Source organism: Ovis aries, chromosome 13, assembly GCF_016772045.2.
Source record: "Ovis aries strain OAR_USU_Benz2616 breed Rambouillet chromosome 13, ARS-UI_Ramb_v3.0, whole genome shotgun sequence".
NCBI classification, from domain to species: Eukaryota; Metazoa; Chordata; class Mammalia; order Artiodactyla; family Bovidae; genus Ovis; species Ovis aries.
Window position 1 is genome coordinate 31,137,483 of NC_056066.1, and position 288,358 is coordinate 31,425,840.

General features: G+C 39.9%; 1 protein-coding gene and 1 non-coding gene across 2 annotated transcripts; both read right to left on the bottom strand.

Annotated features, from left to right (window-relative positions):
• Positions 1 to 336: 336 nt before the first annotated feature.
• On the bottom strand, positions 337 to 147,061 carry ST8SIA6 (ST8 alpha-N-acetyl-neuraminide alpha-2,8-sialyltransferase 6). Its single transcript, XM_042230593.2, has 8 exons — positions 146,928 to 147,061; positions 146,369 to 146,467; positions 67,282 to 67,371; positions 48,368 to 48,454; positions 18,317 to 18,461; positions 11,682 to 11,794; positions 7,013 to 7,105; positions 337 to 5,369 (listed from the first exon to the last, which is right to left on the bottom strand). The coding sequence occupies exons 1-8, from the start codon at positions 147,026 to 147,028 to the stop codon at positions 4,901 to 4,903; spliced, it is 1,197 nt and encodes a 398-aa protein (XP_042086527.2). The 5' UTR covers positions 147,029 to 147,061; the 3' UTR covers positions 337 to 4,900.
• A 20,604-nt stretch (positions 147,062 to 167,665) lies between these two features.
• TRNAY-AUA (transfer RNA tyrosine (anticodon AUA)) lies at positions 167,666 to 167,737 on the bottom strand. Its single transcript has one exon. It is a non-coding gene; the product is annotated as a tRNA-Tyr (tRNA).
• Between the last annotated feature and the right edge of the window lie 120,621 nt (positions 167,738 to 288,358).

The following is a 288,358-nucleotide window of genomic DNA, read 5'->3' on the forward strand; positions in this document are numbered from 1 at the left end:
ATGCAGATGACACCACCCTTATGGCAGAAAGTGAAGAGGAACTAAAAAGCCTCTTAATGAAAGTGAAAGTGGAGAGTGAAAAAGTTGGCTTAAAGCTCAACATTCAGAAAACTAAGATCATGCTGGGCCAAAGGACAAATAATTTTACTACCTCAGTACTTTGAGACTGCTTTCCAAACTGGTTGAATTAATGGTCTTACAAATTCTTAGCAATATAATAAATAGATCTCATTTTTATTTTTATTTCTCAGATATTAGTAAGTTTGAGCATCACTTTCCATTCTTATTAGCTGCTCAGCTTTTCTCTTTGTAGAGCACATTCTTATTCTTTATTCATTTTTATATTGAGCTTCTCATCTTTTATTTGTTGATTTGTAGTTCCTGGAATGTTTCTATATTAATGTCATTAATTTTACACATTGCTAAAAGCTATGCCGGTCTGTCACTGCCTATTAGCTTTGTTTAAGGTGTTGTTCACTGACTAGAAATTCTTCATTTTAACACAGCCATAGTCATCATTTCTTAACCTAATTAAAAATTCTTTCGGGGTTATGTTTAAAGAGAACAGCCCCTTACCTACATCTTGCTCTATTAGCTTTGCAGTTTTTCCTTTAAACTCTCTTTAATCTACCTAGAGTCCAACTTTTTCAATGTATTATATAATGTATTATAGAAATGTATAATGTGCATTGTATTACTGTATTATTATTGTATTGTATTGCATTGTATTATTATTGTAAAAGTGCAGTGTATTATAGAAATTTATCTTTTTCCATATCACCAATACCATCTGCTGAAGAGTTGATCTTTTCTCCATTATATAAAGTGATGTTTCTCTATCATATATCACTCACTTTTTTATATATATAAAAAGAAGAATGCCTTTGGAAGAGTGATGACCCAGATGAGATGGGCAAGAAAAATATTCCTGGCCATCCATCTTTGGGAGGATAATGGTGACTGCTCACTCTGGAGTCAACCTTCTGAAGCCACATGCAGATAGTAAACCCTGAACTCATGCAGTTCAGGGGCTCCAAGTGGAGTTTTAAAAATTAAGAATAAAGAAAGAAATAGTCTAATTAGGTCCAGTGCTTCAGATATTGCGAATCCCTGCAGTTCCTTCAAGGCTTAGTAGCAGAACAGTGTGTCTCCATGTCATGTTGCAAGTGATGTTTTTACTGTCATAATTATGCTATACATTGCATTATAATTATCCTTCTGTAGTAGCTATTTATACCTGTTACACAAAACTTTCCAAATTTCCCAAAGCTTTCTGAAATGTATGGGATGATTCAAGGTACTTGACACGATATAGTATTTAACTGGTAAATTTTTTTGTAAGCAAGGAAAAATCTTGCCCCAAACAGGTTTGATTTATGGCTTACTCCAGTATTCTATACATAGTAAGTCCTCAAAAAAAATGTCCTTGGCTGATTACCTGGCTGAGTGCCCACATATTTACCGGGTTGGAATTTATATTCAGAAGGAAATCTTCTTTCATGAAAGTCATGATCTATCTTGCCTTTTGTTAGTAGGAAAAAAACAGCAGAGACTTCAAGGACTATTACATTGTGTAAAATTTAATTCCATGCAGTTATTCATGGAATCCTTCCAAGGGACCATATAGCATTCTTATATGCTTAAATAAATATTTCTGCCTTTACCCTTGGGTTTTGATAGAAATTATTTTGGGCTCTTATTATTCATTTACATTCCCCCATGATGTTAAACAACAAGTAGAAAATGAAATCAACCAAGCCAGTATTTCCTTTAGAAAGTACTGGTAGCAGGTAGTATTATGAGTTGGAGTCCTAACTAAGGGTTGGTAATGGCTAGCACCAGTACTGACTTTGTTTTCCATGCCTATGGATGTACCTGAAATTTAAGAGCAGAAGATCAAACTCACTCATCTAACAAGTGTTCATTACATCCAGAGATTTCTTGAGAGTGTCATGTCAGACTTGGTGAATCACTAAATCTACAGAATGGAGTTCGGAGTTTCTCTTTTCGTTTGGATCTTGATGAAACACGTATAATAGCTCACCATTAGAGAACAAAAATTGTTACTTATGATTTCCAATTCACACAGCTGATAGATTACATGATAACATTTCCTGGAAGACGATGATCTTCTATGTGTTCCACTGTGATGCTCCAGTAACGTCCTACTGTTCCAAAACAATTTTTTTTTAAACTTTCTAAAGTATAATAAGGGGTTTCACTAGTGGCTCAGTGGTAAAGAACCTGCCTACCAATTCAGGAGAATAGTCAGAAACAACTTAGTGCCTGAACAATAACAACAAAAGTATAACAGAACATGAATTTTGATAATGTCACGTGAACTCCATCCTCCCACCCCATTTATTTCTCTACAACTCTGAGGACACTAGAGAAGTAAAGAGAGTTTCAGACAAGGGCAGGTAACTACAAGCTCTTGTGATTTCACAACAACTCAGACCAACTCAGGAATCAATACAAACAACACACATGTTGTTTGAGACCTCAATTTTGGTTAATGTAAATCTAGGCAGGATAGCTGTAAAACGCCAATATGCTTTGAGGCTGGCAACACAAACGTTAATACAAATGTGAAACAAGAAACCAACTTTGGTTGTGTTCATGGCAAAAGATATACGATGTCTTCCACAACTTAAAAGTTTTTCTACTGACATTTTACTGGAACATGGATATCTTTGGGACAATGCTCCTTACTTTCACACTATTTTGAGTATTTCCAAAATTCTTATCAGTGACACTGAAAATTCTATTTTTATATTCTAGACAAAACATCCAAAGTTAAAATAGGAAGTTACATGGGAAAAACTTAAGTAAGCTCTAAATGTCCTAACCGTAAGTGATTTTTATTAAAATAACTTACAAATTCTCCGTGTCATATATTTAATGATTTATTTCAGTATATTCTATTATTTTTACTCATCAATCATGTATTTTCAGTGTCATCAAAATGGAAAGTTGAAGTTTCTACCCAGCAGAAAACATTTTGAGGGAAACATTTTACTAAACTATAAAATACTAGAGTGTTCTGATCTATTTTTCATAATCACTGCTAATAACATGATAAAGACATTATCAATCCTGCTAGCAGATTTTTAAAAACTAATTAAACCCATTAGAAGCAGTAGAAAACAGTCATTTATTCTTTGCTACAAAAAGATACATGAATTAGACTCTATTCAACTAAAAGCATGGTTCTTTTAGAAAATATTTATATATGAACTTTTAAACCAGTTTATGGAGGTAATCAGTTTCATTTGCTATAGAAGAACAAATGAGAATGTGAATCAAGAAAAGTATTACAAAAGTCAACTACAATCAAACTGAAAATTAAAGATTAATTTTGCAAAATAAGCAGTTGGCAGCAGAGTGTTCTTACAAGTGAATGTTGAATAAAACAATAATCTGGCTAAGTGAAGAATTCAGAATTGTATTCATAATGAATTTGTCATGCTGTCCACTCTGCTCTGCTCCTATTTCTGCTCTTCTCACACTGGTACAAAAATGAGCAGGAAAGTGTGTACGTTATTACTTATTTAAGTCAAATAACTTATTCAACAGCTGCAGGGATGAACTACATCAACATGTATAACATCATAACCTAAGGGAGTGTTTTGAAAATGCTAGTATTCAATGTCTCCTTAAGCTTTACTTTATATTGGTGTTTAAATGATTAGTCTTAGCTCTCATGTAAACGTACACCTTTCCTTGCTGAGAATTAAGTTTCTCTGGGCTTTAGTTTTTACGACTTTCCTGTGAAATCAATCAGCTTGGTATTATTCCCATTTCACAGATGTAGGTCCAACCCACCACCCCCATGGGCTATATATCCCACCATCACGTGGAAGTTTGCGGGGCAAAGACCATGATTTACCCTCAAATAACTTCAATTGGAATCAAGGGGATTCCTAGATTCTTCTTCATTTGGTGAAGACTTCCTCCTTTACTAGGTTTAATTCAGAAACTACCTCTTCTCTGAAATAGATTTCATTGAAATCAATTGAATCATTCTTGTTTCATTCCTCACAGTACTGTCTCCTCAAAGCTTTCGTGAACATTGAGCACAATGTGTTTACAAAATGCACATCAATGTGTTTATGAAACACACATCTCTTCCTTCCTGCAGGCCTTAAGTCATTTTTACATCTCTCTCACAGAGCTTAGGAAAGGGTCAGCATGAAGCAGCTGTTCCCCACAGACAAGACAACAGGTATGAAAAACTGTAACTGCCCTTGAAGTAGTAAATATAGGTATGTTAAAGAGTGATTTTTAAATGTAAAAGAGGAAAAGAATTGGCCTAAATCCAACCACTACATCAGTGTGGCTCAAGACACAAGTGAATGTAATTAGAAGCATGAGGAGTTCATTCCTGAATAACGAAAGGCTTTTTGTTTAAGTAAACAGTTTTCTTATATGTACTTTTTAAGTTAGGAAGAAAGGCGGGAATGATTTTATGGATAACAGAGGTTCCTGCCAGAGAAAGAATTCCAGTGGATATTTGGCAACTCAGCTGTTCTCTCCAAAAAGAGTCTTCAAGACAGCCTACCTTTTATTATGTCTGGTGAGGGTGAAAATGGGAAATATCAACAAAGAAATATTCTTAGAGTCCCTACCTCACACCAAATACTTGCCAAAAGATTTCATAGATTATCACATTTTTCTAATATGAGTTAGATATCATGATGCCCATTTTACAGGAAGAGAAGCTGAAGATTAGAACAATTAAATGAGTTGCTAAGGTTGCAAACATAGTGTGGAGCATGGAGCCAACCAAATTTTGGGACTCTTCCTATGAAACACTACAACCATCTCTCTCGGTGTTTGGGAATATTGTTACTCACCAACTGCATTATGTGAACATGATGCCCATTTAAAGGCATTTGGTTCAGGCTGTTTCACATTTGCTAAACTGTAACTTGAGGATGCCTTTCACGTGAAGCTGGAGAATTTGTCTATACTCTTTGGGCATCTCATGGAAACCGCGTTTAGGTAACTTATTATCGTAGTAGTGATGGCTGACAGGCATGTTCTCTCCAGTTCTAGAGAAGGGCCAGAATCCATACAGCTTCACGTTCTCACACAGCTCGACTGCCACGCTTGTGATCATCAAGCCAGAGGACAGGCGATACTCGGTCACACCTTTAGTCCTCCAGAAGAGTGCAAGGTTTTTCAGGTACTTGGGATGGAAAAATAAAACCTTTTGTCTTGCTTTAGATTCCTTCAGCGTGTAGTACACTTTAAAAGAGGCCGCGGTATTGGCCCTGAAGGAAAACGCAGGCAGAAGAACGAAAGCATCTCCATAGGCTGCAACGTCCTCCAGAAATATTGCTTTCTTTTCCTTTAAGTTCCCATATCTGCCAAATTTTTAAAACATTGTGATTTTAACAATAATCATCAAAGGAACAGTTTGGGTAACATGAAGCTGAATTCACCACTGACCAAAAAACAGAACCAGTTATGTCACTGTATATAAAAGAGACAAACTGAAGATTCAGAGAAATTCAGGTTAAGTAAGCATCTTATATAATAAATATCAAGGGTTAGGTCTTCATTTCTTTCTTGGCATATCTATTCTTTCATTTCTACCTTCTTACAGAGCAATATCCTTGCTGGACATACATTTTTAAAAATTACTTTATCTTCAAACTCAGTAATTTTTTCCTGAGGTTGCTTTTTAATGCTGAAACATCTTCCAAATGTATCAGACTGATACATTTTCTCAAACACAGCACACTCTTAAAATATCTATACATTTTTAAAAAATTCATTGAGCTGTATGCAAGTATACATATTATTATAAAATAACAATTTCCTTTAAAACAGCAGTCCCCAACCTTTTTGGCACCAGGGACTGGTTTCACAGAAGATAATTTTTCCATGAACTGGGGGATGGGGGTGGTTTGGGGATGATTCAAGTACGTATCTTTATTGTGTACTTTATTCCTATTATTATTATATGACTTCCACCTCAGATCATTAGGCATTAGATCCCAGAGGCTGGGGATCTCTGGTTTAGAAAACCTAAAATATCTATATGCACACACACACACACACACACATATGCATTTTAAATTTCCTCCATGGACTGTGATAGCTCTATGTGTTTAATTTAAATAATGCCTCAGTAAATACACTGGTATACCTAAGTGCATGTGTTTAGAAAATAAACTCTGGGGAGATGGGTACAATATGTTATATTCTCTTAAGTCATACTAGAACTATTTGGGGGATATATTCTACTACCAACAATAACTAATCACTTTGGATGAAAACAACTGAATTAAACTAAGTATGGGATTTTGGGGCTTCCCTGGTGGCTCAGACAGTAAAGAATCTCCCTGCAATGCAGGAGACCTGGGTTTGACCCCTGGATCAGAAACACCCCCTGAAGAAGGGAATGGCTACCCACTCCAGTATTCTTGCCTGGAGAATCCCATGGCCAGAGGAGCGTGGCAAGCTACAGTCCATGGGGTCGCAAAGAGTCAGACATGACTGAGAAACTAACACTTTCACTTTTAATGGGATTTTTACTAAGCAGCCAATATTTCATAGTAGTGACATTGTGGAAAATAAAATATGGGAATTATTTTTTAGTAATAAACTGCCCAAAGTACCCTGACAATTTTGTCAGGTTCTCCTAAGGCTTACTCTCTGAAGCTCCTAAGTAGACTAAGTTTTTTCAAGAAAGTTTTATCAAGATAAAATAGTAACATTGAAATTCTGGAAGGAAATAATTTTTTAAAAACTTCAGTACTGGTGAAAAACATGAAGAGATAAGTAAGTTCTAATTTGATTAGCAACCCTTGACTTATGACATTAGAAGTACAACTGGACATACCTCTTAGGAGCCCAACCTAAATTACTAATATATTCTTATGTATTTTCCTTACAAAGCCATTCCAGTCAGTCTCAGCAGCAAGATTAGGGCTCAGACTAAGAAACAGGTTAAATAATAAAAAAATGGTCTTGAACAGTTATGTAACTTGGAGGGACTTACCTTAGCTTTATAATACTGGGATTTAGAGTCACCAGGTTGGTTTTAGTGCCAACATCATTGGTAACATTTCCTGTGGTTGGGGGGAGATTACACCTGAAATTTGGAAGAAAAAATATTCTCAAAATATAACTTTCAACAAAAAGTACACCCACACATATGCATGTGACCATTCTCATTTTATTGCAGAAAATTACTGCTGTAAATAGAGTCTCAGAATTCATCTGATTTCCATCTAAAATATTTAATAAGTACAGAATTCAGACACAGGTTCGATTCCTGGGTTGGGAAGACCCCTTGGAGAAGGAAATGGCAACCTACTCCAATATTCTTGCTGGAAAATCCTATCGCCTGGCAGGCTATAGTCTATGGGGTTGCAAAAGAGTCGGACATGACTTAGCAACTACACAACAACAGCAACAAACTCTTAGTTGGCATTTAAATATTGGATAAAACATGAGACTCTGATAAATGCTTTCAGTGACAAAACTAGAAGTGACAATGACACCTAGCCTAGCATTTGAAGAGTTCACAATCCTTTTATTTAAATTATTTATATTAATTAGATTCCCATGGTGGTCAGTTCAGTTCAGTTACTCAATCGTGTCTGACTCTGTGACCCCATGGACCATGCATGCCAGACTTCCCTGTGCATCACCAACTCCTGGAGCTTGCTCAAACTCTTGTCCATCGAGTCGGTGATGCCATCCAACCACCTCATCTTCTGTTGTCTCTTCTCCTGCCTTCAATCTTCCCCAGAATCAGAGTCTTTTCCAATGAGTCAGTTCTTCACATCAGGTGGCCAAAGTATTGGGGCTTCAGCTTCAGCATCAGTCCTTCCAATGAATATTCAGGACTGATTTCCTTTAGGTTTGACTGGTTTGATCTCCTTGAGGCCCAAGGGGCTCTCAAAAGTCTTCTCCAACACCACAGTTCAAAAGCATCAATTCTTCGGCACTCAGCTTTCTTTATGGTCCAGATCTCACATCCATACATGACTACTAAAAAAACCGTAACTTTGACTAGATGGACTTCTGTTGGCAAAGTAATGTCTCTGCTTTTTTTTTAAAAAAAAAATTTATTTATTTATTTAATTTTTTTAAAAATTTTAAAATCTTTAATTCTTACATGTGTTCCCAAACATGAACCCCACTCCCACCTCCCTCCCCATAACATCTCTCTGGGTCATCCCCATGCACCAGCCCCAAGCATGCTGTATCCTGCGTCAGACATAGACTGGCAATTTGATTCTTACATGATAGTATACATGTTAGAATGCCATTCTCCCAAATCATCCCACCCTCTCCCTCTCCCTCTGAGTCCAAAAGTCCGTTATACACATCTGTGTCTTTTTTGCTGTCTTGCATACAGGGTCGTCATTGCCATCTGTCTCTGCTTTTTAATATGCTATCTAGGTTGGTCATAGCTTTTCTTCCAAGAAGTAAGCATCTTTTAATTTCATGGCTGCAGTCATCATCTGCAGTGATTTTGGAGCCCAAGAAAAATAAAGTCTCTCACTGTTTCCATTGATACCCATCTATTTGCCATGAAGTGATGAGACTAGATGCCATGATCTTAGTTTTTTGAATGTTGAATTTTAAGCCAGCTTTTTCACTCTCCTATTTCACTTTCATCAAGAGACTCCTCAATTCCTCTTCACTTTCTGCCATCAGGGAGGTGGCATCTGCATATCTGAAGTTATTGACATTTCCCTCTGCAATCTTGACTCCAGCTTTTGCTTCATTCAGCCTGGCATTGTGCACGATGTACTCTGCACGTAAGTTAAATAAACAGGTTGACAATGTATAGCCGTTACATACTCCTTTTCCAATTTGGAACCAGTTTGTTGTTCCACGTCTGTTTCTAACTGTTGCTGCTTGACCTGTATACAGATTTCTCAGGAGGCAGGTAAGGTGGTCTGGTATCCCCACATCTTTAAGAATTTTTCAGTTTGCTGTGATTCACACAGTTAAAGGCTTTTGCGTAGTCAATAAAGCACAAGTAGATGTTTTTGTGGAACTCTCTTGCTTTTTCAATAACCCAACGGAGGTTGGCAATTGGATCTCTGGTTCTCTGCCTTTTCTAAACGCAGCTTGAACATCTGGAAGTTCTCAGTTCATGTACTATTGAAGCCCTGCTTGGAGAATTTTGAGCATTACTTTGCTAGCATGTGAGACGAGTGTAACTGTGCAGTCGTTTGAATATTCTTTGGCATTGCCTTTTTTTGGGATTGGAATGAAAACTGACCTTTCCCAGTCCTGTGGCCACTACTGAGTTGTCCAAATTTGCTGGCACATTGAGTATAGCACTTTCACAGCATCATCTTTTAGGATTTGATATAGCTCAGCTGGAATTCCATCACCTCCACTAGCTTTGTTCATAGTGGTGTCTCCTAAGGCTCACTTGACTTCAGACTTCAGGATATCTGGTTCTAGGTGAGTGATCACACCACTGGGGTTATCTGGGTCATTAAGATCTCTTTAGTATAGTTCTTCTGTGTATTCTTGCCATGTTTTATTAATATCTTTGGCTTCTGTTAGGTATCATTGTCAATTTACAAATTTTTAAAAATTGAGGCATTGTCATTATGGTTATAATGTCTGCCAGAAGCAAAATGTATATAAAAAATTAAAAATTTCCTGATTCCCATATGGATAGTTTTTCCACCAAATTAAGCTGTTAATAAATAAAGCTCTAATGTTCTTATAATGATGGTTTCATATTGATGTTCTCATCCTCTTTTGAGTACTAATTGGTCTTTAAATTGGAAAACAAATTAAGAATTGTAATTTTGAGTAAGCATATTCTTGTCACAAAAAAAGGGAAAGTTGGTTACGACTCCCTAAGTATCATTTACAGAATTTCAAGTAGACCATTTCTTTAAAGCTATACATACAAAGGGAGCATCTCTGAGGAAAGCTGTTTAAACTTGACTGTGTTCTGTAATGCTCCTGAGATTAAAATAATCTATTTCATCCTCTGTGAAATATATGAATAAATGAAACATGTACTCACTGATAAAAAAGATACATCCTAAAACAAAGATGGCACTTTTGAAGAAACAAATATTAATCATAGATAACAGGCCACAGAAATATCTTCATTAGTGGACTTCCTGTAACAAATCTACTTTCCAGAACATAACTATTTCATATCCTTTTGAAGACTCAACAATGATTTCTAATATTATATCACTGGAGACCCATAGGGGAAACATTGTATATTGCATATATAAACTACAGTGAAGCCACTCAACACCTATTCTTGTTCCTTACACTTTAAATTGACAGCTCCAAATCTTCTGAAATGAAAAGTAATCACAAACAGTTTCCAGATGGTTTTATAAACTATAAAACATGCATTGCCAAAATTAATATAGGCTTAAACATTAAATAAATTTTAATGACATCAACTATGTATAGCCCCCATCTGACCTTTCTGTTTGGAAGGCTAACTCCAAAAGTATTGAAGTTAGTATTAATATTCAGAAAAAAAATTTTTTTTAAGTATTTCTATTCAGAAAAATACCTGCCATCAGCAAATGCAGAATCTAGAATATATACATTTATTTCAGAGTTATAAATTAAGTAGCTGTTGTTGAGTTTTTCTGCTTGTTAAACCTAAACTTGTATTTCTTATACCTGCTATAAAGTAAAATGGATATTTAGGCATAATATTCACCCCACATGTTTTGGGAATTTTCAGTCTATAAAAAGTCTATTATGAGAAGAATTATTTATTTCCCCCCTGGCTTTTCCATACTGAGTACTTTAACAAAATGGCTAAATCATGCAGGTATTCACCATTTTCATCATAAGGAACACAATAATTGTTGGACTGCCAGGTCTGTTCTGTCATTACTTTCAGCATAAAATTCTAAATGAGATTAAAGTGAGGGGGAGCTCCTGATTCAAAATTGTGTTTCCTTTTCATGTGTTATTAAAAAGGGCAGCATTAAATCAATAAAGATCAAAGGATCTTCCTCCGATGCATGCAATCAGCACTCATGAAATAGGAAGAAACAGATTTCAACCTTATGAAAAGGTACATTTCAATTGAAATCCATCCTCACAAGGATGAATCATCTTTCCATCATGTTCTGAAAGTGGAGATGCTCTCTGGTTTGTCTTATTAGTTCAGAAGCACATAGAAACCACTTTTGCTTCTGTTTTTGGCAAGCTAGCTTGTACTGAAATATAAAAGATCAGAATTTTACAAGCCACATTTTTCCCCCTTAAATTTCAGGCCAGAAACCTAAATAAACAATGATGTTGTATGGCTATACAAAATTGAAGTCAGCATTTTCACAAGTATTACTTGAAAACAAAGTTTTCTTGAAATGCTGTTTAAGAAAAAAAAAAAAAAAGTTATCCTTGATACACTGAAGTCTCTGACAAGTCCTTCAGTGAAGATCCTCTTTCACCACGATTTCATACAGGGTTTCTGGAAAGTTGAGTAAGCATAGCACAGTTTTATCCTTCTGGTATCAACATTCAAAGGAATTCATGATCCATTTAACACTTCAGAAAACAAACCAGATAAATTGTAGGCTTAAGCAATAAATTTCAAAGATCAAAATTTAAACAGAGTATCTTTAGAATATTCCTTTAAAATATTCAACTGATCTTGGATTTAAAAAAAAAACAACAGAAAACAATCTGACAGTACTTACCTAAAAACGAAGTCAGATTTATCGATTTCAGCTCCACAGAGAGACTGATTTAGAATTCCTCCGTTTCCAACCACTGCACACTGATTAAAAGAGTATCCCACAAAAGGTTGAAACTATCAACAGAAAGTGAAAAGTTGCCATAAATATCTTTAGTTTTAGAACCATAAACATCATCAGCTTAATTCAAGTAGCTGAAGTTTTACATATACTAAGGAAAGAAAAAGAACAAGAAGCAATACCATAGCATGTTAATCAACTTCTGACTAATCATAAGATATCCTGTAGGACTTCCCTGGTGGTCTAGTGGTTAAGAAACTGCCTGCCAATGCAGGGGATACAGCTTTGATCCCTGATCTGGGAAAATTTCACTTGTTATGGAGCAGCTAAGCCTGTGTACCACAACTACTGAAGCCTGCACCCTCTGGAGCCTGTGAGCTGTAACTACTGAAGCCTGTGTGCGCAGAGCATGTGCTGCACAAGACAAGCCACCGCAATGAGAAGCCCGTGCATCACAACTAGAGAGTAGCCCCCGCTTGCCGTAACTGAGAAAGCCAGGGTGAAACAATGAAGATACACAGCACAGCCAAAAATAAAGAAAGAAAGAAAATTAAAAAAAAAAAAAAAGAAATCCCGTAAACCTAAGGTTCATCTTTCTTGAGAGTAATACATAGCATATCATATACAATTTAATGTGAAAATACTAAATATAATACATTTGCTTTTATTTTATTTTTTTAGTTTTACAAATAAAAATATTATTAAATTTTTTATTTTATTATTTATGTATTTATTTTAATTGGAGGTTAATTACTTTGCAATATTGTATTGGTTTTGCCATTCATCAACATGAATCCGCCACGGGTGTACACGTGTTCCCCATCCTGAACCCCCCTCCCACTACCCTCCCAGTACCACTCTCTGGGTTATCCCAGTGCACCAGCCCCGAGCACCCTGTATCCTGCATCGAACCTGGACTGGCGACTCATTTCATATATGATATTATACATGTTTCAATGACATTCTCCCAAATCATCCCACCCTCTCCCTCTCCCACAGAGTCCAAAAGACTGTTCTAGACATCTGTGTCTCTTTTGCTGTCTCACATACAGGGTCATCATTACCATCTTTCTAAATTCCATATATATGCGTTAGTATACTGTGTTGGTGTTTTTTTTTCTGACTTACTTCACTCTGTATAATAGGCTCCAGTTTCATCCACCTCATTAGAACTGATTCAAATGTATTCTTTTGAATGGCTGAGTAATACTCCATTGTGTATATGTACCACAGCTTTCTTATCCATTCATCTGCTGATGGACATCTAGGTTGTTTCCATGTCCTGGCTATTATAAACAGTGCTGCAGTGAACATTGGGGTACACGTGTCTCTTTCAACTCTGGTTTCCTCGGTGTGTATGCCCAGTAGTGGGATTGCTGGGTCATAAAGTAGTTCTATTTCGAGTTTTTTAAGGAATCTCCATACTGTTCTCCATAGTGGCTGTACTAGTTTGCATTGCCACCAACAGTGTAAGAGGGTTCCCTTTTCTCCACACCCTCTCCAGCATTTATTGCTTATAGACTTTTGGATAGCAGCCATTCTGACTGGCGTGAAATGGTACCTCATTGTGGTTTTGATTTGCATTTCTCTGATAATGAGTGATGTTGAGCATCTTTTCATGTGTTTGTTAGCCATCTGTATGTCTTCTTTGGAGAAATGTCTATTTAGTTCTTTGGCCCATTTTTTGACTGGGTCGTTTATTTTTCTGGAGTTGAGCTTCAGGGGTTGCTTGTATATTTTTGAGATTAGTTGTTTGTCAGTTGCTTCATTTGCTATTATTTTCTCCCATTCTGAAGGCTGTCTTTTCACCTTGCTTATAGTTTCCTTTGTTGTGCAGAAGCTTTTAATTTTAATTAGGTCCCATTTGTTTATTTTTGCTTTTATTTCCAATATTCTGGGAGATGGGTCATAGAGGATCCTGTTGTGATTTATGTCAGAGAGTGTTTTGCCTATGTTCTCCTCTAGGAGTTTTATAGTTTCTGGTCTTACGTTTAGATCTTTAATCCATTTTGAGTTTATTTTTGTGTATGGTGTTAGAAAGTGTTCTAGTTTTGTTCTTTGACAAGAATGAAAAAAAGAAACCCTGTAAACCTAAGTTTCATCTTTCTTGAGAGGAATACATAGCATACCATATACAATTTAATGTAAAAATACTAAATATAATACATTTGCTTTTAAAATGTACTTTAATGTTTTTTACATCCCTTAACTAAGTAAATAAATTGAGGATGACAAAAATTCACGAGTCTTTCCGACAAACAGGACCATTTTCAGCCAAAAATAAGGCAATTATAAAGTTGCGTTAAATTCTCTATTCTTGGCCATAAAATTAAGTTAATTTAGCAAAAGTTCTCTGTGCTTCTTAAATAGTGAGATCTTCAGGCTCAGTGATGACAGGAAATTTACGCCTGCTGTCTCCATAAATGACCAGCCACGGTGCTTTGAGGAAGCCTAGTCACTTTGTGCTGATTTATTTCAAATTCATTTCTAAGACCAGAATCATTTTTGTTTCCTCCAAGGATCCAACTAGCCAATCCCTAAAGACTCTTCACTATGACCAAATCCTTCACAGTCTGAAAATAACTGGTCAATTAGACAGTGTTGTTGGCCTTTGCCAGTCACTTTTCTGGAAGTCATGCTGTGACCTTAATCAGCAGCAAGGATGTCAGCACAGACTTCCACAATACAAGGTCCCGATTCACCTGTTTTGTTTCTAGAATGCGAACGTAGGTACTTAAGGGGCAGGGAGTATGTTTATTACTTTTCAACCCCCCCATCTTTCATTGCACTTGCCCAGAGGAACATCACTTCTCAATGAATGACTGCTGGCCTAGTGGCTACCTGGGTATAACCCTCAATGTTACGTTGGAACCCGGTTGTCCCAGCTTATGGGAACCAGCTGGTAAATATTCAGGAATTTTGTCAGCTGGTTGTTAAACCAGTGGTAAATTATAATCACCACAATGGGGCTATTTACACTGCTGCTGTCAGGGAACCCTCCTGTCCGGTATACAAGCACACCCCAGGACCAGTGTGCTTCTGAGCTGCCCTACAGACAGACCCTGAGTCACCTGACTGCCCTGTGCTCCTGATGCTGAATTGGGAGATGCCAAACAAGTGATGAGAACTATGTTTCAGCACATCTGGATTGTCCCTAAAAATGAAAAATCATATTGTACTTCTTATGTGAAAAGCACTTTTCTGAGTTGTACCTTAACACACAGAATCCATACAACACCCTTGTGAGCATTTTACAGACAAGAAGATGGAGGCATGAGTTTAAGTAATGGCTAGAGAGCAGCAGAGCTGGGATTCAAACCCAGGCAGTCTGTTTCATAGTCCACTGTCATCTTACAGATGCTCTCATTCAAGGGATAAAGGTTAACTTAAGCATGTGCCTTGGGACTTCCCTGATTGTTCAGTGGTTAAGAAACCACACTTTCATTACACGGGGCATGGGTTCAGTCCCTGGTTGGGGAACTAAGATGCCACATGCTGCTTCACATGGTCAAACAATTAATTAAAATAAAATTTTTAAAAAATGATGTGCCTTATTTCCCTGTGTGGCTTTGATGCCCAGCAGAGTGCCTGGCTCTTTAATGAATGGTTCTCACATACCACTGATTATTGCAAGTCACTGAACTTCTATTAACAGCTGTTTTCAGACAGTATTTACTAAACAATACCACAGTAAATTCTGAACTTTACAGATAGGGTGGACTGTAAATAGGCTCTTTATGGTACAACAGAAGAGATTACTGAGAGGAACCTATCTCCAATTAAGCACTTAATATAATGAACATTTTTCTCTGGTTTCTTGGTCAACTAGGAAGAAAAAAAAAAATCCATGTTTTGAGATCTCATGTTCAGTAAGAGATTAAATAAATGAAAATTTCAATGTCCTTTAAACCTCCTAATAAAATGCATCTTTGGGCAACTCAGCAGTCTGCTTGTTGCTCATTCCAATTGTCAACCAACTTTGGGGACTTCCCTGGTAGCCCAGTGGTTACTTCCACTGCAGGGGGACATGGGTTTGATCCCTGGTCAGGGAACTGAGATCCTGCATGCCTTCACAGTGTGACCAAAATTAAGTAAAATAAAATGAAATGGAGAAACAACAACAACAAAAAGAAAACCAACTTTGTTGTTTGTTTTCAAGTTACTTGGCAGAGTTTTTGGAGAAAGTGACTTTACAACATTTCATCAAAAGCATCTAATGCTGCGGTTTGTTCACCGTGTGCCTGGCATAACATAGCAGGGTGGGAGTGCAGAAAGCAACTTTGGATGCTGTGTCCATGGATGGGATGTTGAAGAAACACAGAAAGTGAGTTCACTTTGCAGTTGCTACTGTATTAACTTCAGAATTTCCTCCCCTCAGTTTTAAAAGTCAGCATCAATTTGGAAAATGGATGCTGTTGTTAATCTCATCCAGAATTATCAAGCTTATGTTAAGTTATTCTTTTCAAGGTGCCAATTAGAAGCAAAAAATACCTGTTGTTCCTCTGTTCTGGCCAGCCTAAAGCAAGGAAAACACTAGAAAAAATGGCATTGGTTGAAAGAGTTGCTCTCTGTGGACCTCCCCAAGGGCTTCTCTGATAAGGGATATAAATATTCTTTGAAAGTGAAAGTGTCAGTCACTCAGTCACGTCCGACCTTTTGTGACCCCAAAGACTGTAGCCCTCCAGGCTCCTCTGTCCATGGAATTCTCCAGGCAAGAATACTCCAGGGGATCTTCCTGACCCAGGGATCAAACCTGGGTCTTCTGTATTGCAGGCAGATTCTTGACCACTGAGCCATCTTTCAGTTCAGTTCGGTTCAGTCGCTCAGTCGTGTCCGACTGTTTGCGACCCCATGAATTGCAGCACGCCAGGCCTCCTTGTCCATCACCAACTCCTGGAGTTCACTCAGACTCACGTCCATCGAGTCTGTGATGCCATCCAGCCATCTCATCCTTGGTCGTCCCCTTCTCCTCCTGCTCCCAATCCCTCCCAGCATCAGAGTCTTTTCTAATAAGTCAACTCTTTGCATGAGATGTCCAAAGTACTGGAGCTTCAGCTTAAGCATCATTCTTTCCAAAGAAATCCCAGGGTTGATCTCCTTCAGAATGGACTGGTTGGATCTCCTTGCAGTCCAAGGGACTCTCAAGAGTCTTCTCCAACACCACAGTTGAAACGCATCAATTCTTCGGTGCTCAGCCTTCTTCACAGTCCAACTCTCACATCCATACATAACTACAGGAGAAACCATAGCCTTGACTAGATGGACCTTAGTCGGCAAAGTAATGTCTCTGCTTTTGAATATACTATCTAGGTTGGTCATAACTTTTCTTCCAAGGAGTAAGCATCTTTTAATTTCATGGCTTGCTATCATTTTAGCTATTGGTAATTTCAATGAATCATGAGGGGGTTTTCAGAATGCTGTATGAATTGGTCACCATTCCTGTCCAGAAAATGTGCAATATTTTTTCTCTAACATTTTATATTGATTTTATTCATTCCCAGAAAATTATACTTCCCTTTAATTGTAATCTTTTTTGAAAAAAAACTGGAACAACTTACATAACAATAAAACAATCAAAAGAAGTCAAATGTCCCACATAATGGAATTAATTGTAAGAACTGAATAGTCTACAGTTGATAAACTGCATATATAAAGTGATCCCATTTTGACCACTGACGTGGCCTAACTGCTTTTCATCAAATCATAAAATGATGTCTGAAAGCACAGTCTATTAACAGTGGGATACTCTTCATGAGAAAAATTTCCCCCAAGTTTGGATTTATATTGTAATGATAATGTATCATTACTTAGTTTAATAAATGACAATACAATGAATGCATCTATGCACTGGGAAACGTTCTAGGAACTTGGGATACATCAGTGAACACACTAGATAAAAATGCCTGACTAAGAAAAAAAGGATAAAAATTATCTTTTCTACTATTGATTTCATTGTTATATTTTTCATTCTTATCTGTCCTTCCTTCATATCTAACTATATCACTTTCACCATTTGTTTTTACGGTCATCTTTGTCAATTTGAGTTTCTTAATTATATATATTTTAAATCTTTCTCAGATTGCTTCCCACAAACTAAATTCATTTTAAATTTTAAAATTTTAAATTAAAAAAAAATCCCTGTTAGTGGAAGCAATGTTTACTAACCAGGAACTCTAATGTATTTACGTCCCAAAGATTAGTCACATAAACCTGCAGTTCTTTGTGAAAAAATTGAGTTAGTCACCAAAACTGACAAGTGAAAGAACCAGGTAAAAAATGGTTATCTCCCCAAGTCCTAGTAATTACTATGCAGAAAGCCCAATACTTCATCTCATACTAGGATGAGTCATGAAGACTCAAGGGCTAGAAGAGTTTATTATTTAAGATACAAATACCATTCCCTGCAGAGCCACAAGGATTCAAAACTGCCCGCTGAAAATGGACCACCGTACGTATCTTACACATCAGAGTGTGGCATTTTAATGAATCAACTCCTCCATGTTTATGTTATTACTTCATCTGAGACAATGTTCACCTTAAATGGTGACACACAGAAACCACAAGAAATTTTCACTCACCACTGGCAACATATCAAAAATGTTTTCTTTAATTTGGATTTTGCTTTTACTTTCCACCTCATAGGTCATGTTGGTCCCGATGGGAGTGTTGTTTTGAGAAACAATGAAGTTTTGAACAGCATCACAGCAGGAAGCGAGTTTTGCTCTGCGAAGGATAAGGAGACAAATGAGTCACGGATTAAGATTAAGAAATCCAAAATAGAGATGCGGATGGAAAACGCAGATGAGAATTTTGCCATATTGACTTTCAGAGAGAAGATACCTCATTCACAAGGTATCTTCATTTTTATCTCATTCCATTCTAACTGGCCCTGGATGGGGCAAGGATAAAATAGCAAAGAACACTAATGTACCTACACTCAGGTAAGGACTGAGTCACCCACAAGAAATACTGAGTATATAGTGGTTATATATAAAGACTTGGGACTTCCCTGGTGGTCCAGTGGTAAAGAATCCACCTGCCAATGCAGTGAACATGGATTCGAGCCCTGCTCCAGAAAGATCCCACATGCCGTAGAACAACTAAGTCGGTGTGCCCCAAGTATTGAGCTGTGCTCTAGAATCCAGGAGCCTCAACTACTGACCCCACGTGCCCTAGAGCCCGTGCTCTGCAACAAAAGAAACCACCACATGAGAAGTCTGTGCAACGCAACTAGAGAGTGACTCCCACTTGCCTCAACTAGAGAAAGTCCTTGCACAGCAACAAAGACCCAGTGCTGCCAAAAATAATTAAGTAAGTAAATAAATATATAAAATAAATACAGACTTCTTTCTCATGATAATGTTGTAACAACAAAAAGAAAATGATAGAATACGTTCTAATTATTTTATTAAAAAGTACAGAAATCAAATTAAGCCCAGTATCACACACCATCACCAAAGCAATACGTAATCATTTATTACAAGACAATTTCAACAAAAAGAAGCACCATTCAACAGTGATTTTTTTCAAGTTTCATTGAAGTATAATTCACAAATACAGGGAATTCCTGGTGGTCCAGTGGTTAGCACATTATGGCAGAGGGCCTGGGTTCAATCTCTTGGTCAGGGAATAAGATCCTACAAGCCATGCAGTGTGGCCAAAAAAAAAAAAAGAAAAATGTCACAAATGCGAATTGTTTACGTTTATGTTTTGATACTCACACATATTGTACAGTCATCACCATAATCAAACTAATCAACATATCCCATCACTCCACATAGTTATCTTTCTTTTTTTTTATGGTAAGAATACTTGAGATTTACCTTTTTAGAAAATTACAAGTATATAATACAGTACAGTTAATCATAACTGCACTGATACACATTAATAGAGTGAATTTTTAAGGTAGGCGAATTTAAAGCTGCCATTCTTTAGAGAAAGTTTAGAGTAATTTAGAGCCAAGTAACGTCTGTTAACTGTTCCAGTGGAGTGACACCTTACTGCCAGAATGCAGACCCAGAAAGGTCCTTCCAGGGATCATCCAAGTTTACCCCCAACTTCTGGCAGGTGAATCTAGAACCACTCAGAATTTACATTTTGCAAGTGTAATTCTCCAGAGATGTAGATTCCATATAATCTCTTGATCATAATTTCACAACCTTGAAGTTAAGAGACTCTGTCATTTGCACAAATGAACTCTCTTCTCTTAAATCCACTTCTCTGGTTAGTTTCTCACAGAATCTTTCCATAAAAACACTTCATGTAAATGCATTTAGAGAATTTCCTCTTCTCTCAGATTTTTTCCGTAAGACCGGTTTTCACTAAAGTCATCTTGTTCATCTTTAAACCTTTATATATTTCTCTGTTTACTTAAAAATATATATTGTAGTTGGGTCCTATCATAGCACAAGGAACAGTGAATACTCAGTGGGTATTGATACCCTAGATTCCCAACTGGTTCTTCTATACTGCACATTTTTTAATTGGTTTTTGGTCCTGAAGGGTATACTTTTATATATGTTCCTACTGAACTTGGTTCTTTTGAAAAAAATATAACACTCTGGTCTATCATGGTCATTTAAAAAAATATTTATTCATTTATTTGACTGTATCAGGTCTTAATTGCAGCACATGGTATCTTTAGTTGTGGCAGGTGGGATTTAAGTTCCTTGACCAGGGATGGGATCGAACCTGTGTCCCCTGAATTGCAAAGTGAATTCTTAACCACTGGACCATCAGGGAAGTCCTGTTTATTTTGAATCACATTCCAGTCATCTTGGATTCCAATAACTTTCAGGGTATGAAAAGTCAGTGCTATGATTTCATTTGAACCGTAAAAATCAAGATTTTCAAATGAATTCTTATAAGTCAGCTTATCTTATTAAAATAGTATCCCTCTCTGTACTTCAGAACCTACCATTTCTAAAAGCGAGATCATGGAGAACAACAAAAGAAAATATTGAAAATGAAATGATGTGTCATCAAAACCATGATAGTAAGTATTTTTAATGATAAATTTAATTTCATAACAATTCATGTGACATACTGCAAACTCAGAAATCCTTATGTGTTTATAATTTTAAATATCTCTTACAAAACACGTTGAGAGAGGCAGTAGAATAGACTCTCAGGTACTGTCTACAAGTAATTTAATTTCTCTAAGGCTATCTGGTGCTTGGAAGAATATTGCATCAATTCAGCTCAGTTCAGTTGCTCAGTCGTGTCCGACTCTTTGTGACCCCATGAATCGCAGCACGCCAGGCCTCCCTGTCTATCACCAACTCCTGGAGTTCACTCAGACTCACGTCCATCGAGTCAGTGATGCCATCCAGCCATCTCATCCTCTGTCATCCCCTTCTCCTGCCCCCCAATCCCTCCCAGCATTAGAGTCTTTTCCAATGAGTCAACTCTTCGCATGAGGTGGCCAAAGTACTGGAGTTTCAGCTTTAGCATCATTCCTTCCAAAGAAATCCCAGGGCTCATCTCCTTCAGAATGGACTGGTTGGATCTCCTTGCATCACACACACTCAAAAGCACTAAGCAGAGTACCCTTTGTGGGACTTTAAACAGTTTTTTTCTGGGAGTTCCCTGGTGGGCTACCAGTTAGGATTCAGTGCCTTCATTGCTGTGGCCTGGGTTCAATCCATGGCTGAGAAATTACAAGCCATAAAGTGCAGCCAATTTTTTTTTTTTCTAATTTTCTGAAATTATATTCTCAATTATAAAATTTTCAAATCCACAGGAAATTTGAAAGAACTGCACAATGTTCATTTGAAAAATGACCAGATAGACTTCACAAGTAATTTTTTTTACTGTATTTTCCTTAATGTGTATTTACTCATCAATTCACTTTTGCTGTTACCGATATTACAATTCAAAGTAAATTAAAGGTATCAGTACACTTCAGCCCTAAATACTTCAGCATGTATAACATTATTATGTATTTGGGGGTAGAATTTACATACAATAAAATCCCGAATGTATTCAGTGAGTTTTGAGAAGTGCAGAGACCCCTGTAACCCAATCCTCTATTAAGATACAGAATATTACCAATTCTCCCAAACAATTCCTCAAACTCTTCCTAGTCCACCTCCAGCCCAACCCCACCTCAAGGCAACCCCATTCTTGATCTTTTTTTTTTTAACCAAACATTAGTTTTGCCTGTTCCAGAATTTATATAAGCATAATCATAATAATACAACATTTTAAATCAACTGTACTCTAATAAAAATTTTTGTATTTAATTAATTTAAAATATCATATCATATATACACTTTTGTGTAAGGCTTCTTTTACTTGGTATAAATGTTTCTGCCATTCATGTATGTTGCTGTGTATGTTAGTAACTTGTCCCTTTCTATTGCTTGAGTCATTTTCCATTGTCTGAATGTACCAGAATCGATTTAGCCATTCCTTCCTTGCACTTTTAAAGAAATCACTATCAAAAATCAATGTTAATTTTGTTGTGTAGCAGAAACTACAATAACACAACATTGTAAAGCAATTATACTCCAATGAAAAAATAAAAATAAAAAAGAAGGGGAAAAATCAATGTTAAACAACTAAACATTCATAATAACTTCCCAGGAAAAACATCAGAATAATTATCCAAAAATATAATTTTTGTAGCCTATGTTGGATCACTTACTAATGTGACACTTTAAGCCTTTATATTCAGTGGCAGAATTATAAAGTTATGCTCTTTGTCATTTCCCAGTTCATCCACAAGGTAAAGATCCCTGTAACAGCCAGTGCTAGTATAGAGCTGAGATGCTTAGAACAAACAAAACAAAATAAAATTTTATTTCTGCTATTCCATTTTCCATCATTCCTAAAAACAAAGTCAATTCTAATCCTTGGTGACTCCAAAGTCAACCTGATGCACTCACAATAATGAGTGTGGCAATTTCCCCCTTTATGCATAAAAAGAACAAAAAGACATTAAGAAATAAAGGACACTGATGGTATTACCTGGATGTGATGGTGAATTTCATAGTCAACTTAACTGAGCCAAGTTGCTCAGAGAACTGGCAAAACTATTTTGGGGGGGTGTCTTTGAGAGTCTTTCAGGAATGGATTAGCATTTGAACCCACAGACTGTTATGCACCGAGCCCGTATCTCCGAACCGACGGAGATAAAGAAAGTCCTCCACAGTAATGCAATAAGGCAGGAAGGGAGTTTATTTCTAGTGCGCTAGGGTCCGAGTCTCATCCGACACAGCGGAATCCTACAGGGACCCCGAACAAAGGGATATGGCGGTTTATACACAGTCAGTTCTTTGTCTCAGGTACATGAGTAGCTGGCGTTACATGATTGGCTAGACAGGATGAGCGCATGTCCTGTCTCTTTCTGGTTGGTGTGTATGGGAAGTTTCCTAATTTGGTCAAGGAATGCTGTTTTTTCTTCCCAGCTAACAGGAGACATGACTCAGGTCCCTCGTGCTATGCACCTCACTGAGCCATCCGGCCTGCCTGACACAAAGTCAAAAAGCTCACCCTTTCCAATGCATAGTAAATATTCAGCCAGATTGACATTCACAAACCCATCCCTGTAAAGCACTGTACTTTCCAGAGCATTGCACATTTAGTATGACATCTGATTTCCACATAAACCAAGAAGGTAGAACATATAATTATTCCTATTTTAGAGATGAGAAAACAGGAGTTGAGAGTTTATTGTGATAGGACTGAGGTTGTTACCTTACGTTAACTTACATTTTCTGACATTCACTTCTCTGCAATTTACATTAGAGTACATTGGGTGGGTAATGCTTGACTTTGAGCTTTTTCCATTAGGATGCTTTCCAGAATGGCACCAAACAACATAGTGGCTCCCAAAATAATGCTGGTAGCACCTCGCTGACAACCTGTCCAGACACAACTCAAATGCTGCAAAAAATTTTACATGTGAATGCTTCAAACCCTCTATTAACTGAGACATCCAAGGTTCTTGTTTTATACAGAGGGTGTCCATGGTCCCCGATGGACGGGATCAAGGTTATCAAGCGGTCCAGACACTGTGTCCCAGAATTTAATGGAAAAGAAACCCCTGGCTTGAGATGATCTAATCCTGCTCTGTCATGCTTTCAGCAACTTTATGCACACAATCCAATTCCGAAAAGAAATCTACTCCCTTCCACCTCCAGGAAAAGACTGGAGACCCTCTATACTGCACAGATTTCCAGATCTAGAAACAGTTTACTTCCTTTAAGAGTGCTTCACTCTTGAGAGAGTCAATTCCTAGACAAGTTGCTAAGAAGTCCAGGGTCCCTAAGGAGAAGAAAGGGATCCCGGGCTCTTGAGGAGGAGATTGGAATCTGGAGTTCTCAAGGAAGAGAAAAGGACAATTTATTTTTTTCTTTAAGCCCAGAGCTGATGACTGCACAACAAAACAACTTATCTTGCTCAAGGATATGCTTTTCTTTAAACTCCATACCAGTGATTATATAAGGACAATGTATCCTGCTTGAGGACATGTTTCTCCTTCTTGAGAACCTTCTGACTAATCCTGTCACCTTAAAATGTATATTATAGGAGTGGGTCTGGTAAGATCTTTCTATTATTAGTTCTAATCCTGTTATCTTAAAATGTTTATTGTGGGAGTGGGTCTGTTAAGAGCTTTACAGCCTTGAGACATTCTTTTAATTTATTGTTAATAACCAATTGAAAAGTATAAAGTATATTGAAAAGTATATAGTAAAAGCATATAAGACTAGCAAAGGGGGCACTCTCCGTCCCCCTTCGGATGTCTATGTCAGAAGCTCTCTCTGTCCCTTTTTATACTTTAATAAAACTTTGCTATACAAAAGCTCTTGAGTGATCAAGCCTGGTCCCTGGTCCTGAAGCTAAATCTTCTTCAGAGATCACAAATCTGAAATAGTTCACCATAAGCTATCACTCTCAAGAAGTAGGTTGCTCAAGGCTTAATACTTTTAGCCTTGACCTATAAAGGTGGAATGCAGAGTTCCAAAGAATAGCAAGAAGAGATAAGAAAGGCTTCCTCAGTGATCAACGCAAAGAAATAGAGGAAAACAACAGAATGGGAAAGACTAGAGATCTCTTTGAGAAAATTAGAGATACCAAGGGAACATTTCATGCAAAGGTGGGCTCGATAAAGGACAGAAATGGTAGGGACCTAACAGAAGCAGAAGATATTAAGAAGAGGTGGCAAGAATACACAGAAGAACTGTACAAAAAAGATCTTCATGACCAAGATAATCACGATGGAGTGATCACTCATCTAGAGCCAGACATCCTGGAATGTGAAGTCAAGTGGGCCTTAGAAAGCAACACTATGAACAAAGCTAGTGGAGGTGATGGCATTCCAGCTGAGCTATTTCAAATGCTGAAAGATGATGCTATGAAAGTGCTGCACTCAATATGCCAGCAAACTTGGAAAACTCCGAAGTGGCCATAGGAATGGAAAAGGTCAGTTTTCATTCCGATCCCAAAGAAAGGCAATGCCAAAGAATGCTGAAACTACCGCAGAATTGCACTCATCTCACACGCTAGTAAAGTAATGCTCAAAATTCTCCAAGCCAGGCTTCAGCAATACGTGAACCGTGAACTTCCAGATGTTCAAGCTGGTTTTAGAAAAGGCAGAGGAACCAGAGATCAAATTGCCAGCATCTGCTGGATCACGGAAAAAGCAAGAGAGTTCCAGAAAAACATCTATTTCTGCTTTATTGACTAAGCCAAAGCCTTTGACTGTGTGAATCACAATAAACTGTGGAAAATTCTGAAAGAGACGGGAATACCAGACCACCTGACCTGCCTCTTGAGAAACCTATATGCAGGTCAGGAAGCAATAGTTAGAACTGGACATGGAACAACAGACTGGTTCCAAATTGGGAAAGGAGTACATCAAGGCTATACATTGTCACCCTGCTTATTTAACTTCTATGCAGAGTACATCATGAGAAACACTGGGCTTCAAGATTGCCAGGAGAAATATCAATAACCTCAGATATGCAGATGACACCACCCTTATGGCAGAAAGTGAAGAGGAACTAAAAGCCTCTTGATGAAAGTGAAAGAGGAGAGTGAAAAAGTTGGCTTAAAGCTCAACATTCATGTGATTTGGGAGAATGACATTCTAACATGTATACTATCATGTGAATTGAATCGCCAGTCTATGTCTGACGCAGGATGCAACATGCTTGGGGCTGGTGCATGGGGATGACCCAGAAAGATGTTATGGGGAGGGAGGTGGGAGGGGGTTCATGTTTGGGAATGCATGTAAGAATTAAAGATTTTAAAATTTAAAAAATTTAAAAAAAAATAAAAATAAAAATAAAATATTAAAAAAAAAAAAAAAAGCTCAACATTCAGAAAACTAGGATCATGGCATCTGGTCCCATCACTTCGTGGGAAATAGATGGGGAAACAGTGGAAACAGTGTCAGACTTTATTTTTTTAGGCTCCAAAATCACTGCAGATGGTGACTGCAGCCATGAAATTAAAAGACGCTTACTCCTTGGAAGAAAAGTTATGACCAACCTAGATAGCATATTCAAAAGCAGAGACATTACTTTGCCAACAAAGGTCTGTCTAGTCAAGGCTATGGTTTTTCCAGTGGTCATGTATGGATGTGAGAGTTGGACTATGAAGAAAGCTGAACGCTGAAGAATTGATGCTTTTGAACTGTGGTGTTGGAGAAGACTCTTGAGGGTCCCTTGGACTGCAAGGAGATCCAACCAGTCCATTCTGAAGGAGACTGGCCCTGGGTGTTTTTTGGAAGGAATGATGCTGAAGCTGAAACTCCAGTACTTTGACCACCTCATGCGGAGAGTTGACTCATTGGAAAAGACTCTGATGCTGGGAGGGATTGGGGGTAGGAGGAGAAGGGGATGACAGAGGATGAGATGGCTGGATGGTATCACTGACTCAATGGACATGAGTCTGAGTGAACTCCGGGAGTTGGTGATGGACAGGGAGGCCTGGAGTTTTGCAATTCATGAGGTCACAGAGAGTCAGACTGTGTGACTGAGTGACTGAACTGAACTGAACTGATAAAGGTGGAATCTGAAGATGTACAAGTTGCATCACAGTTGGTCCAATGAAATACTTTGGAGGCAGAGATTTTTGTTCAAATTGAAGAAATTCCTTTTTCTTTTACCACTATAGGTGCTGAGTGTTTCCTTGGTTTTCATCTTCACTGTTTTTTTTTTTTTTTTTTTTTTTCAGTTCATTTTGAGTCCCGGGTCAAAATTCTTTAGTTCTAAATGGGATGCTTCCCAGATTTCCATGAAATGTTAATGATGGCTTAAGGCTCACAGTGTACAAGACACTATAGGACACTCTGAATACTAACTACCTAAGTGTCCCAGCCCAGGGCTCACAGGCCTCTCTTCTGTTTATCAAACTCTCTGAGACTCCCTAATGAGATGTGTGGCAGGCAGGGTGAGTCAGAGACTAAAGAGCTGCCCTTTTCTGGGATCCGTTCCCTAAGATTCTAATGAGGGTCCTAGGAAAAGGAGTTTTAAAACATAAGTACCTGCACAAATTCAAGGGACTTATTTACCATTCCAATCTGAGAGCACGTTTTGAAGTCCAATTTGTTCGTAAGTTCAACAAAGTTAGCCTAGGTACCCAACTAACATGACTGGCTGTATTTTACTGTACTGTCAAAGGTTTATAATACTTTTCACACAAATAATATGTAAAAAATAAACACAAATAGTAAATAAAAACAATTTAAATCTTACAGTACAGCATCTTGAAAAGCAAGTTGGACATGTGAACTAACTTACACAATTGAACACACAAATGCAAGTTCGTATCTCTGAAAGTTTAAAACTTGCAGGTTCGTATGTAGAGGACTTACTACAAAGAGAGACAAGTACGGCAGAGAAAGACACTGAGAAACACAAAACAGGGCATATGGAAGCTGGGAGGAGAAAGAACATGAAACGTGCAAATTGCTGGAAGAAACTCTGGCACTGGAAGGCAGAGTGCGTGGTAGGGAACCCTGAAGAACTGCATCAGGACAAGTCTCAGAAGTAAGACAAGGGGAACAATTCCACTTCTTTCTATGGGAAAGAACAAGTCATTGAAGGTCTAGTTATGGCAAGGACACAGTGAGATCTGCCAGGGTGGTCCCCTAGCTCTAGAGGGGAGGACAGGTCAGGGGAGGGGGGATTGAATAAACTGGTGTGGTCAGTTAGGAGGATATGGCAGTGACCCAATACTGAAGATGGTCTCCAAAGATGACCACCACCATTCCTTCTCTTCCTAGCTTGATATTCCTCATATGAAGAAATAAAATCTCAAGGCACTTCCCTGGAATCTAGGCTGGCCTCTGTGACTCTTGTGACCAAGAGAAAACAGCACAAGTGGTGTTCTGGGTCATAAAATTCTTGGGGCTTCTGCCTGAGTCTCCTGGAACATTCAGTCTCTGGACAAGCTGTAAGAAGCACAGGTCACAAGCAAAGGGTCTCTTGCATGTGCTATAAATGGCAGCCCTCACTGAGCTCCTACAGAAGTCAACATCAACTGCCAGCTGTGGGAGCAGGCCACTGTGGGGGTCCAGCCCAGCCCAGTCCAACCACAGACGACAAAACATATGACAGCCCTTGATGAAGAGTCCCCCAGCTCAGCCCAGTCAGCCAATGGAACCGTGAGAGAGTATGAAATCATTGCCTTAAATCAACTGCCTTTCATTTTTGTTTTGTTTTTTTTTCTTGGCCAAGCTACACAGCATGTGGGATCTTAGTTCCTTGACTAGGGATCAAACCTGTGCTCCCGGCAGTGGCAGCACAGAGTCTTCACTACTGGACTGCAAAGGAAGTCACAACTCATTAGTTTATAATGCAGCAACAGACAACCAGAACACCAGTTAGGTGATAACTAGAGGTAACAGTTGGAGAAGGCAATGACACCCCACTCCAGTACTCTTGCCTGGAAAATCCAATGGACGGAGGAGCCGGGTGGGCTGCAGTCTGTGGAGTTGCTAAGAGTTGGACATGACTGACTGACTTCACTTTCATTTTTCACTTTCATGCATTGGAGAAGGAAATGGCAACCCACTCCTGTGTTCTTGCCTGGAGAATCCCAGGGACGGGGGAGCCTGGTGGGCTGCCATCTATGGGGTCGCACAGAGTCGGACACAACTGAAGCAACTTAGCAGCAGTAGTAGAGGTGATAGTTGAGATCATTAGAGCAGCTCTTATCAGTTAGGGCTCTCCAGAGAAGCAGAAGCACTGCTATCTATCTATCTAGATTTATGTTAGGGAATTGACCCATGCAGTCATGGGGACTGGCAAGTCTGAACTCTGCAGGGCCGGCTGGCAGTAGTTGATGCTGCAATCCTGAAACAGAACATCTTTCTTTTCTGGGAAATCTCAGTTTTTGCTTTTAAGGAAATCAGCTGAATGAAGGAGACCTACTCACATTATCAAGGGTCTTTCTCTTTACTTAAAGTCAACTGCTGGTGGATGTAAAGCACACCCTCACGGCAATATCTGGATTCATGTTTGATTAAATATTGACTGGGTACTAGAGCCTAGGCAAGGAGACAATCAAAACTAACCATCATGGTAACCCAGACCCAAGCAGTGGTGGGGAGTAGAAAGAAGGAAGTGGCTTTGAGACATAGTTGGGAGGTGAAATTGCTAAAGTCTGGTGATGGACTGCAAATGGGCACTGAAGGGAAGATGTCCATGGTAAGGCACAGGTTTCTGATCAGGGTTACAAGAAGGAGGTGGCGCCTCCTTTGAGACAGGGAGCTCTTAAATCAAAGCAGGGTTGGGGGCGTTGCCTTTTCATAATGTGTGCATGCGTGCTAAGTCACTTCAGTCATGTCTGACTCATTGAGACCTTATGGACTGTAGCCTACCAGGCTCCTCTATTCTTGGGATTCTCAAGGCAAAAATACCATAGTGGTTTGCCATGCCTTCTTCCGGGGGATCTTCCCAACCCAGGGATCAAACCTGCATCTCTAATGTTCCCTGCATTGGCAGGTGGATTCTTTAGCACTACCTGGGAAGACCTCATAAAATGGTAACGTGTTATTGTTTTCACTCATCCCAAGTCTCATAAAGATAAAATGAGGTCACATGGCAGGAGTGGAATAAGAAGTCAGATTGAGAAAAAGTGGGGTTGCAAAGTCTTTGAAAACAGGAGAGGGACTGGACCTTCTGGCTGGCTCCCGAGGCCATTCTGAATGAGCACAAAGTGATGAGCAAACTCACCTCCCGAATCTCTCCAAGCGCCCCAGCATAGGACTGGCTCCTGACTTTTAAAAATTGTTCCATTAAAGTTAATAGCCAATTACATAAGTGTGGAAAACACAAGTTCTAAAAATACAGAATCAGCTGTAAAGACGAATGTTAAATTTTTGGAATATATTTTACTTTGCAGACCAAAAAAAAAAAAAAAAATCCAGGTCACAGTCATTATTCAATGTGTGAAGGAAATGTGAAAAATCCATTCATTTCTACTTTTATTTAGTTAGATATTTTGGAAGGGAAGTAAAAAAAAAGGAGTAAGAATTTTTTTCCTTTTCCAGACACTGTCTGATAGCATATTTAAGATTCTTAAGTAACACTCTGAACCCTATGGAGATGGAATTTTATCGTTATAAGGCTAGATCAATCAGCACCAGGGTGCTGTTCTGTAAAGCATTTCTTCAGGAAAACGGTCCCTGTATATTTTGCACTGATACCATTTTCTTTTATGAAAGGTCTCATTATTTCATGGTCTTTAAACTTACCAAACCAAGTTCTAATGTGTGCTTCAGTGATAAGCATTGCATATGTCCAGCAAAAGGCTCCTTCTGCACAAATGGAGAGACAGTAGGAAGCCAGTTACACTCATGGTCATTTCATGAACCTGATTCATGTGGACAAACGGGCCACATATGCTCCCAGCAGCCACTGCTATGGCTGCCCTCTCAAGCACTTCTCCCAGGTCAGCCCTAGCAGCTCACTGAGGAATTCATCATCTTCTGCTTTTTTGGCTTCAGCCCCAGACTCACCTTCTGTTTCTATCTGGCCTCTGGGAACTGGGCATTTGCGTTCCTGCCTTTCAGTTCAGTTCAGTCACTCAGTCATATCCAACTTTTTGTGACCCCGTGGACTGCACCACACCAGGCTTCCCTGTTCATCATCAACTCCTGGAGCTTGCTTAAACTCTTGTCCATCAAGTCAGTGATGCCATCCAACCATCTGGTCCTCTATCACCCCCTTATTCTCCTGCCTTCAATCTTTCTCAGCACCAGGGTCTTTTCCAATAGTCAGTTCTTCCCATCAGGTGGCCAAAATATTGGAGTTTCAGCATCAGCCTTTAAATGAATACTCAGGACTGATTTCCTTTAGGATTGACTGGTTGGATTTCCTTGCAGTCCAAAGGACTCTCAAGAGTCTTCTTCAACACCACAGTTCAAAAGCATCAATTCTCTGGTGCTCAGCTTTATTTATACTCCATTCTCACGTCCATACACGACTGCTGGAAAAACCAGTTTTCACTAAACAGACCTTTGTCACAACGTAATGTCTCTGCTTTATAATATGCTTTTTAATAATATAAAAGAGACCAGGACCTACAGTAAGGAGAAGGCAATGGCACCCCACTCCAGTACTCTTGCCTGGAAAATCCCATGGACGGAGGAGCCTGGTAGGCTGCAGTCCATGGGGTCGCTGAGAGTTGGACACGACTCAGTGACTTCACTTTCACTTTTCACTTTCATGATTGGAAAAGGAAATGGCAACCCACTCCAGTGTTCTTGCCTGGAGAATCCCAGGGACGGCGGAGCCTGGCGGGCTGCTGTCTATGGGGTCGCCCAGAGTTGGACACAACTGAAGCGACTTGGCAGCAGCAGCAGCAGTAGGACCTACAGTATAGCACAGGAAACTCGACTCAATACTCTGTCAGTCAGTTCGGTTCAGTCGCTCAGTCATGTCCGACTCTTTGCGACCCCATGAATTGCAGCACGCCAGGCCTCCCTGTCCATCACCAATTCCCGGAGTTCATTCAAACTCATGTCCATAGAGTCAGTCATGCCATCCAGCCATCTCATCCTCTGTCGTTCCCTTCTCCTCCTGCCCCCAATCCCTCCCAGCATCAGGGTCTTTTCCAATGAGTCAACTCTTTGCATGAGGTGGCCAAAGTATCAGAGTTTCAGCATCAGTCCTTCCAATGAACAACACCCAGGACTGATCTCCTTTAGGACAAACTGGTTGGATCTCCATGCAGTCCAAGGGACCCTCAAGAGTCTTCTCCAACACCACAGTTCAGAAGCATCAATTCTTCAGTGCTCAGCTTTCTTCACAGTCCAACTCTCACATCCATACATGACCACTGGAAAAACCATAGCCTTGACTAGATGGACCTTTGTTGGCAAAGTAATATCTCTGCTTTTGAATATAGTATCTAGGTTGGTCATAACTTTCCTTTCAAGGAGTAAGCGTCTTTTAATTTCATGCCTGCAGTCACCATCTGCAGTGATTTTGGAGCCCCAAAAAATAAAGTCTGACACTGTTTCCACTGTTTCCCCATCTATTTCCCATGAAGTGATGGGATTGAATGCTATGATCTTAGTTTTCTGAATGTTGAGCTTTAAGCCAACTTTTTCACTCTCCTCTTTCACTTTCATCAAGAGGCTTTTGAGTTCCTCTTCACTTTCTGCCATAAGGGTGGTGTCATCTGCATATCTGAGGTTACTGATATTTCTCCTGGCAATCTGGATTCCAGCTTGTGCTTCTTCCAGTCCAGCGTTTCTCATGATGTACTCTGCATATACTGCATACTCTGCATACTCTGTATACAGCTTTGACATACTCCTTTCCCAATTTGGAACCAGTCTGTTGTTCCATGTCCAGTTCTAACTGTTGCTTCCTGACCTGCATACAGATTTCTCAGGAGGCAGGTCAGGTGGTCTGGTATTCCCATCTCTTTCAGAATTTTCCAGTTTGTTTTGATCCACACAGTCAAAAGCTTTGGCATAGTCAATAAAGCAGAAGTATATGTTTTTCTGGAACTCTCTTTCTTTTTTGATGATCCAACAGATGTTGGCAATTTGATCTCTGGTTCCTCTGCCTTTTCTAAAACCAGCTTGAACACCTGGAAGTTCTCAGTTCACATACTGTTAAAGCCCTGCTTGGAGAATTTTGAACATTACTTTACTAGCATGTGAGATTAGTGCAATTGTGCAGTCGTTTGAATATTCCTTGGCATTGCCTTTCTTTGGGATTGGAATGAAAACTGACCTTTTCCAGTCCTGTGGCCACTGCCGAGTTGTCCAAATTTGCTGGCATATTGAGTGCAGCACTTTCACAGCATCATCTTTTAGGATCTGAAACAGCTCAACTGGAATTTCATCACCTCCATTAGTTTTGTTCATAGTGACTCTTCCTAAGGCTCACTTGACTTCACATTCCAAGATTTCTGGTTCTAGCTGAGTGATCACACCATTGGGGTTATCTGGGTTATTAAGATCTTTTTTGTATAGTTCTTCCATGTATTCTTGCCACCTCTTCTTGATATCTTCTGCTTCTGTTAGGTCCATACTGTTTCTGCCCTTTATTGTGCCCATCTTGGCATGAAATGCTCCCTTGGTATCTCTAATTTTCTTGAAGAGATCTCTAGTCTTTCCCATTCTATTGTTTTCCTCTATTTCTTTGCATTGATCACTGAGGAAGGCTTTCTTGTCTCTCTTTGCTATTCTTTGGAACTCTGTATTCAGATGGATATATCTTTCCTTTTCTCCTTTCCTTTAGCATCTCTTCTTTTCTTCGCTATTTGTAAGGCCTCCTCAGACAACCATTTTGCCTTTTTGCATTTCTTTTTCCTGTACAGTGTCACGAACTTCCGTCCATAGTTCTTCAGGCACTCTTTGTATCAGATCAAATCCCTTGAATCTACTAGTCACTTCCAGTGTATAATCATAAGGCATTTGATTTAGGTCATACGTGGATGGTCTAGTAGTTTTCCCTATTTCTTCAATTTAAGTCTGAAATTAGCAATAAGGAGTTCTTGATCTGAGCCAGTCAGCTTCCAGTCTTATTTTTCTGACTGTATAGAGCTTTTCCATCTTTGGCTGCAAAGAATATAATCAATCTGATTTAAGTATTGACCAGCTGGTGATGTCCATGTGTAGAGTGGTCTCTTGTGTTGTTGGAAGAGGGTGTTTGCTATGACCAGTGCATTCTCTTGGCAAAACTCTGTTAGCCTTTGCCCTGCTTCATTTTGTACTCCAAAGCCAAATTTTCCTGTTACTCCAGGTGTTTCTTGACTTCCTACTTTTGCATTCCAGTCCCCTATGATGAAAAGGACATCTTTCTTGAGTGTTAGTTCTAGAAGGTCTTGTAGGTCTTCACAGAACCGTTCAGCTTCTTCAGCATTAGTGGTTGTGGCATAGACTTGGATTACTGTGATATTGAATGGGTTGCCTTGGAAACAAACACAGATCATTCTGTTGTTCTGAGATTGCCACCACTTCCCTGCTGGCTCAGATGGTAAAGTGTCTTGCTTACAATGTGGGAGACCTGGGTTCGATCCCTGGGTTGGGAAGATCCTCTGGAGAAGGAAATGGCAATCCACTTCAGTACTCTTGCCTGGTAAGTCCCATGGACAGAGGAGCGTGGTGGGCTACAGTCCATGGGGTCCCAAAGAGTGGGACACAACTGAGCAACTTCACTTTTTCACTGCATTTTGGCCTCTGGTTATCTCCACACCCTGGCTTTTTATCTGCCCTCAGGCTTTGCTCAAGGGTTCTTATCCCATCCTACCCTGAACTTGTGGTAGTCTCTCAGTTGTGTCTGACTCTTCGTGATTCTATGGACTGTAGCCCGCCAGGCTCCTCTGTCCATGGGATTCTCCAGGCAAGAATACTGGAGTGGGCTGCCATTTCCTTCTCCAGGGGATCTTCCCAACCCAGGAATCGAACCCAGGTCTCCGGCATTGTGGGCAGACTCTTTACCATTTGAGACACCCCAGCCCTTTATTTCATCCCCCCAGTGTGTGTGGCAGGGCGGGTGTTGTAAATAAGTTGGGTAAAGAATGGAATGCAGAACTCTGTGCTCTGCCTCCATAGGTTGGTTAATTTTAGGCAACTCAGAGTCATTTCTTGTTGGACCTCAGAGTGTGTCACAGACACGATTTGACCAGCCTTCCTGAAAAGGAGGGACATGCCAGAGAGGGTTCCTATAAAGGTAAGTCCTTTTGTATTGGAATTAATGCAGAGGAAGATTCCAACCTAGAAACCTGAAGCCTAGTATTTTCTGCCCTATAATCCATTTCCCAACATGAAAAGATCAAAGAAAGTTCTAGTAGGACACATAGAATAGAAACTGCTTGTTCTTATCAAATGGATGGTATAATCCCAAGAAAATGCATCTCAGAAGCAAAAGTGAGACTTCCAAATATTTACACATGTCTCCAGGCAGAGGACTGGACCTGAAACAGCTTTGCTGCTACTCATAGCTTGCTGTATTTATTACAGATGCCAAGGGTATAAATTATTTTCAATAAAATATTAATTGCAAGCTAGGAAAATGATATTAAATAAACGATAATAATAATCCTAGTGGGATCCATATTAGAAAAAGGATGCACATGCATGTTGGGGAGGGTCCAAGGAGGACAATTCAGAAGAAAAAAACATGATAATTGGCCAAATGTAAACAAAGACCCAGAAGGCCTGCCCTATGTAAGTGATTTAAATTATCTGTTTATGTGCTCCTCCTCATTAGGGAGGATGCCCATACCCTTTCTCTGTGGGTGTGTATTTCTATGTAGCTTCTGTGCTCCTCATTCAGGACTTTTGCACTCTTCTCCAGGTATGTATTTCTGCCCTGCTTTTGATATACACAAATAAACTTGTTTCTCTGTGTGCTGTACCATATGTTGTGCTGTGTCTCTAATAATAAACTGTTTTGCAGTTTTTGCCTCCTTGAAACATTTTTGCTTTCAAATGGGGTAAGAATCAGGCAACTTCGCGTCTAGTCTCTAGCCCCTGGTAGACTGGCAGTTAGGTTCAATCCCTGGACAGGGAAATAAGATCCTGCTTCAAGACTACTGTCCCTCTGAAAACATTTTCACACACAAAATGGAAATCCGTACTTTATAGCATTCTGAAGGAGAATCATGTCATAGGACAGCAGCAATGACTCCATGTGAGGGTGTGGGGAAGGCCTTCCTGAGCAGAGATGACGGATTTGGGATCTGAAAGATTAGTGCATGTGAACAGGGGTGTGAAGGAGGCCGAAGGGACAGAGCTTTTGGGGCTGTGGCTGAAGCAGGAATCGGATATTTGATGAAGCTGAAAACCAACACAATGAAGCAAAAGGAGCCAAGGGGAGTGTGGAGTGAGGTGAGGCCAAAGAAGTAGGTAGTAGCCAGGCAACATAGGGCCTTAAGGTTGAATTTAGTGTCAGCTTTGAATTAAAAAAAAACAAAAACAAAAAACTCAACAGATTCCAAACAGGTTGGGGCAGGGATAGATGTGGTGGAATTGAATTGTGACCACAGATCATCACCCAATTTCCATACCTATATACAATGGAATATTACTTGGCCATTAAAAAAAACAATGAGATAGTATCATTTGCAGCAACATGGATGGACCTAGAAATTACCATACTAAGTGAAGTCAAGTTAGACAAAGACAAATATCATATAATATCACTTATATGTGGAATCTAATTTTTAAAAATGGCACAAATGAACTTATTTATGATATAGAAACAGACTCACAGATTTTGAAACAAACCTATGGTTACCAAAGGGGAAATGTAGGGGGAAGAGGGATAAATTAGGAGTTTGGGATTAACATATACACACTGCTGCTGCTGAGGCTAAGTCGCTTCAGTCGTGTCCGACTCTGTGCGACCCCATAGACAGCAGCCCACCAGGCTCCCCCATCCCTGGGATTCTCCAGGCAAGAACACTAGAGTGGGTTGCCATTTCCTTCTTCAATGCATGAAAGTGAAAAGTGAAAGTGAAGTTGCTCAGTCGTGTCCAACTCTTCACGACCCTATGGACTGTGGCCTACCAGGCTCCTCCGTCCATGGGATTTTCCAGGCAAGAGTACTAGAGTGAGGTGCCATTGCCTTCTCTGACATATACACAGTATTATCTAAAAAATAGATAAGTAATAAGGACTTCTAGCACAGGAAACTCTACTCAATAATCTGTAATAACTTATATAGGTAAAGAATCTGAAAAAGAATGAATATATGTACATGTATAATTGAATCACCTTGCTGTACACTTGAAACTAACACAACATTGTAAATCTACTACACACCAATAAAAATTTGTTTAAAAAGCCATCCAGGCATTGTACAGAAGATGGATGAGAAGAGTACCAGGTTGGTGAATGATGACCAGAGTAAAGGTCATTGCAGTGATCCAGAGGAGAGCTAGTGAACAATCTGAAGCCCGAGCGCCATAGAAAGCCCGTGCTCCACGACCAGAGAAGCCGCTGCAATGAGAAGCCTAGGCACTGACACTAGAGAGCAGCCCTCACTTGCTGCAGCTGGAGAAGGCTCACACATAGCAATAAAGGCTCAGCACAGCCAAATTAAATACATAAGACAATTTTTAAAAACCCCTCAAATCAAGATGCCATGTCACAGATTTCCCTGGTGGTCCAGTGGTTAAGAATCTGCCTTGCAAAGCAGGGGAAGCAGGTTAGATGCCTGGTCAGGGAACTAGGATCCCACACGCTGTGGGGCAACTGAACCCATGTGTCACAACGATAGATCTCACATTATGCAACAAAGATTCCATGTGCTACAACTGAGACCTAACAAAGCCAAACAAATAAATTAAATCAAGTTTTAAAACAAAGATAGCATGTCAAAAGACAATGATTTTAGAATCAACTGGCTCATAATGAATGCATGTTTCACACTTAAAAAATAGATTGGAATTAAGAATACAATGGTCTAAGAATTCCAGTGATTTGCAGAGCTTCAAAAGGCATGAAAATATTCCATATTAGTCCAAGAGATCAGAAGAATTAAGGGCTTCAAATAAATACTATCTCTTTTTAGCAATATGCCTCTTTCTAAATTAAGACAGAACCACCTGTGAGCTTGAACTAGCCTCCCAGGATATGGAGTGAAATTCCAGCAACCAGGAGGGGATCTGATGTTAGTTTGTGGGATTATCAGGTAGGGATCACACTGAAAGTTAAGATGGGAAATTTGATGGCCATCCCTGACTCGGGTTAATTCTTGATACTAATCACACAGTTTTACCTTCAAGTTTCTGGCTGTCTCTGACAGGAAGGTGCAATGGCCTAGACATTTAGAATTAGTAAATCAGATATTGGTGACTCTCCTTAATGAATCCTGTTAGACACAGGATGGGAGGTAGGGTGTTCAGAAAAGCCACCCCATTCACCATTCACATCATAACATGATTGGTACATCTCCTAGCGGGGATGAGCTAGCACAGAAAAAGTGGAGTTTTGAGGAATAATATGGGAGAAAACATTTGGGAACATGGAAACTTGACATCCCATGCTACAGAAGCAAGAGAGAAATGAGGAAGGAACTGGGATAATTTATAGAAGGTCCAAAAGGGGGATGGAGAGAAGTCCAGGCACTTGCCCCAGACTTAGATGTTAAATACTTTTTGAAATATACATATATGAAATATACAATAAATGAACGTTTTACATACTTCACAATTTTAGCTTTACCTCAACCCACTCAAAGTTCTGCTTTATAATTTGCAGGCAGAGGAAAACCTAAGAGGGTATGTGATTCTCTGTTTATAACAGGAATAACACAGATTTCAGGCTGAGGAAGAGAATGAATAAAGACTGAATTTTGCCTGCATCTCAGATGACTTTTTCCCTTGTATGTGTACACCGATATTTTGACTTATATGAAAGACCAGCTCATCTACTTGAGTAGAATATAAGAAAACCAGGGTAAATAAAATGTGAAAGACTGACTGCCAAAGCACAGGACAGGAACTCCATTGAAATGTTAACTCAGAAGTGAAGGAGATAATGCTGAAACACTGGAGAAAGATCTACATATAAACAGAGACATTGCATCAGTATTTAAACAATGTAATGGAGACTTCCCTGGTGGTCTGTAGTTAAGAACCTGCATGCCAATGCGGGGGACACAGGTTCAATCCCTGGTCGAGGAACTAAAATCTCGCATGCCACAGGGCAACTAGGTCTGCACACCTCAACTAGAGAGAAGCTTACTCATTGCAGCAAAAAGAGCCCACATGCTGCAACTAAGACCCAAAGCAGTCAAACAAACAATGTAATGTCCCAATGAAGAAACGTTCCAAGGAGCAGAGTCTTCAGAATATAGACTTTGCTATAGAAATGCATCAGACCACATGGGATCCATTCATCTTCTAGACTTTATTTCAAAAATGTATTTCTCTTGGTATTGTTAGGTAGTTAGAATAGGAGAAAGGAGTTCAAAATGGCGGTGGTTAAAAGACAAAGAAGGGAAAAGCCTGCAAAAATAGAACAAAGGAAGGTTGGAGAACAGAGTGAAAACCTCAGGTAAAACAAACAGCCCTCCTAGCGAGCCCAATTTACATAGGGCAGGTTCAGGTGAGGAGAAAAAAAAAATATTAAAAGAGACAAAATTGGGCCCGGGTGCTTCTCTTCTCTTCACGTCTTCCCACGGTCGGCCTGCCCTCAGGCTTCAAGTATGTCTTTTCTTTGCTTTCTAAATAAAACTGAGATATAACACGGAGCTGTCACACTGGTCTGTCCAAGGAAACTGCACAGAGTTGAAACACTGGTCCATCCTTTGCTTCAAATTTTTGTTGTGATGAGACAGAACCGAGGAAATTATACACTCGCCCAACAGTATTGACCATATTGCTTTATGCAATATGGTATTGCCCATATTGCTCTCTGATCTAGGAGCATAAAGCAATATGGTCAATACCAAGTACAACTTGGGAAACACATTTTTTAAATAAAATCTAGAAGATGAATGAATCCCATGTGGTTTGATACATTTCTATGGCAAAGTCTATATTCTGAAGACTGGGAGGGACTAGTCCCTAAATGTGCAAGAGCCAGTTTCTATTATTAAATACAGCAGGTGTGATGACATGGTGTGGTTTTGTTGCTTCCTGAAATGCACAGGCAGACTGCATGGCATGACAAATAGAAAATGATATGACAGGATATTAACACTGAAAAATGGTCTCAAGGCAGAGGAAATGAGGGAAAGAAGCTTTTTCAATCTGACAACTGACCCAAAACATCTATCATAAAGTGCAAACATCTTAAATTTTTTAAAAATATGTATTGCTCTGAGCCATCATCAGAGTCACCCTGTGTGAATCATAAGCAGCAAGGTTATGAGGAGGAAGAGGACAGAGGTTCAGAAAAAGTGAACATGGTTTTGTATAATCAAAAGAAGTCTCTGATAGAGACTACTTTTGCTTCTCTCTAAGATATTAATGCTACAAAACAAAATGCCTGGGACATAATAATGTTAACTGTTAACTGGGGGAAAAAAAGCATAAATTCACCAAATACTAACCAAAATCAAACCACAATTATTGCTTTTGGTGTCATATTTCAGAAAATAGCTGAAAACTTTGTTGGCTCAAGTAAGTTTGGTTGCTCAGTTTTATGATTTGAAAAATATTAACTTATCCATCTATTTATTTGCAGTATTTATGCCCTTTCACAGAGATAAATCATGAAATGGCACCATTTCAAATATGTTAGCATCATGTAGTAAAAAAATTAACACATATGAAGGGATTCCCTGATGGTCTAGTGGCTGGGACTCAGCACTTTCACTGCCACTGGCCTGAGTTAATTCCTGGTTGGGGAGCTAAGATCCCACAACCCACACAGTGCAGCCAAAAATACACAAAAATTCGCATATATGATACGTAGTTTATACATTTCTTTGGTTTAACACTGTACTTTTTCAATGGAGTCCAAATAAAAATGAAAGCAACACCCTGGCTGTTATTTTAGAGATATCAATGAATCCGAGACAGCAATGAAATCTTTTCTTATATAGTCAACACAGAGAAAGACAAAGTTATTTTCACAAAATTTTAATCTAACCAAACCTGAGGGGATAATTTAATAAAATTGCTACCATGTAATAGTTATCTATAACAAAGTAATCAAGCACAAAATACCTGTTTTACAAGTAATTTGAAAGGCATCTCATTTGCATGAATCTTAAACACATGCATTTTTCTAATAGCACCATTTTCTGCCACTAAGTTTCAGAAAATATGTGATTGATAATATTCAGTCATTTTTTGGATTCAAGCTCATGTCTATGAAACAGTGATGTCTAAAGAAATTAAATGGTATTAGAGGATCCAAAAGAAACCAAAACCAAAATAATCATATGATGATTTCTGGGGGGAAAAAGGCAAAAGTAAAATGAAAATTAAGCACTGTTGCTTGTGTAACTGTTAGCTTTTTGTAATTGATTACACAAATGAACACAGTTCTTTTAAGTTAGAAAACGATTCCTGAAAGCTAATGCAGTAATTATCGTGCAAGTTACCTAGGGAATCGAAGACTGATTATTGAAGCTCAAAAATCTTCTGCTAGGATAAAACCTGCTTCCCAGAGCTTCACAAAATAGTTTTCAGCGGTGAAGTAGAGGAAGTAGAGAACAAGGAGTAGGGAGTATTTCTAAACATGTTTAAGTATTTCAATGTTACTGTCACAGGGAGGAACACATCTGACTCCATATTCCATCTGTTTCTTTTACTTTAATATTTGTATTCTATTGCTTTTGCTACAAGTTAATCATTAAAAGGATGCTGTGCTCAGTCACTCAGTCATGTCCAACCCTTTGTGGCCTCATGGATTGTTGCCTGCCAGGTTCCTCCATCCATGGAATTTTCCAGGCAAGAATACTAGTGAAAGTTAAAATCACTCAGTCACGTCCGACTGTTTGCAACCCCATGGACTATAGTCCATGGAATTTCCAGGCCAGAATACTGGAGTGGGTAGCGGTTCCCTTCTCCAAGGGATTTTCCAACCCAGGGATCGAACCCAGGTCTTCCACATTGCAGGGGGATTCTGCACCAGCTGAGCCACCAGGGAAGGCCAAGAATACTGGAGTGGGCAGCCTATCCCTAGGGACTCCAGCAGATCTTCCAGACCCAGGAATTGAACTGGGATCTCCTGCATTGCAGGCAGATTATTTACCAGCTGAGCTACCAGGGAAGAATACTAGAATGGATTGCAATTTCCTACTCTGGGTGATCTTCCAACCCAGCGATCGAATCTGCATCTCTTGATAAAGACCTTTGCTGATATATTCCTGGCTCCCAGTACTCTTGCCTGGAGAATACCATGGATGGAGGAGCCTGGTAGGCTGCAGTCCATGAGGTCTCTGAGAGTTGGACACGACTCAGTGACTTCACTTTCACTTTTCACTTTCATGCATTAGAGAAGGAAATGGCAACCCACTCCAGTGTCCTTGCCTGGAGAATCTCAGGGATGGGGAAGCCTGGTAGGCTGCCATCTATGGGGTTGCACAGAGTCGGACACGACTGAAGCGACTTAGCAGCAGCATGAGACTAGCTCTCCATCATAAATCTTGACTTGGGAATGCACCCACTGCCTGCAAGCACATTCCCCCACACCCTAAGTTAACTATACAATTGTCACAATGGCCCCTCGAGATGTGAAGTACAGCTCTGGGTCACCATCCACCTGATTCTACTCTGAAGTAAGTTACCACATAATAATAAATGGATCCACTGATTATATGGAGCTACCTGCCTCAATCTTCAATCTCAAGATACCTTCTCCGTGCAGTGGGAAGGTTTGGTTCCCTCTGTCCTCAGATACCACGGGAAAGACCAAAATTCAAAATGTGAAGTTGTCTTTAATGGATGCATATTGAATGTGCACCATCATAAAATCAAAAAATTGTTATGTCGAACCATTGTAAATTGGAAACCATCTATAATTTCTTAAACTGAAATCCAGGTTAAATTTTATGCAAATCATACGTGTACCAACTTATGCTTAGGGGAAATAATTGTAATATGAAAATTAATAAATTTTAAAAGCAGAAGGCAGACAGCTTGACATTCTTGAAAGTGAAAGTGTTAATCGTTCAGTCAGTCTGACTCTTTGTGAGCCCATGGACTATAGCCCGCCAGGCTCTTCTGTCCATGGGATTCTCGAGGCAAGAATACTGGAGTGGGTTGCCATTTCCTTCTCCAGGGGATCTTTCCAACCCAGGGATCAAACCTAGGTCTCCGGCATTGCAGCCACACTCTTTACCATCTGAGCCACCAGGGAAGACCTTGACATTCTTAATTTTGTACAGTTATTTGCAAATGAAATTATATACCAAGGAAGAAAAAAGAGGGCTGAGATTTTCTCTTTTTTTTTTTGAGTAGTTTTTTCCTTTACTATTGTAGTATCTGTATGTATCACTCAGGCTTCCCATGTACCTCAGATGGTAAAAAATCTGCCTGCAATGAAAGAGACCCAGGTTCTATTCTTGGGTTGGGAAAAACCCCTGAAGAAGGGAATACCTATCCACTCCAGTATTCTTGCCTGGAAAATTCCATAGGCAGAGAAACCTGATGGGCTACAGTCCATGGGGTCACAAAGAGTCAGATAAGACTGAATGACTAATGCTAGCACTAGCTATACATCACACATTTTTACATTAAATCATAAATAGTCATACTGTTGGGGCTTCTCAGATGTTACGCTGGTAAAGAATCTGCCTGCAATGCAGGAGACTCAGGTTCAATCCCTAGAGCAGGAAGATGCCCTGTAGTAGGAAATTGCAATCTACCCCAATATTCTTGCCTGGGAAATCCCATGGACAGAGGAGCCTGATGGGCTATAGCCCATGGGGTCAAAAAGAGTCAGACAATGGCTGAGCACCTGAGCACACACATTCACTTTTATTTCTTGTCTCTCCAAACGGTTTACAATTTCCTTGAAGTCAGTAAGAAAACCTTATATCTTCTTGTTTGTTTTCATGCATCCATTTATTTAATACATATTTATTAAGGTTCTACTTTGTGCCTGATTACTGTATCAGGCTTAAGCCTGTTCTTTGACATAGTAAACCCAAAACAAATATTTATTGATAAATAAGATACATGCCCTCTACTAGCAAGTAGCACATTCATTTTAGAAACACTTATAGAAGCTCTCTGATTTTGAGATCCTGTGACCACAAAAATCCCATAATCTTCAATAGCTCCTAGGTGTCAACTTGTGGGAGTTTCAACAATCAGGCTACAGCTGGATTTAGAATATATTCACTTGCTCATATTTTTCACAGTTTAGTGTAACTTTTGTTATTCCTGCTAAAAGAATATTAACAGTTTTCACTTTTCTTCAATTTCGTATAAATTGCTATAAATAAATAAAATAGAAAAGTATTTAGCCACTTGACAACTATAATAATAGGGGACATTTCCATAATGCCAGCTTTATAAATAAGCCAGAAACTCTCCAGATTTGGCAAACTATATCAGTAAAAATAGAGGAAAATGAATGGTTTATTATAATTTAATGGCACAGATTTCTGTTGAGGGTTTATGTAATTTAGTTTACAAATATGCTCATAAAAAGAACATTTTGATATAATAAATATTCAAATAAATAAATAAATGTCACCATGACTATTCTCTTGAGTGACAACAAACAGTATTATAGTCCCAGATGTTTACTTACATTGTCCCTGAAAGATAGATAGACCACTGGGTAACCATCATGGTTATGGATGCACTTTTTATATTGAGACAGTTCTAAGGGGAAAATGGCCAGTCTCTCTGCATACCATCCAGCTATACAGTATCTATCCATCATCATTTGTACCAGTTTCTTTAATGCAGCTTTGGATTTGAAGAGATTCTTGATTTTTAGTGTGCATGCACACACACACACACACACACACACACACACAGAACAGAAGGAAAAACCTATAAAAAAATTCTTTTTTTTTTAATTAAAAGAAAGTTTCTTTTGAGCTGGCCCACGAGGCATTCGGGGTCTTAGTTCTCTGGCCAAGGATCAAAACTATGCCCCCTGAAGTAGAAATGCAGAGTCTTAACCACTGCACCAACAGGCAGTCCCAAGAAATCTCTTTTTAACTGAGCTAGACATTGTGAGTCACAACTGGCAGGGATCATTCAAGGCTCATAATGAGGTTATCTTCTTCCAGAGTGGATTATTCTTCTTCTATAGATATGTAGAAAGAATGTTTATTATGAGGGATTGGCTCGCATGATTATGGAGACTGAGAAGTCCCACGATAGGCTGTCTGGAAGCTGAAGGTTCAGGAAACCAGTGGTGTAGTTCCAGTCCACACCCAAAGCCTAGGAACTAAGGGAGCCAATGGTATATGTCCCAGTAGGAGTCTCAAGCCTAATGGCAAAGGAGAAGATGAGTCTTCTCCTTAAAAGAGAGCACACTGGTCCTTCCTCAATCTATTTGTTCCAACTCAGGCCCTCAATGAATTAAATCAGGAGTCCCAAGGACTGGTCTACGGCCTGGACTGGTCTATGGCCTGTTAGGAACCGGGCCACACAGGAGGAAGTAAACGGTGGGTGAGCGAATGAAGCCTCATCTGTATTTACAACTGCTCCCCATCCCTCGCATTACTGCCTGAGCTCTGCCTCATGTCAGATCAGCAGTGGCATTAGATTCTCTTAGGGGGACGAACCCTACTAAGAACTGCCCATGGGAGAGATCTAGGTTGTCCACTCCATACGAGAATCTAATGCCTGGTGATCTGAGGTGGAGTTGACTCAGTGATGCTAGTGCCGGGGAGCGGCTGCAAATGCAGATTATCATCAGCAGAGACGTTTGCACAGAGACCCTAATAAATCAGCTTCTTGCAGACTCACATCAACACCTCACTGATAAGTGAGTGGTAAGTGACAACTGTATAATTATTTCATTATATATTGCAATGTAATAATAATAGAAATAAAGTACATAATAAATGTAATGTACTTGAATCATCCTGAAACCAGCCCCCCATCCTAGTCTGTGGAATATTGTCTTCCACAAAAAGCAGTCCCTGGTGCCAAAAAGGCTGAAGACCAGTGGATTAAATTATGCTCCAGGATTATTTTGTTTTTATCAGCCATCTAGGTTAATGGCAGATCTAAGTCCAAGTGAGGATGGAAATAACTTCAACCGAGCTTCAGTTGTGAAGAAAACTGGTCTTCTCTAGGGTTTGCTGGAAGCACTGCTCAATGTTTCTGCCTCTCCCCCATGCTTTTGCTTTTGCAACCAGCAAGTTCCTTGTGAGGAAAAGTAGCTTCAAAGGCAGATCTCTTCTCCTTCAGCTTCTCTCTTCTGTATCTTTGTCCTGGAAATTCTCCCTGCCTTGGGAGTTCCCCATTGCCTCAATAGGGTGTTTAGTATGCTTTGTTTTGCTTTTATTATTCTCAGGAGGTTTGCTCTAAATCATCTTTACAGCCAGAAGTGGAAGTTCCTTTGCCCCTATATTAACTGTCAATGTCACTACTCATCTAGTACTTCCAGCTAATTATCTGAGATTGATCCTCAATAGTTCAATCTCTTTCTCTCCTTTTTTGCCTACTCTGCACTTGTAGAAACGTCTCTCAAAACCAGACTCTTCTGCTACTCACTGACCCTGATCAACCAGGTTACAATTGCCTGTGCAGTTTCTATCTGATATTCCTGCCACAAGAATCTTTCAAATCTAGTCTTCAACAGGACTATGTCCAAGTTCATTTAAGCTGCTATAACGGAATGCTATAGACCAGGTGGCTTGTAAACAACAGCAATTTATTCTCACAGCTCTGGAGGTTGGGAGTCCAAAATCACAGTGTTGGCCAATTCAGTCCGGTGAGAATCCACTTCAGGGTTCTCAGGCAGCCATCTTCTTGCTGTGTCCGCACATGATGGAAAGGACCAAACAGCACTTCATGGACTATTTTATAAGGTCATAAAGCCTATTTATGAGGGCTCCACGCTCATAACCCAATCACCTCCTACCACCCAAAAGCTCTACCATCTCATTGGACATTTGGTTTTCAATTTGACTTTTGAGGGGGCACTTTCTGACTATAGTGAACAATGTAGCATCAAATGTCCTGCAGATTAAATAGTTAAACAGGAATCCCTCACTCTGAAATGCTAGTTAGGAAAGACAATGGAATCCTCCAGGAAGTTATGACAACCCTGTGTCTACTCAGTGAAAGAAAGATGTTCCTTTTTGGCTTTGAGTCAATCAAGAAGTTTCTCATTCACCCAATGGGAGTTACCCACAAGCCATCTTCAATTAGCACCAGAATCAAAGGTAGCTGATCTAATGACTCTAGTATATACTGACTGAAGGACCCTACAAGCAGGACAGCTGCCTCCCCACCCCAAAGAGAAGTAAGCAGCACATACTTCTTAGAGAATCTCAGGGGGAAACCAAGTCTCTTTATTAAGAGTTTGATACTTAAAGTATTTGGCTGGCAAAAAAAAAAAAAAAAAAGTTTGTTCTGGTTTATCCATAAGATGTCACAGGAAAACCCAAATGAACTTTTTGGCCAACCCAATAAAACAGGAACTAGTAAAGATAAGAACATATTTCTGAATTGTCATAACTTGGCACAAGACAAAACCTGTGCTGATGCGAAGCAAAGAAAAGCAGAGCAATGTAGCCCAGGCAGACACAGCAATACCTGGCTTGGCTTCACCCTATGAGCAGCTTTAAGAGGAGGAAGGGGTGCCAGAGAAGTATCCAGGCAAGCCCCACCATAGGATATTGTTTTGATATAATTTATTCTGTCTGGGTAGGTTCCAAGTGATGTCAGCACAGACAGCTCTGTAATCATCCACTGATAACCTGGTCCTGTCAGGTTGACAGTACTTCCCTGGTTATTACCTAGAGCATCTCATATTTCTGAATGTTGCTGAGATTAAAAAACTAATGAGAAAAACTGGAAAGGAATATGCTGAAAGGAACATGGCTTTTGTTCTATAGTGATGGGACCATAGATGATTTTTCTCTGTTTTCCAAAATTCCTTACAAGATATATAAATAAATGTAAAATACAAACAGTACAAAGAAGCAGCAAAATCCTCTAAAATAATAAAAAGTACAACAAAAACTTTCTCTTTGAACTTGAGATTTTTGTAATTACATCAGCATCATAATTACAAATACAAATTTCCATGTATAAGATGGGGTTAAAGGGCCTTGTGTCTCATGAGAGACTCTTAGAAGGAAATGTTCCTGATTGTCAGTTGGCTTCTTCTACTTTTCTTTTTAACAACACATTATGAGACGTTCTTGGTGGTTCAGTTGTTAGAAATCCACCTGCCAAAGCAGGGGACACAGGTTCAACCCCTGGTCCAGGAAGATCCCACAAGTGGCAGCACAAATAAGCCTGTGCACCACAACTACTAAGCCTGCGCTCTAGAGCCTGGGAGCCGCAGCTTCTGAGCCCATGCTCTACAGCCCACGGTCCACAAAAAGAGAAGCCACTGCAATGAGAAGTCCAAGCATCACAACTAGAGCGTAGCTCCCACTCACTGTAGAGGAAGTCCATGCATAGCAATGAAGACCCAAAACTGCCAGAAGTAAGATTAAAAAACAAGCAACCAAAAACCCCAACACTTCACTTATTCTCTCCACAGAGAAAATGTACGAAACATTTTTTCACTCATTATTTACAGAAAAACTTTTTACCTAAAATTCTCATATTCTTCTACTTGTCGTTTCCATGGGCAGCTTTGGATATTTGTGATAATCTGAAGATAGTCATCTTCTGAATACCTAAAAGTCAAATGTCAATGAAATTAGAAAATAAAGATCTCACTTATTGATAAATGAATCTATAAGTCATCAAATGATATTTATAATCTACTCATTCTAGCCCTCTAAATCTTTTCTTAAATAAGGTAATATAGAAACAAGTAAACCTCATATTCATGTCAAAACATCTAGGAGCATGCAATTCACAAATAATTATTATGTTGATCAAGGAATGTATAATTTGCATGCATCATAAGTCAAGTTTAGTATTACAAACCAACCGACAGCACATCAATTCACACACATATCTTATGGCTATTTCACCTTAGGTTTTCATTAACAGATACATATAGTTTCTAGACATTTACCATAAATATAAATTGTATCATCTTTTTCAGACTCTAAGTTGATAGATTTCCCTTGGGATATATGGAAAACATTTCCCCAAAATAATCATCTTAACCTTTGAATTTGAACAGAACATTTAACAAACAGATTAGGACAGGTTAAAAGAGATGTATACTGGGCATAAAAAAATCTACAGGCACAATTGTACAGTATGGCCAGTTCCCAGTCCCTGGTAGACCTCCCTCCATCTGAAATTTCATTGTTAATTAATAACTCCTTTAATAATAAAATAGCCTCTAGTCTTTAAGGGTTATCAGTTATAATGCATATATCCTTTTGAGTGAAGAAAAACACCCTTAAATTTCCTTTCAGTTAATATCATAGTCCTTAGTTGCCAGCTATGATCAAGGTTTTACAATAAAGAGATGGAGTAGATGTTGGTGAGTGGGTGGGGAAGGCAGTAAAGAATCTTGTCAGGAAAATATCTTCCCCACCACCACACAGTACAATGCATTCCCTCTAAACTTTACCTCTAAAAGGCATATTTATTAGAGGTCAGGAAGGTCGTCAACCAAGTAACTCCTTTGCCCTTGAAATTTACCTGCCTTTCGGGTATTTCTCTTGTCCATGTTGTCACCAAGATTAATCAAAGATATTTTCTCTTGGTTCCCACTGAAGAAAGGTTGAAAATCTTAAAAGACTTTGCTAAATACTAAAAGAAAAGAAAAGCAAAGAACTACTATAGAAGAGATTAAAAATAGTTTTAGGGACTCCCTTGGTGGTCCAGTATTTAAGACCTTGCCTTCCAATGCAGGGTATGTGAGTTCAACTCCTGGTCAGGGAGCTAAGATCCCATATACCTTGCAGTCAAAAAAACCACAATATAAAACAGCAGCAATAGTGTACAAAATTCAATAAACACTTTAAAAATGCTCCACATTTTTTAAACAATCTCTTAAAAAAAAACGTTTTACTTGCATACAGGCTTCATTTTATCTTACCCCCCTGGACCCCAAGACTTGTCACCAAGGAACTTGAGAAACCTATACTTTAGCCTCATAGCTTTGTCTAGAATGAGGAGTTGCCCGCCTCCACATGGTGACAGTTATCTAAAAGTTGTTGTTGTTTAGTCACTAAGTCCGACTCTTGTAACTCCATGGGCTATAGCCCTCCAGGCTCCTCTGTCCATGGGATTTCCCAGGCAAGAATACTGGGGTGGGTTGCCATTCCCTTCTCCAGGGGATCTTCCTAACCCAGGGATCAAACCCAAATCTCCTGCATTGCAGGCAGACACTGAGCTACCAGGGCAGGGCAATTTCATATCTAAGCTTAGTCTAGAACATTAAGATTCTCATTCATTTCCAATCAGAATAAAGGTGTACTGTAAAATATATAGTCTTTAAAATGTTTTGTTTTCATGAGGTATATCCTCCAATAAATTGTAGCTGGCTCTAATTTAACTTAATATTGAAAGATGTTAATCATAAGGTATCTAATTTTACCAGTAAGTTAGCTGCCTAGAAGGGCTTTTGACTTTAAAGTCCTTGATATTTATTTATTTTTAAGAGGTTTTTTTGGTTTGTTTTTTCTTTTTTTAAAATTTTATTTTGTATTTTTAAGATTTTTTTAAATGTAGACCATTTAAAAAATCTTTATTGAGTTTGTTACAACATTCCTTCTGTTTTATGTTTTTGTTTTTTGCTTTTTTTTTTTGGCCCAGAGGCATGTGGACTCTTAGCTCCCCGACCAGAGATCAAACCAGCACCCTCTGAACTGGAAGGTGAGGTCTTAACCACTGAACCACTAAGGAAGTCTCTATAGTCCCTAATATTTAAAACCAAGTTGAATATTTAAAACCAGCAGACCTACCTTCTATTAAAGGAGAAATACTCTTGGCCATCTTACAATCAGATGACAACACTTGAGCTACCTCGGGTTGCTATGTTCAAAGAATCTCTTTTTATGTCCAGTCTAGAAAGGAAGCATTATCCTCTGATATTATAAAGGGGAAGACCACAGAATAAGAAATTGAAGGGAGTTGAAGGGAGTTTTCCCCCCTACATGCTTGCCCTTTCCTACTAAAAAAATAAATCACCAATCAGCTTTTTTTGAAAATTAAGATCACCACAGAACTATCATGATTCATAAGCAGGGAACATGGCTAGAGAAGGAAAGAGCATATAAGTGTCACAAGTGTGAGCTAATTTATGAAATAAATGTGCCTCTGTAATAGTTTTCTGTTGGGCTTCCCTGGTGCTCCAGTGTGGTTAGGAATCCACCTTACAGTGCAAGGGACACTGGTTTGATCCCTGGTCCAGGAAGATCCCACATGCCTCAGAGCAATTAAGCCCATGCATTACAACTACTGAGCCAGCCCTCTAGAGCCCAGGAACAGCAACTACTGAGCTCTCGTACCGCAACTCTTGAGTCTGTGCTCAACTACTGAGAGCTGAGAGCTGCAACTACTGAAGCCCACACACCCTAGAGTCGTGCCCCACAACAGGAGAGGCCTTTGTAATGAGAAGCTGAAGAACCGCAACAAAGAGTAGCCCCTGCTCACTGCAAACAGAGAAAGTCTGCATGCAGAAACAAAGATGCAGTACAGTCAAAATATAAAATAAATAAATCTTACAAAAAAACCCCAACTTTCCTGTTGAGCTCTAAATCACACTTTCTGCAAATTTACATTTATAGTTGGTTTTCAGTTGCAAGGTACAGCCTTTACCCCACAGCTGTGAGAGGCAGCTACCTATGATGTCATCCCCATTATGGATGACAAAACTAAAAGTTCTGAGATGAACAGCTTACTCAATGTTGTATTATAAGGAGATGAGCTAAGAATTAAAGTCACATCTTTTGATTCACAGTCTGGCTCTCTTTCTAATATATCATGCTGCATCTCATCTATTTTCATAATGAAACTGAAAATTAATCCCATCAGAAGTATTTTCTGGTACCAAGACATACAATAAATCATACTAAATAATGCAGCAAGTTATTTTCAAAAGAATAAATAACGTCTATTTAAGTCATTATTAATAACATTCTAAATGAGATGTAGATTATAAATAACACACAATGATACTAAGTAAATGTAATGTTAAATTTTTAAATATTTTCTAAGACAAATATTGTATGATATCACTTACAGGTGAAATCGGAAAAAAAAAAAAAAAAACCAACTAGTGAATATAACAAAAAAGAAACAGATTCACAGATACAGAGAATAAACTAGTGGTTACCAGAAGGGAAGGACAAGACAGGAGTAGGGAACTAAGAGGTACAGACTACAGTGTATGAAATAAATAAGCTACAAGGACCTACTGTACAGCACAGGGAGAAAAGCCACTGTTCCATATTAACTGTAAATGGGGTATGGGCTTCCCCAGTGGCTCAGTGGTAGAGAATCCACCTGCAACACAGGAGATGCAGTTTGATCCCTGGGTCAGGAAGATGCCCTGGAGAAGGGAATGACAACCCACTCCAGTATTCTTGCCTGGAAAACTCCATGGATAGAGGAGCCTGGAGGGCAACAGTCCATGGGGTCATGCAACACTGCTGCAATGAAGATCAAAGATTCTGAGGGCCGCAACCAAGACAGCACAGGCAGATAAATACAATAAATATTTTTTTAAAGATATAAATAGAACTTTTCAAAAGGTATAATTTATGGTTAATTATATTTTGGTTAGTTAATTAGTATTTTGGTCATCTGATGTGAAGAACTGACTCATTGGAAAAGTCCCTGATATGAGGAAAGATTAAGGGCAGAAGGAGAGGGTGTCAGAGGATGAGATGGCTGGATGGGATCACTGATGCAATGGACATGAACTTGGGCAAACTTGGGGAGATGTTGAGGGACAGGGAGGCTTGGTATGCTGCAGCCCATGAGGTCGCAAAGAGCTGGACATGACTGGACAATTGAACAACAACAGTGGTTAGTTAACTTCACAATTAAATATTTATTGGATACTTATTAGGTACCCAGACCTTATCTTAGGATATTTACCTATCAATCCTACTTAAGCAGTTGAGATACTAATTCAGTTTCCAATAACATCTCTTCATGGTGAAAGTCAATTCTTCTGTCTATTGAAATGGATTAAGACACTCCAATAATATTAAATCAGTAGGTTTCTACATGGTATTCTATGTAGATCAAACATCTTCTGTAGTTAGTGTCTACAAAACCCCTGAAGAGCTCAGGCCTACATAAAAACAAATTCTGCAAGTCAATATGGTGGTATAAGATTTTCAGTCAACACAGTCAATCATTTCCACAGGGAAATACTTTTTAAGGAATGGCTGATGAATGTGCGACAGCTGAAAACAGAAAAGCACGTAGCAGAGTGAACCGAGCTATGCACAGTACTGACCTACCAACAGCTCATTCACTGAAGGCGGGGGAGTTCAATCTGCATCATTTTTAACTCAGCGAGATAGTACCTTTTAATTATAATGCTGTGGTTATTATCACTGGCATAGGAGAAAGAGCTCTCAAACCTTTATTCTCTGCATATTGTTTAGTGTCCCTCACACAAGTTAAATTCTCAAAAACCAGTTTTAGGAATGAATTCCTGAAGATGCTGAAGTTCTTCACAGTGTCAGTGAAATCTCCAAATTGCCACAGTTGAAAAAGTCAGAAACTTATTTTAAAGAATACTTTCTCTGCTCTGAACCATTAACTTGTGAGGTTTTGATAATAATTACATGTTTAAGACACATGTTAGGAAATACTGCAAACAGTGGCTAACTTTAGCCAACCAAGAGGGAAAGAGGTGTCTATTTACAAGGGCTGGGGACATGGTAGAGAAAAGGCTACATGGATTGGTGAAGCATACCTAGGTGACAAGAGAGATAGAGGAGGAAAGCTGTTACTGCTCTAAGTTCACACACCACTATAACTACAGATATAGAAGAGGCCACAGGACAGGAGAGATGGCCTTTGGCAAAGAATGAAGTCTTACCCAAACTAGGGCCATAGAGAGGAATCCTGGGAAATAAGTGCCCTTGATTTTATCTCTCCTCGTTTTTCACTCTCCTACCAATGACTTCTAGAAAGTGCCCCTAATCAGAAGCTAAAAATTATAAGAATCCAACTAAGGTACCATAAAGAAGTCAGCCTCCTGAAGCACAGAGCAAGAATGAAAAAGAAAGTAGACCTGGAAGGTTAAGAGAAATTTATGGGATAAATGGAAAGCTATTCATGGTGATATTTATCAGAATTATTTGGGGTAACAATTTGGGCTTCTCAGGTAGTGCAGTGGTAAAGAATCTACCTGCTGATACAGAAGACACAGGAGACACGGGTTTGATCCCTTGATCTGGAAGATCTCCTGGAGTAGGAACTGGCAACCCACTCCAGTATTCTTGCCTGGAAAATTCCACAGACAGAGGGGTCTGGCAAGCTACAGCTCATGGGGTCACAAAGAGTCAGACATGACTGAGTCACTAAGCAGGTACGTACGCACACATGCACAGTTTGCAACAGTTTGCATGCACGTATGCAACAGTTTACTTCATTGGACTGATTTGATTATAATGCCAAAATCAAGCAGTACCTCACTGTCAAAAAAATATAATTGTGAGGATCTTCTTCACAAACATCTGCAACATGCAAACACATCATCAGGATGGAAAAAATGAATAAATAATGAAGCAGCTATTTAACGTTTCCACATTTTCTCTCACAGCACTATTGCTGTATGATTTCTGAAGAAGAAAAAAAGACGACCCCCGCCCCCGCCTTGCAAGTTCATAGAAAGAAATTTTCAGACATGTAAGAGGATACTCAGAGTTTGAAAATCATAATTTCGCAATCTTATCCTATCAACATTTAAAACTAGGATCCTATATATCGCAGGAATCAGAAAGAATCAATTAATTTAGTGTTTCTCCATCTCTTGAAAAGGAGCATCTAGTCAGTGAGCTAAAAGAGTCAATGAGCTGGCGTGGATAGTGTACCTGGCAAGATCTTTAAATCACACCAGAGTGGCTATTAACCTTTTGCCTTTTAAATTCTTATGACTCATATAAGCCAAGTTATCTCTTCCTCCTGTGTCTTTTCCACCACCCTAAATCCTCTGAATATCTCCACAGCACTTACCTTTTGTCTTCATGTATTTACTCAATAAATACTTACTGAGTATCTCTTATGTGTAAGGTATTGTTCTAGAGACTGATAATTAAAATAGTGAACAAAATGAATTTTTTAAAAAAATCCATGTTCTCTTGAAATTTATATTGTAATAGGGGAATGTGGACAATAAATCTAATGTATGGGCTGACTTGTATTTCCCCAAATTCATATGTTGAAACCCTAACCCCCAGGACCTCCGAACATGACTGTATTTGGAGATAAGGCCTTTAAATAGGGGGTTAAATTGAAATGAGATCATTAGCGATCCCTTGGTCTCCTGAGACCACTAAGGATCCCCGGGTCTCCTGAGACCCAGATCCCTGGGTCCCACTCAGTCATGTCTCACTCTTTGCAGGCAGATTCTTTACCATCTGAGCCATCAGGGAAGCCCTAAATTGAAACAAGGCCCTTAGGGTGGCCCTAGTCCAATCTGCTTATGTTCTTATAAAGAAATCAAATTTGTAGATACAGAGAGATACCAGGATGGTGGCACACGCAAAGAAAATACCAACCAAAGAGAAAAGACCATATATCTATGCTTCATACATATAGCAAGAAGGCAAGGAGAGAGACTTCAGAGAAACCAAACCTGCCGACACTGCCATCTTGGACTTTACGGCTCTAGAACTATGAGAAAATAAATTTCTGTTGTTTAAGCCATCTTGCTGTTGTTGCTTAGTCACTACTGTAGCTCACCAGGCTCCTCTGTCCATGGGATTTCCCAGGCAAGAATATTGGAGCAGGTTGCCATTTCCCTTTTCAGGGGATCTTCCTGACCCAGGGATCAAACCTGCGTCTCCTGCACTGGCAGGTTCTTTACCACTGAACCACCAGGGAAGTTCTTTAAGCCATCTGCATGCATACATGCAAAGTTGCTTCAGTCACGACCAAATCTTTGTGACCCTATGGACCTGTAGCCTGTCAGGCCCCTCTGTCCATGGGGTTCTACAGGCAAGAATACTGGATTGGGTCTCCTCCAGGGGACCTTTCTGACCCAGGGATCAAACCTGTGTCTCTTACGTCTTCTGCATCGGCAGGCAACTTCTTTACCACTAGTGCCATCTTAAGGGAAAGCACTTAAGCCATCTAGTCCATGGTAATTTGTTATGGCAGCCCTACCAAACTATATATCAAGTAATACATAAATTGATAGCATGTTTAAGTATCTCATGTACTTAGCACTGTGAGGAAAGATAAAACAGAAAAAGAGGGAAAGTGTGTGAAATAGGACTGCAACATAAGTGGGGTGGTCAGGGAAGACTGCCCTGGGAGATAGGGGTTGGACAGAGATTTGGAGAAAAGTAATGATTAAGTAAACAATGTACATATGGGGGTATGGGAATGGGAAGAACATTCTAGACAAAGGGAAGGACAAATGCAAAAGTCAGAGGTAGAAGCAGGCAGGGTATGTTCAAGAAACATCAAGATGGTCAGATTTGCAGGAAATCACACACGAGTCACTCAGAAATCCACTCATGAAGGTGGAAGGTCACAGGAAATCTGATGGTAGAGGATTTGGTATTCAAAATGTGGACCTCAGACTAGCACTACTGGCATAAAATAGTAAGAATACCAGAAATGCAAAATCTCAGGCCCTGTCTCAGACTTAACAGAATCAGATTCTGTATTAAAATAAAATCCTGAAATGACTTTTAGACACGTTAAAGTTTTTAACAGCTTCGTTGAAGTATAATTCACATACCATAAAATGCACCTATTTAAAGCATAGAAGCCAGTGGGTTTTAGAGTATTCACAGATATGTGCAACCATCACTATAGTCAACTCTGGAACATTTTTGTCACCTCAGAAAGAAGTCTTATATGCTTCAGCTATTACCTCCTGCATCCCATAAATTCTGACATACTGTGTATTTATTTTCATTCATCTCTACTTATTTTCAATTTCCCTTTCTATTGCTTCTTGGATCCACTGCACAGTTAGGAATATATTGTTTAATTTCTATATATTTGTGAGTTTCTCAATTTTCCCCCTAAATATTCATTTAAAATTTCATTAAAATGTGGTCATTGTATTATTTTTATTCTTTAAATTTATGGAGGTTTGCTCTATAATCTAGCATATGATTTATTCTGGACAATGTCTTGTGTGCATTTGAAAAGAATGTATATTCTGTTGGTGGGTACTATACTCTACAGATGTCTGTTAAGTCTGGCTGGTTTATACTATTATGCAGTTCTACCATTTTCTTATTGACCTTCTGTCTGGTATTGTATCCACTACTGAAACAGATTATTTAAGTCTCCAATTATTGTTGTCATTTCTTCCTTTATTTGTCAGTTTTTGCTTTGTGTACTTTGGTGCTCTGTTATAAAATGCATATGTGTTTATAATTAAAACTTTTTCCTGGATTGACCCTTTTATGATGACAAAATCTGCTTTATTTCTACTAACACCTTTTGTTTTAAAGGTTTATTTCTTCTAATATAAATATATCCACTCCAGTTTTATTTTTTAAAGTATTTTTTATGTGAACCATTTTTAAAGTCTTTATTAAATTTGTTACAATATTGTTTTTGTTTTATGTTTTGATTTTTTGGCATTGAACCATGTGAGATCTTAGTGCTTCAACAAGGGATTGAACCTCTATCCCCGGCATTGGAAGGCAAAGTCTTAACTACTGGACCTCCAGGGAAGACTCATTCCAGCTCTTTTGTGGTTACTGTTTGCACATGATATATTTCTCTATCCTTTTACTTTCAATCTATTTGTATATTTGAATCCAAAATGTGTCCTCTATAGGTAGCATATAATTTGAGCATGCTTTTTAATCCAATCTGACAATCTCTGCCTTTTGATTACATGATTTAATCCAGTCATATTTAATGTTACTACTGATACACCTTGCTTATTTAACTTATATGCAGAATACATCATGAGAAATGCTGGACTGGAAGAAACACAAGCTGGAATCAAGATTGCTGGGAGAAATATTAATAACCTCAGATATGCAGATGACACCACCCTTATGGCAGAAAGTGAAGAGGAGCTAAAAGCCTCTTGATGAAAGTGAAAGAGGACAGTGAAAAAGTTGGCTTAAAGCTCAACATTCAGAAAACGAAGATCATGGCATCCGGTCCCATCACTTCATGGGAAATAGATGGGGAAACAGTGGAAACAGTGTCAGACTTTATGTTTTTGGGCTCCAAAATCACTGCAGATGGTGACTGCAGCCATGAAATTAAAAGACGCTTACTCCTTGGAAGAAAAGTTATGACCAACCTAGATAGTATATTCAAAAGCAGGGACATTACTTTGCCGACTAAGGTCCTTCTAGTCAAGGCTATGGTTTTTCCTGTGGTCATGTATGGATGTGAGAGTTGGACTGTGAAGAAGGCTGAGCGTCGAAGAATTGATGCTTTTGAACTGTGGTGTTGGAGAAGACTCTTGAGAGTCCCTTGGACTGCAAGGAGATCCAACCAGTCCATTCTGAAGGAGATCAACCCTGGGATTTCTTTGGAGGGAATGATGCTGAAGCTGAAACTCCAGTACTTTGGGCACCTCATGAGAAGAGTTGACTCATTGGAAAATACTCTGATGCTGGGAGGGATTGGGGGCAGTAGGAGAAGGGGACGACCGAGGATGGGATGGCTGGATAGCATCACAGACTTGATGGACTCGAGTTTGAGTGAACTTCGGGAAATGGTGATGGACAGGGAGGCCTGGCGTGCTGCAATTCATGGGGTCGCAAAGAGTCGGACACGACTGAGCAACTGAACTGAACTGAACTGAACTGATACAGTAAGATTTACCTCTGCCAATTAACTTTTTTTTTAATTTTTTAAAAATGTAAATTAATTTATTTATTTTAATTGGAGGCTAATTACTTTACAATACTGTGGTGGTTTTTGTCATACATTGGCATGACATCTTTAATAATTTAAGCTATTTTTAGTGGTTGCTCTAGGCTTTACGATATATATCTTATCAGAATCAGCTTTCAATTTGTACTAGTTTAACTGTACTGATATATAGAAATAATACTCACATAGCTCTCTTCCCTTTTTCTTCTTTGTGTTGAATTTTTGTTATACAATATTACATTATTAATGTTATAAACCAACTATATATTATTATGTTTGTTACTTTACCATTTGTAGTCATTTCCTTAGCCTGATACTTTGCTTCTACCATCCTCTTTGTGTTTTTTATTGGCAAATATATTACACGTATATTTGAGAAGTGCTGCACCCCACTCCAGTACTCTTGCCTGGAAAATCCCATGGACGGAGGAGCCTGGTAGGCTGCGGTCCATGGAGTCGCTAAGAGTTGGACATGACTGAGCGACTTCACTTTCACTTTTCACTTTCATGCATCAGAGAAGGAAACGGCAACCCACTCCAGTGTTCTTGCCTGGAGAATCCCAGGGACGGCAGAGCCTGGTGGGCTGCCGTCTCTGGGCACAGAGTCAGACACGACTGAAGTGACTTAGCAGCAGCAGCAGCCAGGACTTTGCAGGCTGCTGTAAGAATTCTGTCTTTTATTTTGAGTGAAACGGGAAGACAATAGAACAGAAAAGTGACCTGATCTAACTCACATTTTAAAGGGTTCCAACTGTCTACTTCATTGAGAATATTCCTCCGAGACAGCAGGAATAAAAGCTAGAAGAATTAGAGATGTTTGCCAATATTGAAATAAAGATGGCTTGGACTAGGGTGGAAGTGATAAAGTGAGTAAGGAATTATTCACTTCTGGGTGTGACTTCAAGGTTGCCAGTAAGAGTTAATGATAGGTAGATAGATAAAAATAAAGGAGGCAAGAATAACCCCAAGCATTTAGGTCTGAGCACTGGAAGAACAGACTTGCCATTAACTGAACAGGGAACAGTGATGAAGTATATAATTCAGGGAGCAATCCAGGAGATCCTGTGAGACGTAAAAGGTTTGAGATTCCTTATGAGTATCGCAGGAAAGAGTTGACTGGGTAGAGGTAATATGAATCTGGAAAGAGGTCCAAATATAAATTTGGGCGTCATCAGTAGGTAGATGGCAGTTAAAATTCATGAGGTTAAATGAAGTCCTACAGGTCTGAGAAGGAAGATAAATGAGACTGGAAGACTGAATTCTGGGACACTTTAGGGTCAAAAGTAAAGGGAAATGACAAGAAATCTACAGAGAATGAGAAGGAGAAGACAAAGTATTGTAAATATATGACTTTCTTTTTTTGTTTTTTTTGTTTCTTGTGTTTTTGTTTTCTTTTCTTTTCTTTCTTTTTTTTTTTTTTTTTTTTTTTTTGCCACACAGAGTAGCATGTGGGATCTTAGTTCCCTGACCAGGGATTGAACCTGCTCCCCCTACAATGGAAGCATAGTGTCTTAACCACTGGACCACCAGGGAAGTCCTTGACTTTATTAATGTACTGTGAGCTGCTAAGGAGTAAAAATAACTTCTTTATCGCCATGTCCCTTAGGCAAGAGTTAAACTGTTCGCAACCATGCATACTTAGAAAAACCTTCCAGGGAGTCTGATACACATCTCCAGGTTGAGAACAATTGTCTCTGTGCCTGTTGTAGTGCTGGGCACAGAGAAGCTGCTGTGTGTTTCTGAAATTGAAATTTAATATATAATTAGAACATAAAACACCCAAATGTTTCAGATATTAGTTTTGAAATATGACAATAATTAGCCATCTGCCATGACCTTACCAAGAGAAGTCACACTGATCCCCAAGTTACAGTTAGGGTAATTGTGCAAGATAAAGCTTACCTGCATATATTTACATTACAGACGCTTAAGTAGAATAAGTAACAGAATGTGAGCAAAGTAAGTATATACTTAGTATTTTGGATAAAGATTGCTTTTAAGTAGCTTTGCACTATAAAGTCAAATGCCTTTCTCTTCCTGTATTTGTGACTTGTAATTCTGTTTTCATTAAGAATGGAGCCATACAGTAGCGAGAACAGAATAGTCAGAATTTTATCCAAGCCCTGGATATGCCACTTCTAACCATCTCATGTTTGCAAGCCATTTTAAAACCCTCTGAGTTCATCACTTACACTTGTGGAATTAGAATGATGAAACTTACTCTGAAGAAATACTGCAAAGACTATAGATATACTTACATTTCCTTGCATACAGTATGTCCACAAAAATAGCTGTTATTACCACTACTGAAAATTCAGTTTTGTTTCCACTGCAAACATGTTCAGTAGCTCAATTGTGTCTGACTCTTTGTGATCCCACGGACTATAGTCTGCCAGGCTCCTCTGTCCATGGAATTTTCCAGGCAAGAATACTGAGTGGGTTGCTATTTCCTACTCCAGGGGACCTTCCCGACCCAGGGATCGAACCTGTGTCTCTTGTGTCTCCTGCAATGCCATCTGGGTTCTTACCAGCTGATCCTTGGGGAAAGCCCCTGTTTCCACTGACAAACACTTAAAATAATACACTATTTCAATCTTCAGTATGGTAACAGATGATACTAAGCAATTCTTGCCAAGTATCAACTAAGGGATTCCAATTAGAATTATGCTGGTTATTTTCCAACATCAACAACCACACACAAATGTCATTATAAAAACTGTCATTATGATAAAAATATAATAGCATAAAGGATTATGAATTGAGTGGCCAGTTAGTTATCCACGGTTATATTATAAATTACTCTAAAACTCAGTGGCTTAGTTTTACAACAATAAACTATTACTGCCCAGTTTGTATAGGTCAGGAATTCACGAGTAGGTTAGTTAGATAATTCTGGGCTAGTAGCTCATTAGATTGTAAAGTCAAGATGTAGGTTGAGGTTGAAGTATCTACTTCCAGGGAGGCTCATTGACATGGCTGACAAAGTGGTCCTGGCTATTGGCGGAAGACCTCAGGTATGTGGACCTCTCAATGTCCCCATGACACCAGAGCAAGCAACCTAAGAGAAGACAAGGCAGAATTATCAAACACTCTACGACCTGACCTTGAAATCACACCTCTTTATTCCTATGATATTGTATTGGTTACACAGGGCAGTCCCCTTTAGTGAGGCAGGGGAAAAACACGTAAACACCAGGAAGGAAGGACTAGTGGGCACCATCTTGGAAGTCTGGCTACCAGAAATAGTAGATAAACAATACCCTTAATAATACTTGTTATATTTGAAAATGGTGAACAAGTGCAATAGATTTGCTTTCTTTCTCCATCTCACTTCTGAAATTGGAAATGATTATTTCCAATTATTTCTTAATGACCTTAAATAAGTGTGATTATTTTTATTGTCACTGTTTTCCTATTAAAGGTTTCCTTCAAATGACTTGCTATTTGAGCAAGTACTAGGAATCCTTCTGATGTGAATACATAATCAAGATTGTAGTATAACGCAGAAGTCAGTGTTTCAATTTTTCTCTGAGGGAAAATTCAGTTTTATTTCCACTGACAAACACTTAATACACTATTCCAATTATCAGCATGGTAACAAATGATACTAAGCAACTCCTGCCAAGTATTAACTAAGGAAGTCAGATTAGAATTATGCTGGTTAACTTCCAGCATCAACAACCACACACAAAATATTTTATTTTCCTCCTTCCCATTAACTGATTGCCTGACTCTGAAAAAAGTCACAATCCTATTTTTATCTTTAAACTGAGGGAATTTGATTGCTTAGAAAAATAAAAAGGTATATATAAAATAAAAGGGTATATATAAAAAGGTATATGGATCAAAAGAATTTAAGAGACTATTCATTCCCTCAAGTTCTTAAATTGTATGATTGCTTACTTCTTATGTTCTCTTTGAGGTACAGAATGATGGCTAAACCACCTTGACAGATTTTGCACACACAAAAAAGAAGTTTTCAGAGACTTCTATTACAGCCTTGTTATCAGTTCACCCACCCAACTTAAAATTTTGTATCAGTAAACAGAGCCACTGCTTTGGTTACCAACAGGTATGCCCCATGATATGAAGAACACACCATGTTGGTATGAAAGGCTGTTTTGTGTTAACGTCTCCTTTCTGACAAGGAAAGGAAGGAGGGATAGATTCCTGAGCCCTCAAAAACTGACCAGAAAAGGCAAACTAAAGGGTCAGAGGTGAAAAGACACAAAAATGTGGATATCTCTTGAAGAGGCAATGAAAGCACCATAGATTTAAAGCTGAGTGGACAAGACATATATCACTCTATGCCAAGAAAATCTTGTCTATGACCACACTTCATTTTTCCTGACAGACAACTTAAAATTTAGCAATACTTGCATTGTTAGCAGGCTGTCAAGTGATATGTTCAGAGTCATGTGTTTTGAAGCCTGATCTACCATAATTTATACTTCTTCTTTTCAAGCTGCAATTCAGGTCACGCTGTGCTCCCCAAGATAATAAACAGGAAGAACAGTTAGGGCCAGTCTTCAATTCACTTTGCCTTTCACCTTGCAAACAGAGCCTTCGAACAAACATCTTTATGATGCCCCATTAAGATGATCCTTTCAGAAAATTCTGCTGTTCTCGGTAATTTTAAATGGTACAGCATGAAACAGCTCATCAGACATACACACTCACCCAGCAGTGTATGGTTCAAGCCACACCTAGCTGATGCAAGCCTTTGTTCCAAGCTTAATTGTGAGAATTTGAATTTTACCAAGAAAAGCTATTTGAAGGCAAGAGGCTTTTTCATGCCCTCATGACTGCACAGGAAGATGTAGGGCAGTGGCTTACATTCTGTAAGAAGATCTCTAAATCTCTCCTTTCACCAAGAGCACTATTCAAGCATTCAGAGGATGTAAGATATTGTTTAAGCAAAATGTTTCCTTTCATCTTTAAGGAAGACCTGAGGGATCTGTTGTCAATACAATAATAAGAACAGCTGAACTATTTAATATTTAATGCATATGGTGCAGAAATACCTGGTTGACGTCACTGACTGGTGCTCTCTTTCCAAATCATGTAGCTGTTGCTATATGGCACCCCAGCTGGGCACTACAACCCTCATGCCCATCATGAGACAACCACACTCACATTCTATTGGCCAATCCCAATCACATGACCCCAAACATATAGGTAGGCTGGTTCCAGCCAGTGGGATATGATGGGAAGTTATGCATGTCCCCTCCAAGCTGTGTGTACCTTCTCTATAGCACCCTCTGCTTCTGCAGCAACCCTCAGATCACCTGTTGAAGACGTCTGCATCATAGGATGGAAGGATCCAGAATCCCTGAGTCAGTAGTCAGAGAAGAGTTGTTCGATCAACAAGGAAGGTCTATACTGAACATGGTATGAGAGAGAACACAAGATTTTGATATGATAATCTGTTTGGGGAGATTCTGTTAGAGCAGTTCATCTACCCCGACCAGATGGGAGAGACTGAACAAATATAGATGTAACCTTTTTGGGTTCCACGATCATCTGGGAAAAAGGAAGAGGAACACAGAAAGACAATTGCACAGTGGCAGAGGCAGCAAAACCCAACAGGGGGAGGAATGAGATCATTTCCTGTGTCAGCCCCTCTGAAGTATTTGCTCTTGAAAAATCAGCTCATTGGTCTGAAACGATGTGGACTAAGATAGACAACTTGAACATCCACACAATTATCATTTTTTAAAAAGTAAGCAGAAAAGATCACAAATATTCTTTGCCATACTGAAAAACGCAAGTGATAAGATGCAGTGATAAGATGGCTAGGCAGCATTTTAGTACGGTATAATATTCTATCCAGGAGACACCTGGTAAAAAGGATTGAGATGGAGAAACCGAGAGAAACATTCAAGGAGAAAGGATGAGGCAGGAAAAAACAGAAAACTTCAGATTCAAAGAGAAAGAGCCAGAGAAGTTAAAAATAGTTTTCAAAAAGGAACTGAAGTTTATGGACAGAGTTAGAGATGGTGAAGAAAAATCCTTTGAAGACCTAAGAAGTATATTTATTCATTTAGTAATTTAATTCCAAAAACATTTGCTGAGTAACTACTATGTGCTGAGTCCTGCAATAGGCACCACAGACAGAACCACGAACTCACAGTCCTGGAGCTCACAGCCTTACACAGAAAATAAAGAATCCGATGGTTTTCCCAATGCCAACCATTAGCTTTCTTTCACTCAAAAATGTAGTCAACCGATTCATGTTGATGTATGGCAAAACCAACACAATATTGTAAAGTAATTATCCTCCAATTAAAGTTAATTAATTAATTTTAAAAGACCAGTGGGAGAAAGAGCACTGCTCCCTCCCACTTTAACACCATCTTCTTAAATTCTATGTTAGCATCTGAAAGGGGAAAATTGACTGAAGAAAGAGGAAATTCTACGTCTTTAACAGACCATGACAAAAACAGAGCTAAATTATTATTTCTAAGAAAATGTAATTGCTTTTTTTACCACACACTGAATAGCTTTTCCAATTGTCCCCTGTACCTCTGCATCAGCGCTGGTCGCAGAATGTACAATTCCTGACAATAGACAATACTATTGAACAAATTAGTCTCCTATGAGCAAAATAACACTTTCATAACAATGGTCAGGTCCTGCCTACTTTCTCTAGACTTTTGCCAAACAGAATACTAGTGCAGGCTAATTATATGAGCTGGGTGAAAATTGTGCAGATCATGGAAAGGTATCCCCCTAAACAACAACTGAGAAAAAGTCTTAACATCAAATCCAAAACAATAGGAAAAAAGTGAGAGAGCAAACTATGCCCAGGCAATCTCATCAGCATACTGCAGTTAACCGTATTTGTTGATGCCCATAAAAGAGTTGTAAAATTCTTTGCAGTGGGGTCTTCCCTGGTGGTCCACTGGTTAAGACTCTGCCTTCTGGTGGGAGGGGGGTTCATGTTTGGGAACGCATACATACCCGTGGTGGATTCATGCCAATGTATGGCAAAACCAATACAGTATTATAAAGTAAAACAAAGTAAAAATAAAAATAAAAATAAAAAAAAGTAGTTATACAAAGTTCAAATGAAGCAGATCCAAAATATTACATGAAAACTCTTTTGGATATGCCATGTATATGTCAAACTTTCTCATGTTTTGTTAGTATAATTTGTTACAATTATTTTTTACATGTAAATTGATCAATCACACACACACAAAAAAAAGACTCTGCCTTCTAATGTAGGAAGCATGGGTTCCAGCCCTGGTCAGGGAACTAAAGTCTCCTATGCTGTGGGGTGCGGCCAAAATTTTTTTTTTAATTCTTTGTGTTGAAAACAAATCACCTTCCATGATTAAAGAACACTCTGCCATGCTGATGCAAGTGCTTTTCTCCAAAGTACAGCAATGGCTCATTGTTACATTGAGCATTTTTGTCACTTTGGGGAGCAAAAATATTGAATAGTTCGTCACAGAGAGAGTCGAAGACAGTCCATTGTAACTTTTACACACTGATTCCCACATCAGGCAATGAATACAGACAGTTTGTCAAAGGGAATGGGAGAGTAAGGACCAATTTTTCCAAGTTCTACTATTCATAAGGTGTGGCGCCACAGATCTGATGCATGGAGGATGGTGCAAGAGGTTTGGAATTTTAGTCCTTCAGTAAAAGTTTGAGAAAGAGCCCAACAAACCAGGAAAACAATGGCTCCAACATGATCAAAACGGATGTGCAGCACCATCTACAATGCATGAGTTACTTTACATCCACCTCAAAATTCATTGTACTTATTGTGCAAGAAAAAAGGCATTTGCATGGGACTTCCCTGCTGGTCCAGTGGCTACCAGGGAAGCCTTGCTTCCAATGCAGGGCACACCTGGGTTTGATTTCTGGTCAGGGAACTAGATCCTGCATGCCACAACTAACACCCAGCATAGCTAAATAAATAAATAAATGAATAAAAATAAGTATTAAAAAATTAAGAAAAGAAGCATTTACAAGTATTAGTTCTGACCAATCTATCATAAGCAAGGGTCTTGGCAAAAACAGTGGCCAGCTCAAACTGACTCATATAAGAAAAGCTTCAAGAAGGCACTTTTCCCAAAGGCCTGAGCTGGATGCAGAAAAATTCAAGCATGATATCCAGGGACTATGAAGAGCTTGGGCCTTCCCTGGTGGCTCAGTGGTTAAGAATCTCCCTACCAATGCATGAGACATGGGCTAGATCCCTGATCCAGGAAGATCCCACATGCCATGGAGCAACTAAGCCCGTTTGCCACAACTACTGAGCCTGTGCTCTAGAGCCTGGGAACCACAGCTTCTGAAGCCCACATGCCCTAAAGCCTGTGCTCCAAAACCAGGGAAGCCACCTCAACGAGAAGCCTGAACACCACAGCTAGAGAAAAGCCCTCGCAGCAACAAAGACCCAGCACAGCCAAAAATTAATTTATTAAAAAATTTTCAAGAGGCTAATTTTTAAAAAAGATGCTATGAAACATTTTTGACACAAAACACTTATTTTAAAATCAAACTAAATGCGAAGAGTAGAACTTACTTTCCTGTTCTGTTAGATAAACTCTCCAAGCCTGCTTGCAGATTTTGGCATCGCTCCATCAGGTGGAGGGACTTCTCATTCAGATATGTGCTGTTTCATGAAAAAGATTTGAAAAAAAAAAAAAAGATTGATTTAAAAGAATTTATGAGATACAGTTAACAAAAATCAGATTTATTGATAAAGTGTACCCAAATGAAGTCTAATTTTCATCCCATTATTGGATTTCTCCATGGAAAAGGAAATTTATATTTTCACCTCTGACGATGGGTCTAAATTTTTTAATACACTGACATGATAAAGTCAAATAGAAAGAAATTCTCCATGGAAGACTGTATTTTCAAGTTTTCATATTTTGAGGTTAGTATAAAACTGAACAAGTTATTGAATAGTTTTAATCATTGTGTGTGTAAACAGACTTTATTTTTAAAAAGATGTTGTCTCTGGTAGGAAGCATGCAGACACAGAAGATCAATAATTTTCTCTCAAAAGAAGGCAAGATAAATCTGGCCGTTAATTATTACAGTAGCTGTGATATAAGGACCTGTTGTTATTGTTGTATGAGCCTGGAAAAACTGGAGCTGGAGACAAACCAAATCAAAAAAGCAAGTTAAGGAAACAGGTTATGGAGCCGGGCTGCCTAATAAGCCCTGCGGACACACATGTGCTACTAGTTAGCTGACTCAGGCCTCAGTTTCTGCATCTCTAGTTCTTACCTTATAGTGTTATTGTCATGATATATACATGATGAAACAATGAAAAACAACTGGGGGGACTTCCCTGGTGGTTCAGTGGCTAAGACTCCAGGCTTCCAATGCAGGGGAGCTGGGCTCCATTCCTGGTCAGGGAACTGGATCCCATATGTCTCAACTCTTAATAAGATGTTCAGTCATGTCTCATTCTTTGCAACTGCATGGACTGTAGCCCACTAGGCTCCTCTGTCCATGGGATTCTCCAGGCAAGAATACTGGAGTGGGTTGCCATTTCCTTCTCCAGGGGATCCTCAAATCCAGGAATCGAACCTGGGTCTCTTGCACTGCAGGCAGATTCTTTACCATCAGAGCCACTGGAAAAGCCTATTCATAAGACCCAGTGAAGCCAAATAAATAAATAATTTTTTAAAAAAGGAAAGAAAAACACTTTGTACTATACCTACCATAGTAAGAGTTAAAAAAATATCAACCATCACTCTCCCTATATGTCAAAAATATGCACACAACTCCGATTTCTTGGTAATGCATCTATTTAATCATCCTGAAGATATTTGCTGAGAATCTAACATGAGTTAGGAAACAGCCACAGGAGGCTTAGGATATGGAATTGGAAAACACAGAACACAGCCCCTTTCCCTAGCAGAGCTTCCTGTCTGGTTAAGGAGAACAACGTGTATCAAACAAAACCACACAAATGAATAGAAAATTCTGGTCTGTGGACAGAACTCTGAAAACAGCAGTGGATGCCATGGTGAAGTGTAACCAGAGCTGCCTGCATCATGTGGGGGCCTCTGAGAAAGTGTCATTTGGATGGAGATCCCCAGGGTAATCCAAGGGTGCTACTTCGCTGGGAACATTTCCAAATAGAAGGGAAAGCACGTGCAAAGGCTGCAGAATGTTTGAGGAACTCAAAGGAGGCAAGTGAAACTCAAGACTGAAAGTTTTAAGGGTGTCTGGAGCAGGAAGCAGGGCCCATGACACACAGGCCTGGTGAACCCTAGGATTAGAAGGAACCCTAATAACATGGACAGCAAGACAAGGTTAGGGGGCAGGGGAAAGATGGATATGTGTAGCCTCATGTAAGAGGTTTTAAGAAGTTGACTCAGAGATGAAACAAAAGGAGGCAGAACCACAGAAAAGATGAAAGTTAGGAGGCTTCTGTGGAGCTCTAGGAGAGAGATGATAGCCCCTGGCTTTGCCAGACAGGATGGAACAGATTATGATGTGACCACAGAGGTTGCCCACTGGCAGGTGCTTTCCATCACAAAAGTCTGTTTGTTTGTTTGTTTTGTTTGCACATACTAGTATTTATTTAATCTTTACCATGTATTTTTTAAATGGGGATAATTGCTTTATGATGTTGTTGTTAGTGAATCAGCTATATGTATACATATATCCCCTCCCTCTTGAGCCTCCCACAGGCCCCATCCCACCCCTCTAGGTCATCAAAGAGCACCAAGCTGAGCTCCTTGTGCTACACAGCAGCTTCTCACTAGCATCTGTTTTACACATGATAGTGTATATATGTTCATGCTACTCTCTCAATTTGTCCCACCCTCTCCTTCCCCTGCCATGTACACAAGTCCATTCTCTTCATCTCCATCTCTATTCCTGCCCTGCAAATCAGTTCATCAGTACTATTTTTCTATATTCCATATATATGCGTTAATATATGATATTTGTTTTTTTCATGCTGACATTTCTTGCTCATGAAATGGCCACTAGACACTTGGTGGCTTTCTAGGGCAGCCGTGCTCCACGTGACCTAGAAATACCACATACTGCACTCTCAGGGCACTTTCAACAACCTGCCTCTGTAACTGTTGTGGCAGAAGGAGAAAGTGCTGGAAGGTCTCAGTCTTTATCTGATGCTTCAGCCTGGCCAGAACTAGCTGTCTGCCCGACCTGATTTCACAGCAATTTTCAGAAAAGGGCAACCATCCTCCATGCCTGGAAGAAGAGATCATCAGGGTGCAGGAGTGGACCAGAAGCCCACAGCCAACATCCATGGGCAGGAAGAGAAGCTGACAGGTTTGAGATCTATTCTGGACATAAAACTGACAGGACTTCATAATAAACTGGATATGGGAGGTGAGGGAGCAGGCGGTATCAAGGTAAAGATATAAACGAGAGAGAGTCATAATTAATCTTCCAGAAATTTTGTCTAAAAAGATAGTATACAAGCATCTTATGGGCTCACAAAACTCCTCTTTATCTTGATAAAGTTTTCTTCCCACTTCCTTCCTCTTTCTGTCTACATTCTGTACTTTCTGAATGCATTATCATACTTTCCAAAGATTTGTTTATTTCTAACTTGCTGTGTATTTTATTCAGGCAGCACCGTTAATGAAGTGAATTACTGAGCCAGCAGTGCTTTGAATTACGATGGCTTTGCAAGACTGAATCATGAAACAGAGAAGCAGGCATCATTACGGTTGAGTGTCATAGAACTTCCCTTAAATCATGAGTATCTTTGTTAATAAAAAGTCCAAACAGCTTTGCCCAACTGAAATCACAGAAGGCCCATGGAAAGCAAATGAGGGTATCTGGGTTGAAGTGGAGATGCAAGAGTAAAGTTAGAGGGGGGACTTTAGGTGTCAGCCAGCAGGCCAGCCTTGAATCTGGGTTCCACTCTCTGACCCTGCCCTTTGAAATCCAAGAGTTTCCTTGTTCAAATCTTTACTCAGTAGGTTATAGGGATGCTACAGATTGAATGTTTGTGTCTCCCTCAAAATTCATATGTTGAAATCCCAGCTCCCAAGGTGATGACATTAGGAGGTGGGGCTTTGGGAGGTCATGAGGTCATGGGGTCCTCATGAATGGGATTAGTGCACTGATAAAATTGGCCCAAGAGGGCTTCCTGGTCCCCTTCTGCCTTGTGAGGTGACAGTGAGAGGATGGCTGTTTATGAGGAAGTGGGCTCTCTAGACACCAGATCTGCAGGTGCTATGATTTTGGACTTCAGCCTCCAGAAGCATGAAAAATAAATTTCTGGTATTTATAAGCTGCCCAGTCCATTCAGGCAGATCAAGACAAGGGATCACATGGGATGTGCATAAAAACAGCTGACATATGAAAGTTACTAAATAAACGTTGCATTCCTGTTCTCCTAAATGCCTTGCTGAGTTGTTTCCTCAAACTGTTGTTGCTATAGGTGTTGGTAACATCTACCCACAGAAGTCACTTCACAGCCAAAGGAACAGAAAGGAAGCCCCTTGAGTTCTTTGCACTCTCTTTCTGTCCTGCCCCCTTTTCATTCAAAGTTTTCTTCCTCTGAATTCCTAGTTTTTCTTCCTTTCATTCCTAGTTTTCTTCCTTTTCATCTAATGTCATTAAAACCTTCCTAGGAATATGTTAAAATACTGATCTGCAGAACCCTTAAATTTCAAACATTTGTCTACTTTAGGCATCTGATCAATATAACCCCTTTCAATGCCTCTTAGTCAAGACTCCTTGCTCATGCTGTGTTTCAACAATGCTTGTTATTCAAAGTGACAGAAATATAGCAATATAACCACCGTGCTTTAAAATGCTTGAAGACCGGACTCCATAAGAGATGCCAGGATCCATAGAGAAGTGGAAGGCAATAGACCTTCCAGAGAGAGGGCTAGACCATCAGTCCTCTGTTGTGGGAATAAGTGAGAATTAGATGTTCAAGGTTCCTGGTGGCTCAGTCAGTAAAGAGACTGCCTGCAATGCAGGAGACCTGGGTTCGATCCCTGGGTCAGGAAGATTGCCTGGAGAAGAAAATGGCAACCCATACCAGTATCCTTGCTTGGAGAATCCCATGGGCAGAGGAGCCTTGCTGGCTATAGCCCTTGGGGTTGCAAAGAGTCAGACACGACTTAGTGACTAAACTATCACCACATGTTCCTTGGATCTGAGCCCATGAGAAGAATTGTGAGGGACTTACTTACTCTTGAGAGAGGAAAAGAAGAAACCTTCCCAGTCTCAGTTGAGCAAGGTCATGACCCACGGACAGATCCTGTTTGAGAAGTTGGCATCCACCAAGATGAAGTTATTTTTAAAAAGTCCTCCTTAACTTCTGATCTGGGGACATGTCTCAGACAAGGCAAAGGGGACAGAGAGAAATTCATCGAGATAAATGCAGGAATTAAAGACCTGGGATCACAAGCAATGTGGCAAAAGATGAAATGGCTCCAAGACACGTGTGAGCTGACTTGTAACCTGAGGAAGGATGACTGGGGATCGAGTTGGAAAGACCCATCTGAAAGGACTGAATGTCGGGGAGAACTTGAAATGATAGAGGAAGCAACAGAGAAAGCACATCAGAGCCTGGGGCCAGAAGAGCCCACAGTTAGGTAGAAGTCTGGGATATGACCAGAAAGGGACCCTGACCCCAAACTAACTCAAGCTGATGGTCTGAGCAGTTGGGTCTAGGAAAGAAAAGCACAGGGGCCAGCAAGACCTCTAGATAAACTGTAAGAGCCAAAACTTCTGGGGCCACACTCTCATGGGTTCAAAATAAGAATTTTATTTCTGCCAATTCTAATAGTTGTTTGTTTTTTTTTAATTTCAACTTGCTGGTGAAAGCTCCGTTTAAGAACTTCTTTTTTATTATTTGTTATTCTATTTTTTATTGGCATATAGTTGCTTTACAATGCTGTGTTAGTACATATAGCCTCCCTCTTGCATCTCTGTCTCGCCCCACACTACCACAGACCTATGTCATCACAGAGCACATAGCTGGGCTCCCTGTGCTATTCAGCAGCTTCCCACTATGCATTTTCATACGGCAGTGCCCACGTACATCAATCCCAATCTCCCAATTCATCCCATTCCCCCTTCCCCTACCCTTCCCCCCACATCAGTTCTTTACAAAAGAGAACTGCCAGATACACAGTGGAGAGCGTTTCCCAGGACAAGTTAGGGAGGGACAGTGGTCATCCTCCTAGAGATCTGCTAGAACCTGATGAACCAAGTGAGTGTTGAAGTCTCCAAGACTAGAGGGCTGAGATGGCTCTAGCTGCCCTGCCAAAGCCTCATCAAATGCTCCATTATAAGACCACAATCTCTGCCTGCACATCACTAAACAAGATTGCTTGTCCGCTCATTTGTAGCATAAGTAACATCTGGCAACAAGCCAGGATGCTCAAGTTCCTGCCCCTTCAACATTCTGTGGCATCCACCTTGCAAATATGCCATAATGCAGCAACGCAGCCTCTGGCCTAATGCATTCCTATACCTGCCCAGCTAAGACTGCTGGCAACAAAATCACATGGGTAGGTGGGTTGGGGCCCTGATAAATCTACGGTGTCCAATACACTAGGCCTTTGGTGCCTTGACAATTCTATTCTGAGGGGCCACCTCCCTTCCCATTTCCCTCGACGGCTAACCTACGCATTCACTGTTGTGCTGCCTTCACCATTCTGTGCTTTTCTAACTTCTATAATCATGTTTTCTATTTCAGGAAAAAAGATGCTGCCAGGTGAGACTCGATGGGTTAGCTATAAGCCATTACTTTCCATCTCAGAGGAAGAAGTATCTCTCCTCTTACAAAAGCAGAATCTACCTGCTATTCCATCCCTTCCTGTCTCCTCAATGATCCAAGCCTCTCCCTTCATTTTCTTCTTTTCTGAACCTTTGCCCTTTCCCTTCTACTGTCGCCTCCTCCCCAGGTTCAGTTCTCTCCCTTCTCAAAGTCAAAAACAAAACAACTCCTTCTGCTCTTCTCTACCTGTTGCCTTGCTTCTCCTTCGGATTTCAACCCACTAATTGTTTCTCTGCTTTTCCTACAAATCCATTCAACCATTCTTGGAAAGCATCATCAAATCCAGGGGAGTTCTGAGGTCTCTTACTTAACCTCCCAGTAGCATCTGAATGGCTGACCACTCACTGGGCACCTGGTTCCCATCACAATCCTTTCTGCTGGTTCTTCGACCTCTGACTGCTGATCAGGGTTCTCTGGCAGGCTCTTTCTTGGACCAGCCCATAGGTGTTGGTGTCTCCCATGGTTCTTCCTTTCCCAATTGCTATTTTAAAACAACTGACTGGCACCTAGGTACAGAACCCTCCAGGGTTCTCTCCAGATCTCCTGTCTTCTCAGCCTGCCAGTTTTCTCCAAATATCTCAACCAACTTCTTTCCCTTCTGCTCTGTCCTTATGGCCCGCAAGGTGAGTGGTCTTGCACTCGTATCTGAACATGTCATTTCCCTGCTCGAACCTCTGCCAGGAACCCATCAGCCTCTGGACATGTCCTGTCGCTGGACACACAGAGCCATCCAGGACTTGGTCCCTGACTGTGATTCCAGGCTCATCTCTTCCTGACAGCTTGCTAAGCATTAACTGGTACAAACTTCTCTTTCTCCATTCTTTGCGAGTCTTACATTAGGGATTCTGACTGCTTTTATTATTTAATTAGAGTATTTATTTGTTTGGTACTGGCAACCTAGCCTTCAGGCACATTTTCATCATTTCAGTATGTCATGGAGAAAAAAAAAATCTTTAATAAGATTGAGGGAGAGATACACAAAAATAAGCATTTCTGCTATCATTGTTATCGATGCGGCTGATCTGCTTTTTAGAAATTCTATCTTCATAAGTCAGACTTGAAAACCAACTGGCAAGATTTCACAAAACAGCAGCAAGAAGCTTAGAGACTACAATGGCTCCTGCAAACTAATAATAATTAAGGCTCTGATAAGGCAAAGACTATCTCTTAACTGAACAAGTGATTCAATCACTATAAAGTAATCTCACCATTATTTAGTGGGTATCCACAAGGACCTGTAAAACAGAGTTAATGACTTTTAATTAATGCAATATGCAATCAGTCCCCTGGACAAATGAAACATCCCAAAGAATGATTTCTTTATAAGTCACTAATGAGTTTCAAGAACCTTCAAATTCTGGGGACTTCTCTGGTGGTCCATGGTTAAGACTCTACACTTTCAATGCAGGGGGCACCCAGTTTGATCCCTGTTCAGGGAACTAGATCCCACATGCCCCAACTCAAGAGTTCACAAGCTGAAACTAGAAGATCCCTCATGCTGAAACTAAGACCTGGCACAACCAAATAAATAAATATTTAAAAGGAAAAAAAAAAAGAATCCAAATTCTATTTACAGTGCCCAGAAATGGGGCTAAACTGAACTGTGAATCTAATGAAAAGCTTAAAACCAAATCAATTTTAGTCTCTCTGAAGAAAGAATACCTTAACAGATTAGAAATACAGCCTTACAATGGAAAGCCCAAAGCATGGGAATTCTCCTATCTACAGATCTTGCATGCTCCCTCCCTGTTCCTGCGAAGAGGAGCTGATGAGCCATGAGTGCGTCCTGACCACCAGGTGAAATCCCTCTGTAGACTGGTGTGACAGCTGGCCTGCCAGCTCTAGGACAGAGGGGACAGTGGCCAACTGTGCTCACTTCAAGTTCATCAAGTGAATACCTGATTATCATGTGAACCCCTGCCACGTAATTTCCCTGAGAGACAAAGGCAAACATTCCAATCTAATGGGAGAGTTTAATTATTCTATTTAATTGACAAATTAATACTCTGGTTTATATATCATCCTCTTATGAGTTTGGTAAACACAAGTCTGTCTTTGAAATAGCAATCAAACCCAAAAACTGAAAAAATCAAGTTTTGGTGCCTATAGAAATAGCGGCAGAACCTGGCCAGCCTCTGTTCAGTCACTCACCAGGTGTCTCTGCCATAGGGAACAGTGGCTACAGGAGAAAGGGCAGTGGACAAGACCATCTGCCTGCTTCCCTGGAGCAAAGGGTCTGGTGAGGAAGACAGACAAGCAAGCACATGCTTACCATGCTGGGTCTTCAGAATGGATGCTGGCTATTTTCTACCATCATGTTAGTTTCAAGAAACCTTGAATCTGTATTTTGGTGGATGTCATTTAATTCAAAATATAAGAACTGCTTAAAAAATGACTACTTCCTTATACAGGAACACTGCAGGCACCTTCACTTGCAGAAATTTCTGCAAATAATCTCTGCTAACTTGGTCTGTCTAGTCAAGGCTATGGTTTTTCCAATGGTCATGTATGGATGTGAGAGTTAGACTGTCAAGAAAGCTGAGTGCCAAAGAATTGATGCTTTTGAACTGTGGTGTTGGAGAAGACTCTTGAGAGTCCCTTGGACTGCAAGGAGATCCAACCAGTCTATTCTGAAGGAGATCAACCCTGGGATTTTTTTGGAAGGAATGATGCTAAAGCTGAAACTCCAGTACTTTGGCCCCCTCATGCGAAGAGTTGACTCATTGGAAAAGACTCTGATGCTGGGAGGGATTGGGGGCAGGAGGAGAAGGGGATGACAGAGGATGAGATGGCTGGATGGCATCACTGACTCGATGGACGTGAGTCTGAGTGAACAGGGAGGCCTGGAGTGTTACGATTCATGGGGTTCCAAAGAGTTGGACACGACTGAGCGACTGAACTGAACTGAACTTGGTTTTTCATCTTAATTTTTACCTGTTTTTGGTAACCTTTGATAAAATTTATTCACTAGCTCTGTTACTAAATCTGTTACTCTAATGTAGTCTGCCCCTCCACCATTGTTGAAGGATAGTTGTCAGAGATGGATAATCATAAATCTACCTATAGAAAATGAACACACATTATAGATGTCATTCTATTTCTCATGAAGGAACAGATTCAAAGGAGAAGCCACAGACAGACTTGCAGATCAGGAATATTGAAATGGATGTGCAAAGTTAAGTCCATTGGACCTCTACCAGACTGGACACAATTTGCATATTTATAGATAAGAATTGTTTTGTGTTGCTCTGAATTAACTGCATCTTACAGAGTTGTAAAACTGTTTCCAGGAGGATTAGCATCAGATAACTCAAGAGATGTGTGTATGAACAACACCAGCATATTCACTGAAGCACACAATGTCCCCAAACCACTAACAGCACCAGTGCCCACCACTATAACATTAAAGGAAGGATTGAGTAATGAACCAAAGAGACTTTCAGTCCTTCTGAATTGCAATTTCCCCCTACTCACTCCACAGCTTGCCTGAGGGAAACAGGTTGACCCAGTTTAGGTGTTAAGTCCTCCAAGACACACAGGGAGCACCACCTTACCTATATGCAGGTTGAAGTGAGGGTAACCAAGAGGATGAATCTGATATGGAGACTCATTAAAATTTCAAATTTAGATGAGTAAGAAGAGGGTCAAAGTAGAGGTGAAATAAAATAGGAGTAGACTGGGAATAAATGGAAGAAAACAAATGACTACCACTGGATCATTACGTGTCTCCTTTCACTGGTCCCTAATTGTGAGATCCTTGGGGGCTTGAAATCAACTCAAGAATGTAGAGTCAGGGAGGAAAGGCTCTCAGGGAAGTGCTTCTTCTAAGTCTTCCAAAACCCACCTCCGACAATATTTTCTTACTTGATCTAACCGAGATTATTCTGACCTCTCTTTAATCTGCTTTGGATTTGAAAATCTTGGATAAACTGAGTATTTTTAATGAAAGGCATTTCAATGTCTTGTCCTATGTTGTTCGTTATTAAAGACTGGATTTTTTATTAACATTAATTCCCTTCCTTTGAAATATTATGTGATTGTTACTTGCTTTATCTCTAATTATAATAACTGATATGAAATTTTATCTTCTAGACCAATGTACACCTCTGATCTGTGAATAACTTCTTTCAACAAGCCAGCAAATATGGAAAACTCAGAAGTGGCCACAAGACTGGAAAAGTTCAATTTGCATTTCAATCCCAAAGAAGGGCAATGCCAAAGAACGTTCAAACGACTGTACAACTGCACTCATTTTACATGATAGCAGGGTCATGTTCAAAATCCTTCAAGCTAGGCTTCAACAGTATGTGAACCAAGAACTTCCAGATGTACAAGCTAGATTTTGAAAAGGCACATGAACCAGAGAAGTTGCCAACATCCATTGGATCACAGAAAAAGCAAGGGAATTCCACAAAAAAATGTCTACTTTTGCTTCACTGACTATGCTAAAGCCTTTAACTGTATGGATCACAACAAACTGTGGAAAATTCTTAAAGAGATGGGAATATCTGACCAGCTTACCTGCTTCCTGAGGAACCTGTATGTGGGTCAAGAAGCAACACTTAGAACCAGATATGGAACAATGGACTAGTTCAAAATTGGGAAAGGAGTACATCAAGGCGCAAATTGTCACCCTGCTTATTTAACTTATATGCAGAGTACATCATGTGAAATGCCAGAAGGATGAATCACAAACTGGAATCAAGATTCCTGGGAGAAATATCAATAATGTCAGATATGGAAATGATACTACCCTAATGGCAAAAAGTGAAGAGGAACTAAAGAGCTTTTTGTTGAAGGTGCAAGAGGAGAGTGAAAAAGCTGGTTTAAGATTCAACATTAAAAAAAACTAAGATCATGGCATCCAGTCCCATCACTTCATGGCAAATAGATGGGGAAAAAATGGAAATAGTGACAAATGTTATTTTCTTGGGCTCCAGAATCATGGCAGACAGTGACTGCAGTCATGAAATTAAAAGACATTTGCTCCTTGGAAGAAAAGCTATAACAAACCTAGACAGTGTATTAAAAAAGCAGAGACATTTTGCCGACAAAGGTCCATGTAGTCAAAGCTATGGTTTTTCCTGTAGTTGTGTATGGATATGAAAGTTGGACCATAAAGAAGGCTAAGTGCTGAAAAATTGATGCTTTTGAACTGTGGTGCTGGAGAGGACTCTTGTGAGTCCCGTGGACTGCAAGATCAAACCAGTCAATCCTAAAGGAATCAACCCTGAATAATCATTTAAAGGACTGATGCTGAAGCTGAAGCTCCAATATTTTGGTCACCTGATGCAAAGAGCTGACTCACTGGAAAAGACTCTGATGCTGGGAAAGATTGAGGGCAGGAGGAGAAGTGGGTGGCAGAGGATGAGATGGTTGGATAGCATCACCAACTCAATGGAAATGAGTTTGAACAAACTCTGGGAGATAGTGATGGAGAGGGAAGCCTGGTGTGCTGCAGTCCATGGGATCACAAAGAGTAGGTCATAACCTACCAACTGAACAAAAACAACGTGGAATGCTTGATCTCAGGAAATGGAAAGACTTTAACAACTGAGTATATTTTTGATACTAATATCCACATTATTCCTTGATGTAAAAATTCTGATCTGCTTTTCGGGTGAAGCATGAATGTGATGACAGCAACATCCACTGGACAGTCATAAGGTGCTTTGTATTGTTGTAAACTACATGTTTACATGTGTCACATACTCCTCACAATGAATATGCATGGTAGGGACTGTGCCATTTTACACAGAAGAGAAACAAGACACTGGAAGAGCAAAGGGCATATACATACAGTTACTCTGTTAGTTGGATTTGGAGTAGACTTTTGAACCCACACAGTGCATGTCTGTGTTTCTAGCCATTATTCTATTCTACCTCCACTTATAGTGAAAAATTCGTTTTTCAGTGGTGAGCTGTTCATTGCCTACAGCAGGAGTCCCCAGTCTTCAGGATCTAATGCCTCATGATCTGAGTTGGAGCTGATATAATAATAGAAACAAAATGCACAATAAATGTAATGCACTTGAATCATCCCAAGACCATCCCCTCCCCACCCTCAATCCATGGGAAAACTGTCTTCCATGAAATCGGTCCCTGCTGCCAAAAAAGTTGGGGACCTCTGGTCTACAGCATCTGCCACTTCAGATTACTGGATTCTGAGTCTACAGGAACTGACAAATAGTCTCTCCTTGACCAAACTCTAGTCAAACTCCCCTTTTTCAACTAGGACCCATTCATGGCATGTCCTTAAGAGACCAATTTTAATAAGAACACTGCTGATTCAGCTTATCTAGAATTCCCCCATCCTCCATGTGTTATTACCCTTGATATCTGATCAAATTCCTCATCCTCCACCACTTCCCAGTTCAATCACCATGGATTGCCTCCAGCAAGAGTTCTATCAGGCTGGTTTGGCGAGAATCATCCCTTACCCTTGATGCTTCTCCTCTGAGCCCCACCTGCTCCTAGGCTATAAATCCCCATACTTCCTTGCTGGATTCAGAGTTCAGTCCAGTCTCTCTCCTCTATGGTAAATCTCCATTGCAGGAGTCCCTACACCCACTGCAGTAGGGTTATGAATAATTTTTTCTTTAATAGAGTTATTTTGCAATTCTATGTATTGAAGTTAAGACCTAGCAACATAAAACAATTCTTGTCTACGGGCATGCAAATGAGTTCTGTCCAGTGGAGAGACAACACTCCCCTACAGTGGGAAAATCTGTTTGCCTCCCTTGGCATGTTCATCTCCATATTCCTGATCTATGATCGTGTCTGCTCCTTTGAACTGGCTGTAACACATTACCAGCTTCCTTACTGATGAGTTAAATAAAATCTTTAAAAAGTGTTCATTTTCATATCTGTAAGAAAGACATGACTTTACTATTTTAACACTCTGAATGAGTGTGCCGGAAGCATCTGCAAATTGAATAAACATTACCTTGATAAAGAGGACAAACTTTGGTGGCAAACAGCACAGTTCAGATGCCTGCTCTGCTACACACTAGACGCTTAGCTCCTTAGAAACTATTTAACCCCTCTGTGCCTTCAGCTTTGTGTGCAAAATGGGGGTAATGCTATCTCTTTAATAGATTTGATGCAAAGTTTATAATAATAATGTATAAAAATACTCCACATGGTGACTGGAACAGAGAACCCACTTAGGCAGTACTCGGCAGGAGTTCTCTAGGTGGCTGTCAAGGTCTCGAATTGCAACATGGCCATGAATCACCAGGGAAATTTACTACAATGCAGAATCTGGTTTAGCAGTTCTGGAAAGGGTCCCAATAGTCTGCAGTTCTAACCAGCTCCCAGGTGATGCCAACTTGCTAGACTGAGGATTACACTTTGAGTGACAAAGTTGTATAAGCCTCCTGGATCAAGTTCATCTGCCCTGATAATTTTTTCATAATCGTCTAGAGTAAGACTTACAAGAAATGTGGGCCTGGACTTCCTTGATGGTCCAGTGGTTAAGAATCCACTTGCCAATGCAGGGGACATGGATCCCTGGTCCAGAAAGGTTCCACATGCTGTGGGGCAACTAAGCCTGTGCACCATAATTACTGAACCTGTGCTCTAGTGCTCGTACATTACAATAAGAGAAGCCCCCATTCTCTGCAACTACGGAAAGCCTATGCACAGCAACAAAGATCCAGTGCAGCCAAAAATTTAAAAATAATAAATAAATACTTTTAAAAAGAAAGAAATGTTGGGCCTGACTTATGGCCAGAAGCACAAATACGGAAAAACAATGAAACAACTGGAAAAACTACAAGAGTAAAATGACTAGGTTACCGTGTCTCCAAATAAGAGGTTTATTTTTCTTTTTCCTTTTTCATCTGAAGAGCTTGACCAAGGAAACACTGTAAAAGGAGATGTATGATACTGAGAACATTTAACATATTCACATTCCTGAGACAGACCCAGGGTTCATCCTCCCAGGAGCCCTGCTAGACAGCACACAGGTGGCCTCCAATAATCCCTAACACCTCTACTCAGGCTTAACCAGCCCAGCAAACACAGCCCTCCAATGGGCATTATTCAAGAAAATTGGATGATGTTTGGAGGATGCACTCTCTTCTTAAAAAAGGCCAACAGACATGTGTTGGAAATGTCTCTAAAATGTTTGCTAAAATCCATGTTTAAATGTCCATATCTGGTATGTACCCCCAATCAAGAAATTCAGTTAGGCTAAGTAACTTCAGTCATGTCTGGCTCTTTGTGACCTATGAGACTGTAGCCGATCAGGCTCCTCTGTCCATGTGATTCTCTGGGCAAGAATACTGGAGTGGGTTGCCATTTCCTACTTCAGGGTATATTCCCAATCCAGGGATTGAACCCCTGTCTCTTAAACCTTCTGCTCTGTCAACTAAGTATCTCTTCAAAACAATGATGGAGAAGTGAGTTTTGAGATAAGACCTTTATTGAGAAAATAACTCATTCACATTCCATATTGAGTCTCTGGTACTGTCTGTATAGTAGTGGATAGCACTTGAGAATTTAAAAATCCTTAAATATTAGAAACATAATCACCATTATGAAATAAGTTTAGTCATCAAGGAGTGAAAATCTTATAACTTTTAAGCCTATAGTTCATTTTTAGATATTCACATTCCATGTTCATTTTCAGGAAAGCATTAGTGAAACCAAGAAGGACTCTGTGGAGCCCTTCTGTGTACAAAAGCCCTTCCTTGCCCCACCTCCCCATTTCTGGTTTGTAGAAAAAGGCTTTTGTCCTCTAAGCCTTCCTGAGTTCCAAAGATCAGGCTAAAGCAGTTACTAATTAGGGAAGTGAAGGAAAACAGAGACAAAGGAAAAGCAGTTTAACAAGAAAAGTCATGACAGGAGTTCACTGATAAAAGAGTCTTGATTCCTCCTAAAAGGATATTTATATCCATCTGACACAACTTTGTGTGGTTCTTCAGGAAACAAAACCCCTCCCCAACCCAGGTAGAGGATGCTGACTACATGCTGACACAAGCATGTAGACTCCAGACTGGCTAGAGCCAGAAAGTTGATGACTAAGTTTCCAGAAACATCACCTGTTACTTCACCATCAACCAATCAGAAGTCATGCATCCTGCAGCGCCCCCCGCCCCCCACCCCGCCCACCAAGTATTGCCTTGTGAAAAACCCTTCCCTGAAAGCCATCAGAGAGTTTGGGTCTTTTGACCATTAGCTGCCCATATTCCTTACTTGGCCCTGGAATAAAAGCTGTATGTTCCTTCAGGATGATCTGGTGTCAGTAGATGCGTTTTCCTGCATGGCAGGTGAGCAGACCCAAGTTCAGTTTGGTAACATTAAGGTAACATTAAGTTCAAAAACTGGGGACCTCATGTAGATAATGTAATGGAATCTTCTTTAAAATAACAAAATCAACAAAGTTTAATAGAGTGGTACAATGGTTTCTGATCAGCAGAGCAAGCAAAATTTGAAGCAATGAAAAGTGATGGTGAGACTGGGTGCCAATATGGAGAAGCTTCCCAATTACTGTGAAGGCTCCAGGGAATTATATGCTATCTAAACATAAATACTTGAAAGGCTAGTCACTAAACACCTCTGAACAGTGAGCAAAATCCTAATTTACTGACCTATTCAAAACTGGTAGATCTTATAAAGGCTGTTTGGGTTTACTTGTAGAATTCAGGTTAGTGTCATCAAAATGAAAATCAATGCAAAAAATCTTTCAGAAATCATGTCTAAACATTTTGGGGCACCTGAAATATGAAATAAAATGATGAGAATATATGTCATAATAAAATAATAATAGCAAGTGGAATGTCTTATCTCACTGTGGCAATTTTGTAAATGTGAAATGAGGCAGAAGGCCCTACCACAGAAAAATGATGATTTTTGAGATTCTGAAATGCACAGAGAGACTACTTCATTCAGTCAACAGAAACCTCACAAGAATCTTGCTGTCAATAAAGATTTTTTTCTATGACCCATGTTGTGTAAAGCAATGATGAAGAAACTATAAACTAAGGGAACCCTCCTACACTGTGGGAGGAAGGGAAATTGGTATAGCCACTATGGAGAACAGTACAGAGGTTCCTCAATAAACTAGAAATAGAACTACCATATGATCCAACAAGTCCAAGCCTGGGCATATACTCAGAGAAAATTCAAAAATATGCACACACACCCAAGTTCACTGCAGCACTTCTACAATACCCAAGACTTTGAAGCAACCTAAATGTCCATCGACAGAGGAATGGATAAAGAAGATACGGTACATATATACAGTGGAATACTACTCAGCCATAAAAAGAACAAAACTGTGCCATTCGCAGAGATATGGATAGATCTAGAGACTGTCATATACAGTGAAGTAAGTCAGAAAGAGAAAAACAAATATTGTATAATCTTGCTTACATGTGGAATCTAGAAAAATGATACAGATGAACTTACTTGCAAAGTAGAAAGAGAGACACAGATGTATAGAACAAACATATGGAAACCAAGGGAGGGTGGGGTGAATTGTGAGATTGGGATTATACATTGTGTATATATATATATACACACTACTAGGTATAAAATAGATCTCTAATGAAAACCTACTGTGTAGCACAGAGGACTCTATTCAATGCTCAGTGGTGACCTAAATGGGAAGGAATCTAAAAAAGAGTGGATATATGTATACATGTAGCTGATTCACTTTGCTCTACTGTAGAAACTAATACAACATTATATAACAACTATACTTCAGTAAAATTTAATTTAAAAAATAAATGTACCCATTTTTCTGGTTAGAATTTAACGTAAACAGACATGAAATGTACAATGAGGACAACATCTTGTTGAGAAGTGAAGTTCTGGGTGAAGAGGCTAACAGTCTGACTCTTCAAATATAGAAAATCAAGTCTTACAAGGGTTACTGTGTTGAATTATATTCAGCCTTTAATCTCAAATATTATTTAAAGCAACATAAGCAAAAAAAGGAATGTTGGAATCTTCACTTCATGTGCTGTCTGACTCACTGTTTATACTTTTTATTTGATCTTCAATAAAGCTCCCTTTGTTTTCATTTAAAAAACAAACTATAAACTAGAATGTGTTCTAAAAACAATTTCCAGAATTGTCCCTTGATTCTCTATGACACATTTATATGTCTGTCTCCAACATGATTGTGTCTTCCTCATCTACTAGTGGCCCTCTAATGAATTTGAGCAAATAGATTAATGAATAAATGATCAATGAACTTGAGATACTTCAGGATTATAACTTACCCAGGGAAAAAAAGAGATTTCAGAGCTGATCAGACCGAAAAGTAAAATAAAATTCTAGGGAAAAAAGTCAACAGGAAGCATCAGAATCAAAAGGATCTTCTGATTAAACCCCAGCTAATTATAAGATTTAATTAACCAGAAGAACACAGTCTCTCTTCATTCTACTTAATTGAGATTTTACTGCATTTAAAACGATGTCCAAATGCTCTCATTAATAATGAATGAAAGTGTAAGAGAATTGGCTAACCAAATTTATTGTGCTCAGGTAAACCATAATTAGGAAAGGTTACGAGAGTGTCCTATGAGACCGATCCATCTCAAAATAGAGCAATATAATTACAGATGAAATTCAACAAGGAAACAGCACAACATAATAATTCTTGAAAAGAGGAAATACAATTACTCGAATGAGGTGCTGGGTTCTGAGCAGTGCAGTCAATCAAGTCTCATTTCACGAAACTCAGGAGCAATAAACCTACTCAACAAAATTGAACTATTTGATTACATTAAAGTATATTAATCTCATATCTGAATATTCACAATTTCCCAGCTGATAAAATGCCCTGCTGTTATTTCACTGGAAATTTAGAACATTCTGACTCTCATTCAGTCAGAGCTACTGGGTCTGGTTATGCATTTTGGCAGGGCCCGTGTGCTCTGTCTCCATTTGGGACAGGGCCTCTTTCCTGCAACATTTCAGGCTCCTCTTTACAGTACCTTCCCCTAGAGGATATTGCCTCTTTGGCTGATTCTTAGTTCCATTTCCTATTCATTTGGGAAACTATAGAGCTTGTGAGTAGGATCATACATGCCAATAAGTTCTAATGAGTTCTTGATGGATCATACTTCACAATGAACACACTTGGATTTTTAAAAAATGCTTTTAATGGGAGAGGAATGAAGTAAGAGGTTAGACTTAGCAGATATAAGCTTGTATATATAGAATGGATAAACAACAAGGTCTACAGGGTATCGTATTCAATATCCTGTGATAAACCATAAAGGAAAAAATATGAAAAAGAATGGATATATGTATTTAACTAAATCACTTTGCTGTATAGCAGAAATTAACACAACATTGTAAATCAACTGTGAGTGCATGCTGTCACGTCAGACTCTTTGTAACCCTATGGACAAAAGCATGGTGGGATCTTCCTGACCCAAGGACTGAACGCATGTCTTTTACATATGCTGCTGCATTAGAAGGTGGGTTCTTTACTACTAGCACTACCTGGGAAGCCCAATTAAGAAAGATTTAAGGAAACTGCTTCTGTCCTCACACCCAACTCGATTGGCAAAGACAGCCCCCTTCTGGTCTAGTCGGAGAACTGAATCCCTGAGCCTCTGGAGGTGCCCTGTCCCCTCTTACACAGCAGTGGGTGCTTACAGCTACTCAGTTCTCAACTTCCCGCCCAAATGCCATTGGCTAGATTTGCCTTTCCAGGCTTTCATCTTGACCATGGTTCAAAATCACCATGACCACCATGGTTCAAAATCATGGTGACCACCATGTCATCAACATTTGGCTTCTATTACTCTGGACAACACTTGCCCTCTGCCAGCCCCCATCTCTGGCCACTGAGAGCCTCACCTCCACCCTATGGACTGACCCAGCTCCAGGCAATCAAAATGAGGACTAAGAGGGATGAGTAACAAGCAGAAGCGCTCAAGTAGGGACTGGGCCTCTAAATCAGGCCCCAGGTTTTGGAGAGAAATGGTCTCCTCAAGCTACATTCTGTGAGCCCTGCTTAAGTGTCAGGCCTCAGGTGAAGAGGGGCTAAGATGTGACCTAAGAAAGCCATGCCCAGGGATGACCCTGAGGGAAGACCAATTTGCTGTGACTTATTAATTTCAGCCTAAGGAATCTAACCACTACGACATTAAAACAACTGCATCAAACCTTCCCGGTGGGCCAGTGTTTGAGACTCTGCGTTTCCATTGCAAAGGGCACAGGTTCCATCTCTGGTAGGGGAACTAAGATTCTACATGCTGCATGAAAGTGAAAGTTGCTCAGTTGTGTCCAACTCTTTGCGACCCCATGGACTGTAGAGTCCATGGAATTCTCCAGGCCAGAATACTGGAGTGGGTAGCCTTTCCCTTCTCCAGGGGATCTTCCCAACCCAGAGATCGAACCCAGGTCTCTTACATTGCAGGCAGATTCTTTGCCAGCTGAGCCATAATGGAAGCCCCAAAACTGAACTGCCAAAACCCAGGATCGAACCAGGGACCTTTAGATCTTCCCTCTAACACTCTCCCAACTTAGCTATTTCAGCCACTTCATGCTGTGTGGTGTAGCCAGAGGAAAAAAAAAACAACAATTTTTTAATTTTAGAAAAACAACAAAAACAGTTGTATTGAATTGTCTTCCTTTGGTCTGAACTGCATTTTCCTGATATACAGACCTTCTGGAAACTTTATGCATAAGAATTTTAGAGGAGTTAAATGTGTATGAACACAGGCACACCTGGAGATATTGTGGGTTTGATTTTAGACCAAATAAAGAGAATATCACAATAAAGCTTATCACACAAATTTTCTGGCATCCCAACATATAAAAGTTATGTTGATACTATACTGTAGTCTATTAAGTGTGTGATAGCATTATGTCTAAAAATATATATATACCTTAATTTAAAAATACTTTCTTGGAAAAAATGCTAACCATCATCTGAGCCTTCAGTGAATCACAGTGGTAATATCAAAGATCACTGATCACACATGCCCATAACAGATATAATAAGAGTGAAAAAAGTTTGAAATGTTACAATTACCAAAATAAGACACAGAAACATGAAGACATGAAGTGAGCAAATGTTATTGGAAAAATGGTGCCAACAGATTTGCTCAATGCAAGGCTGCCACATCCAATTTGTAATAAATGCAATATATGTGAAGTGCAATAAACGAGGTCTGCCTATAGAATAGTCAAGGAAAGGCTGAAATAAATGCACACACAGGCTAGCATTTTGTTAATCTAACTTCCTTTTTTCAATTCTATCAAAACTTGAATGCATCTGTTAATTCAAGAAATATAATATTCAGAATGATTATTCTTCTTATAGCTATGGGTTTTTCCTTAGGCAATGAATGCTTCCATCTAATTCAACCACTTATTATCAGTTTTTCTCAACTCTTCTGTTTCTTCCCCAGCAATAATACATATTTTCTCAACTTCCTCAATCTCTTTATTACATACAATTGAATGTAATTTGGAATTTACAAGTCTTTTCACATTCTCATTCTGCCTGAGCAATTCTAAATATAAAAAGTACTGTCTGCATATATTTCTTCAGAGTTACTGCAACTTTGTGCCTAAAATTCCTGAAATTAAAATTATGGTTCTTTGATATCTTTTTCATCTAGTCATTTCTGGCTTTTGGAAAATACCAAAAGCCTTACTTATCATCCAGTGTCCCAGCTGAAACTTCTTACTTAAGGGTTCACTGAGATGAAAGTAGTAATTACTTTGCCAAGGGATTTGGCCCAGAGCTAAAACCAAGCAAAATCAAAACTGTTTCTGTAACAATGCAATTAGTCATTCATCAATCCAGCTTATGAGTGACAGCTATAGTGGAATGCCTTAAGGAAATCAAGATATTTTCTACTATATTACTTTAGCAGGCTGAAAAGTTACTTTATAGTTTACCAAGTATTTGCTTTTATCCTTGAAACAATGCTGTGAAGGATTTTTATCATCAGTTTCACATAATAAATATAATTTATTGCTGTTAATTTCACACATTCTATTTGCCCAGCTCCCTTACTCTAGTATCCTCTCTACAAAAATTCTTCCTTCTCATGGAGATCTCCTTCCAACACACACCTTCTATCTTTATTTCTCTTCTTCCCCAACTTACACCCTCAAACACACTCTTAATTCTCTTGCCTCTCTCTCTGTCACCCTTGCGTGGAAAATTTGGAGTCCTGGACGGGCCCAACGCCCTGCCATCTGAGCTAACCCTGGACCAGACAAATACTGCTGAAGAAAAATCACAAAACTCCACTGAAATGATTTCAACTCTGCTCAATACTCTGTAATAACCTAAATGGGATAAGTGAAGTGAAGTGAAGTCACTCAGTTGTGTCCGACTCTTTGTGACCCATGGACTGTAGCCTGCACCAGGCTTCTCTGTCCATGGAATTTTCCAGGCAAGAGTACTGAAGTGGGTTGCCATTTCCTCCTCCAGGGGAAAGGGAATAAAGAATTTTAAAAAGAATAGTTACGTGTATAACTGTATATGGATACACCTAAAACTAACACAACATTGTTAACTGATTATACTTCAATATAAAATGAAAATTTTTTAAAAATAAAGAAAACACTATGCTAAAATTGAAAAAGATAAAACAGACACAAAAGGCTACATAGTGTATGATTTCAATGATGTGGAATCTCCAGAATGAGTAATCTCGTGAAAAGGGAAAGTGAAGTCACTCAGTCCTGTCCAACTCTTTAAGACCCTAGTACATTGAACCAAAACGCAAATCAGTTGTTGGCAAGGACTGGAGGAACAGTTGGTCAATTAGTGACTGATTAATGGCTACAGATTTTTCTATTGAGGCAATGGAAATGTTTAAAATTATACAGTGCTGTTGGCTGCACAACATTTTGAATATACCAATGGCCCAGCAGTAAAGAATCTGCCTTCAATGATGGAGACACAGGAGACATGGGTTCAATCCCTGGGTCAGGAAGATCCCCTGGAGAAGGAAATGGAAGGAAATCCCCTCCAGTAACCTTGCCTGGGAAATCCCTTGGACTTCCCTTGGAGGAGCCTGGCAGGCTATAGTCCATGTGGTCGCAGAGTCAGACACGACTTAGTGACTGAGCATGCATGCACAAAAGGCCCTCAACTGCACATTTTTCAGTGGGTTTAAGTGATTATTTTATGGCATGTGAATTTCATTTCAATAAAAAATATAAAATGTAAATAAAATAAATGCAGCTCTGCAAGCTTCAAATGAACATTTAACGATACCTGGCAACCCTACTGTTTCCCTAATAAATTTTGCTCTCCTCTCTCAAAATCATTACTTCATGTGTTCTCCCTGTCTCAATGTCCCACACTCCCTAGGTTTAAGCTCCCATCTCATGACTATATTGGGAAGACAGAAGTGCGCAGAAGGCAACACCTTCACACATCTTTCACTCTGTCTCAAACCTTCCACTTCTGGGCTTCCATTAGTCTGCATGGGCTGCCCACAGCAAAAGACCGCAGGCTGGGTGGCTTCAGCAACAGACATTTCTTTTCTTAAGGTCCTACAGGCTCAGAGTAAAAATCAAAGGTCCACTGGGGTTGGGTTCTGGTCAGATCCCTCTTCCTGGCTTGCAGATGGTCGCCTTCTCACTGCGTCCTCATGCGGCCTTTTGCCTGTGTGCACACGTTCAGAGAAAGCTCACTATGTCTCTGCCTCTATTTAGAAGGGCAGCATTCCTATTGGATGAGGGTCCCACACTTATGATCTCATTTAACCTTCACTATCCACCTAGAGACCCTGTCTCTTATTGTTGTTGTTGCTGTTTAATTGCTAAGTTGTGTCCAACTCTTCTGCGACCTCATGGACTGTAGCCCACCAGGCTCCACTGTCCATGGGATTTCCCAGACAAGAATACTGGAGTGGGTTGCTATTTCCTTCTCTAAGGGAATCTTCTCGACCCAGGAATCAATACATCGGATTCTTTACCACTGAGCTACCAGGGAGACCCGACCATGTCTATAAACAAAGTCAAATTGAGAGGTTAGGGCTTCAGCATATGCATTTTGGTGAAGACATAGATTAGTCCTTAATGCTGCCCATCTTCTTCATCTTACCGTGAGCCATAACAGAAACAAAGTCCCTGGTCCCATCAAAAGCCAGTAGCCCCCAACCCACTCTGGGTCCCCAGCCCTTACCATTTTCTTATGAAAATCACTGACCCACTCATCTCTTTTGCATAACCAGAGTCTCCTCTGGATCATTCTTCCAAGAATTCACACATTCTCCTCCCTTGACTCCACAATCCTTCTCTATCCCCTAACTTGTTTTTCTGTTTCCCTTTAAAACAACAACTATCAAAAGAATTATCTAAAATCACTGCCTCCTCTTCCTCAACAATTTACTCCCTCATCAGGCCACTCAAATCTGGCTGAAACTGTTTACCTCAAGCTTTCAAACATCTTCCATGCCCCAAATTCAATGGATATGTCTCTCTTATCTTACTCAATTTTTCAGCAACATCTGACCCAACTGACCACTCTCTGCCCTGAAAACTCTTCTCTTATTGAATCCATGACATCACAACCTCCTGATTTCCTTCTGCTTGCTTCTTCTACTCCCCTTTCAAACCTCCAAATACAGACATGCCCTAGAACTTGCTCCCAAAAATTCGTATTCTCTTCTCCAGCTATTTCCAATGCTAGAGCTCATCCTGTTTCTTGGCTTTGTGTCCTGTCTCTCTGGTGATGACACCCAAATTTATATGTGCAACTCTGACCTTTCCCTTGAGCTCCAGACTCATTTATACACTCTAAATGCTTAGCTGACAGTTCCTTTTGAACGTCTGACAGTCTTGTCAAATGCAGCATATCTAAAACATAACCTTTGACTCCTTTTTCTCTTTTCTAGGCTTCTCCATCTCGCTGGATGGCAGTGAACTGTTCAAGCCCCCAGTGGATCATCCTTGATTCTCCCCTGTGCTTATCTCCCACATCCAGCCCTTTGGCAGCTCTGCCTCAAACCCACTGACTTCTCTTTATCTTGACTTCTATCACTCAGGTTCCAAGCACACCTTCTCTTGTCTGGACTGGAGCCAGGGCTTCCTGAATGGTCCTTCTGCTCCATCCTTACCCCCACTGCCATCCACCTCATGCAGCTGCCAGGGGAATTGTTCAAAGACGTGAATCATATTTTATCATTCCCTTGTTCAAAACCCTTCAGTGATTTCACATTATTAGAATAAAACTCAAAACTGCCATTGAAGCCGGAGTCCTACAATGTTATCTGACTTCCCAGATCTCTCTCATAAACCTCTCCCCTCAACCCCACACTCCATCCTTTCTGCTTCTTGAACACATCAAGCTCAGGGTCTGGTTACTCACTGTCCCCCTCTGCCTGGAACATTACTTCTTGTCCTTCTGGTCTTAACTCAAATGTCATCCCCTCAGAGTGACTTTTCCTACTCTCATTTCTAGCACTGATTTTCTGTTTTAGCAAACTATTTATCACTACACATCTGCCCAAGAGGGCAGAGCTATGGTCTGTCACCTCCCTACTTATCTCCAGCATGAAGCACTTGCCTGGCACATAATAAACACTCACTGGAAAAAAATGAAATTCATCACTGACTCTCTCCCTCCACCAAGCTGCCAAAAGAAGCCCATAGTGGCCTTCTCCAATCCTCCATTGTCCCCTCCCCATCTATCTCCTAAGGAGGGCATCTCAGTCAGACAGGTCCTGTGCTCTTTGTACATCCGAGTCAGAGAGCTGACAGAGAATTAATAGAGGAAGATAGATCTGAAAGGCTTTGCAAGGGGAAGACTTGGAGAAACCAGCCGTCAGACAGAAATAATAAAGAATGGAGGTCTGAGTGAGTAGATGGGGCGAGGGAGCGAGGCGGGGGTGGCGGGGGGAGCCTCATGTGGTCTAAGTGTGACAGAACTCTCTCAGCACTTGTCAAGTCTGAATCTCTGGAGCGGGTAGGAGAGAAAAAACTGAGCAGAATACATGGAAAATAAAGGCATGGCTGAGGGTTCTGAACTGGATCCCTTTTATGTATTCTAAGAGAAAGGAAAATAAGAATATAATTTTTATTTAGTTTTTGCATGTTGAGTTCTGCATCCTTTAAGGCCAGGCTAAGGTTGACCTCTGTGAGCCTGTGACTCCAAGAGTTACATACACATGAAGAAACTGAAGTTCTGAGAGATTCTGTGACATAACCACAGTCATTCAGCTAATAGTGACAAAGTACGATTCAGAACCAGGACTTCTGCCTACAGGACCTGGGGTTACATATGCCTACATAACTGCTTTCCTCCAAAACAAGAAAGGAAGTTAAATGGACCTCTTGCTTTGGGTTTGAAAAAAAAACGTGGGCTTCTGTTACCATTTTTCTTGGTGCACTGCACGGTTTGTGGGCACTTAGTTACCCAGGGCTTTCCCAGAAGGCTCAGTGGTAAAAAAAAAAAAAAAAAAAATCCACCTACCAATGCAGGAGACACAAGAGGCATGGGTTCGATTCCTGGGTCAGAAAGACCCCCTCAGGGAGGAAATGGCAACCCACTCCTGTATTCTTGCCTGAAAAATTCCACAGATAGGCTACATGACACAGGATCATAAAGAGACACACGACCGAGCACACAAGCAGTTCCACAACCCTCTAGAGATTGAGAGTGCAAGTCCTAACCACTGGACTTCCAGGAAATTCCCTACCATTTCCCTTCTAGCTTCCCTGGTGGCTCAGAGGTTAAAGCATCTGCCTGGAATGCAGGAGACCTGGGTTTGATCCCTGAGTCAGGAAGATCCCCTGGAGAAGGAAATGGCAACCCACTCCAGTACACTTGCTTGGAGAATCCCATGGGGGAGGAGCCTGGTGGGCTACAGTCCATGGGGTCGCAAAGAGTCGGACATGACTGAGCAACTTCACTCACTCACTCACCCACTCACTCCCTTCTAGTTGCTCTGTGCAATGTAAGTCAAGTTCACCAATTTATAGTTTCCAAAATAGATCTTTATCCTTCCTCCAAATATCCAGATAACCTGTGGTCCATTTTTAGTTTTATAGCACCTCTTCTCTGAGAGACCTTGAAGATGACCAGCAGTGGGTAACCAATTCCTTGGGTAAGGAACACTTAGCTCCTGGCAGATAATCTGTCTCCATCTGGACAACAGAATTTACTTGAAGTGACAAGGTGATCTTGGACTCACTCTTCACCTGTCTTGGGTTTCAGGTCTCTTTACTGTGCCAGATGTTTCTTTTTTGGAAACCACTGTTTTCGAAAGAGAAGTCAGAAACAAAACAGGAACAGAGGAGTTCTGATTTCCCCAACTTCAAGGAACAACATCCAAACTACCCCAAAGCAACAAGTATATACCTTTCTTGTTTTCTACTTAAAAATATCAGATGTTCATTTTGTTTGGGCCTCTTCCACAACCTTTTTACACCCCAGGCCACTCTTTTGCATACTCTTACTTTACTTTTAATTTAATTTTCCATGCACCTTTTCTGAACCTGAGATTAGCAGTCATACTACTTTATAAGATGCTTCTCAGTTTTTATTTGCATCTATACCATCGGCATTTTATTTTAAAAAAGTTTTTCCACCTGGGAAGCCTTAAACAAACACCTTTTTCAAATAGATAAGAATGAGGTTATAAAATGATAACTATGAGATAGATAATTCTTGGGACGTCCCTGGTGGTCCAGTGTTTGAGATTTTGCCTTCTCAAGCGAGGGGTGTGGGTTTGATCCCTGGTTCAGGGAGTGAAGATCTCATATGCCTTGTGGCCAAAAAACCCAAAACATAAGATGGAAGGAATATTGTAACAAATTCAGTAAAGACTTTAAAAATAGCGTACATTAAAAAAAAAAATCTTCAAAGAAAAGCTAGATAATTCATTAAGAATTATCATCTCAAAGACTGAGGACTCTGAAATGCTTTAGAAAAGAGGTAGCCTGTGAAGACTTGGATGAAGTCATGTGAGTACTGGAATCACTTGCGACCATCCCCCAAAACCTTCTGTTGAAGGTCACCCCAGGAACTGATATTGAGGAATACTTCTTGGAGTCAATTTAAATGCTTAAATATTCAAGTGCTGTGAAATCAGTTCTCACACATCTAGAGGAGCTGTGGTGTCCACATCCCTCCTTCAGAACTGGGACTTGCATCCCTCCAGTGGCTGGGACTCTGCTGATGCCCATATGGGTCTTTCCTCAGGAACGATCCTGGAATGGAGGCCCAGCCACCTCCAAGGTCACAGGCCCTGGAGGGTGGCTACATCCAATGCCTGACCAGTGCCTGACCCATGATCTTAATTCAGCCCAACTTACAGAAAACACTGCAGCTTCCCAGCTCCATGAGGCCAAGACCTTCATTAGCTAGTTGGTTAGTTCAGTTGCTCAGTTGTGTCCGACTCTTTGTGACCCATGAATTGCAGCACGCCAGGCCTCCCTGTCCATCACCATCTCCTGGAGTTCACTCAAACTCACATCCATTGAGTCGGTGATACCATGCAGCCATCTCATCCTTTGTCGTCTCCTTCTCCTCCTGCCCCCAATCCCTCCCAGCATCAGAGTCTTTTCCAATGAGTCAACTCTTCACATGAAGTGGCCAAAGTACTGGAGTTTCAGCTTTAGCATCATTCCTTCCAAAGAACACCCAGGGCTGATCTCCTTTAGGATAGACTGGTTGGATCTCCTTGCAGTCCAAGGGACTCTCAAGAGTCTTCTCCAACACCACAGTTCAAAAGCATCAATTCTTCGGTGCTCAGCTTTCTTCACAATCCAACTCTCACATCCATACATGACTACTGGAAAAAACCATAGCCTTGACTAGACATATCTTTGTTGGCAAAGTAATGTCTCTGCTTTTCAATATGCTATCTAGGTTGGTCATAACTTTCCTTCCAAGGAGTAAGTGTCTTTTAATTTCATGGCTGCAATCACCATCTGCAGTGATTTTGGAGCCCCCAAAAATAAAGTCTGCCACTGTTTCCACTGTTTCCCCATCTATTTCCCATGAAGTGATGGGACCAGATGCCATGATCTTAGTTTTCTGAATGTTGAGCTTTAAGCCAACTTTTTCACTCTCCTCTTTCGCTTTCATCAAGAGGCTTTTTAGTTCCTCTTCACTTTCTGCCATAAGGGTGGTGTCATCTGCATATCTGAGGTTATTGATATTTCTCCTGGCAATCTTGATTCCAGCTTGTGCTTCTTCCAGCCCAGTGTTTCTCATGATTATTGCAGAAGCATTAAAGGATGAGTTCTAACTCTGCCACTCCCCTCTGCCTCACCCATTCACTGGCATTGTTCCTGGGAGCACATCCTAATATACTTCTCATACACAAAACTCCACTCCAGAGTCTATTTCTCAGGGAACTTGCAATGGCCCCTAATAGGAAATTATATAGTATGTAGTTTATTTCATCTGTGCTTCTAATTGGTATACAAAAAAATCATGTATATAAACTTCCCAATTAACTAAACCTGAATAAGCAAGATCCAAGAATTTAAGGGATGTGTACAAAGTTAGAACAAGTTTTTAGTTGAATTTTATTTCCTTTTGGGGACACTTTCCATGGTATCCAGCCCCTAAAGTATAAAGGAAACAAGTAGAGAAATATAAAGACTCTGAAAATGTTTGCTTTATACATTCCTTTTCAGAATACTAGAGATTTCATTATTTTAATATTATAGAACTTATAATTTCATGCATATCAATAATTTCAATCTTGATTCTATTTACAGAAAGGAGGAATATCTAAGAATGATATTAACCAAGAGAACAACAGTCTTTAAGGCAACAGAAACAGCCTCAAATCATGCTACAAGAGGAAAGACGTTTTAAATAAATTGAAAAACTTTGAAGAAAACTTATTTTTGAAAGGATCATCTTTTAGGAAATGTCATTTTTAATCTCCAAAGTACTGTATGTATGAGCTGGGTTATTATTTTCCCTAAAGCAACTTCCCACAAGTAGTAATTAAGAGTTGTTTTATGGGACAGAATTTAGCCAGTCAGAAGTGATTACCATGAATCACAAAGACAAATGTATATATTGCCTTCTGTCTTCCCACAATACCAATCGTCTCTTTACCAAAGGGTAGCCAACAGCTACTCTCATCGTTAACAGAGGATAATTTACCCCTCCATGGCAAAGAGAGCCTTAAATAATCCAGCTCCTCCCTGCCCACCATCCCCGGGCTGAACAGAGAAAATACATTGACATCATTACAGGTTGCGACACATTGATTAATCAGGTAATACACATTCTAAACACTTTGTGAAATGGACTGTAAAAAAACTATTTTACTGACTCTCAGGGACAACAATTTATCTTCTACTACTTTAATGGCCCTGCTGTATCTATGTCTTTACAGTCAAGGGGACTTGAAAATGATCAGAAACGCCTAGGCTTTGGGGATTCAATACCACTTAAACTCACTAAATGTGGCTAAAAAGTCCTCCCACCCCTAAAATAAACAAATATGGAACAAGATTAAGTATGCTAAGAGACAGAGAAGGGAATAAAAGAAAATATAGAAATCATTTAATATAGACAAGACAGGATGATGGACAATTGTAATTTCACATTGAATAGAGCCAAATGGAAAGTGATGAAAATTTCTTTCAATACAACAGAAAATAAATGCGCATGGGAGCAATTGTTAATAGAATATTGTTGCCACTCATTTGGCAGCATCAGAGCCAACAAGACACTCAAGGAGTGTATGGTAACAAAAAATAAGTGCCTGATGTATTATGCAGTCAGATTAGCAGGTAATTAGATATACTGAAATCACACTGGAAGCAGCAGCTATCACGGAGTCCAACCATGTAAAACAGCTAAGTGGAAGCCTGTGAAATTTATTTCTTCTTCCTGTTCTCCAAATTCTAATCATCTCCCCAGGGAAACCTTGTGGGATCCTCCGGAGTGGGTCCCCTTGTTATGTTTTCATAGCTCCCTGTTTTCTTTTCCTTAGTGTAAGGTAATATTGCTGGGGTTCTGTGATTAATGTTTCCCTCCCAAAGTGGACTTTTCAGCTCCATGAGGCCAGAGACCCCAGGACTGTTTGGTTCCCTGCATGCCTAGTGGGGTGTGTGATACAGTACCAGTGCTCCAAATGTAATTTTTTTGTTGTTTTTTTTAAGAGGAGGTTATTTATTCATTTGGCTGTGCTGAGTCTCTGTTGGCGGTGTATGGGCTTCTCATTGCAGTGGCTTCTCTTGTTATGCAGTAAAGGCTCTGACATGTGGGCTTCAGTAGCTGTGACACATGGGCTTCAGTAGTTGTGGCTTACAGGCTCTAGAGCTCAGGCTCAGTAATTGTGACACACAAGCTTAGTTGCTCCGTGGCATGTGGGATCTTCCTGGACCGGGGATCAAACTCATGTCCTCCGTATTGGCAGGCAGATTCCTATCCACCAGAGAAATCCCAAAGGTACATTTTATTTTTAACCAATAAAGTATTTTTAAATTAAGGCATGTATGTGTGTGTGTATATATATATATATATATATTTTTTTTTTTTTTGCTGTGCCATGCAGCATGCAGGGTCTTAGTTCCTCGACTAGGGATCAAACCTGTGCCACCTGCAGTGGAAGCAGAGTCTTAACCATTGGGCCACCAGGGAAGTACCTATGACTTCTTCAGACAATGATATTGCACATCTAATAGACTATACTGTAAATAAAACTTTTAGGGGGCTTAACGTAAATTATTTATTCTCAGTTCTGGAGGCGAGAAGTCCAAGACCAAGATGAGAACAGTGTCAGTTTCATTCTGAGGCTTGCTTGCACACGGCCATCTTCTGTCTTCACATGTCCCTTTTCTGTGCATCCACATGTCTGTGTCCTAATCCCTCCTCTCACAAGGGTCTTATTAGTTTAGGATCAACCCATCTGACCTCATTTTACTTTAATTTCCTCTTTTATGATTGAGGTAACTGGCTCATAACATTATATGTCTGATTTGCACAACACTGTATTTCTACTTCTGCTCACTGTGCTCACTGTATTTCTACTTCTGCAACAACATGCTGACCATTTAAACAAAATATTGGGGCTTCCCTAGTGGCTCAGTGGTAAAGAACCCACCCGTCAATGCAGGAGACACAGGTTCGATCCCTAGACCAGGAAGATCCCACATGCCACAGAGCAACTAAGCCCGTGAGCCACAACTATTGAGCCAGTGCTCTAGAGCCCATGTGCCGCAATTGCTGAAGCCCAAAGGCCTAGAGCCCATGCTTCCCAACAAGAGAAGCCACCACAACAAGAAGCCCGAACGCGGAAACTAGAGAGTAGCCCCGACTCGAGGCAACCAGAGAAAACCTCGTGCAGCAACAAAGACCAAGCACAGCCAAAAATAAATCAATCAAACCTAAAAAAATAAAATATTAACTATATTCTCTGTGCTATACAACTTTGTGATTTATTTATTTGATAAGTGGTAGTTTGTATCTCACCGAATATATTTTTTAAATGACTGAATCATCTTCTCGACACTTATTTTCTTGTCTCTTTTCAGGGGTTGCTTGCCTTGTTTTCTGCATGCTCTTACTACTACCACTACTATCCCTAAAACCACTGTGATGAGGATACAATAGCAGGCAGTATCCTGAGAACAAGGTGACGTGTAACAGGAATGAGGTCCATTTTCTCCACCCCTTTGTACACCAAAAACAGACCACTCATTCAAGGGCATTCAGGCACCCACAGTGGGTCTTAAGATGCATAAGCAATAATCATAAGGGGAGTCTTCAGTCTGTGTCTGAAATTATCTTCAGAGTGACACCATCTACATTCTATTAATATTAGGCCTTTATAGTTGAGTAATAGTGAAATCATAGATACTAACTTAGCACCTATTACGTGTCAGATTTTTAAAAATTATCCACAATAAAGAACAGAGATATAACAAATTTTCATTGGATTCTTTGGTCCAACAATGGTCATTTTCTTACCTTCAGACTCCTTGTATTAAAGCAACAGTCCCTCCAACACCTCCACCTCGCATTTTATGCTAATATCTCACCCTTAACAACATTTATAGCATTATTTCCAAGTTCTGTTTTTTCCTGATTGTCATTGTAACAGACCTTCTATTTCAGCCTTGCCTTTACCCCTGAAATATGTGTGTCAAGATTTTTGCCCTTATTAACAATTACAGAAAAAAGAAAGAAAAAATGATTATACTATGTGAAGTAACTCAGAAAGACAAATACCATATGACATCACTTATTTAATATGTGGAATCTAAAATAAGACACAATGAATCTATCTATAAAGTAGAAACAGAATCAGGGACACAGAGAATAGACTGGAACTTGCCAACATAGAGGGGGTAGGGGGTGGGAAGGATTGGGAATTTGGGGTTAGCAGATATAAACTATTATATGTAAGATGGATAAACAACAGGGTCCTACTGTATAGCACATGGAACTATATTCAATATCCTATGATAAACCATAATGGAAAAGAATAGAAAAAGTAATATATATACATATATATAATTATAACTGAGTCACTTTGCTATATATCAATATGTAACACAACATTATAAATCAACTATACTTCAGTTAAAAACAGAAAGTGGATTTTCATTATACAAACATTTCAACAAGTCTAACATTAACAGTAACTCTGATTCCATTAATTCATAATTAATTCAATATCTTTCTTTTTTACCCGCAGCATGCATCTATCAAACTGATTTTTTCTTTTTCTTTTAGAAAGAAAGATCTGCAACATCCCTGGTGTTACCATAAACATCAGGTGATCTAAAGAACTAGCTTACTTGCCACCAGTTCTTTGAGACTCAAAACTGGGGCAATAACCTAGGAATGTTTTCTAAAACAAAATGACTTGTAGAAATTATGAAAATTACTGGTCAGTATTAAAGGCTCCAATTGCAGGACACACTTGATGTCTACATGTTCAAGGTCTCCCTGGAGCAGACCCTGAGAGAAAGATTCAAATGTAAGAGAGGGTGTTGGGCAGATGATCCCAGGGAAGATGGGAGGGGAGTGAGATACTGTGGTTTATCTGAGCCCAAACTGAGCCCAGTGTTACGTGTACAATGTGACATGTGCTTTGACATGTGGGGAAAACCAGGGGCCTTGAATGGCCTGACTACAGGTTCTTCTCCTAACTCTGTGCCCACAGATAAGGTCCCTTAACCAAGAGCTCTCCTCATCACAGGATCAGATGCAGTTCCCATTTATCCCTTATCAGTGGGCTTCAGTTACTGCTAATCCACAGAATTATTCAAACAAATCACATCCTCCCACAAGAGCCAGCAGGCACCCCACTCCCTTGACACTATAGAACCTGCATCCCACAGGCCGTGCTTGGTCACAATGTTCCAAAACGCAACCTCTGTGCCACTCTGTGTGGCAGGAGTGTCCTCCCCCAGCTGGGAGTACAGGTGACTAATTCATCTGGTGATCTCACCTACACGGTACGGGTGTCTGGTCATCTCCTTAAACCTTGGGCAGGAATCCCTCTCTCACCAACCAAGTGAATAGCAGAAAATTAAAACCGAGATGGAAGGAAATGCACCTAATAAAATGTACATTATCAAGCAAGTCACTACCGTGCCTCTGGCTAACTGGAGGGAAAACCCTTGGCGAGTTCTAGGAGCCAGTGTAGAGCCAGCCTCAGAGATACTCGCCCCATGTGGTACAAGAAGTGGGGTTTTTCAAGACAAGACAACTCTTGTTAGTCATCAGTTGAGAGCTGCCCCAAGGGCATTCATTCTCCCAGACTTCATGCATGTTATAAATAGGCAAAGCAGATCAATAGCAAAGTAGACAACCCCCCAGGCACAGGGACAGAGGCCTGCTGGTGGAAGGTAGCCTTCAGGCAATAAAGCTGTAAGGCCTGAGGGGATACGGGCTCCAGCATGAAGGCAAGATGGTCCATTATGTCACAATCTTATTAGTTCCTGAGTTTTCCCACAAAATTTATAAATTCGAAAACAAAGACTCCATCTTTTAGTACAGATAAAGTTCTATTCCGGCTTCCCCACACTGGCCTCTACACCAAGGCTCTGCCACCAAAGGTTTTCAAGTGTGGAGCTATGGAGGCCTGTGGGGAGTGTTAAGCATGTGACACAGTCCAAACAATGCCAGAGCATGCGTGCATGTGTACAAGGTCGCCTCAGTCATGTCTGACTATTTGCGACCCCATAGACTGTGGGTTGCCAGGCTTCTCTGTCCATGGGATTCTCCAGACAAGAATACTGGAGTAGGTTTCCATTTCCTCCTCCAGGGGATCTTCCCAGGCCAGGAATCTGTCTCCTGCATTGGTAGGCAGATTCGTTACCACTAGTGCCACCTAGGAAGCCCAGTGTCAGAGTGGATCTCTTCAAAAATGGCGTGGACCGTCAAAGCATGAGGTTAAATAATGGAAAAAAATGAGCAGCTTTGTCCTAGCTGCAGGGTTATCATAGGAGGTGATGAGATTTCCTTTATATTGTTCAAGGTCGAGGAGACAGTCCAGGAAAAGCACATAAGGATGTCATCTAGTATCTTGGTCTCATGGAAACCCACCTGCTCACAAAAGAGGACAATCTTGATTAGTGTTTCATCTTTTTACCTCTGAATTCAAGTGCTCAAGAAGCTATTCCCAAATCATGTAAACTGGTGCAGCCACTATGGAGGTTCCTCAAAAAACTAAAAATGGAGTTGCCATTTGATCCAGCAATCCCACCCCTGGGCATATACCCAGACAAAATAATTCAAAAAGATACATGCACTACTGTGTTCATAGCAGCACTATTTATAATAACCAAGACATGGAAGCAACCTAAACAGCCATCAGCAGATGAGTGGATAAGGAAGATGTGGTACACATACACAGTGGAATAGTACTCAGCCATAAAAAGAATGAAATAATGCTGTTTGCAGCAATATGGATGTGACTAGAGATTATCCCACTAAAAGAGAAAGAGAAAGACAAACACCATATGATATCACTCAAATGTGGAATCTAAAATATGACACAAACGAATCAATCTATGAAACAGAAACATATTCACAGACACAGAGAATAGACTTGGGGAGGAATGGACTGGGAGTTTGGGATTAGCAGATGCAAGCTATTTATATATAGAATGGATAAATAATACGATACTACTGTATAGCACAGGGAGGTGTATTTAACATCTTGTGACAAGACCATAGTGGAAAAGAATAAGAATTTATATATGTATATTTGAGTCACTGCTGTACAGCACAAATTAACAACTTTGTAAATCAATTGTACTTCAATAAAATTTTTACAAAGAAGCTATTCTCAGATCAATTACTGTTTGGGAAAAAAAGATGAAAACCCTGAAACTCCACTATCGGGTGATGAAAACCCATCACAAAGATATCCAGGAGATGTGAGAAGGAAGTCTTTCCTTCCCCCAAAATCTCTACTGAAACTCAGAATCCAGCCCCCAAAGAATCTGACATCAGAAGCTCTAGTTTCTAATATCATTGATCATGAGGGCCAGTCTCATCATACCTATAATTTTCATTTTTCAGATGTTTACTAAGTGCCTGTCGTGGGAAAGGCAATGTGCCTTCTTCAAGAGTGTATTCAGAATACACAGTCTGATAGGTTTAAGAGACTCTTTGCAAGGGCCTGTGCATCCAGAAAGATCCAGCCAACTCATTTGAAATTCTACAATTTTGGATTCTTTCCTTCCCAGTGAGGCTCTGGGTCTTGAAGAGACTTGATGACTGTTTTACAGTTTGCAAGTACCCCAGCACTGAGTTAGAATCCTGCAGGGACATCTCGATGGAAATTAATATATGATTCTGCTTACCATATGATGGATGGCTCAACAAAGAACCACAATATGGAGGAAGAAATTTGACAGTGGGGAACATGGGGCAGAAAACACAAGGTAAAGCAGTGAGAATTCAGGATTAGGTGAGGTGTTTCAGTGTAGACCCTGAACAATCAGTGGGAACAGTAACACCTAGAGGTGGTGGGAGGCCCATGGTGCACAGGGTGCTTGTGGTGAGGAAGAAGGCTCTGAATGATCTATTTCATAATCTTGCCTCTAAACTGAGGGTGCATCTTCTTGCTGCCTGCCCCCATGAAGGCAAAGCCAGACACCGTCCAGGAGGTCAGTCTAAACAAAAGGCAAACCCAATGAAGAATGGAATCAGTGGGATATCTTTTCACTGTGCCCTTCTCCATGTAAAAAGAAAAGAAGCAAGATCATTCTGTTTATCATCAAAATGTTCCATGGCATTGTTGTGACTTCATTTTAAGCCCTATTAATTTTTAGTATTCTCCCTACAAGATTTCCTTCACTTACTAGCTGTGAATCAATATCCATTTCTTTAAATAATATAACACAAATGTTCTAACATGCATTTCATGCTCAGTGGTCTCAGGTGAGTCCTATTCTTTGCAATCCTATGGACTGAAGACTGCCAGGCTCCTCTGTCCATGAGATTCTCTACCGGAGTAGATTGCCATGCCCCCCTCCAGGGGATCTTCTGTGTCTCCTGCACTGCAGGCAGGTTCTTTATTGCTAAGCCACTGGGAAAGTCCTAAAGGTAACAATACCTATAAATATATTTAACAGTACATAGCTAGGTGTGTCTCCTTGTATCTGAGTGTGACCTGCCATCACTCCTGACTCTCCCCTGCCAAACCCTGTCTCCCTCATTAGGTGTCCTGATGACTGTTTTTGCTAGGTTTATATATCCTAATACTCTCATTCGTTCATTCCACAAACATTTACTGACATGACACTAAGTAAATGCTCAAGGTACAAACACAATGATCAGCCCCTGCTTTCACACAGCTCTTAATCTACCCAGCAGATGGACAAAGAGAGCTAACTGTCTCCTGTGATAATGAGCTATGCCAAAGCAATATGGAGGGAAGAAACGCAATCAGAAGGGCTACCCAAGGGAAGGGACAGCTGGGCTAGACCTCCCAGGAAAAGCTGAGAAATCAGCCAGGCAGATAAGGGAGCAGAAGGAAGAGCAGGAGTAAGGCACAGAGGGCAGAGCTTAAAGGCATCCAAAGGCTTAGAAGGGGTTGGGAAGGCAACATTGAATGAGAGACGCAGAAGGACAGTCACTAAATTGGCATCATGACAGTCAAACACAAAAACCATCCGAAGAATAAAGTAGTGGGCCACTCAACAGAGCAAGTAAGACAGGAATGGCTAAGTGTTCACTGGCCAGGTTGCTGACCATCTTGGCTTAGACAGCTGCAGGGGCAGAAGTCAGTCTGGATAACTTGGAAGTAAACTGAAGCTGAGCAGAAACAGGCTTCGTGGCTTCTGTTACCTGCTGCACGGCCATCTCCACCACCTGGTGTCCTGTGGGGAGTAGTCGATTCACCAGCATCTCCAATCGTAAGCCCAGAGGTGTGCTACTGCTGACTTCTAGCTCGTATTTGCAGATATGTCCCTGGGCATCCATAGTACATATTTTGGAGGACATCTGCCACCGCAATTTATGTTCCTTTACATGTTTATTCAGCCAATTTTTTCCTTTAGTTATATCACCACCACTAATTCCACTACCCACACCTCCACATTCTCCTCTGTACCTGTTCCACTTTTATCTGGACCTCACATCTTATTGAGGCTTCATTTAACATCTTGTCCTTTGCTCTATAGCAAAGTATCTATAGTCCCCTCTTCTTCCATGTATCCAGACTCTTTGTATAGATAACCTTGTATTAAATGTGCCCAGTCATATATGACTCTTTGCAATCTCACTGACTGTAGTGGACCAGGCTCCCTTGTCCATGTAATTTTTCAGGCACGAATACTTGTGTGGGAAGCTATTTCCTTCTCCAGGGGATCTTCCCAACTCAGGGATCCAACCTGCATCTCTTGTGTCTCCCGCATTGGCAGGCAGGTTCTGAACCACTTTGCCACTTGGGAAGCCCACTTTGTATAAATAGGGTTACACAAAACACTTGCTCCATACAACCAAGGGGTGCCCTTATGGCAGGGAGAGGACTGAGAGCCCCTAGGCCATTCAAAAAATCCCCACTTTGCTTCCTCTAGTATTCAGGAATTCCAGCTGAGCTATTTCAAATCTTACAAGATAATGCTATTAAAGTGCTGCATTCAATATGCCAGCAAATTTGGAAAACTCAGCACTGGCCACAGGACTGGAAAAGGTCACTTTCATTCCAATCCCAAAGAAGAACAACACCAAAGAATGTTCAAACTACCACACAAATGCACTCATTTCACATGCTAGCAAAGTAATAATCAAAATTCTCCAAGCTAGGCTTCAAAAGTATACAAACTGAGAATTTCCAGATGTTCAAGCTGGATTTAGAAAAGCCAAAACCAGAGATCAAACTTCCAACATCTGTTGGATCATAGAAAAAGCAAGAGAATTCCAGAAAAATATCTACTTCTGCTTCATTGACTACTTCAAACTCTTTGACTGTGTGGATGATAACAAACTGCGGAAAATTCTTAAAGAGATGGGAATAACAGACCACCTTACCTGCCTCCTAAGAAACCTGTATGCAGGTCAAGAAGCAATAGTTATAACCAGTTGTGGAACACTGGATTGGTTCCAAATTGGGAAAGGAGTATGACAAGGCTACATATTGTCACCCTGCTTATTTGACTTCTATGCAGAATACATCATGCAAAATGCTGGGCTGGATTAAGCATAAGCTGGAATCAAGATTGCCAGGAGAAATATCAATAACCTCAGATATGCAGATAATACCACTCTTATGGCAGAAAGAGAAGAGGAACTACAGAGCCTTTTGATAAAAGTGAAAGAGGAGAGTGAAAAAGCTGGCTTAAAACTCAACATTCAAAAACAAAAATCATGGCATCTGGTCCCATCACTTCATAGCAAACAGATGGGGAAACAATGGCAACAGTGACAGACTTTATTTTGGGGGGGCTCCAAAATCACTGCAGATGGTGACTGCAGCCATGAAATTAAAAGACGCTTGCTCCTTGAAAGAACTGTGGTGTTGGGAGTAGATTCTTGAGAGTCCCTGAGACTGCAAGGAGATCAAACCAGTCTATCCTAAAGAAAATCAATCCTGAATACTCATTGGAAGGACTGATGCTGAAGCTGAAGCTCCAATACTTTGGCCATTTGATGCAAAGAGCCAACTCATTGGAAAAGACTCTGATGCTGGGAAAGATTGAAGGCAGGAGAAGAAGTGGTCCACAGAGGATGCGATGATTGGATGGAATCACCAATTTGATGGACATGAGTTTGAGCACGCTCCAGGAGATGGTGGACAGGGAAGCCTAGTATGCTGCAGTCCATGGAGTCACAGAGAGTTGGACATGACATAGCGACTGAACACAGAAAGTATTCAGGTGGGAAAGTTGGAATGTTTCTCTTTATAGACTTCCTTGCAGCCAGGCTGAATATGTGACAGTTATAGACAAGGAGTTTCCAAGTATAAAGACACAGCCTTGTTAGGAAAGCAAAGTCTTCTTTCCCCTCACCCCTTCTCTCTTCATCACAACTGCAGTGAAGACCATCCAGGGATAGCCGTGACTTGCAGACATGAGGATGAGAACCACAAGCTGAGGATGGTGGAAAGGAGGGATGAAGGATCCTGGGACTCTTTCACCTTGGGGAACTGTGACACCAGTCTGGACTGCTCCCCCAGGACCCCTTACTAAGGGAGGAGCATAAACCAACCCCTGTTGCTATGCATTACTCATTGCTAAAGACAATCCTAGACAAGTTACCCCTGGAAGCATCCAAGGATGGCGCTTGGTTGGAGCTCATTATTCTGTGGGGCCCTTGAGGCTGGACAGACCTTGACCTGTAGCCACTCTCTCATGAAGCATCACTGGGTGGCTCCAGGTGTGCAATGAAAGTGCACTTTGCTACCCTGCAGCCTCCAAAGCGCCCATAGCTTCTAGGAGAAGCCTTCTTATCAGACAACCATAGAGTCCAATTGGGTGGGTTCTGGATACTCTTGACTTCTGGGTAAAAAACCACAGAAGGACCCAGAAACTTGCCTGGGTGAGCAAGTACAGTAAATCCCCGACATGTGAACCTTCAAGGTGTGAACTTTTAAAGATGCAAACGTGTGTTCCATCAATGTCGGGTATGAATGAAATTGCAGCTTGCCCTCCATCTCCTTTTGCTGACAATCCTTCAGCTCTACCATCTCTGACTTCCGCTCCCTTCACCAGTCGATAACTCTACTTGTCTGCTCACTCCATGCCAGCCACTTATGCCAGCTGTTATACTGTACTACTGTACTTTTCAAGGTACTGTACTATAAGATTAAAAATGTTTTATTTTCTGCAATTGTTTTTTATGTATTGTTTGTATGAAAAGTTTTATAAATCTATTACAATACAGTACTAGATAGCCAATTGTGCTAGTGGGGTACTGAGGTTAACTTTTTTGGACTAATGAACAAACTGGACTTACGAACATGCTCTCAGTATGGAACTCATTCATACATAGAGGACTTACCGTGTACAGCTGCATGGGGCACTCTACAAATGTGGGCTTATGCCCTTCCCTACGAATATGAAATACCTGAAGGAGGGGGTTGGCGGGGAGGGAAATGAAGGTCTAACTGTGGCCTATGTGGAGCAGGCACCATGCCAGATAACGAGGAAGCAGCCTGGCGTTGTGCTGAGGTGGGTGAATGTTGAGAGGAAGCCCCAGGACAAACATGGACAACTGGCTTGTTTAGAAACGCATATTCCTGGGACACAGGATTCTAATGCCCTAGACTCGAAGTAGGGGTCCAGACTTTTCATTTCCAATCAGCATGTCAGGTGATAATTATGCATGTGGTTCTCAGTTTTAAAACTGCTACAGGCCATAAAACCAGGAGCTGGTGAAGAAAAGCCTGGACTGGGAGCTAAAGAAGCTTGTGTGTATGGAGACTCTCTGGGCCTCAGCTGTGAAATGGCTAACCACTTGGTTCTCAAACTGTTTTGTTATGAAACCCCCTATTTCTTTTACTGATAAAATTGAATACAAATGCTTAATATATCCAACTGGTGAAAGAGCCACATCTCTGACTGAAACAGAGTGGGGAATCCATGGTGCCACCTGATCCCCTCACCCTATCACCTTCCTCTGAGGCCACCTGAGGGTGCTGGCATCACAGGCCAAGTGGCTTCGTGAGTGCACTCCAGTGAAGACATGTGACTTTCACCAAAGGACACATAAATGAGGGGAACTCTTTGTGCTCCTTGTTCTGAAGGTCAGGTAGATTTCATCTTGAGATGGAGGATAAAGAAAAGAAAGTCAGGGCATCTATTTAAAAGCACATCCATAACTTTTTCATAAAAGGGATTTCTTCCCAGTGCTGCTGTGAAGGTATTTGAAGCACATTCCTTCAAGGTGTGATCAGAATAGTGATACACTGCTTTGAGAGCAGTCATCTTAGTAAACAACCACAGCTTAAAGGTGGAGAAGGGGTTTATAATTGAGATTTGTTTGGATTTTTGACAAGGAGAGGCTACCCAGACTACAGTGAAGCAAGGAGAAACTAGAAGAACAACAGAGCCCACCGTAAAAACAAAGGAAGACGACGGCCTGGCAGTAAGGAACTTGCCTGCTAATGCAGAAGATGCAGGTTTAATCCCTGATCAGGAAGATGCCCTGGAGAAAGAAATGGTAACCCACTCCAATACTCCTGCCTGGGAAATCCCATGGGCAGAAAATCCTGAAAGGCTACAGTCCATGGGGTCACAAAACAGTCAGACACGACTTAGAGACTAAACAACAAGTAAAATGGACAGCTAGAGGCAACCTGTGGTATAGCATGGGGAGGTCAGCTCAGCACTCTGTGATGACCTAGAGGGGTGGGAAGGGGAGCAGGGAGGGAGGTGCACAATGGAGGAGATATGTGTATACATATAACGGATTCATTATGTTGTACAGCAGAAGCTATCATAACATTGTAAAGCAATTATATGACAATAAAAACTAAGTAAAACACATTTTTAACTTAAAAAAAAAGGAGTAATTCAGAAAGCCAGTGACGTGCTCCTTTCTGCCTTAAATACATCCCTGACAAAAGGGGTTCTGGCTCAGATTTCCAGTCTTACACTTGCTCCCTATGTGATGGTGGCAAAGTCATTTCCATGGGCCTCGTGTTCTTCAGGTAAAACAGGAATGAATGCGGCGAACGTTGATTCAATTTCTACCAGCAATTATTCCAGGCCCAGCTAAGGAAAGAGGCACATAGTCTTGCCCACAGGGAGCTGACTTCTGAGTGACAGAAGATAGACAAAACCTGAAATAAAATTTATCTCAGGCCACTGGGTGAAAAGTGACACAGAGACCAACCCAGATGGGAAAGAATAACAGGAGGGGTTCAGGAAGTGGGGGCTGCATAGCCGACAGGCTGGATGGGGTCTCAGTGAGCTGCTAACCTGGAGGAAGGTCTCAATGAGTGGAAGGAACAGGAGGAGTGGATCTTTGGGGCTGAGGGTCAGGAAGCAGTGGTCCAGCCGGAGGATACAGTCTGGGAGAAGGCAACAGAGCATAGTGTGCTCTAGAAACAGCTTGGTGTTCCGCGTGACTGGAGCAGTGAACCCACAGGAGAACTGAAAGGGATGCAGTCAGGGAGGCAGCGGGGCTAGGATTTTATGATGACTCAAACCACTGGGAGGACTTTGGCTCTTTTTCTGAGCGAAATGGGGAGTTACTGTAAGAGAGTGGCCAAATAGGGTTATAGACAAAAAGACCCCTCACAGCTCATTGTTTTGAGACTCTGTTCTAGATACACACTGGGTGACACAGAGGCCATTACAACCATCCAGACAGGTGGGTGGATATGGGCCTTTCCCACCCCACCAATTCACTGTGATGCAATGGTTTGAAAACACCGTATGTAGTTCCAGCTTATTATTATTGTTTCTTTATGACCAATATGTTAAAAACATGCTAGCAGGAAAAAATACAGCCAAGAAATACAATTTCACAGTATGAGCTCATAAACAATGATGGAGTTGTACTTTTCAGCTGGTTAAAGAATGGACACCTGATGGGTATCATATTTACAGCCAGCTTACTGGTCCAAGACAACAGACATCTGAGACCATGGACAGGTCACATCCCAACTTTTCTGGCTTCTTCATATGGCTCAAGAAACAAATGAAATTTTGCCATTTGAAGCAGCATAGATGGACTTGGAGGGCATTATGCTATGTGAAATTGTCAGAAAGAGAAAGACAGATACTGCATGATCATGCAGAATCTGAAAAATACAACCAACTAGTGAATACAAAAAGAGAAGCAGAAGCACAAATATAGAGAACAAACTAGTGGTTACCAGTGGGGAGAGGGAAGGGACGGGGCAACACAGAGGTAGGGAAATAAGATGTACAAAGTACTATGTATAAAATATACAAGCAACAAGGATACACTGTATAAGAGAGGGAGGAGAGCAAATATTTTATAGCAGCTATAAATGGAGTATAACTTTTAAAAACTGTGTATTGTACACTTGTAACTTACACAATATTATATATCAACTATACTTTAATAAAAAGTTTTTAATGAAAAGAAATTAATGAACATTCTACATTTGGAAAAATAATAAAAATACCTACTTTTTCTCTATGGTGCAGAAATTCCACATTTCCACCTCATCTTGTTAAACACACAGACATACAGAGAAAAACTTGCTTTAATAACTATTGAACACCAATAACCAAAATATACAAACATAAAGTATCATCAAATTGTTTGTTACCTTGAACTTTTAAGATATATTAATAGTTTAATATTAAACTATCAATAATCAAAGAAATTGAAATTAAACAGATACCATTTTCACCCATCAAACTAACAAAAATAAAAACATAATAATACTTAGGGTAAGAAAGGTCTGATGAAATGAGAATTCCCATAGGAGCAGGAGTCTAAGTTGGCACATTTAGTGGCTCTAATGGTAAAGAATCCGCCTGCCAGTACAGGAGACATAAGAGATGCAGGTTTGGTCCCTGGATCAGGAAGGTCACTGGAGTAGGATATGGCAACCCACTCCAGTATTTTTGCCTGGAGAATCCCATGGACAGAGGAGCCTGGTGGGCTACAGTCTATGGGGTCGCACAGAGTTGGAATTGAGGCTCCTGAGGCAACTTATCATTCATTCCTTTCAAACCTGATAAAATATCAATAGGTATCGAAGTTTTTAAATTGTTATTAACTCTAGAGAAAAGAACCTGTAAAGTAAAAAAAGTATGGGCACAAATATGTCCATCCCACGTGCATTCATTCAGCAAACACTTATGGAATGTATCTATCATGTTCCAGATACTGTCCTGGGGACTGAGTACAGGGGCAGTTGGGGTGGAAATTAAACTTTGAATTCTGCCCTTTGTGAACTTACATTTTTCAGGGTGAAACAGTCAAACATCAAATACATAACATATCAATGTTAATAAGTGTTATGGAAATAGATGATAGTAAAAATAGAAATTGAAGAGAATGATTCAACTATGGCAGTCTCAAACAAGGGAAGAACAGTCACATAAAATATATATTTATAAAGAATTTTTTAGGCTCCTAGTAACATTAAATAAAAAAAGAAAGATACAAAATAGCTATTTTTTTCTTGGAAGAAAACACACCCATATGATAAAAGTAGTTAAGTAACTTTCAATGGTAAGATAGTTGTCATTCTCGAAGATATCTTTTTTTTTTTTACAATTTTCGTAATTTTCTAAGCTTTTCATAATGAATTTATAATACATTTATAAAAACCAAGAACACAATTTTTTTTAAAAAGATACAAGTTTAAAATTGCTTTAAAGTGGTTTACAATAGCATACTGAAGAGGAAAACATGCCAGCTAAAGAAACTGTTTTGCTCAAGTGGATCATATAGCTTTAAGATGCTCAAACTCTTAGCTGAACAAATTTGGGCACATGAAAGCTAAAGACTAAATAAAAAGATGATTTAAGCCATGCTATTTCAGGCCTCATGGATCCTACAGAGTTGGGATTCTCAAAGGGTCATTAACCTGATCAGAATTACCAGCATACTTGCTGCTTACAGATGACCTCACCGACTAAGTCCAGCCTCTGGGCGGGGCCCAGGGATCTGGATGCTTAATTAGCTTCCCCAAGATTCTGCTTATTTAACTTATATGCAGAGTACATCATCCAAAATGCCAGGCTGGATAAAGCCCAAGCTGGAATCAAGATTGCCAGGAGAAATATCAATAACCTCAGATACGCAGATGACACCACCCTTATGGCAGAAAGCTAAGAAGAACTAAAGAGCCTCTTGATGAAAGTAAAAGAGGAGAGTGAAAAAGTTGGCTTAAAGCTCAATATTCAGAAAACTAAGATCATGGCATCTGGTTCCATCACTTCATGGCAAGTAGATGGGGAAACAATGGCAACAGTAACAGACTTTATTTTGGGGAGCTCCAAAATCACTGCAGATGGTGACTGCAGCCATGAACCTAAAAGACACTTGCTCCTTGGAAGAAAAACTATGAACAACCTAGACAGCATATTCAAAAGCAGAGACATTCCTTTGCCAACAAAGGTCCATCTAGTCAAAGCTATGGTTTTTCTAGTAATCATGTATGGATGTGAGAGTTGGACTGTGAAGAAAGCTGAGTGCCAAAGAATTGATACTTTGGGACTATGGTGTTGGCGAAGACTCTTGAGAGTCCCTTGGACTGCAAGGAGATCAAGCCAGTCAGTCCTAAAGGAAACGAGCCCTGAATAGTCACTGGAAGGACTAATGCTGAAGTTCCAATACTTTGGCCATCTAAAGTGAAGAACTGATTCCCTGGAAAATACCCTGATGCTGGGCAAGACAGAAGGTGGGAGGAGAAGGGGACGACAGAGGATGAGATGGTTGGATGGCATCACCGACGTGACAGACATGAGTTTGAGTGGCTCCAGGAACTGGTGATAGACAGGGAAGCCTGGCATGCTGCAGTCCATGGGGTTGCAAAGAGTCAGACATATCTGAGCAACTGAATTAACTAACTAAAGATTCTCCAGACCTTTGAAGGATGCTGCTCCCTACTCAGATGCCAGGGCAAGTCCTAACTGATGTCACAAGGAGGAAATCCCAGGACAAGAGAATGGTTAGCTCTGTTTCTATTTTTGGTTTTACTTTTAATTATGAAGGCCCTATTTGTCCCATGTGGGCACCATCCTTTCTTTGACATGACATTAAAACAAGAAGACAATTTTGACTAGAGCAGCTAGTACTACTTTTGACATTTTCTTTGACAACAAAAGAGACTAATATTTGAATGCCAACCAACAGAGTGGAAAAGTCATTTCAGTCTTAGATGTTAAATTAATATATAACAACTATTTTAAAATTAATATAAAAACATAGCTCCAGTGAAAGAAAAGAGATCAACCTTGAGTATAAGTTCTAACATAAAACTATTTCTCTGTACTTTGGACCATCTCTTCAGAGTGGGTAAGATAAGCCTTAAGTTGCAAATACATACCTTACCTTAGCCCCATCAGGAAAGCCATAATAATGAAATGAGGGCTGTTATTTTGAGATCATTTCAATGTAATTTTGCTATTTAATGTGTGAAATACTACACTTGTTAAAAACTTGAAATGGCCCAACAATCCCCTTTGAAATTAAAACAGTATACATACATTAACATAAAAACTACATATTCATTTCATTTAAAATTTTGGAAACATATGGTACAATTTCTGATTAAACATAGTGGAATAAATGCATGTATTTATCTCTGCTTCCTTCTAAATTCCCAGTAATTTTTTGAAAAGAAATAAAGATATAAAGCCATAAAAGAAAGAGATCAAGAAGAAAAGAAAATGAGACATTTAAACAATTTTTTGTAAGATTAAAAGTTGATGGTAACAAGTGTGAGAGCACATCCTCACTGCATGCCATCAGTGATTTATACGCTTACTTGATAGTGTCATTATTCACTCTCTCCAAGATGTAAGATCCCACCCGGCAGAATCTTCACTCAATGAACCAAAAACACTGTAATTAACAAAATATAACAAGGTTCCACCATTGAAAATGTCCATGAACCAGAGAACTAAGTCCTGATACCAGGATGGACACGATGTTCAGCGCTTTGAAAGGCATTGAATGATGAGTCAAACTCTACTTTGTATTTTAAGCTAACGATTACCCCATGAAGTTTCAGGTAGAATGGCAGACTGTAAATGTACTTCTCATGCCATGTGGTTATCCTGCAGGTGAGAAGGGCCGTTTCTCAATGGGAAAGTAGCTTAGTTTACTCAGCATCGTTCTTGAGGAAAAACAAGAATTCCCAACAGAATCGTGTTAAGGTCCATTTGGGAATACCCAAACCAACGCTTCAAATGAAAAAGTGCATAAATACAGTAATACTACTAGTGTGTTACCTACAGAACAAATGTTTCTCTGGGAACCAAACAATAGTATTTCCCCGCATTATTCACATGTGATGAATTGTTCCGATACCACAAAGCACCATTTACAGTCTTGACAGCTTGATGAAGCCTAAAAGGTCCTCCAACTCTGACTCTACTTAGTTGAGCATCTACCTAGAGTAGAAGGGTCAAGTTATCTCAGGTCAAGCAGGATTCCTCTTTACAGTTCAGTCCTCTTTCGTTCAGACACATTAAAGCAGTCTTTTCATTTCATATTCTTGGCTGGTGTTTCGGACTCTGTGGATTGCCTCCCATCGGTCCAGGCTTCCCGGGTGCTTTTCAGAGCGAGGGTCTTCTGTTGGTCAACCACCACATAGTCCACTCTCTCATCAGCTACACTGCTGCCTGAGCCGCTATAATGTGAAATCTTATAGCCATGGACTTCTTCCAACTAGATTTCTGAAACCACCAGAGGTATCATATAATTCTGTCTCACCTATAACATGGTCCTGTGACATGGATATCAAGACCACACATTATATATAGTGAGGCTATAATTTATCTGTCTTGGCTTTGCAATGTAATTTAGAAAGCAGATATAGTTGTTGGTTTGATTGGATTTTAAGTACGTTACATACAATCTCTTCTGTACTGATTTGAGACTTACTAACAGTTTTTGGAGGGGCATAGAGATCAGAGAGCCTACAGCTGAGTCACGTTCCCCTACCCCACTTCGGACCTCTAACTGTTGCCTGAGAACACAGATGTGCCCTGATTTCTGGCCTTTTAGCCACTGTATTGTGCCTGACTTATGTAGTGGGTTTATGTCCCCTCCAGGAACTAAAAAAAACGTTCATAACAAGATGAATTGTAGACGAATAACATTTGATGCTTTTAAATGTTTGCTTATTTTTAAACAGAAACTAAACCCAGAACTGAATTTTGAGGTGGGTTTTTAAATAAAAAAGATTGTTTGAAAAAAAAAAAAGTTGATGGGTAAAACATAAGTGACTTCATGAAGCAAAGAAGACTCCAACCTACATGCCTACAGAGGGGAATGCCAAGAAGAAACACGTGGCTTTGAACCACAGAGCCTCAGAGAGGTACAGGAATTATAAACATGAGGAACCCCAGAAAGAGAAAGGAGCACTGTAGACTGGAGGGTCAGTTAACACAGGAGGACCCCTAGCTCCTCTCTAGCCAGCCCTTATGCACACCAGCAGGATACACAACTGATAGTCTCTGGAGAAACAAAACCAGAGGAACTTGAAGACATCAGGACACAGGAGAGTATGGTCAGGTACTACGGTGGAAACAGGGATGACTAAGTGAAGGTCCACGTATATACTGGGCTTCCCAGGTGGCACACCCCCTCCCAGTGCAGGAGACATAGAGACGCAGGTTTGATCCCTGGGTCAGGAAGATCCCCTGGAGGAGGGCATAGCAACCCATTCCAGTATTCTTGCCTGGAGAATCCCATGACAGAGAAGCCTGGTGGGCTACAGTCCATGGGGTCACAAAGAGTTGGACACAACTGAAGCAAGTTAGCACAACATACCACGTATATATACCAAACAGGAGACCCCTAAACACTCCTTCTGCTGGACTCTCAGAATCACAGCCAAGCTTACATCCCCCAGTGAAGGACTGGAGTATCCTCAGGAGACAGAGAGAGAGAGGGAAAAAAAAAAGAAAAGATCAGAATGTAAGCTCTGAAATAAAGTCAGAAACGTTCATCTGCTTTGTTCTGGTTGGCCATAACCTAGAAGAGAGGCTGACACATAGGAGGTGAAGAAATTGTTCCAGAGATATTTGTTGAGTGGAAAAAAATAAATGAATGCATAAATAAATGTATGAATCAGACATCAAAATGACACCAGATTTTCCAATGACAACATTGGAAGCTAAAAGACAACTGAGCAATGCCTTAGAGAGTCTGAGTGAAAGAGGTTTCCAACCTAGAATTCTAGCCCTAGATTTGCGCTCAGTCATGTCCAACTCTTGTGACTCCATGAACTGTAGCCCATCAGGCTCCTCTGTCCATGGAGTTTTCCAGGCAAGAACACTGGGGTGGGTCGCCATTTCCTCCTCTAGGAGATCTTCCCAACCCAGGGATCGAACCCATGCCTCCTACATCTCCTGCATTGGCAAGCAGATTCTTTACCACATCACCTAAGAGCCTAGTCTTAGGTTCAGTTCTGTTCAGTTGCTCAGTCATGTCCGATTCTTTGCGACACAACAGACTGCAGCATGCCAGGCTCCCCTGTCCATCACCAACTCCCAGAGCTTGATCAAACTCATGTCCATCGAGTCAGTGATGCCATCCAACCCACCTCATCCTCTGTCGTCCCCTTCTCCTCTTGCCTTCAGTTTTTCCCAGCATCAGGGTATTTTCTAAGGAGTCAGTTCTTTGCATCAGGTGGCCAAAGTATTGGAGCTTCAGCTTCAGTATTAGTCCTTCCAATGAATATTCAGGACTGACTTCCTTTAGGTTTGACTGGTTGGATCTCCTTGCAGTCCAAGGGACTCTCAAGAGTCTTCTCCAACACCACAGTTCAAAAGCATCAATTCTTCAGTGCTCAGCTTTCCTTATGGTCCAGCTCTCACATCCATACGTGACTACTGGAAAAACCATAGCTTTGACTAGATGGATCTTTGTGGGAAAGTAATGCCTCTGCTTTTTAATATGCTGTCTAGGTTTGCCATAGCTTTTCTTCCAAGGAGAAAGTGTCTTTCAGTTTCATGGCTGCAATCACCATCTGCAGTGATTTTGGAGCCCAAGAAAATAAAATTTGTCATGGTTTCCATTGTTTCCCCATCTACTTGCCATGAAGTGACAGGACCGGATGCTAAGATCTTCGTTTTTTTAATGTTGAGTTCAAAACAATGAGCCACCTTTTTCACGCTCCTCTTTCACTTTCATCAAGAGCCTCTTTCATCAAGAGGCTCTTCAGTTCCTCTTCACTTTCTGCCATAAGGGTGGTGTCACCTGTGTATCTGAGGTTATTGATATTTCTCCCTGAAATCAATTCCAGCTTGTGCTTCATCCAGTCCAGCATTTCGCATGATGTACTAGGAAGGTAGAATCGAAGTATTTTCAGACCTGTGAGGCTTCAAAGAGTTTATCTTTCATGAGCCCTTTCTAGGGTGTGTCTACCAAAATAAGGGCGTATCTTAAAAAAAAAAAATTGAGATTCAGGAAATAGGGACCCCCCAGTCTAAGAGAGAAATTAGAAGAATTCACAGATGACCCTGAAATGAAATTCTAATATGTCAACAAGGCAGCAGGCTGAGAGGAATGAGTTCTGATTGGATCAGGAAAATAGGCGGTTCCAAGAGGGTTATTTTCTAGAAAAAGAAATTAATGTGATAGATCATCTGATTGTTGGACTATACTGAGTATATTGAGTGAGACTTTATAGCTCCTTTGGAGACTATGGAGTAAAATTTATGAAAGCTATTCACAAAACTAAGCAAACAAAAACTAAGCAGAAAAAGATAAAACAAGACTACCACACAAAGACACATGGATATTCAAAGTGGTTTTTTCCACAACTGCTGAAACTTGGAAGCAACAAAGATCTCTTTCAGTAGGTGAATGAATTAATAAACTGTGGTACATTCAACAGTGGAATATTATTCAGTGCTAAAAAGAAATGAGCTCTCAAGCCATGAAAAGACACAGAGGAATTTTAAATACATATTGCTAAGTAAAAGAAGCCAATGTGAAAAGGCCCCATGCTGTATGATTCCAAATATATGACATTCTGGGAAAGGCAAAACTAATGAGATAGTAAAAGGATCAGTGGTTGCCAGGGATTGAGGGGAGGGAGGGAGGCATGAACAAGCAGCAGGATTTTTAGGGCAGTGAAAATACTCTGTAAGATAGTATAATGATGGATACATGTCATTATACGTTTGACCAAACCCACAGAATGTACAACATCAAGCATGAACTCTAATGTAAACTATGGACTTAGAGTAACTATGTGTCAATGTAGGTTCATCGGTTATAACAAATGTACTGTCTGGTGGGGAACACTGACAATGAGGGAGGCTTTGTGTGCCTACGTGTGCTGTGTGTGTGTGTGTGTGTGTGGGTGGGTCTGTGTGTGTGTGTTGGAGGGGACAGGGCAGGTAAGGAGTATGTGGAAAATCTGTACCTTCTTCTCAATTTTGATGTGAATCTAAAATTGCTCTTTAAGAATAAATATTAAAACATACAAAAAGGAAATGTAATCACAGTCCAGTATATAGCTAAGATTTATGCAAACTCATGATAATGTAAACTGAGTATAGAATAACTTAAAAACTGATTCAGCTCTACTAGGGAAGTTGGAGGAATGAGGTGTGAAGAGGTGTGTCTGTCCATCTGTCTGTCTTTTGGTAAGGCGGATGGAGAATAAGACGACTAAATCTATTTCTGCCACAAATCAACATCAAAAAATTAAAAATTCAATTATTAAATGAAATTAAATAAACTTCATAAACTCATTAAATTTTAAAATCAAGAAGCAAATGTCAGAGCACATTATGCAGAAATACACAGGTAAATGTAAGACAAACAGCTGTTGGGACTGGAAGTTATTGCCACAGGGGTGGTGGGGAAAATGGCAGAGAATTGCTAATTTTCATATGTCTTTTAGTGTTGACATATGACACTTACATAAATAGCACTTTAATAGGCGTCAGGCACTAACACTAGTCTAAACCACATATACGGTTTTCCTAGAAAATATTATTTAATAGTACCCCTTGGTTTTCTAACTATTTAACAACATACTTAGAAAACAATAAAAAATAAGGCATGGAGGCTCTCAAACCATATAATTTATTACCCACAGGAGTTAGGTGTTTCTAAATTATAATATAAAATTCAATTCTTATTAGTGCACATGACATTAATAATCTGGAACACCACAGACAGACATGATGAGGAAGAACTGGCTCTAGAGGTTCTACTGTGACATAAAGTGAGATTCATTGATAAATTCCTCTCTGCTGGGCTCTGATAAAATGTGGTAGAATAAGCGCATTATCTACGTGTATCGTCTTATCTCCTTTACCTCTCCCACTACCCTGAGAGGCACGAACCGCACATACCTGTGACCTTGCCCAGTTCCCTTTCACCACCACCACTCCCCAATTCTATTCAATCGCCAAGACTAGAGGATCCAAATCCCTCATGGTTTTCCTTAAATTAATGGGAAGGGAGTGTAAGTCTGTATATAAGCCCATGTGAAGGTCTGACCCTGAATGGCCTCCTGCCTGGTTCTCAAATCCTTCCCTCTTTCAATCCATCATGTGCACAATAGACCCCAACCAGAGATTTGCTGGACCCCTGGTGAGAGGCAAGGTCCTCAAAGTGCAGGCATGTGCTCAACAAAGTAGCCCCCTCTGGTATTCCTGGGAAACTAAGAGATGGGGTACGGAACTGGCACTGCTGTTCTCCTGGTAACGAGCAGAACCCTGTGGGGCTCCTGGGCATGAAAGTCGTTTCTGTCTCCCCATTTCTTAATAATGGTAAATGGGCTTCTTTCAACCTCCGTGACCTTCCCTGAGTTCCAAGGAGCAGGTTCAAATAAATAGCTGTTAATTAGGGAAGGGAGAGGATGCAGAGACAAAGGAGGAGCAGTCAAAAGAAATAATAGTGCAGCCTTGGGGCAGGATCCTGGTTCCCCCTCAAGGGATACACACTAGGTATCTTTGAACTGTTTTGCAGATACTGAAACCCCGACCATGAGGAAGAAGTTAACAGTTAATGAAGGTAAGCTGCTCAAAAGCACACAGACACCGGATTGCTGGGAAGCAGAAAGTTGATGACACGGACTCCCACTTACTTCACCACCGACCAATCAGAAGAATGGCCATAAGCTGATCATACCCTCTTTGAACCATTACTCTAAAACTTCTCACTACCTGCTCCAAGTTGGGACACACAGTTTTGAGGGCATCAGCCTGCTATGGTCCCCTTTGCTTGACAAAGCAATAAAGCTGTTCTTTTCTACTTCACCCCCAACTCCAAGGTTTAACTTAGTATACCAGTGTACAGAGGCCAGATTCAGCTTCACGCCCACTAGCTGAATAACCAGTGTGGTCAACCTGGCTGAGCCTCAACGCTGCCTGACACTAGCCCCAGAGTCTGCTCTCCAAATTACATCACCCTTCCTAAAACCCTTTGGTGGGTTCCCCTGACTTGTGAGAGAATCCCTGAATTATTTGGCTAGGAGCTCCCCTCTTTTTCCCAGCATCTCCTCCACTCACACCCCAGGGTTCAGCCCCCTTGAAAGAGTTTCAGCTTCACAAAGACATCTTCTTTGTATATCCCCGAGCTTTCCCACGTATCATGAACGCCTTCCTTTTTTGCTTGCTGGCAGAATACCTGTTTAGGCGTCAAGGTTCAGTGCTGGCACCCTCACCTGTCCAGCTGCCCCTGGGCTGCCCTGGACATGTTTCCATGACAGCACTTACACAGGATGGGCATCACAGGTGCCTGCCGCTCCCTCTGAATTGGTTTGAGAGCAGTGCCTGATGCTTGTTCAGAATTGTCACAGATCCAAGACCCCTGACTGACCAGAGTGGAGCCTTGGAAAATGTCTAGAATTAGAGGATTGATGTGCTTTGCCACAAACACTGAGCTGAACTTAGCAACTGCTCCCTAAGGAAAGCAGGCTGTTTTCACCCAAATCAAATTAGACACCACCTGCATATCCATCCACCTCTGTGATAAGAGCAGAGGTTTCCTGCAGTGTGAATATCCGCTGGATGGATGAAGGAAGCCATTAAGAACCTTTGACTGGGTGCCAGAAGCAGTACTTCTGGGAGGAATATTTTCAAAACAAAAGAAACACCCCCTTGTTGTGACTGAGTCAGGAGACAGAATCGTTTGGATACAAATTCATCCTTAGGAGACTTGCTCTTAATGAAATTCGTGATGAGGGTGGTGGGTGGGTGTGTTCCCTGGCTCTTCCTCAATGTACAGAGCAATCTCACAAACAGGACCTACTGAGTGGGAATAAAAGGAGAATCTGTGCCTATGACTGCGCGCGCGCACACACACACACATACACATTAAATAAACCTCAAGAGAAGCAAGCCGTCTGCCTTGGTTAGTTCCAACTTGGGTGAAGTACGTCGTGGGCTCTCAGTGCACTTTCTCAGGCCTGGTTTGTGGTTTTCCTTGTAAGCTGAGAAGGCTACTTTCTGGAGGTGGCCACCAGCAGACAGCCTCCGCCCCCCAGGGTCAGCACAGACTCTATGCTCACCCACACAGACTGGGGTGAGTGATCTCTAAAGAGATGGTGAGGACTCTGTGCTGAGGAAGCCCGGGGGTGGGGTTCTTTTCCAGACTGGGGGCCCTGGATTACCATCCTAGAGTGCAGGGACATGGGCCCCTGGCTAGCTGATGAAGCCAGGCGCTTGGTCCATTCTGTATCCTTGTTCATTGCTCTTCCTTTGTGGTCTGGTGGGATTCAATGGTCCCCTCTGGGCTGGTCCCCAGCCTCCTAGGCTCTCATCCCCACATGTCACCAAGGCCCTCCATTCCCACGGGTGTCAGTCATTCATAACCATTCCCTGCTGTTTCCTCCCATGGTCCCCCAAATGTCTGGAAAGATCACCCTACATTCAACATGGGACACAGTGTGACCTGCCCCTATTTCTCCATCTAGAGCACAGCCTCCGAAGTTCGTCAGCTGCCCCTCTTGGCTATGTGGCCTGGGACAAGTGACTAATGATCCCAGTATCTCCTTCTGTACAGCAATAGTCCTATAGAAGAGCATCCCTGTGGGAATTCAGTGAGGTCACACAGATAGAGCTGCGAAGCCCAGTACCTGGGAGCAGCCCAATAATTGCTGTTCTGTAATATTAATAAACAGAAATCCTCCTTGATTTTGTGGGGCTTAATATAACATCCCACGCATCACAGGTGAACACTCACATCCAGGTGATTATTCTCTATCTTAAATAAATAGCATGTTAGGGACTTCCCTGGCAGTTCAGCAGTTAAGACTTCATCTTTCAATGCAGGGGGTTAGGGTTCCATCCATGGTTGGGGAGCTAAGAGCCACATGCCTCATGGCCAAGAAAACAAAACATAAAACAAACAATATTGTAGCAAAGCTAATAATGACTTTAAAAATGGTCCACATCCAAAAAAAAAAATCTAAAAAAAATAAATAAACAAATGGCATTTCAAACCTGACTCAAACTATTTAGAAAACAGGGGAAGGAGGGAAAATTTAGGAAATTGGAATGCTAATGAGGAACTTTTATGGGGCTTTTCTGGTTTTTGCTTTCAGTTTATTTTTTTAATGTTTACATTTTATTTTACTTTTTATACCATTTTAAAGGTTAAACTCCATTTACAGTTATTACAAAATACTGGCTTTATTCCCCGTGTTGTATAATACATCCTTGTAGCCTATCTTATACCCAATAGTTTGTACCTCCCACTCCCTCACCACTAAGGGAAAATTTAGTCTGTTTCTCAGTGTTGTGTGTAACTATGTAAATGACCTAAAAAGACTTTGCAAATTTGGTCGACTTCACAACACAGCATTATTTATATGTGCCACCTTCCACCCAGGTAAGCACATACACTACATTAAACTTACACACGGAGCAAAATACCAGGGATGAAAACATGTATGTTGTGCTGAACACAAAAAGCTTAAGAGCACGATTTAATGATATTTACTACCTTTAAAGATTTACACAACCATCACCACAACCCAGTTTTAGAATGATTCCATTACTCCCTTGTACCTAACTTCTACCCCACTTCCCACCCCAGACAGTCACTAATCTGCTTGTGTCTCTGTCTCATATGATATCTTGTGTCTGGCTTCTTCCACTTAGCATGACTTGAGGTTCATCTGTGTTGGAGTATTTATTCATATTTCATTCCCTTTTATTGCTAAATGGTATTTCCTGTACAGATACACTGTGTTTTATCTTTTCACAGTTGCTAGACACGTGGATTATTTCCATTGTTTGGCTATTATGGAAAACATTGCCACAAACATCCACATCCAAGTCACTTGTATGGACATATGTTTTTGCTGATCTTGAGTCCATAACTACGAGTTGACTTTCTGGGTTTTATGACAAGTTTATGTTTAACTTTCTAAGAAAGTGTCAAGCTCTTTGGCAAATTCATAGCACTTGGATTTCCACTGATGACTGGTTTGGTGCCATGAATGCTTAGTCTTTGTTAGTCGTATCTAACTCTCTGTGACCCTATAGATTGTAGCCCGCCAGGCACCTCACCAGCAGCCCTCAAGCAGAACTTCCAGCCTGTGTCTGTCGCCTCCAGCACAATTGTGATGACTCTGATTCCACCATCACTGCAGCCCCAGTGAGCCAGTAGGGGGTCCCCAGGTGAGCTGGGAAGCAGAGCTGTCACTGGGTGGTGAGGTTCATCCCCCCAGGGGAAATGATGAATTAGAAAAATGGTTAATTAGAACACTTAGAGCACCAAGCACATCTGCAGCTGTTCCTGCCCTTGATTTTACCATAAAGATTCTGATCTTCAGGGGCACAGAGGGGCTCAACCTTGGCACCCAGGAGCTAAAACTCAAAGTTAAATGGCTTTATCTTCCCACCTCCTAAAGATTCAAAAACACAAAAGCCAAAAACCTAATGCACTCTTAAAGGTCATCGACAGAGACTATGAATCCTCCTTAATGCCTGAGCATTTCAACATGTCACAGCCTTATTAAACCCTAAAAAGGAAAATTCACAAATTAATTCCACCACTAAAGAGAAGCCCAAGGGTGAAAACTCAAATCCTGACAATTAACAGTAAGACTCCTTAGACAAGTAAGCTTATAAATATCATTGGCAGAGGGGGTTGGGGGAGAATACATTCCATGAGGCAGATCCTTGGAGTTACTGATCTTGCTAATATATTTTATTCTATCTCCACTTCTCCAGCTTCATAGCCACAATTTTCATCAATCTATGAGATTACCTGTGGGCTACACTAAATTACCTGTGGGCTACATCAATATCCCCACCATGTACACAGATAGGAGCTTTATGGGTTTGCTCTGTTCTCAAATACCAGCCACCATCTTAGACTGACAATATTCTACCAAGGCCAAAAATTCATGAAGCTATTGCACAAGATATTCACACTGTGGTCCAGATTATTTAAAATATATATATATATATATATATATATATATATATATATATATATTCCTTTTTAAAATATTCTTTTCCATTAAGTTTATAATAGGAAACTGAATATAGTTCCCTATGCTATACAGTAGGACCTCATTGTTTATCCATCCTAAATGTAATAGTTTGTATCTAACAACCCCAAGCTCCCAGTCCATCCCTTTCCCTCCTCCCACCCCTTGGCTATCATGTCTGTTCTCTAAGTCTATGAGTCTCTTTCTGTTTCATAGATAGGCTCCTTTGTGCTGTATTTTAGATCTCACATATGAGTGATATAATACTCTCTGTCTGACTTACTTCACTTAGTATGATAATCTCTGCTTGCATCCATGTTGCTGCAAGTGGCATTATTTCATTCTTTTTTAATAACTGAGTAGTATTCTATTGTATTTATGTGAGTGGTTCAGATTTTGACTAACCACACCCTAAAAGATTCAAGACTCCACACACCACTTCAGTTTAACTTGGAAGCATCATTTGGTCCCCAGAAGGCTACTCCAAACCAACTTCAATAACCCTAATACCCAGCCTCTCAAACAAGCCCCAAATCTACTTGCCTATTTGGCTTCTAAAAGCAACATATATCCCATCTATATATTTCATTAAGATCTATTTAGGCAATCACAAGAAAATCAGCTCAATCTGAATGGAGGTCACCCCAACAACATCCCAGGTAGGCCCTGGAGGTTACTCCAAAAATTACCCCTCTAACAATGCCACCAGTGGCATCTGGTGATTTCTTTACTGTGGAAACCTTACACACTAATTCTCATGTTTTGTAGAATGCGCTTGTCTGAGAAAGATCGCCCTTCACCTGGCCCCGTAAGCCATTTACAAGGCCCCTTGAGTCCGGGAGAAAGGGAATCCATTTATTTCATGGACAATAGCACCACCATCCCATATGATGGAACCCACCGGAGAACTGCTTCTTTCCATTCCATTGCCAAGATATGGTAAATAAAGGATAGACCACAAGGGTCCAGCCACATGGGCACAGGAGTCCTTCAACAAATGTATGTTCATCATCCATATTTTTTACAGACTCCTTGGTGGCAGTTAATGGGTCACTGTTTGGTCTAATCAATAGGTACAAAAAGGATTCATATTCAGGACTGTGACCTATGGGACCTTCAATATTGGGAATATATTCTTGCTCAGACCTCACATTTTATAATTGGTCTCCCATGACACATCTCACTCTAAAGGTCCCATTGAAGAGGCTCACTTTAATGCCATAGCTGACCCACTTGCTCACATTTATTAACTCATACAGCATCTCCATTCCTTTGCCTCTACAGGCCTGGTCATTGTGGTTCCTGGACTCTTAAACACAGGGCCAGGCACCCTGGCATCCCAATGCCACTGGCTGTAACCAAAACCCTTGCCTCCCAATGTGATTTCTGTGCCTCTTATGTCCTGGCACCATGGCCAGTGGAGATCACACAAAGGAGCAAATGCCCCTGTACTCATTAGCAAACTGATTGTATTGAGCAGTTGCCCCAGTTTGCAGGCACAGATCACTATGGCTGCACAACAATGAATACTTATGAGGGCCTACTCTGGGTTTGCCCTTACCAGTATTCTACTGCTGACATCACTATTGTTAGTTCAGTTCAGTTCAGCCGCTAACTTGTGTCTGACTCTTTGTGACCCCATGGACCGCAGCATGCCAGGCTTGCCTGTCCATCACCAAATTCCAGAGTTCACCCAAATTCATGTCCACTGAGTCATTGATGCCATCCAACCATCTCATCCTCTGCCGTCCCCTTCTCTTCCTGCCCTCAATCTTTCCCAGTATCAGAGTCTTTTCCAATGAGTCAGCTCTGCATCAGGTGGACACAGTATTGGAGTTTCAGCTTCAACATCAGTCCTTCCAATGAACGCTCAGGACTGATCTCCTTTAGGATGGACTAGTTGGATCTCCTTGCAGTCCAAGGGACTCTCAAAAGTCTTCTCCGACACCACAGTTCAAAAGCATCAGTTCTTCAGTGTTCAGCCTTCTTTATGGTCCAACTCTCACATCCATACATGACTACTGGAAAAACCATAGCCTTGACTAGACAGACCTTTGTTGGCAAAGTAACGTCTCTGCTTTTTAATATGCTGTCTGCTAAGCTGCTAAGTCACTTCAGTCGTGTCCAACTCTGCAACCCCATAGACGGCAGCCCACCAGGCTCCCCCGTCCCTGGGATTCTCCAGGCAAGAACACTGAAGTGGGTTGCCATTTCCTTCTCCAATGCATGAAAGTGAAAAGTGAAAGTGAAGTCGCTCAGTCGTATCTGACTTGTAGCAACCCCATGGACTGCAGCCTACCAGGCTCCTCCGTCCATGGGATTTTCCAGGCAAGAGTACTGGAGTGGGGTGCCATTGCCTTCTCTATGCTGTGTAGGTTGGTCATAACTTTCCTTCCAAGGAGCAACCGTCTTTTAATTTCATGACTGTAGTCACTATCTGCAGTGATTTTGGAGCCCCCAAAAATAAACTCAGCCATTGTTTCCACTGTTTCCCCATCTGTTTGCCATGAAGTGATGAGGCCGGATGCCATGATCTTAGTTTTCTGAATACTGAGCTTTAAGCCAACTTTTTCAGTCTCCTCTTTCACTTTCATCAAGAGGCTCTTTAGTTCTCCTTTGCTTTCTGCCATAAGGGTGGTGTCATCTGCATATCTGAGGTTATTGATATTTCTCTCAGCAATCTTGATTCCACCTTGTGCTTCATCCAGCCCAGCATTTCTCATGATGTACTCTGCATATAAGTTAAATAAGCAGCATGACAATATATAGCCTTGAAGTACTCCTTTCCCGATTTGGAACCAGTCTGTTGTTTCATGTCCAGTTCTAACTGTTGCTCCCTGACCTGCATACAGATTTCTCAGGAGGGAGGTAGGTGGTCTGGTATTCCCACATCTTTAAGAATTTTCCACAGCTTATTGTGATCCACACACTCAAAGGCTTTGGCATAGTCAATGAAGCAGAGATAGACGCTTTTCTGGAACTCTCTTGCTTTTTCGATGATCCAGAGGATGTTGGCAATTTGATGTCTGGTTCCTCTGCCTTTTCTAAATCCAGCTTGAACATGTAGGAGTTCATGTATTGCTGAAGCCTGGCTTGGAGAATTTTGAGTATTAATTTACTAGCATGTGATATGAGTGCAATTGTGTGGTAGTTTGAGCACTCTTTGGCATAGCCTTTCTTTGGGATTGGAATGAAAACTGACCTTTTCCAGTCCTGTGGCCACTGCTGAGTTTTCCAAATTTGCTGGCATATTGAGTGCAACACTTTAACAGCATTATCTTTTAAGATTTGCAATAGCTCAACTGGAATTCCATCACCTCCACTAGCTTTGTTCATAGTGATGCTTTCTAAGGCCCACTTGACATCCATTCCAGGATGTCTGGCTCTAGGTGAGTGATCACACCACTGTGGTTATCTGGGTCATGAAGATCTTTTTTGTACAGTTCATCTGTGTATTCTTGCCACCTCTTCTTCATATCTTCTGCTTCTGTTAGGTCCAGACCACTTCTGTCCTTTATTGAGCCCATGTTTGCATGAAATATTCCCTTGGTATCTCTAATTTTCTTGAAGAGATCTCTAGTCTTTCCCATTCTGTTGTTTTCTTCTATTTCTTTGCACTGATCACTGAGGAAGATTTTCTTATCTCTCCTTGCTATTGTTTGGAACTCTGCATTCAAATGGGTGTATCTATTGGTAATACGTATCTATTGATATTGAATAATGGGTAAACTATTGTAGGTCTCAGCAAAACTTTGTTCGTCCCCTTTGGATCCACAAATATTATCCACTCTGATTGGGGTACACACTACTCAAACAGTGTAGACATGAGTCTTAAAACACGCATCATTGGGAATTTCATTCTTCCTATCGTTCACTGGCAGCAGTCCTAATAAAGGATTCTAATAAAGTGACATCATGACCTACCAAAGACACCCTCATGATATTACAAAATGGATAGTGGTCTCCCAAATAAATCTCTCTTTTGCCTTCTGCTATAGTTACCCTGAACTTCTGACTTTTAGGTCTTAAGACATCCTACCAAAATATAACTAGGGCCCTCTTCTCCTCTTTCTATCCAAAAAAGGGAACACTACTCACCTACAGATCTATTAAACCCAAAGAGAATTCCCTTTCCCACTTAGTGACACCTCCCATCTGCAATCCCTTCTCAAAGCTGGAGCCCAGATGAAGGCAGATGAAACAAAGGGACCTACTGAAAGTGAGGGCCTTCCTCTCAAAACAGGCTAATCTATATTCCTTAAGAAAGCTGTCTGCTAAAGCCTACTGTCCTCCCCTGCCCCATTATGACCATTGTAAAGGCTAGCTATCTAGAGATCTCTCTTTGTAGGAAACATATGTCCTTCTACCTTTCTGTGGGTCTCATCACAATCTTCAGTATAACAGACACACATTTAGGCATCTTCAGTTATAAAACACAGACTCAACATTTTTACAACTGCGTGCACCTTTCTAGGAAGAAAGGAAGATCTTAAATTAGCTCCCAGCACCAATATTCTTCAGTAGAATGTCAGCTTTGGCTCCATGGATTATGGCTATTTTTTTTTTTTTTTGGATTTATAATGTTGTGTCAGTTTCAGGTCCCCTTGTTTCATCTCCCTTTATCTGGGCTCCAGCTTTGAGAAGGGATTGCAGATGGGGAGGGGTCACTAAGTGGGAAAGGGAATTCTCTTTGGGTTTAATAGATCTGTAGGTGAGTAGTGTTCCCTTTTTTGGATAGAAAGAGGAGAAGAGGGCCCTAGTTATATTTTGGTAGGATGTCTTAAGACCTTAAAGTCAGAAGTTCAGGGTAACAGCAAAGTGAATCAGTTATACATATACATATATCCACTCACTTTTTTAGATTCTTTTCCCATATAGGTCATTACAGAGTATTGAGTAGAGTTCCTTGTGCTCTACAGTAGTTATCTGTTTTATATACAGTAGTGTGTATACGTCAGTCTCAATCTCTCAATTTATTTCTCTTTTTATCCCCTGGTAATCATAACTTTTTTTCTTCATCTGTGACTCTACTTCTGTTCTGTAACTAGGTTTATGTGTGCCCTCTTTTCTTTTTTAGATTTCACATATAAGTTATACCGTATGATGACTGTCTTTCTGTGTCTAACTTACTTCACTCAGTATGACAACCTCTAGGTCCATCCATATTGTTGCAAATGGCATTATTTTGACTATGGCAATTTGAACAGCACTCAGGAGAAGGCAATGGCACCCCACTCCAGTACTCTTGCCTGGAAAATCCCATGGACGGAGGAGCCTGGTAGGCTGCAGTCCATAGGGTCACGAAGAGTCGAACATGACTGAGCGACTTCACTTTCACTTTTCACTTTCATGCACTGGAGAAGGAAATGGCAACCCACTCCAGTGTTCTTGCCTGGAGGATCCCAGGGATGGTGGACCTGGTGGGCTGCTGTCTGTGGGGTCACACAGAGTCAGACACGACTGAAGTAACTTAGCAGCAGCAGAATAGCAAAGCTCATGGCTTTCACAATGAGAAAAAAAAAAATTACAATTCCTGGAGCCAAAAGATACTGATTTTTAGTCACTCTTGTAATAATCACTCAAATGTAAATTGGCTCATGGTCTTAGGGTTATCCGTGGACTCATAAGGAGCTTACAAAACTTCTATGTACTCATTGTTCACTTTCTCTCTCTCTGTTCCTAAGCTTTTCCTGGAGAGCCATTCTCCCCTTCCCCAACCTCAAGCCATCCCAGTTTGTGTAATAAACCTTTCTTGGGTCATACCAAGGACAACTGTCATAAGCTTCAGGAAGCAGCTGCCCTGCCTCATGGTGGAATTACTAGATGAACCATCACAAAAGGTGTGAGGTGTTGATCTCACTGACGTTGTGATCTGATTTTCCCTAATGACTAATGAAGTTAAACATTTTTTTCATATGCTTTATTGGCCATTTATATCATCAGTATATCTTCTTTGGTGAAATGTCTATTCAAATCTTCTGTCCATTTTTAAATTGTCTTCTTGTAAGAAGACAAATTTTATTCTAAAAAACTTATTTATTTGGCTGTGTTGGGTCTTGGTTGGCATGCAGGATCTTTTGTTGCGGTGCACCTACTACCTAGTTGCGGCAAGGGTTCCAGAGTGCATGGGCGCAGCAGCTGTGGCACACACTCTTCATTGCCCCAAGGCATGTGGGATCTTAGCTCCCCAACCAGGAACTGAACCCTTGTCCCCAGCATTGCAAGGTGGATTTTTAACCACTGGACCACCCGGGAAGTCCCAAGAGTTCTTGAAATATTCCGCATACAGATCTTTTATTGGGTATATGATTTATAAATATTTACTCCCAATCTGTGGCTTATCTTTTTCATATTCTTAGCAGTGGATGCACAAAAGCTTTTAATTTTGATAGAATATAACTTACCCATTTTTCCCCCTATTGATTATACTTCTGATGTTGTATCTGAGAATTCTATCTGATCCAAGACCCCCAAATTTTCTGCGTTTTCTTCTGGAAACCTTATGGTTTTCACACTTACATCTATAATCCATGTTGAGTTAATTTTGTGTGTATGTTGCGCTGTGAATAAGAGTCTAAACTCATTTTTTTGCATATAGAAACCCAAAGGCATGTAGTGACTACCTTCACTCTACCATCTAGAAGTCCTGCCTCAAAACTTGTTAATTAATTTCAATAAGTTTCATTTTAAAGAATTTGGTACACTGAGTAAAATTCATAGAGCTGTAAATTACATTTATAAAAACACTAACAGTCCCACATTTGAAACTATCCCCAAACACCACCCCTGCACTGATTTTTACTGGTTTTATAGTGAAGATGATATAAAACAATCTTTTAAATATGATACATGTCTTATCTCACTTTTGAGGAAAATAAAGGAAATCCTATACTGTTCAAAATTTTGTAAAATCTAGATATTTTCAGATTGTTAGAGCTTTCACTAAGAAACCAGGCTACAGTTTATATACATGAGTAGTTAGTACACTATATAATTGATTTTTATGTGGAGACCTCCTAGCTTAGAATACGCATCTTGATTAAAAGGATCTTCCAGCAGAAGCCCACCATAAATATGAGTAACACTAAATCTTTGCTTTGGCCATACACTTTTAAAATCATTATATATGTAAAGTTAAATTTCTATTAAAAGTTTCCAATGCTCTGTGAATTTACAAAGAGTTCTCAAAAGAACCTACAGAAGCAAGGGTTCTGTGATGAACTGCAGAGATAAATGATCACTAATCTCTAAATTCTTTACTAGAAAAGATTCTCCTAAGGACAAATATCATAAGACTTCCTGTCTACTTATTCAAATTATTTCTTAATGTATGTTCTCCCTTTAAGAAATGATTACAGATATGAGTTTTCATCCTTCCAGTTTTAATCCATCCTCCTCCAATTACAAGATTTTATTTGATATACTCACACACAAGCACACAGTTACAAATCGGGTTTTGTTATCATTACTGTTTTACCATGTGAAACTCCCTATGTGTCTCTCTTGCAATGCAACAAAGGAAAGTATACCTTCAAAAACCTAGTACTACTATTGACACAAGACAAAAGGACTCAAAACCTAACACACTGGGGGTCTAGATAACTGCGGTGACAGAATCAGACAAGGCACAGACCTTACTGAATAATATTCCCCAGGCAAGGAAAACATGAGTACTTTGGTATCTACAAAATAAACAGGGAGTGTTGGATAAATCCCAAATCAAAACCACAAAAATCTGCCCACAAACTTCACGTACAAACAGTAAGCTACGTTCACAAATATAAACATGTAAAATACAGGTGTTCTTCTGAAATATCAAAGCAGCAAATATGTTATAAAATATATACTATAGGTACTTGCCTGGTGGTACAGTGGTTAAGACTCTGAACTTCCAATGCAGGGGTCATGGGTTCAATCCCTGGTCAGGTAACTAAGATCTCTCATACCACATGGTTCAGCAAAAAAAAAAAAAAATTATGTATATATATATATATATGCATAGCAGCTCAGTTGTGTCTGACTCTTTGTGACCCCATAGACTGTAGCCCACCAGGCTCCTCTGTCCATGGAATTCTCCAGGCAAGAATACTGGATTGGGTTGCCATGTCCTCCTCCAGGGGATCTTCCCAACCCAGGGATCGACCCAGATCTCCTGCAGTACACGTACATTCTTTACTGTCTGAGTCACCAGGGAAGCACACACATACACACACACACACACACACACACACATACATATGGCATTAATAGATACAAAGTTTTTGATTGACACATTATATTATATCCCATAGAGTAAAGAAATAATGAGGTATAATCTCAAAAAGAATATATGGAATGTTGACTATATCCTCCAGACAGCATGTAAGGATGCCACTCACATCCAACTAAGATTCCAGAACCAGTGAGAGATTTGAATCATTTTCAAAATTAATGGTCTTTACAACCTACAACTTTAGTTTTTTGGAATATTGCAGTTTAAAAATTGTATGTTAGAGAATTCTAGTGTTTTTATACCTAGCAACAATAACTAACCAGACAATGGAAAATATTTTTTCAATAATTTCAAAAGCACAGGTTATGCCCCTATAAAATTATCTTTAGAAATAATTATGCTTGTGGATATGATTGTTCCCAAGAAGTTACTGACTGATTATTTACAGCATGTAGTCTTAGTACTTTGTGGAACAAAAGAAAGGTTTTTAAATCTGAAAGTATAGACTAGATTTAACAGCCATGGATAAGCTAACTTCTGAAGTGAGTACAGATAAATATACTAAAGCCATAATCATCTTCTTAACAGCCAAAGAAGCCATGAAATAAGACATCAGGACACAAAAACACTTCCCTCAAGTTTACTCAAACCATCAATAGCTCTTTTAAGAGCGTCTTTTTCAGTCCCCAAATGAGAGGTTCAGAACCTTTGCACCCTGAAACCACAGAGCAGCTTCTGCTAGTGGCTCTAAAAAAGAAGGCTTCTACTGGCAGATGAGGATTTATTTTTATTTCCTTTTCTTCTCTTCACATCCCTTCTGCTGTGTCCCAGTCTCACTTCTCAATATTTCCTCTGTTAGCAACTAATCTTTCAAAATGTTTGTGCTTCTCTATATCCCTTGGAAAAAACCTTCCTCAGACATTCAGGCTTTTTTTCTGTTATTTTATCCTAATGCCTGTTGGTTCAAGGAAAATGTCTAATAAGAGCACAGTGAATTAATATACAAGGCCAGACAGCATTAAGGCAACCTTGATTTACATTGCAATGGAAGCATCTACTTTGACACACGGGTGCCAACAGTATTGTCTGCCAAGTGTCTAATGTCGCTTCTGATGTCATAAAAAGAAATACCCTGGCTCTGTGTGAAGAGAGGCCCTGTCGAGGAGGCAGTGGAGTGATAGGAAGCAGAAAATTAAATTCCACCTCCAGCCACCTCCAAAGTGAGAGTTGAGCCAATCAGACACTATTTCTTCCTGAACTCTGGATCCCCTGTCCACATACCCTACAAAGCAAAGGAAAGAGCAAAACATTCCTTCATGTCTTGCAGGCTCATCCTGGCTTTGCTGTCCACATGTTGATGTGTCCACAGAAGCCTGGCAGGGTCTACAGCCCGTGTTCTGAAGCCCTGGGTCACCTTCCCTGGACAACTGTGTCCTACAGCTTACACCAGACAAGAGAGGCCAAAGATGTGACAGAGGCACCAGAGAATGAAGGGACTGAAAAAATGTCAATCTGGGAAGCACCATAAATCCATGTTCAAACAGGGAATACCAGAAGTGCAGAGATGGAAGAGAACCCACTGTATACCTTTAAAAGAAGAGCTGCAATTAGCATGTAGGATCGGGAAGTAGGGAAAGAGGCAAAAGTAGGGAAAGAGGCAAGATTTAAAGTCTCATTTCAAATGAATCCAGCAACAGACTCAAGGCAACTTTAAAACATGCTGAGAGGATGAGACAAACTGAGAGAATGACACTGACATATATATGCTGTGGTGGTTTAGCTACTCAGTCGGGTCCAACTCTTTGTGACCCCATGGATTGTAGCCCGCCAGGCTTCTCTACCCGTGAGATTCCCCAGGAAAGAATACTGGAGTGGGCTGCCCATTTCCTTCTCCAGGGGATCTTCCCAATCCAGGGATCGAACCCAGGTCTCCTGCACTGCAGGCAGATTCTTTACCGACTGAGCCACCAGGGAAGCCCATGTATAAAATAGATAGCTAGCGTGAACCTGCTCTATAGCACAGGGAGCTGAGCTCAGGCCTCTATGATGACCTAGAGGAGTGGAAGGCAGGTTTAAGAGAAAGGCTATGTGTGTATATATACATATAGCTGATTCACATTGTTAAATAGCAAAAAGCAATTACACTCCAATAAAAAATGGAAAAAAAATACTGAATTTTCCAAATCAGGACCCAGAGTATCACGACTTATAAAAGGAAAGAAACCAAAGTGAATTCTATTATTTTTTAAAGTAAAATTTAATAGCCTTAGAGGAAAGGGGTAGGAGAGTGAAAAATCAGCTGTTCCAGAGTCATGCTTAGCTAAAACAGTCATGTTTAGCTAAAGCTCTAATTCACACTCACCTTGAGTCCTCTGAAGCTCACAGTTATGATCCCAGTGTGAACACAGACAACAGAAAAATGTCCAATGAAACATTATTACAACTTTCAGTGTAAGACAGTAGAGAGTAAACAGTACCCGGCTCTCCCTCTTCCAGACTATTTACATTCTCATCGAAGTACACAAGCCTACACACAATGACAATCACACATTCTGATGGCAACAGATAGCTGCTTCAGAAATGTATCAGGTTTGGGGAGGAAATGTTATTAGCAATACGGCATCACGTGGAGAAATTATCAGCAGCTGATGTAAATCTTCACCCCTGAAACAGAGCAGGTCCAGGGAAAAAAATTAAAAAGTGGCTTTGATCTTCCTCCCACCATCTCTCTTTATTTACCTATGGCATGGAGAATCTGCCCCAACCAGAAAGTCAGGTGGCTGCTCCCACACAGGAAGGAGCAGCCACCTGAGGCTGCTCCCTGAGGCAGCAGAAGCTGGCCTGGATACTGGTGTACCGGTGCTAATGCGCTATTGTCTTTCTATAGGCTCTGAGATTATGCCGCCATCATATACTATCTATATCATTCCATACCATAGCATATCATTCCATACCATAGCATATCATTCCATACCACACCATATCATGCTATACCTTATCATTACCATAACATATCATATCATTACTGTGCTTCCCAGGGAGCTCAGGGGTAAAGAACTTGCCTGCCAGTGCAAGAGCCCTAGGAGACATGGTTCAATCTCTGGGTCAAGATCCCCTGTTGGAGGAAACGGCAACCCACTCCAGTATTCTTGCCTGTGAAATCCTATGGAGGAGCCTGAGCAGGCTACAGTCTAAAGGGTCGCAGAGAGTCGGACAGGACTGAGGGACTGAGCACATGCATATGCATCATCTCATTACTATATCATAACGTATCATACTTATCACATCATTCTATCCCATACCATGTCATACTATACCTTATCATTACTATATCATAACCTTTCCATACCATATTGTATCATATCATATCACATCATATTATAAAGCAGCACTGAAGGAATGGAAGGGGATAGAAAAGGAATCAGCCATCTGACATACCCTGGGGTGTAAAGGGGGGTTCAGATATGAGGAGACTCCCAGGAGCCTGGCCTTCTCTGGATTTCAAGGGACCTATGTCACACATCACACACCATTCCACACACCACACACCATTCCACACACCATTCCACACACCACACAAGTCCAGGTTGATTAGGATCACGCATTTTCTGACAGTGTTTTGAGGTCAAGACAGGGGAGCAAGAGACAGCTTTAAGGTCCAGTATTTAAAAAAAAAAAAACAAATTAGTAAAATTTATGTTACCTGTATTTTGCCAGATTTGTTTTTCAAGTTTTTTTTTTTAAATCAGACATTTGTTTAAGGGCTAAATGGCTCAGCTGCTCGTCTAGTGGACGCTCTAAGGAGGATCTTTCAGCCATTGGTGGGACCCACTAGGAGTTCTAAGGAATCCTTTCAGCTGAGCACAAGGCCAGAGAAAGGACTCCTCATTTGGAGATGTAGAAATTAAAATCAAGCTCCCCAGGAGGGATAAACTAGAACTATAGCATTAAGAGATACACATCCTTTATATAAAATAGATAAACAACAAGAATACTGTGTATAACACAGTACACTATATTCAATATCTTGTAACAACTTAGAAAACAACCTGAAGATTCTGAATCACTTTGCAATACACCTGAAACTAACATAATATTATAAATCGACTATAGTTCAGTTTAAAAAAAAAAGAAAAATAGGAATTAGAATAATATCTGACTCATCAGTTCTACTGCATGCAATAAATAAATTAACATGTAAAAATGCCTCCCAAGTTATAAACCATACTAAAAGATTCTCTAATTTAGGGGTTGCAAAGAACATTACTCTTAAGATGGAGAGAAAAAAATCATACTTTGGGAAAACATTCACTATAATAAACACGAGAAATCTTTATAAAGTATTTGCTCCATGGTCTCAATAAATTACAAGAAAAAAAAGAAGAAATGGAAGGTGGGGTTTAAAAGGTGACGTAGATGCTTTCTAAAATATAAACTGAAGTAATAAGGAACAGGCTTAAAGAAGGAAAAAAAAAACTATAAAGACTAAAAATGTAACAGATACTCTGTTTTAGAAAGAGCAAGACAGAACTGACATGAAGAGAAAAATAATTAAGGAATGTAGAGGACAAATTTGAGAAGCCATCCCAGAGAGCAGAGGGAAAGGACAAAGAGAAAAGCAGATTCAGAAAGAGAACTGAAGTTGTTTACGTGGAACATGGGTTGTGGGTAAGAGGTATGGTGAAGGAAGACAGAACGTGAAGACTCTCTTCACAAAATATAAGCAGAATACGTTTGTGGTTGCTGTTGCTCAGTCATGTCCGACTCTTTGCTGCCCCATGGACAGCAGCCCACCACGCTCCACTGCCCATGGAATTTTCCAGGCAAGAATACTGGAGCAGGTTACCATTTTCTTCTCCATGGGATATTCCTGACCCAGGGATTGAACCCACGTCTCTTGCGTCTCCTGCATTGGCAGGCGGATTCTTTACCACTAGCAATACCTGGAAAGCCCAAGCAGAATATGCAGAACACATCAAATAATCAAAGGTATAATATAAACTTTTTAATTTAAAAATAACCTGGCCAGTGAATTAAAAATAATTATAGACAGAATTAATCAAAAGAGACCACTGTAGAGGCATAGCACTGTGAATTTTTAAATTTTTTCAGTTTAAGAAAAAATCCTGTCAAGATTCAGTAAAACATGTAATCAAACAGGTTACTTTTGAAGAAATAAAAGAAAGATTACCTTGCTTTCTCTCTCAGAGCCCTAACAGCCAGAAAATAGAAGAACGTCTTACAAAAGTTTTAAGATGAAAATTTTTTAAAAGTGGAGTTGTGATGCAATAATTTAGTACTCGTGGATGAAAAATAAGAGGTATATTCTTAAATATCTGAAATTTCAGAAACACTATTATCCACATTCCAAAGTTAAAAATATTAGAAGAAAAAAAAGACATGTCAACTGGGCAAGAAAGGAAGGGAAACAAAGAACTAATCAAAGGATTAGGGACTCATTTACAGTGACAAATGTCAACACTGAAAAAAGAATCCAAACAGAATTTTTAGATTTGTAAGCAGTCATTTAATTCAAATTTTAAAAAGAGTAATTTTCAAAGGAGAAAGTATATAATAGAATAGTAGTAACTTAATAAAAAGCCCACCCCTTTTACCACATGCTAAAAAAAGTTCTAGGGACTTCCCTGGTGGTCCAGAGGTTAAGACTTCACCTTCCAGTGCAGAAGGTGCGGGTTCAATCCCTGGTCAGGTAGCTAAGATCTCACATGCCTTGTAATAAAACGAAACAAAACAAAACATAAAACAGAAGCAATCAGTAATAAATTCAATAGAGACTTTAAAAATGGTCCAAAACAAAAGAAAAAGATCTTTCAAAAAAAAAAGGTTCTAAAAGGAGGAAAAGATTTAAATATTTTAAAATGAGAGATGTTCATTTATCTTAGGGTAACTAAACATATTAATAAATTATCAATAAATTTATCAATTCAAAAGAATTCACAATAAAAAGTAGACATAAGTGATATGAATACACAAAGGTTGAAAATGTCTACAGATTAAATAGCCACAGACATAATTAAATGTTAAGGAAATAAAGTCAATTTAAATACATGATAAATGCAAGTTTGATACATTTGACATTTATAAACCTCTTGTAAATCAACAAGTAACTTGATAATATCTATAATATCTTGACAGTAAAATAGACAAGGATATAAAAAGCCAATTTAAAAAGGGAAGATGGAGAGGTTATGGAGAAAAGAGAACCCTCCTACACTGTTGGTAGGAATGTAAGTTGGTGCAGCCACTATGAAAAATATTTAATAGTATAAAGGTTCTTCATAAAACTAAAAACAGAGTTACCTTATGATCCAGCAATCCCACTCTTGGGCATATACCCAGACAAAACTTTAAATCAAAAAGATAAAAAAAAAAAAAGATACATGCATCCCTATGTAAGTCAAAACATGGAAACAACCTAATTGTTTATCAACACATAAATGGATAAAGAAGATGCAGTACATATATACAATGAAATACTACTTAACCATAAAAAAGAACAAAATAATGTCATTTGCAGCAACATGGATACAACTAGACATTATCATACCAAGTGAAGTAAGTCAGAAAGAGAAAGACCAATACCATATGATATCACTTATATGTGAAATCTAAAACATGCCACAAATGAATCTATCTATAAACAGAAACAGACTCACAGACCTAGAGATCAGAATTGTGGCTGTCAAGTGGGAGGGGAGGAAGGAGAAGGATGGACTGGGAATCTGGGGTTGGTAATGCAAACTACTACATTTAGAATGGATAAACAACAAGGTCCTATGGTAGAGCACAAGGAACTATATCCAATTTTCTGGGATAAAACATAAAGGAAAAGAATATTTTAAAAAGAAAGTATATTTGTGTAAAACTGAGTCACTTTGCTATACAGCAGAGATTGGCACAACACTGTAACTCAGTTATACTTAAATTAAAAAATTTAATAATAAAAAATAAGAGGAAGTAAATTGTCAACAAGTACCTTAAAAATTAAACACAATGGTAAACAAATAAGTATATATTAAGACATCAGTGAAATACTATCTCTTGAGTATGAATTTAGAAAAAGTGGGAAGAAATGCTAATACACAGAACTGGCAAGAATTTGAGACAATGTTCATTCTCGTATACTGCTTACATGAGAATAAACTGGAAAAACTATTGTTATTGAACAGATAGCAACACAATATTTTCACATGTTCTTTGGTCAAGTCTCTTCACTTTTGAACTGTGGTGTTGGAGAAGACTCTTGCAAGTCCCTTGGACTACAAGATCCAACCAGTCCATCCTAAAGGAGACCAGTCCTGGGTGTTCATTGGAAGGACTGATGCTGAGGCTAAAACTCCAATACTTTGGCCACCTCATGCGAAGAGTTGACTCATTGGAAAAGACCCTGATGCTGGGAGGGATTGGGGGCAGGAAGAGAAGGAGACGACAGAGGATGAGATGGCTGGATGGCATCACTGACTCGATGGACATGAGTCTGGGTAAACTCTGGGAGTTGGTGATGAACAGGGAGGCCTGGCATGCTGCAATTCATGGGGTCGCAGAGTCAGACACGACTGAGTGACTGAACTGAACTTCACTTCACTTTTAGGAATTCATCTGAATAATCAATGTAGCATGTAAGACTATAAATTTAGAGGCTATAAACTGATGTGTACTCTAATTTCATATTAAAATATACATCAAAATCAAAAATAATAAATAACTGAAATATACAAAAGGGGAGAATAAATAAATTACAGTACATGCATATTTTCAAACACCATGCTCTAAAAATTACATTGCCAATAAATACTAATGACATGAAGAAAAGTTTAGATGTTGTTTAAAAAGTTACTAATCCATACCAAAATATGCACAACAAAATTACTAGTTATGTGCATACAAAGTTATTGAAAATATGAACCTAGCATCTTTATTACACTGAAATGACAAGCAGTTTTTCTTTCTGGTGTACATATCTAAAACCATACAATAAAATCTCTGCAGTAATGCTCCTACAACAATAAGAATTGGGATATAACACAACTGACCTTTGATGTCTGTCCTTTACTGAACCCCAGTTCTCAAACAGGGACAAGTCAAGTTCTACTGCAGGGAGAGTCACAGGGAGTAGAAAGAAAGACCTCTCTAGGAAAGTAGAGAAGTGGAAGTGGGGTCCCCACATTACTGGAGGATTCACAGACTAATCCTCCCAGATAGGCCAGTAATAGTGGCTTCTATCCAGAAAGTCTTAGCCAGTCACAGGATCCTGAATCATCAGCATGGATATTAAAGCCAAAAATATGGACACTGCCACTAAAAGATGCCAAACCACAACTGGGACCTAGATAGTTCCCATGAAGGAACCCTGGAATTTCACGCCAGACAGTTATATACACTTGTTCTGGCCATGTCATCAATGTCACAATAATCCAATCTCTCATTTCTAATGATTGAATATTTGGGAGCTCACTTATAACATTATGGCAGGGTTTTATTTGGTTTCTTTAATAATCAAAAATGAAACTAGTTATTATTTAAGAACACACATTAAATTAATATTTAAGAAAAAAATTCCAATCACTTGGAAATGTAAAAGTACTCTCCCAAAAGACAGGTTAACAGGTTTTTTGCACCAAACAACTAATTGTGAATGCAAAGGAAAAGTTCTTGAAGGAAGTTAAAATTGCTCCTTTGGGCGGTGAGGTAGGGTGGGGGGCGGGGGAGAGTACTCTCCTAAATAACTATGGAGGTAAAATTTAAATGTTCTAATGTAACTAGAAACAACTTAGAATATAGTTTTAAAGCCCTAAACAGTAAGGATCCAAACTTAAAGAACAGATGCAAAGCTGCATTCAAAGGATAATTCATAGTAGCAAATATGTTTGTTACAATGAAAAAAAGGAAAGATCCATAAATGAAACATTCATTTCAAAATAGTAAATTTGAAAAAAAAAAGAATGATATTTTAAAAGATAAAAATAACACAAAGAAAACAAAACTCCACAACATGGAAACAGATCAGAATTGAGAAATAAATCCAAGAGCTGGTTGTCTAAAAAAACAAACCAATGACACATGCTGACAAAGTTTATTACAAAGAGAAAGAATCCATTGTGATAGGGTCATATTTTGAAAATTATTAGTATATTTTTCTCCTTTGTCTTTCTGACTTTGACATGACTTTTCCCTAGCTATTTTGAAACACTCTTTGGGGGACTACAAAGAGATATAGACTTTTTTCTGAAAGGCTACAAAGAGAAAGAATAAGGTAATATTCAGCTTTGCACAAAATAGGATTTGCTATAGTCCCATGAAAAGATTTCCTACATTCCCCCCATTATGTCTTTTTATATATTAACCACCTCACCTGGAAGACTCAGCTCCTGGAGCTTTGCCAATTTTTTTTTTTTTAACTCCCAGTCCTCACAATTCACCCTTGAGCTTAGGTTTGAGACAGACCTGGAGGTATGCCTCAGGAAAAGAGAAAGACAATACAATGTAGGGGAAGACAGCACTTTCCAGCCTACAACAAAGATGGAAAGAGGAGAAAGAAAGGAAAAAGAGAGCCTTGGCTTGGAGAGAGAACAGGGAGAGTAACAAGAAGGGTAGATAGAGCTTTGTCTCCTCCCCTAATTAGGATTCTGGAATAGATCACTTTGGCACTCTTCCATCCTGAAATTAAAGTAGGGTCGCATCCACTTTGTGGGGCAAGAAGAGGTAGATCCTGATACTTAGTTTTTCCTGAGCCAACTTTGGTCCTTGTATTTTTAGGTGGTGGTGGTTTAGTTGCTAAGTTGTGTCCGACTCTTGCAACCCCATAGACTGTAGCTTGCCAGGCTCCTCTGTCCATGGGATTCTCCAGGCAAGAATATTGGAGTGGGTTGCCATTTCCTTCTCCAGATGGGTCCCCAAATAGTGGGGAGACTGGCTGGAGCTAGCCAGCCAGAGCTGGGTGAGGCAGCATCGTAGCAAACGTTGCACAGTACAACTGAGGATGGAACTAAAAGAGAATCTTCACTGGATCCCTGAAATGTAGCATTCATAGGAGCTCAGGTGAAGCCAAGACAGTGGAGAGTACCAGCAGGTGAAATGCCTGAAAAGAATGAACCACGAACTGCAGCTTTCATCACAGGCTATCATCAGAGTACTCAGCCAGCAGATGGGAAATGGACAACATCCCCTTGGAGAACTCCTTCAGGATGTGTTGGAGGTCACCAGCTCCAGCAGCACATGATTTAATCCTTGTAGAGGTAGGTGGCAAGCACCCATGGCAAATGCCAATTTGTGGTCAACATGAGGAAGCTGAGGTGCAGGGAGACAGAATAAACGGCCCAAAGTCAGAGTTGACAAACAGGCCATGTGGATCCAGAGCCCCACGCTTAATTACCCTGTTCTGTAGTCTTTCACAGGTGCTGGGCAAGATAGTGTGTGTGTGCATGTGTCCAGGTTAAAGCTTAGTCAGGTGTGCCAACTTAAGCAACTCTTTCTGGTGCTTCCAGGAGACTGGCAGGACAGGTCTTCAAACAGTTAGATATTCTCAAGAGCTGATTTTATGAGCCCAATTCTTATATCTTTAAAACACTAATCCTTGATGGTGACAACTGTTTCTCATGACTAGCAGAAGCTTCATGGGACCAGAAGAAACTTTCTAAAAAATAAACGTGCTTGATTGCATGTACTCCCCCTTTACCAAAATCACATATATACTGTCCTCCCCTGCCCCCCATCTCTTTGAAGCAGTTTCTCAGAGCAATCTGAGGTGCTGTCTCTTGGGCTGGAGTCCCCATATTGCCCCAAATAAAGCTTAAGTTGCAACTCTCTTGCGCATTTTTTTAAGTCGGCACTCATCTATAAAATAGGGATTATAAGAGTTTTTCTCAGCATTTTTTTAAAGATTAAGTGAGCTAATAAACATAAAATACTGGATTGGCCAAAAAGTTTGTTGATGTTTTCCGGCACAAACAAATTTCTTGACCAAGCAATACTTAAGATAAATGTCTATAATAAGAGTTCAATAAGTGCTGGCTATCCTGATTGCTTTTAGTATTACTATATTATTACTTGTATATATTATCTACAGTTGGGGTTCATGGGAGAAGAACTGATCAGCTACAGAAAAAAATCAAGAAATTACAACTTCTCTACATAACCAAGTATTATGGATTAAAATTTGTATCCCTGCCATATAAATAATGAATCATAAGTGATAAACATGATATAAAACAGATCAAAAGACAGGTTTTTAAAAATACAACAGAACGGTACCAATTTTAAAATTTTAATAGAATGGACCACATTCCGAAAAAAATATGAATTACCTATATTAGCTCAAGAAGTATGCCAGGCAGAAAAGAAGTACTTCAACAGAAGCTGAAAAATTCATCAAAGAATTACCTCAAAAAAGGACTATGACCAGATGATTTAATTAGTACATTCTTTCTAACTTATCTCAAGGGACAATGCCAGAATGTATAACTCTAATAGGACTTGGAAAATGCTCCCCAATTCACTGGAAAACTACTACCTATAATACGCAACACTTCAACAAATAAAACTAAAGGCCAATATTTTTCTTTAAAGCTTTGTTACTCCAGGATTTTTTAGTACCTCTGATATGCTGTGAAACTTCAAATAGGAGGGCTGCAGGAAACAGTGCTGTTCTGCAATTCAGAGATTTCTTCCTGGCTCCCCAGAGCCGTCTGATGGTCATGCAGAACGACGCGGGAACCTTGCAAGTGCTGGTGTCTGTGCTAAGTCACTTAGGTCGCATCCAGCACTTTGCAACCCTATGGACCGTAGCCCATCTGGCTCCTCTGTCCATGGGATTCTCCAGGCAAGAATACTGGGGTGGGTTGCCATGCCCGCCTCCAGGAGACCTTCCCAACCCAGGGACCAAACCTGCAACTCTTATGTCTCCTGCATTGGCAGGCGGGTTCTTTACCACTAGCGCTGCCTGCAAAGCCCACATAGAAACCTTAAGTCACCTAATCAGAATATTAAGATGGTCTGGGAGGCAAGGATATACAGAAACATACATAGAGGAAAAGGCATTCACAAGAGATACACAGAGGAAAAGAGACAGTATACAAAACTGCCCCCAAATTACTAGCAAGGCTGAGGCTCAAAGCAGGGTAGTCTGCTGATGAAAATGTAAACTGATTCAACTCATCCAGGAAGCAACTGGCCAAATGTATTAATACTTAGAACCTAAAATGCACATACTAAATGACCCAGTCATTCAGCTTGTATCAGTCCACCCTGAAGAACTGAAAATGAATATATAGATTTACATACAGGGATGTACTTCATAGAATTATTAATAGCCAACAAAACAGAAACCAATCTAAATGACTAAAAAACAGATTATGGCACATTCATATGATAAATTATGCAACAATTAAAAGCAATGCTTTGCAAAAGAATAAATGACATGCAAATGTATATGATTTTTTAGGGAAAAAAGGCAGAACAAAATACAATTTACAGTCTTAAGTATATTTCAAAAATGTGTGTACATGAGAAAAACTACTGGAAAAATATAGACCAAAACCTTAATGTGATCTCTGTATGGTGGAACTCTGAGTGAATATTTTTAAATACATTTATCATATCATCTAGCTATCTGCACTAAGAATGGATTACTTCTATAATAGGCAAAAAAAAAAAAAAACCCACGATGAAATTCAAATAATCATTGCACATGGATATATACTTCTAACAGTGAAAAGGGGTTTAAAAAAAAATGTCTCCATTCACTAAGGACAAAAACATTCCCAACACTGAGCACAGAATTCTATGCTCCCAAACGTGAATCTCACACCCGTGCACTTGAAAGCAGGAAGAGAGAAAGCAAACCAACCAAATCCCTCAACAGACAGGTTGAGCTGCTTCTCCGGGTTCTCGACACACCATTATCGCGAGGGGAACACGGCACCCATTTTTAAAAGTGCAGCTGTTTTCATATCTCCCTTGGTTCGATGAACATCCACATGGAGGGACAGGCTTTACAGGGGAGGTTGAGAGAGTGTGATAGTTACACGCGCGTGTATGCACACGCATCCTTTCTCTCTCTCTCTCTCTCACACACACACACACAAATCCACACAATCGTGTGGTCCCAAGCAGACAACTCCCAAGCGAGTCCTGCGGGTGCAGCCGCGCCCCATCCCCGAGCCGCCGGTACCTGTTCCCCGTGAGCGGGGGCAGGGTCGCCGAGCTCCGGAGCTTCCTCGGAGAAGCGGGGCTGCTGTAGGTGGCCTCCCTGCTTTCTTCCACCAAGAACCTGCACAACCGTGAAGAAAACTAAGTTGAGGAGCAGTTGGCAGCCGGGCTCGGCATCGCGCTCGCAGCCAGGCGGCCAGGGCATCCTAGCGCGCCCTGGCTTGCGGCGCAGCTTCCCAATCCCGGAGTTTGAAGCGGCTCAGGGCGGGAAGGAAGAGAAAGAAGGGAGAGCTCGGGTGACCCGACGGCAGGTCCGGCCCCTCAGCTCCCTCGCCACCCTGGCCGGTTCCCGTCCGCCCTAGTCGGTGTCCAGTCGATGCTAGGGTCGCCCCTGCGACACCTCCCACTCATCCTGCGCTGCCTCCCGGACTCCCTCGTCCCACCCCACCCCCAGGCCACCGCTGCCCGTCGACTCCTCGCAGCCGGCCAAAGTCTGCGCACCCGAGAGGAGCGGCGGAGCGACTAGGGTCCCCGGGTGCGAGGCACGCGGGGCGGCCGGAGTGCGGTGGGCGAGTGGGTACCTGGAACGGGCGGGCGCGTCGGTCCAGCACCAGAGCAGGCGAAGCAGCAGCAGCAGCAGCAGGCTGGCGAGCAGGGCGAACAGTGCGCCCCCCGGCCGCATCCTGAACCACCGGCGCGGTCGCCGCCACCGCCGTTGCTGCCCCGGCGAAGCACAGCCCGGGCGGCCCCGACTCGCGGCTCCCGCCGCTGCCGCCGCAGCCGCCGCGGCCGCAGCCACGCACACCTCCAGCGTTCAGGGCGGCGCGGAGGGGCGGCGGGGGCGCGCGCCGCGGGCCCGCACTCTCAGGCGCCACCGGCCCGGCCCGCCTGGCGTCTGCGGGCGGAGGTGGCAGCCACGTCCCAGCTCTCCCCCGGCTCCCGCCCAGCCCGGATCGCTGTCGGCGCCCGGCGATCGGCTGGCGGTGAAGCGCCGCCCGGCTCGCCTCCTCTTCTCCCGAAGGCGCTCCGAGCTGCTGCGGGCGCTGGTCGCAGCCGCCGCCGCCGCCGCCGCCGCCGCCGCCGCTGCTTCTGCCGCCGCCGCGCGGGGTCACCTGAAGGTTGGGGCTCGGGAGCTGGACGCCTCGCTGATTGGGCTCCAACTTTTGTGCTCCCTCACCTGCCCCCGAGCGGTCGCGCGTTCTTCCCCGATGCCCACGCAGCCCACCGGGCTGACCGCACCTGGCTCTGCGCCCCTGCGGAGGAGGGCTGCGGTTCCGAGAGGCAGAAGAGGAGACAGGAAAGGGCCCACTTCAAAAACTTTGCAAACAGTGTAGTCGCTCTGCGGGATTGTCCCACGCGGAGAGGCTGCTGGGCACTTGAGAGGAGCCTCCGGGTGTTTGAAGGGAGATTCAGATGCACGGCGAATGGATTTCCAGGGACCAGGCAATCTTTAGGGATCGGGCAGACTATTCACTGCAGGCCAAATTCTTCCCCGGCCCGTTTTTGTGAATAGTTTCATTGGAACACCTTTCTGTCCATTCCTCTGTATTATCTGTGTATGATTGCATGGATCTAGGACCGCTTTTACGCTTCAAAGGCAGAATTGAGTCGTGGACCCAAAGATCACACGGCCCACAAGAGCCTAAACTATTGACTATCTGGCCTTTTTCAGAAAAAGTTGGCAGATTCTCACTCTAATTAATATTGGGCTGGATCATACTGGTTAGCATGTCATTGATTAGTTAGTATATCGTGTACTAGAAGAGAGTGAACTCCTGACAATGTGAGATAGTATGGTTTCCCGGTTATTTATTAAGGTTAGACCATTAATTACTCTTTAGGCCCTAAACTATCCTGTCTGCACGTGGCCCCAAGCCGTACTTTGCAACCTCCCTGGGTTTTGCTCCTGATGCCGAACTCTCTCTTTTTTCAACTTTTTATTTTGTACTGGAGTATAGCCAATTAACAATGTTGTGATAGTTTCAGGTGGACAGACATACATATACATGTATCCGGTTCTCCTCCAAACTCCCCTCCTGTCCAGGCTGCCCTGACTCTAAACTCGAGGAATATCTATAAACCCTAAACCCGGTAGTGATTATACAGGGGCTTAATGGACTATTCAGTCTGCTTCTATATATACTTGAGATTTTTCCCAACAACAACTCTTGACCTCTACCATCCTGTGAAGACCTTGATAAAGGTGCTTTCATAGGCTTTAGTGCATTAACTTTCCCAAAAAACAAAAATATATTTCAACTGGACTCTCCTAGAGGCATAAGGTCTTAACCTGAAAAACCAATGTGAGAGCCTCTAAGAAGCCAGTAGCTCAGACAGCTCAATAAAGCTGTCGCCAGTGATTTCATCACAGGAGAAGTCACAACATGTATCAAGAAGAGAAATTCAAGGCTGCCTACTTCCTTTCTACTAATTCTGCATTTACTCCAATTAAAAATGCTTGGGTGAAAACACACCAGAACTTTCCACGTAATAGTTGACCAATAAATGTTTGGTCAACATATAAAACACCTCAGAATTCAAGCTTTTCTTAAAGAGAAAAAGAAAAAAATCTGAAGATGAATGTGGCTATTAATAGAAACAGGATTTCCTTCCACAGAATGCTATTGCTGTTAAAATATGTTCGATCAATAAAGAAAAAGTTGCTACTGTGACTTAAGACTGACATCTTAGGGATCTTCAGGGATCTAGCTGCTTATCTGAGGATGATACGATACAATAATGCTATCTTCAGATAATGCTAGAATAATAATCCAGTTATATGTGTTTGAAAGTTCATGTATTATTAGATAAGTACAATAGGGCACAATTAACTTGAAAATGGAAAAATTGTCTGGATTTGGAAGACAGTCTGAATTTTCTTTCTCTTAGAGCAGAATTGTGCAGACAGCTCACACTGAAGATGGTTTCTAGGAAAAAAGTAAAGGGCATTATTGTATCAGCCAGGAAGCTGCAATTTCACCTAATTTACTAAAGTTTAATATTTCAGCACAGCTGGGCTCAAGGCAACAGCAGAAGAGTCAGCCTTGCACTGGGTTCCCTAACCACCCTCGTTGCAAATGAAGTTACTTTTTATCAAGCCAATGGCTATCAGCAGGGGACTCACAAAAGCCCATTTTAATTGGAAAACCAAGTAAATTTGCAATGGGAATTCTGAACCAAGTGTTAAAATTTGACAGTAGGGATCTTTACCACCAGGTTTGTAATTGAAGACTTTGGTTGGTAAAATATGAATTATCTTGCTTATCCTTGGGAGATCAAAGAACTTGACAAAAACATGATTCCTTAAATATTATCAGCCACAGAACCAATACTGGGAGTATGTACATTTGATGACAACAGTCATAGGTTTGGCCAGCAGCCCCAAAGATCTGAACCCTTAGAAACTCAAGGTGATTTGCAGAAGCCCAGGCTGGTGAATGAACCTATCTTCCTCTCCCAGTTTACCCAGTTTTGCCTTTGTTATTTTTAAATTCATCATTACAAGTGCCTTTACATTCATCAAATAACTTATAAAAATGATGGGGGAGTATTGATTTATAAAAAATGTCCAAGTCATTGAAAATCTTTCTGGAAGTTGTTGTTTCTCATTTTGGGGTGTATGGTTTTAAGTATTTCCCTCTGCATGGATTTGAGGATTCATGAAAAATCCCAACTATCAAGTGTCTATTACATCTACTGGAATACACAAATGGAAACTTTCAATAGAGGGGAAGGAAAGAATGCCAGGAAAGAGTGCCTTGAGAAACACGGAAAATTGATGTGGCAAAGAATTTTTCCTTCATTTGGGTGACATTTTTATCTCCCTGTCTAGAAAAGATGGTTTCTGATGTCTTCAGGCTGCTTGATTGGTTTTAGTAATTTTAGAGATTTGTGAGGACTGCAGGACAATGGCACATTCATAAATATTAAACTACTCCTTGGGGGAGGGAATTCATAAGGACAGCAAGGCTATATATTTTTGACAAATCAGAGGATATAAATAAAAGTAGAAATAACTTCAAGAAGTCAACAACCTTGTGGAGGGAGCTATATTTTCAATATATTTTATTGCAGATTTTTCCTATTACTAATTGAATATTTTAAATATCAAAGCAAGTCCATATATAAAGTCATTTTAACTTTAAAGATAATAGGATGATATACAAATGCCATTTAGGTTATATATATACATGTATATATATATGAAAAGCAATTTGTAGTACAACTAAAACTACCCCCAAAAAGTTATTATTCACAGTAAAAAATAGAATTTAATATGAAAAATATCTAAACTTCTAAAAATTATTTCCTTGAAATCCAGTTAAAAGGTCATGTGTGTGTCTGCATGTTAGTCACTCAGTTGTGTCCGACTCTTTGCGACCCTATGGACTTTAAGTGGCCAGGCTCCTCTGTCCATGCAATTCTCCAGCAAGAATACTGAAATGGATTGCCATTCCCTTCTCCAGTAAAAGGTCATAAAGGACCAAAAAAGAGAGATGAAACTGCATTTATCCTGAAACTATAAAATGGCCACAATCCCATTCCATGAGCTCCCAAGAATGCCTGCTAAAGATGAAATAATTGGACAAGAATACTAAGTTCAAGACTCAGCTCCCCTATTTATGACTTAGATTTGTAGAAAAGAAATGAAGTTTTATAAGTTTCTACTACTACTCAATTTGGACGAAGAAAGGCTGGGAGTAGGGCCCAACAAAAATGAGCAGCCAACAGTGGGGTTGACCAGGGCTACTGAGTTAAAAGAGGGATGGTGCCCAGTATTGCTGCTTTCATTGAACATAGCTTTCTAGTCATTACATCTAGGAATGATGACCTAGAGTCAGTGATAATCTTTTTTTAAAGTCTTTATTGAATTTGTTGCAATATTGCTTCTGTTTTATGTTTATGGCTTTTTGGCTATAAGGCAAGTGGTATCTCAGCTCCTTAACCAGGGATGAAACCTGCACCCTCTGCACTGGAAGGTGAAGTCTTAACCACTGGACCACCAGGAAGTCCCTGCTGCTGCTGCTGCTGCTGCTGCTGCTGCTGCTGCTGCTGCTAAGTCGCTTCAGTCGTGTCCGACTCTGTGCGACCCCATAGATGGCAGCCCACCAGGCTCCCCCGTCCCTGGGATTCTCCAGGCAAGAACACTGGAGTGGGTTGCCATTTCCTTCTCCAATGCATGAAAGTGAAAAGTGAAAGGGAAGTCGCTCAGTCGTGTCCGACTCTTAGCGTAGAGCTAATCTTAAAGAGATGATAAAAAGAATTTTCTCACTAATGATTAAAATCACTTTACTAAACAAAAATGAATATTCAATAAATAAATGGTTCTTGAAACACTGATTATCCTGCCTAATTTCAGAGTTTGTAAAGCTGGGTAGAACTCCAGGAGTTTCAACAGAATTGGAGGGTGGATGTTATATGTGCCAAACCAGTCATACTTCTCTCCTCAGTTTCTCTTCCCTACCTCTACATTCCATACAACCTAAACTACAAGCAGATAAATAATGAAACAAAAATATCCCATAGCAAGCCTTTAATGCAAAAGTAAATTTTGACAAGTAGGAAAATAAAAAGGAAGAACTACTGAAGATTTTCACAATATTCCTGGCAAATAACAGAAAGAAACAGGCATAATTTATTTCAAAGATGAGTAAGCAGAAAAAAAATCATGCAAAAGTTCTGCAAAATATAAGATGAATGAAAAGCAATGTAACTGATAGAAAAGCAAATGAAAAATACATGTTCAAAAGACTTAGTATAGAAAACAGCAGAATATTTAAGCAAGGATCACTTTGTATTCCCCAGAAAAATGACATATAATATAAGCACCATGAAAGAAGGACCCAAAGAAGAATTAAGAATTGAAAGACAAGATAGCAAGGGATTAGCAGGAAAAGCAAGCTGATGACAGAGAGAAAACAAAACCAAAAAACCATTGCAGAACTTAGAACTACCTTTGGAAGACTGAGGAAGAGAATTTAGGTGCAAAAAACTGAATTAGTGTTACAGAGATTAGGCTGATGACAATTGCAGAAAATACAACCAAAAGGGGCAAAATAAAACAAGACTGAACCAAAGTAATGGACAATGATAACAAGAAGAAAACAGGAGCTATAAGAGTTAAAGCATGCCAACTCCTTTTCTTATTCAGAAGATCAGTAGAAATAGTAATTACTTTTATATACTGTTACGTCAAATATGTACTATTTATTTTATGTTCCAACAACACAAGAGATGACTCTACACATGGACATCACCAGATGGTCAATATTGAAATCAGATTGATTATAAGCTTTGCAGCCAAAGATGGAGAAGCTCTATACAGTCAGCAAAAACAAGACCTGGAGCTAACTGTAGCTCAGATTATGAGCTTCTTATTGCAAAATTGAGACTTGAATTGAAGAAAATAGGGAAAACCAGTAGACCATTCAGGTATGACCTAAGTCAAATCCCTATGATTATAAAGTGGAAGTGAGAAATAGCTTCAAGGGATTAGATCTGATAGACAGAGAACCTGAAGAACTATGGACAAAGGTTTGTGACACTGTACAGGAGGCAGTGATCAAAAACATCCCCAAGAAAAAGAAATGAAAAAAGGCAAAATAGTTGTCTTAGAGGTGTTAAAATAGCTATGAAAAGAACAGAAGTGAAAGGAAAACAGGAGAAGGAAAGATATACCCATTTGAATGCAGAGTTACAAAGAATACCAAGGAGAGATAAGAAAGCCTTACTAAGTGAACAATGAAAAAATAAAATAAAATAAAGGAAAACAATAGAATGGGAAAGACTAGAGATCTCCTCAAGACAATTAGAGATACCAAGGGAACATTGCACCCAAAGACGGGCACAATGAAGAACAGAAATGGCAAGGACCTAACAGAAGCAGAAGATATGAAGAAGAGGTGGCAAGAATACACAGAAGAACTATACAAAGAAGATCTTAATGACCCAGATAACCACGATGGTCTGATCACTCACCTAGAGCCAGACATCCGGGAATGTGAAGTCAAGTGGGCCTTAAAGCATCACTATGAACAAAGCTAGTGGAGGTTTTGGAATTCCAGCTGAGCTATTTCAAATCGTGAAAGTGCTGCTGTACTCAATATGCCAGCAAATTTGGAAAACTCAACAGTGGCCATAGGACTGGAAAAGGTCAGTTTTCATTCCAATCCCAAAGAAAGGCAATGCCAAAGAATGTTCAAGATACTGCACAATTGTACTCATTTCACATGCTACCAAGGTAATGCTCAAAATCTTTCAAGCTAGTCTCTAATAGTTCATGAACCAAGAACTTTCAGGTATTCAAGCTGGATTTGGAAAAGGCAGATGAACCAGAGATCAAATTGCCAACATCCACTGAATCACAGGAAAAGCAACAGAATTCCAGATAAACAACTACTTCTGCTTCATCGACTATACCAAAGTCTTTGACTGTGTGGATCACAACAAAGTGCATAAAATTCTTAAAGATGTGGGAATACCAGACCACCTTACCTGTCTCCTGAGAAACTTCAGTTCAGTTCAGTCGCTTAGTCATGTCCGACTCTTTGCGACCCCATGCATCACAGCACGCCAGGCCTCCGTGTCCATCACCAACTCCCGGAGTTCATTCAGACTCACGTCCATCGAGTCCGTGATGCCATCCAGCCATCTCATCCTGGGTCGTCCCCTTCTCCTCTTGCCCCCAATCCCTCCCAGCATCAGAGTCTTTTCCAATGAGTCAACTCTTCTCATGAGGTGGCCAAAGTACTGGAGCTTCAGCTTTAGCATCATTCCTTCCAAAGAAATCCCAGGGTTGATCTTCTGAATGGACTGGTTGGATCTCCTTGCAGTCCAAGGGACCTTCAAGAGTCTTCTCCAACACCACAGTTCAAAAGCATCAATTCTTTGGTGCTCAGCCTTCTTCACAGTCCAACTCTCACATCCATACATGACCACAGGAAAAACCATAGCCTTGACTAGGCGGACCTTAGTTGGCAAAGTAATGTCTCTGCTTTTGAATATACTATCTAGGTTGGTCATAACTTTTCTTCCAAGGAGTAAGTGTCTTTTAATTTCATGGCTGTAGTCACCATCTGCAGTGATTTTGGAGCCCCCCAAAATAAAGTCTGCCACTGTTTCCACTGTTTCCCCATCTATTTCCCATGAAGTGATGGGACCAGATGCCATGATCTTCATTTTCTGAATGTTGAGCTTTAAGCCAACTTTCTCACTCTCCTCTTTCACTTTCATCAGGAGGCTTTTAGTTCCTCTTCACTTTCTGCCATAAGGGTGGCGTCATCTGCATATCTGAGGTTATTGATATTTCTCCTGGCAATCTTGATTCCAGCTTGTGTTTCTTCCAGTCCAGAGTTTCTCATGATGTACTCTGCATAGAAGTTAAATAAGCAGGGTGACAATATACAGCCTTGACATACTCCTTTTCCTATTTGGAACCAGTCTGTTGTTCCATGTCCAGTTCTAACTGTTGCTTCCTGACCTGCATACAGATTTCTCAAGAGGCAGGTCAGGTGGTCTGTATTCCCATCTCTCTCAGAATTTTCCACAGTTTATTGTGACCCACACAGTCAAAGGCTTTGGCATAGTCAATAAAGCAGAAATAGATGTTTTTTCTGGAACTCTCTTGCTTTTTTGATGATCCAGCAGATGTTGGCAATTTGATCTCTGGTTCCTCTGCCTTTTCTAAAACCAGCTTGAACATCAGGGAGTTCACAGTTCATGTATTGCTGAAGCCTGGCTTGGAGAATTTTGAGCATTACTTTACTAGCATGTGAGATGAGTGCAATTGTGTGGTAGTTTGAGCATTCTTTGGCATTGCCTTTGTTTGGAATTGGAATGAAAACTGACCTTTTCCAGTCCTGTGGCCACTGCTGAGTTTTCCAAACTTGCTGGCATATTGAGTGCAGCACTTTCACAGCATCATCTTTCAGGATTTGAAACAGCTCAACTGGAATTCCGTCGCCTCCACTAGCTTTGTTTGTAGTGATGCTTTCTAAGGCCCATTTGACTTCACATTCCAAGATGTCTGGCTCTAAATTAGTGATCACATCATCATGACTATCTGGGTCGTGAAGATCTTTTTGTACAGTTCATCTGTGTATTCTTGCCACCTCTTCTTCATATCTTCTGCTTCTGTTAGGTCCATACCATTTCTGTCCTTTATCGAGCCCATCTTTGCATGAAATGTTCCCTTGGTATCTCTCATTCTCTTGAAGAGATCTCTAGTATTTCCCATTCTGTTGTTTTCCTCTATTTCTTTGCATTGATTGCTGAAGAAGGCTTTCTTATCTCTTCTTGCTATTCTTTGGAACTCTGCATTCAGATGCTTATATCTTTCCTTTTCTCCTTTGCTTTTCGCCTCTCTTCTTTTCACAGCTATTTGTAAGGCCTCCCCAGAGAGCCATTTTGCTTTTTGCATTTCTTTTCCATGGGGATGGTCTTGATCCCTGTCTCCTGTACAATGTCAGGAATCTCATTCCATAGTTCATCAGGCACTCTATCTATCAGATGTAGACCCTTAAATCTATTTCTCACTTCCACTGTATAATCATAAGGGATTTGATTTAGGTCATACCTGAATGGTCTAGCGGTTTTCCCTACTTTTTTCAATTTAAGTCTGAATTTGGCAATAAGGAGTTCATGATCTGAGCCACAGTCAGGTCCCGGTCTTGTTTTTGCTGACTGTATAGAGCTTCTCCATCTTTGGCTGCAAAGAATATAATCAATCTGATTTTGGTGTTGACCATCTGGTGATGTCCATGTATAGAGTCTTCTCTTGTGAGAAACTTACATGCAGGTTAAGAAGCAGCAGTTAGAACCAGATATGGAACAACAGACTGGTTCAAAACTGGGCATCAAGTCTATATATTGTCACCCTGCTTATTTAACTTATATGCAGAGTACATCATGCAAAATGCCAGACTGGATGAAGCACAAGCTGGAATCAAGATTTCAGGGAGAAATATCAGTAACCTCAGATATGCAGATGACATCTCCCTTACCACAGAAACGAAGAGGAACTATAGAGCCTCTTGATGAAGGTGAAAAAGGACATGAGTTTGAGCAAGCTCTCGGAGATAGTGAAGGATAGGGAAGGCTGGAGTAGAGCAGTCCATGGGGTTGCAAAGTTGGACACAGGTGAGTAACTCAACAACAATGTTGTTATTTTTTTGGCTGCACCATGCACTGTGTGGGATCTTAGTTCCCAGATCAGGAATCGAAACCAAGCTCCCCACGTTGGAAGGCAGAGTCTTAACCACTGGACTGCTAAGGAAGTCCCTGCACTGTTTAAATGTTAAGACATCCTATGTAATACATGAGGTGATGGGTGTGTTAATTAATTCAATTGTAGGGATTCTTTCACAGTGTAAAATATATTAAAAATCATCACGTTGTACATTTTAAATGGATTACAACACTGTCAATTATACCTCAATACAGCTGAAAAAAAAAAAAAAAAGACTACCATTATAAAGTAAAGTGAAGTCGCTCAGTCATGTCCGACTCTTTGCGACCCCGAGGACTATGGCCCACCAGGCTCCTCCATCCATGGGATTCTCCAGGCAAGAATACTGGAGTTGGTTGCCATTTCCTTCTCCAAAGGATATTCCCGACCCAGGCATCGAACCCAGGTCTCCCGCATTGCAGGCAGACACTTTAACCTCTGAGCCACCAGGGAACACTCATAAACCAGTGGAGGAGAAAAGAAAATAGAGAAAAATCAACCCACTCAACAGAAGACAGAAAAAGAATGTGGAGAAAAGTAAGCAAAAATAAGTAAGTAGAAAGTTTAAAAAGCACAAAATAAGATGGTATAAATGCAAACATATCAGTCATTAAAATAGATATACGTAAACTAAAGATAAAAGACAGAAATTCACAGATTAGGTAAAAATAAAATGACACAGAAAAGATGAAAGTAACAGTATGTAAAATTATATGCAAAGGAAATACTAACCAAAAGAAAAAGTTAAAATATCAGATAAGACAGACACGAAGGTAGGAAGTATTATTAGAAATAAAGAAAATCACTTCAGAATAAAAGGTAGGCTATTGTAAATAGAATAATAACTTTCTGCTGCTGCTGCTAAGTCGCTTCAGTTGTGTCCAACTCTGTGCGACCCCATGGATGGTAGCCCACCAGGCTCCCCCGTCCCAGGGATTCTCCAGGCAAGAACACTGGAGTGGGTTGCCATTTCCTTCTCCAATGCATGAAAGTGAAAAGTGAAAGTGAAGTCGCTCAGTTGTGTCCAACTCTTTGCGACCCCATGGACTGCAGCCCACCAGGCTCCTCCGTCCATGGGATTTTCCAGGCAAGAGTACTGGAGTGGGGTGCCACTGCCTTAGGTACAGATAAAAATTCTGAATCTGAACAGCAACATAACCTCAAAGTATACAAATTTGATACAGTCAACACATCTTTCTCTCAGGGATACAGAAAATGAGAAAAAAAATGGATTGAACAACACAACTTAGAAAAAGACAACACATTCTTCTCAAGCCAACTTAGAATACCTCTAAAAACTGGCCATGTTCCACTCCATAATACAGGTTCTGACAGATTCTATAGAATGGATATCACACATATCTTATTCTCTGATTGCAAACCAGGAAAACTAGAAATCAATAACAGAAAGACTACAAAATTGCCCCTATACTTAAACACACTTTCAAATAGTAATATTACATAGGTCAAAGAATCATCTTAAAATTTCAAAATATTTAGACAAAATGAGTAAAAAGCCAACACACCAAACTGTGGGATGTAGTACTGTTTACAGTAGCCAGACACAGAAGCAACCTAAAAGTTCATCGACAAAGGAATGGATACGGTACATATATACAATGGAATATTACTCAGCCTTTAGAAAGAATGAAATAATGCCATTTGCAGCAACGTGGGTGAACCTAGAGATTGTCATACTGAGTGAAATAAGTCAGACAGAGAAGGAGTAATATGGTATGACATCCCTTATATGTGGAATCTAAAAAGAAGTGATACAAATAAACTTATTTACAAAACAGAAACAAACTCACAGACTTAGAGAACAAACTTATGGTTGTCAGGGAAAAGGATGGGGTAAGATACAGTTAGGGAGTTTGGGATCAACATGTACATACTGTTATATTTAAAAATGGATGACCAACAAGGTCCTACTGTATAGCACAGGGAACTTTGCTTAATACTATTTGGCAGCCTGGATGGGAGGGGAATTTGGGGAAGAATGGATATATGTATATGTATGACGGAGTCCCTTTGATGTCCACCTGAAACTATCACAACATTGTTAATTGTGTGTTCTCCAATATGGAGGCTTCCCTGGTGGCTCAGACAGTAAAGAATCCACCTGCAATGCAGGAGACCTGGGTCAGATCCCTGGGTCGGGAAGATCCCCTGGAGAAGGGAATGGCAACCCACTGCAGTATTTCTGCCTGGAGAATCCCATGGACAGAAGAGCTTGGTGGGCTACAGTCCTTGGGGTCACTCTGGGCTCTACTGAAAGAATGGAAATGTACAGCCTTAAATGCACACATTCAAAAGTAAAAAATGAAAAACCAGTTAGTTTAGCATCCAAGTTAAGATGTTGGAAAGACTGATGCTGAAGCTAAAGCTCCAATATTTGGCTACCTGATGAGAAAAGCTAACTCACTGAAAAAGACCCTGATGCTGGGAAAGATTGAGGGCAAAAAAAAGAAGGGGGCAGCAGAGGATGAGATGTTGGATAGCATCACTGACTCAATGGACATGAGTTTGAGCAAACTCCAGGAGATAGTGAAGGACAGGGAAGCCTGGTATACTGCAGTCCATGGGGTCACGAAGAGTCAGATACGACTTACCGACAGAACAACAACAAGAAGATGTTGGGAAAAAAAGCAGGGTAGATGCAAAGAATATGAAATATACCCCAATATGGTGAAAATTGGTAGATCAATCCAAGGAACCTATTCTGCAAATAATACTTTATCTCAGCCCAGGTCCTTCTCCTTAATTTCCAAAGGAAAGCTAAGAAAGGAGCTTCTATATAGCTAGTTTGTTTAATAGTAAATCCCTGGAATCAGGAGTGAGAAACTGGGGAAAGTAAGGCAGAGGTGAGAAAGCCAGTGTAAAAATACATCGCTGATGGGGGATCCCATGGATGTAGGTATCATCATGCCAAGGATTTTCCGATAAGCCTCATAGAATGTCTCAGTACAGTAGTCTTTCAGTGTCCAAGGGATATTGGTTCCAGGACCCCTGCAGCTACCAAAATCTGCAGATGTTCAAGTCCCTTATACAGATCAGTTTTCAATATGTGAACCCACAGATGCAGACTCCAAAGTGAACTGTCCACCTGTTGAACCGTGCATTTTCAGGTGGCACAGAAAGAGTGCCAGGTGACCTGCCATTGTACCCAGACCCCATTGGATTTCACATCACAGGAGAGTGCTCCTTTTTGAATAAACTCCCCCTTCTTCAGTTGTATATTCTGCCCTGTCTGCTATAGCATTTTCAAGATCCACTCCCAAATGTGCTCCCTTGGCTTCTGCCAGTAGTTATTGCAATTTGTTTGATATATAAAATACAGGTTGTATTTTCTTGCTTAAGCCATGCTGTGACCTAACCCTGGTTATTAGTCTGGAGGCAATGATGGAGGAAAGGGCAGAGCTTAAGGAGGAAAACATCATAATGAGAGGTATCTGTCTCTCTTGAGGTCTCTGCCTGAATCTAGGCAAGATGAAGCATTTCTCTCTCACCAGGGATGTGGGGCAGGGGTGGGGAGCTGCTTCTCCCAGCCCAGAGAGCTTAGAGGAATCTGGAGTTTCAAGATTCTCAGGTTTAGGGAGTTCACTGGCAGTCTAGTGATTAAGAATCCACCTTGCAATACACAGGACATGGGTTTGATCTCTGATTAGGAAACTAAGGTCCCACATGCTTCAGAGCAACTAAGCCGGAGTCCCAAAATTAGAGTCTGAACACCACAACTATGGATGGATGTTCATGACATAGTATAGGAGACAGGGATCAAAACCATCCCCAAGAAAAAGAAATGCAAAAAAGCAAAAAGGCTGTCTGATGATGCCTTACAAATAGCTATGAAAGGAAGACAAGCAAAAAGCGAAGGAGATAAGGAAAGATATACCCATTTGAATGCAGAGTTACAAAGAATACCAAGGAGAGAAAAGAAAGCCTTCCTCAGTGATCAGTGCAAAGAAAGAGAGGAAAACAATAGAATGGGAAAGACTGGAGATCTCTTCAAGATAATTAGAGATACCAAGTGACAATTGCGTCCAAAGACAAGTACAATAAAGGACAGAAATGGTATGGACCTAACAGGAGCAGAATATATTAAGAAGAGGTGGCAAGAATACACAGATGAACTGTACAAAAAGATCTTCATGACCCAGATAACCCCAATGGTGTGATCACTCACCTAGAGCCAGATATCCTGGAATGTGAAGTCAAGTGGGCCTTAGGAAGCATCACTACGAACAAAGCTAGTGGAGATGACGGAATTCCAGTTGAGTTACTTCAAATCCTTAAAGATGACACTGTGAAAGTGTTGCACTCAATATGCCAGCAAATTTGGAAAACTCAGCAGTGGCCATAGGACTGGAAAAGATCAGTTTTCATTCCAATCCCAAAGAAAGGCAATGCCAAAGAATGCTCAAACTACTGCACAATTGCACTCATCTCACACACTAGTAAAGTAATGCTTAAAACTCTCCAAGCCAGGCTTCAGCAATATGTGAACCATGAACTTTCAGATGTTCAACCTGGTTTTAGAAAAGGCAGAGGAACCAGACATCAAATTGCCAACATCCGCTGAATCATCAAAGGAGCAAGAGAATTCCAGAAAAGCATCTACTTCTGCTTTATTGACTATGCCAAAGCCTTTGACTGCGTAGATCATAATAAACTGTTGAAAATTCTTAAAGATGTGGGAATACCAGACCACCTGACCTGCCTTTGAGAAGTCTGTGCAGGTCAGGAAGCAACAGTTAGAACTGGACACGGAACAACAGACTGGTTCCAAATCGGGAAGGGAGTATGTCAAGGCTGTATATTGTTACCCTGCTTATTTAACTTATATGCAAAATACATCATGAGAAATGCTGGGCTGGATGAAGCACAAGCCAGAATCAAGACTGCTGAGAGAAATATCAGTAACCTCAGATATGCAGGTGATACCACTCTTATGGAAGAAAGTGAATAAGAACTAAAGAACCTCTTGATGAAAGTGAAAGAGGAGAGTCAAAAAGTTGGCTCAAAGTTCAATATTCAGAAAACTAAGATCATAGCATCCGGCCCCATCATTTCATGGCAAATAGATGGGGAAACAGTGGAAACAGTGGCTGACTTTATTTTGGGGGGCTCCAAAATCACTGCAGATGGGGATTGCAGCCATGAAATTAAAAAACGCTTGCTCCTTGGAAGAAAAGCTATGACCAATCTAGACAGCATACTAAAAAGAAGAGACATTACTTTGCCAACAAAGGTCCGTCTAGTCAAGGCTATGGTTTTTCCAGTAGTCACGTATGGATGTGACAGTTGGACTATAAAGAAAGCTGAGCGCTGAAGAATTGATGCTTTTGAACTGTGGTGTTGGAGAAGACTCTTGAGAGTCCCTTGGACTGCAAAGAGATCCAACCAGTCCATCCTGAGTGTTCATTGGAAAGACTGATGTTGAAACTGAAACTCCAATACTTTGGCCAACTGATGCGAAGAGCTGACTCATTTGAAAAGTACCTGATGTTGGGAAAAACTGAAGGCAGGAGAAGGGGAAGACAGAGGATGAGATGGTTGGATGGCATCATCGACTCAAAGCACGAGTTTGGGTAAACTCCTGAGTTGGTGATAGACAGGGAGGCCTGGCGTGCTGCGGTTCATGGGGTCGCAAAGAGTTGGACACAACTGAGCAACTGAACTGAACTAAGCACCACAAGGAATGATCCCAACGCGACGCAATGAAGATTCCATGTGCCGCAACTAAGACCTGATGCAGCCAAATAAAAATGACTATAAAAGAATTAAACAATTCATAATTTATAAAAGAATTCTCAGGTTTATCATCCAAATGTCCCATGACAGATGTCAATATCCTACTCCTTTCCTATTGTGATTGTGGTATCTGCACAGGAAGACTGCCAAGGCTATACATTAATCCTGTTTGTAACTAATGTTACAATTCAATCATCGGGCAAAATGTTTGGCAGCCAAAGTCATAACAACTTCTTTAAATCTGCCATGGAGGTCTTCTAGTTTTCACAGTCTGCACCAAGTTGATAATTAGCTTCTCAAGCATTAACCCAAACTAGTCAATCTTCGATCCATGTCATTATCATTGGCACATACTATACAAAGGTTTATCCATCTCTTAAGTGAAAGCTTCATTTTCAGTGCACTTTGCTCCAAGCAGTGACAGTCTGGGTAACTGTGATGTTTAGGGTGCTCTCCACTCCACCTATCACCAGCAATGGGTCCTTGCTACTGTCTGACTGTTAAGTGGATCACACTTTCTCTGGGCACTTCTGATACCAACTCTTGACCTGCCTACCACCTCACCCACCCCCAAGGAAAGCCTGACTCAAAGGTTCCCGAGTATGAAGTTTATATAAGAAGCGAACCCAGAAGCAGGACAAAGGGATGTGGAAAGAGAAATCATGATTTGGTCGGGCCATTCTATGGGAATCTGGGGAGCTTAATCCTGGCAGCCATCCCCTCAGAAACCATCTGAGGTACACCTGGGAATAGTCCATCTGAAGGCCAGGCAGGGGAGGCATTTATCCATCAGCTTGTGTGCCCATCTGTCAAGGGCCTTTCTGTTCATCTGCTATAGGATCTGGGGCAAGATACTTAGTCTTTATTGAATTTGATAGAATATTGCTTCTGTTTTACATCTTGGTTTTTCAGCTGTGAGACATGTGGGATCTTAGCTTCCTGACCAGGGACTTAATCTGCACAGTCTGCAATGGAAGGCAAAGTCCTAACCACTGGACCACCAGGGAAGTCCTGATACTTGATCTGTTGTACCTCAATTTTCCCATATTTAAAATGGGGCTAAAACTAATAGTATCTACTATAATTAGAACAAAGTAGAATGCTTTTATAAATATTAAATGAACTATGTTATAGCAAGAGGTAGGGACAATGCTAAACACCTCATAAACACTATATAAGTATTTATTACATTTTCAACAGATGACATTGAAGCCAGAAGGCACCAGACCAACAGCTTCAAAATCCTGAGGCAAAATTATATCCAACCTAGAATTTTCTACCAAGTAAGAATGGAGAAACTGGCTAATTACCCTTCAGGAGGAGAATGATAAATATTTTGTCACTTACTCATTCAGCAATTAAAATGAATGAACAAGGCAACATACCATAAATCTGAAGAACTACCTTAAAAGAACTGTTAGCGCTGTTTGATTCCAAGACTGTGACATTCTGGAAAAGGCAAAACTATAAAGACATTAAAAAGATCACTGGTTGCCAGGAGTTAATGAGGAGGGAGGGATGAGGAGGCAGAGCACAGAGCACTTTTAGGGCAGTGAAAATACTCTGTGTGATACTATAATGAGAGATATGTGTCAGTATACATTTGTCCAAATGCACAGATTGTACAACACCAAGTGTGAACCCTGATGTGAACTATGGACTATGAGTGGTTTCAGTGTCAGTGTAGGTTCATCAGTTGTAACTAATGTACCATTCTGGTGGAGGATTTAACAATAGGGAGGCAGAGGGGGGGAATATGGGAAATTTCCATACCTTCCTCTTAATTTTGCTCTCAACCTAAAAGAGCCTTTCCCCCCTCCCCCTACGCAGCATGTAGGATCTTAGTTCCCGAACCAGGGATGGAACCTGCACCCTCTGCACTGGAAGGCAAAGTCTTAACCACTGGACCACCAGGGAAGTCCCTAAAAGCTTTTTTTTTTTTTTTAAGTCTCTTAAAAACAAATATATACATGAAGTTTTGTGTTTGTTTTTTTTTTTTAAGAAAAGAACTACTAGCATTTATTCTCATGATGGAAAGATGGTTCACCAAGAGAAAAATATAATTTTATTTATCATATTATATGATTGCTGCAGGAAAGCCACAATCATCTTAGCCAAGGAAAATGAGGCATTTAATAAAATTTAGCAGTATTTCCAAGATTTTAAAAAATCCTCAGTAAAACAGGATTTGACAGCAGCTTTTAAGAAAACAATAGGAAAAAAAATCTTGAATCAAAGGCAAACTCATCCTTCATTAATTGCTTAATAAAAACAGTTTTTGCTAATCAGGAATGAGGCAAGGTCTCAATAAATATTTGTTGAGTAAAACGCATCTGTGATCCTGCAGAGGTTCTTGACATCCCACTTGACTGCTCAACATGAGGAAAAAAAAAAAAGGTTAAAGACTTTGAAACTGGGACATGCCTGGTGGTCCAGTTAAGAATCTGCCTTGCAATGCAGGGGATGTGGGTTTGATCCTTGGTCTGGGAACTAAGATCCCACATGCCTTAACTACTGAAGCCTGTGCACCACAACTAAACAGTCCGTGCACCTCAAAGAAAGATCCTGAAGGATGCAACAAAGATCCCATGTGCTGCAACTAAGACCTGAAACAGCCAAATAAATAACTATTAAAAACAAAAACTTTGAACCCAAACAGAGTCATATAAAAATACTCAACACTTTCATCCATAGTTTAAAAACTCGTATCTAATGCAAATTATTAATTGCTCTATTTTGATATTTAACACTCAAAATTAAGATTGATTTTGCAGCTATCTCTAAAACTACAGAAGAGAAATTTGTAAAATAAGTCTGATTTCACAGTTAGTAACAATTAACTAGAATGCTATTCCTCACTGCTCATTTATATGATCAATTTGATCCACACCTATATTCAGGTAGATTTTAATTTTAGACTTAGTAGAAAATTTCTGGCTGTTCTGGCACAAGTGATTCAACTTTTGTTTTCACAGGCAAATTGGAATCTTTAAGGGCCTCTTTCTGTCAGACATGTCTCTGGAATATGATCTTATAATTCAAAATAGAGGGAAAATATTTAGAAGTATTTTCTAAGTATTTAGGCATGAATCAGGTGTGAATTTCAACTAATTTCTTTCCTGCCTCATTTGTAGCATTCTTATCCTGCGCTGTTACATCCTGGATAAACCCACTGTAAATTGAAAACACCTTAAGTCAAGACTGCATCTGATAGGGAATTCCTTGGTAGTCCAATGCTTAAGACTCCATCCATTCACTGCAGGGGAAACGGGTTCCATCCCTGGTTCAGAGAACTAAGATCCCACATGCTTCATGGTGTAGCCAAAAAATAAATAGAAAAACCTGATATCCCTAATTTATCAAACACCATAGCTTAGCCTCACCTAATTTACCCATGTTCAGAACACTTGGATTAGCCTACAGTTGGGCAACATGATCTAACTCAAAGCCCATTTTATAATAAAGTAAAGAATATCTCATGTAACTGAGTGAATACTGAAAGTTGAAAAACAAAATGGTTGTCTGAGTCCAGAATAGTTCTGTGTGTCAGCTGTTTACTGATGTGATCGTGTGGCTGATAAGAAGCACTGCCTAGCATCACAAGAGAATATCTACCATGTATGGCTAGCCCAGGAAAAACAATAAAAATTCAGAATTCAAAGGTTTTGTACCATTGTAAAGTCAAAAATCTTAAACAAACCACTATAAGTCTGGAACTGTCTGTACTCACAATACTTTTGTGAAGCATGAGATAAAATAACTTGGTCACAGTGCCTTTCCACTGGCAATTCTGTTCCCTTTGCCAGAAAACCTCTTGCTCCCAATATGCCCATGGCAGAATCCCTCTTCCTTTAATCTGATCAATATTACCTTAATAAAATAAAAACTAACCCTGTATTCCAGTTGATCAACATTTTTATCTCCTTGGTTTGCTTTATGTTTTCCACAGCATTGCTCACCATTAAATACATTATGTACTTAATTTGTATATTGTCAATCTCTTTTGATTATAAGAGAAGCTTCATAAAGGCATAGATGTCACTTATTTTGCCTTATTCCTGGTCTGTATGCCTCAAATACACAGAAGGTACAAAATAAATATTTGTTAAATAAATGCTTGTAATTCCAGAGAATTTAAACATTTAAACACTTTTCTGTAGTTACCGCCAAAGCCTTTGACTGTGTAGATCACAACAAACTGTGGAAAATTCTTCAAGAATTGGGGATACCAGACCACCTTACCTGCCTCCTGAGAAATCTGTATGCAGGTCAAGAAGCAACAGTTAGAACCGGACATGGAAAAACAGACTGTGAAAAGGAGTATGTCAAATCGGGAAAGGAGTACATCAAGGCTGTATATTGTCACTCTGCTTATTTAACTTTATGAAGAGTACATCATGGGAAATGCCAGGCTGGATGACGCACAAGCTGGAATCAAGATTTCCAGGAAAAATATCAATAACCTCAAATACACAGATGACACCACCCTTATGGCAGAAAGTGAAGAAGAGCTAAAGAGCCTCTTGATGAAACTGAAAGAGGAGAGTAAAAAATTGGCTTAAAGATCAACATTCAGAAAGCTAAGATCATGGCATCCGATCCCATCACTTCATGGCAAATAGATGGGGAATCAGGGGAAACCATGACAGACTTTATTTTGGGCGGCTCCAAAATCACTGCAGATGGTGATTGCAGCCATGAAATTAAGATACTTACTCCTTGGAAGGAAAGTTACGACCAACCTAGACAGCATATTACTGTCAAAGCAGAGACATTACTTTGCTGACAAAGGTCCATCTAGTCAAAGCTATGATTTTTCCAGTAGTCACATATGGATGTAAGAGTTGCACCACAAAGAAAGCTGAGTGCTGAAGAATTGATGTTTTTGAACTGTGGTATTAGAGAAGACTCTTGAGAGTCCCTTGGACTGCAAGGAGATCCAACCAGTCCATCCTAAAGGAGATCAGTCCTGGGTGTTCACTGGAAGGACTGATGTTGAAGCTGCAACTCCAATACTTTGGCCACCTAATGTGAAGAGCTGACTCATTGGAAAAGACCCTGATGTTGGGAAAGACTGAAGGCAGGAGGAGAAGGGGACGACACAGGATGAGATGACTGGATGGCATCACCAACTCAATGGACATGAGTTTGGATAAACTTTGGGAGTTGGTGATGGACAGGGAGGCCTGGCGTACTGTGTGTGGTTCATGGGGTCGCAAAGAGTTGGACATGACAGAGCAACTGAACTGAACTGAAATGTAGCCTACCATGCTGCTCTGTCCCTGGGGTTTTCCAGGCAAGAGTACTGGAGTGGGTTGCCGTTTCCTTCTCCAGAGGATCTTCCCGACCCAGGGATTGAACCTGGGTCTCCCGCATTATAGGCAGATGCTTTACCATCTGAGCTACCAGGGAAGTCCTGAATCAGTTATACATATACATATATCTACTCTTTTTTAGATCATTTTCCCATGTAGGTCATTACAGAGTATTGAGTAGAGTTCCCTGTGCTATACACTAGGTCCTATTTAGTTATTTAGTTTATACACAGTGTTATCTATATGTCAATCTCAATCTCCCAATTTATCCCTCCCCCTCTTTCACCCCCAGGTAACCATAAGTTTATTTTCTATATCCATAACACTAGTTCTGTTTTGTAGATAAGTTTATCTGTACCCTTTTTCAAGATTCTACACATAAGCACTATCATATTTGTCTTTCTCTGTCTGACTTACTTCACTCAGTATGACAATCTCTAGGTCCATCAATGTTGCTGCAAATGGCATTATTCTCTTCTTTTTTATGGCTGAGGAACATTCCATTGTGTATAGGAACCACATCTTTAACCATACATCCATCATTCAATATTTAGGTTGCTTTCATGTGCTGGCTATTGTAAATAGGAGCATGAAGCTTTTATTCAAACCAATCCAACATGTATCCTGGTTTTGCCACTCACTGGGGATGACTCTCAGCAGAATACTTAACCACTTTGACTTTCTTCATCTGGAAGTATGGTAAATGAAGCTAACATAGAATCTATTCCTCTTCCGAGGTTCTCCAGGAAGAGGGGATCATCAGTCAGCAAGTCACTCAAGCCAGAAAATAAGTGTATTCTTCACACTTCTCTTCCACACCTCCACCTTACATTTTCCTGATCAGTAGACCATTCAATTCTACTGTATGCACATCTCCTGAATCCACTATTCCCTCTCCATTTAACCTATCCCCTGCCACTTCGTAAGCCTGTCACCACCACCTCTCTTTAACTAGATTATCACAGGACCCTTTTATGGGCCTGTGATCCAGGGTTGGACCATCACGCATTCACCTCCAAGAGTCTGAATATTGAAAAAGTCATACCAAGCTGCCCAGAAGCTTGGGAAATTACTCAGCATGGTGGCGGAGCAGCGTTGATGGCAAAACCCTGGCAGACTGTCCCATTTGACTGGTCTCCCTTGGTTCACATCCAGTTTCCAAACTCTGTTCTCTAGTCCTGATACTTCCAGAACTAGCTGATAAAAGTCCTTTCACTCAGTTCGACCCCTGCCCTGTCAATTACTCATTCTGGCAACCCAGAGCACTGCCTGGCACATCATGAAACGCCCACCCACTCCAGCCCCTACAAGTCCTCCTCCCACTTCCCGTGGCCTCCTGTAAACAACCACCCTCACTGCTTTGGGATCCAGCTCGCTCAACAAACCAGCTTCCTCTTACCATCCTATACTCCAGTCACACTTAGACTCCTGCTGTTGGACTAACACAGCCTGTTCTCTTGTTTCTGGACATGCTTTATTGTCTATGCCTAAAATCCTCCCTATTTGCATACAAACTTCCTACTCATTTATTGCCAGAGGACCCGGCTGAACTAGCAGGGAACGCAGAGGCGGTTTCTTGTCTGCCTTTTTACAGCTCAGGAAGGAACCCTTTTGACATTAGCTGTAGTTGGAGAAATCCTCGGGTGGGACCCAGGTTAAGCCATAAGCTCACCTTTCTCATAAGACAGATAAGATGCTCTGATGATCCAACACACACCTGTGTGGCTCTGAAAGTGGGGGTGTGGGGGTGGGGCAGGGTCTTGGTCCTCCTTTTGTCCCTTAGTGGTATACTTTCCGGAGAAGGCAATGGCACCCCACTCCAGTACTCTTGCCTGGAAAATCCCATGGATGGAAGAGCCTGGTAGGCTGCAGTCCATGGGGTCGCAAAGAGTCGGACACAACTGAGCGACTTCCCTTTCACTTTTCACTTTCATGCATTGGAGAAGGAAATGGCAACCCACTCCAGTGTTCTTGCCTGGAGAATCCCAGGGACGGGGGAGCCTGGTGGGCTGCTGTCTATGGGGTCACACAGAGTCGGACATGACTGAAGTGACTTAGCAGGTATACTTTCCCCAGACACATTGCCCAATATCTAGCTATTTTGTAGTATACCTTGAACAACATGAATTTGAACTTCAGTTCAGTTCAGTCACTCAGTCATGTCCAACTCTTTCGCAACCCCATGGACTGCAGCACAGCAGGTTTCCCTGTCTAGCACCAACTCCCATAGATTGCTGAAACTCATGTCCATCAAGTCAGTGATATCATCCAACCATCTCATCCTCTGTTGTCCCCTTTTCCTCCTGATTAACTTTTTCCCAGCATCAGGGTCTTTTCTAATGAGTCAGCTCCTCACATCAGGTGGCCAAATTTTTGGAGCTTCAGCTTCAGCATCAGTGCTTCCAATCAATATTCAGGGTTGATTTCCTGTAGGATTGAATGGTTGGATCTCCTTGCAAATCGAAGGGTCTCTCAAGAGTCTTCTTCAACACCACAGTTCAAAAGCATCTACTCTTCGGCTCTCAGTTTTCTTTATAGTCCAACTCTCACATCCATACACGACTACTGGAAAAACCAGAGCTTTGACTAAGCAGACCTTTGTTGGCAAAGGAATGTCTCTACTTTTTATTATGCTGTCTAGGTTTTTCATAGCTTTTATTCCAAGGAGTAAGGGTCTTTTAAATTCATGGCTGCAGTCATCATCTGCAGTGATTTTGGAGCCCCCAAAAATAAAGTCTGACACTGTTTCCATTGTTTCCCCATCTATTTGCTGTGAAGTGATGGGACCGAATGCCAGGATCTTAGTTTTTTGAATGCTGAGTTTTAAGTCAGCTTTTTCACTCTCCTCTTTCACTTTCATCAAGAGGCTCTTTAGTTACTCTTTGCTTTCTGCCATAAGGGTGGTGTCATCTGCATATCTGAGGTTATTGATATTTCTCCCTGAAATCTTGATTCCAGCTTGTGCTTCACATAGTCCAGCATTCAGTATGATGTACTCTGCATATAAGTTAAATCTTTTCCCAATTTGAAATCAGTCCATTGCTCCATGTCCAGTTCTAACTGTTGCTTCTTGGCTTGCATACTGATTTCTCAGGAGGCAGGTAAGGTGGTCTGGTATTCCCATCTCTTGAAGAATGTCCCACAGTTTGTTGTGATCCACACAGTCAAAGGTTTTGGCATAGTCAATAAAGCAGAAGTAGATGTTTTTCTGGAATTCTCTTGCTATTTATATGATCCAATGGATGTTTGCAATTTGATCTCTGGTTCCTCTGCCTTTCCTAAATCCATCTTGAACATCTGGAAGTTCCCAGTTCACGTACTATTGAAGCCTAGTTTGGAGAATTTTGACCATTACTTTGCTAATGTGTGAGATGAGTAGTTTAAACATTCATGGATCCACTAATCCATGGATTGTTTTCAATAGTAAATGCTAAATCATCTGATGCTTGCTGAATTTATGGATGTAGGCCATTGGATACAGAGGAAGCTTGGACACAGCGTTGTGACTTTAAGCTGGGTGCAGATTTTTGACTGTGCCAAGGTTAGTGTTTTTAACTACCCACCCCACCACCCCCTGACACACACCATGTTGTTCAAGGGTCAACTGCACTTAGAAAAAGAATTTCTAATTATGAGTGAGACACATTAAAGAGAGAAAGAGTCAGAGGGGGTGGGACATCAAGCTTTTCTGAAGAAAACAGTAACGGTAGAGTGCTCTCAGGAACACAGCTGAAGCAGGGAATGGTGAGTCACAGAAAGCCACTGGAAGCTGAAGCCTAAAGAAGATCCTAAGAGTGGGAGGAGGATTCATGCAGGGAGTGAAGACTGACTTCAGGTGCGTTGTAGACCTACCTAGGCTTGGTGCAGCCACCACCTTTCATGGATGAAACATCTCTCCAGTGCTTTAAGTGGCAGTAAGAAGTAAAATGTACCTGAGATGAAAATCAGACAGACTTGGAATTGTCCATTCTACAACTGCTAAGTCAGCTGACCTGCCATCTTGCAGCTCCGATATCCTCAGTTATAACAGAAGGATAAAATATCATTCTCAAGATTAAATGCCCAAAGCAAGGTGCAGAACTATGTGGATAGTAGCCCCATCTGTCTTTTTTAGCAAAATCAGTGTCACTGTATCTGTATGAGGTGGAAACAGTGCTTATCTCTGGGAGACAAAATGGAGTGGAGTGGGAGTTATTTTCTACCATGCATTCTTTAGTATTTTTTGGAGTTAAACACTAAGTATATGTTATAACTATTCTTGTTAATTAATTAATTGCATAAAATATCTATCTCACAAAGTCGTTTCAAAGAAAACCCACCATATGATAGATTTCTAATGAACACTGTCCCTTTCCCCTTTGCAAGTAGACAAAAATCACCCATCTGCAGCATAGCTTTTGTATGGAAGCTACAGGCTGACTAGTATAAACCTTTCTGGTCTATGTGTGAGAGCCCACATGTGTGTTTCAGTATGAGTGTGTGTGTGTGTGTGTGTGTGTGTGTGTGTGTGAGTAAACTCTATAGTAAATGGGAGTCAGAAAACTTGAACCTATTGGGTTGAGGCTGCTGGACTATTAAATCATTTTTAAGAAGCTATGGAAGGGGATAAACTGGGAGATCGGGACTGACATAAACACACTACTATATATAAAATAGATAACCAATAAGAACCCACTGTACAGCACAGGGAACTCTACTCAATACTCTGTAATGGCCTACAAGGGAAAAGAATTTAAAAGAGTGAATATATGCATATGTATAACTGACTCACTTTGCTATACAGGGGAAAGTAACACAAGATTGCAAATCAACTTGACTCCAATAAAAAAACTTTTTTTAAAGAAAAGTTGTCAGGTATCAAGATGCTTAGGTTTATACCTTGATCTATAACAATTTAACTTTTGATAAGTACAAAATGAATATTAAACAGTGAACAAGAGACCTGGACCATTTCCATTTCTGAATATGACTGACTAAGTGAAGGTAGTGCAATCTGAGCTAATGATTCTAAAAGTTGGAACTGATTTTTTTAAAAAATCTTTTGTCCATGCCACATGGCATGTGGGATTTTAGTTTCCTGACCAGAGATCGAACCTGTGCTCTCTGCATTGGAAGCCAGAGTCTTAACCACTGGACCACGCAGGAAGTCCTAGAAACAACTGGTAGTACTTTAGAGAATAGCTCTCATTTTTACATATGAGGAAACTGTTACCTGTGACAGGTTCTCTAACTCATTAACCATCACCTGCTTTATACCGGCCCACCATTCTCCATGCTTTGCCCCCACAAGCCCTTTCACCAACTCAATCTCCACATCAAATGTCTGCCTGCTCATTTCTCCAATACCAGAAGAGGAAAGAAAAACTTGAACATGGCCTGGAAAGCAAAGCTCCTTGAAAAGAAAAATCTATTCACCTAGAGTAACTAGTGAAATACAGAAGCCGCTATGACTTATAAACCGCTTGGGGTTAGAAATTCATTAGAAGCAAACACATGAACTATTGTGGATATAAATATAAAACTCATTCTGTGTAAAGGTCTTCCAAAGTAAGAGACCCAGGAACCCATCAAGTATTTACATTGTTCTTCTAAATACATGTTTTATTTACCATAAAATATACAAAATACTTACTTTTTTTCTAAAAAGATACTATAAATTATTCAAAATCCAGTACATTTCACCATTTCTTTCTGCAGGTAAAATAGGTTTTTTGGATCACTAGCAGTGTTTTGAAAAAGCAATCCTGAGGTCCCAGAAAAGCACAACTCAGTAAAAGCCAACACTCACGCAGGAAACCTAATTGATCCAAAAGCTATATATGAAAAATTGGACTTCTCTATGGAAAATCAATGGTAGTCACTTAGGGATTAGCAAATAGCACTAGTATGATTAGACAATAGTGCAGAAATTAAATATTTATTCTTCCGTACTCTACTAGGGTAGAGGATGAAAAATTACCATTTGGAAGGATTTTTGATCTCGTGATCTAGTAACAGGAAGAGCACTGGAGTTTCTACGTCAAAACCATCCTCATAACAAAGAAAATCTTTGATGAAATGCTTCATTACGGACTATTTTTTCAGTCACTGTATTCCTGAACCATTTTCCATGGATACAGAAATAGTAATCCTTCAGGAGAACTATTGGTAAGGAGACCCAAGCTTATTATTTCATCTCTGAGTCACCATCATTTAAGAGATTATTTTCTTATACTCTTACATTCACAGAATGACTTAGCAAGACTCCAGGTCAAACATATGGACTGCTGCACTGTTCTTTTGTATCATTTCTTTTTAGATTCTGCATATAAAAGACCAGTTTAGTTCAGTTCAGGAGCTCACTTGTGTCCGACTCCTTGCAAACCCATGGACTGCAGCATGACAGGCTTCCCTGTCTATCACCAACTCCTGGAGCTTGCTAAAACTCATATACATCAAGTCAGTGATGCTATCCAACTATCTCATCCTCTGTCGTCCCCTTCCCTCCTGCCTTCAATCTCTACCAGCATCAGGGTCTTTTCCAAAGTGAGTCAGTTCTTTGCAACAAGCGGCCAAAGTATTGAAGCTTCAGTTTCAGCAACAGTCCTTCCAATCAATATTCAGGGTTGATTTCCTGTAGGATTGAATGGTTGGATCTCCTTGCAAGTCCAAGGGTCTCTCAAGAGTCTTCTCCAACACCACAATTCAAAAGCATCAACTCTTCGGCTCTCAGTTTTTTTTATAGTCCAACTCTCACATCCACACACGACTACTGGAAAAACCAGAGCTTTGATTAGATGGACTTTTGTCAGGAAAGGAATGTCTCTGCTTTTTATTATACTGTCTAGGTTGGTCACAGCTTTTCTTCCAAGGAGCAAGCATCTTTTAAATGCATGGCTGCAGTCACTATCTGCAGTGATTTTGGAGCCCAAGAAAATAAAGTCTGTCACTGTTTCTATTGTTCCCCCATTTAATTGCCATGAAGTGACAGGACCCAATGCCATGATCTTAGTTTTTTGAATATTGAGTTTTAAGCCTGCTTTTTCACTCTCCTCTTTCACTTTCATCAAGAGGCTCTTTAGTTCCTTTTCACCTTCTGCCATAAGAGTGGTGTCATCTGCATATCTGAGGTTATTGACATTTCTCCTGGCAATGTTGGTTCCAGCTTGTGTTTCATCCAGCCTGGCATTTCCCATGATGTACTCCGCATATAAGCTAAATAAGCAGGGTGACAAAAAACAGCCTTGACATACTCCTTTCCCAATTTTGAATCCGTCTGTTGTTTCGTGTCCAGTTCTAACTGCTGCTTATTGACCTGAATACAGATTTCTCAGGAGGCAGGTCAGGTGGTTGGTATTCCTCTCTTGAAGAATTTTCCACAGTTTGTTGTGATCCACACAGTCAAAGGCTTTGGCATAGTCAATAAAGCAGAAATAGATGTTTTTCCTGGAATTCTCTTGTTTTTCCTATGATCCAACAGATGTTGGCAATTTGATGTCTGGTTCCTCTGCCTTTTCTAAATCTAGCTTAAACATATGGAAATTCTCAGTTCACATACTCTTACAGCCTCTCTTGGAGAATTTTGAGCAGTACTTTGCTAGCATGTGAGATGCATCCAATTGTGCAGTAGTTTGAACATTCTTTGGCATTGCCTTTCTTTGGGATTAGAATGAAAACTGACCTTTTCCAGTCCTGTGGCCACTGCTGAGTTTTCCAAATTTGCTGGCATATTGAGCGTAGCACTTTCACAGCAGCATCTTTTAGAACTTGAAATAACACATCTGGAATTTCATCACCTCCACTAGTTTTGTTCATAGTGATGTTTCGTAAGGCCCACCTGACTTCGAACTTCAGGATGTATGGCTCTAGGTGATTGATCACACCTGGTTATCTAGGTCATTAAGATCTTTTTTGTACAGTTCTGTGTATTCTTGCCACCTTTTCTTGATATCTTCTGCTTCTGTTAGGTCCATACCATTTCTGTCCTTTATTGTACCCATCTTTGGATGAATGTTCCCTTGCTGCTGCTGCTGCTAGGTCGCTTCAGTCGTGTCGAACTCCGCGACCCTATAGACGGCAGCCCACCAGGTTCCCCCATCCCTGGGATTGGATTCTCCAGGCAAGAACACTGGAGTGGGTTGCCATTTCCTTCTCCAATGCATAAAAGTGAAAAGTGAAAGTGAAGTCGCTCAGTCGTTTCCGACTTTTATCAACCCCATGGACTGTAGCCCACCAGGCTCCTCCGTCCATGGGATTTTCCAGGCAAGAGTACTGGAGTGGGTTGCCATTGCCTTCTCTATATCTCTATTTTCTTGAAGCGATCTCTAGTCTTTCCCATTCTATTATTTTCCTCTATTTCTTTGCACTGATCACTGAGGAAGGCTTTCTTTTCTCTCCTTGCTATTCTTTGGAACTCAGCATTCAAATGGGTATATCTTTCCTTTTCTCCTTTGCCTTTTGCATCTCTTTTTTTCACAGTTATTTGTAAGGCCTCCTCAGACAACCATTTTGCCTTTTTGCATTTCTTTTTCTTGGGGATGGTCTTGATTACTACCTCCTGCACATGTCACAAAGCTCCATCCATAGTTCTTCAGGCACTCTATCAGATCTAATCCCTTGAATTTATTTGTCACTTCCACTGTATAATCCTAAGGGGTTTGATTTAGGTCATACCTGAATGGTATACTGGTTTTCCCTACTTTCTTCAATTTAAGTCTGAATTTTGCAATAAGCAGTCCCAGTCTTGTTTTTGCTGACTGTATAGAACTTCTCCATCTTTGGCTGCAAAGAATATAGGCCATCTGAATCAGTATTGACCATCTGGCGATGTCCATGTGTAGAGTTGTCTGTTGTGTTGTTGGAAAAGGGTGTTTGCTATGACCAGTGCGTTCTCTTAGCAAAATTCTGTTAGCCTTTGCCCTGCTTTATGTTGTACTCCAAGGCCAAATTTGCCTGTTATTCCAGGTATCTCTTGACTTCCTACTTTTGCATTCCAGTCCCCTATGATGAAAAGGACTTTTTTTTTTTTTTTGGTGTTAGTTCTTGCCTGGAAAATCCCATGGAGGGAGGAGCCTGGTAGGCTGCAGTCCATGGGGTCGCAAAGAGTTGGACACAACTGAGCGACTTCCCTTTCACTTTTCACTTTCATGCATTGGAGAAGGAAATGGCAACCCACTCCAGTGTTCGTGCCTGGAGAATCCCAGGGATGGGGGAGCCTGGTGAGCTGCCGTCTATGGGGTCGCACAGAGTCGGACATGACTGAAGCAACTTAGCAGTAGCAGCTAGAAGGTCTTGTAGGTCTTCATAGAACCATTTAACTTAAGCTCCTTCAGCATTAGTGGTTGGGGCAGACTTGGATTACTGTGATACTGAATGGTTTGCCTTGGAAAAGAGCAGAGATCATTCTGTCATTTTGAGACTGCACCCAAGTACTGCATTTCAGATTCTTTTGTTGACTATAAGGGCTACTCCATTTCTTCTAAGTGATTCTTGCCCACAGTAGTAGATATAAGGGTCATCTGAATTAAATTTGCCCACTCCAGTCCATTTTAGTTCACTGATTCCTAAAATGTTGATGTTCACTCTTGCTATCTCCTGTTTGACCACTTCCAATTGCCTTGATTTATGGACCTAACATTCCAGGGTCCTATGCAATATTGCTCTTTACAACATTGGACTTTACTTCCATCACCAGCATCCACAACTGGGTGTTGTTTTCACTTTGGCTCTGTCTCTTCATTTTTTCTGGAGTTATTTCTCCACTCTTCTCCAATAGCATATTGGGCACCTACCGACCTGGGGAGTTCATCTTTTAGTGTCCTATCTTTTTGCCTTTTCATACTGTTCATAGGGTTGTCAAGGCAAAAATACTGAAGTGATTTGCTATTCCCTTCTCCAGTGGACCACGTTTAATCAGACCTCTCCACCATGATCCATCCATCTTGGGTGGCCCTACAGAGCATGGCTCATAGTTTCATTGAGTTAGACAAGACTGTTGTCCATGTGATCAGTTTGGTTAGTTTTCTGTGATTGTGGCTTTCATTTTGTCTGTCCTCTGATCAATAAGGATAAGAGGTTTATGGAAGCTTCCTCATGGGAGAGACTGACTGAGGGGGAAACTGGGTCTTGTTCTGATGCATAGGGCCATGCTCAGTAAATCTTTAATCCAATTTTCTGTTGATGCAGGGGGTTGAGTTCTCTCCTGTTTGGCCTGAGGCCAAAACTGTCACCCACACCAGAGACTCCTGGACACTCACAGGCAAGCCTGGTTCAGTCTCTTGTGGGGACACCATGCCTCTTTCTTGGCTCCTGATGCTCACAAGGGTTTGTTTGTGCCCTCCAAGAGTCTGTTTCCCCAGTCCTGTGGAGGTTCTTAATCAAATCCCACTGGCCTCCAAAGTCAAATTCCCTGGGGGCTCTCAGTCCCTTTGCCAGATTCCCAGGTTGGGAAATCTGTTGTGGATCCTAGAACTTTCTTAACAGTGCGAGAAGTTCTTTGGTATAATTGTTCTATAGTTTGTGGGTCCTCTGCTTAGTGGCTCTATGCTCGGGCTAATTGTGACCTCCTCTAAGAGGTGGTAATTTTACTTTGAAATTAGAAGATAACCATACGTTAACCCACCTTAGTTAATTTTCCCTTGGAAAATGTTCCTTTAATGATGTTTTCATATTTGAATGAGTCCCATTTACCACCTATGTTCAAAGACACCTGATGCTGATGGATTGATTACCTGGGTTAGAGAAATAATCTGTATTTTTTCTTTAATATTTTATTTATTTATTTGGCTGCATTGGATATTAGTTGTGGCATGCAGGATCTTCATTGCATCATGTTGGAGGGATCTTCCCTTGTGACACGTGGACTCTGGTTGTGGCATAAGCAGGCACTGAACCTAAATCCCCAACATTGAAAGGCAGATTCATAACCACTGGACCACCAGGGAAGTCCCAGGATATCCTTATATTCCATTTATTTTGATCAGGAACCTTACATGTTGCACATCATTAACATTTTATAAGTGATTTTATCACTTCATTATCTCAATTAAGACTTTTCAATGACATTTATGAATGTGTAATTAAAATATATAAATTTAACCAAATGTATATTATAACTAAAATTATGGAGTTGAAACAACTTGATCTCTTTTTGTGGTTTCTCTGAGAAGCTTGTGTTACTAATGAACACTGACCCTCTCAGTCAATTAACCTCACTGTTTTTCTTCCACAGGCACTTTTATTTGTTTCTCTTTAACAGTTTTCTTTGACCTTTTGTCTGTGCAGTTAAAGTCCCAACCTGCACATAAAATAAAAGTTTGAAGGAGCTATTCAGATCATTGGAGCCAATACCATGCTTTGTGTTTGGATTACTGGAGTCAGGCCAGCAGAGCCAGAATTTTCTTTTCTGCTTTATCCAAATAACAGCCTAATTATCCTTCCTCTTCCAGCTGTGAAAGCCCAGCCAGTGGGAAGTGAAATGATTTTTCCCTAGTCCCAAAGCAAGTTATTAGCAGCTGTGGACCAAGGAATCTCTACTGCCTCCGTGGGTGCCCATCAAATATTACCCCATGTGCCACCGAGTTGGAAGCAGATATTTTTCCATGCTTCTTACTGAAATCAGCTGTTTGTTGCTGCAGTTACTGATTACATTCTGCGTTTAAAGGACTGATTTTGCCCTAATTATTTTAAGTCTGTTCCAGAAAATAGGTTAAATACATTCAAAACATTAAGGCTATAACTGGGACTTAGGTTTCCAGTGAAAATACCTTAAAAATTAAAAGATTTTTACTCTGAGCTCTTTTTTTTAAATAGGTCTAATTTCTAAGAATTTGTCAGTGATACAGGGCTAAAGATACAGAAATAGGTCAGTGTCTCCAAAAAGTTGTTTAGATATTTAATTAAAAGCAAGGGTGGCTAGAGAAAGTTTAATACAAGAGACTGCAAAATCTAAAATTACAGATTAAGGATGAGTTGCCATTTTAAAAACACTTTTTTTATAGACAGTCATCAAGTTTAAGCAGAGCTGAACAGATGAATATCATCCAACACAGGTAGGAAAGATTCCTCTGCTGCAAAACAAAACTATACAACACACACTTGAGGGAAAGAAAAATTCCTCATGCCATTTTCTCATCAGCTTTTTTTTTTTTTTTTGAGATACCATGTGGCTTGTGGGATCTCAGTTTCCCAACCAAGGAGTGAACCTGGACCTGAGCAGTGAAAGTGCCTACTCCTAACCACTGGACTGCCAGGGAATTCCCACATCAGCTAATTTTTAATAAAGCACACTTTCAGAATGTATACTGTTTCTATTCAGATATTGCACTAACATGAATTAATTTGAACTGAAGTGTTAGTCACTCAATCGTGTTCATCTCTTTGAAACCCCGTGGACTGTAGCCTGTGGGGCTCCTCTGTCCATGGGATTCTCCTGGCAAGAATACTGGAGTGGGTTGCCATTCTCTTCTCCAGGGGATCTGCCCAACCCAGGGATGGAACCCAAATCTCCTGCATTGCAGGCAGATTCTTTATCATCTGAACCACTAGGGAAGCAATTTGAACCAAACACAATAGTAAATAAGAGTTCTCACACACTTTTTTTTTTTCTAGGAATGACCAATTAACCATGTCTCACTGATTTTTATGTTTTTAGATATTTAAGAAATTTAGGGACTTCCCTGGTGGTCCAGTGGTTAAGACTTCACCTTCCTATGCAGGAGGTTTGGGTTCATTCTCTGGTCAGGGAGTGAAGATCCCACATGCCTCATGGTCAGAAAACCAAAACACAAAACAGAAGCAATCTGAAACAAATTCAATAAAATACTTTTTTTTAATTTTAATTTTTACTTTTATTTTGCTTTACAATACTGTATTGGTTTTGTCATACATTGACATGAATCCGCCACGGGTGTACATGAGTTCCCAATCCTGAACCCCCCTCCCACCTCCCACCCTATATCATCTCTCTGGATCATCCCCGTGCACCAGCCCCAAGCATCCGGTATCTTGTATCAAACATAGACTGGTGATTCATTTCTTACACCATAGTATACATGTTTCAATGCCATTCTCCCAAATCATCCCACCCTCTCCCTTTCCCTCAGAGTCCAAAAGTCCGTTCTAAACATCTGTGTCTCTTTTGCTGTCTCACATACAGGGTTAGCATTACCATCTTTCTAAATTCCATATATATGTGGAAATAAAAGTAAAAATAAACAAATGGGATCTAATTAAAATTAAAAGCTTCTGCATAACAAAGGAAACTACAAGCAAGGTGAAAAGACAGCCTTCTGAATGGGAGAAAATAATAGCAAATGAAGCAACTGACAAACAACTAATCTCAAAAATATACAAGCAACTTATGCAGCTCAATTCCAGAAAAGTAAACGACCCAATCAAAAAATGGGCCAAAGAACTAAATAGACATTTCTCCAAAGAAGACATACAGATGGCTAACAAACCATGAAAAGATGCTCAACATCACTCATTATCAGAGAAATGCAAATCAAAACCACAATGAGGTACCATTTCACACCAGTCAGAATGGAAGCGATCCAAAAGTCTACAAGCAATAAATGCTGGAGAGGGCGTGGAGAAAAGGGAACCCTCTTACACTGTTGGTGGCAATGCAAACTAGTACAGCCACTATGGAGATTAGTGTGGAGATGCCTTAAAAAATTGCAAATAGAACTGCCTTATGACCCAGCAGTCCCACTACTGGGCATACGCAGTGAGGAAACCAGAACTGAAAGAGACACATGTACCCCAATGTTCATTGCAGCACTGTTTATAATAGCCAGGACATGGAAACAACCTAGATGTCCATCAGCAGATGAATGGATAAGAAAGCTGTGGTACATATACACAATGGAGTATTACTCAGCCATTCAAAAGAATACATTTGAATCAGTCATAATGAGGTGGATGAAACTGGAGCCGATTACCCAGAGTGAAGTAAGCCAGAAAGAAAAACACCAATACAGTACAATAAAATACTTTAAAAAATGGTCCACATTAAAAAAAAAATCTTAAAAAATTTTTAAAAATTTCCAATATTTCTTATTTCCTTTTTAAAAGTGCTTTTCGTTTAAGAAAATATATAAAACTTATAGTTTTTCTGGTTGGAAGGCCAAGCTCCCTGAAGGCAGGGGTGTTACCAGCCTTGTTCACCTGCTGCCCTGGTACTGAGAACCGCACTGAGACTTGAGCAGGTGACAGCAAATGTTTGCACATGAATGACATGAGAGGATATATATATAACATAGCTTAAGAGTTTATCTGCAAAATATGCATTATTATGATGTCTTCCAAGTATACTTTTTTTTTAAGTTGACTTTTGATTTACTTTTGTTTTCTTTTTCTTTTTTTTATATTTAAATTTTTATTTTTACTTTATTTTGCTTTACAATACTGTATTGGTTTTGCCATACATTGACATGAATCTGCCATGGGTGTACATGAGTTCCCAAACATGAACCCCCTTCCCACCTGCCACCCCATATCATCTCTCTGGATCATCCCCGTGCACCAGCCCCAAGCATCCTGTATCCTGCATCGAACATAGACTGGCAATTCATTTCTTACATGATAGTATACATGTAGTGGGATTGCTGGGTCATAAGGCAGTTCTATTTGCAATTTTTTAAGGCATCTCCACACTGATCTCCATAGTGGCTGTACTAGTTTGCATTGCCACCAACAGTGTAAGAGGGTTCCCTTTTCTCCACACCCTCTCCAGCATTTATCACTTGCAGACTCTTGGATCGCAGCCATTCTGACTGGTGTGAAGTGGTACCTCTTTGTGGTCTTGATTTGCATTTCTCTGATAATGAGTGATGTTGAGTATCTTTTCATGTGTTTGTTAGCCATCCGTTATGTCTTCTTTGGAGAAATATCTATTTAGTTCTTTGGCCCATTTTTTGATTGGGTCGTTTACTTTTCTGGAATTGAGCTGCATAAGTTGCTTGTATATTTTTGAGATTAGTTGTTTGTCAGTTGCTTCATTTGCTATTATTTTCTCCCATTCAGAAGGCTGTCTTTTCACCTTGCTTACAGTTTCCTTTGTTGTGCAGAAGCTTTTAATTTTAATTAGATCCCATTTGTTTCTTTTTGCTTTTATTTCCAGTATTCTGGGAGGTGGATCATAGAGGATCCTGCTGTGATTTATGTCGGAGAGTGTTTTGCCTATGTTCTACTCTAGGAATTTTATAGTTTCTGGTCTTACGTTTAGCTCTTTAATCCATTTTGAGTTTATTTTTGTGTGTGGTGTTAGAAAGTGATCTAGTTTCATTCTTTTACAAGTGGTTGACCAGTTTCCCAGCACCATTTGTTAAAGAGATTGTCTTTACTCCATTGTATATTCTTGCCTCCTTTGTCAAAGATAAGGTGTCCATATGTGTGTGGATTTATCTCTGGGCTTTCTATTTTGTTCCATTGATCTATATGTCTGTCTTTGTGCCAGTACCATACTGTCTTGATGACTGTGGCTTTGTAGTAGAGCCTGAAGTCAGGCAAGTTGATTCCTCCAGTTCCATTCTTCTTTCTCAAGATTGCTTTTGGCTATTTGAGGTTTTTTTTGTATTTCCATACAAATCTTGAAATTATTTGTTCTAGTTCTGTGAAAAATACCGCTGGTAGCTTGATAGGGATTGCATTGAATCTGTAGATTGCTTTGGGTAGTATACTCATTTTCACTATATTGATTTTCTGATCCATGAACATGGTATGTTTCTCCATTTATTAGTATCCTCTTTGATTTCTTTCATCCGTGTTTTATAGTTTTCTATATATAGGTCTTTAGTTTCTTTAGGTAGATATATTTCTAAGTATTTTATTCTTTTCATTGCAATGGTGAATGGAATTGTCTCCTTAATTTCTTTTTCTACTTTCTCATTATTAGTGTAAAGGAATGCAAGGGATTTCTGTGTGTTGATTTTATATCCTGCAACTTTACTATATTCATTGATTAGCTCTAGTAATTTTCTGGTGGAGTCTTTAGGGTTTTCTATGTAGAGGATCATGTCATCTGCAAACAGTGAGAGTTTTATTTCTTCTTTTCCAATTTGGATTCCTTTTATTTCTTTTTCTGCTCTTATTGCTGTGGCCAAAACTTCCAGAACTATGTTGAATAGTAGTGGTGAAAGTGGGCATCCTTGTCTTGTTCCTGACTTCAGGGGAAATGGTTTCAATTTTTCACCATTGAGGATGTTTACTGTGGGTTTGTCATATATAGCTTTTATTATGTTGAGGTATGCTCCTTCTATTCCTGCTTTCTGGAGAGTTTGTTATCATAAGTGGATGTTGAATTTTGCCAAAGGCCTTCTCTGCATCTATTGAGATAATCATATGGCTTTTATTTTTCAATTTGTTAATGTGGTGAATTACATTGATTGATTTGCAGATATTGAAGAATCCTTGCATCCCTGGGATAAAGCCCACTTGGTCATGGTGTATGATCTTTTTAATGTGTTGTTGGATTCTGATTGCTAGAATTTTGTTGAGGATTTTTGCATCTATGTTCATCAGTGATATTGGCCTGTAGTTTTCTTTTTTGTGGCATCTTTGTCAGGTTTTGGTATTAGGGTGATGGTGGCCTCATAGAATGAGTTTGGAAGTTTACCTTCCTCTGCAATTTTCTGGAAGAGTTTGAGTAGGATAGGTGTTAGCTCTTCTTGAAATTTTTGGTAGAATTCAGCTGTGAAGCCGTCTGGACCTGGGCTTTTGTTTGCTGGAAGATTTCTGATTACAGTTTCAATTTTCGTGCTTGTGATGGGTCTGTTAAGATTTTCTATTTCTTCCTGGTTCAGTTTTGTAAAGTTGTACTTTTCTAAGAATTTGTCCATTTCTTCCACATTGTCCATTTTGTTGGCATATAATTGCTGTTAGTAGTCTCTGATGATCCTTTGTATTTCTGTGTTGTCTGTTGTGGTCTCTCCATTTTCATTTCTAATTTTATTGATTTGATTTTTCTCTCTTTGTTTCTTGATGAGTCTGGCTAATGGTTTGTCAATTTTATTTATCCTTTCAAAGAACCAGCTTTTGGCCTTGTTGATTTTTGTTATGGTCTCTTTTGTTTCTTTTGCATTTATTTCTGCCCTAATTTTTAAGATTTCTTTCCTTCTACTGACTCTGGGGTTCTCCATTTCTTCCTTTTCTAGTTGCTTTAGGTGTAGAGTTAGGTTATTTATTTGACTTTTTTCTTGTTTCTTGAGGTATGCCTGTATTGCTATGAACTTTCCTCTTAGCACTGCTTTTATAGTGTCTCACAGGTTTGGGGTTGTTGTGTTTTCATTTTCATTCATTTCTATGCATATTTTGATTTCTTTTTGATTTCTTCTGTGATTTGTTGGTTATTCAGGAGCGTGTTGTTCAGCCTCCATATGTTGGAATTTTTAATAGTTTTTCTCCTGGAATTGAGATCTAATCTTACTGCATTATGGTCAGAAAAGATGCTTGGAATGATTTCGATTTTTTGAATTTATCAAGGTTAGATTTATGGTCCAGGATGTGATCTATCCTGGAGAAGGTTCTGTGAGCACTTGAGAAAAAGGTGAAATTCACTGTTTTGGGGTGAAATGTCCTATAGATATCAATTAGGTCTAACTGGTCTACTGTATCATTTAAAGTTTGCATTTCTTTGTTAATTTTCTGTTTAGTTGATCTGTCCATAGGTGTGAGTGGGGTATTAAAGTCTCCCACTATTATTGTGTTATTGTTAATTTCCCCTTTCATACTTGTTAGCATTTGTCTTACATATTGCGGTGCTCCTATGTTGGGTGCATATATATTTATAATTGTTATATCTTCTTGGATTGATCCTTTGATCATTATGTAGTGGCCTTCTTTGTCTCTTTTCACAGTCTTTGTTTTAAAGTATTTTATCAGATATGAGTATTGCCACTCCTGCTTTCTTTGGTCTCTATTTGCGTGATATATCTTTTTCCAGTCCTTCACTTTCAGTCTGTATGTGTCCCTTGTTTAAGGTGGGTCTCTTGTAGGCAGCATATATAGGGATCTTGTTTTGTATCCATTCAGCCAGTCTTTGCCTTTTGGTTGGGGCATTCAACCCATTTACATTTAAGGTAATTATTGATAAGTATGATCCTGTTGCCATTTACTTTATTGTTTTGGGTTCAGGTTTATACACCCGTTTTGTGTTTCCTGTCTAGAGAATATCCTTTAGCATTTGTTGGAGAGCTGGTTTGGTGGTGCTGAATTCTCTCAGCTTTTGCTTGTCTGTAAAGCTTTTTATTTCTCCTTCGTATTTAAATGAGATCCTTGCTGGGTACAGTAATCTGGGCTGTAGGTTGTTTTCTTTCATCACTTTAAGTATGTCTTGCCATTCCCTCCTGGCCTGAAGAGTTTCTATTGAAAGATCAGCTGTTATCCTTATGGGAATCCCCTTGTGTGTTATTTGTTGTTTTTCCCTTGCTGCTTTTAATATTTGTTCTTTGTGTTTGATCTTTGTTAATTTGATTAATATGTGTCTTGGGGTGTTTCACCTTGGGTTTATCCTATTTGGAACTCTCTGGGTTTCTTGGACTTGGGTGATTATTTCCTTCCCCATTTTAGGGAAGTTTTCAACTATAATCTCCTCAAGGATTTTCTCATGGTCTTTCTTTCTGTCTTCTTCTTCTGGGACTCCTATAATTCGAATGTTGGAGCGTTTCATATTGTCCTGAAGGTCTCTGAGATTGTCCTCATTTCTTTTAATTCGTTTTTCTTTTTTCCTCTCTGATTCATTTATTTCTACCATTCTATCTTCTATTTCACTAATCCTATCTTCTGCCTCCGTTATTCTACTATTTGTTGCCTCCAGAGTGTTTCTGATCTCATTTATTGCGTTATTCATTATATGTTGACTCTTTTTTATTTCTTCTAGGTCCTTGTTAAACCTTTCTTGCATCTTCTCAATCCTGGTCTCCAGGCTATTTATCTGTGATTCCATTTTGATTTCAAGATTTTGGATCATTTTCACTATCAATATTCAGAATTCTTTATCAGGTAGATTCCCTATCTCTTCCTCTTTTGTTTGGTTTGGTGGGTGTTTCTCCTGTTCCTTTACCTGCTGAGTATTCCTCTGTCTCTTCATTTGATTATGTTGCTGCATTTGGGGTGGCCTTTTTATATTCTGGGAATTTGTGTAGTTCTCTTTATTATGGAGTTTCCTCACTATGGGTGGGGTTGTATCAGTGGCTTGTCAAGGTTTCTTGGTTAGGGAGGCTTGTGTTGGAGTTCTGGTGGGTGGAGCTGGATTTCTTCTCTCTGGAGTGCAATGGAGTGACCAGTAATGGGTTATGAGACGTCAATGGTTTTGGAGTAACTTCGAGCTGCCTGTATATTGAAGCTCAGGAGTGTGTTCCTGTGTTGCTGGAGAATTTTCATGGTATGTCTTGCTCTGGAACTTGTTGGCCCTTGGGTGGTGCTTGGTTTCAGTGTAGGTATGGAGGCATTTGGTGAGCTCCTATCAATTAATGTTCCCTGGATTCAGGAGTTCTCTGATGTTCTCAGGATTTGGACTTAAGCCTCCTGCTTCTGGTTTTCAGTTTTATTTTTACAGTAGCCTCAAGACTTCTCCATCTATAGAGCACCGATGATAAAACATCAGATTAAAGATGAAAAGTTTCTTCACATTGAGGGACACCCAGAGAGGTTCACTGAGTTACATGGAGAAGAGAAGAAGGAGGGGGTAGTTAGAGGTGACTGGAATGAGATGAGGTGGGATCAAGAGAGGAGAGAGCAAGCTAGCCAGTAGTCACTTCCTTATGTGCGCTCCACAGTCTGGACCACTCAGAGGTATTCACGGAGTTATACAGGGAAAAGGAGAGGGAGGAAGTAGACAGAGGTGGCCAGGAGGATAAAAGAGGGAAATGAAAAGGAGAGAGACAGATCCAGCCAGTAACCCGTTCCTTAAGTGTTATCCACCGTCTGGAACACACAGAGATTCACAGAGTTGGGTAGAGAAGAGAAGGGGGAGGGAAGAGACAGAGGCCACCTGGTGAGAAAAAGGAGAGTCCAAAGGAAGAGAGAGTGGTCAAGCCAATAATCTCGCTCTCAGGTAAAATTGGGTAGTGAAGTTTGGGTTTTTAAATGTACAAAATTGACAACAAATACCAAAAAGCAAAGATTAAAAATCTAGAGTAGAGCTTGGATTATCAAAAATACAATATTAAAGAAAAGAAGAAAAAAAAAAAACAAAGCCACAAGAATTATTAAACAACAACGACAACAACCACACAAAGACTATATATGGTGTTTGCTTTTAAAAATAGGGTCTTTTTTTTTGAAAAGTAATAGTAGGTTATAAAAATAAAAATTAAAGGAGAAATAGAGGACTTAACAATTTTACAAAGTTTAAAAAAAAGAAGAAGAAAAAGAAAAGAAGAAAAAACAACCAAACAACAACATCAACAAAAAAAGAAAAAAAAAAAAAAAGAATGATCGTAAAAACAGTAAAGATATATCTGGCCCTTTCTCTGGTGTTATGGGCAGTGTGGGGTCACTTCCAGGGCGGTTTCCTCTGTTTAACTTTTTCTGTTTGTTGGTCTCTTCAGTGTCTGATATCCATCCTGACACGGCGGGTGGGGAGCGGGGGCAGTGGTGGACACTTTTTTTTTTTTAGGCTCACTTGTTCAGTCGTGCTGTGGGGAGGGAGGGATGCTGCAAACAAATAACACTGGCATGTGCACGCAGTGTCTCAGCCCCGCTGGGCCTGCCCCTGCTCGTGGCGCACACCACTTAGGCTCTATGTTGCACCACTGAGAACCGTCTGAGGCCAGCCCTAGGCTGCATGCACCTCCCCGGTCTAAGCTGCTCAGGTTTGGCACTCAGGTAGCCCTCAGAGGCGCAGATTTGGTTGGGACTGTGTTTTGTGCCCTTCCCAGGTCCGAGTAGCTCAGGTGTTTGGCAAGCGTGGTCGCTGCGACTTATCGCCTTTCCCGTCTCTGCTGCTCAGTTTTCTGGGTGTACCACTGGCACCTCTTGTGAGACCGATGGTGACTGTCCAGAACCCCCAGAAGTCTTAGCAAAGAAGCCTGTTTGCAGTTTGGTAAGTGAAGTCTCTCCAGGGCTGCGATTGCCCCCTTCCAGCCCTTACGGCTCTGGCTGCCTGTCACCCACGGGGGATGGTCTGCAGCCGGCTATTTCTATTCCATCCTTTGTTCTGTGCGCAGTCCTGGCGGTATCTTATGTTCGAGCTTTTCGCATGGTAGCTATCCCATAGTCTGATTTGCTAGCCCAGGTTAGTTCGTTCTGGTTACGTGCGGGGCGTTCCTGCCCGATTCTTAAAAAGCACTGCAGCCCGCGCCTCCCGTGCCTCCCTGCCCTGCCCCCACTTGCTAGTGGCAGATGCAGGCGTCTGTGCTGCTTTTCCACTGGGGGAGTTACTGTTGGGCTTGTAATCTGTTGGTTTTAATTATTTGTTTATTTTTCCTTCCTATTATGTTGCCCTCTGTATTTCCAAGGCTTACCACAGACTCGACAGGGAGAGTGTTTCCTGGTGTTTGGAAACCTCTCCTCTTAAGATTCCCTTCCTGGGCTGGGATTCCCTTCCCAGGACGGAGCTCCGTCCCTACCTCCTTTGTGTCTTTTTTCATCTTTTATATTTTTTCCAACCTGCTTTTGAAAACAATGATCTGCTGTTCTGGGTGCCTGATGTCCTCTGCCAGCATTCAGAAGTTGTTTTGTGGAGTTTGCTCAGCGTTGAAATGTTCTTCTGATGAATTTGTGAGGGAGAAAGTGATCTCCCAGTCCTATTCCTCCACCATCTTAGGACCGCCCCACCTTCAGAGACTTCTTGAATATGAAATGGCAGATCTGTGGAATTCATTAGAGCGGCAAATACACAGAGCAAAACATTTTCTTCTGAGGTCATTGGCAAGCTAGATGAAAAAGTCATTTTATTGGGGAAACAAGACAAGATCTGTTTTAGAAGTGGTGGCACGAATACTAGCAGTGTTCCTTCAGTAACAGGAAAGCCAGAAAGTATTAAATAGAAGCTTGTGGATGAAGAGCTGCTGCTGGAAGAAATGGATGCACCATTGAATCCTCGCTCAGCCACACCTTGGGACTGAGCAGAAGGAGGCAAACAAGGAATGATTCTTATCAGAAACAAGAAGGTTTCATTATCAACACCCAAGAGTGGCCTTAGCGGTGGCCCTGGTTTTGCTACCTATCCTAAACCCAATGTGAGTCTCATGACAATCAATTAAAGGCTCTATTAAGTGACAGTAGTGTGTTTTGTGTCTCAGGCTTTGGGGATGGGAGAAAGGTTGAAAACCATTGAAAAAGCCAGGCATTTTCCTCCTAATGTTCAGTCCTTGGTCCTTTCCTCTGGATTCTGATCCTTAAGGAACATCCGTGGGCATGGAATAGCTCCACTGCTCCTTAACTAACTCCTAAATTTGATGGGTGCTTGTACTTTGGCCACCTCATGTGAAGAGTTGACTCATTGGCAAAGACTCTGATGCTGGGAGGGATTGGGGGCAGGAGGAGAAGGGGACGACCCGGGATGAGATGGCTGGATGGTATCACGGACTTGATGGACATGAGTCTGAGTGAACTCCAGGAGTTGGTGATGGACAGGGAGGCCTGGCGTGCTGTGATTCATGGGGTCGCAAAGAGTCGGACACGACTGAGCGACTGAACTGAACTGAACTTCCTTTTCTATTAACAAACAGGAGAAAATGCCTCTTTCTGGAATCCCATTGGATATCTCCCCTTTTATTTCTTTTTTCAGTTTTTTATTTTAAGTGAAATAAAACACAAGTCACATACCCTTTACCATCATCACCTTTTTAAGTGCATATTTCTGAGGAATTGGATATATTCACCTTCTCGTGGAGCCATCAGCACCATCCCTAGAACTTTGCATCTTATAAAACCAAAATTCCACAACCATGAAAGTCTCACTCCTATCCCCTCCCATTGCCCCTCTTATGTCCATTTCAGTGCAGGAGTTGTTGACTCAAAGGCCCCCACTGGAGTGAAATCCTTCAGTGTTTGCTGACAGGTCATCCTATCTTTACTCATAGCAAATGGAATAATACAGATTTTAGTATTTTTTAATCTCTATAGAAGATGTATCCTATAGACTCTATAGGCTTCCCTGGTGGCTCAGCAGTAAAGATTTTGCCTGCAATGCAGGAGATACAGGAGATGCAATTTCGATCCCTGGATCAGAAAGATCCCCTGGAGGAGGAAATGGCAACCCACTCTAGTACTTTTGCCTAAAGAATCCCATGAACAGAGGAGCCTGGCAGGCTAGAGTCCACGGGGTCACAAAGAGTCAGACATGAATGACCAACTCATCTATATGTAGTATAGAAACATCGTGCATGTGAGTGTGTTTGTGTGTAGTATATAACTATATATAGTAAATAATCATTTTGATTAAATTTATCCTCTATTGCAGCCATACTCCAAATTTTTTTGTCATGTTATTTTATCCCATTTGTTTGCAACTTAGAATTTACAGTATTTTTCAATAACAAAACCAGAAAAAAACCTAGCTTTAGGAAGAAATAAATTAGAGTTTTCTAAAAAGCGTAATGTCTTAGGGTTTAAGGAGGTTTTTAAAAGAAAAGATTTAAAATATTTTTGAAGTATAAACCCAAAGCATTTCTGAGGAATCTGAAGAATGGAAAGCATTATGTCAGTATTGTACCATTTACCATAATTTCACAGATGATTTTAAAATTTGGATGACTTTTTTCCCTTCCACTTCACTTTTTCTGCTGTATTTGATGCACTGTGAGGTTTTAAAGGTTAGCCTCTGGTGGAGACAAATTACACCTGAGGAAATTAGTCCAGCTGCAGCCAATTAACAGTTGAGTCAGAAACTCCCCCATGAAATAAGGCTGAGCATCGCCACCGTGTACCCCATTTTAGGCTTCATTTTTTCAGATGGTGGATCTTCACTTTTACCAAAAGAAAAATGCCCCCATGTGGTATGGTACCTGGCCTTGGATTATTTTTAATCCAAAGATTATACATTTTCCTTATGGAAAGGTAGGCAAAACTAAAAAGATGGACAGTACTCTCCTTGGCATCCAGTTCTCTGCCTTTGAGATTCTTATCAGGTGCAGGTTCCTCTTCAGGTGGTCCCTTCACTCTTGTACCTGTGTCACTGCCCACCCAGTCTAGCAGGAATGTTTGTGCCCTGCTCCTTCAGGGTGGGGACCCTTGAGGGACCAACCCATCCTAATATTTTCATGAATCAAGCAAAAGGAAGACTCTGTGCAGCCTTCATCTATTGATTTCCTTTGATTATCATTTCCAGTCTCATTCCTCCAATATCCTTCCCTGGAAGTGTTTCTAGTATCTTTGATGAATATTCTCTTATCTGTGATTATTTTTATAAAATGGCATTTTGGTGTCCCATGTATTTCTTATAGGCTTACATAAATGGTACTAGGCTACAGATACCATTCTTTCTTACTTCAGTTGCTCAGCACCATATCTTAAAAGACATCCACGTTGCTGTGTGTATGTTCAGTGCATTGCCCCTGGCTGTTGCCCTGTATTCCATGTAACACTCAATAGAAAATATTATATCTATGTTCTACCCCAGTAACAGACACCCAAATTTTCTCCAACACCCACAAATAGTGCTCTGATGAACAACTATGTATGTGTTCTATTGTGGGCCTTTGAGCCCACAATATGTACGTGTTCTATTGTGTGAATTCCTTTGAGAAATGCCAAGAAAGAGAATTCCTGGATTTTAAGATATATGTATATTTTATTTGATCATTTTCTGCCTAAATATTCTCTAGAATATCTACACCAATCTATATTCCTATCAGCCATGCATGAGGGTGCTTATAACTTCACTTCCCTGTCATTCTATCAAGCTAATGTGTGTGAAGGGATATTTCATTGTAATGTTAATTTGCATTTATGATGAATAAAGCATCTGGGTAACTCTACATCTGGTCCCATCACTTCATGGGAAATAGATGGGGAAACAGTGGAAACAGTGTCAGACTTTATTTTGGGGGGCTCCAAAATCACTGCAGATGGTGACTGCAGCCATGAAATGAAAAGATGCTTACTCCTTGGAAGAAAAGTTATGACCAACCTAGATAGCATATTCAAAAGCAGAGACATTACTTTGACAACAAAGGTCCATCTAGTCAAGGCTATGGTTTTTCCTGTGGTCATGTATGGATGTGAGAGTTGGACTGTGAAGAAAGCTGAGCACCAAAGAATTGATGCTTTTGAATTGTGGTGTTGGAGAAGACTCTTGAGAGTCCCTTGGACTGCAACAAGATCCAACCAGTCCATTCTGAAGGAGATCAGCCCTGGGATTTCTTTGGAAGGAATGATGCTAAAGCTGAAACTCCAGGACTTTGGCCACCTCATACGAAGAGTTGACTCACTGGAGAAGACTCTGATGCTGGGAGGGATTGGGGGCAGGAGAGAAGGGGACGACAGAGGATGAGATGGCTGGATGGCATCACTGACTCGATGGACGTGAGTCTGAGTGAACTCCGGGAGTTGGTGATGGACACAGAGGCCTGGCGTGCTGCGACTCATGGGGTCGCAAAGAGTCGGACACGACTGAGCGACTGAACTGAACTGAACTGTGTTTCCTAAGTTCGGGGGTTTCCCTTTTGTAAACCAAGGGTTCATAATTATTTTATTTTATTTATTTATTTTTGGCTGTGCTGGGTCTTCGTTGGTGCAAGGGCTTTCTCCAGTTGCAGTGAGAATGGGCTACTCTCTAGTTGTGGTACAAAGCCTTCTCATTGCAGTGGCTTCTTTGTTGCAGAGCACAGGCTCTAGGGCACCTGGGCTCAGTAGTTAAAGCTCCTGGGCTCTAGAGCACAGGGGCAACAGTCGTGGTGCATGGACTTAGCTGCTCTGAAGCATGTGGGATCTTTCTAGATGAAGGACTGAACCTGTGTTTCCTGCACTGGCAGGTGGATTCTTCACCAGTGAGTCACAGGGTAGCCCAACTGACAATTCACATTCTTGACTCATGTTTCATGCTGGGATTCCGAGCTTTTTCTGATTCATTTACAGATATCCCCAGTTACTTGATTCCCTGGTGGCTCAGATGGTAAAGAGTCTGCCTGCAATGCGGGAGACCCAAGTTCAATCCCTGGATCAGGAAGATCCCCTGGAGAAGGAAATGGCAACTCACACCAGTATTTTTGCCTGAAAAATCCAATGGATGCAGGAGCCTAGGTAGCTATAGTCCATAGGGTCGCAGAGTCGGACATGACTGACTTCACTTTCCACTTCCTTTCCAGTTCCTTACATGTTCTAGGTTTTCATCCTTAGGCACTGTTACATAATTTCTCCATATCTGTCACTTATAACTTTGTCTACAGCATCTTTCATTGAATGTAAATCCTTAGTTTTCCTTTATGGTATTTATTTGTGAAGGTGTAAGAAGTTCTTTCGATTCCCATTGTAAGAAGATATTCTCCTACAGGAAACTCTCTTACACTCTTGGTGGGAATGGAGGTTGGTGCAGTCACTGTGGAGATCAGTATGTGTTGTGTTAAGTTGCTTCAGTCATGTCTGACTCTTTGTGACCTTAGGGACTGTAGCCCACCAGGCTCTTCTGTCCATGGATGGGATTCTCCAGGCAAGAATACTGGAATGGGCTGCCAAGCCCTCCTCCAGGGAATCTTCCTGGCCCAGAAACAGAACCCACATCTCTTATGTCTTTGCATTGGCAGGTGGGTTCTTTACCACTAGCGCCACCTGGGAAGCCCAGGGAACAGTATGGAGGTTCCTTAAAAAACTAAAAATAGAAATACCATATGACCATCAATCCTACTCTTGGGCATATATCTGGACAAAACTATAATTGAAAAAGATATGTGTGCCCCTATGTTCATAGCAGCACTATTCACAGTAGCTACACATGGAAACAACTTAAAAATCCACTGGCAGATGAATGGATAAAGAAGACATGGTTCATATATACATTGGACTATTAGTCATAAAAATGAATGAAATAATGCCATTTGCAAGAACATAGATAAACCTAGAGATTATCATACTAAGTGAAGTTAGTCAGAAAGAGAAAGACAAATACAATATGATGTCATTTACACGTGCAGTCTAAAATATGGCACAAGTGAACCTGAACAACTGAACTGAACTGAACCTATCTATGAAACAGAAACAGACTCACAGACACAGAGAACAGACTTGTGGCTGCTAATGGGGAGGAAGGTATGGTAGGGTAGGGATCGACTGGGAAGTTGGGATTAGTAGATGCAGACTATTATATATAGGATAAATAAACATCTGTGTCTTGGACTCTGTGGGAGAGGGTGAGGGTGGGATGATTTGGGAGAATGGCATTGAAACATGTATATTATCATATGTGAAATGGATCGCCAGTCCAGGTTCGATGCATGAGACAGGGTGCTCGGGGCTGGATGACCCAGAGGGATGGGATGGGGAGGGAGGTGGGAGGGAGGGTCAGGATGGGGAACACATGTACACCCATGGCAGATTCATGTCAATGTATGGCAAAACCACTACAATATTGTAATTAGCCTCCAACTAAAATAAATAAATGTATTAAAAAATAAATAAATAAACAAGGTCCTACAGTGTAGCACAGGGAACTATATTCAATATCCTGGGATAAACCATAATGGAAAAGAATATAATAAAGAACATATCAGCTCAGTTCAGTCACTCAGTCGTGTCTGACTCTTTGTGACCCCATGGACTGCAGCATGCCAGCCTTCTCTGTCCAGCACCAACTCCCAGAACTTGCTCAAACTCATCAAGTTGGTGACGCCATCCAACCGTCTCATTCTCTTTCATCCCCTTCTCTTCCTGCCTTCAGTCTTTACCAGTATCAAGGTCTTTTCCAATGAGTCAAATTTAATCACTTTGCTGTACAGCAGAAATTAACACAACATTGTAACTCAACTATACAAGGGAGAGAATGGATACATGTATAAATATGGCTGAGTCCCTTGCTGTTCACCTGAAACTAGCACAACATTGTTAACAGACTATACCCCAATACAATCAAAAATAAAGTTTTTTTTTAAGTCAGGAAAAGGAGCTAAAGGCAGATACCCTCCTGTCTAGCTTTTTATTCAATAAACTTTTTTATAAAAGAAGATATTCTCCTACATTATCTTCTATTACATTTTAATGCATACTTTTCACACTGAGGTCTTTAAACCATTTGGAGTCCACCATTGCATGTGGTGTTAGATAGGTGTTACTTTCATTTTTCTTTATATGGAGAATCTGCTTTCCCACTATCATCTAAGATGCAGTCTTTCACTTATTTTTAGAACCTTTATCATATATTAAGTCACTGAATTATCTATTCTATTCTAATAATCTATTTGCTTGCTTTTATCACCTTTAAAATTTTGAATTTTAAGAAATTACTGTGGCTTCACAATATATCAATATCTGGTCAGACAAAAACCCTCTCTAAATTGTCTTTTCTAGAGACAGATTAAGCCATTCATAGACCTTTAATCTTTCACATAAACTTTATAATTAGTTCAACCAAGAACCTTGATTGAGATTCCTTGAATATATACATTTGAGAAGAATTATAAAATTAATTTGGGAGGACATCTTTACAATATTAATATCCCCCCAGAGGCACTGGATTGTTTATTTGGATGTATTTCTTTGTATTTTATTCAGTTTAAATTTTTTCTCAAGAAGAGTTTTGTGTATTCTTCACTAGGGATTCCCCGGGGGCTCAGTGGTAAAGTTTCCATGGCAAGGCAGGAGAAACAGAAGACACGAGTTTAATCCCTGGGTTGGGAAGATCCCCTGGAGGAGGGCATGGCAACCCACTCCAGTATTCTTGCCTGGAGAATCCCCTGGACAGAGGAACCTGTTGGGCTACAATCTACAGGATCGCGAAGAATCAGATATGACTGAAGTGAGTGAACACACTCACACATTCTTTTTTTTGGCTGCTCTGGGTCTTAGTTGTAGCATGTGGGATCTAGCTCCCTGACCAGGGATCGAACCTGGGCCCCCTGCACTGGGAGCTCAGAGTCTTAGCCACTGGACCACCAGGGAATTCCCTCGCACATTCTTTATTAAAACCTAAATATCTTTAAATTTTATTGGAATTAAGAATCACATCTTATTTTATTGTATTTTTCTAGACAGTTAATACAAGCGTATAAAAATCAATTTTTGTATACTGACATATCCAACAACAATCCTAAAAATCCCTTAATTGCTCTAGTAGCTTATAGACTGATTCTGTTGTTTTTTCCCTAGGTAGATTATATTATCTATAATAATGAAAGTTTCATCTCTTTCTTAATAACTTCTTTTTCTTTCTTAATAGCATTCACTAGAATTATGTTAAACAGTAGTGGTACTAGTCAACATTCTTGTCTTTTCCTTACCTTAAAGAGAATATTGTTGGTTTGGGATATATAATGGTGGTTAAAAAAAATTCTCCATTTTCCCCTCTTTTCTAATTTATTGCAGAACCTCTGAATTTTTGGCTGGGCTCACATACAGCCAGAATTAAGACTGCCTTCCCCAGCCTCTCTGGCAACTAGACATGACTTTGTGACTAAGTTCTAGTCAATGGAATATGAGTGGAAGCAACGTGTTCATTCGTTAGTTGTAACTTTTTCTTCTGGTTGCACTGTGTCTTCATTGCTTTCTCTAGTTGTGGTGTGCAGGCTTCTCATTGCAATGGCTTCTTGTGAGGCACAAGCTCAAGAGCCCGATGGCTCAGTAGTTGTGGAGCATGGGATTTGTTGCCCTGCTGCATGTGGAATCTTCTCAGACCAAGGATTGAACCTGTGTCCCCTGCATCAGCAGACATATTCTTAACCACTGGACCAACAGGGAAGTCCTAGCTGTAACTTTTTTAAAAAGGAAGTGGCACAGCTTTCTCTATCTCATTTTTGATGGCTGAAATATGGCCATAATGGTGATGGCTGGAGTAGCCATCATGGATCACACAGTTGAGGCCAGAACCCTAGATGGATATCCCACCAACATGATGGAAGGAGCCTGGGTCCCCAGCAAGCATGAAATTGCCCTATTAGTCCTGAACTGCTGTGCCAAACAATATCCTTGAAAGAAGCACTTAATTTTTTCTTTATACCCTCATGTTTAAATGCCAATATAATTAAATATAAACTTCTTGGCTCAAAGTTCATTTCTCTCCAATATTTTTAAATATTAAGCCATTGTTTTCTTGTATCTGGGACTACTATTTCAGTATTTGCTTATTGATTCCTTGCAGGAGATCTTCTGTTTATCTCTAGAAACTGTTATTACTCACTCTGTCTTTGGTGTTCTTTAAAGTTTACTCCAGCATCTAGGTGTGAGGGTTTTTTGGTGTTTTTTTTGGGGGGGGTTTGTTTTTTTATGATATACATCATACTTGGTACTTAATGAGGCCCCTGTGCTGGTCAGAGATTCATCTTTAAATATCTTTTAAAAGTAGGCATTGTAAAAAAAAAATAGGCATTTTTTTAAGAAATTAGAAAAAAAAAAACCTCTAATTTTCACCAACAGATAAATTTCAATATAGTATAACATTAGTTATACTATATAACCTCAGTTTAGCCTTGCTAGAATACCTTCATTAAATTAAAGTGATGACAACAATGGCAAGTAAAATGAAAACTCCAATTAACATCTGATATTTTAACAATGAGCTTTTACTTCAAGTTTTTACAGGATCAGTAGTTATTGCTAAAACATTTTGGAAATTGTATGATCTTTAGATTATCTTTGTTAAGACTTCTATTTCTTTTAGGTAATCATGTGTACAATAGGGTTCACGTATGAGCAACACATACAGTTATTATTTTCTATATAACTACTAAGTAAATTTTTTGTCAAAAAAATAGGCATTGTTAGTAATTCATCTCCATCCGTTGTAATCTACTAGCCATAGGGGTTCAGAAGCACAGAAGCAAAGACAGTGCCACATTGTGTCTGGCACTCCTTGTCTATTTTGATAAGTTCCTCACTTCTGTAAACAGTTCACTCTGCCCTCACATTACTCCAAAGGCCCTGGCACCAGAGACCAGGATGCTAATAGTTGATTTCTGTGGTAAAGGATCCATCAACTATTGACTCAAAGCCACACAAGGAAGAAGCAAGAATAAAACATAAAAGCTCTTCTTCAGTCTGTACTCTGACTTCCCCAAGTGTCCTCCTCAAATTAACCCTGGTACCTCCAATCTACCCTCCACCTTGACCCCATCCACACACAGCAGTCACTACACCATTCACTCTTACCAGAAAGTTCATGCTATTGTTGTTAGTTCTCAAATCCATACTTTCTTCTCACTTCAAGTTTCCCTATAGTTGATTTGAAAAAAGAAAACTAACAACACATCCTAGCTCACCATCTTAATAGGAAGCCAAAATCAGATACCAGAATTTTTTAATGGCCTTAGGGAGATTGTTGTTGTTGTTTAGTTGTTAAGTTGCGTCCAACTCTTTGCAACCCCATGGACTATAGCATGCCAGGCTTCTCTGTGCTCCACTATCTCCCAGTTTGCTCGAATTCCAGTCCCTTGAGTTGGTGATACTATCTAACCATCTCATCCTCTGCCTCTCCTTTCTCCTTTTTCCTTCAATCTCTTCCAGCATCAGGGTCTTTTCCAATCAGTGTTTCATATCAGGTGGCCAAAATATTGGAGCTTCAGCTTCAGCAACAATCCTTCCAATAAATATTTGGAGTTATTTCCTTTAGGACTGACTGGTTTGATCTCCTTGCAGTCCAAGGGATTCTCAAGAGCCTTCTACAGCACCAACTGGAAAGCCACAATTCTTTGGCTCTCATCTTTCTTTATGATCCAACTCTCACATCCATACATGACTACTGGAAAAACCATAGCTTTTGACTATATGGATTTTATTGGTAAAGTAATGTCTCTTTTTTAATATGCTGTCTAGGTTTGTCATACCTTGTCTTCCAAGGAGCAAGCATCTTTTAATTTCATGGCTGTAGTCACTGTCTGCAGTGATTTTGGAGCCCAAGGAAATAAAACCTGTCACTGTTTTCACTTTTTCCCTTCTATTTGCCATGAAGTGATGGGACCAGATGCCATGATCTTAGTTTCTGTCATATTGAGTTTCAAGTCAGCTTTTCACTCTCCTCTTTCACTTTCATCAAGAGGCTCTTTAGTTCCTCTTCACTTTCTGCCATTAGCATGGTATCATCTGCATAACTGAGCTTGTTGATATTTCTCCCTGAAATCTTGATTCCAGTTTTTTACTCATCCAGCCTAGGATTTCACATGGTGTACTCTGCACAGAAGTTAAATAAGCAGGGTAACCAATATACAGCCTTGTTATACTCTTTTCCCAATTTTGAACCAGTTCATGGTTCCATGTCTGGTTCTAACTGTTACTTTCGACTCATATACAGGTTCCTCAGGAGACAGGTAAGGTGGTCTGGTGTTCCCATCTCTTTAAGAGTTTTCCACAGTTTGTTGTGATCTGCACAGTCAAAAGTTTTAGCATAGTCAATGAAGCAGAGTTAGATGCTTTTCTGGAACTCCCTTGCTTTCTCCATGATCCAATGAATGTTGGCAATTTGATCTCTGGTTCCTCTAACTCTTTGAAATCCAGCTTGTACATCTAGAAATTCTCCGTTCATGTGCTGCTAAAGCACAGTTTGAAGGATTTTGAGCATAACCTTACTAGCATGTGAAATGAGCACAATAATTTAGGGAGATAGTAGCATATTAACAGCTTTGCTTGTGGCTCAGCTGGTAAAGAACCTTCCTACAATGCAGAAGATCTGAGTAAACCATTAGACCTAGAAGGAAGGGAAGAGACTCTAAGTAGATCCTGGAAAGGAAGATAAGTCAAACCAAATGGGACCTGGCTGGGACAGTCTATTCATACCCTACAGGTAGCTTCAAGTTACTTAGATCATCAGTGAGACTGTTTCTGGGGAAAGATGTGACCTAGAGTAGATTAACATTTTTAAATTCACTAAAGAGTCACCTCAGTTCATCAGACCTTACTTGGACTTGTTCTGATGCTGAACAGAACTCAGCCAAAGAGAGAAGTTCAATAAAGCTTTCTTTTCCATCACCCATCAGTGTATAATATTGCACATTAAACACAACTGAAATGACATGGTCCTGGGTGTGCTGTTTTTGTTCAAATCTTCAGTGATTATTCATTATCTCAAAGGGGACTTGTCTTGTGGATTTTAGGGAGGTCATCATTTAGGCTGCCTCTTTACATGTAAAAATGCTGGATGAATTAATACCAATATAGCTCAGTGCTACTGAGGCAACATGAGTTTGAGCCCAAGGACCATATAGAAATCACAGCCTCTGGGCATCGTCTTAGCTAAATACACAAAAGAAACTAGGGCTACAATTACACTGATGGATGTCAGGAATGAGAGTAAAAGTTTTAAAATCTTGCCTGAGCAACTTGATGGGTCTGAGTTTGTTCCCCTGCATTTTCTAAAGGAAAGGTAGAGATGTCTGGTTTTTTAAAATAAACATTATCAGTATCAGTTCAGTTGCTCAGTCGTGTCTGACTCTTTGTGACCCCATGAACTGCAGCACACCAGGCCTCCCTGTCTATCACCAACTCCCAGAGTACACCCAAACCCATGTCCATTGAGTCGGTGATACCATCCAACCATTTCATCTTCTGTCGTCCGCTTCTCCTCCTGCCCTCAATCTTTCCCAGCATCAGGGTCCTTTCAAATGAGTCAGTGCTTCATGTCAGGTGGCCAAAGTATTGGAGTTTCAGCTTCAACATCAGTCCTTCCAATGAACACCCAGGACTGATTTCCTTTAGAACTGGTTGGATCCCTTGCAGTCCACAGGACTCTCAAGAGTCTTCTCCAACACCACAGTTCAAAAGCATCAATTCTTCAGCGCTCAGCTTTCTTCACAGTCCAACTCTCACATCCATATGTGACAACTGGAGAAACCATACCCTTGACTAGAACAGACCTTTGTTGACAAAATAATGTCTCTGCTTTTTAATATGCTATCTAGGTTTGTCATAACTTTCCTTCCAAGGAGTAAGCATCTTTTAATTTCAGGGCTGCAATCACCATCTGCAGTGATTTGGAGGCGAGAAAAATACAGTCTGCCACTGTTTCCCCATCTATTTCCCATAAAGTAATGGGATCAGATGCCACGATCTTAGTTTTCTGAATGCTGAGCTTTAAGCCAACTTTTTCACTCTCCTCTTTCACTTTCATCAAGAGGCTCTTTAGTTCTTCTTTGCTTTCTGCTATAAGGGTGGTGTCATCTGCATATCTGAGGTTATTGATATTTCTCCTGGCAATCTTGATTCCAGCTTGTGCTTCTTCCAGCCCAGCATTTCTCATGATGTGCTCTGCATATAAGTTAAAAAAGCAGGGTGACAATATACAGCCTTCACATATTCCTTTTCCTATTTGGAACCAGTCTGTTCTACCATGCCCAGTTCTAACTGTTGCTTCCTGACCTGCATACAGATTTCTCAAGAGGCAGGTCAGGTGGTCTGTATTCCCATCTCTTTTAGAATTTTCTACAGTTTACTGTGATCCACACAGTCAAAGGCTTTGGCATAGTCAATAAAGCAGAAATAGATGCTTTCTGGAACTCTCTTGCTTTTTCAATGATCCAGCGGATGTTGGCAATTTGATCTCTGCCCCTCTGCTTTTCTAAAATCAGCTTGAACATCTGGAAGTTCACAGTTCATGTACTGATGAAGCCTGGCTTGGAGAATTTTGAGCATTCCTTTACTAGCGTGTGAGATGAGTGCACTTGTGCGGTAGTTTGGGCATTCTTTGGTATTGTGTTTCTTTGGGATTAGAATGAAAACTGACTTTTTCCAGTCCTGTGGCCACTGCTGAGTTTTCCAGATTTGCTGGCATATTGAGTGCAGCACTTTCACAGCATCCTCTTTCAGGATTTGAAATAGCTCAACTAGAATTCTGACGGAATGTGGTCCACTGGAGAAGGGAATGGCAAACCACTTCAGTATTCTTGCCTTTAGAACCCCATGAACAGTACGAAAGGGCAAAAAGATAGGACACTGAAAGATGAACTCCCCAGGTCAGTAGGTGCCCAATATGCTACTGGATAAGAGTGGAGAAATAACTCCAGAAAGAATGAAGGGATGGAACCAAAGTAAAAACAATGCCCAGCTGTGGATGGGACTAGTGATAGAAGCAAGGTTGGATGCTGTGAAGAGCAATATTGCATAGGAACATGGAATGTTAGGTCCATGAATCAAGGCAAATTGGAAGTGGTCAAACAGGAGATGGCAAGAGTGAACCTCAACATTCCAGGAATCAGCAAACTAAGATGGATTGGAATGGGTGAATTTAATTCAGATGACCATTATATCTACTACTGTGGGCAGGAATCCCTTAGAAGAAATGGAGTAGCCATCATAGTCAACAAAAGAGTCCAAAATGCAGTACGTGGGTGCAATCTCAAAACGACAGAATGATCTCTGTTTGTTTCCAAGGCAAACCATTCAATATCACGGTAATCCAAGTCTATGCCCCAACCAGTAATGCTGAAGAAATTGATGTTGAACAGTTCTTTGAAGACTTACAAGACCTTCTAGAACTAACACCCAAAAAAGATGTCCTCTTCATTACAGGGGACTGGAATGCAAAAGTAGGAAGTCAAGAAACACCTGGAGGAACAGGCAAATTTGGCCTTGGAGTACAGAGGGAAGCATGGCAAAATCTAACAGAGTTCTGCCAAGAGAATGCATTGGTCATAGCAAACACTCTCTGCCAACAATACAAGAGAAGACTCTACACATGGACATCACCAGATGGCCAACACTGAAATCAGATTGATTATATTCTTTGCAGCCAAAGATGGAGAAGCTCTATACAGTCAGGAAAAACAAGACCAGGAGCTGCCTGTGGCTCAGATCATGAACTCCTTATTGCCAAATTCAGACTTAAATTGAAGAAAGTGGGGAAAACTACTAGATCATTCAGGTATGACCTAAATCAAATCCCTTATGACTAAACAGTGGAAGTAAGAAATAGATTTAAGAGACTAGATCTTATAGGTGCCTGATGAAATATGGACTGAGGTTCATGACATTATACAGGAGACAGGAATCAAAACCATCCCCAAGAAAAAGAAATGCAAAAAAGCAAAATGGCTGTCTGGGGAGGCCTTACAAATAGCTGTGAAAAGAAGAGAAGTGAAAAGCAAAGGAGAAAAGGAAAGATATACCCATTTGAATGCAGAGTTCCAAAGAATAGCAAGGAAAGATAAGAAAGCCTTCCTCGGCGATCAATGCAAAGTAATAGAGTAAAGCTAGAGATCTCTTCAAGAAAATAAGAGATATCAAGGGAACATTTCATGCAAAGATGGGCTCAGTAAAGGACAGAAATGGTAGGGACCTAACAGAAGCAGAAGATATTAAGAGGTGGTAAGAATATACAGAAGAACTGTACAAAATAAAAAATAAATTAAAAATAAACTTTCAGTTCAGTCAGTTCAGTTCAGTCACTCAGTTGTGTCCGACTCTTTGCGACCCCATGAATCGCAGCACATTAGAAAATCCAAATCCAAACAGTGGCAGGGCCATTCTAAAGAGTAAAATCTGGACAGTATAAACACAGGGTAATACTGTTGGCAGTAAACCTGGATTGATTCTGGAACAATACTTTGACACCCTACCTTTATTATCTGCTTCTCAGACTTCATTCCTTATCATGTCATCTGCCCCTAAAGACAGCTTTGCCCATTAGTATTAATTATATTTGAATGTTAACATGTAGAAAGATTTATAACTTCCTTATTGTGACAACTTTGCTGTAGCTGGAATGCATCAAAGAGGATGAATGAGCCAATCTATGACACATAAATTATGACCCACTTCTCCAAATTGGCCAAAGCATCTTAAAAATATTTCAGGGAACTTGCCAACCAATTCTTTACCATTCCTCCTCCTCACCCCGATTCTAACCACCACTGATGCCATAAAGGGACCACATATGTAGGAAGCAGTGTGTAAAATTGGGGGCACATTTAAAAAGGGGTGATGAGAAGCAAAGACCTGGGGATCAAGAATCAAATGACAATGTAGCAAAGGAAAATACAGGTTGGCCTAGAATCTCCATTGCATGAACCAGAGCCAGTGTTGGCAAGTGGAACAATATAGTTTCATGTAATCTATGTGTACAGATTTAAGATGGGTCAGAAACAAAATTTCATGTCCTATTTCAGATGGTGAGGCCAGATGAGGAAAAGAAGGGATGCCAAAACACTGCTGAAGGGACTTCCTTGATGTTCTAGTGGCTAAGACTCCAGCTCCCAATGCAGGGGGGCCGGGTTTGATTCTAGTCAAGGAACTAGATCCCACATGTCACAACTGAAGGAGTTCATATGCCACCACAAACACTAAAGATTCCACGAGCCACAACTAAGACCCAGTGTAGACCAAATAAATAAATAAATATTTTTAAATGCCACTGAAATTTCAAAACAGAATATAGAGGAAATAAATTTGAAACAGACCATCATTTCTTTTTTTAATTAATTAATTTTTAATTGAAAGATAATTGCTTTACAGAATTTTATTGTTTTCTGTCAAACGTCAACATGAATCAATCGTAGCTATACATATGTCCCCTCCCTCTTAAACCTCCCTCCCATCTCCCTCCACATCCCACCCCTCTAGGTTGTTACAGAGCCCCTGTTTGAGTTCCCTGAGACATACAGCAGATTCCCACTGTCTGTCTATTTTACATATGGTAACGTAAGTTTCTATGTTACTCTCTCCATATATCTCACCCTCTCCTCCCCTCTCCCCATGTCCATAAGTCTGTTCTCTATGACAGACCATCATTTCTAATCAGGACATTGCATATAATTTTCAAATCCATCTTCTCAGAAATTAAAAAAGGTATCCATATTATGATGTGTAAGAATCACATAAAGATTTTCAACCCAGATTTTATGTATTTAATGTATACAATCAAAGGATCTGCATTAATATGACTTCACTACCCACTGTTCTGTTGGCTTCACTGGTGGCTCAGACGGTAAAGCGTCTGTCTGCAGTGTGGGAGACCCAGGTTCGATCCCTGAGTTGAGAAGATCCCCTGGAGAAGGAAATGGCAACCCACTCCAGTCCTCTTGCCTGGAAAATCCCATGGACGGAAGAGCCTAGTAGGCTACAGCCCGTGGGGCTGCAAAGAGTCGGAGAGGACTAAGCAACTTCACTTTCACTTTCTTTAACCCACTGGTCTTCATAACTGTATTAGCATAATTTTGCTATTCCAGGACACTCTTGACTGCATATGACTTGATTGATCAATACAGGAAACTCTGGAAAGACCCAGGAAGGGCTTCCATATGAAGCATCACTATTTGTTTATGCTTCCTTGAGACTCTTTAAATTCCTTGCCTCAAATTTTTTGCTTTGCTGCTTCCACCAATCCAAACTGTTATGTCACAATCCTCATCAAGCCCCTACTTTAAACCAAGTTGCAAACTCTTAATAAAATCTGACTTGCCTTTCTCCCTTGAAATCTGGTCAAAACTCTGTTGAGATGCTGTTGCCCCTAACTGTGGTAATCATTCAATTTTGTCTTATCAACAGGTTGCCAAGGCAATGTTTAGGGAGCATTGGACAGAAGATAGTATATTATTGCTACATGTTAATTACAAGCATTTAGAACTTACAGAGAAAAGAACGATGTAAATGACAACTTATTTTTCACTTTTGTAAAGATTCGTCTGAAAGAGAAACTCGTGGAAAGAATTTTAAATTGCTTTTGAAAAATCCAAATGAGCTTTTTGGCCATCCCAACAAATGTATGGGTCTTATGCTTCACTGAGTTAGGTAATACTTTACTCAAAGTAATAGCCTTCTACTGCAAAGCACTCTCTAGTCTCATATCCTTCTGTCTTTTTTGATGGTGGGGAGGGGAGTCGTGGGGAGTTAGTACTGATCATTATCTGATATACTGAACACACATACATACACAAATTTGTTTATTTGTTTGTCTCTAAACACAATCCAACCTTAAATGCAAGATTTCTGAAGGCAGAAATGGTGTATTTCTCGCTGTTTTCCCATCACCTAAAACAGTGCCAGACTTAGAGTAAATGTGGGAGGAAGGAAAGAAGGGAGGATGGGAGAGAGGAAGGGAGACATGGAGGGAGGGAGAGAAAGAGAGGAGAGGAGGAAGTGAGAGGGGAAGAAAGTAAAGAAACACTAAATTAAATGAGCCTACTCAGTCCAATGTCAAGTGGCCAGATTTGGAAGTTAGAACGGAATTCAATTTTTTTCACCAAGTTGTTATTAGTTCTTGAACAAAATACCACAAGTCTTTGAACCTCAAGTGTCTCATCTATAAAATGGAGATAGTAATACTCATATTGCACAGTTGTGACCACAGGAAATGAATAAAAATAGCTGAAATGTATCTGGTATACTGCCTTTCAAGGATTAAGCCATTAATAAATGTAAGAATGAGGGACTTCCCTGGTGGTCTAGTGGGTAAGAATCCATGCTCCGAATGCAGGAGGCCCAGGTTCAAATGGTGGTCAGGGAACTAGATCTTGCATGCCACAGCTAAGACTTGTTAAGCCAAATAAATAAATAAATATATGATTGAGATGTGAAAAGAAATCAGTAGGTTTTGTTTTTTTTTTTTTTTTCACGAAAGAGTACAGGCTAAGCAGTGCATGTTGGGGGAACCATTTGCCCATGTATTTTGGTGGAAATAGAATTTTAATTGGAAAAAAAAAAACACCTGAAGGAGTCTTCCTGGTTTAGAAATTAAGGAACCTTGAACAAGTCAAAGAGACTTTGGCACTAGCTGTATACACAACAGAGATTTAGGTTGACATAATTCTGTGTGTTGCATATTGTACTTATTTATTCCCTGAAATGAATCAGATCTTTTTTAGACAAAAAAAGTTACATAAGTTGATTGTTATACTATCATAAGAAAGTAGTTGTCATTAATCACTTTGAATAAAAATGAATGATATAAGATTTTTGGCAAATCCCACACTACACAGCAACAGAATAACAATAGGCAGATTTTTAAAATGTGGAAGTTCATTTCCTTTTAATTCCTCCAGTTTGTGTTTCTTGGCTTATTATTCATACATTCGGTAAGCATGAATTTCTGAGAGGCTTATCTTAGGAACAAAGGTCATAATTCTCTGTATTTTGAAGGGGATTGGAATGATTTATTCCATAATATGACAAGCATAGACAAAACAGCATTTTCTCCTGAGATCCTTGATATTTTCCAAATTCCATTCAATGATTTTCATTGTATTTTCAACCAAGATTGTGTATATTATCTTATATGTTTGGGGGTGGGGGTTGGGGAGGAACAAAACTGTTACAAAGAAAAACAAGTACAATCTCATCTCAGGTTTCACATGTTTTAAAATATCCACAGCAGCACATTTGCTCCCAAATCACCCAGAGATAGAAGGCTAGCAGTGGTGGCAATCACACAGTTTCTCCATTTCCCCAGATCACCCCCAACAAAAATACAACAATTGAGTCAGCAACAACAACAAAACCCTAAAGACAATATCTACAACCACAAGCAGGAGTGGCCAGGACACTAGCAGCAGCAAGACATGTAATAACAACTACAGTAGGAAGAAGAGACACACGGGGTCTCCAATCAACATCTCAGAAACTGGATCACCATCGCGTACCCACTTCCAAAAGGAAGAGTCTCCTCTTAGCATGGAAAGCTCTGACGGTCCATCGGACAAGAGCTGCTAAAACTGGGAAGGGGCTTTGCAGGCTCCAGACGCCCTGCCAACTCTCAGATAGCTCAGAACCCAATGCATTTTAAAAAGATAAAGAAAGGAAATCTAAAACAGATGGGATATATGTATACATAAAGGTGATTCTCTTTGATGTACAGCAGAAACTAACAGCATTGTAAAGTGACTATATACTCCAATAAAAATTAATTAAAAAATAATAAAGCTACTATGAACAGGCAAGTCTAGAAAAAGTAAAATTAAAAGATGACGAAATCTTTGTAATTCTAAAAGCCAACATTCACAATGAATATATGATGAGTATGGATAATTCTGCACTAAAATACTCCACGTAACTTTCATAAAGCAGAGACTACAGGATAAATCTCCAGACAGAAGAGAAACCGCTGGGCATTGCACAGAAACAGAACACATCAGGACACCAAAGGCAAAAGGAAAAGAAGAGCCAGACTAAGGTAGAGAGGGTGGGGGTGGTCGGGGTGGAGAAAACATATCTCAGAAAGAGCCGTACATGCCATAACAACAAGGGAAAATGGAGCCCTAGAGCATTCAATCTAGGAAAGGTATTTCAGACATCCTCCCCTGGAAGAGCACAAAACACCATGACCTCAGCAGTGATTGTGGTTGAATCCATATAATATTATTTTAAGAAAAAAGCTAATAATGGGCAGAGAACTATTTCTATACCAGAAGTCCCCAACCTTTTTGGCACCAGGGACCCATTTCATGGAAGACAGGTTTTCCACAGACAGTGGGGGCAATGGTTTGGGGATGATTCAAGCACATTACATTTACTGTGGACTTTATTTCTGAGTTCCACCTCAGACCATCAGGCACTAGATCTTAGAGCTTGGGGATCCCTGCTATAGACAATGAAATCATAACATAAAGATGTGATCACAAAATAATAAATATCTTAACCTAATACTTCCAAATGAGCTAAGAGAATTTGGCATAATTATAGAAGCTATGGAAGAATGCCATAAATCAGGATTAGAAAATGACATGATTGGGCAAAAGAAAGTATGGAAAGTGGTCTGAGAGAGGTTAAGAATTAGAACTAAAAGAAAAAAATAATTTCAGAAATGAACAAAAGTAAGAAGAACACAAGGACAAATAATATCATAAGAAAGAACAGGAAGAAAATTTTAAAATAGAAATGAAATAAAGAAAAAGATAAAAGGACTGGAGAGAAAGCAATAGCTTATTCTGGAAAATGCTCCTGATATAAAGATCTGAACCTATATATTTAAAGGGCACAGGAGGACCCTGGAAAATCAACCCACAGTGGCCAAAACAAGACACAATTTAGTAAATCTATCAAACTTAAAAGGAAAAAAAGACCTTTGAACATCAAAGCAAAATGACCAAGCCCTAATTAGTGAAAGAAAATAAAATGACATTAGACTTCTCAATAGCAACATTTTATGCCACAGGACAATAGAGTAACAATTATATTACAAAAGCTATGAAAAGGTGACCAAGTATTTTATATGCAGTAAAACATTCAAGTTTAAAGTCATATACAAACGGCACCCCACTCCAATACTCTTGCCTGGAAAACCCCATGGACGGAGGAGCCTGGTAGGCTGCAGTCCATGAGGTCGCTAAGAGTCGGACATGACTGAGCAACTTCACTTTCACTTTTCACTTTCATGCATTGGAGAAGGAAATGGCAACTCACTCCAGTGTTCTTGCTTGGAGAATCCCAGGGACGGTGGAGCCTGATGGGCGGCCGACTATGGGGTCCCACAGAGTTGGACACGACTGAAGCGACTTAGCAGCAGCAGCAGCACAAACTATTATGAACATGCAAGCACTCAGGAGTGTGGTGCTCATATGCCCTTCCTGAAGGATCCATTAGAAAATGACTCAGATGACCAAATACCCAAAGAACTGGCATAATTATTGACTGTGAGAACTGAATATATGATTATATGTAAAACTAACACTGCTGCTGCTAAGTTACTTCAGTCGTGTCCGACTCTGTGCGACCCATAGACGGCAGCCCACTAGGGTGACAGCATAAGGAAGTGTAGATTATAACTGTTACATGATACAACACAACTTTACTTAATACTTATAATTCAAACTTTCTTTAAAAAGCAATCCCTGTAAATCAAAGCAAAATAACATGAGACCTACCTATTCATCCAGTTGATGGTAAGGAAGTATTTCAAGTGACTTTAAACCATGGTAATCTGGTGATACATCTCTTGTGGTATATACTCTATAAACAAGCAAAATAAATTTTAAATTATTTTTAGTAATAATACTGGTACTGATATTCTGTAGCTATCATGTATTCTATAGGTGAAATCTAATAAGTAATTCTATGAATATTGTTAAGATTTTCAGCCTGAAGAAAAAAGATAAAATCAAGGAATCAAGTTAAAACTCTATAATCTAAAATTTTATTGAAAATGCACTAACATATATTATCAATACAGTTTTAAAATATATACATATGCATATATATGTCTTAGTTCTATCCATTAAAAGGGTTTAATAATAATACGTTAGCAAAGAGCATTCTTAGAGTCCAGGTTATATCCTATAAACACTATTTTGTACTAAAAGAAATCAGGATTTCTTGGGTAAATGGCTGATTCCAGGTCTTGAGCAAGAAATGTACAAGATGAACCTAAAATACCTTGTAATGCAAAAATGAGCCTAAAGCATCAAATCAAACAAGTTGAAGAGTCTTTTAACTGGCCAACAATGGAACAATTTGAGCATGAAAGAACAGCTGACTGCAATGAATTGAAAGACATCAAATATGTTTAAATTCATTAGTTAGTAATGAAACTAAAAAAAAAAAAATCTCACTGGTCATATTTGGAAGCCAGTCACATTTGGAAAGAATCAATTAGTCATTTTGAAAACTGATGAGGTTAAATTACAAAGTCAAGTAGTTATCTTGCCTATGCACTTGAATATGCCTCAGGACAATCATTGAAGATGGGAAATTTGACAATATTTTAGCTAAGAAATGAGAGAGTGATAGAATATCACCATATTTGCAAACCGTAATGAGATAATGAATCTAGATCTAGGCAATGATCATTAGTTATTGATCATTGATCTAGGAAATGATTATAGATATCATAGAACACCAACCAGATAAGCTGCCTTCTGATGGAAGCACACAAAGCCACTTAAGAACTATTACCATCAAAACCTTAAACCTGAATGATCATACCTCTAAATCTCAATAACCAGTTAACAGGAAAAAGAAAAAGAAAGACGTGAAACCATATACTACTGCGATGCAATTAGAAATTTTCAAAATATGTAAAGTTTAGCAGACAAGTACCCTAGTTTCCTTAAGAAATCAATTATAATGAAAAATTAAAGAAAGAAGAACCTCTGGGTTAAAAAAAAAACTTTTAAAAATATATCGACAAGTTGCAATGTATGGACCTTATTTGGCTCTTAATTCATACAAACCCATTGTACAAAAATTATGACTCAGACAAATTTGAACATTCGTTGAATAGTTGATACTATGAAAAAATTATTGTTAATAAATTTAAGCTTAATAATGATGTTCTGGTTGTATTTTAAAAGGCCCCTTTATGCTTCAGGGATGCATACTAACATATTTTTGGATCAAAGAATATCAAGAATATCATAAGATTTGCTTCAGTAAAAAAATGAACTGACTCATTTTAGTTGTGATTTGCATTTCTCTGATAACTAGTGACACTGAGCATTTTTTCATGTGTTTTTTTGGCCATCTGTATGTCTTCTTTGGAGAAATCTCTATTTAGATCTTTTGTCCATTTTTTGATTGGGTTGTTTGGTATTACCTCAAACTGGTCAGAAGCCTATGAACAATAAATGTTGGAGAGAGTGTGGAGAAAAAGAAACGCTCCTACACTGCTGGTGGGAATGTGAGTTGGTATGACTACTATGGAAAACAATATGGGGGTTCCTTAAAACACCAAAAATAGAACCAAGCAAAACCATAATTCGAAAAGATACATGCACCCCAATGTTCACTGCACCACTATTTACAAAAGCCAAAACACTGAAGCAACCTAAATGTCAATCATCAGAGGAATGAATAAAGAAGATGCAGTACATATACACGATGGTCATACAAAAGAATGAAATAATGCCATTTGCAGCAACATGTATGGACTCAGAGTTTATCATACTAAGTGAAGTAAGTCAAATGGAGAAAGACAAATATATGATATCTCCCATACATGGAATTTAATTTAAAAATTATATAAATGAACTATTTTAAAAACAGAAACAGATACACAAATTTTAAAAACAAACTTAAGGTTACCAAAGGGGAAACATGGAGAGGAGGGATAAGTCAGGAGTTTGGGATTAACACTCACACTACTATATATGAAATAACCAACAAGGACCTACTGTATAGCACAGGGAACTCTAGTCAATATTTTGTAATAACCTATATAGGAAAAGAATCTGAAAAATAATTAATATATGTATAATTGAATCACTTTGCCATGCCTCTGAAACTAACACAACATTGTAAATGTTTTTTTTTTTTTAATGAACTTGCCTCAAAATAATCTACTGAAAGAGGACAGTATAAATAGGCTTTGAGCTGATAATTGTTCAAACTGAGTTCAAATTGTTCAAACTGCAAACAAATGAAATTTGTGGTTTCCTGTGTAATTCTCTATACCTTTTATGTGTTTGAAATCTTCCATCATGAAAAATTTTAAAAACACACATGGTGTTTTTTTTCATTCCAACTTTATCTGAACCAATCCTTCTTCAGCGAGCATGTTAGATTAACCTTTCAGTTTACCAAGCCACTGGAATATGGGCTCTAAGTTGAAAAAATGAATCTTACAGTAAATGTGACACATTTCTTCTGATATTGGCATATATCTCTTGTCAATGATTTTAATAAACACTAGATGGCATAATGATTGCTTCATACTAAAGAGAGAAAAAAGAAAATGGATTGTCCCACTGACATGGATAATTGTTTCTGTTATTGTTTAGTCGCTAAGTCATGGCCAACCCTCTTGCGACTCCATGGACTGTAGCTCACCAGGCTCCTCTGTCCATGGGATTTTCCAGGCAAGAATACTGGACTGGATTGCCATTTCCTTTTCCAGGGTAACTTCCCAACCCAGGGATCAACCTGCATCTCCTGCACTGGCAGGCAGGTTCTTTACCACTGAGCCACCAGGGAAGCCTGACATGGATAATACATCATGCCATCAGTGCTATGGCATGGTGATGTCACTTTCTGAAATTATCCCATTTCTTAATGGACGGAAATATCTTGTTTAAAATGTTTATTCCGCCTCTGCACTACAAGCTCACCTAAATACAGTTTTTAAAAAACTCTCTTCATATATAGTAATTTTCATTCTTGCATTTTTCCACCTTTCAGTTTAACAGCACTGTACCCTGTCAGAAAGAAACTGAACATTGCCTGGTTAAGTAGGAGGAAGAATTTTATATTCTTCAAACTGGGTTGACACAAAGTATCCCATATGCTGCAAAAATTAATATAAAGTAGCCTTGAGCCTTCTCTCTAATATCTGCATATTGCTTCTAGCTTCTCATTCTCATGTCATTAATTGGTCCCAAATCTTGTTTTAGCTTTTTCCACATTCCTATCAGCTGATTTTTCTTCTTAACCAAAATAATATATCATTCTATTTTTACAGTGCATGACTAATTTAGGGAATCACTGAGGTTTTAATTAATGGATTATGATTAAAGAATTCAGCTTCAAAATCCATTATTTTTGACAGGAAATCAACTTACCCAGTGGGAAAGTAGGAAGAACAGTAGATTTGGATGTCTGGATGTCTGCTGTGCCACATGGCATTGACCTGAACCTTTTATTATTCTCTGTTTCCTTCATTCAGTCTTTCATTGAATATAAATATTGAATGGTATATTTACACACCTACTCAGTGACCAGCTTTGTGCTAATTCTAGGAATACAGAGGTAAGTAAGTGTAGTACCACGTTTTTATGATGGTGTGTTTGAACTGAGACTGGAAAGATGTTTAAGAACTATCTGAATTGTAAGAATTATCAGTGGGAGAGTGTTTAGACCAATATAAAGTTCAGTGGTGCTGAGGAAAGGAACTGGTGTGAAATGGAGAAACATGATTTGGAATGAAAGAGAAAGGTAAGAAAACAGGTGCACCTTGTAAATAGTGGAATTGAACAAAGTAGCCCATTAGATCCTACCAGTTCTAAATGCTTATATAATTGGTTAGCAATGGAATCAGAGAACCGTGGCTTTATCATTTACTGCCATGATTATATGCAAATTCTTAGCATTTCTTACCCTTAGTGTCCTAATTGATAGAATAGTGATGTATATTTATTTATACACCTGCTTCAAGATTGTTCTAGGGCTAAGATAATATACTGGAAGACTGTGTCTGGTACAAGTGAAGCATTCTGTATATAAATGGTAATGAATATTACTGGCTTATTCTTTGCCCTTCTCCAAGAAGTTCCTGCATCTTTTATCTGATTTTATTCCAACAAAAGCCCTAGGAGAGATTTGTGAGATTTATGGCAGTAGATGATTTTTTTTACAAATGAAAAAACTTAAATTCAAAGAGTGGCAAAAGAAATGAATGGAAGAAAACAGTCTCCTGGCTCCCTGCTCAACCTTCCTTTTCACATCACATGATCCTCATCTGATCATTTCAGCTTCTCTTCAAACAAATAAGGAATCTTAACACAAACTGGGGACTTGTTCCAGATCTGTTTATCTTACAGTTTAGTATTTCAGGTTTTCCTTTGGGTTTTTCCTATTATTCCAACAGATCAATCTTGTACAGAAGCTATTCCTCTCATGCTAAGCCTTCTTTTTGGAGTGTTAAGGTTATGAATGTCCTGTCAGTCAATGACTTATTAAAATGAAGACCAGCCAGGGTTTTAAATCATTTTTATATACATCATACTCTCTTCTTTGTCATCCTTCCATTACTTTGGATCTATGAGCTAAAGCTTTCTTTATAAGCTATTTCTCAAGAAATCAGTAAAGCTTCCATTAGCTATGGCCTTAATTGGATGACATATTTGAAACTGCGAGTTCATCTTCCCTTGAAAATTCAGTTGAAACAGGGTCATTCCTAGCATGGTCATTACTTGAATTGCAGATTATCTCACACCAGTCAGAATGGCTATTATCAAAAAGTCTACAAACAATAAATGCTGGAGAGGGTGTGGAGAAAAGGGAATCATCTTACACTGTTGGTGGGAATGCAAACTAGTACAGCCACTATGGAGAACAGTGTGGAGATTCCCTAAAAAACTGGAAATAGAACTGCCTTACTACTCAGCAATCCCACTACTGGGCATACACACTGAGGAAACCAGAATTGAAAGAGACACATGCACCCCAATGTTCATCAGAGCACTGTTTACAATAGCCAGAACATGGAAGCAACCTAGATGTCAATCAGCAGACAAGTGGATAAGAAAGCTGTGGTACATATACACAATAGAATATTACTCAGCCATTACAAAGAATGCATTTGAATCAGTTCTAATGAGGTGGGTGAAATTGGAGCCTGTTACATGAATGAAGTCAGAAAGAAAAACACCAATACAGCGTATTAACACATATATATGGAATTTAGAAAGATGGTAACGATGACCCTATATGCAAGACAGCAAAAGAGACACAAATATAAAGAACAGACTTTTGGACTCTGTGGGAGAAGGCAAGAGTGGGATGATTTGAGAGAATAGCATTGAAACATGTATATTACCATATGTGAAATAGATTGCCAGTCCAGGTTCGATGCATGAGACAGGGTGCTCAGGGCAGGTGTACTGGGATGACCCTGAGGGATGGGAGGGGGAGGGAAGTGGGAGGGGGGTTCGGGATGGGGAACACATGTACACCCATGGCTGATTTGTGTCAATGTATGGCAAAAACCACTATAATATTGTAAAGTAATTAGCCTCCAATTAAACAAATTAATATTTTTAAAGAAAAAAAAAAAGAAACACTTAAAAGCTACCACAACTGGAGGTGCAGATACAATGACTCCAACTGAACTCTCCTCCAAGCACAGTTATGAGTTGATCTTGGAAAAGGAATGAGACCTTCTCTTCCCAATAGCAACTTGAAGGGACACTCCGTTTCCTGGCTTCCATAACTCTATCAAGGAAATATTCCTTCTGCTACTCACCTGAAATTTGGGTGTTAAATCTGTAGTAGAGCTAAAGATGTTTTCCAAATATTAGATACCCATTTTGAGTATGTTGAGTGTGATAAGTTAAATTTCCTCAAGTTGTCACCCTGTTTCTATATACCAAACTTCTCACCTCCTTTAAACAGCTTTTCCTGAGACTTTCCTGGTGGTCCAGTGGTTAAGAATCCTCCTTCCAGTGCAGGGGATGCAGGTTCAATCCCTGGTCAGGGAACTAAGATCCCACATGCTATAGAGCAACTAAGCCAATGTGCCTCAACTACTGAGCCCTTGAGCCACAACTAAAGCCCATGCACATCAATGAAAAATTCCATATGACACAATGAAGATCCTGCATGCTGCAACTAAGACCTGACACAGATAAATAACTACGCAAACATTAATGAAAAAAAAAAGAGCTTTTCCTGATTCTCCCCACTCCCAATCAGATAGGATCTTCTCTAGAACGCAAGCAACAACCCCCACTTCTCCATAATCCATCGTCATTGTCATCTGTACCTCCCCTGAGTTCTGGCCGTTTGTGTCCTTATCACAGCCCTTACCTAGACTATCCATTTCCTGAACTAGGTCTTTGTTATCCCCGCTTTAATGTCTGTGACTTCCTGCACATAGCGGGTAGGAATCCACGAAATGCACGGTTAGAACTGAAGTCTCCTATCTTAAAACTGAAGTTCTCTATGTACCAGAAAAATGATAGGGGGTAAGGGGGAAGCATTCCTTTGAAGTCTTTGGAAAGAAAAAGATATTAACAACGATGCAGTAGGCTTCAATTTATGGATCTCAAATTCATAAGCTTTTAATACAAGCCAGAAATTTAGGCATCAAATTGTTCTTGCTACAAATGGAAAAAGTGGATGAAGTTTGGGTTGGATGCTGATGATACTGTTATTTTTTTGATAAAAGAAATCTGTCTATCAAGAGACTCAAAGTTCTGCCTGCTGCATAATCATTACCACTCAGTTCAGGGCCGTCAAATGTCTTGTTTTAAGCATGTTTCCCTGAAAATTAGCCCTGATCATTTGCCTTAAAAAACTATATTTCAAAAATAAGATGTTTATTGAAAAAAGTAAAGACAAAAGCAAGAAGGCATGAATGCTAATGAAAGCTATCCCACTGGCAAAGACTCACAGAACAGGCACAGAAACACACTTGGTTTTGTAAAAAGCCCTGTCTTGTTCCATAGACCTTGGAATGATTTCTACTATAAAGTCAAATCTGCAGCTAGGATGCCAGCATTAATAGGATTCTATGCTACAAGTCAATTAATAAATCAACATCCTTTAATTTCTTAAATTACAAATTAAATATGCTACATAACTAAAGAGTGACAAATTTGCATGAAATACCTACTGAAATGTTTTAAAACAGATGGTTCATCAGTTTGTAGAAAGGCTTTCTGTGCAGAATGACAATGAGACTCTCCTTGTCTCTCCCAACCTCTCACTGGACCCTGAGAAGGACCAGCTAGGACTGACAGGTTCATTCTTTCTCTAATCCTTGACTTTGGACTTCATTTACTGCATTGTCCTTATGCTGCTTGAAATATGCTGCTGTTTCTGCTATCTTCAGTGGAGAGTTTCACATCAAAATCTACACAATTGTCCTCCTTCTGTTACTAAAATGAGAATCAAGTGATGAATTTCCTTCAACTTCTATGTGATAACTGCCTTCAAATTCACATCACTACCAGTTGCTCTATTTCTCCCTAGGAATTGACATGGGTGATCTGGATCATAGCTCATGGATGATATGTTTTCTAGTACTTTGTGTTTTCCTTTTTGTCGTGGCTTCATGGATGCTCAGAACCCACTTGGTAATTAAATGTAGCCAACTCATAGTCTAATGTCTTCTTTTTTCCAGCTGCACCAGGCAGCATGTGGGATCTTAGTTCCCAAACAAGGATGGAAACTGCGCCACCTGCAGTGGAAGCACTGAGCCATTTTTAAAATAAGATTTTATTGAAATATTTGTTTCAGTTCAGTTCGTTCAGTCACTCAGTAGTGTATGACTCTTTGTGACACCATGGACTGCAGCACACCAGGCTTCCCTGTCTATCACCAACTCCCAGAGCTTGCTCAAACTCATGTCCATCAAGTCAGTGATGCCATCCAACCATCTCATCCTCTGTTGTCCCCTTCTCCTCCTGCCTTCAGTCTTTTCCAGCATCAAGGTCTTTTTCAATGAGTCATTTCTTCATATCAAGTGGCCAAAGTATTGGAGTTTCAGCTTCAACATCAGTCCTTCTAGTAAATGTTCAGGACTGATTTCCTTTAGGATTGACTGGTTGGTTCTCCCTGCAGTCCAAAGGACTCTCAAGAGTCTTCTCCAATGCCACAGTTCAAAAGCATCAATTCTTCAGCAATCAGCTTTCTTTGTAGTCCAGCTCTCACATCCATACATGACTACTGGAAAAACCATAGACTAGATGGACGTTTGTTGGCATAGTAATGTCTCTGCTTTTTAATATGCTTTCTAGCTGGAATGTCAGGTCCATGAATCAAGGCAAATTGGAAGTGGTCAAACAAGAGATGGCAAGGGTGAACATCGACATTCTAGGAATCAGCGAACTAAAATGGACTGGAATGGGTGAATTTAACTCAGATGACCATTATATCTACTACTGTGGGCAGGAATCCCTCAGAGGAAATGGAGTAGCCATCATGGTCAACAAAAGAGTCCGAAATGCAGTACTTGGATGCAATCTCAAAATGACAGAAAGATCTCTGTTCGTCTCCAAGGCAAACCATTCAATATCACAGTTATCCAAGTCTATGCCACAACCAGTATTGCTGAAGAAACTGAAGTTGAACGGTTTTATGAAGACCTACAAGACCTTTTAGAACTAACACCCAAAAAAGATGTCCTTTTCATTATAGGGGACTGGAAATGCAAAAGTAGGAAGTCAAGAAACAACTGGAGTAACAGGCAAATTTGGCGTTGGAATGCGGAATGAAGCTGGGCAAAGACTAATAGAGTTTCCCAAGAAAATGCACTGGTCATAGCAAACACCCTCTTCCAACAACACAAGAGAAGACTCTACACATGGACATCACCAGATGGTCAAACCAAAATCAGACTGATTATATTCTTTGCAGCCAAAGATGGAGAAGCTCTATACAGTCAGCAAAAACAAGACCGGGAGCTGACTGTGGCTCAGATCATGAACTCCTTATTACCAAATTCAGGCTTAAACTGAAGAAAGTAGGGAAAACCGCTAGACCATTCAGGTATGACCTAAATCAAATCCCTTATGATTATACAGTGGAAGTGACAAATAGATTTAAGGGCCTAGATCTGATAGATAGAGTGCCTGATAAACTATGGAATGAAGTTCGTGACATTGTGCAGGAGACAGGGATCAAGACCATCCCCATGGAAAAGAAATGCAAAAAAGAAAAATGGCTGTCTGGGGAGGCCTTACAAATAGCTGTGAAAAGAAGAGAGGCAAAAAGCAAAGGAGAAAAGGAAAGATATAGGCATCTGAATGCAGAGTTCCAAAGAATAGCAAGAAGAGATAAGAAAGCCTTCTTCAGCGATCAATGCAAAGAAATAGAGGAAAACAACAGATTGGGAAAGACTAGAGATCTCTTCAAGAAAATTAGAGATACCAAGGGAACATTTCATGCAAAGATGGGCTCAATAAAGGACAGAAATGGTATGGACCTAACAGAAGCAGAAGATATGAAGAAGAGGTGGCAAGAATACACAGATGAACTGTACAAAAAGATCTTCATGACCCAGATAGTCATGATGATGTGATCACTAATCTAGAACCAGATATCTTGGAATGTGAAGTCAAGTGGGCCTTAGAAAGCATCACTACAAACAAAGCTAGTGGAGGTGATGGAATTCCAATTGAGCTGTTTCAAATCCTGGAAGATGATGCTGTGAAAGTGCTGCACTCAATATGCCAGCAAGTTTGGAAAACTCAGCAGCGGCCACAGGACTGGAAAAGGTCAGTTTTCATTCCAATTCCAAAGAAAGGCAATGCCAAAGAATATTCAAACTACCGCACAATTGCACTCATCTCACATGCTAGTAAAGTAATGCTCAAAATTCTCCAAGCCAGGCTTCAGCAATACATGTACCGTGAACTCCCTGATGTTCAAGCTGGTTTTAGAAAAGGCAGAGGAACCAGAGATCAAATCGCCAACATCCGCTGGATCATGGGAAAAGCAAGAGAGTTCCAGAAAAACATCTATTTCTGCTTTATTGACTATGCCAAAGCCTTTGACTGTGTGGATCACAATAAACTGTGGAAAATTCTGAGAGAGATGGGAATACCAGACCACCTGACCTGCCTCTTGAGAAATCTGTATGCAGGTCAGGAAGCAACAGTTAGAACTGGACATGGAACAACAGACTGGTTCCAAATAGGAAAAGGAGTACGTCAAGGCTGTATATTGTCACCCTGCTTATTTAACTTCTATGCAGAGTGCATCATGAGAAACGCTGGACTGGAAGAAGCACAAGATGGAATCAAGATTGCCAGGAGAAGTATCAATAACCTCAGATATGCAGATAACACCACCCTTATGGCAGAAAGTGAAGAGGAACTAAAAGCCTCTTGATGAAAGTGAAAGAGGAGAGCGAAAAAGTTGGCCTAAAGCTCAACATTCAGAAAATAAAGATCATGGCATCTGATCCCATCACTTCATGGGAAATAGATGGGGAAACAGTGTCAGACTTTATTTTTGGGGGCTCCAAAATCACTGCAGATGGTGACTGCAGCCATGAAATTAAAAGACGCTTACTCCTTGGAAGAAAAGTTATGACCAACATAGATAGCATATTGAAAAGCAGAGACATTACTTTGCTGACTAAGGTCCATCTGGTCAAGGCTATGGTTTTTCCTGTGGTCATGTACGGATGTGAGAGTTGTATTGTGAAGAAGGCTGAGCACCAAAGAATTGATGCTTTTGAACTGTGGTGTTGGAGAAGACTCTTGAGAGTCCCTTGGACTGCAATGAGATCCAACCAGTCCATTCTGAAGGAGATCAGCCCTGGGATTTCTTTGGAAGGAACAATATTAAAGCTGAAACTCCAGTACTTTGGCCACCTCATGCAAAGAGTTGACTCATTGGAAAAGACTCTAATGCTGGAAGAGATTGGGGGCAGGAGGAGAAGGGGACGACCCGGGATGAGATGGCTGGATGGCATCACGGACTCGATGGACTTGAGTCTGAGTGAACTCCAGGAGATGGTGATGGACAGGGAGGCCTGGCGTGCTGCGATTCATGGGGTCGCAAAGAGTCGGACATGACTGAGTGACTGAACTGAACTAGGTTGGTTATAGCTTTTCTTCCAAGGAGCAAGTGTCTTTTAATTTCAAGGCTGCAGTCACCATCTGCAGTGATTTTGGAGGCCCCCCAAAATAAAGTCTCTCACTGTTTCCCTATCTATTTGCCAGGAAGTGATGGGCTCAGATGCCATGATCTTAGTTTTCTGAATGGTGAGTTTTAAGCCAACTTTTTCATTCTCCTCTTTCACTTTTATCAAGAGACTCTTTCATTCTTCTTCACTTTCTGCCTTAAGGGTGGTGTCATCTGTGTATTTGAGGTTATTGATATTTCTCCTGGCAATCTTGACTCCAGCTTGTGTTTCATCCAGCCCAGCATTTTGCATGATATACTCTGCAGGGTGACATGCAATATACAGCCTTGACATACTCCTTTTCCAATTTGGAACCAGTCTGTTGTTCCATGTCTAGTTCTAACTGTTGCTTCTTGACCTGCATACATATTTCTCAGGAGGCAGGTAAGGTAGTCTTGTTCCTATCTCTTTAAGAATTTTCCACAGTTTGTTGTGATCCACACAGTCAAAGGCTTTGGTGTAGTCAATGAATAAAAAAATATTTGTTTACATATTATTTATGGTTGTTTTTATGTTATAATTACAGGATTGACTAGTTATGGCAGAAATCATATGGCCCACAATTTGTGAAATATTTACTATCTGGCCTCTTACATATAAAGGTGCTAATCCCTAATGTAAAAGATGAGTTTTTTGTTTTGTTTTGTTTTAATATATATATATTTTTAAGCATGGTGCCTTAACCACTGGACTTCCAGGGAAGTCCCAGGTCAGATGTCTTACATTGCTCCAAAATATTCTGCAGTCTCTTATCTGACTAAGGTACCTGTATTTTCTCTGACTTTGATCTTTTTAAAAATTACTCTCACATTCTATATTGCCTGTAAACCATACTATAATCTTCACAGAATAAATAAGGATATAAGCTTATAAGTAAATTCAGTTACAGAATGCAGTTTAGAGTGTTAGTCTTTTTTTTTAAGGAGGGGATAATCAGGACAAAAGAATAATGTCTCTTCACAAAAATATATCTAAATACAATCGCATCACGCCTAATAGTTATTCTCCAGCTACCTGCCTCCAATCTCACCACAATATAATACAGCTAAATTTTTTAAATAGTTATTTATTTGGCTGCATTGGTGTTCACTGTGGCAGGTGGAGTCTTTTGTTGCAGTGCTTAGTTGCCTTAAGGCATGTGGAATCTCAGTTCTCTGAACAGGGATCAAACCCGGGTCCCCTGCATTGCAAGGCAGATTCTTAACCACTACCACCAGGGAAGTCCCCATCTAAAATATTTTGAAATTATCTCTCCAAAACACAGATCACATTATACTACTTTTCTGTTTGGATACCTTAGAAGTACTACTCACTGATTAAAGTTCAGATTCCTAAGCATGGCTTTCAAAGTCCTTCACAACATACCACCATCTTATCTGTCCAGGCTTATCTCCCAGCCTGTCTCCAATGTATCCTGCACTCATGGAAATATGTACTATGCATTTCTGGACAAGCCCTTCCCTTCCCTCCCCACCTTCCAAGCCTTTCCCCCTTCCCTCTTTCCAAACCACACAAAAAATAATTCTTGTTGCCCCTTTTTTCTTCTTTTTTTTATTTAAATTTGTTTTTTACTTTAAATACTGTATTGGTTTCGCCATACATTGACATGAATCCACCACCTTTTTTTTCTAACATGCTTCCCAGCCTAGATTAATATGGAAAAAGTCAAATTGTTAGTGATTATTATTATGAGTGTTTTATTTTTATAACAACAAAAATCCTTGATTTTCTTATTTTTTTATTAACATAGAAAATTCTTGTTTCATCACTCCTTCTCAAGTTCAGCTCCAGAACTGTATCTTTTAGCCCCACATTATCTCCCTTTTGTGATTAATGTTTACATTGTAGAATACACAGAAGCAGTCTACCTTAATGATCAAACGGTTTGCCTTTGGAGTCAACTGAATTTGGGTTCAGCAACTTAATTTCATTTGTAAAATAAGATGATAATACTCATTAAAGTTATGAAAAATGTCCACAAATTCTTTGACAACTCTCCAGTCAGAAGCACAGTCTATGTACCATAGAATACAGAGCAGACCTGAAATTCAATGGTAACAATAGAAGGCATTTCAAATAATGATGAATGACATTAGACGCTATTTATGCCAAAGCCAAATGTAGGTGCCCCAGTCAACAGCCCCAACTGACAGCTAGCATCAGCTTCCAGATATGTGAGTGAGGACATTTCTAGATGATTTCAGCCCTAGATTTCATGCTCTCACTGCTAAGACCTGAGACGTCATGAATCCTAGAAAGCCATCTCCTCTGTGCTCTGTCTAAATTGTTGACCTAGAATCTGTCAGCACAATAAAATTGTTGTCTCAAGCTGCCAAGTTTGGGGATTATTTGTTGCACAACAATACCTCAAAGGATTATTACAAGGATTAAATGAGACTTGTACATAAACCAATGAGCTTGGTGTTTAGCAAAATAAACCCTCAGTGGATGGGACTTAACAAGGGCTAACTCTTCAATGCATTTGGCTTTGCTCAAAATATTTAGGATATAAGAGATGCCTAATATATACTCATTGACTTGAAGTGATTACAGATTTGAGGACAGAAAGATGAAGTTGCAGAGAAATCACAATCTCATTTTCCTGACCTGAGAGGAATTTTTAAAATGCTATTAAAGGAAACAATTCTTCCTTTAGCAAGCCATCAAATTCTAAAATTTATCTTGGCAAAAGACCATATTGTACAATTCATTTAATTATTGTCTTCTCCTCTAAGTCTAACATAAACACAGCTATTAAGTATTTGCATTCAGAGAATAATAGTTGATTTGGTATCATATGATTATCACTTATATGTAGAATCTAAAATACAACACAAGTGAACCTATCTATGAAACAAAAACAGAATCACAGACATAAAGAACAGACTGGTGATTTCCAAGGGGGAGGGGGGAGGGAGAGGAATGGAGTGAGAGGTTGGGGTTACCAGATGTAAGCTATTACATATAGAATGGATAACAAGGTCCTACAGTATAGCACAGTGAAATATATCCAGTATCCTCTAATAAACCATAATGGAAAAGAATATTTTTAAAAAGAATGTGTATATATGTATAAATGAGTCATTTCACTGTACAACAGTAATTAACACAACACTGAAAATCAATTATTGCTGCTGCTGTTCAGTCACTAAGTTGTGTCCGACTCTTTGTGATCCCATGGACGTAGCACGCCAGGCTTCCCTGTCCTTCAGCATTCTGGAACTTGCTCAAACTCATGTCAATTGAGTAGATGATGCCATCCAACCATTGTATGCTATGCCATCCTCTTCTCCTCTGCCCTCCATCTTTCCCAGCATCAGGGTCTTTCCCAGTGAATTGGCTCTTTGCATCAGGTGGCCAAAGTATCAGAGCTTCAGCTTCAGCAACAGTCCTTCCAATTAATATGCAGGGTTGATTTCCTTTAGGATTGCCTGGTTTGATCTCCTTGCTGTCCAAGGGACTCTCAAGAGTCTTCTCCAGTACCACAGTTCAAAAGCATCAGGTCTTTGGCACTCAGCCTTTATGATGGTCCAACTCTCACATCTGTTACATGACTACTGGAAAAATCATAGCTCTAACTATACAGATCTTTGTATGTTTTCTAGCTTTGTCATAGCTTTTTTTCCAAGGAGCAAGTGTGTTTTAATTTCATGGCTGCAGTCACCATCTGGAGTGATATTGGAGTCCCCAAAAATAAAGTCTCTCACTGTTTCCATTTTTGCCCATCTATTTGCCATAAAGTGATAGGATCAGATGCCATGAATGTTGAGTTTTAAGCCAGCTTTTTCACTCTCCTCTTTTACCTTCATCAAAAGGCTCTTTAGTTTCTCTTAGTTTTCTGCCATAAGGGTGGTGTCATCTGCATATCTGAGGTTATTGATATTTCTCCTGGCAATCTTGATTCCAGCTTAAGCTTCATCCAGTCTGGCATTTTGCATTATGTACTCTGCATAGAAGTTACATAAGTAGGGTGACAATATATAGCCTTGACTTACTTCTTTCTCAATTTGGAACCAGTCTGTTGTTCCAGGGAGAAGGCAATGGCACCCCACTCTAGTACTCTTGCCTGGAAAATCCCGTGGACGGAGAAGCCTGGTAGGCTACAGTCCATGGGGTTGCAAAGAGTCAGAAACGACTGAGCAATTTCACTTTCACTTTTCACTTTCATGCATTGGAGAAGGAAATGGCAACCCACTCCAGTGTTCTTGCCTGGAGAATCTCAGGGACAGCAGAGCCTGGTGGGCTGCCATCTAAGAGGTCGCACAGAGTTGGACACGACTGAAGCAACTTAGCAGCATCAGCCATTGTTCCATATCTGGTTCTAACTGCATACAGGTTTCTCAGGAGGCAGGTAAGATGATCTGGTAGTCCCATTCCTTAAGAATTTTCCACAGTTTGTTGTGATCCACACAGTTTGTTGTGATCCACTTTAGCGTAGTCAATGAAATAGCAGTAGGTATTTTTTTTTAATTCCTTTCCTTTTTCCATGACCCAATGGATGCTGGCAACTTGATCTCTGGTTCCTCTGTCTTTTCTAAATCCAGCTTGTATATCTGGAAGTTCTTCGTTCACATGTTGTGAAGCATAGCTTGAAGGATTTTGAGCATTACCTTGCTAGCATGTGAAATGAGTGCAATTGTACAGTAGTTGAACATTCTTTGGCTCTGCCCTTCTTTGGGATTGGAATGAAAACTGACCTTTTCCAGTCCTGTGGCAATTGCTGAGTTTCCCAAATTTGCTGGCATATTGAGTGCAGCACTTTCACAGCATCATCTTCCAGGATTTGAAATAGCTCAGCTGGAATTACATCACCTCCACTAGCTTTGTTCATAGTAATGATTCTAAGGCCCACTTGACTTCACACTCCAGGATGTCTGCCTCAAGGTGAGTGAACACACCATTGTGGTTATCTAGGTCATTAAGACTTTTTTTGTACAGTTTTTCTGTGTAGTCTTGCTACCTCTTCTTAATATTTTCTGCTCTGTTAAGTCCTTGCCATTTCTGTCCTTTATTGTGCCCATCTTTAGATGAAATCTTCCCCTGGTATCTCTAATTTTCTTGAAGACATCTCTAGTCTTTCCTATTCTATTGTTTCCCTCTACTTTGCATTAATCACTGAGGAAGGCTTTCTTATCTCTCCTTGCTATTCTTGGAACTCTGCATTCAGTTGGATATATCTTTCCCTTTCTCCTTTGCCTTTCACTTCTCTTCTTCTCTCAGCTATTTTTAAGGCCTCCTCAGAGAACCATTTTGTCATTTTGTGTTTCTTTTTCATGGGGATGGTTTTGGTCACCGCCTCCTGTACAATATTATGAACCTCCATCCATAGTTCTTCAGGCATTCTATCAGATCTAATCCCTTGAATCTACTTGTCACTTCCACTGTATAATCATAGGGATTTGATTTAAGTCATACCTGAATGGCTTAGTGGTTTTCCCTACTTTCTTCAACTTAGTATGAATTTTACAATAAGGAGCTCATGATCTGAGCTACAGTTAGCTCCCAGTCTTGTTTTTGCTGACTGTATAGAGCTTCTTCATCTTTGGCTGCAAAGAATATAATAAATCTGACTTCTGTATTGACCACCTGGTGATGTCTATGTATAGAGTCATCTCTTCAGTTGTTGGAAGAGGGTGTCTGCTATGACCTGTATGTTCTCTTGGTCTGTGTATTCTGTTAGCCTTTGCCCTGCTTCATTTTTGTATTCCAAGGCCAAACTTGCCTGTTACTCCACGTATCTCTTGACTTCCTACTTTCAAATTCCAATCCGTTATGATGAAAAGAACATCTTTTTTTGGTGTTAGTTCTAGAAGTTATTGTAGGCCTTCATAGAACTGTTCAACTTCAGCTTAATCAGGATTAGTGGCTGGGGCATATACTTGGATTACTGTGATGTTGAATGGTTTGCCTTGGAAAGGAATCAATATCACTCTGTCATTTTTGAGATTGCACCTAAGTACTGCATTTTGGACTCTTTTGTTGACTATGATGGCTACTCTATTTCTTCTAAGGGATTCTTGCCCACAGTAGTAGATATAATGGTCACCTTAATTAAATTCACCCACTCCAGTCCATTTTAGTTTGCTGGTTCCTAAAATGTCGATGTTCACTCTGCCATCTCCTGTTTGACCATGTCCAATTTACCTTGATTCATGGACCTAACATACCTACTGACCTGTGGGGCTCATCTTCTGGTGTAATATCTTTTCACCTTTTCATACTGTTCATGTGGTTCTCAAGGCAAGAATACTGGAATGGTTTACCATCAACTATACTTCAATTATATAAACTATGCTTCAATTAAATAAATAAACAAACCAATAAATAAACCTAAAAAAAATTAGTTAATATGGGAAACAACAGACACTAGCTAGAAAATATGGGATATGGATAAGGCAGTGGTCCACATCTGTCCCAACCTTCACTGCAGCTCTGAAGTAAGGGAGGTTTTTTCCTTTCTCATTTTTTCTTCTATACCCTCAAACCCTCTCCACAATCCAGCCTTGTTACTTTCATCCTCCTTCCATTACTGTCATTTACTACATCTCATTGTATAGAGTCAAAGAAGTTCCAAAGAATTTTTGTACCTAAATCATTTTAAGAAACAAATTTTTTTTTCTGGAGACAGAACCCCACCTAGAATTGTGGGATATATGGATCACAAATAAGAAAGGCTTCTTTGATTCACAAAATCTCTTTGGAATAAAACAAACCCTCTTTTCTCATCTACCTTGTCACAACTGGTGCAAGAGATGGTACAAAATGACTGAGGATGGCTTGCCTAAATTCTAACCCGTGAAGTCTTAATCTTCCCATGGATGAAGCAAAGTGACCACTGCAGGCATCTTATTTAGAAGGAATCTGAAGAGTGCTAGTCCAATCAATGACAACATCCTAATGCCTATGTTCTGTGTCTGATCAATGGTCTTCACCTCCTCTTCCAGTTAGAAAACTTACCTATAATCCTAGCTGTTTTTGGACCAAGGTTCTGCCTTGTTACGCTTCCCTGGTGGCTCAGTGGTAAAGAATACAACTGAAATACAGGATCTGTTTCACTCCTTGGATTGGGAAGATCCCCTGGAGAAGGGAATGTCATCCCACTCCAGTATTCTTCCCTGGAAAATCCCATGGACAGAGGAGTCTGGCAGGCTACAGCCCATGGGGTCACAAAAGAGTCAGACATGACTTAGTGACAAAATAACAAGAAACCTGCCTTGCTGTTGTAATCAACTGCTCAGGAAATTCCAATCTCCCTCTTAAATCCCCAAGAAGCAGCTGGAGGTCTTACAAGCTCTAATAGACTTCCCTAAGTCTAAGAGTTCATAATTAGGATTCCAACATTACTTGTGTTAGTGTTCTTCCTCACTGAACTAGCTAGCCTTTGGAGCACTGTAACACACTTTTATCAGACCACGCCCTCCCCCTCTCCCCTGCAAACTGGTAGCTTGCCTGCCATTTGGTTGATATCCCCTCTGAATATTGTATTCTGCCCTATGCAACTTCACTTTCACTTTTCACTTTCCTGCATTGGAAAAGGAAGTGGCAACCCACTCCAGTGTTCTTGCCTGGAGAATCCCAGGGACGAGGGAGCCTGGTGGGCTGCTGTCTATGGGGTCGCACAGAGTCGGACACGACTGAAGCGACTTAGCAGCAGCAGCCCTACGTGCAGTTTCGCCAGCATGTGCCCTAGCATTAGTGCACTAATAGTAATGTGGGGGGAATACCTTCTCAGTCTTGTAGATGGCTCTATTTTACAGTTATAACATGACAAATTAAATATGCAAATTCCTTTGTTCCTTGAACTGAGTAGAAAGAGCACTTCAAAGTATCTGTAAAATGAGGTGAAAGGACAGGTTTCAGTCATCTGAGTAATGATCCCTGCTGAGAAAAGGGCAAACAGTAAATACTTTCATTTCATTGACTACTAAAGATACAGAAACTGTGACTTTTTAATTAACTTCCAAAACACAGTCCACAAATTATCTTGGCTCTAAGGCAATCTTTTAATAGAACAAAAAAAATTTTTTTTAATAACAAAAAGAAGGAGGGTAATAAATGACAAAGGAACGCCTTTCACCCAAAGACTGGTCTCACACTTGTTTTTGATTCAAGAAGTACTCCCTGAGGAGTGCGGGTGGGGAAGAAGTGTAAACTGTTACGATCTGTGGTCCTTTTCCATGGGGAGAAAGTCTGGAAGGTAATGAGACAGAATTGCTTGACAGGGCTCCCCAAGGACAAGGCCAACAAGCTTCGAGTAGCAGTTCCAAAAGCACAACTGTAAGTTTCTTAGATTTCTCACCGATTAAAATTCCAAGAAAAGGAGGCTAAATTTGCAAGTAGCCAACTCAAACTTCCTGTTACATGTGCCTCCTATAAAATAACAAGAAGACTGTATGGCAAGAACACTTGAACAGCCATGCCAGTTTTTCCAGGCACTCAGAAAGATTTGGAAGATAAATGTCATCTTGAGATGTTTGCATGGTTTTGTTTTCAAATAATTAATTTGACTGTTAAGGACAGAAGGTACTACTGCAAGTGTTACCAAGGTGTTTCATGAGAGAGATCTCTGTGGTTGTACCTGGTGGTTCTGCTGTGCCTTGTGGAATATGTGTAGGGAGGCACATTATTTAGAAAGGATTGGCACTGGTGGATTGAAGGACCAATGAAAATGAGAAGAACATCTCTAGCCAAATAAGGCTGAACCATTGGTAGAGAAAGAGAAACATAGTGTTGACTATAGTTTCATGGCATTGCCATGAAAGTGATGAAGTGCCATGTACATCATTTCCTGTAATGTCAGCCAACAAATCCTCCCATCTGTGATGTACATTGGAGAAGGCACTGGCGACCCACTCCAGTACTCTTACCATGGACGGATGAACCTGGTAGGCTGCAGTCCATGGGGTCGCTAAAAGTCGGACATGACTGAGCAATTTCACTTTCACTTTTCACTTTCATGCATTGGAGAAGGAAATGGCAACCCACTCCAGTGTTCTTGCCTGGAGAACCCCAGGGACGGGGGAGCCCAGTGGGCTGCTGTCTATGGGGTCGCACAGAGTCAGACACAACTGACGTGACTTAGCAGCAGCAGCAGTGCATGTACATGCCATTTCTTCCAGCAAGAGGTGGACTGTATTTCCCTCGCCCTTGAATCTGGGCTGGCCTAATGGCTTGGTCTGACCAGAAGAAAACAATGGAAGTGATGGGACTTCACTGGGACTTCCTTTTTAAAATTAACTTTTACTGGAGTATAGTTGCTTTACAATGTTATGTTAGTTTCTACTGTACAGCAAAGTGAATCAGCTATATGTACACATATATCCCCTCTCTTTTGGACCCCCTTCCCATTTAGGTCACCACAGAGCACTGAGTAGAGTTCCTGTGCTATATGGTAGATTCTCATTAGTTATCTGTTTTATATGTAGTATCAATAGTATATATATGTTAATCCCAATCTCCCAGTTCTTCCTGGTATCTATATATTTGTTTTCTATGTCTGTGTCTCTACTTGTGCTTCACAAATAAGACCATCTATGCCACTTTTCTAGATTCCACATATATTCACTGGGACTTCTGAGTCAAGACTTTTAGAGATCTTGTAGCTGCTACTTTCACCTTCTTAGAAGCCAGCTACTATATAAAGAAGCTTGGGCTAGACTACCACATGATGAGGGACCAGATGGAGAAAGAGAGGCCAATCAGCCCAGACTTTCCAGTTCAGCTGAGGAAATAGACATGAACAAAGCCATCTTGAATATTAAAAAAAATCCAGCAGAGCTCCCAGTTGAATACAGCCAAGACCAAGTGGAGCAGAAGAGCATCCCAATGAAGCTCAGAGCACCCACAGCATTGAGAAATTATAAGTGGTTGTTGTTTGAAGATAGCTTTGAGTAATAAGTAGATAACCAAGACAGATTCTCTGTCCCCAGTGACAATGAAGATATATATACACCTTGACTGATGAGTAAACTACCTAGGTGAACAACTTTTGGGTAAGCAAGTGGGTTTCTGGAGAAAGAAAAATAAAAAGTAACAATGTAAGCAATAACAACACTGACACCAGCTCTGCCAGGATGAACAGAGGGCGGATAAACTGGGATTAAGCTTCCTGGACACTTAAACTCAGACCGCATGGTGGAGTCCCAGAAGTCTAAGTGATACAAAACAGAAAGAGTCCTTTCCAAGGTTTCCCATGCCAGCCTGAGGGGAAAAAAAAACAAAAAGCAGTTATAGGATCTCTTACTTTAGATTTTCACAGAAGATCCTGAGCCAAGGATTTGAATGAAAGTGGTTTGTCAGGAGGTAAAAGGAACAAAGACAGGTGAGGGAGAAAACTGATACAGAAAATGAAGGCCACCAAAGTTAGTAAGTTAGTTATGGGAGCTGGAGACTGGGAATCTCTGGGAAGTGATGCAGAATAAACACCTCAGGTGCATGCCCAGCAGTGAGAAAGCTGAATGAATATGTTCTTCTATTGATAATAGACAGACGGATGATATGCGGGTAGGTAGATAGAGAGATAGATTAGATAGTTGATAAACAGATGATAGACACATTGATAGATAGACAGGAGAAATAGATGAAAGGAAGGAAGAGAGAAAGAGAGGGAGAGAGGAAGGGAGGGAGACTTGGAGGGAGGAAGAAAGGAGGAAGGAAGCAAGTTGATACACAGATGATAGATACATAGATAGGTTTCCAAGATTGCTGGAAAAAGGAGTGGAAAATGCTTCCTAATATATTCCAGGAAACTAATTTCCTGGCAAAAGGCAAAGTAACAGATACAGTGATTGATGCTAACAGTGGAATCCACAGATAATCCTTGTGAAAAAGAACTCACTACCTGTGATCTTTGCCACATTAGGAGCTAGACAAGCAGCAACCTCATCTCAGAATGGAATGGAATTCCTCCACAGAAAAGATAACCACAAATGAAATATACCAGAGGCTTGGCAGTCAGAAAGTCATGACTCCTTCCTTTATGTCATAATTTTCTATAGGCAGCCAAGTGATCAGCTAGACACCACTAATAAAAACTGTATCTCATGAGAACAAAAATTTTATTCAGTAATGAGATAAAATATAATAACTGAGAAGCCTGCTATTTCAAAATGTCAAATGAATTATTATTTTCATGGCAGAAATCTTCAAAGTGATGAGAAAAATTGCATATTAAGCAACTATAGTAAAATATTAAGCAACTGAATAAAATGAAAGAAAAAATCAGATTGGCATTTCTGCTTTCTAATTTTTGTATCTTGATCAGCTTTTTCATAAATCAATTTAACTGTTTATGTACCTGGTATTTATTAAAATATAGACACTTAAACATTAGCCTATTAAATTGCTCATGATTTTTAGTTATTCCCACTGCTAAACTATCAAAAGCATATGTTTAATGTTTATTTAAAGGTTTTCATAATTCTAGTTTTCTTTCTATTTTTGTGTACTGCTATATGAATTCATCAGGTAGAAATGCCCCTGTAGAGGAGCGATTAAAGTATGTATTATAATTGAATAAGATAAACACTAACGACCACTTTGTTCTTAATCTTTAATTTTTCATTCTTATTGTTCCCACAGTATGGCTATTCTAATAAAAATATCCTAGTCTAAGAAATCAAAATATAAACACATATCAAAATTCCTATTTCATTTTTTACAGAAATAAATAATCCTAAAATTTCTGTGAAACCACAAAAGACCCTGACTAGCCATAGCAATCTTGAGGAAAAAAAAAAACAAGCTGGAGTCATCACTTTCTCTAATTTCAAAGTATATTACAAACGCTATAGTAATAAAAATAGTATAATATTGGCATAAAAATACACAAAGATCAATAGTACAGAATAGAGAGCCAAGAAATAAAGTCACACCTATACAGTCAACTAGTTTATTCTAAGGGAGGCAAGAACATAAAAATGGAGAAAAGACAGTCTCTTCAATAAATGGTGTTGGGAAAACTGGACAGCCACATGAAAAGAATAAATGTGTATCTTAAACCACACAGAGAAATCAACTCAAAATGAATTAAATACTTGAACATAAGACTTGAAAACATAAAACTCATAGGAGAAAACATAGGTAGTAAACTCCTTGACATCGATCTTGGCAATGACTTTTTTGAATCATATACCCAAGGCAAAACTAAACAATTGGGACTACATCAAAAAGAGAAGCTTCTGCACAGCAAAGGAAACCATCAACAGATTAAAAGGCAACCTACTGAATGGGAGAAAATATTTGTAAAGCATATACTTGATAAAGGGGTAATATTCACAATATATAAGGAACTCATACAACTTAACAGCAAAAAAAAACCAAATCACTGCAGATGGTGACTGCAGCCATGAAATTAAAAGACGCTTACTCCTTGGAAGGAAAGTTCTGACCAACCTAGATAGCATATTCAAAAGCAGAGACATTACTTTGCCAACAAAGTTCTGTCTAGTCAAGGCTATGGTTTTTGCAGTGGTCATGTATGGATGTGAGATTTGGACTGTGAAGAAAACTGAGTGCTGAAGAATTGATGCTTTTGAACTGTAGTGTTGAAGAAGACTCTTGAGAGTCCCTTGGACTGCAAGGAGATCCAACCAGTCCATCCTAAAGGAGATCAGTCCTAGGTGTTCACTGGAAGGACTTATGTTGAAGCTGAAACTCCAATATTTAGGCCACCTGATGTGAAGAACTGACTCGTTGGAAAAGACCCCTGATGCTGGGAAATAGTGAAGGCAGGAGGAGAAGGGGAAGACAGAGGATGAGATGGTTGGATGGCATCACCAACTCAATGGACATCAGTTTGGGTAAACTCTGGGAGTTAGTGATGGACAGGGAGGCCTGGCGTGCTGCAGTTCCTGGGGTCGCAAAAAGTCAGACACAACTTAGCAAGTGAACTGAACTGAACTGAACTGAGAGGATCTGAACAGACATTTTCCCAAAGAAGACATACAAATGATCAACAGGTACATGAAAAGGTGTTCACATCACTAATCACCAGGGAAATATAAATCAAAAGCACAATGAGATATCACCTCACACCTATTATAATGGTTATTATTTCTTAAAAAAGATAAGAAATAACAAGTGTTGGACATGATGCAAAGAAGACTTTGTGCACTCTTAGCGGGAATATCAACTGGGGGAAGTCTCTATGGAAAACAATATGAAGGTTCCTCAAAAAATTTAAAAAAGAACTACGATATGGTCCATCAATTCCACTCTAGATATTTATCCAAAGAAAACAGAAAGCACTAATTCAAAAAGACGTATGTGTCCCCATGTTTATTGCCATCTTATTTACAATAGCCAAGATACGGAAGCAACCTAAGTGTCCATCAGTAATGAAGAAAATGTGGTAGACTGTATAAATGGATCATGAGGGCATTATGCTAAGTGAAATAATTCAGACAGAAAAAGACAAATACCATATAATTGTACTTATATGTAGAGTCTAAAAAATCAACAACAGAAAACCTGAGCTCATAGTTAAAAGGAATAAACCTCCAGCTGTAAAATAAGTCATGGGATGTAATGTACAGCATGGTGACTATAGTTAATAATACTGTCTTGCATATTTTAATGTTGATAAGTGAAAGTGAAAGTCTCTCAGTCATGTCTGACTCTTTGCAACCCTATGGACTGTTGGGTCCATGGGATTCTCCAGGCAAGAATACTAGAGTAGGTTGCCATTTCCTCCTCCAGCAGATCTTGCCACCCAGGGATCGAACCCAGGTCTCCCACATTACAGGCAGACTGTTTACTGTCTGAGCTACCAGGGGATGTTCTAAGAGAGGATATTAAAAGTTCTCATTATGGACTTCCTTGCTTGTCCAGTGGTTAGGAATCCACCTGCCAATGCAGGGAACACAGGTTCAATCCCTGGTCCAGGAAGATTTCATGTGCTGCAAAGCAACTAAGCCTGTGTGCCACAACAAGTGAGCCCACACCCTAGAGTCTGCAAGCTGCAACTATTGAGCCCTTGAGCTGCAAGGCCCTGTGCCCTTGAGCCCATGTTCCACAACAAGAGAAGCTACCTCAATAAGAAGCCCAAGCACTGCAAATAGAGAGTAGCCCCGATTTGAGACAACTAGAGAAAGCCCATGCACAGAAATGAAGACCTGGGGCAGCCAAAAACAAAAATACATTGACTAAAAATAATAAATTCTTATCACAAGAAAATAAAATCTTGTAACTATGTACACTGATAGATGTTAACTAGACCTACTGTGATGATCATTTCGCAGTATATACAAATATTTGAATTATTATATTGTACACCTGAAATTAATACAATATTATACATCAACTATACTTCAATAAAAAGATATTCATCCACCTCATTAGAACTAATTCAAATGTATTCGTTTTAATGGCTGAGTAATATTAGCCTCCAATTAAAATAAATAAATTTTTAAAAAGATATTCATCAAAGTAATATTTATAGTAGTAACAATTTGGAAATAGAATAATAAACAATGGAGGTGATTAAATTATGGCCTATCTATACAACGGAATATGACAGTGAATGATATGTGCATTGAGTGTTTTCTATGATCTTAGAAAATGTTTATGCCCTACTCTTAAAAGATAAATAAAAATTATTTATAATTACATAAAAACAAAATAAAAACCTGATATTGAGATATGAGTTTAAGACAACTCAAACATTTTTACATATTAAATAATAGCTTATGTTTGGCAATTCAATGTCAGACACTGCAATTGGAAAATGAAAAAAATACTTTTACTGAAGAGCAGAATTTCTTTCTGTTAGCACAGTTAACTTATGAAATGCTAATAAACATCTACTCTTTAAAGAATGATGCTATCTACAAAGTATTGTGGTCACTATCTAATCTGTACAGCAACTTCTATTTCACAGATGGCAATAAAGAGAAAGACATCAGCTCATGTTCTCACAACCAAAAAGGAATGAGGGATCTCCTCACAGTGAAAACCCAAAACAAGAATTTTGATGGCTTTTGCAACACCAGAGACAATTTCCTCTTTCCTATCCAGGAGCACCAGGTTGACAGTGCCACTAAAGATTTAAGATGAAGATCATGCTTCTGTTACAATTTAAAAATAACAGAGATAAGAGTTACATCAGGAAAATTTCTTAAATGTTTAATGATAACATGTTGACAATTCATGAACTGGGAAAATGAAAATACTAATAGTGCAAATCCTTTTTAATGGTTTTAATTAGCACTCATTGCATAACACTCAAAAACCAGAAAAAAATTTAAAAGACAATAATCATACCCAGAAACATGGTACAGAAATCTAACAGCTGTGCAAAAATATCCTTTTTGGAAGAAACTTAAGATTATCTGATCCAGTTCTACTTTGAATACCTAAAGCAACTTTTCCCCAGTAAGGGTAAGTAGCTTTCTCAGATCACATAGCCACAAAGTGGTGGAAAGTAAACAAGACCTATATCCTCCTTCTACATGTCCCATTATCTTTGCGACCCCATGGACCCCTTTGCAACCCACCAGGCTCCTCTATCCGTGGGATTTTCCAGGCAAAAATACTGGAGTAGTTTGCCACACCCTGCTTCAGGGGATCTTCCCAATCCAGGGATCAAACCCATGTCTCTTACATCTCCTGCATTGGCAGGTGGGTTCTTTACCATTAGCACCACCTGGGAAGAGCCCTACAGCATGATGCCATCCTCTTTTTACAAAACTTTTTTTTAATATGTGGACCATTTTTTAAAGACTTTGTTGAATTCTTTACAATATTGCCCCTGCTTTATGTTTTGGTTTTTTGGCACCAAGGCATATGGGATCTTAGCTTCCCAATGAGGGATCGAACTGGCACTCCCTACACTGAAAAGCAAAGAAGTCTTAACCACCAGACCACAGGGAAGTACCTGCCATCCTCTTAGTGTTAGTGTAACAAGAGGACACAGCCTACTGGGGGAAATGCAGAAGTGAAGTCACTGATCACCAGCTAACCAGCTTAGTCATACAAGCTCTATGAAGGAGGCTGGCAATTTACAGACTAGTCAAAAGAAGACAGTTCTTTTTCATATGCTTTAAAATAAATCTGAAAACAAGAATGCCCTTTAGAGGACAAGCTTCAATGTAATCAGACCCACAGTCCATGGGATGAGTGACTACACATTTTTTTCAGCCTACCTCTCCTGATTGTTGCCCTTCTGATATGACTCACTGACGCTTTGGAAAGTATCTATTATGGTTTGAATTTCTGCATCTGTTTCCGGAAGTTGCAGGGGAGAAGTGGAATTAAATTTGGATTATTGGTACTGCTGCAAAGGACTAGAAAATGGTTTGCAGTATTTCAAAACAATGGCAAATACAAAATTATTTGTAAAACAAATCTCAATTATATTTTAAATCTTTTATTGGAGTCCTCCTTTATTCCTCAGTTTGTGTATCACTTCTAAAATAGAATGTGAATGAATTACAATATCCATCAAAAAATATTTTTAGTAGTATGACTACCTTGCCAGCTTAAGGTGGCAAATAGGGTTATACCTCTGTAATTTTCAAACTAACCACTCAAATACCCACTTTCCAGGAACTGTGGAAGAACTCTGGAAGTTTCTCTATTCTAGAACAGCCAGTCTGGCTTTCAAATAACAGGTAGAGAGAGAATTATGCATATGATCAGTCCCTGTTTCATCATCATTGCTTTTGTTGCAGACAGAGAGTTTTCTGAAGGTCATGCCATGGTCACTGTCTAAATGATTTCATAGCTCTTCCATATCCACATGTTTTCTTAAAATAAGACAGATTCCTTTCCTTTGATGGTACTTCACCATGAGGCTCTTATGAACATAGTTATTTTATTTGCATTCATGGGTTGGGTCTTGTGCCCCATGCCCATCCAGGATAGCAGAGACAAGAGAGATTTCTGGCCTCATCCCAAAGTTGCCCTGGAACCAGCTCACCCCACCCAGGGAGCCCATGGGAAATCTGTGCCATGAGCCCAGGCACTTTCTGCCTGCTGTGAGTTCCATCATGTAAATCTTCAGTATTCCTGCAAGCAAAGGAGACATTGGTCAGCACTCCCTCAGATCTTACAGAGGATATGATATACTGACATTTAATAACTGAAGCAATAATAATAATTAATAGTTAGGGTCTGTTCTAAGCACTTTGTTCATTTAATCCTCATAGAGATGTTACGGAGTAAATATTAATTTTTGCCTCATTTTTCTGATCAAAGAATAGAGACAGAGAAAAGTAAGGTAAGATAGCTAGTAACTAGGAAAAGCGTGGCTCAAATTCTGTGCTCTTAATCGCGTCATCCTTAAAATCAGAACAGAACAGGGGCAGGAGAAACTGGTAGATTGGAATTGACACATATACACTATTGATACTATAAATAGATAACTAATGAGAACCTACTGTATAGCACAGAGAACTCTACCTAATGCTCTGTGGTGACTGAATGGGACGGAAGTCCAAAAAGGAGGGGAAAAACAGACTGGTTCCAAATAGGAAAAGGAGTATGTCAAGGCTGTATATTGTCACCCTGCTTGTTTAACTTATATGCAGAATACATCATGAGAAATGCTGGGCTGGAAGAAGCACAAGCTGGAATCAAGATTGCCGGGAGAAATATCAATAACCTCAGATATGCAGATGACACCACCCTTATGGCAGAAAGTGAAGAGGAACTAAAGAGCCTCTTGATGAAAGTGAAAGAGGAGAGTGAAAAAGTTGGCCTAAAGCTCAACATTCAGAAAACGAAGATCATGGCATCTGGTCCCATCACTTCATGGGAAATAGATGGGGAAAAAGTGGAAACAGTGGGTGACTTTATTTTTGGGGGCTCCAAAATCACTGCAGATGGTGACTGCAGCCATGAAATTAAAAGACGCTTACTCCTTGAAAGGAAAGTAATGACCAACCTAGATAGCATATTCAAAAGCAGAGACATTACTTTGCCAACAAAGGTCCATCTAGTCAAGGCTATGGTTTTTCCAGTGGTCATGTATGGATGTGAGAGTTGGACTGTAAAGAAAGCTAAGTGCCAGAGAATTGGTGCTTTTGAACTGTGGTGTTGGAGAAGACTCTTGAGAGTCCCTTGGACTGCAAGGAAATCCAACAAGTCCATCCTAAAGAAGATCACTCCTGGGTGTTCTTTGGAAGGAATGATGCTAAAGCTGAAACTCCAGTACTTTGGCCACCTCATGCAAAGACTTGACTCATTGGGAAAGACTCTGATGCTGGGAGGGATTGTGGGCAGGAGGAGAAGGGGACAACTGAGGATGAGATGGCTGGATGGCATCACTGACTCGATGGATGTGAGTCTGAGTAAACTCCAGGAGTTGGTGATGGATAGGGAGGCCTGGCATGCTCCAGTTCATGGGGTCACTAAGAGTCAGACACAACTGAGTGACTAAACTGAATTGATATGTATACCAGATAGATCAGGAAAAACAGTGGAAAAATCACTGCAGATGATGACTGCAGCCATGAAATTAAAAGACGCTTGCTCCTTGGAAGGAAAGTTATGACTAACCTAGATAGCATATTGAAAAGCAGAGATATTACTTTGTCAAAAAAGTTCCATCTAGTCAAGGCTATGGTTTTTCCAGTGGTCATGAATGGATGTGAGAGTTGAACTATAAAGAAAGCTGAGCTCAGAAGAACTGATGCTTTTGAACTGTGGTGTTGGAGAAGACTCTTGAGAGTCCCTTGGACTGCAAGGAGATCCAACCAGTCCATCCTAAAGGAGATCAGTCCTGGGTGTTCATTGGAAGGACTGATGTTGAAGCTGAAACTCCAATGCTTTGGCCACCTGATGCAAAGAACGGACTCATTTGAAAAGACCCTGATGCTGGGAAAGATTGAGGGCAGGAGGAGAAGGGGATGACAGAGGATGAGATGGTTGGATGGCATCACCGACTCAATGGACATGGATTTGGACTCTGGGAGTTTGTGCTAGACAGGGAGGCCTGGTGTGCTGCGATTCATGGGGTCTCAAAGAGTGGGACAAGACTGAGCAATTGAAAACTGAACTGATATGTATACCTATGGCTAATCATTATGCTCTACCTTAGAAACTAACACAACATTGTAAAGCAACTACACTTCAATAAAAATTCATCTAAAAAATATCAGAACAAAAGAGACTGTCTTCGCTTCCAGGAAGTTTTCTGAGTCCTGTGTAAGGTTTACCCTCTCTCTCCACTTCACTGCTTCCCAGTACATAACCAAGTCTAGAGCAGAGTCTTTGACAAGCAATAAAACATACTGGATGATCCTTTCTGCACAGCAATCAGGTCCCTATCCATCTGAGTAGACAGAGTCCACCTAATCAGCCCTTCTAAGAATAAAGTCATGGCAAAAGTGAATTTTTGGTCTCTCAGTTCAGTTCAGTCACTCAGTCATGTCCGACTCTTTGCAACTCCATGAATTGCAGCACGCCAGACCTCCCTGTCCATCACCAACTCCCGGAGTCCACCCAAATCCATGTCCATCGAGTCGGTGATGCCATCCAGCCATCTTATCCTCTGTCGTCCCCTTCTCCTCCTGCCCCCAACCCCTCCCAACATCAGGGACTTTTCCAATGAGTCAACTTTTTGCATGAGGTGGCCAAAATATTGGAGTTTCAGCTTCAACATCAGTCCTTCAATGAACACCCAGGACTGATCTCCTTTAGGATGGACTGGTTGGATCTCCTTGCAGTCCAAGGGACTCTCAAGAGTTTTCGCCAACATCACAGTTCAAAAGCATCAATTCTCTGGCGCTCAGCTTTCTTTACAGTCCAACTCTCACATCTATACATGACCACTGGAAAAACCATAGCCTTGACTAGATGGACCTTTGTTGGCAAAGTAATGTCTCTGCTTTTCAATATGCTATCTAGGTTGGTCAGAACTTTCCTTCCAAGGAGTAAGCATCTTTTAATTTCATGGCTGCAATTACCACCTGAAGTGATTTTGGAGCCCAGAAAAATAAAGTCTGACACTGTTTCCACTGTTTCCCATTTATTTCCCATGAAGTGATGGGATCAGATGCCATGATCTTCGTTTTCTGAATGTTGAGCTTTAAGCCAACTTTTTCACTCTCCTCTTTCACTTTCATCAAGAGGCTCTTTAGTTCCTCTTCACTTTCTGCCATAAGGGTGATGTCATCTGCATATCTGAGGTTATTGATATTTCTCCCGGTAATCTTGATTCCAGCTATGCTTCTTCCAGCCCAGCATTTCTCATGATGTATTCTGCATATAAGTTAAACAAGCAGCGTGACAATATACATCCTTGATGTACTCCTTTTCCTATTTGGAACCAGTCTGTTGTTCCATGTCCAGTTCTAAGTGTTGCTTGCTGACCTGCATATAGGTTTCTCAAGAGGCAGGTCAGGTGATCTGGTATTCCCATCTCTCTCAGAATTTTCCACAGTTTATTGTGATCCACACAGTCAAAGGCTTTGGCATAGTCAATAAAGCAGAAATAGATGTTTTTTCTGGAACTTTCTTGCTTTTCCATGATCCAATGGATGTCGGCAATTTGATCTCTGGTTCCTCTGCCTTTTCTAAGACCAGCCTGAACATCTGGAAGTTCACAGTTCACGTATTGCTGAAGCCTGGCCTGGAGAATTTTGAGCATTACTTTACTAGCATGTGAGATGAGTGCAATTGTGCAGTAGTTTGAGCATTCTTTGGCATTGCCTTTCTTTGGTCTCTACATAGAAATATATGGAAACTTTTTAAAAACAATCGTTCTTAACATGGCATTCATGAAACTTGCATGGAAAAACATTGCATCTTTATTTTCAGTGTCTTCTAACTAAAACTGAAGATGTTCATCAAGTATAAATGTTGGCAATAATCAACTATACTATTCAGCAATACTGAGGACTCTATGACCAGTTGCAATATCATCTGTTTTGACATCACAATAGTTATCTGAGAGTTCAAAAGATTCCTAGTTACTACTTTGAAATATTGTTATGAGTCTCACTGCTAAATCATGAGGTATTGTTACTGGAAGGTATCTGTGGGGATTCCAGCTGAACTTCACTCAAAAGCCAGTAAACAGGCCAGGTTGGTGGAAAGGAAAGTTTGCTTTATTTCAGATCCCAACAACTTGGGGGTAGGTGGCATACATCTGTCCAAAGGCCAACTCCTCTGCCCCTGGCAAACAGAGGTGAGAGCATTTACAGAGACAGTTGGGTGGGGTGGGGGGATGACTTTCAGAAACAGTATAGTCATTTCTAACAGTCATCTTCAAATTGGTCATCACTGGGCTGACTAGCATCATCTTGAATGTTTTGGGCACAGTTAATCTTCAGTAGTGGGGTGCACTTCTTTCCATTTCTTTGTGGTCATTTCTGGGAATTGTAGCAGCTCAAGTCCTGTGTACAGTCTGGTCGTCATGTAGTTAACTTTCCACCTGAGGTTTTAGTATCTGTAAGATAGCTCGCAGGATATGGCTTAGAATATTATCTATAGCCCTTGAGAAAGAACTAAAGGTCATTGACTGTGCTTAATGACTGCATCATTATTTTTTGTCTCCTTTGACTGTTTTCCTTTATTTCAGCATTTCTCACTTCTCCGATTAAACTACTCTTTGACCAAAGTTTTACACAGGCAAAAGGCAGACAGAAGACATGATAGGGGGGCAAAGATCATAGAGTCCTGCTCCGTTTCAGTATGATGTTAATAACAAAGCACCTATATTACTACATCATAATTTATTTTTAACAGTTTTGCAACCATATTTAATAGTTTGGTAACAATATTATTGGTATCTTTTGTACGTGTGTATTTTATTTAATTCATTTTAAAACATTTTTAGATGTTCATAGGCATTAAGAAGATTCAGATCCCTGATTAAAATGCATCTTTCATATATCCCTTTTCAAGTTCTTTTCCCATTTAGGTTATTACAGAATATTGAGCAGAGTTCTCTGTGCTATACAATAGGTCCTTGCTGGTTATCTATTTACATATAGTAGTGTGTGAGAAGGCAATGGCAACCCACTCCAGTACTTTTGCCTGGAAAATCCCATGGACAGAGGAGCCTGGTAGGCTACAATCCATGGGGTCGCTGAGAGTCGGACATGACTAAGAGATTTCACTTTCACTTTTCACCTTCATGCATTGGAGAAGGAAATGGCAACCCACTCCACTGTTCTTGCCTGGAGAATCCCAGGGATGGGGGAACCTGGTGGGCTGCCGTCTATGGGATCGCACAGAATTGGACACGACTGAAGCAACTTAGCAGCAGCAGCAGTGTGTATATGTCAATCTCAAGTTCTCATTCTATCCCTTCCCCTATCTTCTCCCCTGCTAACCAAAAGTGCATTCTCTAAGTCTGTGAATCTATTCCTGTTAGTAAACAAATTCACTTGTATCATTTTTTTTGATTCCTCATATGAGTGATATCATATGATACTTGTCTTTCTCTGAATGACTTATTTAGTATAATAGTCACTGCACAGTACAGCTGAAACTAACACAACATTATTAATCAACTATACCCCAATATGTGGCTTCCCTGGTGGCTCAGTGGTAAAGAATCCACCTGCCAATGCAGGGGACGCAGTTCAGTCCCTGGGTCGGGAAGTTCCCCTGGAGAAGGAAACAGCAACCCACTCCAGTATTCTTGCCTGGGAAATCCCATGGACAGAGGAGTCTGGCAAGCTACAGTCCATGGTAGCAAAAGAATTGGTAGGGAACAAGGTATAAGGAAAGCTGAGAGTCTTGTTTGCAAGCACTTCCCAACCTTCCTTATACCTTGTTCCCTACAGAATTAGACACAACTTAGTGATTAAACAACAACAAACACTTCAATATAAAATAAAGATAAAAAATAAAGTACTTATGAACAAACCAAAAGCAAAACAAAACAAAATAAAATACATTTCTGTTTTACAATAGAGAGCCTGGATACCATCCAAGCAATCTCTGAGCATCTTATCCCTTGGGAGGTGGCCTTATTCATTCCGTGAAGAAGTAGTTCCTATTGTCCATCTTTAAGGTCCATTCAGAGGGTCCAGAAAAAGCTGAACAAATTTGGAGGCCCTCCCAGAAAGTTTCAGAACCTAATGTTTAGAAATCAAAGTATAGCAGTCCTTTCTCTCTCTCTCCCTCTCTTTTCTTTTCTCTTGGCTTAAAAAAAAGTTTATAATCTCATAGTCTGGAGGCCAGAGGTCTGAAGTCAAGGCCTGGGCAGGGCCTTGCTCTCTGAGTGCTCTAGGAGACACTCTTTCCCCTCCTCTCCCAGCTTCTGGGGTTTGCTGGCAGTCCTCTGTATTACTTGACTGACAGGTGTATCCTTCCCAGTCACATGACCAACTTCTGTGTGTTTTCACACCATCGCCCTCTGGGTATGCTTCTGTTTACAGGTGTGCTCCTCTCTTACAAGGATACCAGTCTTATTGGATTAGTGACCCATTCTACCTGAGTATGAACTTATCTTAATTTGACTGAGTTGCAATAAGTCTAAGGTCACATTCTGAGGTTAGGGCTTCAATATGTCATTTTCTTTTTTAAAGACTCGATTGTTTTAGAGTAATTTTAGGTTAACAGCAAAATTGAGAAAAAGGCATAGAGAGCTCCTATATATTCCCTGTACCTCCCATCACACACCCTCTGCATCATCAACATCCTAACCAGAGCGGTAGGTTTGTTACAGTCGATGAACCTACATTGACACATCACCATCACCCAAGGTTTATGGTTTATATTAGACTACACTGTTGGTGTTTTCCATTCTATGGGTTTGGACAAAAGTGCAGTTTCATCACATCATTGCAAAAGCACAGCTTTCCACGAAGGCCAAGGAGAGGAGGAGCTGAATAGGACAGGAATGTGGTGCTGCTTTCATCCTGGGCCCCTGGAGAAGTGGGGAGAAGCCAATAGGTCTGGGGCTCCCTGGCCTTGATGGGTGTGGACCAAGAGACCAAACTGAGTGGAGGAGACTGGCAGTTGCCCAACAGGTATCACTGAAAAGTAGTGGGATCCATGTCACGTGCAGCAGCTCCTGAAAGGTGACAGTCTGCAGTGGGTAAGAGCACAGGCTCTTGAGTCCTGGGGACATTCTGGCTCTGCTACTTCCTAGCTGTGGCCCTTGAACAAGCTGAATAACCTCTCTGTGCCTTGGTTTTCTCATGTGTAAAATGTGAAGAGCCATGCTCATTTCACAGGGTAGCTAAGTGTGAACTCAAAGTGTTAATACATGGGAAGTGCCTGGAACACCACCAGGCACCCAGTAAGGACCCCACCAAGGTACTCTGACTGTGATCGTTCCTACTCCTACTGTTATTATTCAGGTTTTTCATCGTTAGAAATGACACCAGGGTGGGAGGGGCAGATAGTGCTTTTCAAAGTAAAATACCAACTACTTGAATGAGTCACCATTTAGGATGCCGTGTACCATGGCTCTTCTCTGTTAAGAGGCTGTAATGAGCAGGGTTCTCCAGAGAAACAGAACCAATACATTCTGTGTGTGTGTGTGTGTGTGTGTGTGTGTGTGTGTGTGTGTGTGGAGAGAGGAGGAGAGCTTGGGAGAGACATGGAGACAGAGATTTATTTTAAGGGACTGGCTTACATGACTGTAGGTACTGGTCAGTTCAAATCCTATAGAGTAGGTAGACCAGCAGGCTGAAAACTCAGGGATGAGCTGATGCTTTAGCTATAGTCCAAAGGCAATCTGGAGGCGGAATTCTCTCCTTCCTAGGAAATCACAGGCTTTTCCTCTTGAGACCTTCGACTAATTAGATGAGACCCATCCACATTAGGGCTTCCCTGATAGCTCAGTTGGTAAAGAATCCACCTGCAATGCAGGAGACCCAAGTTTGATCCCTGGGATGAGACGATCCACTAGAGAAGGGATAGGCTACCCACTCCAGTATCCTTGGGCTTTCCTTGCGGTTCAGCTGGTAAAGAATCCACCTGCAATGTGAGAGACCTGAGTTTGATCCCTGGTTTAGGAAGATCCCCTGGAGAAGAAAAAGGCTACCCACTCCAGTATTCTGGCCTGGAGAATTCCATGGACTGTATAGTCCATGGGGTCACAAAGAGTTGGACATGACTGAGCAACTTTCACTTTCACCCATATTATGGAGAACACTCTGCTTTACTTGAAGTCTATGGATTTAAATGTTACTCACAGCTGAAAATACCTCCACAGCAACAAACTGACTTGAGTTTGACCAAATATCTAGGTACCATGGCCCATCTAAGTTGATACATAGAATTAATCATCACAGTGGCATAATCACAATTGATTTTGGGGGTTTGGGAATATAGTCATAGGCAAATGTTCCATTTTGCTTTGCTGAATCAAAACAGATCTCTTCCTAGAAGCAACCACAGAGGAGAACAGAGAAATCTATTGTGCAGGTCATCACTTCTGATAATACATTCATGATGCTTCAGAAAGTGCACTGAACTTTCCAACAGCCATGTTTCAACAGCCAAGGCCAGGAAAGGAATAAGCCTGAATTCAAACTTGCTGAAATTCTGCTTTCTCCTCTCCCTGCTGGAATTTACCAAGAACAGGAATCATGTTGATAATAATAAATCCTGGAGTTATGACAGTGCTACTATCCTTGCAACACCACACATCTATTGTACTGTTATTTCATTGTAAGCAAGCCTGCATGTAAGCCCATGATAGAATTCCCTCAACCTATTCATAAAGAATTGCATCTTCTGGGACCATCTAAAAGCTCCTCCACTCAATGCCCATTTGGGATAAGAGTCTTTCAATAGCAAAAGGATTTCCTAGTTATGAAGAAATGTCAGCCTCTTCTACAGGGCTGTGGGAACCTGGGTCAAGGTCCAATGTCAAGGTATAAACGCTAGGGCTGAGATAATTATAATGGTAATCCAACATTTAATTTTGGGGAAGTTAACCTAGGTGGTGGCCACAGAGATGAGCCTCTCAGATCCTCTTCAAGAGAACCTAGTGAAAGGAACATCTAGCCGCCACACTTGGGACCCATGTCAAGGCCAAGCTTCCCCTGTATGGTTCCCACAGTGAGGGCACCCATTCGAGAAGGAATTCTTCCAATGTGCAGCTTTTGCTTTGGGACCCATCAGTCTGGTTAAGTCTTTCTCAGGACTGTGCTACTACCTGAGGCTCTTCCTACATAATCCTCCTCCCTCCCACCTTCGCTTCCTTCCTTCTCTCCTTTCCCAGGAATCAGATCCACATCACAGTCTGAAGCTCTTCTCTCCTCCCTTCCCCTTTATTCTTTCCTGGAGGGACACCCAATAAATCTCTGACACATCCAAGTCCATGGGGTCACAAAAAATAGGATATGACTGAGCAACTGAGATGCACGCACCCCAGTTATACCCTATAGGTGCTCAGTTGTGTCCGACTCTTTGCGACCCCATGTACTGTAGCCCACCAGGCTCCTCTGTCCATGGGATTCTCCAAGGAGGAATACTGGAGTGAGTTGCCATGCCCTCACTCCAGGGGATCTTCCCAACCCAGGGATCGAACCCAGGTCTCTCGCATTACAGGTGGATTCTTTACCATCTGAGCCACCAGGGAAGCCCAGTTAAGGATTTGTCCAACAAAATGTTTCCCAAAGCATACTATGTGGAATACAACTCTTAGAAGATGCTCTAGGAAAAAGGGTTTAGTGTACAAATAAACTTGGGAAATATTCTTAAAGTTTACAATCCATGTAAGTGTATTAAAATCTTAGAGAAAGGGACATCCTGGCAGTCCAATGGTTAAGACTCTGTGCTTCCATTGAAGGTGAGGCAGGTTCAATCCCTGGTTGGGGAACTAAGATCCCATATGCCATGCAGTTAAAAACAAACAAACAAAAATTCTATGCTTGTAGAGAGTTACACAATTCTGTAAATATACCAAATATCACTGATTTGAACAAGCAAAGCAAGTGAAGTGTATGGTATGTAAATTATAACTCAATAAAAAATATTCAGAGAGGTTCTATAGTAGAAAACCTTTCTTAACTTTTACTCAATGTTTCCAAAGCTTATTTGTCCATACACTTTTACCTTGAATCCATAATACCACTGAAAGAATCGCTGCCAGGATTGAATTCTCCCTCCTCATAGCTACCCTTGAAAACAGCTGAAATTGCTAGGATGTTTGAAGCACAGCAGCTGGTTCACTTAGAGATACTGTCTTGATGCAGGCAATAACTGGGCCTTGGTCTGTTCTGGCTCCAGATTCATCTCTGGGTATAATTCACATTAGCAACTGTGATCCACAAAGACATTTTGGCCCTTCATTAAGTGAAGTCATTTGGATCTAAATGTTGCTTTTAATGGCTTCTAATTTTACTCATAAAATTTTTCAATCATAAAAATCCTCATTTTTAGTACCAAATTGGGAATTTTGTTAGCAAATCACTTGATCCAGTCACTAAGGTGATTCTAAAGAGCCCTTTCCATCTGGCCACTTCTCCTGCTCCCAGTCCTGCCAAAACCATAAATCCAGCTCTTCCATGTAGGATGCAGGGCTTGGCTGCTTCCCCATTTAGTACACATCCAGCTCATTCCATCACTTGGTTCACCCTCTTGTGTTAAAGCATGCATATCTGTCCTTTAGGACCAGAAGTTCTTTAAGGACTTCCTTGGTGGTCCAGTGGTAAGAATCTGCCTGCCAATGCAGGGGACATAGTTTTGATCCCTGGTCTGGAAGATTCTACATGTCCAGGAGCAACTAAGCCCAAGCTCCACAACTACTGAGCCCGTGCACCTAGAGCCTGTGCTATCTCCCAAACAACTGAATTAGACACTAATTACAAATTACGTTGAAAGCTATACTCAGTACTCTTGATATGAAGGAAAGAAGAAGTGCCCAAGTAATAATAACAATAATAATAAATCCTTAGGTAAGGATAAAATTCTTTTGAAAGTGTTAGTCACTCAATTGTGTCCAACTTTTTGCAACCCCATGGATTGTATAGTCCATGGAATTCTCCAGGTAAGAATATTGGAGTGGGTAACCATTCCCTTCTCCAAGGGATCTTCCTGACCCAGGGACCAAACTCGAGGCTCCTACACTGCAGGTAGATTCTTTACCATCTGAGCCACTAAGAAGTCCCAAAGCACAGTGACTGATTGTCAGAATCTTCCTTGAACGGTTCTTTTTTTAAAATATAAATTTATTTATTTTAATTGGAAGCTAATTACTTTACAATATTGTATTGGTTTTGCCATACATCAACATGAATCTGCCACGGGTGTACGCATGTTCCCCATCCTGAAACCCCCTCTCACATCCCTCCCCGTACCATCCCTTTGGGTTATCCCAGTGCACCAGCCCCAAGCATCGTGTGTCATGCATCGAACCTGGACTGGCGATTTGTTTCATATATGATATTATACAGGTTTCAATGCCATTCTCCCAAATCATCCCACCCTCTCCCTCTCCCACAGAGTCCAAAAGACTGTTCTAGACATCTGTGTCTCTTTTGCTATCTCACATACAGGGTTATCATTACCATCTTTCTAAATTCCATATATATGCATTAGTATACTGTATTGGTGTTTTTCTTTCTGGCTTACTTCACTCTGTATAATAGGCTCCAGTTTCATCCATCTCATTAGAACTGATTCAAATGTATTCTTTTTAATGGCTGAGTAATACTCCATTGTGTATATGTACCACAGCTTTCTTATCCCTGAATGGTTCTTATGTCTTAACTGACTGCCTGAGTGCTAAGTCGCTTCAGTTCAGTTGTGTCCAGCTCTTTGAGACCCTATGAACTATAGCCTGCTAGGTTCCTGTCCTAAATACCAAGACCTCTGTTTTTTAAATATAATACCAAATTCTCTGATTTGCAGAAAACATAATAGTCCATTGTATTACTGTTATTTTTATTCTGGGTCCTAAAATATTCAATAGGATAAAACAAAACGTCTCATTCATGCTAAACATTGATCCATTATAAACAAAAACTTTAAAAACTACAAGGTTAGGACTTTCCTGGCAATTAAGACCCCAACTGGCACTCCCAGTGCAGGCAGGCCTAGGATCCATCCCTGATCGGGAACTAGATTCTGCATGCTGCAACTAAGATCGGTGCAGCCACATAAATAAATAAATAATTATTAAATAAATAAATAAAAACTAAATAGGTTGTTGCATTCTAACTCTAACTTTCAATTTCTGTCTTTAAAAATTTGCAGAAATTATTTAAAATATAGTATTATTTTCATATGTTTTTGATTAGACTTAAAAGAATAAGCCTTAATTTGAAAAAAAATGCACCCCAGTATTCCTACTGGCATTATTTACAATTGCCAATGTGCAAAAGAAACCTAACTGTCCATCAGCCAATGAATGGATAAAGATGATGTGCGATACAAACACACATACACACAACTACTACTTGGCCATAAGAAAGAATAAAATGTTGCCATTTGCACCAACATGGATGGACTTGGTGGGCATTATGCTAAATAAAATAAGTCAGATAAAAATAAATACTGTATGATCTCACATATATGTGGAATCTAAAAAAGTGCAACCAACTAGTGAATAAAACAAGAAAGAAGCAGACACAGATTTAGAGAACAAACTAGTGATTACCAGTAGGGATGGGAGAGGGGCAACATGGGAGTGGGGTAGAAAACAGCTATTATGTTATTACATGAAATCATGTGTGTGAAACTTATGAAAACTGTAGAGCACTACAGAATTTAAAGAATCTTTCATTCAATTAAAAAAAAAGAATATGTCCTAAACAAGATAGCGCTGATATGCTTATACAGATCAACTGAATACACAATTATTTCCTTTAATCAGAAAATAGCATAAACAATAAGGTCCTACTATATAGCACAGGGAACTGTATTCAATATCCTATGATAAACCATAATGGAAAAGAATATGAAAAGAGAAATGTATATATATATGTGTGTGCGTGTGTGTGTGTGAATATATATATATAGAGTCACTTTGCTGTATAGCAGAAATTAACACAACATTGTAAATCAACTATATTTTAATAAAAAAATTTAATCAAAATTTAAAAAAAGAAAATAAGAAAATTGACTACTGGTTAAAAGCTATGTCTATCTGGCAATCTCAGACCTAGCTTTCCAAACTCCCCTAAAATATGCCACACTACAACAGAAGAAAATAAAAACGAATACCACTAGTAAAATTTAGTATTGGAGATAATTTCAACTTAAGTCCAATGGAACTGCAAACAAAAGGAGCCTGATCTACTGAACAGAATAAGGAAAAACTCTGTTGTTTCTGCCCTAGGCTCATTTCTCAGGTTCAATAATGAAAGATCTGCTCCATGGAGAAGACTAAGCAGCTGCTACCTTTCTGCCTGAGTGTCCTTCTGGAAAACTCAGAATGCTCTCAGTCGTTCTTCACCATTATTGCGCCCTTGTCACCAGTGCCATACGTTCCTCTCTTCCAAAATCTATTTGGAGACCATAGACTGGAATCACTATAGACTCAGTTGCACAGAAAAGTAGGTGGAGGTCTGAAAGCAGTATTTTTCATTCTATAAAATTTGTCTGCCCAGATCAGGTCAAAACTAAAGCATTTATACACCAACAGAGCAGACTTTACCCCTCACTCCCATTAAAGAATCCCACCTGCAATGCAGGAGACCTGGGTTGATCCCTGGGTTGGGAAGATCCCCTCGGGAAGGGCATGGCAACCCATTCCAGTATTCTTGCCTTGAGAATCCCCATAGACAGAGGAGCCTGGTGGGCTACAGTCCATGGGGTTGCAAAGAGTTGGACACAATTGAGTGACTAAACACAGCACAGCACCCCTCATTCCAAATTGTCCATTTGATGTTACTATACTTGGCAATTCTGCTGACATTCTAAGTGCGGAGTGAGCTCAAAATCTTTCCCCTCAAGGTGGTTATTCCTCTAAGGTGCCTTCTCCCAATAATGGGCAAAACCATCCCCTCCGATAGTGATCCTAGAAAACTGGCAATAATTTTTTATTCTTCCCTCTCCCTCACCCAAATCCAAGTCTGTCAATTCTGTGTCTTCAAAATGTCTTAAAAGTATCTACTGCTGCCCATAACCATCAAAATCCTGAGTCAGCCATTCTCTTCCCTTCCCTTCTTCCATGGCCTCCAAAGCACCTCCTCATTGCCACTACCCCTTCTCCCTATTCCAACCTCCAGGGAGCATCCAGAGTGATCTTCTCAACTCACATCCAACCACAGCATCTGCCTAAAACCCTTTAGCATCTCCCATGTGTTTTAAGAAAACATCCCAAGCAGCACTATTTACAATAACCAGGACATGGAAAACAACCTGAATGTACATCTACTGAGGAACAGATTTTAAAAAAAGATGTACTATATATATATAATGAAATACTACTCAGTCATAAAAAGGAAGGAAATCATGCCATTTCAGAGACATGGATGAATGTACAGATTGTAATACAGTGAAGTAAGTCAGAAAGAAAAACAAATATCATATAATTTTGCTTATATTTGGCATCTAGAAAATGGTACAGATGAATTTATTGGCAAAGCAGAAATAAAGTCACAGATCTGAGACCAAAGTTATGGTTATTAAGTGCAGAAGGGGAGGGTGGGAACAAGTGGGAGATTGAAATTAACATATATACCCTATGTATAAAAGATAACTAATGAGAACCTACTCTTTAGCACAGGGAACCCTACTCAATAATTAAGTAAATTATTATTTAATTTACCTAAATGGGAAGGAAATCTGAAAGAGAGGGGATATATGTATACATATAACTGATTCACTTTGAAGTACAGCAGAAACTAACACAACATTGTAAAGCAACTGTACCTAATAAAAATTAATTTAAAGAAGAGAAAGAGAAAACATCTCAAACTCTCAACAAAGCCTGCATAGTCTACATGGACCCTGTACTTGGCTTTCACCATCTTATACTTCCTTTAGTCCAGATGCTCTGAGCTCTTTCTTCCCTCAGAAGCTTTGCATGTTCTGTTTCCTATGCTGAAATAGTTTTATTTACACCCAACATGAAACTAACTCTAAATCATCTTTTATGGCCTCAGCTTGAGGAAATTTCCACAACTTCAAAACCGTCAATTCCAGAACAGAGGCCCTGTAATATGTCACATGCTGCAATTTTCTTTCAGACCACAAGCATTACTAGAAGTTACTTATGTCATGATTTGTTTAATATGCATTTCACAAGTGGTCTGCAATTCCATGTCTGTTCACAGGAGTGGTACGTATAGTGACTACACATAGGAAAGATCTCAGTAAATACTTGTTAATAAAAATTAATGAATATGGTATTTTCAAGAAACTCATATAAATAACTCAAGCAAATAGTAAAAAATAGGCAAATAATTTAAAAATACTTTTTTAAAGCATTTTAAAAAATAAAGTATTAAAAAATAAAAAATGTTTAATTTTAAAAAATAAAAATAATATATTTTTTAAAAATACTTAAAAAAATATTTTTAAAAGTCATGAAAAAAATAAAAGCAAAATCATTTAAGGACAAGAATATATTCCCAACTGCAATTCCTCTCCTTTTATATTAATTATTGTACTTAAATTTAGTTTGTGAGAATGTAGTGTTTTATTTTTAAAACATGATTAAGCATTTTAAGGACTTCTCTGATGGTTCAGTAGTTAAGACTGCATGATTTCAATGCTGGGAGTGCAAGTTTGATCCCTGCTTGGGATCATGGCATGGTTTAAAAAAACACTTGAATTAGTATTTAAACACATAATAATATGTGATCTCTAATAATTAGGTAGTAATACAAAAATTATTTAATTTATTCATATATTACCACATGCACCATCTGGATGGACTAAGTAAGGTACAGTGTGATGGTTAATTATGTCTCAACTTGACTGGGCCACATGGTACCCAGATATTGGGTCAAATATCACCCTGAATATCTCTGTGAGGATGTTTTTGATAGATGAACATTTAAATTGATGGGCTGAGTAAAGCAGACTGTTCTCTTTAGGGTGGTGGGCCACCTCCAATCAGTTGAAGGTCTGAATAAAACAAAAAGGCTGACCCTCTCCCAAGGAAGACAGTAGTGCTCAGTCGCTCAGTAGTGTCCAGCTCTTTGTAGCCCGTGGACTGCAGTCTGCCAGGCTTCTCTGGCTATGGAGTTTTTCAGGCAAGAACACTGGAGTCAGGTGCCATTTCCTACTCCAGAGAATAGTCCGGACCCAAGGGTCAAAACCACATCTCTTTCATCTTCTGCATTGGCAGGCAGATTGAGAATTCCTCCTTACTAAAACAAAGACATCAGGTTTTTTCAGCCTTTGAATCAAACTGAAACATTAGCACTTCCTGGGTTTCTAGTCTTAAGACTAGAAACACACCATCAGTTCTTTAGGCATCCAGGTTGCTGACTGACCATATAGTTCTTGGGACTTGACAGCTTCCCTATCATGTGAGCAATTCCTTATGACAAATTTCTTTTTATAAACATGTGTATACATCCTATCTGCTCTGTTTCTCTGCAGAACCCCAAAACATGCAGGTACCAGTGAAACTAGCCAAGAAAGACAAATAGTAAGAGAAATATCAGTGGAACTACTAAAGCATCACATTTTTCTTTTTAACACTTTTAAAACTAATTTATTTATCAGGTTGTTCCAGGTCATTACTGTGGCATGCAGGTCTAGTTCCCTGACGAGGGATTGAGCCCAGGCCCCCTGTACTGGGAGCATGGAGTCCTAGCCACTAGACTACCAGGGGTACCTTAAAGCATCAACTTTGACAGAGTGTGTCCAGGACACAGAAGACACACAACACAGGTTTCAAGAACTGACTGGAAAGGTTGGAGAGGGGTAAGGACACCAATTCAAAAGATAAGATCTTTAACATGATTCAATTTGTACTCAGAGTTCCTGGGGAAATACAGTTTTCATATGTCAAATACTTGGCACCTCATGGCTTAATAAACTCCAGTGGTCCAATTTTAAGTAGAAAAGTCTAATAACTAGATATTTATACCTGTGTCCCTTTATGTTGTCCCCCACCTAAATCATATTTCCAGACTTTACTGTAAGAAACAGCTGAAGAGGCTGTAAAATGCCAGCTCCTCAACCCACTCCCCGGAGATCCCAGCTTACTGGTCCTGACTCAGGGCCCAAATTTCAGCATTTCAACAAGCTCACAGGAGCTCTGGAAGCAGGTGGCCCGCTGACCACAGTTTGAAAAATAAGGATGCAGAATCTATAAATAGACTCAAGATAAGTATGTCACACACATGACATTGTGAAATTAAACTGTAAATAAAATAACCTTCCAGAAAATACAACACATTAAACTCTAAGTGATGGAGTTCTTAGCACTAAATTTTCATACTTCTCTAGCTTCAAAACTTCCATGTTGAGATGTAGATTTTTAAAATCAGAAAACAAGGTTTTAAAAATAATTAGTAATATGCTCCAGCTTCCCAGTGGTAAAGAATCAGCCTGCCAAGGCAGGAGACCTGGGTTCAATTCCTGGGTCAAGAAGAGCCTCTAGAGAAAGAAATGGCAACCCATTCCAGTATTCTTGCCTAGGAAATACCATGGACAGAGGAGCCTGGCGGGCTACAGCTCGTGGGGTCCCAAAGAGTTGGAAATAACTCAGCGACTAAACAACAACAGAATATGCTCTACTGCTTATATTGTATATGCTTTTAATTTGGGGTCCATTCACATTACAGTGTTTCAGATGAAACACTGAAAGTATTCAAATGAGCAGGATATAAAATCAACACTCAGAAATCCCTTGCATTCCTATACACTAATAATGAGAAAGTAGAAAAAGAAATTAAGGAAACAATTCCATTCACCATTGCAACGAAAAGAATAAAATACTTAGGAATATATCTACCTAAAGAAACTAAAGACCTATATATAGAAAACTATAAAACACTGATGAAAGAAATCAAAGAGGACACTAATAGATGGAGAAATATACCATGTTCATGGATCAGAAGAATCAATATAGTGAAAATGAGTATACTACCCAAAGCAATCTACAGATTCAATGCAATCCCTATCAAGCTACCAGCGGTATTTTTCACAGAACTAGAACAAATAATTTCAAGATTTGTATGGAAATACAAAAAAACCTCGAATTGCCAAAGCAATCTTGAGAAAGAAGAATGGAACTGGAGGAATCAGCTTGCCTGACTTCAGGCTCTACTACAAAGTCACGGTCATCAAGACAGTATGGTACTGGCACAAAGACAGACATATAGATCAATGGAACAAAATAGAAAGCCCAGAGATAAATCCACACACATATGGACACCTTATCTTTGACAAAGGAGGCAAGAATATACAATGGAGTAAAGACAATCTCTTTAACAAGTGGTGCTGGGAAAACTGGTCAACCACTTGTAAAAGAATGAAACTAGATCACTTTCTAGCACTGCACATGAAAATAAACTCAAAATGGATTAAAGATCTAAATGTAAGACCAGAAACTATAAAATTCCTAGAGGAGAACATAGGCAAAACACTCTCCGACATAAATCACAGCAGGATCCTCTATGATCCACCTCCCAGAATTCTGGAAATAAAAGCAAAAATAAACAAATGGGATCTAATTAAAATTAAAAGCTTCTGCACAACAAAGGAAAATATAAGCAAGGTGAAAAGACAGCCTTCTGAATGGGAGAAAACAATAGCAAATGAAACAACTGACAAACAACTAATCTCAAAAATATGCAAGCAACTTATGCAACTCAATTCCAGAAAAGTAAACGACCCAATCAAAAAATGGGCCAAAGAACTAAACAGACATTTCTCCAAAGAAGACATATGGATGGCTAACAAACACATGAGAAGATGCTCAACATCACTTATTATTAGAGAAATGCAAATCAAAACCACAATGAGGTACCACTTCACACCAGTCAGAATGTCTGCAATCCAAAAATCTGCAAGCAATAAATGCTGGAGAGGGTGTGGAGAAAAGGGAACCCTCTTACACTGTTGGTGGGAATGCAAACTAGTACAGCCACTACGGAGAACAGTGTGGAGATTCCTTAAAAAATTGCAAATAGAACTGCCATATGACCCAGCAATCCCACTTCTGGGCATACACACCGAGGAAACCAGAATTGAAAGAGACACATGTACCCCAATGTTCATTGCAGCACTGTTTATAATAGCCAGGACATGGAAACAACCTAGATGTCCATCAGCAGATGAATGGATAAGAAAGCGGTGGTACATATACACAATGGAGTATTACTCAGCCGTTAAAAAGAATACATTTGAATCAGTTCTGTTGAGATGGATGAAACTGGAGCCGATTATACAGAGTGAAGCAAGCCAGAAAGAAAAACACCAATACAGTATACTAACACATATATATGGAATTTAGAAAGATGGCGATGATGACCCTGTATGCAAGACAGCAAAAAAGACACAGATGTGTATAGCAGACTTTTGGACTCAGAGGGAGAGGGTGGGATGAATTGGGAGAATGGCATTGAAACATGTATACTATCATGTAAGAATCGAATCACCAGTCTATGTCCGATGCAGGATACAGCATGCTTGGGGCTGCTGCATGGGGATGACCCAGAGGGATGTTGTGGGGAGGGAGGAGGGAGGGGGTTCATGTTTGGGATCGCATGTATACCCATGGTGGATTCATGTCAATGTATGGCAAAACCAATACAGTATTGTAAAGTAAAATAAAGTAAAAATAAAAATTAAAAAAAATAAATAAATAAAAATAAAATATAAGAGGTGGTTCCTCTCCTTGCTGGAGAATGAGATTTTTTTTTTTTCTTTTACTTTTAGGACCTTACTCTCTTTTCTGGTGGAAGGGAGCTTTTTATTTAGAATTTTTATTTTTTATGGGAATTCCCTGGTTATTCAGTGATTAAGGCTCCATGCTTCCACTGAAGGTCACACGGGTTCAATCCCTGGCTGGGAAACTGAGATCCTTTAAGTGGCTCAGCAAGTGGGGGAAAAAAAAAAAAAAAAAATATATATATATATATATATATATATATATATAATTTTTAGAAAAAAATATAAAAATTTTTAATGAAATGAGAATATTTTCTACTCAAAAAGTTATCCTTCCTTCTCAAACCATTTCATAAAGTATCTGACAATTTCAACAGAAATGATACCAAGGCCTCATCACAATTCCTGCTCAAAACACTGAAAATAAACCGAGGCAAAACTGGGAAAGCTGTGAAACTATTTTTCTTTCTGTGTCTCCAACCTCTTCTTTTTTTGTTACATTCTCCCTCTTGCATGGAAATAAGTTCTCCACTTCACTCTGATTTTCCTGGTCATGTCTTTTCCTACTTTTAAATCCCCTCCTCCTATCCAAACAGATGTAATAAACAGTATTACCTCTTTTTCATCGTGAACTTGTTCAAACTCAAGTACTGATTATCTTGAGAAGTCCCTTTTGTCCAGAGAAACTCCACCTGCCCTGATCCCCTCACCTCCTCACTTCTTTGCTTCCTTTGGCAGAAGGAACAAGGGATCCAGAACATCACCCCGCGCGCCTCCCACGACCCCTCCTCCATTCCCAACCTCCACACTCCCAGCCTAGCTGTCACTGTCGGCCTCAAGATCACAGCATTAATCCCACTTTACCCTTTGTCTAATCCCCAAGCTGCTCCAGGTTCCCAGGTCACACTGTATACCCTGCATTCTCATAATCCCTTCTCTGTCCTTTCCTCCTGTGCCTTCTTATCTCCTAAAACCCCTTCCACAATGCTCTCTGGAGCGTATGGCCCATTCATCAGCAAAATCCACACAATACAGCCTATCTCTAAACACAGTCAGGTCTGCATTAAGGCAACAAAAATCACGATGCTATTTAAAACTGCCTTATAAAAACCACAGAGCTTATGGGTAAAAACAGTAAGGGGGCAGAACAGTCAAGAACTTTTCCATGACATATCAGAAAAACATAGGAATCAAAAGCAGTGGCACAACTTGATGCCTATGAAATGGTGAAAAAAGACATGAATGTGGCATTTTGTCTCAAGCAAGACCTCTAGGTGACTATGGAAGTGGATGTCAGAGGGCTTACACTTTGTGGGTGGTCACAAAGCATCGAGAGAAAAGCCAGCTGAAATCCGAGAGACTCTGTAACACCTGATGCGTGCTCCTAACACTTGCAGGAAACTGAGGACACTGATGGAGGCTGGGGGGTGTGCATTTGCATTTCATGTCTGCCTAAGGCACTCCAGTCAGCCTGACAAGCTCCTCTGTGTCTCACTTAGTATTGCTCACAGATGAAATTGCATCTAAGCACAAGCAAAATTCACCTTATGCTCAAATTGTTCCATAATAGGTCAGTTGTGTTAAAACAAATTTCAATTTCAGAACAAGTGTTACAGAAGAACTGACTATAGTCCACGTTTGTTCAGAAGCCCAAACCTGCCTTTCCCTGAGGATGTTGCATCTTTTCCATTTCTTTTCAAGCGGTGATCATTGTGACTCAACCTCTAGCTCTGATCCACTACATGTACAGATGGGTTAAGGGTCCTCTTTCCTCCTTGCTGCTATATCTAGACCATTCTTTCTCATTTGAATTGAACACTGCTTCTCTGTTGATCTTTTCAAGCATCTTACTCTGTCATTTCCACTATAGTAACTCTAAAGACTTCTCACTACCAGTAATTGAATACCCCATGTATTAATATTAGCCAGGGTTATTCAGAGAAATAGATTCAATAAGTGACAGACAGATAGATAGATAGATAGAGATAAGTATGTATATAGATTTGTTAATGTGGCAGTGGTTCATGTGATTATGGAATCTGACAAGTCCCACGATCAACCATCTACAAGACAGAGACAGGAAAGTTGATGATATAGGTCAGTTCAAGTCCAAAGACCTGAGAACCAGAAGAATAAAGATATAATTCCCAGACAAAGGGAAGAGAAGATTCACATCTCAGCTTAAGCAGGCAGGCAGAGGGATGGCAATTCCAACGTTCTTCTGTCCTGTGCTCTGTTCAGTCCTCAGTGGATTGGCTGATGCTCACTTGTGCTCATCACTTGCATTGGTAAAGGCAGTAAGCTTCACTGAGTCCAATGACTCAAATGTTAACCTCATATAGAAACACCATCATAGACACACACATCCAAATAATGTTTAGACATCACTTTAATTTCACTTAAATATATTATGGTTGAGAAAGCAGCCAGGTAAGCTTCTGTGTTAAAATAATTACATATTCAATAACACATTTGGTGGTGTGAGCATTTTCTAAATATCCTCATTAGGCAAGTATTCTTACACAACCTGGCTCTCAATCAGAACAAAACATGAAATGCAAACATCAGACTTTATAAACTTGTAAACACTATAGTATGAAAAAAGAAAAAGAACAGAAAAAATACTTATCATCAGATTTGTGGTGGAGATACAGGGGTAGCCAAAATGTGAGTGATATCAAGATTACACACGTCGGCTGGTCTGGGGGAGCAGAATTTAGAGGATCTCCAGATATGGAGCTAGCTGTCCCTGCCTGCCTCAACAATAATGCTGAGGAAACAGTACCTTGGGGAAGATGAATGAGGCTGGGGACTTCCTTGGTGGTTCAGTGGCTAAGACTCCATGCTGCCAGTGTCAGAGGGCCCAGGTTTGATCCCTGGTCAGGGAACTAGATCCCATATGCTGCAACTAAAGATTCCACATACTGTAACTAAGACCCAGCACAATCAAATAAGTAAATTTTTTAAAGATAGAAAAGAAAATAGGGCTGGAAGGCAGAGAGCAGTCTGTTAAAATTCTAAAGTCTGCTAGATTCTAGTCTTGATTTCATTCTCAAGATCACTGGCACTAAAAGTAAACTGAAAGTAAGTCAAGCAACAAAGCAAGTCTGACCCTGTTCATTTACTGCTGAGTAAAGAGATCAAATTGCCAACATCCGCTGGATCATCGAAAATGCAAGAGAGTTCCAGAAAAACATCTATTTCTGCTTTATTGACTATGCCAAAGCCTTTGACTGTGCGGATCACAATAAGCTGTGGAAAATTCTGAGAGAGATGGGAATACAGACCACCTGACCTGCCTCTTGAGAAATCTATACGCAGGTCAGGAAGCAACAGTTAGAACTGGACATGGAACAACAGACTGGTTCCAGACAGGAAAAGGAGTACGTCAAGGCTGTATATTGTCACCCTGCTTATTTAACTTATATGCAGAATACATCATGAGAAACGCTGGACTGGAAGAAGCACAAGCTGGAATCAAGATTGCCAGGAGAAATATCAGTAACCTCTGATATGCAGATGACACCATCCTTGTGGCAAAAGTGAAGAGGAACTAAAAAGCCTCTTGATGAAAGTGAAAGAGGAGAGTGAAAAAGTTGGCCTAAAGCTCAACATTCAGAAAACGAAGATCATGACATCTGGTCCCATCACTTCATGGCAAATAGATGGGGAAACAGTGGAAACAGTGGCAGACTTTATTTTGGGGGGCTCCAAAATCACTGCAGATGGTGACTGCAGCCATGAAATTAAAAGACACTTACTCCTTGGAAGAAAAGTTATGACCAACCTAGATAGCATATTCAAAAGCAGAGACATTACTTTGCCGACTAAGGTCCGTCTAGTCAAGGCTATGGTTTTTCCAGTGGTCATGTATGAATGTGAGAGTTGGACTGTGAAGAAAGCTGAGCACCAAAGAATTGATGCTTTTGAACTGTGGTGTTGGAGAAGACTCTTGAGAGTCCCTTGGACTGCAAGGAGATCCAACCAGTCCACTCTGAAGGAGATCAGCCCTGGGATTTCTTTGGATGATGCTGGAGCTGAAACTCCAGTACTTTGGCCATCTCATGTGAAGAGTTGACTCACTGGAAAAGACTCTGATGCTGGGAGGGATTGGGGGCAGGAGGAGAAGGGGACGACCGAGATGGCTGGATGGCATCACTGACTCGATGGACGTGAGTCTGAGTGAACTCCAGGAGTTGGTGATGGACAGGGAGGCCTGGTGTGCTGCGATTCATGGGGTCGCAAAGAATCAGAAACGACTGAGCGACTGAACTGAACTGAAAGAGATCAACCTCTAACTCTAAAAGATAAGGCTTTTCTGGAAAAAAATTTTATTTACTTCAATCTCTAACACTCTTTTGTCACAAGATGATAAACAATTGAAAGTTATCGATATAAAGAGAAGCTTGAAAATGTGACTTTAAATCAACAGAAAAAAATGATCACTAGAAGCAGACCCCCAGATGACCCACATGTTAGAGCTAAAGACAAGGATTTTAAGAGACCTATTACAAATATACTAAAGAACTTCAAAGAAGTGGTACACACAAGGTGGGGAAAGACTGAGAATTTAGGGAGACTTCCATTTTAAGGTGAAAAGCTTTAAAAGAATCAGATAGAAATTCTATAACCAAAAATATAATATGTAAAGTGAAAATTTCACTGGGAAGATTTAATAACAAATTTGACACAGCAAAAGAAAGAAAAAATATTCTTGAACAGGTCAATGGAAATTATCCAGTCTCAAGCACAATGGAGACAAAAAGTGAGAACAGAACAGATCATGAGAGAATTATGGAACAATATGTAATTTGAGTCCCAGAAAGAGAACAGAGAAAATTTTAGGGCAGAGCTACATGTGAAGAGATAATAGCAGAAAGTTTTTTTAAAGTGAAGGAAGATATCAGTCTATATATTCAAGAATCTCAAAAATCCACAAAAAAAATTACTGGAAAAGAAAGAACATTACACCTACATGTAGAATAGCCAAACTGCTAAAAATCATAATAGAAAACTACACTTAGAGAGAAAAACTTAATAACATCCAGACAAAAAGAATACTCTATATTTCAGAAAACTTCTATTCAAAAACAATAAAAACTAGAATACAAAGGAATGACATTTTAACATGCCAAAAGGAAAAAAAAATTGTCAACTTAGATTGCTATACTTAGAGAAAATGTCCTGCAAGACTGTAGGCAAGATAAGCAAATGTTTAAGCAAGCAAAATCTGAGAGAATTCATCACCCGCACTGTAATAAAGACAAATGGAAGTCCTTTGGGTTGAAGAGAAATGATCCTGAATAAAAGCCTACATGGAATGAAGTGTCAGAAAAGCTAAATATGCAAGTAGAGATGCAAAATTTTTAATGCTTCATAACTTTTTCTTTAAAGTCCTTATAGCAGTCATAACTATAAGGTACTATAGAATTTTTAACATGTGCAAAAATCAAGTATATGACAATAATTCCATAAAAGTCAGAAGGGGAGAAAGGTAAATTACAGTTTGCAAAGGTTTCTTACTTGTCCACTAAGTGGTGTTTCAGACGGATGGTGATTGCAAACTTTGCATTTTAGAACTTCTGTATAACTCCTAAAATAACTCAAAGAAATATAGCCAAAAGCTAATAGAAGAGCTAAAATGTAATGCTAGAAACTACTTGACTAATCTAAAAGAAGTCAGAGGAAAAAACAAATAAACAGCAAGTGGAACAAAGAGAAAACAAGTAAGAAGATGACATAACTACATCAGAAGTTAAATGTAAATGGACTAAATGCTTTAATTACAGTAAGAAATAAACTAGATAAATAACAAAGTCCAGTCACTGCTGATTACAAAAGATTCAGTTTAAATGGAGATAGTACAATCAGTTCAGTAGCTCAGTTGTGTCCAGCTCTTTGTGACTCCATAGACTGCAGTACGCCAGGCTTCTCTGTCCATCAACAACTCCTGGAGCTTGCTCAAACTCATGTCCATCAAGTCGGTGATGCCATCTAACCATCTCATCCTCTGTTGTCCCCTTCTCCTCCTGCCCTCAATCCTTCCCAGCATCAGGGTCTTTTCCAGTGAGTCAGTTCTTCACATCAGGTGGCCAAAGTATTGGAGCTTCAACTTCAGCATCAATTTTTCCAATGAATATTCAGTAGGATTTACTGGTTTGATCTCCTTGAAGACAAAGGGACTCTCAAGAGCCTTCTCCAACACCACAGTTAAAAAGCATCAATTCTTCAGCACTCAGCTTTCTCTGTGGTGCAACTCTCACATCCATACATGACTACCGCAAAAATCATAGCTTTGACTAGACAGACCTTTGTTAGCAAAGTAATGTCTCTGCTTTTTAATATGCTGTCTAGGTTTATCACAGCTTTTCTTCCAAGGAGCAAGCATCTTTTAATTTCATGGCTGTAGTCATTACCTACAGTGATCTTGCAGCCCCCCAAAATAAAGTCTATCACTGTTTCCATTGTTTCCCCATCTATTCACCAGAAAGTGATGGGCTTGGATGCCACTTTCGTTTTTTGAAAGTTGAGTTTTAAGCCAGCTTTTTCACTCTCCTCTTTCACCTTCATCAAAAGGTTCTTTAGTTCCTCTTTGCTTACTGCCATAAGGGTGGTGTCATCTGCATATCTGAGGTTATTGGTATTTCTTCTGGCAATCTTGATTTCAGCTTGTGCTTCATCCAGCCTGACATTTCACATGATGTACTCTGCATAGAAGTTAAACAAGCAGGGTGACAATATATAGCCTTGACGTAATCCTTTCCCCATTTGGAATCAGTCTGTTCTATGTCTGGTTCTAACTGCTGCTTCTTGACCTGCATACAGGTTTCTCAGGAGGCAGGTAAGGTGGTCTGGTGTTCCCATCTCTTTCAGAATGGTCCACGGTTTTTTGGGGATCCACACAGTCAAAGGCTTTGGCATAGTCAATAAAGCAAAAGTAGATATTTTTCTGGCATTCTCTTGTTTTTCCTATGATCCAGTGGATATTGCCAATTTGATCTCTGATTCCTCTGCCTTTTCTAAATCCAGTTTGAACATCTGGAAGTTCTTAGTTCATGTACTGTTGAAGCCTAGCTTGGAGAATTTTAAGCATTATTTTGCTGGTACATGAGAAAAAAGGGAGAGCCTCAAATCAATAAAATCAGAAATTAAAAAGGAGGAGTTACAACTGACATAACAGAAATACAAAGGCTTGTAAGAGACTACTATGAACACCTATATGCCAATACAATGGACAATCTATAGAAAATGTAGAAATTCTTAGAAAGGTTCAATCTCCCAAGACTGAACCAGAAAGAAATAGAAAATATCAACAAATGAATTACAAGTACTGAAATAGAATCTGTGACTTAAAAACTCCCAACAAACAAAAGACCAGGACCACATTGCTTCACAGGTGATTTCTACCAAACATTTAGAGAAGAGTTAATACCTATCCTTCTGAAACTATTCCAAAAAACTGCAGAGGAAGGAACACTTCTAAACTCATTTGATGAGGTCAGCATCACCTTGATCCCAAAACCAGACAAAAGATACCATAAAAAAAAAGAAAATTATAGGCCAATATCACTGATGAATAAGATGCAAAAATCCTCAACAAAATTTTAGCAAATTGAATCCAGCAATACATTAAAAAGATCATACACCATGATCAAGATCAAGCTGGATTTGTCCCAGGGATGCAAGGATTTTACAATACCCACAAATTAGCCAGCATGATATACCATGTTAACAAATTGAAGAATAAAAACCATATGATCATCTCAAAAATAGACTCAGAAAAAGCTTCTGACAAACTTCAATATCCATTTATGATAAAAACCCTCCAGAAAGTGGGTTTAGAGAGAACCCATCTCAACAAAATAAGGGTCATATATGACAAGCCTATAGCTAACATTATACTCAACACTGAAAAGATGAAAGCATTCCCTCTAAGATCAGGATCAAGACAAGACTCTCTACTCTCACCACTCTTACTCAACATAGTATTGAAAGTCCTAGCAACATCAAGCAGAGAAGTAAAAGGAATCCAAACTGGAAAAGAAGTAAAGCTGTCACTGTTAGTAGATGACATAATATATTACATAGAAAATCCCACAGACATCCCCAGAAAACTACTGGGGCTCATCAATGAATTCTATAAAGTTGCAGGATACAAAATTAATACACAAAAATTTGTTGCATTTTTACACCTTAACAATGAAAGAGAAATTAAAGAAAGAATCTCAGTTACTGTCACATCGAAAAGAATAAAGTACTGGAAATAAACTTACCTAAGGAGGAAAAAGACCTATACTCTGAAAACTATAGGACACTGATGAAAGAAACTGAAAACACAAATAAATGGAAAGATATACCATACTCTTGGATTAAAAGAATTAAGTTTGTTAAAGTCCATACTTTCCAAAATTCAATACAATCCTGATCAAAATACTAATTGCATTTTTCACAGTATTAGAACAAATAATTTTAAATTTGCATGGAAACACAAAATACCCCAAATAATCAAAACAATACTGAGAAAGAAGAACACAACTGGAGGAATCAGGCTCCCTGACTTCGGACTATACTACAAAGCTAGTCATACAAATAGTATCACACAAAAACAGAAATATAGATTAATGGAGCAGGATAGAAATCCCAGAAATAAATCCATGCACCTATGGTCAATTAATCTATGACAAAGCAGGCAAGAATATACAATGGAAAAAAAGACAGCCTCTTTGATAAGTGATGCTGGGAAAACTGGACCACTACATGTTAAAGGATGAATTTAGAATGTTTTCTAACACCATATGCAAAAATAAACTCAAAATGGATTAAAGAACTAAATATAAGACTGGAAACCATAAAACTCATAACATAAATCATAGCAATATTTTTGGATCTGTCTCCTAAAGCAAAGGAAACAAAAACAGAAATAAAACAAATATGACCTAATCAAACTTAAAAGATTTTGCACAGCAAAGGAAACCATGGAAAAAACAAAAAGCCAACCTACTGAATGGAAGAAAATATATGCAAATAATAAACCTCAGATATGCAGAAGACACCACTCTTATGGCAGAAAGCAAAGAGGAACTAAAGAGCTACTTAATGAAGGTGAAAGAGGAGAGTGAAAAAGTTGGTTTAAAACTCACATTCTAAAAACAAAACTCATGGCATCAGGTCCCATCCCACTTCATGGCAAATAGATGGGGAAACAATGGAAACAGTGACAGAGTTTATTTTGGGGACTTCAAAATCACTGTGGATGGTGACTGCAGCCATGAAATTAAAAGATGTTTGCTCCTTGGAAGAAAGTATGACAAACCTAGATAGGGCATTAAAAAACAGAGACCATTTTGCCAACAAAGGTCCTCTAGTCAAAGCTATGGTTTTTCCAGTAGTCATGTACGGATGTGAGAGCTGGACCATAAAGAAAGCTGAGCACTAAAAAATTGATGTTTTTGAATTGTGGTGCTGGAGAAGACTCTTGAGAGTCCTTTGGTGTGCAAGGAGATCAAACCAGTCAATCCTAAAAGAAATCAACACTGAATATTCATTGGAAGGACTGATGCTGAAGCTGAAGTTCCAATAACTTGGCCACATGATGCGAAGAACTGACTCATTGGAAAAGACCCTGATGCTAGGAAAGATTGAGGGCAGGAGGAGAAGAGGGTGACAGAGGATGAGATGGTTGGATGGCATCACCGACTCAATGCACATGAGTTTGAGGAAATTCCAGGAGACAGTGAAGGACAGGGAAGCCGGGGGTGCTGCAGTCCGCGGAGTCACAAAGAGTTGGACACAACTAAGCAACTGAACGATGACCAATAAGGGGTTAATATCCAACATATATAAACAGTTCTTACAACTCAACATCAGAAAAACAAACCCAGTTTAAAAATAGGCAGAAGAACTGAATAGACATTCTCCCAAAGAGGAAATACAGATGTCCAAAAGGCACATGAAAAGATTCTAAACATCACTAATCATTAGGGAAGTTCAAATCATATTTGTATGATATCATCTCATACTTGTTAGAATGGTGATCATCAAAAAGAACACTAACAAGAGATGCTGGCATGGATGTGGACAAAAGGTAACCCACATACAGTGTTGGTGGGAATGTAAATTGGTGCAGAAGTTATAAAAAACAATATGGAATTTTCTATAAAAACTAAAAACAGAACTACCATGCATGCATACTCAGTCACATGTCATGTCCTACTCTTTGTGACCCTGTGGACTGTAGCCTTCCAGGCTCCTCAGTCCATGGGATGGTCTAGCCAGGAGTACTAGAGTGAGTTGTCATGCCTTCCTCCAGGGGATCTTCCTAACCCAGGGACCAAACCTTCATCTCCTGCATTGCAGGTGAATTCTTTACTGCTGAGCCACTGAAGAAGCCCCAAAACTACAATATGACTGAGCAATTTCTCTCTCAGATATATATCCAAAAGAACAAAAACACAAATTCAAAAAGATACACCAACATTTATAGGAGCATTATTTGCAAATGCCAAGATATGGAAGCAACCTAAGTGTTCATCAAGAGAAGAATGGATAAAGAAAATGTGGTGCATGCATATCATGGTATACTATTCAGTCATAAAAGAATGAAATGCCATTTGCAGCAACTTGGATGGCATTGAAGGGTATTATGCTAAGTTAATTAAGTCAGACAGAGAAAGACAATACTGTATGATATGACTTATATATGGAATCTAAAAAACACAACAAACTAGTGACTATAACAAAAAAGAATCAGGTCCACATGTACAGAGGACAAATTAGTGGTTACCAATGAGGAGAGAGAAGTGAGGAGGGACATTATAGGGGTAGGGGATTAAGAAGTACAAATGATTACATATAAAAAAGCTGTAAGGATATAGTGCACAATACAGAGAATATAGCCAATAATAATTATAAATGGAGTATAAACTTTAAAACTTGTGAATCACTATACTGTACACCTATAACTTGTGTAATAGGCTTTCCAGGTGGTGCTAGTGGTAAAGAACCCACCTACCAATACAGGTGACATAAGAGTTGTGAGTTCAATCCCTGAGTCAGGAAGATCCCCTGGAGGAGGGCATGGCAGTCCACTCCGTATTCTAGCCTGGAAGATCCCCTGGAGGAGGGCACGGCAACCCACTCCGTATTCTAGCCTGGATAATCCCATGGACAGAGGAGTCTGGCAGACTACAGTCCATATGGTCACAAAGAATCGGACACAACTGGAGCAACTTAGCATGCAGCATGCACAATTTGTATAATATTGTATCAACTATACTTCAATTTAAAAACTAATCCTTTTGCATATTCATGCAGTAGATAGTACAACTAGGTTTATCAACCTATCAATGCTTATAGGTGATCAAAGCACATTTTATTAATTTTAACTTCAAAAATTTTATTTTTGAAGCATAAAGCAACAGATACATAAATAGAGAAAATCTTAAAAGACAATAATAAGTTTGGCGGAGACTTTAAAAATACTTTTTACAGACAGATGTTAGTCAAAGGGTACAAATTTCCAGTTATAATAAATAAATTTGGAGGATAAGTTTCTTTTTTGTTTGTTTGTTTTTGCATATTTTGTTTCTTTTAATTTTTTTTTAATTTTTATTTTTATTTTACTTTACTTTACAATACTGTATTCGTTTTGCCATACATTGACATGAATCAGTACACCCATGGCTGATTCATGTCAATGTATGGCAAAACCAATACAGTATTGTAAAGCAAAATAAAGTAAAAATAAAAATTAAAAAAAAAGAAACAAAATATGCAAAAAAAAAAAAAGAAACTTGCTAGGAGAGTAGATTTTAAATGTTTCCAACCACAAAAAATAAACGGTAGTTCTGTGATGTGATGGACATGTTAGCTAACCCTATGGTGGCAATCATTTTGCATATATAATTGTACCAAATCAATACACTGTATACCTTAAATTCATACAATGATATACATAAACTACACATCAATAAAGTCAGAATAATTAAAATAATAAAAATAAAATTTAAATGTTTTTCACAATAAATTCCAGATATTGCAATACATCCAAGTATTTGTTTCTATGGGATAGAGTCCAATGACTTTCTAATGTGTCCACAGTCAAGAAACTGTAAACAAAATTAAATTCCCAAGTGGTCACACAGAATGATAGACTGAAACATTCAATTTTTTGTCTTTATAATTAGTCTACTATCATCCTTTATTTTAATCTGTTTTTTTAACACAGGTATATGTGATATCACACGGAGAAGGCAATGGCAACCCACTCCAGTACTCTTGCCTGGAAAATCCCATGGACGGAGGAGCCTGGTGGGCTGTAGTCCATGGGGTCTCGAAGAGTCGGAAACGACTGAGTGACTTCACTTTCATGCACTGGAGAAGGAAATGGCAACCCACTCCAGTGTTCTTGCCTGGAGAATCCCAGGGACTGCGGAGCCTGGTAGGCTGCTGTCTATGGGGTCGCACAGAGTTGGACACGACTGAAGCAACTTAGCAGCAGCAGCATGTGATACCACAAGGTTTTGACACACAAACTGTGCCTCAAATGAGCTCCAAAATTTCTTAACAGTGAAAAACATACTCTCAAAACAAACATATGTAGCTGAGTCCATGTGTGCCTGGGGTGATTACAAAACTGAGTTATCCAAATTAACTTTTATATAGAATCCAATATAGATTAAAAAGAAAGAAGCTAATATTTTCTGATTTGAAGCATACATATAGCATGAAGACTCAACACTAAACCACAGCAATTGTTTAGAACTTAGACCAATAAAAGACTTTAGGGGAGAGGAATATTTCACCAATGACATTGTTTAGAATTGTTCTTCCATGGTGATAACAAAAAGCCAAACCACTTTTAGCCAGTTTTGTTTTCCACTTCTCTGCAAACAGCACATCCTCCTACTGCCTATTCTGGGCCTAGCTGCTCTCCCTGCCATGCATGCCATTGGCATCCTCATGAACTTCAGATAACATTGTTACTGGACCCTCTCTTGTCCATTAGTCTTAATGTCCCTTGACATCTCTCCTTCCCCGGGCATGTAGAAAGCACATCAAAACCTCTTAGCACAAAGTTTCCCTGTGCAGAACATTTGGTGCAGGGGATGGAAGAAGTGTTGGACAGAGCACAGGATCACAAAAATAAAGTGTCAGGAATCTCAGACTTTGAGTGACAATGGAGGGCAAAATGTTGGGGAAACTCTGGATTCTGCCCTGCAGAATAATATATATGATGACCTGGATGGAAAATGGAGCTTGAATTGAGAGAAAAATAGTGATTCTGATTCCTAATACCAGAGGACTCAAAAAATGAGAAGAAAACAAGTGTTTGAAAATGGCTCTTTGTGCAAATAATACTAATTACACTCATTCATGTGAACGGACTGTCATTTTCCCTAATCACCATGCAGCCTATTACCAATAATCTAGACCACCAAATATGTCAGATGGACTCAGTTTAATTGGACAGGGTATACCATCATCACAGTTTATAGCTCATGTAGCCTAACCTACCCTATCTGCCCATAGGTTTAAGGAATTTAATGGAACATGTGCCTCATGAATTTTTTCCCCATAAATGCTAGATTCTGGGAAGCTTTACGCTTTCCAAGGTTGGGAATCACCATCTTCTGCTTCTGTTTAGGTCTCTCTCCATGGTTATCCATTGCAACCACTGTGGCCTTTCCATCTGTTGGAATTCAGATTAACTTCCAAAAACAAAATGGCAACTCCACTGTTTCAGCAAGAAATTCTTTGGTGTTATCTCATGGTAATTAGTCAAGAAGGCACCAAAGAAGGAGCTCTGTCCTCTGCAATGCTTATACTATTATCCACCAACTAAAGAGACTATAAACCATCACTCACTGAGCCATATGGTTAACAGTCATGGGTTCCAAGTTTCCTACAAGTCCAGCTTTCAATACTCTGTCTTTCAACTCTTGGTTCAGAAAACATAGGTTCTGTACTCAAGGCCCACAACTGTCCAGCTGCACATTATCTGACCACTGATTGTTGCTTATTCACTCAGCCGTGTCTCTTTGTGACTCCATGGACTGCAGCACCCCAGGCTTCCCTGTTCTTCACCATCTCCCGGAGTTTGCTCAAACTCATGTCCATCAAGTCAGTGATGCCATCCAACCATCTTGTCCTCTCTCCTCCTGCCTTCAATCTTTCCTAGCATCAGGGTCTTTTCCAATGAGTTGGCTCTTTGCATCAGGTGGCCAAAGTATTGGAGCTTCAGCTTCAGCATCAGTCTTCCAATGAATATTCAGGGTTAATTTCCTTTAAGATTGACTGGTTTGATCTCCTTGCAGACTTTGATCTCAAGAGTCTTCTCCAGCACCACAGTTCAAAAGCATCAGTTCTTCAGCACTCAGCCTTATTTATGGTCCAACTCTCACATCCACACATGACTACTAGAAAAACCATAGCTTTGACTAGAGGACCTTTGTTGGCAAAGTAATGTCTCTGCTTTTTAATATGCTCTCTAGGTTTGTCATACTTTTCTTCCAAGGAGCAAGCACCTTTTAATTTCATGGCTGCAGTCACCATCCACAATGATTTTGGAGCCCAAGAAAATAAAGGACTGATACCTGAGACTGAATGCAGGGTTTTCGTGTGGCCATGAGACCAAGTGCTCTAGAGTCCTGTTCAATGTTTATTGCCCCTCATAGAGGAGAACACCATCAGGTCACCCAAATCAAATGGCTAACGTCATGGAAGTCAGTCACATTCTGCAATCACAGACCAAACCTCCTCATGCAGATCTGGCTACATTGACTCCACTGCTATTTCAGAATGTTTGCTATCTCAGAACAAGGAAATGATTTGGGAAACTATGGCCCACTGTGACAACAGCAGGCAACAATTTTATTTTTTTAATTCTTTTAAATATAAATTTATTTTAATTGGAGGCTAATTACTTTACAATATTCTATTGGTTTTGCCATACATCAACATGAATCCACCACGGGTGTACACGTGTTCCCCATCCTGAAGCCCCCTCCCACATCCCTCCCGGTACCATCCCTCTGGGTTATCCCAGTTCACCAGCCCCAAGCATCCTGTATCATGTATCAAACCTGGACTGGTAATTCGTTTCACATATGATATTATACATGTTTCAATGCCATTCTCCCAAATCATCCCACCTCTCTCTCCCACAGAGTTCAAAAGACTGTTCTATACATCTGTGTCTCTTTTGCTGTCTCACATACAGGGTTATCGTTACCATCTTTCTAAATTCCATATATATGCGTTAGTATACTGTATTGGTGTTTTTCTTTCTGGCTTACTTCACTCTGTATAATAGGCTCCAGTTTCATCCACCTCATTAGAACTGATTCAATAACAATTTTAAATGATAATCGTGTTAGATCCTGATTGCAACTGTGACAAATTACCACAAACTGAATGGCTTCAAAACAAGTTATATTTATTTCAATGATGAAGATCATATCAAAATGGATTGGTAGAAGGCTTTAGAAGAGAATCTGTTTGCTTGCCTTTTCCACGTGTTTGAGGCAGCTCACAGTCCTTGGTCCTTGGCTCCTTGGCTCACTCCGACCTCTGCTTCCATGGTCACATTTCAGATTCTTCTACCTCCTTGTTTCCCTTAAAGGACTATAATAATTATATCAGACCCATCAGGATAATCCAGGATAGTCCAAGAAAATTTCTCCATCTCAAGGAACCTAACCTAACCACATTTGCAAAGCCCCTTTTGCCACATAAGGCAATACATTCACAGGACCTAGGACTGGGATGTGAACATCTTAGCAGAAAAGAGGATGATTAATCTATATATTGCAATGATGAGGAAATTTATGCCAAAACAAGGAAAAGTATTTCTAATACAATGCTAATTGAAGCAAAATACACAACTGAAATTATATGTCATATAAAAATGTACACATGGCATAGACAATCAGGGTTAATTGTGGGAAAGTTTCATAAAAATAGCAGGATAATAAGCGCTTTTCTTCCCACCATTCCAACACTAGCCTATCTTTCTTTTTTATTGGAGTAGAGTTGATTTACAATACTGTGTTAATTTCTGGTATACAGCAAAGTGACTCAGTTATACATATTTATACATTCTTTTTTAAAAAATTCTTTTTCATAATGGTTTATTACAGGATACTGAAAATAGTTCCCTATGTTATAAAGTAGGACCTTGTTGTTTATCCATCCTATATATAATAGCTTGCATCTGCAAATCTCAAACTCCCCATCCATCCTTCCCCCAACTTGCCCTCCCCACTGGCAACCACCAGTCTGTGAGTCTGTTTCTGTTTCCTAGATAAGTTCATTTGTGTCACATTTTAGATTTCGCATATAAGTGATATCATATGGTATTTGTCTTTCTCTTTCTCACTTAATTCACTTAGTATAGCCAATTATTTTCTTTAATAGTGCATTCTGGCGGGGGAAAGATTTGCAATTTATTGAAACACACAAAGAAAAAAAGTAATTAAAACTGAAAAACAGGAAATACGTATCCTTTATCTCAACAAGTAAAGCAGAAGTCCCATTTTCCTTCCTAATTTTTAGTAAAATGAGACTTAAATAAATGAATGAAAGCAAAACCAAGATTAGTTTGGTCAGATGGAAGAGTAGTTACCACTTCAATTCATTTTCATGATACAGTCAAGTAGACAAAGGCAGTATGCTGCTGCTGCTGCTGCATCACTTCAGTCGTGTCCAACTCTGTGCGACTCCATAGACTGCAGCCCACCAGGCTCCCCCGTCCCTGGGGTTCTCTAGGCAAGAACACTGGAGTGGGCTGCCATCTCCTTCTCCAATGCCTGAAAGTGAAAAGTGAAAGTGAAGTCGCTCAGTCGTGTCCGACTCTTCACGACCCCATGGACTGCAGCCTTCCAGGCTCCTCCATCCGTGGGATTTTCCAGGCAAGAGTACTGGAGTGGGGTGCCATTGCCTTCTCCGCAAAGGCAGTATAGTTATTCATAATATTAAAAGAAAATGTAAAGGTGGTATATGAATCTAGAAATCTAATGGCACCATATCTTTAGAAATTCTGTGTTTATAACCTAAATTTAATTGCTATCAACAGCTTTATTCACATATATTTTATGTACCATAAAATTCACACTTTTCAAGTAGATAATGCATGGTTTTTAGTATATTCACAAAGTTATGCAAGCATCACCATTATCTAATTTTAGAAAATTTTCATCAGCCCAGAAAGAAACTCCATCAGCAGTCTTTCCCCATTCCCCAATCCTCCAGCTTCTAGCAACCACTAGAAGATAACTTCTGTCTCCACGAATTTACCTACTCTGGCTATTTCACTTAAATGAAATCATATGGTCTTTTGTGACTGGTCTCTATTACTTAGCATAATGCTTTCAAGGTTCAACCACATTACAACATTCACCAGTATTTCATTCCTCTTTGCTGCTACTGCGGCTGCTAAGTCTCTTCAGTTGTGTCCGACTCCCCCATCCCTGGGATTCTCCAGGCAAGAACACTGGAGTGGGTTGCCATTTCCTCCTCCAATGCATGAAAGTGAAAAGTGAAAGTGAAGTTGCTCAGTCGTGTCCAACTCTTCGCGACCCCATGGACTGCAGCCCACCAGGCTCCTCCATCCATTGGATTTTCCAGGCAAGAGTACTGGGGTGGGGTGCCATTGCCTTCCCCTCATTCCTCTTTAGGTCCCATGAATACTCCGTTGTATTGATATACCTCATTGTATGTATCCATTCATCAATTGACAGACATTTGGGATACTCTGCTCTTTGCTATTTAGGCATAACACTGCTATGAACACTTGCATTGAAACAGTTTTCATTTATTTTGGGTATATACCTAGGAGTGGCTTTTCTGAGTCATATTGCAATTTTATACCTAACATTTTATAGGAACTGTCAAGTTGTTTTCCAAAGTGGCTGAACCATTTTATGATCCCACTGGCAATGTACTAAGAGTTGAATTTCTAGATAGTTTTTATTTACACTTGTTATATGTGCATGTTATTAAAATTATAATGATTTTGCTGGGCTTGAACTGGTATCACATTGTGGTTTTGGCCTTCATTTCCCCAATCATAATGTTGAAATATCTCTTCATGTGATCATTAGTCATTTGCATATCCTCTTTATGGAAATATCTATTCTAATCTTCTGCTTATTTGTTAATTGAGTTATTTATCTTTTTATTGCTGAATCTTAAGAATTTTTCATATATCCTGGACATAAGTCCCTTATAATATATGATTTGCAACATTTTTCCCATACTGTGGGTATATTATTAATTTTTCTAAACCAAATACACTGTATACATGCTTATTCAAGATTATAACAATGCCAGGAAAATTAGCTGTGGATATCATTCCTTTCATATTTGTATTTTTCTTTCCATTTATTTTTTTCTTTTTGAAGTTCAATATTACCATTCTAAAATTATTTAATATGCGATTGTCAAAGGCAAAATACATCCTCACTCTGAAAAGGGAGCTATTTGCATCTTCTGGTGATCATGCAGCGTGCATGCAATGCTAAGTTGCTTCAGTCACGTCAGACTCTTTGCACCCTAGGGACTATAGATCACCAGGCTCCTCTGTCCATGGGATTCTCCAGGCAAGTCATGCAGTCTGAAATTCTAATATTTAATAAGGCAAAGCAAGAGTCTTCTCTGTTGTAAAATTATTGTGCATGACTTAAGTTAAATTTCCCAATTGTTACTAGAGATTTTAAGGACATATTTTTACCCTCAAAGCCTATATAGTTGATTCCATTATCATTTCTGTATATTTGACTCTCACTCATATAAAATTATCAGAAAGTTCCATTTTGGCTTATGAAATTGGCTAGTGAAATTTTCAGTGAGGTAACTAAGAGGATTACTGGACATCCACATAATGAAACATTACATAAGGGACTACTACAAGCAAATATATGCCAATAAAATGGACATCCTAGAAGAAATGAGAAATTCTTAGAAAAGTACAATCTCCTAAGACTGAACCAGGAGGAAATAGAAAATATGAACACATCAATTACAAGTACTGAGACTGAATCTGTCACTTAAAAACTCCCAACTAACAAAAGTCCAGGACCAGATGGCTTTACAGGTGAATTCTACCAAGCATTTAGAAAAGACTTAACATGTATCCTTCTGAAACTATTTTTAAAACTTTCAGAGGAGAGAACACTTCTAAACTCATTACCTGACTACCGGAAAAACCATAGCTTTGACTAGACAGACTTCTGTTGGCAAAGTGATGTCTCTGCTTTTTAATACTAGGTTTGTCATAGCTTTCCTTCCAAGGAGTAAGCGGCTTTCAGTTTCATGGCTGTAGTCACTGTCTGCAGTGATTTTGGAGCCCAAGAAGATAAAATGTGTTGCTTCCACTTTTTCCCCTTCTATTTGCCATGAAGTGATAGGACTGGATGTCATGATCTTAGTTTTTTTAAATGTTGAGTTTTAAGCCAGCTTTTTCACTCTCCTCTTTCACTCTCATCAAAAGGCTCTTCAGTTCCTCCTCACTTTCTGCCTTTAGCGTGGTATCATCTGCATATCTAAGGCTGTTGATATTTCTCCCAGTAATCTTGATCCCAGCTTATGATTCATCCAGCCTGGCACTTTGCAGGATGTACTCTGCATATAAGGCTTCCCTGATGGCTCAGTGGTAAAGAATCTACAAGGGAGACAAGAATCTACAATGGAGAAGAGACAGTCTCTTCAACAAGTGGTGCTAGGAAAACTGGACAGCTACATGTAAAAGTATGAACTTAGAACATTCTTTAATACCATATACAAAAATAAACTCAAAATAGATCAAAGACCTAAATGTAAGACCAGATACTATAAAACTCTTAGAGGAAAATATAGGCAGAATACTCTTTGACATAAAGCTCAGCACTTTTTTTTTGATCCATCTCCTACACTGATGGAAATAAAAGCCAAAATAAACAAACAGAACTTAATTAAACTTGAAAGCTTTTGCACAGCAAAGAAAACCATAAATAAAACAAAAAGACAACCTACAGAATGGAAGAAAATATTTGTAAATGATGTGACCGACAAAGGATTACTCTCCAAAATATACTAACAGCTCATACACGGAGGAGCCTGGAAGGCTGCAGTCCATGGGGTCGCTGAGGGTCAGACACGACTGAGCAACTTCACTTTCACTTTTCACTTTCCTGCATTGGAGAAGGAAATGGCAACCCACTCCAGTGTTCTTGCCTGGAGAATCCCAGGGATGAGGGAGCCTGGTGGGCTGCCGTCTATGGGGTCGCACAGAGTCAGACATGACTGAAGTGACTTAGCAGTAGCAGCATACAGTTCAATGTCAAAAAAACAAGCAACTCTCAAAAAATGGACACAGGATAGAAATAGACATCTCTCCAAAGATATATAGATGGCTAAAAGGCACATTAAAAGATGTTCAACACTGCTAATTACTAGAAAAATGCAAATCAAAACTACAATGAGATATCACTTCATACTGGTTAGAATGGCCATCATTAAAGTGTCTACAAATAACAAATGCTGGAGAGGGTATGGAGAAAAAGGAACCTGCCTACTGTTAATGGGAATGTAAACTGGTACGGCCACTATGAAGAACAGTATGGAGATTCTTTTAAAAACTAAAAAGTAGAGCTACCATATGATCCAGCAACCCCACTCCTGAGCATATACCCAGACAAAACTATAATTCAAAAAGATAATATGTTACCCACATGTTCAAGCAGCACTATTCATAATAACCAAGAGATGGAAACAATCTAAAAGTCCATAAATAGATGAATGGATAAAGATGTGATACACATATACTATGGAATATTACTCAGCCATAAAAAAGAATGAATATTGCCATTTGCAGCAACATGGATGCAACCAGAGATTATCATACCAAGTGAAGTATGATAGTGAAGTCAGAAAGAGAAAGAAAATACCATATAATATTACTTATTTGTAGAATCTAAAATATGACACAAATGAACTTATGTATGAAATGGAAAAAGATTCACAGACATAGAGAACAGATTTGTGGTTGCCAAGGGGAAGGGGATTGGGTGAGGAATGGAGTGGGAGAGTGGGGTTAGCAGATGTAAGCTTTTATATATAAAATGGATAAATAACAAGATCCTACTCTAAATCACAAGGAACTATATTCAATTATCATAAACCATAATGGAAAAGAATATTTTAAAAGAATAATATATATGTAACATACATAACAGAATCATTTTGCTGTACAGTAGAAATTAATACAACATTGTAAATCAACTTCAACAACAAAAAAGTCCTCCAAGAGCCTGAATGGGCATGTGTGCATCTCTCTCTCACACCTTTGGGACACTGATGAGTCTTGGCACACTCTATTCTTCTGGGAGTCATTAAAAATAAAAACAATAGCTTGGACAAATACAAATGTAGCCAGAAGGTTGGGTTGGGCTGATTGGAGGCCACCTACATGAGGCCAGACTATGAAGACTGGGAGAGGTGACTGTTTTATTTAATGTGAAGAAATCAACACAGAGAGAAAAGGAAAATGAAGAAACAGGAGAATATGTTCCAAACAAAAGAATAAGTGTCTGGAAACTGATCTGACAGAGCATTCATAGTAACAGTCATTAAGATACTACTGAAGTCAGGATAGCAATGCCTGAACAAAGTGAGAAGCTTAACAAAGAAATCAAAAATACTTTAAATTACCAATTAGAAACCACAGCATTGAAGAACACAATAACTGAACTGAAAAATTCAACAGAGAAGTTCAATAGCAGACTCAAATCAAGTGGAAGAAAGGGTTACCATACTTCAAGATATGTTGGTGGAAATTATCCAGTCAGAGGAACAAAAGGAAAAGAGAATGAAAAGGAATGATGGTAGCTAAAGGGACTTAGTAAAGTGAAATCGCTCAGTCGTATCCGACTCTTTGCGACCCCATGGATTATAGCCTATCAGGCTCCTCTGTCTATGGGATTTTCCAGGCAAGAGTGCTGGAGTGGATTGCCATTTCCTTCTCCAGGGGATCTTCCCAAGCCAGGAACACCATAAATATTTGTTCTCACTAGATTTTTCTTTCATTTTGTTTCATCCAAGGTTTTGGAAAGACGTATCTTTTAAACTTAACCCACAGCATTTCCACTTTGTGTTGCAAAATTGCTATATGGCTTTTAAAGAGACTAAATCATATAATACATTAAATCTAAGGCTATTTATCAAAATGATAAATGAGTAGGAATGCATTTAAAACACATTGTTAACAGTTTCCTGGAAAAGTACTGAGCAAGTTCCTTTCCCTAGGAAGTAATGGACTAAAAATGAACATAAACAAACTTAACACTAATAATTTTAATTTGCATAATGTCTAATAAAAAGTGCTTTCAAATTGCCTGAAGGAGGGTTTACTAAGGACACAGAAATAGTAAAACTATACTAGTTGTTAAATTAAAAGCTGTGCTAAGTCGCTTTAGTCATGTCTGACTCTGCGACCCTATGAACTGTAGCTCAGCTGGTAAAGAATTGGCCTGCAATGCAGGAGACCCCAGTTCAATTCCTGGGTCGGGAAGATCCTCTGGAGAAGGGACAGGCTACCCACTCCAGTACTGTTGGGCTGCCCTGATGGCCCAGACCATAAAGAATCCACCTCCCGTGTGAGAGACCTGGGCTTGATCCCTGGGTTGGGAAGATCCCCTGAAGGAGAGCATGGCAACCCACTCCAGTATTCTTGAGAGAATCCCTGGAGAATCGTCATGGACAGAGGAGCCTGGTGGACTGTAGTCCATGGGGTCCATGGGGTTGCAAAGAGTGGGACATGACTGAGACACTAAACACAGCACATGGACTGTAATTCACCAGGCTCCTCTGTCCACGGGGATTCTCCTGGCAAGAATACTGGAGTGAGTTGCTATGCCCTCCTCCAGGAGATCTTCCCCACCCAGGGATTGAATATGCATCTCTAAAGTCTCCTGCATTGTTAGGCAGGCTCTTTACCACTAGTGCCACCTGGGAAGCCCAAATTAAAAGTTAGGGAATATAATTCAATTTTTATTCTGTTTGGTCCATATGTCTTAATATTCACCTGCCTTTGTATCCTTAGATGTTCAAGACTGATAACGTTAATGATCTATTGTGTTCAGTTGTAATGAAGAAAAATCTAAGACTGTGTACTTTAAATCACAAGATGAATATAAATTACTATCTGATTAATAATGAATGACTTTTAGCCAGGTTTCTATCCCTATCCTGACAGCTGAGGTTTCCAAAGTGCTTTGGAGGAGCCTTTTGGTACTTTGAAAAGAATAACAAAGAAACTCAAAAGTGTGAAGTTGCAAAAACCATTATTTTAAGAGCATGATCCTAATATAGTAGCTCAAAATAAGCCCTTACCTTTCCTTTTCTGTGACACAGCTGTCATCTTAGCTTTGACCATGATTGTTAATTTAGTCAATGACTACTACAATTCCAGCTGAGCAAAAGAAACTGTAGTTCATTAAAATCCATTTCTCAGTTCAAACAACTGCCAGCCATACAAGCTGTCCTTGCAATTAAGGAAATGTAAAGTGATCCCCCACAGGGAGAAATGAAGTCAAGTCAGAAGCTAGGCCAACAAATCATTTTCTCCTTACAGCTTCCCAGAAAAGCTTTGGCAAGGGACATGACCAGACCATGAACTAGAATAAATAGGTGAAGGTTAGTGTGTATCATGCCTCTGTATATTCACCACGCAAAAGAACTTTTCCCTTGGACTACCCTAGATTTTGGATTCTGTGCAGATTCCATATACTTTCACTAATTCTGCTACAATTAAGTTTTATATTATCAAGAAATTTGGAAAGTCTTAAGAATGATCACAACATTGGATAGATTAAGTCTTCAGTACTTTCCTTCTGAACGATCTTCATTATAAATTTAAATAAGCCCCAGGCAGCTATAATTCTCCTTTTCAATGCATTCTCATAACTGAACTATAAATTTCTTTGCACTTGAAATAATCCTTTTTTTGTCTTTCAGCCTAAGAAAATATGAATTCTGCATGCAGTTACTGCAGTGTTTATTCAAAAAGTCATTTATCCCATGTCTTTCTGAAAAACAAAATTATTTTATTAAACATCACTCTGCTACCTTCCTGATAGCATTTTTTCATGTCTTTAATTTTAATACCTTTTAAAGTTGTTTGCCTGATTTGTTTTAGGGAACAATATGGGAAACTGAATTTAGTTCACTGTCATGAATGACTCATTTTGTAGTCTTGTTTAAATCAGATATTAATAATCAAATACAAAGTTAATGCTCTATCAAGTTTGACAATTCAGAAGCTGTTTGGAATCCATAAAGTCCATAGAGAAATGTAGGCTAATTATTACATGAATGCCAAATAATTTACCAGCTCACCAGTTTTATCCCAATCCAACAATTTATCACTACCTCCTGCGTTCTTCCTTATCTCTCCCTTATCTCTCCCTTTTTCTGACACAGACAAAACAACACAGAGACACAACAACACACAGACACTAACACATACTCATCCATTATTTGAGAGACTTAAGTCAACCTAATAAAATTAGATTGACACTATACAGCTGGTGGTCTTCCTTGCAATCTCAATCCCTGATTTACGATCTGACACAGAGCACTGGCACCACAATGAAGATCCCACAGGCTGCTCAGTCATGTCCGACTCTTTGCGACCCCATGGACTGTAATTGGGGATCTTCCTGACCCAGGGATCGAATATATATATATATATACATACACACACACACACACACACACAGTCTCAAAGAGATTCCACTATACATGAATTTCTATGGTTCCAAATTTTAAAGTGAAACATCACAATGGGAAGTATAAACAGCCTGTGTACACAGAAGCACTTGCGTTCATGCAGAGGGGAGTATGGAAAACCTACAGTCACAAGAAACAGGAGAGAGGAAAAGAAATTGCAACAAAACCAATAGATAAATATCTCTACCAGATCAACAGCTCTTTCAAATTTATAAAGAAAATGTCAGGCATTCTATACACACAAACAATGAAAATATGTTCAGCTCAGTAATCATTAAGAAGACAACTCTAAAATTACCATTTACACCTACATATTAAATGAGTTTCAGAAAATGTTTTACAAATGCTGGTGAGGCTGGAAAACAAAGGTAAAGTTAATAGCAGTGAAAATTAATATAGCGGCTTCCCTGGTGGCTCAGTGGTAAAGAATCCACCTGCCAGTGCAGGAGACATGGGTTCGATCCCTTTTCCAGGAAGGTCCCACATGCCATGGAGCAACTAAGCCCATTTGCCACAGCTGTTAAGCCTGTGTTCTAGAGCCTGGGAACTGCAACTACTGAGCCCACATGCCACAACTACTGAAGCACATGCGCCCTAGAGCCCATGCTCTGCAATTTAAGAAGCCACCACAATGAGAAGCTCTCACATCACAACCAGAGAGTATATCTCCACTCACTGCAACTAGAGGAGAACCTGTGCAGCAACAAAGACCCAGCACAGCCAAAAATAAATAACATTTATATGTATACTAATTTTCTAATATATATACTAATATACTAGTACATATATTATAATATAATATATAATTATTATATCTAATAATATATACTAATATATAATATATACTAATATATATTAGAAAATTAGTATAAATGTCTGAAAAGCAACACAACCAAAAAAATGCATCCAGAGTTATTAAAACATTCATACTATTGAACCAGTAAAGTAACTGATTTATATTTATTCCAAGAAAATAACACAGTAGAAGAAAAAAAGTCTGCTGAAATGTGTTCCCTTCAGAATTATTTATACAACACTGCAACTGCATAATTATATAAAAAATTATTTTTAAGATGAAAACATTATCTGCTAGAATTTGCTCACTGAAGTCATATATGAACATGGAGAAGGAGAGCTTAGAATCAAATCAAATTAATATCCAAAAAAAGAAAAATTATGTAAATAGTATCAGTTCCATGAAATATGACATAGTTATTTTAAATCATTATAATTGCTACACAAGTGCTTAAACAAAAACTTGTACATGAATATTCACAGCAGCCTAGTTGACACTGGCCCAATAGTAGAAACAATTCAAATGTCCATCAGTAGATGAATGAATAAGCAAAAGAGGGTAGATCTATAAACTTCCCTTATTATTTTGCCATATACAAAAATAAAGTAACATAGCACAGTGACTGTGACAAACAGTATGGTGGTACATCAAAAACTTAAAAATAAATTAACATATTATCCATCAATTCCACTTCAGGGCATGTACTTTCAAAAGGTTTGAAAGTAGAGAGCAAAACAGATATTTGTACATCTGTATTCAGAGCAGCATTATTCACATTGGCCAAAGGTAGAAGCAACCCATGAAAGTGTCCACAGACAGATGAAACAATAAACAAAATGTGATATATACACATTCAGCCTTAAAATCTAAGGAAAAATCAGACACATGCTACAACATGTATAAACTTTAGAGTCCTGGTCACAAAAGGATGAATATTATGATTCCACTTCTATGAGGTATCCAGAGAAATGAAATTCAGAATTAGAAGGCAGAATGGGGTTGACAAGGGTTGAAGAAATTTAGTGCTTAATGGATGCGGTTTCACTTGGAAAAAAAGAAAAAGTATGAGAGATGGATGGTGAGGATATTTGTGCAACAATGTAAATGTAGTTCATGTCATAGAAACACATACTTTAGATGCTTTAAACAGTAAATGTTATATTTGACAGCGTTAATCACCATAGAAAACATGAACAAAGTACCAGTACATGTTACAACATGCATGAACATGGACAAGACCCTAAGGGAAAAAAGCTATACAGAAAAGGCCACCCAGGTCATATTCAGCTGTGCGCTTTAAATCCATTGGGGTTTTGAAAATGAGGGAAAGTCTCAAGAACATTTTCAGAAAAAGAAAACTGGATCAGAATGGCAAGACACTTTCATGCTTTGCAGCAGGTGGTAAAAATAGAAGTGGGCCTGAGGATTAAATTAGAAAGTGAAAACCATAATGATTTCTCATTTGAGGGTTATGTGGGTGTTCCCTAGGAGAATGTCCTTTTTGGGGTAAAGCACAATGGAAGTTGTCATGTAAACCGGCACAGGTGGTAAATTAATGATGACTGGACATCTGAACCTACAGATGAAGAGTACATTGTACTTCTATTGCAAGTTTTCTGTAGGTTTGAAGTTACTAGAAAGCAAATAACTTTTCAAAACAAACATGTCAATGCCATGCCAGAAAAGTAGATAAGACATCAAACTTCATGATAGGGGACAAGCCATATCCAGATTCAGTTCACCCCAGAGGGTTCAGCTACTCTTGTAGGAATCCACATACAATGTTCCCACAGCACCTTTTAATGTTAGCAGTCACTATGTCTTGGGTGTTGTGCATGAGTTGGGATACAGCAGAAACAACTGTATTTTTTAATTACAATTTTCACATTGAATCACCAAAAGGTAGAAATAATACATGAACTGAGTAAAGTTGCATGATACTAAAGTACTACACAAAAATCAGTTGAGCTTTTTTAAACACTAATAAAGAAGCAGAAGTATCGAAAAAATTAAGGAAACAATCCCACTCACAACTGCATCAAAAAGAACAAAATACCCAGGTATATGTCTAAATAGTGATGTGAAAGACCTGCATAATGAAAACTGTAGGACACTTGTAAAGAAACTGAAGAAGAAACAAAGAACTAAAAAAAATTCTTTTGTCAGGAATTGGAATATTGCTAAAACATTCATCTAGGGTTTTCCCTGGCGATCCAGTGGTTAAGACTTGCATTCCAATGCAGAGGGTGTAGATTCAATCCCTGGTCAGGGAGGTAAGATCCCACATACCTCAGGGCCAAAAAGCAAAAACATAAAACAGAAGAAACTTGTAAAAAATTCAAAGACTTTAAAAATGGTCCACATTAAAAAAAAAAAATCCTAAGAAAAAAGCTCATCCAGCCAAAACATTGGATACATTCAATCTTGAACAAAATGAAAATGGCATTTTTCACAAAAACAGAACAAACAGTCCTCTCAGTTGTATAGAACCAAAATGGACCCCAAGTAGTCAAAGCCAATCTAAGAAAGAACACAGCTGGAGTCAACTTTGCTCCCTGACTTCAAACTACACTGTGAAGCTACAGAGCCAAAACAGGGTGGAACTGGCATAAAAACAGGCACCAGAGGAACAGAACAGACAGCCCAGAAATCAACTCCACACGTCTATGTCCATTGGGCTTTCCTGATGGCTCCATGAGAAAGAATCCGCCTTCCAAGGCAGGAGACACAGGTTCGATCCCTGAGTCAGGAAGATACCCTGGAGAAGAAAATGGCCACTCACTCCATTATTCATGCCTGGAAAATCCCATGGACAGAGGCGCCTGGTGGGCTACTGTCCACAGGGTCACAAAAGAGTCACAATTTAGCAATGAAAACAATAACAATCTGGTCCGCTAATTTATAACAAAGTTGCCAAGGTCATATACTGCAGAAAATTCCTTCAAAAATAATGGCAAGGTAATACTGTAATACTTCAAGGTCCTGGCTAATGCAAAGAAAGCAAAACAAAAATAAGGGTTTTAGCACAAGGAAGAGATAATTAGTCATTATTTAGAAAGTGTCTCTAAAATCAGGTACAGAATCAAAGTCTTTAAAATTAAGAAGCATTCAAAAAGATAACACCTCCAACATCAATTTAAAATCCAATGTTATTTCATGTTATCATGAAAGACCCAATACAATATATGTTTTACACATTAGAAACTGTGGTGCTTTATATGCGACCAACCTACCAAAGTTGGAATGATATTTTGAAAAATTTCTCTTTAGGTTCAAAACATGGTCAGCTATGATAGAAATTAGAGTGAAATTTGAAAGGTTTAAATAATACAGAAAACGTTTTATGTTCTGAAAAAAAAAAAAAAACCAACCAAAAAATGATGCCAAGGAAACTAGATACCACACACCAGCAGACCACAACCTGTTTGACACCAGGGATGGCTTTGGAGGAAGACAATTTTTCCACAGAGCAGAGAGGGGGTGGGGATAGGTTCGGGATGATTCAAGCACATTACATTTATTGAGCCCTTTATTTCTAATCTATTGCCATCACCGATATGACAGGAAGTACCGGTCTGTGGCCCCAAGGTTAGAGACCCCATCACACACCACAGAGACACACTAGGAACTGTCTACACCACAGCCAAAAAACTACCTGAAACCCACATTTTTCCACACCAAGCCCTTCCTCTGGGGGCTCCTATGAAAATTAACCCCTCCCTCCTCAGCAGTCAGCCACATTCAGGAAACTGCTCCCCAATTTTTCTTCACCTTTCACTCCAGCAGTTGCGCCCCTCAGCGGGTCCTGAAGACACTGGGTTCCTGTCTGTGTGGACAGGACCCAGAGTTTTCCAGAAGCTGAAGCCTCAGTGTGTTCTGAGGACAACGACCTCCTGTCTGTGTCCCCTCAGCCAGGCGTCGTCCAGAACTCAAAGCCGTGGCGTGGAGACTCCCAGATCCAGGTCAACCAAAGTTGTGACGATAACTGGCCTTGCAGGAGGCCACAAGTTACTATGAGATTCCGTGAAAAGAGGCTGTGGGTGCTGAGGCCGACATGGTGCGCAGTGGGAGGACCGATGTGGTTTCACAGGTGGGTTGGCCTCCTGGTGTCCATCCGTTAAGGGCGGGGCTGTCATGAGCGGGGCGGGGCTTTCCACGGGCGGGGTCGGGGTGGAGTGGGGCGGGGCGGGGCGGGGGGGGGCGGGGCGGGGCGGCGGGGGGCGGGGCTG

What these genes read in the sequence shown, in the direction of transcription:
- ST8SIA6 (XM_042230593.2), bottom strand. Translation starts at nt 147,028, where the DNA reads ATGCGGCCGGGGGGCGCACTGTTCGCCCTGCTCGCCAGCCTGCTGCTG. An exon ending in CCCCCGCTCACGGGGAACAG is followed by an intron (nt 67,372 to 146,368) that starts GTACCGGCGGCT and finishes TTCATGAAACAG; the next exon opens with CACATATCTGAATGAGAAGT. An exon ending in GAAGAATATGAGAATTTTAG is followed by an intron (nt 18,462 to 48,367) that starts GTAAAAAGTTTT and finishes TATCCTTCGCAG; the next exon opens with AGCAAAACTCGCTTCCTGCT.